This window comes from Neolamprologus brichardi, chromosome 6, assembly GCF_056152115.1.
Source record: "Neolamprologus brichardi isolate AB-2024 chromosome 6, ASM5615211v1, whole genome shotgun sequence".
Classification (NCBI taxonomy): Eukaryota; Metazoa; Chordata; class Actinopteri; order Cichliformes; family Cichlidae; genus Neolamprologus; species Neolamprologus brichardi.
Genome location: NC_142109.1, coordinates 1,989,373 through 2,258,304, shown reverse-complemented (window position 1 = coordinate 2,258,304; position 268,932 = coordinate 1,989,373). Strand labels below are relative to the sequence as shown.

At 41.1% G+C, this 268,932-nt stretch overlaps 19 protein-coding genes across 22 annotated transcripts; 13 read left to right on the top strand and 6 right to left on the bottom strand.

The window, feature by feature from the left end:
• Window positions 1-6,712: 6,712 nt before the first annotated feature.
• gpr179 (G protein-coupled receptor 179) lies at window positions 6,713-40,966 on the top strand. Its single transcript, XM_087841454.1, has 11 exons — window positions 6,713-8,322; window positions 9,883-9,991; window positions 22,982-23,078; window positions 23,758-23,978; window positions 25,493-25,561; window positions 29,981-30,090; window positions 31,633-31,871; window positions 32,700-32,838; window positions 32,991-33,093; window positions 35,294-35,440; window positions 35,821-40,966. Exons 1-11 carry the CDS (start codon window positions 7,295-7,297, stop codon window positions 39,325-39,327), a joined length of 5,769 nt encoding a protein of 1,922 aa, XP_087697580.1. The 5' UTR covers window positions 6,713-7,294; the 3' UTR covers window positions 39,328-40,966.
• A 135-nt stretch (window positions 40,967-41,101) lies between these two features.
• Window positions 41,102-63,193, bottom strand: mrpl45 (mitochondrial ribosomal protein L45). Its single transcript, XM_087841453.1, has 9 exons — window positions 63,037-63,193; window positions 53,780-53,878; window positions 52,887-53,082; window positions 49,063-49,180; window positions 48,812-48,910; window positions 46,300-46,348; window positions 46,064-46,213; window positions 45,178-45,351; window positions 41,102-41,513 (listed from the first exon to the last, which is right to left on the bottom strand). The coding sequence occupies exons 2-9, from the start codon at window positions 53,840-53,842 to the stop codon at window positions 41,415-41,417; spliced, it is 948 nt and encodes a 315-aa protein (XP_087697579.1). The 5' UTR covers window positions 53,843-53,878; window positions 63,037-63,193; the 3' UTR covers window positions 41,102-41,414.
• On the top strand, window positions 57,532-81,544 carry npepps (aminopeptidase puromycin sensitive). Its single transcript, XM_087841452.1, has 23 exons — window positions 57,532-57,914; window positions 59,607-59,691; window positions 59,873-59,950; window positions 60,112-60,233; window positions 61,625-61,732; window positions 63,826-64,026; window positions 64,266-64,362; window positions 64,446-64,479; window positions 65,117-65,231; window positions 67,149-67,313; window positions 67,591-67,695; window positions 67,782-67,842; window positions 67,928-68,037; window positions 68,240-68,303; window positions 68,957-69,096; window positions 70,268-70,402; window positions 72,461-72,680; window positions 72,943-73,085; window positions 75,651-75,707; window positions 75,841-75,948; window positions 76,424-76,579; window positions 76,773-76,820; window positions 78,523-81,544. Exons 1-23 carry the CDS (start codon window positions 57,792-57,794, stop codon window positions 78,667-78,669), a joined length of 2,622 nt encoding a protein of 873 aa, XP_087697578.1. The 5' UTR covers window positions 57,532-57,791; the 3' UTR covers window positions 78,670-81,544.
• Window positions 81,545-81,725: 181 nt separating this feature from the next.
• Window positions 81,726-87,763, top strand: c6h6orf120 (chromosome 6 C6orf120 homolog). 2 transcript variants are annotated; one of them, XM_006806125.2, is made up of 2 exons: window positions 81,726-81,837; window positions 85,174-87,763. In XM_006806125.2, the coding sequence occupies exon 2, from the start codon at window positions 85,208-85,210 to the stop codon at window positions 85,763-85,765; it is 558 nt and encodes a 185-aa protein (XP_006806188.1). In that variant the 5' UTR covers window positions 81,726-81,837; window positions 85,174-85,207; the 3' UTR covers window positions 85,766-87,763. The 2 variants fall into 2 exon arrangements, with proteins under 2 accessions (XP_006806188.1, XP_006806189.1); XM_006806126.3 differs by lacking the exon at window positions 81,726-81,837 and adding an exon at window positions 82,384-82,601.
• Window positions 87,764-88,153: 390 nt separating this feature from the next.
• mrpl21 (mitochondrial ribosomal protein L21) lies at window positions 88,154-89,001 on the bottom strand. The gene has a single exon (XM_006806159.2). It carries the CDS (start codon window positions 88,983-88,985, stop codon window positions 88,398-88,400), a length of 588 nt encoding a protein of 195 aa, XP_006806222.2. The 5' UTR covers window positions 88,986-89,001; the 3' UTR covers window positions 88,154-88,397.
• Window positions 89,002-89,746: 745 nt separating this feature from the next.
• On the top strand, window positions 89,747-116,389 carry wipf2a (WAS/WASL interacting protein family, member 2a). Its single transcript, XM_087841451.1, has 8 exons — window positions 89,747-90,246; window positions 99,490-99,629; window positions 99,952-100,084; window positions 101,850-101,957; window positions 103,652-104,317; window positions 105,860-106,087; window positions 111,612-111,713; window positions 114,388-116,389. Exons 2-8 carry the CDS (start codon window positions 99,570-99,572, stop codon window positions 114,426-114,428), a joined length of 1,338 nt encoding a protein of 445 aa, XP_087697577.1. The 5' UTR covers window positions 89,747-90,246; window positions 99,490-99,569; the 3' UTR covers window positions 114,429-116,389.
• A 566-nt stretch (window positions 116,390-116,955) lies between these two features.
• Window positions 116,956-127,083, top strand: LOC148102394 (uncharacterized). Its single transcript, XM_087841449.1, has 5 exons — window positions 116,956-117,035; window positions 121,233-121,583; window positions 121,717-121,794; window positions 121,903-121,995; window positions 126,415-127,083. Exons 2-5 carry the CDS (start codon window positions 121,451-121,453, stop codon window positions 126,549-126,551), a joined length of 441 nt encoding a protein of 146 aa, XP_087697575.1. The 5' UTR covers window positions 116,956-117,035; window positions 121,233-121,450; the 3' UTR covers window positions 126,552-127,083.
• Window positions 127,084-131,006: 3,923 nt separating this feature from the next.
• On the top strand, window positions 131,007-139,717 carry LOC102800109 (uncharacterized). Its single transcript, XM_087842384.1, has 13 exons — window positions 131,007-131,075; window positions 134,177-134,248; window positions 134,338-134,436; window positions 134,802-135,985; window positions 136,078-136,300; window positions 136,478-136,643; window positions 136,750-136,832; window positions 136,931-137,107; window positions 137,254-137,361; window positions 138,112-138,183; window positions 138,277-138,909; window positions 139,007-139,093; window positions 139,525-139,717. Exons 1-13 carry the CDS (start codon window positions 131,007-131,009, stop codon window positions 139,702-139,704), a joined length of 3,153 nt encoding a protein of 1,050 aa, XP_087698510.1. The 3' UTR covers window positions 139,705-139,717.
• Window positions 139,718-139,911: 194 nt separating this feature from the next.
• Window positions 139,912-142,116, top strand: LOC148102393 (uncharacterized). The gene is made up of 7 exons (XM_087841448.1): window positions 139,912-140,035; window positions 140,149-140,217; window positions 140,311-140,405; window positions 140,822-140,948; window positions 141,115-141,232; window positions 141,326-141,402; window positions 141,543-142,116. The coding sequence occupies exons 1-7, from the start codon at window positions 139,964-139,966 to the stop codon at window positions 141,654-141,656; spliced, it is 672 nt and encodes a 223-aa protein (XP_087697574.1). The 5' UTR covers window positions 139,912-139,963; the 3' UTR covers window positions 141,657-142,116.
• Window positions 142,117-144,910: 2,794 nt separating this feature from the next.
• LOC102792724 (butyrophilin subfamily 1 member A1-like) lies at window positions 144,911-148,694 on the top strand. Of its 2 annotated transcripts, none has more exons than XM_087842454.1 (5): window positions 144,911-144,991; window positions 145,627-145,962; window positions 146,708-146,794; window positions 147,940-148,030; window positions 148,390-148,694. In XM_087842454.1, the coding sequence occupies exons 1-5, from the start codon at window positions 144,940-144,942 to the stop codon at window positions 148,505-148,507; spliced, it is 684 nt and encodes a 227-aa protein (XP_087698580.1). In that variant the 5' UTR covers window positions 144,911-144,939; the 3' UTR covers window positions 148,508-148,694. The 2 variants fall into 2 exon arrangements, with proteins under 2 accessions (XP_087698580.1, XP_087698579.1); XM_087842453.1 differs by having other exon boundaries at window positions 147,940-148,026; window positions 148,390-148,509.
• A 1,085-nt stretch (window positions 148,695-149,779) lies between these two features.
• Window positions 149,780-155,679, top strand: LOC148102392 (uncharacterized). The gene is made up of 4 exons (XM_087842383.1): window positions 149,780-149,795; window positions 150,865-151,185; window positions 151,933-152,025; window positions 153,887-155,679. Exons 1-4 carry the CDS (start codon window positions 149,780-149,782, stop codon window positions 154,042-154,044), a joined length of 588 nt encoding a protein of 195 aa, XP_087698509.1. The 3' UTR covers window positions 154,045-155,679.
• A 1,870-nt stretch (window positions 155,680-157,549) lies between these two features.
• On the top strand, window positions 157,550-163,081 carry cdc6 (cell division cycle 6 homolog (S. cerevisiae)). The gene is made up of 12 exons (XM_087842452.1): window positions 157,550-157,681; window positions 158,631-159,008; window positions 159,203-159,466; window positions 159,567-159,766; window positions 160,001-160,149; window positions 160,664-160,770; window positions 160,847-160,986; window positions 161,071-161,171; window positions 161,337-161,404; window positions 161,513-161,691; window positions 162,489-162,629; window positions 162,753-163,081. Exons 2-12 carry the CDS (start codon window positions 158,642-158,644, stop codon window positions 162,843-162,845), a joined length of 1,809 nt encoding a protein of 602 aa, XP_087698578.1. The 5' UTR covers window positions 157,550-157,681; window positions 158,631-158,641; the 3' UTR covers window positions 162,846-163,081.
• A 689-nt stretch (window positions 163,082-163,770) lies between these two features.
• ccsapa (centriole, cilia and spindle-associated protein a) lies at window positions 163,771-177,165 on the bottom strand. Of its 2 annotated transcripts, none has more exons than XM_087841446.1 (4): window positions 177,073-177,165; window positions 171,602-171,993; window positions 168,676-169,028; window positions 163,771-168,339 (listed from the first exon to the last, which is right to left on the bottom strand). In XM_087841446.1, exons 2-4 carry the CDS (start codon window positions 171,963-171,965, stop codon window positions 168,160-168,162), a joined length of 897 nt encoding a protein of 298 aa, XP_087697572.1. In that variant the 5' UTR covers window positions 171,966-171,993; window positions 177,073-177,165; the 3' UTR covers window positions 163,771-168,159. The 2 variants fall into 2 exon arrangements, with proteins under 2 accessions (XP_087697572.1, XP_087697573.1); XM_087841447.1 differs by having other exon boundaries at window positions 168,676-169,025.
• Window positions 177,166-178,124: 959 nt separating this feature from the next.
• Window positions 178,125-183,380, bottom strand: acta1a (actin alpha 1, skeletal muscle a). The gene is made up of 7 exons (XM_006806123.3): window positions 183,243-183,380; window positions 181,962-182,101; window positions 181,432-181,756; window positions 179,321-179,482; window positions 178,979-179,170; window positions 178,685-178,866; window positions 178,125-178,597 (listed from the first exon to the last, which is right to left on the bottom strand). The coding sequence occupies exons 2-7, from the start codon at window positions 182,088-182,090 to the stop codon at window positions 178,454-178,456; spliced, it is 1,134 nt and encodes a 377-aa protein (XP_006806186.1). The 5' UTR covers window positions 182,091-182,101; window positions 183,243-183,380; the 3' UTR covers window positions 178,125-178,453.
• A 4,972-nt stretch (window positions 183,381-188,352) lies between these two features.
• Window positions 188,353-209,833, bottom strand: nup133 (nucleoporin 133). Its single transcript, XM_087841445.1, has 25 exons — window positions 209,598-209,833; window positions 209,302-209,417; window positions 209,063-209,166; window positions 205,066-205,299; window positions 204,559-204,729; window positions 203,962-204,117; window positions 203,773-203,843; window positions 202,234-202,381; window positions 201,775-201,925; window positions 201,043-201,197; window positions 200,744-200,835; window positions 198,575-198,738; window positions 198,281-198,375; window positions 197,797-198,021; window positions 197,590-197,712; window positions 197,376-197,475; window positions 195,592-195,846; window positions 195,016-195,149; window positions 193,487-193,645; window positions 191,953-192,088; window positions 191,482-191,600; window positions 191,088-191,168; window positions 190,919-190,983; window positions 189,092-189,180; window positions 188,353-188,607 (listed from the first exon to the last, which is right to left on the bottom strand). Exons 1-25 carry the CDS (start codon window positions 209,723-209,725, stop codon window positions 188,471-188,473), a joined length of 3,408 nt encoding a protein of 1,135 aa, XP_087697571.1. The 5' UTR covers window positions 209,726-209,833; the 3' UTR covers window positions 188,353-188,470.
• A 625-nt stretch (window positions 209,834-210,458) lies between these two features.
• On the top strand, window positions 210,459-215,418 carry taf5l (TAF5-like RNA polymerase II, p300/CBP-associated factor (PCAF)-associated factor). Its single transcript, XM_006806155.2, has 5 exons — window positions 210,459-210,657; window positions 211,131-211,272; window positions 211,792-211,896; window positions 212,462-213,222; window positions 214,449-215,418. Exons 2-5 carry the CDS (start codon window positions 211,134-211,136, stop codon window positions 215,244-215,246), a joined length of 1,803 nt encoding a protein of 600 aa, XP_006806218.2. The 5' UTR covers window positions 210,459-210,657; window positions 211,131-211,133; the 3' UTR covers window positions 215,247-215,418.
• Window positions 215,419-219,886: 4,468 nt separating this feature from the next.
• On the top strand, window positions 219,887-231,263 carry capn9 (calpain 9). Its single transcript, XM_087841443.1, has 20 exons — window positions 219,887-220,124; window positions 220,992-221,061; window positions 221,152-221,270; window positions 222,049-222,182; window positions 222,352-222,520; window positions 222,615-222,698; window positions 223,001-223,086; window positions 223,646-223,723; window positions 224,247-224,407; window positions 224,600-224,754; window positions 225,691-225,899; window positions 226,067-226,103; window positions 226,190-226,270; window positions 227,266-227,323; window positions 229,121-229,185; window positions 229,464-229,532; window positions 229,642-229,720; window positions 230,655-230,771; window positions 230,890-230,948; window positions 231,149-231,263. The coding sequence occupies exons 1-20, from the start codon at window positions 219,951-219,953 to the stop codon at window positions 231,173-231,175; spliced, it is 2,031 nt and encodes a 676-aa protein (XP_087697569.1). The 5' UTR covers window positions 219,887-219,950; the 3' UTR covers window positions 231,176-231,263.
• A 3,769-nt stretch (window positions 231,264-235,032) lies between these two features.
• Window positions 235,033-249,408, top strand: ltv1 (LTV1 ribosome biogenesis factor). The gene is made up of 11 exons (XM_087841442.1): window positions 235,033-235,201; window positions 236,894-237,025; window positions 237,364-237,555; window positions 237,651-237,738; window positions 243,438-243,570; window positions 244,173-244,401; window positions 245,479-245,606; window positions 245,699-245,838; window positions 247,278-247,330; window positions 247,768-247,968; window positions 249,005-249,408. Exons 1-11 carry the CDS (start codon window positions 235,199-235,201, stop codon window positions 249,113-249,115), a joined length of 1,410 nt encoding a protein of 469 aa, XP_087697568.1. The 5' UTR covers window positions 235,033-235,198; the 3' UTR covers window positions 249,116-249,408.
• Window positions 249,409-253,090: 3,682 nt separating this feature from the next.
• ifngr1 (interferon gamma receptor 1) lies at window positions 253,091-265,137 on the bottom strand. Its single transcript, XM_035914488.2, has 7 exons — window positions 264,842-265,137; window positions 258,501-258,606; window positions 258,085-258,269; window positions 257,852-257,997; window positions 256,686-256,857; window positions 253,936-254,069; window positions 253,091-253,823 (listed from the first exon to the last, which is right to left on the bottom strand). The coding sequence occupies exons 1-7, from the start codon at window positions 264,903-264,905 to the stop codon at window positions 253,452-253,454; spliced, it is 1,179 nt and encodes a 392-aa protein (XP_035770381.2). The 5' UTR covers window positions 264,906-265,137; the 3' UTR covers window positions 253,091-253,451.
• Between the last annotated feature and the right edge of the window lie 3,795 nt (window positions 265,138-268,932).

Sequence of the window (268,932 nt, the reverse complement as noted above, 5' to 3'; positions counted from 1 at the left end):
ATGCATATATGATTTTATTGTTGCACCTGCAGATGATTTCAATCATTAATGCTAGTTTTATATGTAATAATACAGCATCATATGATTTATATCTTGAAATCTGCAAATTAATAACTAATACCAATAATATACTGAAAATAAACAGTATGAATGAAAATAGCAAAAGTTATACCTTTATACAAATCTGGAAACAAACACCATTTCACAAACTACAGGCCTGTCTCTTTACTACCTCAATTCTCAAAAGTTATTGAAAAACTGTTTAAAAACCGACTGGAAAAATTTACAGATAAACATGAACTACTCACTGAGAGTCAGTACGGATTCAGATCAAGCAGATCAACATCATTGGCACTATTAGATTCAATAGAATGCATCACAAATTCCATAGACAAAAAGCAATATGTGGCTGGGTTATTCATAGACTTGACAAAGGCATTTGACACTATAGATCATGATATATTAATAAGAAAACTGGAACGTTATGGTGTCAGAGGGGTAGTTTTAGATTGGTTATTTAAGTGACAGAAAGTAGTTTGTGAAAATAAATGGGGGTTGTTCCAGGGGCCCTGATTTGATCAATCAATCATATGTACAAAGAACAATATTTGCTGAGATGAACAGTACACCAGGTGGGTGACATTAGGGGACCAGTGCCACCCCATGGCACTCCTTCTGGAAGAACCCCTGACAGATATGTGCCAGGCATGGACAACATGCTCCGAAACAAAGAACAATGATTCCCTATATTTATCTCAGCAGTTGGTTCAGACCAAAATAGAGGTAAAACTAAGCATGTGTTGGACCTATGCTGGAACACAAAGTAGTCTTTCATGTCAAACTTGGTCAAAGCGTCTTACCGCGTTTGTCTTCGCTCCTGGGGTCTCTAAAATCAAATTCAAATTCAAATTTTATTTGTCACGCACACACAACCATACACAGTATGACATGGGGGTGAAATGCTTGTAGGTGTGCAATGCCCGACCATTAAATAACAGAAAAAAAAGTTTTTCAGTATTTACAATTTACAGGTTACTACAAAATTTACAAAGAAATTTACAGTAAGAAATGTGCAAATAGCAGAAAGAGATTATAAAGATTATAAATTATAGGAATTATAGGATTATAGGAAATGTGTGGTGGTGCGTGTGGTGATGTGATGTGTGTGAGAGTCCAGTCCTACACCTGGTTCAGGGCCCGAATAGCCTGGGGGAAGAAGCTCCTCCTCATTCTCTCTGTTTTGGCCTTAAGGGAGCTGAAGCGCTTCCCAGACCTCAACAGTGAGAAGAGTCCATTGTTGGGATGGGAGAGGCCCATCACAATCTTCCTAGCTTTGGACTTGCACCGCTTGGTGTAGATGGACAGCAGGTCAGGGAGCTCTAAATGAGAGATGTAACTCCTAAACTACTTATTAAAGCACACAGTCTACACTTTAGAGTTACAAACAAAGTGTAATTATCCAGATACTGGGACTTCACAGTATCTGCTTCAAGGAAGGGTTTGTAAGCCTCACTCACATATAGCTAACAAAATACAAAAGAAGATTTCAAATTACTGTCGGCAAACTAGGAGAGTTTAAAAAGAATAAACAGAAACAATAAAATAAGAACCGGGTTCATATTCTTACTGGAGTCTTGTCCCCAGTACCGATCTTATAGCTCTTATCTAATGAGATGCTGGAAAGAGAACGAGTTCCATGTGGCACAGTCCCAGATATCTGATGATGAAGACCCACTTAAGAGCAAGTTTATTCAATCTTCTGACAAAGTGCCACTTTTTACATAAGGTTGTGTGTCTTATTGTTGGCTTCATCCCAAAGATTCAGACAGTGTGGTCACGCTATTACATTTGATTAGCAAGTGAAATAGGGTGACTGTAAGCAGCTGTAGCACATGGCAGCTCCTCAGCTGACTGATAATGGCAGGTCTAACAGCCAGCAGTATGTACATGGAGACTATCCAAATATACCCTAGTGCTAATTTGGCTTAGTGAAGTTTAAGTGGGAATTACAGAGAGAATAGCAATGGATGATGTCCGAGGGGAAAAAAGAGAAAACTACAAGAAAAGAGCTAAAAATAAAAGTTAAATACAAATAATAAAATGGAAAAAGAAGAAAACAACGACAGATGATAATAACTGCCTTTTTAAGTGAACAGTAAACAACATCCCAACATCTCACTGTGAAACAGGGCTTTGCCTTTCCTGCATGTGCCACTGATACATGTGAGGCAGTAGAAAATTAGCGAGTAATAAAACACAGGAATTCAACCAGAACAGAAACACCTGCCCAGTGTAAAGCAGCTGTGAAAATACGTAAAGAACAGACACACATGCAGAGATTCCTAAATTTATTAGAGACATATGTCCCCTTCAAATTAAGCTGCCATCCACAAGGAGTAGAATAGCAAACAGGCCAAACCCACACACCTTTCTTTCTAAGCTGAGTGTCCCATTCCAGCTCTAACCAACACTGTTAAAGTACCAAGGGCATGTTATTTAAGGAAGCGGTTAGATAACAGAACAAAAAGCCATAAGTCCATAACAGGTTAAAGGACAACTGATATTATAATTGATACGCATCTTAAAAAGGAGGGGACATAATTATCGATGTTTACAGCATTACCTTCATGGTTGCTTTACCTTTTACGTGGAAATATCTCAGTCCGGTTTGTTACAGAAACAGTTTTGGCTTCTGACACTCGTTTAAACAAAACCATGAACCTTCCCTAACCTTAACCGGTGTGATTCTGGTGTCTGTACTGCCACTGACAGTGATTATGCTACTGCTGAAGCATTTCCATGGAAACAATAATGATATTGTAAATAATACATAAATATAATTTCTAGAAGACAGGTTTGCAAAGGGTTTAATCTAATATTAAAACACTGCACTATGGTTCATAATACTCACAAAAACAATCCAATAATTCAGAATAGTTATAATAATGATGAACAGCAGAACAGTTACAGTTACAGTTACAGATACAGTTACAGATACAGTTACAGATACAGTTACAGTTACAGTTACAGATACAGTTTCCTTCAAGGGAACAAATAGACCCAAATCAAAATGCCCAAACACAGCATGACAGAGCCGCTGGATCCACTCACTAATCCGGTGGTCAGTCTTCCTTTTTCATTTAAAAAACTGAGCTATGCTGTTGTTCTGTTAACTTTCAGTATGTGAAAACTTTGCAGTAAATGCTGAAGACTGCAGTCATTTTATCATTTTTGATTTGAATACTTACAAGCTAACCTTCTCACAAAGCCGCGCTAACATGCTGATATAAGGGCTCAGACTTTGGACCACAGACTGTATATCAAAGATGGCTATAGCCACAGTTTCCACTTCTGATGCCAATGTGGAAGTGACTTAAACCTGAATCTCACTAATGGGGAGCAGGGTGCAGTCGGAATAAGAACTGAATGGAATATAGATCCATGTAAAAACAATCTTTTGGCTCTGTTGCTCTATGATCTCAGTAAACAAGTTCCTGTTGGGTTTATAGGTTAAGTCTTGATGATGATGTTTATTTTATACAGTCTGGTCATATGTAGGATAAATCATTTAGAACGGCAACTTTCTCATCCAATCTGGTTATAAAATACTGAGATCCCTGAAGTACTCAGACTGAGGATTTGCAACATGATTTCACTAACCAAAAGCATGATGTCATGGCGTTAGTGGCCATCTTTTATTTACGCTCTATGAGAGATCACCATTATTGTGACTATAAGCACAATATTTAGGTTTTTTTACTCAGGTATGAATCATCTGCAGGCTACCACAAATGTTTGTACAAAATGTCCCTATTTTAGTTATTCTGTTCTCTTCTGCAGGGGGTTGGGGCCTATTCCAGCTTGCAAAAAACAAGAGACAGGGGTGTCTGTGAAGGTTCTCAGTCATCCAGGTCATTGTAGTCAAAGGAGCTTGCAAAGGAAAGCGTCTGGACTTCTTTAAGTTACTTGAAGACGTTTCACCTCACATCCGAGAAGCTTCTTCAGTTCTAAGGTCAAATGGTGGGGAGTCCCAGATTTAAACCTAGTGAGTAAGAGACAGGGGTACACCCTGAACAGGTCCCTAACACAGAGAGACAAAGAGACGAATAACATGTATGGACTGTGGTAAGAAGCCATAGTACTGGGAGAGAGCCCACACAGACACAAACTGACGTTTTAAGAAAGGCTAGCCAACAAACCAAACTAACATGCCGTTGTGTCTCCACCTCAACTGTTACCTGACCCTAGAATTAAAGTTAGAGCCTGCACACACAACAACAAACACACTTGATGCAGTAACAGAAACACAAGTACAAACATGGAACTGATGATTATGTCAGTAACGACAGACATTTGATTGGTTTAATTTAAAATGTTTGGTGTGGAAATGTTCATTTTGTGAGTGCCCTAATAACCATCCTAGTAACTGGTACCAGCCCATATCTGTGTGTTATGAGCTGTCAATGAGCTATGCCAGTGACATTTTCCAGTTCTAAATGTCATACACGATAAGATGCGGATTGTATTGAGAAGTGGTGCAACAAAAGTAAATATGTAGAAATATATATATTGGTTGAAATGAAGTGTATATGAACACAGCAGTAGCTTAGCTTTAAAACACTGAACAAAGCGCTCCAAAGACGCAAACCTCCACACTGACTAGCAGTGTTGTATTAACGCTGTGAGACAGGCAGATGGCGCTGCAGGTCATTCTGTAGTGATAGATGACGCTGCTGCTGAGTGCAGATAATGCTAGGAGAGTGGATGAAGGCCCATTAATCCTTACAGTGTGTGTGTGTGTGTGTGTGTGTGTGTGTGTGTGTGTGTGTGTGTGTGTGTGTGTGTGTGTGTACATGTAAGCCACAGAGATGAAGGCAGTGTTTGCTCATATTTGATGTTTATGTGGAGTAATCAAACTAACAACCTGCCCTGCAGAGCTGAATATTGATGTGATGAAGTCCGGGGGTCATTATACATCGTTTTCCTTATACATCCTTTCATCTTATATTTACTCTCGTTCAGTACAGTCTTCTATATCATTATTTATGGTCTGCTTTGCATTGCGTACCTTCTAGATGTTCTGGCTCTTTTAGTTCTTTTATTTGCTTTTAATAAACAAGCCTCTAAAATAATATTTACATGAAACTGTCTTTACTTATTTACTTAGTTATCTTAGTTATTATATTACCCACTCAACCCTTGAATACCCCAAACTCCTATCTGCAGCACCTCAGCTGCCAGATCAGTCAGCACTGATGTTTGTTTATATGGGATCAAACTGGAACAACTTGAAGACCTCAGGAGTGAACAGTTGCCATCGCTGTGGGACCAAGATTTCCACAAACTGTCACTTTATTTTGTGTGCAATATTAGAGCACCCTCATATATGAAGAGGGGGGTGGATAGACTTAAAAGCAAGTTCTAGGCTAAGTCACAGCAAAAAGTTTTGACTGCATAATTTGATAACTGAACACAAATATTGTGTAGGCTGAATCTGGCATAAATTTGCATGAATTCCAGAGTGGATCTGTACCGCTATGTTATTGTAGGAGTGTGTTCATATATCAGTTATAATCACGCAATGTTCAGCCGAGAAGAAAAACAATCTGAGCTGGTAAGACTGAGTTCACCTCAGTGTTTTATCAATTTCTTCTTCAAAAAACAAAAAAACAAAAAATCTGCAAAATCAAAATATGCAGTGCATGTGTCCCATCATCAACAGGGATTCTCTTGTTACTCTTCACAGTGCATTGTTTTAAATTGTCTTTAATGGCTTTCAGACAGATTACATTTGTTGGGCTGCAGAAAAAGTTCAGATGTGACAACTTCTAGTGCCTTATTAGCTGCGCACTTGAACGTGCATGAAATGATTAATAACATTACCGAGTAGATAAGCTAGAAGAAAAACGGTCGGTATGAATGTGACTCGTGGTGTGTTAAAGCTTCATTTCATCACTGCACTTGTCGTTTGCGTGTTTTTCTATATAGATGCGCGAGAACAGTCTGACTTATTGTGTTCCTCGAGCTCGACTGCACCACCTTCGCTGTTCTGCAGTGAAGTCCCAAGGAGGGTGTGTGTGTGTGTGTGTGTGTGTGTGTGTGTGTGTGTGGCTCACAGTTGAGGAGGGGGCTGGGGCGGGAGATTCTCAGAAACTGGTTGCCATAGTCACCAAAACTAGTCTTCTTGCCCGCATTACTCCTCCCATCGTACATCTGTGTCGCCTTTTCTTTCATCACGCTTCTCATACATCTTTCACTCAGCAGTGTGCACGCACACACACGATTGTTACACCAGTGTTGTGGTATTTGTGAGCTCCCCCACCACACACAAAAACTAACAAATGAACTAAACATGCGCCTGAACAGAGAATAAACTCCCTCATGATACAAAAACTTAGAAACAAAAAGCTGAAGTATAAATGTGGAGGTTGTTAACACTTTACATCCTGTGGCCTCCACTGTGTGTGTGAGAGAGAAAGAATGCTCGTCTTTCTCTCGTTTACGAGGGGTTAATCCATCCGACCATCCAGCCAGCAGAGATATTTTTGATGGATGTCCAAATGCAGCAGAGCTTAACCCTCATCTCTGACTGAATGCATCATCCTCTGCTTTGTGAACACGCACGCACGCACACACAACAGATGTACCACTCTCATCACCTTTAAGCACTGGTGAGGGTTTGTCAAAACGGAGGGGGGGAGTTCGGGGCTGAATGAAAGGAAGGGGAGGACGGAAGGCGGGAGGCAAGGAGAGAGGGAACGACGGTAGAGAGGGGTGGGACGAGCATCATGAGCTTCCACCCGACGGGCTGGAAGCTCTGTGGAGCAACAGATAGCAGAGCGGGAGGCAAAAGAAGAAGGGAGAAGTCTGCTCTCTCTCTTAACCCCTCCATCTCTACAACATCTCTCCTTCTCTCCTCCTCCTCCCATCTGACGCAGGGAGCCCCAAGTTTCAGGTTTTTCCTCTCTCCTCCTTCTTACTGCGCACACTGCGTTTTCTTTGCACTGGTGATTGTAAAGCACGAGAAACGAAGACTGAGCGCGACGGCACGCTAGAGACACCTTACGGGAAACAGAAATGCGGGGATTGCTCCCCTCGTCAGTTTTATCCTTGCACCACCACCGAGGACTCGCAGGTTCAACTACATCTTCGTGTTGACACGAGCTCAGGCGTGCATGGTTCTGTGCGGCGCACAGATGGAGCTGTGCGCTCCGAGTGTGAGTGAGAGCTCAGCTGAGCGTGTGGCAGCGTTGTTACCGGATACCTGCTGCTGCAGTGCCTCCCAAATGTGAAGATGAAAAGTTCAAAACAACATGTGACGGGTTATCACTTCAAAGGAAATCCAAAAGGGGCAAAGCGTGGTGTTACTTCCCCGCCTTTTTTTCTTCATCAGCGTGCGTCCAGGATGGATCCCGTCTGGCTTCTCCTCCTGCTGCCATCCGTCCTCAGAGCGCAGATGGCTTCAGATTTCCCATCAGGCGTCACAGTGGAGACGAGCAACAGCACTGACTCATTGACAAACAATACAAGAACTTCAGAAAACTCCACCAGCCCCTCCACTTCCTCCACTGCTGCAGAGCCTTCGGGGTTTTCCACTTCAGAAGCTCCCACAGAAATAGAGGATGACTGGTCACCGGCAGAGACATTTCTGTACACCGGAGACCCCTCGACTCTGCTAATGGGCCGTTGTTCACGGGCGTATAGCACCCGTGGGCAGATGGGACCCCTGCCCCTCAGCTTCACCGCCCCCCTCAGGCCAGCTATGGATGCACTAGCCAACACTGCCAACTTTCTTAACATGATCTTCCAAGCTAGTGACCTGCATGAGAGCACGGTGCAAGAGGATATGGAGTGGTACCATGCCCTGGTCCGTGCCCTTCTAGAAGCTGATGTGCTCATCCGGCGGGCCCTGTTTACATTTGATGCCGACCCAACTGCCCAGGTGCCGCAGCTAGTGCTCCATGCAACTCGCAGCCCAATGGCTAAGGTGCAGACAATCATCCTCCAGGACTTATCCAAGGCATGGGAGAGCCTGCACCCACCTGCCCCTGCCCCTGATGACAGCTGGTTCAGAAAGCTGAAATTCCCAGACTCCAGCCAGCCAATTACAGCCCTGTCCAAACGAGTGCTCCTCAATGACCTCAACACCTTGGACACACCTAAGTGGGGGCAGGGTGACAGCTATGTGACCAATCGCAGTGGGGTACGCTGGGATAGTGCTCCTTTTCTGGACTGTATGGATGAACGCTTTGTGCCTGGCTGGATGCTCACACTCTCCACCTCCTTCTTTGGTCTCAAGCCTGACCTGACACCAGAATTCAGGTTAGGGCCTGCACACATACAAACAAACACACACAAAGCAAGCAATAACAGTCACATAAATACAGGCACACACATAGAAGTGACACCTCTGATGATGTCAGTAATTATAGAAATTTGGTTGGTTCACTTTAAAATGTTTGGTTTGGGAATGATCATTCAGTTTCCTAGTAACCGTCTTAGTAATGATGTGAATCCACTGATCTGTGTGATGAGCTGTCAATCAGTGGTGCCAATGACATCTTTCAGTCATAAAATGCTATTATACGTTTTGTATTATGAACAGAGAGATTTGCATCCACATTGGGAGCACTTTTTTCAGTCCTTTGAATACTCTTAGTAATGTGAGGGTATTAAAGAAAAACATTTAAGTCATAATTTTTTATGCAAAATCACGCCTAATAAGACCATTAACGATCTTGTTGCATTTAAACACCTGTTGTATCGATTGGTCACTGTGAGCAGAGTAGTTTAAACAAAAATCCATTTTACCCGCTGAAAATGACAGAAGCTAGCACTCTGAAATGAATTTACAATAACACTCGTGTTTGAATGTGTTTGAAGAGTTTAATTAAATATAACATTTGAAATGGAATGTCTTGCATGGTCAGGCAAAATGTGCAGTAGCAATTTATTTAAAGTTCAACAGGACAAAACACAGACTAGAGAGAAGTCAAAAGTTATTGACCTGGAACAGTGGGATATAAACACATGGGGAGTAAAAAAGAGGGGAATGCAAGAGTGGTACATCATGGGAAGTCCCCCAGCAGCCGTAGGCTATTGCAGCATTATTAAGGCATGGCTCAGGGTTACCTGAACCAACCCTAACTGTAAACTTTACTAAAAAAAAGTAACTTTAAAGCCTAATATTCAAAGTGGAGAGAGTGTCTGTCTCCTGAGAGAAACTGGAAGCTGGTTCCACAGCTTTGCCATGTTTTCTTCTCTGCCTTAAGTCTGTGGAGGTTCTCAGTCATCCAGGTCATCGGCAGACAGTTGGTGTCGACACCAACTGTCTGCCGGGTGAGCTCACCCAAAACCCTGGCTGATTGTGACCCACACCCAGTTCCACACCTTGGCTCAGGCGATTAGAGGATCATCAGGGGGTCCTTTTGTCCCTCTGTGGGGGGAAATTCCCACTAGGTTTAAATCTGGGACTCTCCACCATTTGACCTTAGAACTGAAGAAGCTTCTCGGATGAGAGGTGAAACGTCTTCAAGTAACTTAAAGAAGTCCAGACGCTTGTCTTTGCAAGCTCCTTTGACTTCTCTGCCTTAAATTCTACTTTTAGAAAGTCTAGGAACCACAAGTAAGCCTGTGGTCTGAGAGGGAAGTGCTCCATTGAAATAAGCGCCTTGAGGCGACTTTTGTTGTGATTTGGCGCTATATAAATAAAATTGAATTGAATTGAATAATATGGCACGGTGAGGTCTTTGGGATATGAGGATGTATGCGGAAAAAGAAGAGACTTATTCTAAGTCTGACCTCATGTGGAGCCACTGTTGTTTCTTTGTTTTGTCACACATCTGTGACCCACTCCCCCACTGTCTGTGTGTTCGGCTTTAGAGGTGTGATCCGTGTGGATGTCAACATTCAGGACATTGACTTGGACCAGTGTGCAACAGGGGAAGGCTGGTTTGCTGATACTCACCAGTGCAACCGCACCACCATGGAGGTAAACACAGTGTAGACCAGGGACTGAAACTACCTTTGAGATAGCGACAGAAAGTCAAGATTTTGTGTTTTTGTTGCTTTTCGTACACACAACCAAATTGCCATGAAAAATGGCACCAGTATTAAAGATGTTGTTGTGACGATCCCTGAGATTTCATCTGGCACTATTAGCATCTATCTCAATATACATGACCTGACTGACAGATAACTGAGCAAAACTGGATGAAACTCCATGGCTTTGGTGATGTCACTCCTTTTTCATTTTTTTGGTCAAGGTTAAATTTCAAGGACATAATATCGGAACATTAGGAACATTGGATATAGGGCTGGGCGATATGGCCTAAAATTCATATTGCGATATGATTTGAAGCATGTGTGGAACCGATATATATCACAATATATTCTTTTCTTCTGTATAACGTATTTTCCTCACTATAGGGGACACTTAAAATCCTTTAATGTTCTCAAAACTCGAAGAGTGCCTTATGTATGAATTCTGGTTGTGCTTACTGACCTCGAACCAATTTTGGCTGCAGAAATCAGTTAAAAAAATGTTTTAGTACAACTTTGGTAAGCTGCACTGCTTACCAAGAGCATTACGGCTGTCGTAGTGAGAAGCTTTGCGGAGTAATCTGGGTTCAAAACTCCGTCCTCTTCAGGTCCCAAAGTCAAACGAACACTAAGAGTTAAAAACGGTCTAAATTCTTTCATCTTTAATTAAATCATCAGCATTGCTGCTTTATCGGGTGTAACAATTAAGTGTAACATCCAGGCATCCATGAAAACAGAATTTATTAAATTTGACGGAGTTAGAAGTTAACAGGAAGTTAGCTCGCTAGTTTACACTTAAACATTTCATACCATGTTGTGACTGAGAGATTTTTGAAACTAATTAAAACGTACAGCTCTGCTACCACTTCCAACATAAATGAAGACAGAAAACTAAACAGCAGTGGCATTTGCAGGGTTAATGAAGTTGGACTACCTGGTATATAATGTTGTGCTACGTGATTGCTAGCGACACAGCTATGTTAGCATAACATTAGCATAGTGAAGCATAGTGATGAACACCAACTTTTTTTCCACTCGATAAAGTTAACATGAGGGATTCTGGTGGTTTGGGACAAATGCAATCGCATAGCAGGATGCTATACACGGGCCAAACTTCAGTCAGGAGAACAACTGAGATTATTCATCCACAATACAAGGTTAGTTATTAATATACTGCAACAACATGGGAATAGAGCAGCTGCGAGAGAATTCAACATTAATGAATCAGTGTTACGAAAGTGGAGGAAGCGCAGTTTTTGGCTTTCCCCATATTTCAAAAGTGCTTCATCTCTTTGCTATGACTGTTGCCCGGCATAATTTACAGATGATAATGGTTTTAGCCGCGGCGATGCTTTCGACCAAAACAGGCGCAGCTTGATGACATCAACATGCACTATCGCGATAGAGCGGTATAGTCAAAATTTCTATCTTTGGCCAAATTTATATAGTTTATATCGAATATCGTTTATATCGCCCACCCCTAATTGGATAGATTGAATTGTTTTCGATAGAACTGTAATTGCTGTACATACTTTTTAGAACCATGGTACCTGCAAACTTACAGTACATTATGACTTAAAAGGAACTGCTAGCATGCTAGCCAATAAATATATATGGTGACAATGTTAAACCTTCTCGAACATCTCTAAGTCAGCACGTGAGTATTTTTATTAGGAACATTTTAGCACATTGCCTATTATACTACACATTGTAAGCAATATTATTCCAGTATGATCTTAACATCTGGACCACAAGGCAAGAACAAGTGTTGTTTATTGTTCATGAATCTAAAAGTGTCTGCCACTTCTACTGTAGGGTAGTCAGTGTTTCATCATTAATCTTACTCTTACACAAAATATACATTTTAAATCTCACATGGGATCAGACGGGGTTTTTTCTGGAGTTTTGAGATTATATTTATATTCATTGGTTTAAACATCCTTTCGCGTGCTAATTGTCTCCTTTCTCTTTTGAGGATGAAGCCTGAAATATTTACTAGATCATTCAAAGTAAGGAGAAAGGAAGGACTGTGAGAGGGGGAACTAGGTAATGCTACATTGTACATACTGTACAGTACCTGCACTACACCAGAGTGCCAACAATAGTAACAGGGCATTAGAAGAAGCCGCTCAGCCTTTATACTGCCTCATGTGGTTGAATTTTGAAAAAAAGATATCAAGATCACGTGTGCAGCCACAGCTTGATTTCTTTTTAGAGATTTCTTTTTAATGTGAAGCAAACAGCTTAGTGTTTGAAAGGGAAAATGTAGAAATTGAAAGAGGGGAAGATATGTCCTGACATAGCCTGGTGTTGATCTCCGAATCACCTCCCACATCTCACATTTGTTCAGTGATTTGGTTACAGCAGAGCTTTTATTTCGCTTCCCGACAGCTGTTTCTGCACGTTTGAGTAACAATTACTCAAACAATTACTTAAAACGATAAAGAGAGAACAATTTTTCTGAGGTTGAATTGTAAAATAAATAAATAAATAAAATACATTTTATTTATTCTTATTTCCTGCGTTGCATGCTTTTAAACATGACTAAAGTTTAGAAGACTGAGGTTGGCATATGTAAAAGTTGTCATGGTCCTGAGTCTGCCGACTCAGTGTTTTGTGTTTCTTTATGCTTTTGTTTATTCTGAGTATTTATTCTGTTATGATTTGCCATTTGTTAGGTTTCTGTTCTGTGCTTACCCTGGTCCCACTGTGTTCTTTCTGTCTATGGTGTCACACTGTCTGTTTAGTTCAGTGTCTTGTCTGGTTCTCTGTGTCTGAGTTTCCTGTTTTATTCTGAAAGTCTCTGTCTCATGTGAGTGTGTTCAGGTTACGTTTCCCCTGCTCAGCTCTGATTTCTCCCAGGTGTGTTGCCCTCCTGTCTCTCATCCCGATTACTACTGTGTGTATTTAAGCCCCGTGTGTTCTCCTGCCTGTTGCTGGTCTCTCTGCGTCTCTGCGTCTCACCCCGTCTCACCCCGTCTCACCCCATCTCTCTGCGTCTCTCTGCGTCTCTCTGCGTCTCACCCCGTCTCTCTGCGTCTCACCCCGTCTTTCTGCTTCTCTCTGCGTCTCACCCCGTCTCTCTGCGTCTCTCTCTGCGTCTCTCTCTGCGTCTCACCCCGTCTCTCTGCGTCTCTCCGCGTCTCTCCGCGTCTCATCCCGTCTCTCTGCATCTCTCCGCGTCTCACCCAGTCTCTCTGCGTCTCTCTCTGCGTCTCACCCCGTCTCTCTGCGTCTCTCCGCGTCTGTCTGCGTCTCACCCCGTCTCTCCGCGTCTCTCTCTGCGTCTCTCTCTGCGTCTCACCCCGTCTCTCTGCGTCTCACCCCGTCTCTCTGCGTCTCTCCGCGTCTCTCCGCGTCTCACCCTGTCTCTCTGCGTCTCTCTCTGCGTCTTAGCCCGTCTGTCTGCGTCTCTCCGCGTCTCACCCCGTCTCTCTGCATCTCTCCGCGTCTCACCCGGTCTCTCTGCGTCTCTCTCTGCGTCTCACCCCGTCTCTCTGCGTCTCTCCGCGTCTCACCCTGTCTCACCCCGTCTCTCTGCGTCTCTCTCTGTGTCTCTCTCTGCGTCTCTCTCTGCGTCTCACCCTGTCTCTCTGCGTCTCACCCCATTTCTCTGCGTCTCACCCCGTCTTTCTGAATCTCTCTGCGTCTCACCCTGTCTCTCTGCGTCTCACCCCGTCTTTCTGCGTCTCTCTCTGTGTCTCTCTCTGCATCTCATCCCGTCTCTCTGCGTCTCTCCGCGTCTCACCCCGTCTCTCTGCGTCTCTCCGCATCTCACCCCGTCTATCTATGTCTCTCCGCGTCTCTCTGCATCTCTCCGCATCTCACCCGGTCTCTCTGCGTCTCTCTCTGCGTCTCACCCCGTCTGTCTGCGTCTCTCCGCGTCTGTCTGCGTCTCTCCGCGTCTCTCCGCGTCTCACCCCGTCTCTCTGCGTCTCTCTCTGTGTCTCTCTCTGCGTCTCACCCTGTCTCTCTGTGTCTCACCCCGTCTCTCTGCGTCTCTCTCTGCGTCTCTCTCTGCGTCTCACCCCGTCTCTCTGCGTCTCTCTGTGTCTCACCCCGTCTTTCTGCATCTCTCTGCGTCTCACCCTGTCTCTCTGCGTCTCACCCCGTCTTTCTGCGTCTCTCTCTGCGTCTCTCTCTGCGTCTCTCTCTGCGTCTCTCCGCATCTCACCCTGTCTCACCCTGTCTCTCTGCGTCTCTCTCTGTGTCTCTCTCTGCGTCTCACCCCGTCTCTCTGCGTCTCACCCCGTCTCTCTGCGTCTCTCTCTGCGTCTCACCCCGTCTCTCTGCGTCTCACCCCATCTCTCTGCGTCTCTCTGCGTCTCACATCGTCTTTCTGCATCTCTCTGCGTCTCACCCTGTCTCTCTGCGTCTCACCCTGTCTTTCTGCGTCTCTCTCTGCGTCTCTCTCTGCGTCTCACCCCGTCTCTCCGCGTCTCTCTGCGTCTCTCCGCGTCTCTCCGCGTCTCACCCCGTCTCTCTGCGTCTCTCCGCGTCTCTCTGTGTCTCACCCCGTCTCTCTGCGTCTCTCTCTGCGTCTCTCTCTCTGCGTCTCACCCCGTCTCTCTGCGTCTCACCCCGTCTCTCTGCGTCTCTCTCTGCGTCTTACCCCGTCTCTCTGCGTCCCTCCGCGTCTCACCCCGTCTCTCCGCGTCTCACCCCGTCTCTCTGCGTCTCTCTCTGCGTCTCTCTCTGCATCTCACCCCGTCTCTCTGCGTCTCTCCGCGTCTCACCCCGTCTCACCCCGTCTCTCTGCGTCTCTCTGCGTCTCTCTGCGTCTCAGGTTTGTTATTTAGTTTTCCCAGTTTAGTTTTCTTTAGTCGTGGCAGCCGGGGATCAGTCCACCACCGGGAGGAGGCCCGGGGCAGACCCCCAGATAAGCTGGAGGAGGTGGCTGGGGAGAGGGAGGTCTGGGCCTCTCTGCTTAGGCTGCTGCCCCCGCGACCCGGCCTCGGTAAAGCGGATGAAGATGGATGGATGGATAGTTTTCTTTAGTTTTGCCACTATGCCACTTTGTAAATAAACATCACTAGCACTATCATCAACTGCCTGCATTTTGGGTCCTTTCTCCCTCCAACACCACACGGCTCGCCTCGGCAGCCGTGACAAAAGTAATCTCTGTGAGTCAAAAGCTCTGACTTCAGACAGCTGTTGGAGAGTTTCGTCTAATTTTGGGACTCGCCTTCTGAGCGAAAGCAAAACTAACAGACATAAAATAATTTCCTAAAGAGTTATTATTAGCTGAAAACCTGGCATGTCTTGGTGTGACTTGGTGTGCAGTGTGTGCTTTGAGGAAACTGAACAAGTGGAGGGAAAACAAAGTGGCAACTATCTACAGCAGATAAACCGTGTCTGAAAGTCGTGTCCAAGGAAAAAATCCAACAAAGACCTGACAAAGGGCTGAGAGAAGATCTAACAGTATGAGTCTACTGCCATCTGTAAAACACAGTGGAGGCTCTATAATGGTTTGGGTGTGTATTTCAGCCAATGGTCAAAACTGTTGTGTGTGTGTCATGACATGGCTGGTTACCTGCCTTCTGGCTCCCACACACCTGGCGTCAATCACACACCTGCTCCTGATGACCTTGTTTGGTTGCTTCATAAAGATGCAACAGAGACTCAGTCTTCACAGGGTCGTGGCTAGAGAAACAGTGCAGCATGTCTCCTAGTCTTGCTGTTGTGGTTGCCCAGGATTACCTTTCAAGATGTGAAGTAGTGAGCTGGTTCTTGTGTGGATTTGGGAGAAGATTGGATAGTGTTAGGACTTTGAGGAAACCGGACTGTTACTACTGTTCACTACCTTTCTGTTTAAGAGTCACTGTAAAGAAATGAGCTGACGTTCACTTGGAGCCCTGCATTTGAATCCTTCTTCTACTTACGTCTCCTTGACAGAACGATCCAACCTAGAGGAAGCAGCCAGATTCAGCTTGGTCAGGCCCAGCTGTATCCACAGACGCGGAGAAAATGTTTCGTGGCTGGTGTCTGTCTGTATTGCAGTAACAAAAGCGCCTTTGCAGCAACTTTTCTGGTGCGTCCGAAAGGCTGTGTCTGGCACGGTGTAGATTCTGACATCTTTCTGATAACTTCTTCCTACTCCAGCTCATGGTTCTGGGTAAAATCACCATCAATTCCCAAATTTAGTCACTCAAAGCTTTTATTAATTACAGAGAGGGATAAAATTTAGACCTCCTACCCGGAGCACCTTTGCCCACCAGCCACTTTTATAGTCTGTCTAAACCCCAACAAGAAGCCATGAAGAAATGTACCACAGAGTCTTGCTGCTGGTATTATCCTTCCATCGTCATCTCCCCTTGGTGCTGGGTTTTTCTTCATCAAGAAAAAGGATGAAACACTTCACCTCTGCATAGATTTCCACAGCATGAACAAGATTACAGGAAAAAAAACCTTACCACTCCTCACCTCAGCATTTGGACTCTTTCAAGGCGGCACTATCGTCACAAAACTGTAGTCTTCCAACCCAAAAGACATGAGTGGAAAATAGTGTTTAGTATGCATCCTGAGACTTTGAGTATCTGGTTTGACAAATGCTCCAGCTGTGTTTCAGGTCCTGGTTAATAATGTCCTAAGGGACTTCATTAATCATTTTGTGTTTGTGTACCTTGGTGATATACTGATTTTCCCAAAGCCCCTGCAGGAGCATGAGAAACATGTCTGTCTGGTCATCCAATGCGTCTGTGTAAAGGGAGAAAAATGTGTCTCATGCTGACTGTGTCTTTCTTGGGCTTCACTATTGAGAGAGGGCAAATGAAGGCTGACCTGGTGAATGTTAAGGCCGTGGTAGACTGGTCAAGGCTAACTACTCTCACCTCTCCGAGGCACATGTTTCAGTGGAGTTCTGCAGCCCGAGCCACATTCGACAAGCTGAAGCAGCTCTTCACCCACAGCAGTTGTTCTTGTACAACCCAATCTGAGTGAACAGTTCATTGTGGAAGTGGACATTTCAGATTCTGGAGTTGTTTTCTCGCAGCAAAATTTGGGTAAAATGCATCCATCCATGCATCCATGTGTCTTCAGTGTTAGTGACAGGGAGCTGCTGGCCATAAAGTTGGCATTGGAGAAGTTTTCCTATCTGCAAACTGCAAAATAAATAAATTCCTGTCAAGCGAGGTGGAGTCATGAACTGAAATTCGCACGGAAGCGGGACCCAGAAACAGACTCAATACACTGGTTGCGAACTATATCCAATACTTTATTTCCAGAGGGGGTCGGGCAAAAACACGAGGAAACACAGGGGTAATGCAGTAGCCGGAGGAAGTGGGAACAGCTTATGGGAGAGGCTGTTCTAAGACACCGCAATTGGACCCACAGTAGTACGCAGGGCCAGGGAAATGGCAACGAAGGAAGTGAGCCTTGAATCCAGAACAGGACGGTACGGAGACTAAACAACATGAGTAGCCGGTTGCGCTGGTTTAAATAGTCCCTTGTGGTTAACAGTGAAATAAGGCTCAGGTGTGAGGCAGGCAGCTCCGCCCAAGAGAGTAGCCAGTGCACCATCCTGATGACAACTCCCCACAGATGCTCCCACGGACCATGATAGGTGGGCTTTGGCAGAGGATTGGATTCTGTGTGGATTTTGAGGAAACCCTCAAGAGCCTGTACTGTTCCTATTTTGACCTTTCTGAACTGGTATTTAAGAGTCATTGTAAATAAATGCACTGGCGTTCACTTGGGGTCTGGCGTTTGAGTCACTTCTACTTACATCTCCTTGACATCTAATGTGCAAATATGGAATAAAGGCGGCCATACCACCTTCTTTCTATTAACATTTGCATGGCAGCACGGTGGCATGGTGGTTAGCACTGTTGCCGCACAGCAAAAAGGTCCTGAGTTCAATTCCAGCATCAGGCCGGGGTCTTTCTGTGTGGAGTTTGCATGTTCTCCCCGTGTTTGCGTGGGTTCCCTCCGGGTACTCCGGCTTCCTCCCACCGTCCAAAGACATGCAGCTTGTGGGGATAGGTTAACTGGATAATCCAAATTGCCACTAGGTGTGAATGTGCGAGTGAATGTGAGCACGAATGGTTGTCTGTCCCTGTGTGTTGGCCCTGCGACAGACTGGTGACCTGTCCAGGGTGTACCCCGCCTCTCGCCTATGGCAGCTGGGATAGGCTCCAGCGCCCCCCGTGACCCTGAAAAGGATAAGTGGACGTGAATGGATGGATGGATGTTAATGTAACTCGTACCAATTTCCCATTTTCCTTGCAAAATATATAGAAATGAGGGATATCTCAAGACATATACACACTATCTTCTCCAATATACAGTAGGATCTAGTGTTGCAGTTCCACATAATAATGTTGTGATCTTAAGCTCTCAGCTCTTACTCCAGTATCGATGATTGTTCCAGTACATGTTCAATAACAAAGACATCTAAAGGTGAGTTGGGGTACATCTTACATAAACAAAACAATGAAACAAAGATGTTCTGATAAAGAAAGCCCCACTTCTCATTACTGAATTTAAGGTCTAGGTGTTTTGCCATGTAGTTTTAAGTGGGACGAAAGACAAAATATAATGGGCTAACAGACAACTATAGATTGGAGAGATCTGTAGTTCTGTAGTATCTTGAAGCTACAATGGAATAGAAACATTTTGAAACTGGAGCGTAGACTATGATCTTAGATGCAGTGATCTTTTTTATCTGCTGAGTAGCTTTTCATCAGCAGACAGGGCTTCTCTGCTATCTTCTTAGATGTTGACATTTTTCTGTTGAGGTTATTTTTCTAGTTACTGTTTCTAACGTAAAGAACACACTCTGAGCCCCGACCTAAAGCTAATATGGAAAACATGTCTGTTTATATTCTTTTTAGTTACATCTTGCATGCACACTCTAAAACGTTTGTGATCTCCAAAAGGTTTAAGCCCTGAGTGGTGGTGCTCGTTACTTCATTTTGGCCTCTTAAACTGTTCTACCTGCTGCACCCCGCCCGTCCAACGTTGGTTTCTCTTTTCCCTGCCAGGCTGTCTTTGCAGACCCATCCTCTACCTCTCATCTCAGCCATCTATTTAAAGATGGCTGTTCAGGGTGGCAGGCTGCAGGATGATCTGATGGATTATTGAAATAATCCAGCCCGCTGACATACTTCCCTTTTATGCACTACACTCACAGAGGTCTGAAACACAAGAGCAGAGCACTCTAAAAAAAATCCCCAAATCCACACGGCACCCTTTGTCTCGTCCTGCATTACCTGGCTCGTACTGGGTCATCCATTTCTTCTGTCCTGGTTGTCCAATATCTGCTCTGTTATTGGCTTGTAATCTATCACCATATCAAACCTCATAATAAATAATGGTCAGTTGGAGTGGGAAGCCCTCTCCTCCAAACACGGCTAACAGTGGACAGAGGTTGTCTGTGTTGACTGTCCTCAGCTGTCCTCATCTTTCTGTCTCTCCTTTTTCCTTCGTTACTACTTGTGGTGCTTTTAATGTGTGTGATCCAGTACAATGGTGTCATTTTGCTCTTTGAGAGATTCCCTGAAAATGTGCAGTCATTCCTTTTTTAAATTGCTTTTCCACATGGTTCCCCTACACAGGCTATCATGAATTAGTTGTAGGTGAAAATTTGACTTTAAATAAAACATTTGCAATACCAGTATGATGTTTTTAAATTGATTTGTGCATAGAGTTATCATTAAAACACAACTGATTGTTTACTGTGTATAATTTGACTTGGGCTGTGGATATGCACTTATGTAAGGTTTTACTGGAGAGAGGACATAAGTACAGGATTGAAAGGTAAAACAACAAAAGTTTGTCATTTATACTTGATTTGCTCTTATGCTAGAATAACCCTCCTTTTATCAGCCATTAAGTACCACACTAAAACACAGATGATGCTAACTATTCACACAAACGTTGAATTTTGCTACAACAAATACAGTTATTGAAGCAAACTTGTGATATAAACTTTAAGAACAGCAGAGGACTTTTTAGGACAGTTCAGCAGTTAATCAGAGCCACTGTATGCAGTAATACTTTATATTATGTTAGGTCAAATGTCAGGCTATTACTATAAACACTGATGAAACCCAGGGGCTCTGGGGAAGCCAAGAGGCTGTAAAGCTTTAGAAGTGGCTGGTAAGTTTCAGCTTAAACGTTACAGAGTGAATCTACTGATTTACTGCAAATATCTGCTTGAGATGTGCTGTGTATAATCCACATCACATTAATGTTCAACCTGTGCCATTAGCATCTGATAAGGGAGCTGTGAGTTTATGTATACAGTACGTGTGTGTGTGTGTGTGTGTGCGTGTGTGCGTGTGACTATTTGCTGTTGAACAGGATTTCTCTAGAAAAGGATAATGCTCTCAGTTGAGGCATTATGTATCCATTTAGCTTTTAACTTAGATTAACACGCGGCATCCGTGTGTGTGTGTGTGTGTGTGTGTGTGTCTGTGTGAGTGTGTGCATTTGTTTCTCTGTCCCAGCTGAAGCTAAATTGCAGCTAGCATCAGAGGGAAATAGAGTGAGAGAGAGTAATGTGACCCTGTTTTTAATGTGCTGCTGTTTCATATCCTCACAGGTCAACATGATTTTAACCTGAGACACAGAGTCTAGTCTAGCTTTGTTTTTTGGCTCCCAGCTCTTTTTGTTTTCCCATCTAAACATGATCTACTTTTATGTTTATGTCCCGAGATTATTAAATGAATGATGAATGAATGAATGAAATGAACTGGTTCTTATATAGCGCTTTTCTACTCATCTGAGCACTCAAAGCGCTGTACACAACTTGTGCATTCACCCATTCAGACCCATTCGCACAAGCACATCTTTCTAAGTGCTTTATCGCTAACATTCACACACATTCATACTCCGATGGATGCATCGGAGAGCAATTTGGGGTTAGTATCTTGCCCAAGGATATTTGGCATGCAGACTAAGGGAAGCCAGGAATCGAACCACCAACCTTCCGATCAGTAGATGACCTGCTCTGCCGCCTGAGCTACAGCCACAGCTTTAGCCTTCGTTGTTGCCTTCGTTGTTACCTTCTTTGTTACCTTCTTTGTTGCCTTCTTGGCTCTCGCAGCAGGTTTCTTCCTTTCTATTAGACACATGTTAATGCCACCGCCTTGTCTATTTTCTCTTTATAAAACACATATTATGTCTCAGCAATACTATATAACATCTGTGCCACAATTCATTGTCAGAGTGAAAATTAAATCAAATTTCACTAGCTGGGACCACATCCTCAGAAACGATGAGCAAAGAGGGATGAGGAACTGGTGCTATATATATACAGTGGGGCAAAAAAGTATTTAGTCAGCCACCGATTGTGCAAGTTCCCCCACTTAAAATGATGACAGAGGTCAGTAATTTGCACCAGAGGTACACTTCAACTGTGAGAGACAGAATGTGAAAAAAAAAATCCATGAATTCACATGGTAGGATTTGTAAAGAATTTATTCGTAAATCAGGGTGGAAAATAAGTATTTGGTCAATAACAAAAATACAACTCAATACTTTGTAACATAACCTTTGTTGGCAATAACAGAGGTCAAACGTTTACTATAGGTCTTTACCAGGTTTGCACACACAGTAGCTGGTATTTTGGCCCATTCCTCCATGCAGATCTTCTCAAGAGCAGTGATGTTTTGGGGCTGTCGCCGAGCAACACGGACTTTCAACTTCCGCCACAGATTTTCTATGGGGTTGAGGTCTGGAGACTGGCTAGGCCACTCCAGGACTTTCAAATGCTTCTTACGAAGCCACTCCTTTGTTGCCCGGGCGGTGTGTTTTGGATCATTGTCATGTTGGAAGACCCAGCCTCGTTTCATCTTCAAAGTTCTCACTGATGGAAGGAGGTTTTGGCTCAAAATCTCACGATACTTGGCCCCATTCATTCTGTCCTTAACACGGATCAGTCGTCCTGTCCCCTTGGCAGAAAAACAGCCCCATAGCATGATGTTTCCACCCCCATGCTTCACAGTAGGTATGGTGTTCTTGGGATGCAACTCAGTATTCTTCTTCCTCCAAACACGACGAGTTGAGTTTATACCAAAAAGTTCTACTTTGGTTTCATCTGACCACATGACATTCTCCCAATCCTCTGCTGTATCATCCATGTGCTCTCTGGCAAACTTCAGACGGGCCTGGACATGCACTGGCTTCAGCAGCGGAACACGTCTGGCACTGCGGGATTTGATTCCCTGCCGTTGTAGTGTGTTACTGATGGTGACCTTTGTTACTTTGGTCCCAGCTCTCTGCAGGTCATTCACCAGGTCCCCCCATGTGGTTCTGGGATCTTTGCTCACCGTTCTCATGATCATTTTGACCCCACGGGATGAGATCTTGCGTGGAGCCCCAGATCGAGGGAGATTATCAGTGGTCTTGTATGTCTTCCATTTTCTGATGATTGCTCCCACAGTTGATTTTTTCACACCAAGCTGCTTGCCTATTGTAGATTCACTCTTCCCAGTCTGGTGCAGGTCTACAATTCTTTTCCTGGTGTCCTTCGAAAGCTCTTTGGTCTTGGCCATGGCGGAGTTTGGAGTCTGACTGGTTGAGGCTGTGGACAGGTGTCTTTTATACAGATGATGAGGTCAAACAGGTGCCATTCATACAGGTAACGAGTGGGGGACAGAAAAGCTTCTTACAGAAGACGTTACAGGTCTGTGAGAGCCAGGGATTTTCCTTGTTTGAGGTGACCAAATACTTATTTTCCACCCTGATTTACGAATAAATTCTTTACAAATCCTACCATGTGAATTCATGGATTTTTTTTTTACATTCTGTCTCTCACAGTTGAAGTGTACCTCTGGTGCAAATTACTGACCTCTGTCATCATTTTAAGTGGGGGAACTTGCACAATCGGTGGCTGACTAAATACTTTTTTGCCCCACTGTATATATATATATATATATATATAGACAAAAGAAAGGAACAAAAGAAAGGAAAAACAAACACTCCGTGTTTCTTGCAGTGTATTCCCGTTCCAGGCCGGGGCTTTCGATTGGGTCAGTACTGCTGTCGCTGTAAAGAAGGATACTACAGCCCTGACGTATCGCCTCAGGACTCAGGTAAGTCAACAGATATTAAGTAATCTGTTGGTTTAACTGTGAAACTCCCTGGAGGTTGCTGCCTTAACTGTGACCTAGCAACTCTGTCTATTGTTTTATGTCCAGATTGGGGGGGGGGATTTACGAAAATCAAATCTAAAAATATGTTTTTCTTTTTTCGGAGGGTCATAGTTGATTGACCACACTGTCAAAAAAAAAATCAAATGTGTCCTTTTTCTTTTTTTCTGCTTTTGAGAAGCAAAGATATGGACATTACTTTTATTTGTTTTGCATCAAAGAACAAGAAAGTGACGGTAAAGTGCAAACTGTGCCCAGGCGACGATCAACTATCCACTGCTGCTATCAAATCAACTCTTTTCAAGCATCTGCAAAGGCAGCAGGCTACCAGGTCTCTTTAGGCTGGTTTTCTTAGTAGTCAGACCGTTTAAATCATAGATGCAGCCACCATGACAGCACCCATTGGTTTTGGAGCATCTACAACAACAGGAATTGTGCTAATTATTAAGTCAGATCTTTCAAAGTCAAAATTCAAAACTAAAAAAGATTATTTCAAAATTAAGATTAATCATTTAGACCTTTAACATACTGTTTTAAGCTCCTTGTGGAGGTCGCATGTATATGAGGTTTTGCCATGGCTTTGTGTAGGTTGAATAGATGTGTGTGTCTGTATGCGATGCAGATGGAGCCCCTGTGAATGAGAGTGACAGCAATGGTATGTGTTACCCGAACATGCCCATCTGTCTCCCCTGCTGGCCGGGCTGTAAGAGCTGCCAGGACGGTACCCCATGCTGGGTGCAGGAGGACTGGCTTCTTAGGTCTGGTGTGCTCGCCATCCAGGGGGTCTTCATGCTCCTCATTTTCATCAGCATGCTGGTGGCCTACCGCCATCGTCGCAACCGGGTGAGTCAGATCTTTTGGCTTAGCAAGGCCACCATATAGATCATGTTTAGATGGAAGGTTGACGGTGACTGCTGAGCCAAATACATTATGTTAAAAAATCAATCCAGTTTTTATTCATCATCTTATTGTATGAAACTTTTAGTCTGATAATTAATAGGGGTGGGTTTTAATAATCGATTCATCAATTAAAATCGATTCTGGCTTGGATAACGTGAAATCGATTCATTAAAATCCTGAATCGATTTTTTAATATAAATTTATTTTGCCCAAAATTCCAGAATCTCAGGTGAAACGTCACAAAATTTCAACAACCACCAAACATTTAATACATTAAATGAGAGCAGGAACACGGCTTCTGCACAAAGACGTAAACACAAAGCGCGGACCGGAATCAGTGAGATGTCGCTTTTCTCACCCGACGGCACGGACACGGTCGGGGCTGAAAGCCGACAGCTCGATGATTCTGATGTTTCGGCGGGTTCGCGCTTTGTGTTTACGCCCTTTTTACGCTGATTCTAAAGCTGTTAGTTTGATCTCTCCAAACAATATTGACCGAACCAGCAGCAAAAGAAGATCCAAACTACACTTCACGTAAACATCGTCATGGACTCCCTCTGACTTTTGCTGTTTTGCTTCCACCACAATAAAATCACACTTCATGCACAGCTCTCTCTCTCTCTCTCTCTGTACTTCAAGAACAGTTTCCCGTCTATCCCCGAAATCTGTTTTCTGCATTATTCGCTTGCTTGTTACGCACAAGACTACTGTTGTTTACAGCGCTGTCGGCCGATGGGTTTTTTTTCCTTTTACTTACTTCCGAAAAGAAAACCTAATTTCTGCCGTTCAATAAGCTTCTGAACAAATTTAAACTTTTTAAAATTATGCAAAATGCAAAACGCTCAGCTGTGTCTCTAATAAAACCACTATAACTTCAGAGGTAATGTTCATAAGTTGATTAATGATTTTCTTTCATTTTTGATGTACTGCAGAATATTTTTATAAAATCCCAGGCCAGGAAAATCACCTTCATGTTTTCTGTGTTTTATCTTCAGCTACTTTGACACAAAGGCATCTGCTGTGATGCTCACACCTTTGATAAAGTCTCGCAAGTGTCAGCTTCCTTTTTATAGATATAAAAATATGTAAATGTACTGATCTGAATTATAATAATTCTGACTGTGTGAGGCAAAATTTCCCAGATTCAAATCGAATTGAATCGAATTGAATCGAATTGAATCGAATTGAAACGAATCGAATCGAATCGAATCGAATCGAATTGAATCGAATTGAATCGAATCATGGATCGAATCGATTCAGGACCTTGTGAATCGGAATAGAATTGATTCTAGAAATCAGTGACGATACCCAGCCCTAATAATTAATCCTAATCATAAAATCAACCACAGTTGTAGCAGTAGTAGTAGCATAATCCACATTACATTAATGTGTGTTATATTCTGTAGTGCTGTTTGCAACAGCTTCTCATAATAGCTGTTCCTCTCCTCCACCCCCAGCGGATCCGGGCTTCTGGCCTGCTGCTGCTGGAGACAATCTTGTTCGGCTCCCTGCTCCTCTACTTCCCGGTGAGTTTCTGACCGAGCCAGCCGACTGAGAGCCCCACAGATTAGAGCTCTTCACGGATCACCGCACAGCTCCATATCTTAGATTATGTGACAATGGACGATTTGTAGGGAGGGTGAATGGGTTGAGGGCGTGTATGAGAAATGCGAGGGCGTGTTCATCGTCGGCACATTTCATAACCTCCCTCAGCTCCGGTCATAGATTATCAATCAATCTTTAGATTCATTTTACCAATTAAAGAGGCGTTAACATAACCCGGATGTGATTTTTTTCTTTTAATCTATCTGAAAGTGTCAGTCAATTTGATCTACAGAGTGATTTAGTGTGCGCAGAGCTGGTCCTGTGCTCCGCATTACAGATGATTTAGTTTAATGTCGAGTGTGTGAACATGTTAATGGATCTGGGCGTGAATTTTGAGAGTATAATAGAGCAATTATTCACTTCATAAGGTGCTTTGTATTTGGTGGTTGCATTAGATTGTAGATTTAAAAAGAAACATGATCATATAATACGTGCGGATACGAGCGACGGAAATGAGCTTTCTCTGGAGGGTGGCTGGCCTCTCCAACAGGGATAGTTCGGCCATCTGGGAGGGGCTCAGAGTAGAGCCTCCACATTGAAAGGAGCCAGTTGAGGTGGATTGAGCATCTGACAAGGATGAGATGACTCATGACACGCTGGAGAAATTATATCCCTTGGCTGGCCTGGGATTGCTTTGGGGTTCCCCCGGACAAGGTGAAGGAGAAGGCCGGGAAGAGGGAGGTCTGGGCTTCTCTGCTTAGGCTGCTGCCCCCACGATGGATGGATGGATGGATGGATGGATGGATGGATGGATGGATGGATGGACGGACGGACGGACGGACGGACGGACGGACGGACGGACGGATGGATGGATGATCATGAGACATGAGACAATCCTAATTCTGAAACAGGATTTTTCTTGGCCTTTGATTTGGAAGAGGCCGAGCTTTAGCTGAGGTGTGGTGAGATGGTGGGGTAGCATTGCTGCCCTGCATTCTTGAAGTGTGGGGTCCAGGGTGCTTGCAGTCGCGGGTGCTGGCTCTGGACTGGGTGACCGGCTTCTTTTGGCTGGCTGCTTCCTGGGGCCATGGCAATTCTGGAAAGTCGCAGGGCTAATACAAAGAGACAACTATTCACACTTACATTCATACCTATGGGCAATATAGATTCACCAGCTATCCTAACCCCACTAACTGCATGTCTTTGGACTGTGGGAGGAAGCGAGCCCACACAAACACAGGAAGAGCATGCAAACTCTTAAAAAAAATAAAAAGAATAAAATAAAAAGAAACTGGATATCAAGATGAGCCTATAGAGAGTTTATAGAGCTCCTCTTGGCTGTAGGCAGGACAGCTTAAGAAACAAAACAAAATGCTGACTTTAACATTTGAAGAATATTTAAGTGATGATCTTCAAAGCTATTTTTTTACAGTATAATATATAGGACGCATTCATTTTTAAGATTTATTGAATCTGCTATCCAAAAGTAAGATGTGTAGTGGATTGCAGTGTTTTGCACACACAGTTAAGTGGACCTATTATGTTATATATGCTGTTACAGCGGTAGGTGCTTCTATGAAACAGAGTCATCTTACAAGTAATCCATGCAAACAAAAAGCTCAGGATTCAGGACTCTGTGTGATGTCAATAAGAAGGGCGAACTCTGCAAATACAGAAGCCCCGCCCCCTCGATTCAAACCTATCAATGATGGGGAAACTAAAATATAGTCAAGTCACCTCAGCTTTATTCAGATAGCAGCCTGCAGCTATATTTGGTATAATAACAATGCCAGTAATAAATGCAAATATCATAAATGTCAATTTACGTGAATAAGTACTTGTAAATGTAAATGTAGATTTAATGTAATAGAGGCAGATGATTTGCGGATGCAACCCTTAAAGGGAGCAGCTGAAAGAAGAAAAAGAAATGTAAATGCAGAGATACATGTGTCAGTTCAGTTTGTGTAGAACTATACAAAATGATGATGCAGACGAAAACATGGAAGGCAAGAATATACAAACATGGATACAGGATATATTTCAGTTATGAAATTAAAGATCTAAACCCTGCTGTGGTGACGTAAGAGGTGGAAGCAAGACTGGAAATGAGCAAATATTTGGGATCATGTTGTGTGAGGGTTTTTTTTTTAATTCAAAGGTGACCTGCAGCCCACATAGCTGACTGTAGTTCTGAAAGCCCCAGATGAAAGGTCAGAGTTCGGTCTGTCATCTCACTGGGGCGTCACTGAAGTAAAGTTGCCATTTCATCTACAAATAAATCCCCTGCATGAAGGAAGGTTGTTGACCATCCCACCAACATACTCAAGCTGCTTTTGAAATCCACCACGACCCGTTAATGTAGCAGGATTTTCTAATGTCAACAAAAAAAAGATCAATATGAGCGTCTCGGTGTAGTAGCACCGGTAGTAGCAGGTACCTTTTGGGTACTTAGTAACTACTTTTTAGAGAACAACAACTGTTGTCCCTCTGCACTCATTAGTTCAGCTTTATAAGAACAGCAGCTTTATTTTTATATCAATGAACTGTACTGGTTTTATTGAGGAGGATTTGAGCTTTATTATTGGATATCACTGGCATCTAGAAAACATCAGGATATCTGTGTTCTCATTTTTAGCCTCAGCTTTAAAGTCATTTTTGAGTATATAGTTAATAAAGACAATGTCAGATCAGAGGAGAGCTTGGTTTGGAGCCCCATGATGCAAATCTGCACTGGAGAACACAGGTCCCCAATAAATAATCACTAGAGTTACTGGATTATTAGATTGATCCATTTATTCTGTCATTGATTGTTTTATTTTGCTCAGCTTACTCACTGCACTATATCTTTGGGTTGACCAATCACATTATTTCTTTCTGCTGTGCAGCTCCATCTATAACAGAGACCCCAATCTGTGTTTGTGTGCAGGCCATTCATACTGATTAAACGTGCTTTCCTGTTGTTGTCACTCTAAACTGTTTATTCTGTATAAGCAGTTTGAACACAGTGATGTATGTTTGCATTTACATTATCACAAGATATAGATTATGCTCTTATCCGGAGTGGCTGACACTGTTTTGCTCGTGTTACCATCACAGCAAAGTGAGTTTTAATTCCAGGATTACAGTCAGGCGTGATTTGGACACACATTGTCATTGAAGGGTTTTTCTTTATTTTCATGATTATTTACATCATAGAAGACTTCAAAACTATGAATGAACACATGTGGAATTATGTAATAAACAGTGTGAAGTGTGAAACAACTCAAAACGTGTTTTAAATTTGATTAGATCAAAATAGCCACCCTTTGCTTTGATTACTGCTTTGCACACTCTTGGCGTTCCATCAATGAGCTTCATGAGGTCGGCACCTGAAATGGTTTCCCAACAGTCTTGAAGGAGTTCCCAGAGATGCTGAGCACCTGTTGGCCCTTTTGCTTTCACTCTGAAGTCCATCTCATCCCAAACTATCTCCAATGGGTTTAGGTCAGGTGACTGTGGAGGCCAGGCCATCTGGGGCAGCACTCCATCACTCTCCGTGTTGGTCAAATAGCCCTTACACAGTCTGGAAGCATGTTTGGGGAACTCAAAGTTTTAGCAATTTTGTGGACTGACTGACCTTCAGTTCTTAAAGTAATCGTGGACTGTTGTTTCTCTTTAATTAGCTGACTGGTTCTTTCCATAATATGAATTCTAACAGTTGTCAAATAGGCTGTCAGCTGTGTACCAACCTGACTTTTGCACAACACAACTGATGGTCCCAACTCCTTTAAGAAGGCATGAAATTTCACAAATGAACCCTGACAAGGCACACCTGTGAAGTAAAAACCTGTTCAGGTGACGACATCATGAAGCTCACGGAGAGAAGGCCAAGGATTTGCTGCGCTGTCAGCAAAGCAAAGGGTGGCTACTTTCACGAATCTTAAATATAAGAGATATTTAGAGTTATTTATCAATTTTTTCTTCGCTACATAATTCCATATATCTTGCTTCATATGTCCAATGTCTTCAGTTTGTATCTACAATGTAGAAAGTATCAAAAAAAAATAAAGAAAAAACATTAAATGAGAAGGTGTGTCCAAACTTTTGACTGGTAATGTACATACAGTGGTGTGTTTATCTCCTATTTTTTGATAAGTTTGTCGCACTTAAATCTGTTAGATTATCAAACAAAATTGCATATTAGACAAAGATAAGACAAGTAAACACAAAATGCAGTTTCTAAATGAAGGCGTTTATTATTAAGGGGAAAGAAATCCAAAACCTACATGGTGAAAAAGTGATCGCCCCCTAAACCTAATAACTGGTTGGGCCAACTATCTATACACCAATAGAAACTGTTGGTTGGTCGTGTATAGCTGTAGTTTTTCTTTTACTAAGCATTTCTTTCTCTGTCTCTGCAGGTCTTTATCATGTACTTCAGGCCAAGCACCTTCAGGTGCATCCTGCTCCGCTGGGTGCGAATGCTCGGTTTCTCCATTGTCTATGGCACAGTCACACTTAAGATGTACAGGTAGGTTAGCACTGATAGTAGTCGATACTAACATTTAATGTAGTTAAAATTAAGTGCTTCTGTTTAATACCTTCTCCTTAAATATCAAAGCACAGTGGTTAACGGCTTTGAATAAATGTTCAATTTCTTGAAAAATACATGAACTTTACTGTAAAATATTTAGTTTATTTTACTGGAAGATATTTTGTATGATCTTTTTCTGAGTATGCTGGAAGGAAATTAGGCCTATTTAGAAATCCACAACTGCATTCAGTTATAATTAAATAACATTTGGGTTCAGTGATTATCTACAAATATAAATCTCATATCAAATAATATGAGATTGAGCATATTTGTCATATATTTTATATGATTTGATACAGACACTATTTGTGGTCAAAGAGCGACTTGTATACGATGGTTTCCACATAACATAGTATTTTATTTATTATTTAAAATGGAAAAGTATTGAGTTTTTGGAGTACTGGGAGGACAATAGATGTCTGTTTTGTTTTGCTATAAAATGATTTATTTCAAAACTAAGTTAAACCACTTGCCTTTAAGACTGTGTAATTTTATTGGGGGAAAGGAGCATGTTCCTCTTGAATTTATATGCGTATACTCATCAGCTAAAGTTTGCTAACTTGTACACCCAGAGTGTACCATAAATGGGAAGACTTTGTTGATTTCTGTCCTTTCAAATAAACATTGAGTGATTTATTGTGGATTTTCTCAAACCCACAAAGGTCAAAGGTCTACGTATAAGCTAAATGCATACATACACTCACACTAATATTTGGTTAAACGTCACTTGGCAGGTTTCAAGTTGCACCTTGATCCTGGATCTTTTGATAGCCATCAACAAGTTTCTGGAATAACTTTGGCTGGAGATTTGAACACCCTTCTTGGCAAAATTGATAGAGTTAATTTAATTTGGTTGGTGTTCTGTCACAAACCTGGGTTTTATGTATAGTCTCTAAATTTTCAATAGGGTTGACGCTTAAAGAGCTTTGGGAAGTTCATGTGTTAGCTTACTTTCTTAATCCATTCCAAAACCAATTGGAACACCCAATTATGTCCAAGTTTTCACCATCTGCCTGTTTATTTAAGGTAACATTGAATAACTTGTGATAATCAGTGATTCCTGGGTTGTTTCTAAACTTCCTAACCAATCTCTCTTCTGTCACCCTTTGGGTCTTCTGCCAGACCTTTGCAAAGTGGTGACACATCTGGATGACTTGTACTTATCTACAGTTGTTTGAACTGATGATCTTGAAATCTGCAGTTGTTTAGAAATAGCTCAAAGAGATCTCCCCAGCTTGTATAAATCTGCAATTATCGTGGAGAGCAAACATTCGTCTTACATTACTTATTTTGAGCCTAATTCCACTGATATCAAAAGTCTCTCCAGGCAAAGACATCTCTCAAGAAACTTCATATTGAAGTGACATCAAATTCAACACTCAGTCACTGACTTTACTGTTTGCTACAAGTTGCACCAGTTTGTCTTTAGTACTCAAATACTCCACATTAAGGGCCAATACTGCTCTTGTTTTGGACCAGAGTACTGAAGGTGTTCCTGTCACGCACAGCCCAGAGAATGCCCTACATGTCCAGCCTCCATTTACTGAGAATTCTGGGAGTGATGCTGATGACAGTCAGCTGGTTCCTGTGTGCATGGACGGTGGGTGTTATGCAGAATCGTGACAGAAACATTCCAGTCTTCATCACAACCAACACACCTGATGGACAGGGCTTCAGCATGTGTTACCTTGACCGCTGGGACTACATGATGGCTGTAGGTAAGTAAACTACATGTAAAGAACCTCTTAAGAGTATCAACAGCATCATTAAACATTTAGTAGCTGTTACAGTGATTCTATTAAATCTCAAAGTGTACCTATGTCTATATCTACGCACAGTTATGGTAAAAAGAAAGTAAAACCTCTTTCACCTCTAAGTCTTTATGCATAAGGACATAATAAAGATAATCTGATTCATTTTAGGTCTAAGAATTAAGTAAATACTACTTTAGATGTGTCATCATCATAATCAGGCTGGCGCCTAACCCAGCTGTCATAAGGCGAGAGGCGGGGTACACCCTGGACAGGTCACCAGTCTATCACAGGGCTAACACATAGTGACAGACAAGCATTCGAACTCACATTCACACCTATGGGCAAGTTTACACCTTTATTATTATAGTTCATTACAAGTCCATTTTTATACTTATTCCTTAAAGCAATAAATTAGACAACAAGGTAGAAGGCAGCATTGGTACAATAAAATCCAGTGGGGCACACAGGATCACTTTGTCAGCAATTCACTGGGATTATCTTGACAACTTAAGTTCTAGGTAAAAATAAAAAAATATGCATCAGTAAATAGCTGTCATTAAATTATAGGAAACAAGAATATATCTTAAAAAATAAATTCACTGTTGCATAAGCTTAAATGAGACCTCTTTGAATTGCATTCAAGAAAGGTTTTTAAGTTGTCACCAGTATTAAGAGCTTTAGCGCACAACATAAAGCACCACAAAACTACTGTTAGATTGAAGTAAAACCAGTTTCAACATTTGTACTGTGTATTCCTGAACATCCAAGTGATCATAAAGTCTTCTGCTACAGCTGAGCTTCTGTTCCTGTGCTGGGGGAGTTCACTGTGGACTGCTGTAAGGCCAGTACCCTCAGCTTTCCATGAACCTCGTTACATGGGCATCGCCATCCACAATGAGCTGCTTCTCTCCTCTCTGTTCCACCTGTTCCGGTAAACAGTAACCAAGACCACTAAGGTCAATGTGTCTGAAAAGAAAGGCAGTAAAGCCCATCGCATGCTTAACAATATGTCTGTGTACCATATGAAATAGAAAGCCAATACACGTTGACGTGGGATGATTCTATATTTTCTGCTTCCCACAGATTTACCTTTCCATCTCTTCATCCTGATTGGATGCTTCTGCTCTCCTTCACACACACCCATGTCACCATCACTGTGACACTCGCCCTGCTCTTTGTTCCCAAGGTATTCCACATTTTTATGTCCATAGTGCCAGAGTAGACTAATTATACAGTAAGAATTAGTGCTGTCAGCGTTAATCTCATTAAAATGACGTTACACCATAACCTCGTTAACGCAGACCGCCCTGTGCGTGGGGCTGCACTGTGTCAATGCGTTAGCATGGCTATGAAGCGCCTTGAGGCGACTTTTGTTGTGATTTGGCGCTATATAAATAAAATTGAATTGAATTGAATTGAATTAGCTGGTTAACACGTTAGCGCCGTGCAGCCCCGTGCACGGGGTGATCCGCGTTAACTCGCTAACGGAGATTTGCCGCGTTAACGTCATTTTAACGAGATTTACGCTGACAGCACCTAGTAAGAATAGAAAAAAAGTCATGGAAAATGGATTAGCGCTTTTCTATGGAGACCTGCAGGGGACATGGGAGGAAACAAAAAATTAAGACGGACTTTTGCAAGATCTCGCACGAACTTTTGCGAGATCTCGCAAAACAAACTCGGGATCTCGCAAAAGTTTTGCAAGATCTCGCAAAAGTTTTAGCCGCATTCTTCGGAGGCCGCCAGCTTGAAGCCGACTGGGAGGTCGGCGGTGTTCCTCCCGGCTGTAGTAGGTCTCGACCTCCCGTTAGCTTCGAGCTAGTGGGTGTCAGATCTCCGAAAACGTCGGAGCACTTTTGCAAATATGTGATGTCTTGTAAACCGAGCAGGTATCTGACGTTTACACAACTACATTCACGCCTCAAAATATCTTAAAAGTGTATTTTGTGACCCAGAAAGAGTAATATTACAACTAAGTAGCTGCCGCCATTGTTGGAATTCAACTTTTGCGAGATCTTGCAAAAGTTTTGCGAGATCCCGAGTTTGTTTGCGAGATCTTGCAAAAGTTTTGCGAGATCCCGAGTTTGTTTTGCGAGATCTCGCAAAAGTTTTGCAAGATCCCGAGTTTGTTTTGCGAGATCCCGAGTTAGTTTTGCGAGATCTCGCAAAAGTCCGTCTTAATTTTTTTTTTCTCCCATGTCCCCTGCGGGGCTCCGTACTTTTCTACTGCCCTTGGCAAAAAATTTTTTACTACAAGCCTCATTCACCCAATCACACACATTAATATATTGTCTAGCAGTCACATACACACTCACATGGATGCATCAGGGATAACCCTGTGTTCAGTATCTTGCCCATGGATATTTCAACATTCAGAGTAGCTGGGACTCAAACCACTTATTTTCTGATTGGATGACATCATGCTGTAAAAATCTAAATGATATCTCACAGTATTCTCAAACTTGTTAGCTTTATCTTTAACTACTTTAAGCATGTAACTCCACTTTATGTTAAATATAAGACCTCGGTATATAATGCTAATGATAACCGCTAACTCAGCATGGTCTAGTTTTGCTTGAAAGCCAGCCAGTATGCTAATGTATGCTAAATGCTAATATGTATTAAGCTAACATGCTACATTTACTTAGTACGGAGCCCCGCAGGGGACATGGGCGGAAAAAAAATTAAGACGGACTTTTGCGAGATCTCGCAAAACAAACTCGGGATCTCGTAAAACTTTTGCGAGATCTCGCAAAACAAATTCGGGATCTCGCAAAACAAACTCGGGATCTCGCAAAAGTTTTAGCCGCATTCTTCGGACGCCAGCTCGAAGCCGACCGGGAGGTCGAGGCACGATGTGCCGGGAAAGCGGTGTTCCTCCCGGCTGTAGTAGGTCTCGACCTCCCGTTAGCTTCGAGCTAACGGGAGGTCGAAGGCTGAAGAATGCGGCTAAAACTTTTGCGAGATTTCGCAAAAGTTTTGCGAGATCCCGAGTTTGTTTTGCGAGATCTCGCAAAAGTCCATCTTAATTTTTTTTTTCTCCCATGTCCCCTGTGGGGCTCCGTAACTTAGATATCATAAAATGTTGGTGGAACTCACCGCTGTTGCCAAGTGCTTACTCATAGGAGTTAGTCTGATTGTTGGGGTTTCCTCTTTATCATTGTAGGTTCTTTACCTTACGATATAAAACACATAGAGGTGACTGTTGTTATGATATGGTGCTATATAAATGAAGTAGAATTCAACTGAAGTGGAAAGCCTTCCAATCAGTCCTTCTAGTTAAACAATGTTCAAGACTTCTTTCTGTATGTGTAATTATTACTTATGGACTGTGTTTAGTCAAAACCAGTTATCTTACATGTGCTCCTCTCCTATGTGTTCCACAGTTCCTTTATGTATCCAAACCTGGGAGAGAGGAGATTGCAGCAGAGGTGTATGAAGATGAAGTTGACCTGCGGCGCTCTGGCTCCTACCTCAACAGCAGTTTTCGCTCTGCATGGAGTGAGCACAGTGTGGACCCTGATGACTTTCGGGTAAACACTGTTGTCCCCACAGAACGATGTTATCACTTTGCAGTAGGGCATAATGTACATAATATGGAAGAAATTCCAAAGGCTACATTTAAAAAAGAAAAAATAATTATCCCTTAATTTTAATTATGTTTACATGTAGATTCAATAAACAAATGGTAAATATGTTATAAATGAAATCATAAAGTAACCGTAAATACAGTTAACTGTAGACTGAACATATTTCTATGAACTTTCTCCACCCTTCAATCCTTTGCTTTAACCTGAACTGTGTTCTTCATACTTGAAAACTCTTTACCTGTCCTGACTCTCCTTGTCTTTTCCTCTTCTCAATCATTTCAACCTCCATCTCATCAATTCCCTCCTTTCTTCATATGCATCAGGATGAACTGAAGAAATTATATGCCCAGTTAGAAGTCCACAAGACAAAGAAGATGGCTGCAAACAACCCTCATCTACCTAAAAAACGAAGCTCTCGATGTACACTGGGGAGATCCCTTATAAAACGCATAGCTGAAATCCCAGAAACGATGAGCCGCCAGTGCAGCCGTGAGGAGAAAGATGGATCCTTCCGCAGTAGAAGTGGGAATCATTCTGACTCTTTTAGAAGGTCTACAGAGACGGTCAGCATCAGTTACAGAAGTTCAATGAAGTCAGCATCTCTATCACCATCACCATCCATGCGTAAGTCGCAAAGTGATCATCACTATGTCAGGGAACGAGACTCTTTGCACACCTCCACATTAAGGGCCAATATTGTGAAGAGATCCTCACAGCGATCTGAGACAGACTCCTTGGATATACCACCAGGGGTCTGTAAGTCAGCCAGTGCCCAGAATCTGACGATTGATACCAATCTCTTGCATCCTGATCACAACAGACTTCATAAATCTTGGAGCCTAACCTCAACTACCAGCCATTCTATGGAGAATATACCCAAGGTTAACAGAGCCAACACAGTGAGTTCGAGGCCAAGCCTTTCTATAAGTGACCAGACCAGGAGTGCTCTCAAATCTGAGTCATTTGACAAGGCTGAAATCTGCCCTTGGGAGGTGGAGCCAGAACAGTCAAGTGACAAGAACCAGAAGCATGTCACGTATGCAAACTCTGGGGATGATGAGGAAAAACGTCCACCATCTCCACTTGCACTTGTCTGTCCTTGGGACCATTTGCCACCTGTAGAAAAGAAGTCTTCTGTGGACAAAGGCCTACAAGGTGAAACCGAGTCCCCCAAGTCTACCGTGTCTACAAGTGCACCTGGTTCTCCGAGATCAAAGGTTGCAAAGGATCAGCGTGTTTTCTCTTTCCGCACCACTACAACCGCTAAGTGGCTGACTGTGAAAACATTGATGGGATCAATTGATGCAGCTAGCAGGTCCAGCAAGGATGGAGGCTTAAATAGAGAAGATTCTATTTCGCAAAAAAGTCAGGAAAGTGCTTCAACAACACCAAGGTCAAGACATCCTAGCATTGAAAAGAGGTCACTCCAGAAAAGAAGCATGACAACAGCAGATGGAAAACCATGTCTTGTTAAGCAGAATGCAGTCAGACTCTCTTCTGGGGATTCCTCTGACAGAAGCCCACGAAGGCTTGTAATTGTAAAATCTTCTATCTATCCATGTGATTCAGAAGATATGCAAAAAGATGGGACATATGAACACGTGCTTTTGTCGAGGCAGAGTAGTAAACGTAGTAGTATAAGTTCTATAAGCAGCTCCAGAACCCCTTCAACTCACAGAAGAGGTAGTTATCGAATTACTCCAACCCGTAATGTTCCTCATACAGATGTATGTTCACGGGATATCGCTAGTGGAGAGGGACTAAAGAAGCAGCAGAGCATCAAAGCAGATGTCTGCCCTTGGGAATCACAGGTATCTGAACGATCTAACGTATGTCCTTGGGAATCTCAAGAGCAAGCGAACATGAGAAGACGAGGAAGTGGTTATGGAGAAGTGGGTCCTTTGGAATCTCAGGATATTCCAGTTGTTTCTCACACTATCCTTTCTAAAGATTTACAGGCACAGCAGCCTTTAAAAGGCATATTAAACATATGTCCCTGGGAGACTTCAGAGTCTCCCCAGCCTTCAGTAATACAAACTAATGAATACGCTAATGTTTGTCCGTGGGATATGCAGGACAAGGTTGAAGGTGTATACGAAAATTTAAATCCTTTAGAAAACAGGGGAACACTGACAGTGCCCCTTCAGCGAGAGGTCATGAAAGCTGCAATCTATCCTGGTGCATCAAGTAATGAGCAACATTACCATACAATATCACCTGCCTCAAACTGGGGTAAAAACATAAACAAAGCAGCAAGTTCTCCATGGGATTTCCCTGATCCCCCGTCAATCAAGGAAAATATTTGCCCATGGGAAGGCAGTAACACGGAGCAGACAAATACAGAATCAACTCCACAAATGACAATAAAGGTACATATTTGTCCCTGGGAAAGTGAACAAGACAATCCAGAAGATTTAGAAATAGATACCTCACTTTTGGAAGCTACTTCAGAACATACTGATGGAAAAGACAGCACAAGAGTTAATGTATGCCCCTGGGAAACAGCACTACCTGAAAAAACTGCAGCGACCAAAACAATGTCTCAAGAACTTAAAAAGCCAGCAGAGGTTTGTCCATGGGAAATAGAGGAACCAGAATCAGGAAAGCCAGAGATCCCCAAAGTTCTGAAAAAGCAAGACAGCACAAAAGCAGATGTTTGTCCATGGGAGACTGAAGAATCAAAAGTTCTGAAAAAACAAGCTAGTGCTCTGGCAAATGTTTGTCCCTGGGAGACTGAAGACACTATGGCTGCCAAAAAGAACGATAGTATCAAAGAAAATGTTTGTCCGTGGGAGACTGAAGAACCAAAAGTTCTTAAAAAACAAGATAGCACTCAGACAGATGTTTGTCCGTGGGAAACTGAAGAACCAAAGGCTGCCCAAAAGGACAATAGCACTAAAGAAAATGTTTGCCCGTGGGAAACTGAAGAACCAAACATTCTCCAAAAACAAGATAGTGCTCTGGCAAATGTTTGTCCGTGGGAAACTGAAGAACCAAAAGTTCTGAAAAAACAAGATAGCACTCGGACAGATGTTTGTCCATGGGAGACAGAAGAACCAAAGGCTGCCAAAAAGGACGATAGCACTAAAGAAAATGTTTGTCCGTGGGAAACAGAAGAACCAAAGGCTGCCAAAAAGGACGATAGCACTAAAGAAAATGTTTGTCCGTGGGAAACAGAAGAACCAAAGGCTGCCAAAAAGGACGATAGCACTAAAGAAAATGTTTGTCCGTGGGAAACAGAAGAACCAAAGGCTGCCAAAAAGGACGATAGCAGTAAAGAAAATGTTTGTCCGTGGGAAACAGAAGAACCAAAGGCTGCCAAAAAGGACGATAGCACTAAAGAAAATGTTTGTCCGTGGGAAACAGAAGAACCAAAGGCTGCCAAAAAGGACGATAGCACTAAAGAAAATGTTTGTCCGTGGGAAACAGAAGAACCAAAAATTCTCCAAAAACAAGATAGTGCTCTGGCAAATGTTTGTCCGTGGGAAACTGATGAAACCGTCCAAAAGAAAAGCATCACTGGAGCAGGTGAAGACAAAAATGATATTCCCAACAGTGACAAGGATGTCATAGAAAGTCAGAGCTGCCTTAGTGTCGAAGAAACTCCAGCAGACACAAGCCCTGAGCAAACAGATGAGTCTAAAGCAAACTTAGCCCTGGGCAGGCGAGATGCTCTGTGCCCTTGGGAGATGTTAAGGAGCACATCTGGCTCATTCACTGACAATGCGTCAGATATCTTTACATGGGAGCCAGAGAATATTCCAGAGGAAGACGAAGACGACGATGCCGAGTGTGCTGCTGAAGCTCTTGTATTCCCACCTGACCTATAGCTTTATACTTTTGTAGCTACTGTAGGCTCAGCTATAGAAGAGCTTCCCTGCAGCTGGCAAAGGCAAAACTTCTTTCTGATGGATTATTAAACAATAATTAAAGAGTAGACTTGATTAATGAAATTTGACAAACAGCCGGGCCATGCCCACATGTCCAAAAGCCTGGAAGGCTAGACTTGGCTAGACTCTCCAAGTTGTGCAGACCTGACTGAAAATACATTTTGTAATGTACATACAGAAGATTTATGTACCCCATACATTTAACACAAAAAGGATTTTTACATGATAGAAGGGCATGTAAAGCAGTTAGCTGACGTCCAATGTCTTTGTTTCTGTCCCCCATGTTAAATGCAAATGATTTTGTGCGTCTTTGAGTGACGTCACTCAATTTTGCCATGAGATCAGTATATTGATGGCTGAGCTAAAATGATTACAAAAGCTGAAGTTAAGTCAGCACTACTCTCAAACAAAAGTACAACACTAGGTGTCTACAGATACGACACTCTGGAATACTCCTGCCCCATAAAGATACACCAGACAACTCAAAGTTTCTTAAAAACTAATTTGTTCAAACTAAAATAAAATACAAACTGTCAAGCAGGAATACAATGGACACAGTTACATTTCAAAAGTATTGATAAAACTATGCATACTTTTTTGTTTGGGTGACTCATTTCCTGACTAAATACTAGTGTTTACTATTAAAGTGGACCGACTATGCTTTTATTTTCGGTCATGCTCACTGCCACAGTGGAAACTGCCACTCATATTTGAACACAAAGTTTTTAATGGTGTGTGAAAATTATTCTGCGAGTCAATAGCTTGGTTTAAGACAGTTCTATCTACTGTGCTCATTATTTGATATCATTGAGAGGGGCTATCCCTAATGTGGTCACCTCAGGCACCCACCAACTGTTTATACCTTCTGTTGTTGAGGAGCAACTAATCAAAAGGAAGATGGTCTAAAAAGATCAAACAGCTTGTTTCACACAGTGAATGAACTTAATCTGAACTCAGAGTCAAAGAAAAACATTGCAATCACCACAGAGCTGTTGTGTAATCACCTTTTGAAAACACTGCAGCTATTTGATAAGGCTGATTACGTTTTTAAGCACAAATGACTTAAGCCAAAAGTGGTTTGTACCACAGTAATAAATATTCCTTGGTTGTTTAACAGATCTTGACAATATTTTTTTCTTTAAAGACAACATCTTATGATTATCAGATGGTCATCATTCGCTAATCACTTCTTCACATTAAACAATGCTTTTAATTTCAGTGTGTGATATTAGTGAATGCTACTTTAAGTTCTGAATCTCTGCTCACAGATTTCAGAGTCAGCTTCCAAGTTAAAAAAAATAGTAATATTTTTTGGTAAATTCTGGACTTTAAATATCAGCAGTTGTTAGTTAAGATGTAATTAAGCTGCATGTCCATGCCAGCAAATATTGTTTGAAATTCATTGATGGTTATCATCAGACTTCATGCTGCTACAGTGTCATACAGTGATTTTATTGCTAAACTCCAATTGTTGGCTCCAAGTCTTTTTTTGTCAGTGGACTGACCTCGTTTTGTAAGCAATGTTTGTGTGTTGTTGTTTTTTTAATGAGTGTACTGTAAATTGTAGACACAAATATAATATTAATATATATATATATTAATATATATATATATTGTTGTAACACATCTTGATTTGTGCTTACAGTATTTTGTGAAAAGAAAACCAGGTGAGACACTTTATCTCATATTTCCTGAGTATATCCATCGCAGAAAAAAATTACTCAATTTCTGTACATCTGACCATTTTATTTCTTACATGTGCACAATAAATTTAATAAAACAATAAGTTTGAGACAAAACCATCATGAAAAGGTTTTATTGGCTTTCTGTGCAGTAGTATCTAAAATTCACCTGCTGCTTCCAGTGCCTCAACAACCAAAGTCCCTTTTCAATCAGAAACGAGCCTCATAGGGAAGCCTGGTTTCCTGCCAAAGTGGACAAATTATAACCAGCCACAGCCAACTTTTGGCCCATGAGTAACACAGTCCGCCTGTGGTTCGATGAAAGGCGCAGCGCCCCCTGGTGGCTCATTTATACCACTGTACTGCCTCTGGTTTAGGAACTTCATAGTTCAGGGCATCAAATTCTTCCCCTGGCTTCAGCTCTGGACCAGGAATCATGACCGTCTAGAAGAAGAAAACAAAGTGGAATCTTATTTAAATGTTGGTGAAGTCCAAAAGCCTTCTACAGAACGTGTGCTGGCATAGTTTGTTCCAACAGCAATCAACGTTAAGATCAGAACAGCAGAAAGGTTTCATAAAAAGAAAAATAAACTTCTCTGGTTTACCTGTTTTCTCCTGAATCTTTAGATTCTCTATCACAGGAAGTGGGGAAAAAAAGCTTTTCATATATTTTATATATATATACAGTGGGGCAAAAAAGTATTTAGTCAGCCACCGATTGTGCAAGTTCCCCCACTTAAAATGATGACAGAGGTCAGTAATTTGCACCAGAGGTACACTTCAACTGTGAGAGACAGAATGTGAAAAAAAAATCCATGAATTCACATGGTAGGATTTGTAAAGAATTTATTCGTAAATCAGGGTGGAAAATAAGTATTTGGTCAATAACAAAAATACAACTCAATACTTTGTAACATAACCTTTGTTGGCAATAACAGAGGTCAAACGTTTACTATAGGTCTTTACCAGGTTTGCACACACAGTAGCTGGTATTTTGGCCCATTCCTCCATGCAGATCTTCTCAAGAGCAGTGATGTTTTGGGGCTGTCGCCGAGCAACACGGACTTACAACTCCCGCCACAGATTTTCTATGGGGTTGAGGTCTGGAGACTGGCTAGGCCACTCCAGGACTTTCAAATGCTTCTTACGGAGCCACTCCTTTGTTGCCCGGGCGGTGTGTTTTGGATCATTGTCATGTTGGAAGACCCAGCCTCGTTTCATCTTCAAAGTTCTCACTGATGGAAGGAGGTTTTGGCTCAAAATCTCACGATACTTGGCCCCATTCATTCTGTCCTTAACACGGATCAGTCGTCCTGTCCCCTTGGCAGAAAAACAGCCCCATAGCATGATGTTTCCACCCCCATGCTTCACAGTAGGTATGGTGTTCTTGGGATGCACCTCAGTATTCTTCTTCCTCCAAACACGACGAGTTGAGTTTATACCAAAAAGTTCTACTTTGGTTTCATCTGACCACATGACATTCTCCCAATCCTCTGCTGTATCATCCATGTGCTCTCTGGCAAACTTCAGACGGGCCTGGACATGCACTGGCTTCAGCAGCGGAACACGTCTGGCACTGCGGGATTTGATTCCCTGCCGTTGTAGTGTGTTACTGATGGTGACCTTTGTTACTTTGGTCCCAGCTCTCTGCAGGTCATTCACCAGGTCCCCCCATGTGGTTCTGGGATCTTTGCTCACCGTTCTCATGATCATTTTGACCCCACGGGATGAGATCTTGCGTGGAGCCCCAGATCGAGGGAGATTATCAGTGGTCTTGTATGTCTTCCATTTTCTGATGATTGCTCCCACAGTTGATTTTTTCACACCAAGCTGCTTGCCTATTGTAGATTCACTCTTCCCAGTCTGGTGCAGGTCTACAATTCTTTTCCTGGTGTCCTTCGAAAGCTCTTTGGTCTTGGCCATGGCGGAGTTTGGAGTCTGACTGGTTGAGGCTGTGGACAGGTGTCTTTTATACAGATGATGAGGTCAAACAGGTGCCATTCATACAGGTAACGAGTGGGGGACAGAAAAGCTTCTTACAGAAGACGTTACAGGTCTGTGAGAGCCAGGGATTTTCCTTGTTTGAGGTGACCAAATACTTATTTTCCACCCTGATTTACGAATAAATTCTTTACAAATCCTACCATGTGAATTCATGGATTTTTTTTTTACATTCTGTCTCTCACAGTTGAAGTGTACCTCTGGTGCAAATTACTGACCTCTGTCATCATTTTAAGTGGGGGAACTTGCACAATCGGTGGCTGACTAAATACTTTTTTGCCCCACTGTGTATATATATATTTTTTTTTTTTTTTTTTGGTTTGAGTTCATGGACAAAATGCAAGGAGGCGTTTCACTGACAGATTGTGACTGACAGAAGGCAGACACATGTATGATCAAAGCTAAAATAATTTATCTGTCACAAATGTCTCAATTAGTGACTAACTTCTAGAATCAGAATTCATTAGAATATTAGTATTAGAATAAAAGGTATATACAGTAACTTATTCCAATTTTATCATGAACCTCTAGTAAAGACTGATCAGATTCTGATAAATCACTTGAGGCATAGTTCCTTTTATTATAGTGACATAGATTTCCTTTGCTTTCTTGCCCTGAAGCCCAAATAAGAGACAGACACTAATTGTTCACAGCTGATCACCACAATCTCTTATCAACAGATGAATTAGAATGAGGACTTTAGTAAATCATCTTCACATCACATCCTGGGTTTTTTGACAGTATGACTAACGCTTTTTTTTGCAGAGCTCTGATGCTGATGGTAAAAAACACCTTCCAGGCAACATTACAGCTCCATCTGCCACATATATCTGAGCCACAGCAGGGACTGACTCACATATTTAAGGTGATTACATTCTCAGTTCTCAGCAGTGATGCATTTAATGCAAGCCATCTCCTGTGTCCTCTCGCTTTGCAAAGGTTTCTGTAGACTTAACACAACCTCCTGGTTTGCTTTTTCTTTACTGAATCTCCCTGACACGCTCGTGTGGGAGCAACTTGTAACAGATTCACCTTAATACAGCAGATCACCAGGTTTAAATTCCAGGTGACAGGAGTGGTAATTATCAACTAGCTTTGACTCAAAACACTGTTCTACAGTATATTTCAGTAGAGCTGCAATTGTATTTACTTGCATTATCTTTTCAGACAAATTACATTTTACAAAATACGACTGTCTGCCGTGTAAACGTGCAGATTTCAACCTGCTATGATGCCGCCTACGACTGCCTAATTTCATCTTGTTGCATGAATGTAGAATTGGGGTGACACAAGGAAATCATCTCCCGAAGTATTTAGAACAGATCCAGCTCAAACAGCAGAATAGCATCTCCTCTGATAACAATTGACGAGGCGGCTATCTGACATTAGAGCTTCTTTTTTTTCCTGAAGATGTCAAAAAATGTGGATATCCTTTAGATAAAGTTGACTGCCCTTCTTGTTTTCTTTGTTGAGTAAGGCCAGAAGAAGCCACACATATAAGATGCATTTAAACAGCTTGTTTAACATGACTGGCGATTGTGATTTTTGTCCAGGGTCGTGGATTTTCAGTCATTGAAGAGGCAGCATTTGTAATATTAGCTACGTTTAGTCGGCTGTGACAGCTACAAAGATGCTAAAATTGAATGGAAGTGCTCCCTTGGTCTTCATTGGTGCTCTATATTACAGTGTGACACTAATTTTGGATAGATGAAATGTATAGTAGTGTAAGCTTTCAAGGCTCTAGTCTGCCAGGTCCATGAAAACTGAGCTTAATACAGGACCCTGAAAAGTGCAGACAGTTTCATGATAGAGGTCCAGAATAAAATTTAGTGTAAGGTGAAACTTTTTGTATTTTTATTTTTTATAGAAGGCTGAAGGCTTTTCAAAAAGGACACAGAAATGTATTATATTTATGCAAAAGAAAGAAAAAAATATCAAAAAGCTTGCAATAGCTAACAGATTTTGTCTGCCTTGTTCATGTGCCCATTAAAGTGAAGTATGAACCGGCCAGTTAATAACGGTATTTTAATTAGCATTTGACAGGGAGAGCGCCTTGGACCTCTGCCTTTTTCTTACTAAAAGATAAATGTTTAGAGTAGAGGGTCACCTTAATAATCGGATCCTTGGCAGGGGCCCAAGATGGCACTATTTTTCCATGTAACCGCCACCGGCCGTAGGGGTTGATGAGGTGCCTTTCTATGACCAGGTACTCCAATACATCCTTCGGCTGCTCCTCGCTTCCCAGCATTAACCTCCCGAAGCGGTCATAGATGGCCAGAGTCTGCACACAGACAGAGGTAAATTCAATTAGTCGTCTTAACACTAATTGTAACATGAACGCAAACCTAACCCTGCGTTTGATTTAGATTTTTCATCACTTCCACAAACACAGTTGTTGTGGGACACACAGATTCCAAAGCAACTCTAAAAACTGGCTGCAGGGCTGCTGCTTTCACTTTAGCTCACAGGAAAATATTAAGTTTGTCCCAGAAGGGGCATTTGAAAGCTGCCAGTTAAAAATAAGAGCTGAATTACAGAAGGAGTAACTGACCAACAACATCGAAACCTGCAAAAAGGACATGCAGCCTTAAAATGTGTAAACAAGTCAAATGGCTTCAGGAATAAAATCAAACCTGCTTTTGCTCGTTTGATGTACCGACAGGGCAAAAAAGGTTGTTTGTATGTCATCTTTCAACAAGCCAATATAAAATGCTTTGTTACTGTCATGAACCAAACAGCAGAAGGCAATGTGATAACATACACAGAGCAGTTTTTCAAAGAGAGTCCAATTAAATACAAGATTAAAAATAGAAACATGTCAAACAAGGACGTAGCATCTCAGAAGTGATTCGTGTCCGTCTGACAAAGGGACACGTTCAGTGAGTGAGGAATAAAACTTATAATAAAACACTAAAAATTTACTTGCTCAAAGCTGTTCTGGACAATCTCACACACATGCAAACACCAACACAAATACTCATACTGTACTGTACCTGCTTGGAGTGCATGCGAACCGTCACCTGCCCATACAGGTTGCCTTTGGAGACCATGTCAGGGCAGCGGGCATGGACCACTCTGGGTGGCTCCAGGGACTCCACAAACCTCCAGCGGATCGTCTTGTATCGGTTACCCCTCGTCATCTCCTGAACACAATGCAGCCGAACAGAGGGTTGAGTACAATAAAACAAAGAACTGAATTATCTCAAGGATCGTCGAAGGATAAACTTACAGGATAACACCTCTCAGTCACCAAGGAGTGAAGTTTCTCCTTGTTGAACCTGAAATTCAGACGAAAGATTTTAATCTTCATCTCTAAAACTGAAGCCGGAGAGTTTTCATGACATGTTGCTTTACTGTGCATCAGCCTCTCGTATCTTTGTACATATAGCTCATATACAGCTAGTAAAATGTATCACCCCCCCTCCAAAAAAACCCGTCCTCACTGAGCAAATGTGTACTTCAAAAAAAAAAGAAAGAAAAAATGTTGAGAAAATGATAGTTGTTGGTGACGGGTCACTTGCTCTAAGTATTTCAGAAACTGCTGATATACTGGGATTTTCCTACAGTATCATCTCCAAGGTTTACAGGGAACATCCAGTGAGCAGTCTGGCCATTCTCCTCTGTCCTCTACCAGCAACGAGGCATTTTTGCCTAGAGAACTACTGCTCTCTGAACACACCACATGTGGAGTCGCTGCTCAATGTTCCCTCTAAGCTGCGCACGTGCGCAATTGCGCACTGCTGGCACTGTCTCTGCGCACAGAAAATCTGCGTTGCGCACAAAAAAAATCTAACCTGAATTGAAATTAAAATTAATGCTTCAACAATCCTGTTTTGCAGTGTTAGTCAGTAAGTGACTGGCTGCTCCTGTATGGGATTAGAACGATGCCACCTTATCCCATAGTTCAGCCAATAATGCGTATATACACAGCTTAATCAACGTCATTGACAGGCCATGACAGCGTCCTTATGTGCCGACACCGGTGTTTTAGCTAGCAAAGCGGCGTGGCTGACGTTAATGACAACATGTACAACCATTGGAGATGTGAGCAGGACAGACGGAACAATTAACGGAAAAAGTGTGGACTTTATACCAGTTTTTAAATTGTGTTGATCGGCCACGTAAAACCAGAGTTATGATAAAAATATCTGCAATGTTTGGTTTCCTTCCTGAATACTATCGTTGTTTATATTTACTGCGGGAAGAAACGGTGAGAGATTTGAGACGTTTAGCGCAAATCTTGTGTAGTTAGTGTGTAGTGTAGTCAATAGTTTTGTTGTGTGTGTCAGAACAATGAGGCGACTGCTGAATGTTACAGGTGTTACAGCAGTGATACATCTGCTGTTGTCAGGCCTGCAGGCTGTTGTTCTCCTTTATCTCATAGTGGACAGAAATTATTTTTTGGAGTGGAACAAATAATTTGTGTGACATCAGATTTGATGCAGAACAGCTGATTGTTCTGTAAATAGTTTGAAATGTTTATTTAAAAAAACGCCTTGGCTGCATTTAAAAAAATAGCTGCAAAAAACGTTGTTGTTTGCATAACTCAGTTACTTTTTTGAAGAAGTAACTATATAATTAATTGCCCAACATTGGTCATTATTTACTGTATTTTGCAGACAGAGAGTTAAGTTGTGTTTTCAAAATTGGAGTTCAAGTTATTTTTACTTCCAATAGTGTTAACATACTACACAGGTCAATGACTAGATTTTTTTTAATTTTCATTGCAAGTGGGGCTAAAGCAGTTAATTAAAAGTAGTCTAACATAAATGCTGTAATTTGATTATTTTAATAAACCATGTAACTTGAATGGATTAGATGCCGGCGTGACCACAGTGCACACGTCTGATGTCGCTCACAGTGGTCAAAGGGACCGCTCAGGGAGTTTGTGTGTTCGCTCAGACACGTGAAAAATTAGAGGGAACATTGGTGCCGCTCCTGTCAGCCAAGAACAGGAAAACTGACGCTACAGTTCGTATGAGCTCACCAAAATTGAAAAACCTGGTCTGACGAGTCTCAGATTCTGTTGCAGCATTCAGATGGTAGAGTCAGAATTTGCATAAACAACACGAAAGCATGGATCCATGTTTTGTTCAGGTTGTTCTTGGTGTAACAGCATATGGGGGGATTTTCTTTGGGACCTTAGTATCAACTGCTCAACGTTTAAACTACCCGAGTATCTTCGCTAACCACAACCATCCATGATTTATGAGCACAGGATATTCATTTCCTGATGGCTGCTTCCAGCAGGGTAACACATGTCATGAAACTCTGACTATCTCAAGCTTGTTACTTTAACATAACTGAGTTCACTGCACTCTAATAGCTCTCAATCTAATGGAGCTCCTCTGGGATGTAGTGGAATAGGAGATGCATATCATAGATGTGCAATCGACAAATCAGCAACTGTGCGGCGATGTGGTCAATGAATCTGTGCCAAAGACTTTAAGTCAGGTCTGAAGGCAAAAGGGGTCCAAGCCAGTACTAAAAAGGTGTACCTAATGAAGTGTCTGATGATGGTCTACAGATTAGGCTCGATTACTGTAAATGTGACTAACTATCATAATTCATTGTAATGTACTTTGGCTTACCACGATAACCTGTTTATCACTACAGATTGTTTCATTATCAGAGCTGAAGGCTGCCTGAGTGCGTCTCTCACCTCTATAAAAATGTGCCACAGCAATAAACACTCCTTGTCAGTTGACTATGTGAGGTGAGACAGGGGTTTATTTTCTTACTGTGTCAGGGCGTGGTGAGCTTCAATAAAGATTTCTTGAGCTTTCTCTGCAAAATCCTTTGTTGTGAACACGGAGTCGTGCTCTTTGATTTTACGAATCCTGAAAGAACAAGAATACGGTTCGTTCACCATAAGATATTCAATGAATTCAATTAAGCAGCTGGATTGAGAAGATAATCGTTCTCAAAAATATCCAGAAAAGAAAAGCATCAGCACAGCGACAACACAAAGACACAACGAAGAGAATCTTACGCCAGCTGTGAGGCGGCACTTTGTCGTATCTGTTCAGTACGTTGTTTCAGGCCTTCTTTAGACAGAGTGGAAAGACGAGCATCACCCTCCGGGGGTATGTAGGGGTCGAAGATTCCCGCTGGTAGAGAGAGCAGACGTGACTGATCAGCCAGTGTGAAGCCTCCGAGCAGGGAAATGTTTCAAAATAAATCATTCCTGCTGACTGATTTAGCAAGAACAATATATAACCCTACTTAGAGCACTAAAACCCTCTGTTTAGCTTCTGTGTGGCACTGACATCTTATTCAGGACACACCCCGTACACGACTGAAGACAAAAGGGGGACAGAGTCTTTCAGTCTGTTGCACCAAGGCTGTGGAACAGTTTACCACTACAATTACGTTTGCTTGACTCTGTGGATTCTTTTAAAAAACAGTTAAAAACTCTTTTGTTCAAACAAGCCTTTTGTTGATCTACATATTTTATATTTTTTACATTAGTTACATTTTACATTGTATATAATGTCTATTGATTTTATTGTTTATTTTAATATTTGTGTACAGCGCTTTGTGATTGTCTGTCTGTGAAAAGCGCTTAATAAAGTTTACTTACTTACTTACTTAATAGCACCTATTCCTGGATATAAAATACATTTAGTATTAAATAATAAAAAATAAACATACATTTTTCAATTTTTTTGTTAAATAATCACAGACAGACATGAAGGAGATTTTCCAGGCCTGGCTTTTTATGGAAGATAACCGCCTTAAAATATTCTGCAGTAGATCAAAAACGTGAGAAAACCATGAATCACCACATGAACATTGCCTGATGCTGCTGAAGTGAAACAGAACACAGTTACAGAGGTTTTGTCAGAGACACATAACCGAGACACTCTCGGTATTGAACAGCAGAAATGAGGCCGGATGTCATTTTGGATTTAAAAAAACAAACAAAAAAACGTCCGACAGCACCTTATACAGCGGTAGACTGGTGCATAATAAGCAACCAAAAAATGCAGAAAACAGAGATTTTTGATGGGAAACTGGTCTTTAAGTACGCTGAGATAGACCTGTGCAGGGACTGCGATTTTATTTTGGGGAAGCAAAACAGCAAAAGTACGAGAAAATTCATGGCAACGTTTTTCAACGTGAAGCAGAGTTTTGATCTTCTTTTGCTGCCGGTTCAGTGAATTTTGGTCGGAGAGCGATAAAACCTGCAGCTCCAGAATCTATGAGCTGTTGGCTTTCAGCCCCGACGACACGTACATGTCAGTGTCGTCGCGCTGCGCTTTGTGTTTGCATCTTTTTGTGAAATCAGTTTACCTGCTCTTTAATCATTTGCTGTTTAAGCTGTTTGGCAGTTGAAATGCTGAGATTCTCGCATTTCTAATAAAATACATTTATCTTTAAAAATCAGTATCGCATTAGAAGAATTCAGAATATGTATCTTGTACTTGTAATCTCTGTTTTTTCTTAGCTATGGGCAAATGAAACAATCAGGACCATCTTCACATTTTTACCCAGAACAGAAGTTAAAAATTAACCTTTACCACGTCTAGTTATATGCTCTCTATACAATCAATTGTTGTATGTAAAGACGATGATTATGCTGTAGCACCTAATTAGTAAAAGAAATGTAAACATAAAATATTGAATACTTATCTAAAAACAGTTCTATGACATGAACTCTTGTGTCTGAAGCAGGGAGGAAATGAAATATAGAACGGTCGTGTGTATTTTTAAACTGTTAGCTCAGCACGCCAGATTCCTTTTCAACAACATCTGTTACTGATCCTAATTTCATGTTGTATCTACAGATTACATTCAACAGCCAGCTCATGAAAACTTGCTCCCAAAGCTAAAACTATTTAAACACAATGCCCTTGAATTAAGAAATAAAGGTTTTTCCTCTCTTTACTGTTATGTTGTACAATTTTTCAGTGCATGTTTACACAAAGTGTTATAATAAACTCTATAAAATGCAACAATAAATAGTTGATGTCCTCCAACTTATCTCTGTATCATTTCCCTTTGCTTTAATTCCAGAAGTGTTTAACTTTCCATCTAATTGTTTTAATGCCTGTTTTTATGTTACAATAGTTTCTGCCACTTAGATGTCTTCATTCACTTTTATCAAAAGTTATTCACTTTTTCCTTTTACAATTATTATTTTCAGGTAGCTGTGCCTCCCTGAGCCTAATTGGAGGTTTCTTCCTGTTAAAAGGGAGTTTTTCCTTACCACTGTCACCAAGGAGGTCATCTCATTGTTGACGTTTTCTCTGTATTATTGTATGGGTTTTATCTTACAATCAGTGTTGGGAAGGTTACTTTTAAAATGTATTCCATTACAGAATACATGCCCCAAAATGTATTCTGTAACGTATTCTGTTACGTTACTCAATGAGAGTAACGTATTCTGAATACTTTGGATTACTTAATATATTATCATGCTGTTTACAACTACATGAATGTACTATTGCTGTGATTTATTACTGTTACTGAAGGTCCGCGGCTCCGAACCGTAGTAAAGGGACCTCTGGCTAATACGTCGGGTTCGTGTCGGCTCGTAGCTGAAAACTAGCTTTACTTTGTTGTCTGGGTCAACTTTGCTAGCAGAGACAGAGAGAGGCGTTGAAAGGCTGCTCCAACAGAACTTATTGTTTTTGGAGGAGAACACGAACACGGTGTACAGTCGAGTCTTAATAGCTTACTTACAACTGGGCTCGTCAGGCTCTCTTCTTGGCTGCAGTGGTTATTATTATATTTACATGCTTCCAGCTCCCGATTTTGCTCGATGACAGCTCGTACTTTTCCTTTTTCTCTCTCCCTCGCTCACAGACACATAACGTGTATGGCAGTCCATTCTCCCTGCAGCACGGACTACACTGCCTATGACGCTACATTCTTTAGAGCTATACCTGTAGCATTCTGCCTATTAGCTTAGCACAACAACAACAACAGGCGCTCTCTCACCCAGAGAGAGCGTCACCCTGTAACCATGGCAACCGTAACGCTGCCACCTGGAACAACAGAACGTAGCTGTCAAACAAAACCCAAACAGTCCTGACCCGCCACAATATGAAACAGGGAAGTACCGCAGTGTAATCCATTTATTTCAACAAAGTAACTGTATTCTAAATACCACCTTTTTAAACGGTAACTGTAACGGAATACAGTTACTCATATTTTGTATTTTAAATACGTAACGGCGGTACATGTATTCAGTTACTCCCCAACACTGCTTACAATATAAAGTCAATGTTATTATGATTTGGTGCTATATAAATTTAAGGGAACTGAATTGAAATTGAATTGTTATTAATTCTAGGGTTGTTGTGTTTTTTTTTTTTCATTTTTATTCATTTATATATTTTTTTTGAGTAGTTTTAGCCCATAAGTGATAAGTAAGGAAGCATGTAAGCATATCTCTTTAACTGAATCCTTTTAGTTTTACTTCATTATGGATTTTTTAATATAATTATCTTTGCATTTGGTGCTTTTTGCAGCATGCTATTGCATTTATTATCCTAAATGCTACCATGGATGTTTTATTTGTTCTAAGTGGTTCAATTCTGGTTTACATTTGTGTAACTTCTATCTTCTTTGAAGATACTCAGTCTTTTCAAAAATTTCTGAGGTGATGTTCACAGACGGTTATTTATATGCATGAAAACAACACTGTTGCTTACTTTTGACAATAGATGGTTCCTAGGAGAGGAATGCTAATATCCAGCATTAGTCACTACCGTACTGGTAGATATGAAAAACTTAATGACCACAACGTGCTCTAGCTTCAGAAATAACATCTTATATGCATATCACTGATTTTAAGGGCCATTTTACCAGTGCAGGCGATATTGATTGGCCTCTCAAAGTACTGCTGCCTGAAGACGATGCCTGCTGCTCGGGCTTTGGCCTCTGGGTTTTCCTGCCTCTTCCCCTTCAATCCCACTGCTGGAGGGATAAAGTACCGCTTTTTGGTTCGGACCGGCAGGTAAAGTGGAATGGGATGTTGCACATCCAGAGACGTCTCAGCATTCTAAGAGGATGGAGACAAATATGTGTTTAACCACCACAGTTATCCTCTAAAGTCACTGGCCCTGAATTCTACTTTTACAAAACCTAAACACTTTCAGCTTTTGTCGACACTGTCAAAAAGACACCTTTATCTTTAATACCGAGAGGGCTGTGCCCCTTACCCTGACAGGTATTTCTAATATTTTGCCTCCCTCTCAGGTGTACATGCCTGGAATACCATGCGTTTTAGTTTATATTGAACTCAACTGTTGTGAAGTTGTGATCTGTATATCTTAATCTTGTCAAATACTTAACACAGTGAAAACCTCAAGCTACGTAGTATTGTTTCATCCAGCAAGATGAACACAAAGTCTCTCTTTAGTTAAAAAAAGAGCACCTCTGAGCAAGCAAGCAGTTAATTATATATATACACATCTATACTCTCTCTCTCTCATATATATATATATATATATATATATATATATATATATATAATTACATTATCTCACTTAAAGGTAAATAGAGTTAGTTTAGCTGACAGAAATAAACGTCCCTGTGTCTATGTGGATGCTCATACTCTGTCTGTTAGCTAACATTAGCAAGGCTAGCCAGTGTAGGATTATAGGCAGTACTTATATGAAGCAAATCAAACGAATTGCTTCTTCTACATTTCGACTGTATGTCTTTCTACGACACTGTGCTCGTAAACGTTACAGTACCGTTAAACTGCTACAAATCGCTCTATGAAGAGCCCCCAAAGTCCTCCTCATGGGCATCGCCATCTTGCCAGGATTTTCGTCATAGACTTCCGGTTGTCTCTGTCAAAATAAAACAATAATACTATGAAACCGCTGAGCAACGTTAGGCACTTAACGCATACATGCATACACAGTGTTATGGAGTAAAATACAAAATATGAGTAACTGTATTCCGTTAAAGTTACCGTTTAAACGGGTGGTATTCAGAATACAGTTCCTTGTTGAAATAAATGGATTACACGGCGGTCTTTTCCTTTTTCATATATGCCTTCTCTATTTTTGGTCATGTCACCCCGGTGGAAACCCAAACAAATCACGCATTAAGAGGCTCTAGTGCCTGTGTCTCAATCTCGCGGCCCATGTCACCTCTACGCATAATGACGTGAAGAAATATTTTTAAAATGTATTATTCAAAAAATTATTTAATATGAAGGCAATAGGCTGCATATCCCTAAAGAATGTATACGCGCGGAATAGTTTTCTATACAAGATCGCTGCAAAAAGGGCAGCCTTACCCAATGTCCACCTACTGTTACTCATTTTATATTAAGATTTAGTTGGTATTGGTTTGGCAAGTAACCTTCAATAATAGTATTAAATCACACAGCAATCGTACATTCATGTAGTTGTAAAAAGCATGATAATATATTAAGTAATCGAAAGTATTCAGAATACGTTACTCTGTATTTTGTAATGTAACGTAATACGTTACAAAATACATTTTGGAGCATGTATTCTGTAATCTGTAGTGGAATACATTTGAAAAGTAACCTTCCCAATACTGTGCATACAAGTATCTTGGTTACATGTGAGAAATTAAACATCTTATTTTGGATTCAAAAAGCTGGATAAGCTCTTATCTTAATCTTGATAATGTTGTTTATGAGCACCTGGAGGATTATAATAAAAACTGGGATGTTGTGACATAAAACCGGGGATTTTGTTTGTGCCTCATATGATGAAAACCAAGATAAGATACAACATTTTTGTACTAACTGGTAAACAGTGTTGGGGAGTAACGGAATACATGTACCGCCGTTACGTATTTAAAATACAAAATATGAGTAACTGTATTCCGTTACAGTTACCGTTTAAAAAGGTGGTATTTAGAATACAGTTACTTTGTTGAAATAAATGGATTACACGGCGGTACTTCCCTGTTTCATATTGTGGCGGGTCAGGACTGTTTGGATTTTGTTTGACAGCTACGTTCTGTTGTTCCAGGCGGCAGCGTTACGGTTGCCATGGTTACAGGGTGACGCTTTCTCGCTGCGTGTTTCCTGGGTTGTGCTAAGCTAATAGGCAGAATGCTACAGGTATAGCTCTAAAGAATGTAGCATCATAGGCAGTGTAGTCCGTGCTGCAGGGAGAATGGACTGCCATACACGCTATGTGTCTGTGAGCGAGGGAGGGAGAAAAAGGAAAAGTACGAGCTGTCATCAAGCAAAAACGGGAGCTGGAAGCATGTAAATATAATAATAACCACTGCAGCCAAGAAGAGTGCCTGACGAGCCCAGTTGTAAGTAAGCTATTAAGACTCGACTGTACACCGTGTTCGTGTTTTCCTCCAAAAACAATAAGTTCCGTTGGAGCAGCCTTTCAACGCCTCTCTCTGTCTCTCGCTAGCAAAGTTGACCCAGACAACAAAGTAAAGCTAGTTTTTGGCTACGAGCCGACACGAACCCGACGTATTAGCCAGAGGTCCCTTTACTACGGTTCGGAGCCGCGGACCTTCAGTAACAGTAATAAATCACAGGAATAGTACATTCATGTAGTTGTAAACAGCATGATAATATATTAAGTAATCTAAAGTATTCAGAATATGTTACTCTCATTGAGTAACGTAACGGAATACGTTACAGAATACATTTTGGGGCATGTATTCTGTATTCTGTAATGGAATACATTTTAAAAGTAACCTTCCCAACACTGCTGGTAAACAGGCCTGTAACAGAAGATGAAAGATCTACATAACTACACATCTGATCATAACACAGTAACTGCTTCAGCAGTTATTCTGGTGCTGCATTCTTTGGAAATCTATAGGTCTTGAATGTTGTTGTTAAAGAAGTTTCTGTCTGTGGGGTTTCTATAGCATTCCATTTGTCCCAAGCTTCTGTCCACATGCACAGGGTTGACTGAACATGTGACCAAATATTTGTCTCTGTCTTTTCAAGTGTGAACTCAACTTTAAGCTGTGACAAAAACTATGCTGACCAACCGGCCCATCTGAGCTTAGCATGTTGTTTTTGTGCATTCTTATGAACAACACCCCAAAGTGTTATTCTCTTTGTTATTGTTCCAGTAATGTACTTTAAAGAAAACTTGTAATTATATAAGGTAACAACCAGATTACATTTGTTTTTTTAAACGTTTATTGAAGTTATGCATAAAATAAAATGTACATCATTTAGCTTCCTTAGTTTTAAGACTCATATAAGTACAGGGGAGCATAGTAGTCTAGGTGTCTGCCATCACGTCAAGTACTTTTCCTTCACGCAGGTTTGAGAAAAAAGAGAAGAAAATAACAAACAAAAAACAAACATAAGTACAGATAGATGTAGTTTGTAACTATATACATCCAGAGAGAGGGCAGTCGAAAACCAACACACTCAGTAGCAGACGGTGACATAAATAGCATTAGTATATGTTACTTTAATTAAAAACAAACAAACAAACATTTAAACATCCATTCCTTCAATGGTGAATATCAGCAATATCTGGCCATACAGATATTGCCATTCTTCTTCTGTAATCACCAGACACCCCCCCCCCCCCCCCCCCCATCTTTCTTTTATGTACTTCGCTGAGCGATTGCTGATATCATGAAGATTCTTGTATATTTGTGAGATTACACTTTTCTTAATTTCTGACTTATAAGCATTTATAAAGACTTGGGTAAATGGCCTCACTGCAGTGGTTATTTGGTTTTTAATGTTTCAAGTATAGCCAGATTACATTTAAACAAGTATTTCTTGAAAATAAAAAATGAAACTTTGTAATAATATCCATATAATGGCCAGCTTGTTAGGGATTTCACAGCTGACAGCTGTGTAAAATGACACTGACAAGAGAACAACGTATCAAGGCAACATTTGAGAGAGTAAAGTTGTGTTTCCACAGAAAAATGACAATTGAAGGAGACTTCAAACTTTTTGTTTGTTAATTAAGAACCTTTGTCACATGTTAGTGCACATGTAATTCTGACATACAGAACACAGAGTTCATATTTCTGCTATAAATCATATCTTTCTAACACTGTTACTTGATAAGGAATCCCTTAAGTATCAAGAAAGTCAACAGTGTAATGACAGTACTGATAGTTTAAACAAATGGCCACAAGTCAGACTTTTTGATTACATGCTGATCCCCTACAGACCCCCTGTTTAAAAGTTGTTCTAATCTTCGATGTCCATTTAACGATCCTAGCCATGTGCTGAGATCTGATTGGTACGTCCCAGATTGTACAACAACAAAATATCAATATCAACAACAAACATGTGTAACAAATTTCAGTTTGTTCATTATTTCGCTGGGGGAAAAGATTTAAATTAATATACTGAAACAGAAAACATAAAAACGCATGAAACAGTATAAAAATCTTTCTGTCAAAGGTTTTTGATAATATTACTGTCGCGTGTATGTACAGTTCGTGCGTGACCACACACACACGTTCAGTGGGTACGTTGGAACGTGATGACGTCGCATGTCTGTAGGTCGACGCAGGGTTAGTGGAGTTGTTTGGGCTGTGAGAGGAGAGATCCGTAGCTGGCAGTGCTGGGAGGGTTTCAATTGATGTTGTTGCTTCTGGGCCGCACGATTCCGTTGTCATTCGCCCAGAGTCACTACTTGCTGCCAATCCTCACTGTCGAGGCTCGTTGTAGCCAGATCCGTGTTAATAAAACTCAGAGCGATAGCCAGCATTACACACAGCACCGTCTTCGTGAGCGCAAGCAACCAAAATATAGGAACCATGCCCGAAAGGAGGCCCTTCGTACGGCTACCTACTGACGTTTACCCCGTCAACTATGGTTTGTCTTTGAAGCCTGACCTGATCGACTTCACGTTTGAAGGCAAGCTGGAGGCTTTGGTGGAGGTATGTTGACCACGACACCCCCGTAGATACACAAATGGATTTATCTGTGCATGGCGGGGATCTCGTTATGTAATCTGACCAGCTAACGGTACCAGTTGCTAGCTAATTACGACAAATTGTTAGCCACTAGCCCACTAGCTGTCATTATTGCACGCGTTAGCTAATGTAAGCTGCAACGTGTTAAATGTTCTGACGGGCTCAATTTGGCCGAATTAAACCAGTGAATGAAAAAGAAACAACCACGTTATGTTTCTGTGACTAACAGTAAGCTGATCCGGACTAGCTAGCACAACAGTCCCGTGCCGCAGAGTTGCACTCTCATGTTAGCCTAGCTACCTGTTAGCCATCTGCCAGTGGCAGGCAGTGCGCTAAGTTGTGTTTTAAGAGGAGCTTGGTGAATACCAGCGACGGTAACCTCTCGTAGTAACATCCCATTGCTTTTGAGGCTGACACTTAATAAGTGGCGATTCGTGAATTTGGTAAAGCGCTATCTAGCACCCAGCCAATACTCACTAGTGTTTGCTAAATCATGGCAACATCGTGTAGCCCCCTCCCACCCCAGTCCCACTAATACGGTTGAACTAGGTGAAGTTGTACATTGTACATTAACATAAACCGTGAGGACAGTAAAATGACAACGTTTTAAAAGTCCTTTCGGTACGTTTGCTACTGTATCTTGTGCTCATTTGTATCTATCGATAAAATGGCTGTACTTTGTAGACTGCATACTATGTAGGACGTAAAAAGCGACTCTGTTTGTTTAACTGGTGTATAAATGGTCCCATTTTCCAGACACCTGTTAGTTGAGTGTGCTAACACCTGCGCCTGGTTGTAAACTGTTACTTAACGCACATTTTCACAGCAATCAAGTCAGATCACAGACGCTGTCTAAATATACACCATTTCCGAGAGTAACCTTATATGCTTTATGATATGCTTTACACCACTAATGGTAGTGTAAAGTGCTGCATTGTCAGGAAGAGTCATCTGTTAAAAAGATTAACAAGACACTGGCAAACCTTTGGTACAAAAGGGAACCTGGAAAAACAAAACAACTAATTTTTACATGATGTAATAGCCAACCATTAATTGTGCGCAAATTCTATGAGGTGTTGTTGCAAAAGCAAAGCACAGGCACAGTTTTTTCCATGAAGAATCCTTGACAACTTGGGTTTTTATGCAAACTGATTAATTGTGACATGATTTGCCCATTAAAATTAGACTCCAAATGCCTTTAAAGAGTTTTCTTTTTTTAATTGTGAATGACCAGTTCAGATTTGGTAGACAAACGAACTTGTACACAAGTACTGTATACTCTCAGCTTCCATGTATCTTAAATAACATTGCCACAAACTGTGAATGTTTGTGTTTTTCCCTCTATGTTGGGGATTAACGTCTGCTTTTTGCACACAACTCAGAGTCCCCTAGTTGTCTACCTGTCTTGTGTTTTTGTTTTCATTTCCCTTCAACGCTGTATTTTTTATCTGTAAATTAGATTTGCTGTGTTTGCAATCTAAACAGTTTCAATTTGACTTCACAATCACTGGTACAGTTTGGTCCATTGATGTAGTTCCAAAATTAAACTTGAACTCTTCCTGATACTTGGATGCAGCTACTGTGTTTTACTGAAAATGTAGAAATTAAGGCACAGCAAAGAGTCTAAGTTGACGTGTTTTATGTCAATATTTACAGGTTACACAAGCTACAAATCAGATTGTGATGAACTGTGCTGACATCGACATCATCACAGCTTCCTTTGTACCACAGGGAGGAGAAGGTCAGACTCAGTGAAACCTTGTTTTTGCGTTTATAAATGGCATTGTTGTGAATAGCATTGTCACTTCTAGCCATCTTATTTGATTTCAGGATTGAAAATTCTTAATAGCATCATTCCCCAAAGCCAACAGCGTGAGTTCTCAACATGTTCTGATCTTCTTTTTAAAATTTGTCCCTTTTAGAAATTAATGCGACGGGATTTAACTACCAAAATGAGGATGAGAAAGTCACCCTTTCATTTCCTAGTGCTCTACAGAAAGGTAAGAAGAGACTGTTGGCTGTCCCTGCTTCTGAAGCAACCGTCTGTATGACTGTTAAGAACAACAAGGACGATCATGCAGATGATCATTACTGTTATTATTCACCTCCCCTGTGGTGATGGCTGTACAAACAGTGTGTCTCTCTGTGCACGTCACCCCAGGCTTCGGCACATTGAAGATCGACTTTGTCGGGGAGCTGAACGACAAAATGAAAGGATTCTATAGAAGTAAATATACATCTCCTACTGGAGAGATTCGCTATGCTGCTGTCACACAGTTTGAGGTGAGTGAGTGGCCTCAGTGAAAAATACTTGAAGAAGTTGTGTATTGCTTAACACTTTAGTTGCCTGTGTTGCAAAACAGAGGCAAGTCATGTGGCTGTTTTTGCTGTTCAGAGTGGTATCTCACAGTTTGTTCTATTTGATACGCTCTAGTTTTGCTTGTCAGAAGTTGGCCAATTAAGCACAGACACTGACCAGGACGCCTTTATCAGAACCCACTGTGCAGCATATCAGGCTGTAGTTAACATGTAAGCTTTTCTTCTGCAGCGTGTGTAGCTGGAAGATAAAGATTATCTTTCTTTATACAGATGCATTTTTCGCAGATTATTAAATGTTTCTTTTTCACCTCAAAGTAAATGCTGTAAAAATGTCCTATATCGAGTGTCCTATATCCTGATCAAGTGAGTTGACAACTATTGAAAAGCTCACTCGAGTGTGCTTTTCCTTGTTCTCATGTTGGGCTTAAGATTTTTCAGGAAGCAGTTCTTGCACTTACAGTAACTTAACAAGTTGTCATCACCTCTATTATCTTCACTTCACATAACTCTCACCTGTTCCTCTGCATGTGAGTTCGTGAGGAGCTACGCTCACAATTAAAGAGAAAGAAAAAGCTGAAAAAGTGAAAATTCTCACACTCAGCTGAAGTGAAACAAGTGCAAAGAAATCTATGCAGATCTAATTTCCTATTATTCAGTGTACTTATCTTGCTTCTGTTTGGATTTATTTTCAAAGAAATACTTATAGTGTATACGATATGCTTTAAGAAGATGGGATAGCTTAAGAAAAGACCAGGGTCTCGTTTGTGATTGAAATGATGACTCCAGTCAGCTGTTCACAAAAAGGGAGCAGTGAAAGTTGAGCTTGAGGGCGAAGTTCGACCACACTCGCTCAAATGCATCCATGCTTGTATGCTTATGTCAGTTACTCCAACTGGCCAAGCTTGTTGGTTTGGGAAACATAGAAGTGTCATTTATCTAAAAGAAGCATAAGCCATAGGTGTGTTTCTGTACATCAGGAAACAGGTTACATGACCACGCCAAAAATGTTCAGTTGAATTGTTTCCTGCTAAAAATAAGTGTAGGACTGTTTGCAGCACTGCTGAATGGAAAAATGAAGGTGTGTATAGATAATTATGTATGTTGGTTCAAGTTTCTATTTGTGACAGTTACTTGTATACTTAATGTAAACATTAAGTTTTACCAGAAGTGAAGTCTGTTGCAGCTGGTGTCACACAAAAAGACCAGAAGGTGGAATATGAGAGGCATATTTAAGATGCGCTTGGACGCTGTGTGTGATCTGAACGTAAACACAGGCCGGCCTCGTCTGGACCCAACACACCTTGTCTCACAATCTGTCCTTTTCCCCTCTGCCCCTCATGCCCCTGTTTCTCCAGGCCACGGATGCTCGCAGAGCTTTCCCCTGTTGGGATGAGCCAGCTATCAAAGCCACCTTTGACATCACTTTGATAGTTCCCAAGGACCGAGTAGCCTTGTCAAATATGGTACGTGTCATATGTCCACTCCTCCCTCCGAGGAAGTGACGACCCCACAGTGACCAAGTCACTCTCTGCTGCCAGGGTTCCTTTATGCATGTCTGTGTTTTCCCTCCTTTCTTTTCCCTCTCTTTTTTCTGTGTAGCTTACATAACAGAGGGCAGACAGTCACTGTGTACTCTTCCTCTGGCTAAATATGAACAGCTCTGTCTGAAGTCTAACTACTGTATACATACAGTTTTGTCACTATAAGGAAATTTTAGTAAGTATCATGTGTTTATTTTGTATACTGTTTTCTGCTATTTAAACTGATCGACTTTACAGCCTAAATTAATCAGACAGCATCATCTGGCTCTGATTATTTAAAACGCAGCGCCGCTCCAGGCTAACGCGGTCCATCTGGGCAGTGACCGTGAAGTTAAATTTGGCTCTTTCTGACAGTTTAATACGAATGACATTAATGCACTCTTTCTTTAATAATGACATGTTTTATGGCTTCTTTTAGTAGAAAGGGTAAAAAATAGTTATAAATAAATGGAAAGAAAAAGAAAGACAACTGTAATTATAGGACCCCGGATAATGGTATTAATTGAAAGACTAAAACTGTCATGCATATGAATTATGAACTGAGCACAGGTAGGGCTGCTCGATTATGGCAAAAATGATAATCACGATTATTTTCACTGAAATTGAGATCTCGATTATTTGACGATATTTATTTAACAATAACAATGTGTTGAATAATGACTTTAAAGATTGTCAAAAAATAATATAAAATAGTGTGCAAATACTGATAACAGTGGAAATGTTTGCAATATAAGAAATAAATGAAAAATGTAAACATCTATGTTTAGTGAACTTTGCAGTGTTGCTCTGTGGTGCAGCTACGACACTGTAGCAAAGTTTACACACTATGTCTACTTCAGCGGTCCCCAACCTTTTTTGCGCCACGGACCGGTTTATGCCCGACAATATTTTCACGGACCGGCCTTTAAGGTGTCGCGGATAAATACAACAAAATAAAACTAGTACCGGTACCGAAAAAAAGAAATTTATTCCTAACACACGTGAAAAGACCCAGGAAAACCGAGTAAACGATAAACACGATAACAAAATAACGCTGAAAACCGATAAAAACCCTGAAAACCATACATTTCACACCTGAGCCTCAACTCTCGCGGCCCGGTACCAAACGACTCACGGACCGGTACTGGTCCGAGGCCCGGGGGTCGGGGACCGCTGATCTACTTGATCCACGTCTGACTCCGCGAACCCATAATGTTTCCACACCACTGAAGTTTTTTTTTTTTTACCTCTTTTCAACCAACAGCAGTCACTCTCCTCTCCAAATAACTTCTGCTGAGCTTTCCGAGCTTCCCTCGGGTCCTCTTAATCAGCGGTTGTTTGTTGTATTTATCCGCGACACTTTAAAGGCCGGTCCGTGAAAATATTGTCGGGCATAAACCGGTCCGTGGCGCAAAAAAGGTTGGAGACCGCTGCTCTTAATTGTTGTGACACGTGTGCGAAATGCAGAGAGGTGCGCTCGATTTGCCACACGGAGCAGCGCGAGAGTAAAGCACGAGGGAGGGGCTAATAATCGACTCAATCATTTTTAATGATCGTTGAAAGCCCAGATCGTAATCGTGATTAAAATTCGATTAATTGAGCAGCCCTAAGCACAGACATAGGCTGCTCCATCTCGGGACCTTTTTGTGTTTATATGCCTGCTGCAGTTTATTTTCTGCTTTGACCTCTAAAGTTGTGAGAACAATTTTATTTCTGCAGTCGCTGTCAACTCTTGCAAAATGTGTCCTACTCAGTATTTATTTAAGACGATCGTTTATTTGTGAACTTGGCAATAGAATAGAATAGAACAGAATAGAATAACCCTTTATTGTCTTTGTACGTGTACAAAGAAATTGTAGAGTGTTAGGGTTACTTTTGGTATAAACCAAAGGGTTTTGATTTATACAGTCAGTCACTCGTTGCTTCTATATTTTGTCAATCAGCTGGTTAAACTGAATCATTTTCAGTACACACTTCAGCCATATTCACTTCTGAGAATATTTAGTTTTTTAATTGTGGATCGATCTTCTCTCCAGAATGTCATTGATCGAAAGCCACACCCAGATGATGAAAACCTTGTCGAAGTCAAGTTTGCCACCACCCCCATCATGTCCACATACCTTGTAGCTTTTGTCATTGGTGAATATGACTATGTGGAAAGCCAGTCATCAGATGGTGTAATGGTACGCGTCTATACACCGGTTGGAAAGGCTGAACAAGGGAAATTTGCCCTGGAGGTAAGGCTGTTGTTGAAACATACCACATTTACAGAGCTGAACCCAACCTGTCGCTTTATTCACTGTATAATTTCTTTACCTTGAAGTAAAAAGTTTGTCCGTAAGCAGAATGAGAAAACAGACAAATTAACCAGCGTTTATATGACGTGGATCTGCTGGATTGTTACTGACACAGAATCAAACACAAGTGCTTTTCCTTTTTATTTTATCTTTTCTTTTCTTTCATCTTTTTATTGCAGGTTGCAACTAAGACCTTACCTTTCTACAATGACTACTTCAGTGTTCCTTATCCGCTGCCTAAAATTGATCTCATAGCTATTGCTGATTTCGCTGCTGGTGAGTAGCTCTAGATTCTTACATGTGGAAGTTTGGAAATGGTTAAAGTCAAACTGAAACACTTTCTTCTTCCTCCCATTCAGGTGCCATGGAGAACTGGGGCCTTGTTACCTACAGGTAAGCTTTACAAAACACAATAAGATATCTTAACTTGGCTAAATTCAGAGTGAGTGTGTCCATAGTATTTATAATGAATAGGCATATAATAATAGCATAACTACGAGCAGATAAAGTCTGTTTCCACCCAGGATATAATTTCTGGAGGCTGTGGCTCAGATGGGAGATTTTCCATCTCTCTGTTTTCTGTCATTATAAATTTAATGTCTTTGGTTCTTGGGCTGTTAATTAGAATAAACAAGCACTTTGAAAATGTTTCTGTGAAGTCTATGAAATTGTGGTTTGCAGCCTGCTCTGACATTTATAAACTACGTGATTAAACACGAGTGTAATCAGGCTTTAACAGTTGTTAGACTCATTGAGAAAATGGCACGTTTTTCTTTATGGATGACGGCCCTAATGGCTTTTTAATTGCTTTGTGCTTAGCTGCATGTGCCACCACCTGTTAGGTATTCAGCTGCTATCTGATTAGCACAGAGCCGCATTCATGTAGCATCCTCAAATAGATTGAAGTGCCTTGATAAACTGCACAGAAGGCGATGGGACTGTAGACAGATGAGCGAGGGCAAAGGTTGCAGACGAATCGTCGACCTTCAGCCGTCTTTGTATTAACCTCGAGTTTCTGCTGTTTTTCCAGGGAGACAGCATTGCTTATTGACCCGAAGAACTCCTGCTCATCCTCCAGGCAGTGGGTGGCACTGGTGGTTGGACATGAACTTGCCCACCAGTGGTTTGGAAATTTGGTCACCATGGTAAAAAAAAAGCTATAAACTGACACCAGTTATACACACGCAGAAGAGAAAATTATGTATTCCTGTTTGAAAAACATTTGTTAAAAGCGTAACAAATGTAGTAATAACAAAACCTCGAACAGTATTTATAAAAAAACAAAAACAGGAACTGGATGATATTTTATAAACTGTAAGTTGAAGAAGACAAAATGTAAATCTCTGGAGAAATCAGTCAATCTTCTTTATTTGGTCTTAATCTCTAAACTGTCCTCAGGTGTTTGGTTACACAGTCCTTCAATTCACGGCATTAAGAAAATGTCTCGAATTTAATTTCTTGTTGATACAGACGCTGCACTCTCCGTAAGAATGTGAATCAAGTATTTGATTTGTATCTCAAAATATTAGAAAAAGTAGTGCCTGACTTATTTTTTTTGTCATGCTCTTTATGCACACTGTATAAATAGATATGACTTAAAATATCTGTATATGTAATGTGTTTATAATACATTAAGTCATTTTTACACCATTATATAATGGTATCATTTATTTTTCTCATATTTTTATTGTAATTTTCTTTTATACAACAAAAAAACTGATATTTAATGAACATAGTTGTCACAATGATACAAACAAAATCTTGCAAGTAATAGGGACGAGATTCCTCCTTTGTTCATGAATAACCTCCGCCTCCAGTCCGTATGTTCATCTATGGCTTCCAGATATTCAGAAAGTCCCGTTGTTTGCCCTTGGCAGTGTATATTAGGCTACGTTCACACTGCAGGCGAAAGCGCATCAAATCTGACTTTTTTGACCCTATGCGACCCATATCCGATCATGGTATGACAGTGTGAACGGCACAAATCCGATATTTTCAAATCCGATCTGGGTCACTTTCGTATGTGGTACTGAATCCGATGCATATCCGATGTTTCAGAAAGCGACTGCTGTTTGATGGTCACGTCGAATTAAATCTGTCTTTTACATCACTGACACAAGACAGACGCCAATTATCAGCGCAGGAGAAGACATCGCGAACGCTTCCTGGCCATGCTGTGTAGTGAAACTGTTAGCAAGACAACGTGAACATTTTATTTGTTCTGTATAATCTGCAGATTCTGACAGAAATCTGCAACTATCCTTTGAAGCACCGCTCCTCTAAAACAGCAATAAGGATCATTATTAGGTTATTTACATTATTATGTAAATAACAAAATAACTTAAAGCATAAATTGGGAAACAAAGTCTGAAGTCTTTATATTAAGGGCCATCAGTCAAACAATACTGTTGCTCTGGGTCTAAACAGAGCGCGTTGTGTGTGACGTCTTCTTTTGCGCATGCGGCCGCTTTGAGTGTTCACACTAGAGCGCGTTTGCTGTCGCATTTTATTTGTAGTGTGAACGAGCAGACAAAAAAATCGGATTTTAGCCTTAGTCTTTCCAAGCCTGGAGAATCTGGAATTTCCTTCTTTCAGAGTCCCATGGAAGGTGCATCCATACTCCAACATAGTGCAATGGCTTTTCTGGCTTGAAGTAGTCCACAGTCTAGTAATTTGGTCTGCTTCTTTTATTGAGCTACACACTACCCTGCTTGAGCTCTTCTTGTTACAGGTTGTGGTTATTTTCATTTTTACCTGCTCTAACAAAGGAATTTCCTGTGATAGGTGGATAAATTGATAGATATCCAAACGTATGTTAGCGTTTAATGTAGGTAATGTAGCTTTGGGGTGCAGTTTGAAGATGATCTTTTTTAACTCGAGTTGCAACGATGTGAAGGAACTTTGTCCATAATGGAAAACAAACTAGTAAATGTTTCCTTTTTTACCTTTTGGGAAACTCGTCGTGCTTCAGGAATGACTGTAATTTGTTTGTTTGTGCTCCATTAGTTTTGAAGGACTTGGAGGACGGTGTCGTCTTAGTGCCTGTCTGTGTTTGTGTGCAGGAATGGTGGACCCATCTGTGGCTCAATGAGGGGTTTGCATCCTGGATCGAGTATCTCTGTGTGGACCACTGCTTCCCAGAATATGACATCTGGACTCAGTTTGTCTCGGCCGACTACACCCGCGCTCTGGATCTGGACGCACTGGACAGCAGCCATCCCATAGAGGTGAGCTTTGAAATCCAACATGTATGCAGGGAGTCACTTAAAAAACCTTTTTGTCTCTTTGGAGGAAAAAAGTGATTTTATTGAGACCATATCACCAGGATGTAAGCCCACCTTAACATCTGGATTTCACATTCACAACCCACATAATCTTTTCTTAATTACTGAGTGTGTTGAAGGACAGATGAAATTAGATGTATTAAGGTCGGTGTGTGTTGCTGTGTATGGCCTTCTGTCAGCTTTGTAACACCCACTTATGGTTTTGTGTTTTGCTCTCAAGGTGAATGTTGGCCATCCATCAGAGGTCGATGAAATCTTTGACGCCATCTCCTACAGCAAAGGAGCATCTGTGATTCGCATGTTGCACAACTACATCGGAGATGAGGTTTGCCGTCTGATGTGGTATCTGTCGTCGTTTCCAGTCTGATGTTGAATATTTATGAACGTACTTGTCTTTCTCTTTCGCTGAAGGACTTTAGGAAAGGAATGAACGCCTATCTTTTGAAGTTCCAACATAAAAATGCATCAACAGGTGAGCGCACATGCAGGAAATACTTTCCCTTTATGTGAAGTTGTTGTGTGGAGTCGCTCTTTTGACTTCTTCCTGTCTCCCACAGAGGACCTATGGGACTGTTTGGAACAGGCCAGCGGGAAACCCATTGCTGCAGTGATGGGCTCATGGACCAAGCAAATGGGCTTCCCCATAATAGCCGTCGACCAGGAACAGGTGAGCTGTTTAATCGGATTGTTTGACTCATGCACTTATATTTGTTGACTAGCCCTGAAGTTGATTTTGAAACTGGCCTAAACCAACACAGTGACATGAATACATTCATTTACACCTACAGTTTTCTAGTTGAGCGTTTGGTTCTTTTCTGCTGTGACATTCATTCGTGCCTTGACTGTGATATTCATGATATTATTTTTAGCAAGGTGATGACCGCGTCCTCAAGATATCGCAGAAGAAGTTCTGTGCCAGTGGACCACATAATGGTGAGTGTTTGTCACGGACGTTGCCTGGTAAAAATGTGGATTTACCAAATGCATTAGATCATAGGTGTCAAACTCTGGCCCGCGGGCCAAATTTGGCCCGCAGCCTAATTACATTTGGCCCGCGAAGCCATACCAAATTACTATTAGAGCTGGCCTACTGGTATTATACAGCTAATATATATATATTGTTTAGTATTAAGCTTTGCTTGTTCCATATTCAGTTTTTCAGCAAAACTTGTTTGAGTCCATAAGAAAATATTCATTTTTATATCTAGAGGAAGATTTTTTTTTCCAATAAATATTAACGTTAGCCCGCAACTTTGTTCCAGTTTTGAATTTTGGCCCACTGTGTATTTGAGTTTGACACCCCTGCATTAGATGCAGTGGTTAACAGATTCGGTTAGCAAGTGTAAGGTCACTGGTTCAATTCCAACCCCTTCAGGGTTGTGTCAGGAAGTGTATCTGGCTCAAAAATGTGTTGAATAAGAAAATGTGTAGCTGCCTGTTGTGGGAATCGCTTGTAACAAGGGAACAGCTGAAAGTAGCTAGCTAACTAAATGTAGACCTAAGGTTGTTTTTTAATGAGCTAAAAAAAGAAAAACACTTTGAATCTAATCCTCCTGTGGTGGCTCCATCGTTTGTCTGCTGAACAGAAGAAAACTGCCCCAGCTGGATGGTCCCCATTAGTATTTGTACCAGTGAGGACCCCAAATGCACCAAGCTCAAGGTTCTGCTGGACAGACAGGAGACCACCATCACTCTGAATAGTGTTGGCCCAGACCAGTGGATCAAGGTGAGCAAGCAATAATATCCTGCACTGAAAATGATGCCACCACCAAAACGGTGAAATACTTCAGGTCACTTAAAGCTGATGCCAAAAAGTTACAACCCCAGATTTTGCAGCAGGTGATACATGTTTACAGCCATGTGCAAAAAAAATCAGATTTGACCTGTACAGGGGTTAGCCTGCATTTTAGCTTCAATAATGCTTCAAAATAGGGGTGTGGCTACTTTGGCTAGCACATGGATCCTGACACAGTCTGCTAGATTTTTTGGTAATTTAAGTTTTGTGGTGTTGGTATCATTTTAAGCATTTTAATGACAAATTCTATGGTATACTCTGGGATTATTGTTCTAATGGCCCATCTAAAAGTCTAATATTTTACCTTTACATAACCTTCTGTATACATATATAAAGATATCTGAAGCAGTAGTATTAAGACCTGAGTGAAGATGTCATTTGCGTTGTTTGTAAATTGCTCGATTGTCATTTCGACCCTTGCAACAGCTGCAGACTGAGTTTAAGAATTAACGAGAGAAGACGCGTCAGTCTGTCGTCTTTTAATTAAAAGTAACTTTTAAAGTTGGAATAAAGTTAACAGACTGAGCTCCTTATTGTCAGCTGGAAGGACGAGCTGTAAGCACGTAATCATCACAGAGTCAAATAACACTTTTTCTATGAACCCAGTTCACTCTCAGAGGAACAGCAGCTATATTTATTCTTTTGTGTGGTCATTAAAATAATGACCACGGTGTAAATTGGCAAGGACAACGATGGACTTGTTTAGCTGCTTATAAATGTGACTTGCAAATTAGTGCAGCTGTCGAGTCTGTTTAACAGTTCTTCAGGATGTAAGCATGGTAAATGTTTTTAAATGGGTCAGTGCTTCACAGCTGATGCAAACAATATGTTGAAATCCCATTACTGCTCTAACTATAGGTATCCAGTGCAGTTTAGAGTCAGTAGTGGAGAATAGTGATTGGAGGCCTGCTGTTCACTGTTGTCTCGTTTTTATTCACCTAAAAAAATAATCCACTCATCACAGCAAGCTTATTGTTGATTAATCTGTTGCATTTATTCTGATCGTGTTTAGGGCGTGCTGGTGCTCAGCACTCAGTGTAAAGGGTAAAAATGGTAAGAGCCCAAACTTCCCACAGTCTGACTCAGATCTGCTGTTTTCCAGATCAACCCCGGCACTGTGGGCTTCTATCGCATCCAGTACAGCTCGTCCATGCTGGAGAGTTTGCTCCCAGGCATCAGAGACCTCAGCCTGCAGCCTGTGGACCGACTGGGACTGCAGAATGACCTCTTCTCCCTTGTAAGCCACACACACAGCTGGGAAACAAAACAATTAAAGAATAGTATTTCCTTTATTTTGTTCACAGCAGAATGTAATTGGCTGCAAAGCTAACTGCTTGTGAGTGTAGAAAGGAAATCCACTTCCTTCCAGAGTAAACAGCCACCTGATTTACAGTACAAGGGAGCAGGAAGACTGAAAAGAAAATGTGGGACATGAACGTGGAAAAAACGAGTACAACTGTTTCTTATTAGTATATTTATGTATTACATGATCTGAAATTATAATGGAAGTGTTGCATCAAAGAGTGGACGTGACTAATTGGGAATAATGAGCGGATCTAGCTAATGAAGCTCGTTTTTTCTGCTTTGTGTCTCTTTTTTAAAGCGGCTCATTTATTGTGTCTTTAATCAAGCACAACAGTTTTCAGCTAGAAAGAAAGAGACAAAAATGTTTTCTAATGACCGGTTTTGTAACACTATCAACTTCTATTAGGTGACACAGCATGTCTCCGTATGCCTCCATATTTAATTTAAAATTGTGAATGGCTTATGATGTATCTTTCTATTAATTATGTGAACACTTCTGAACATCATCACCTTGAATATAGATCAATATCTCTGACCCTGGATTTAAATTAATACTGAGCTAATGTGTTGCATTACTGTACATTTCACCACATTACTGGAAACTAATCAGTTTATCTTGCACTAAACCTCGTGCCTAGTACAGTATTTCCTACAACCTTTGAATAACATAAACTTTAATTTGTTTGCGAGACATTTGACAAAAGCGTAACTTGAGCAGCACCACATGTTTAAAAACTGCAAAATGCACAAGGATCGACAGGTTGTCACTTCCTGAGCAGTCCTTACTGTGAATAACATTACAGCCTGCTGTTTTTTTAAACATCTTTCTCCACCTCTGAGTCCCACGTTACCATTTTTCTCTCTTTGGGAAATACAGCAGCTATACATTTAGCTAGCAGATTCCTTTTTTGACAACTTGCATAGAAACATTGTCTGCTTGGTATTTGTTGAGACCTTAGACCTGCTATCTAAGATATTATTCTGTTTGTGCTCACGAAAAGTGCTTTTTAGATGTATCAGATCACAGAGATGAGACGTGTTGAAGCTATAAGCTGGCCATTGCTTTCCTATTATTGAGCCAGTATCACCATGTTGTTACTGGGAGCAACACCAGGCTGCAAAATGAACTCTTTGATAGTAATATACATTAATCTGGCTATGAGATTTAAATGGTCACTACTGAAGGTGCTGGAACATTGTTCCAGATTCTTCTGCGCCACTTTAACCCCCAGCTATCACATTTTACGTGATTTGATTCCAACCTGACTTGGTTTTGTTGTCACAAATTAAACGCACTTAACTTGTTACACTTAACATTCGTCCTCTGCTTCCTTCCCACTGGCTCAACACTAAGTGGTTTTGGATTAATATCAGACCTTTATGCTTCCTTCTTTACTCTTACACAATCTGCAGCATTATCAAAGGATTGGAATTTTCCTGAACCTTTATTGCAGTCAAATTAGATGTTGACACTGTGTGACAGGAGTAATGTTCACAAGATCAAACGGCAGCTAATCATAAATCTGTTCACTTGTTCTCCTTTGAAAGCGAACAACTCGACTTATTGTTTTGCACGTTAAAAACAAGCTCATGTGGACGTGATGGCCGTATGGTGACAAAAAGTGCTTGTTTATTCATATTTCTTCTCTTTTTGGAAACATATTCTAACCCTGAGCTCAAACATGCCGAGAAACTAACCTGACACAGTCACTTTACTGGAAAAGCATTTCTTCTGACCCTGAGGCAGTAAAGGAAATGGATCCACGTTTCTTAGAAAAAATCCATTCTTCATTTTCTATGAAATGCTTTATTGTTAGTGTTAGTACCATTGTTGCACAACTTTTCCTTTGCACCTGCAGTTTGAGACTTCAAATGTGGTTTTAAAGATATACAGAAACCCTTCACCTTGAAAAACTATAACATCCACCATAAAGCACAAGGCTTTAATCCTGCCGGGATGTTTTAGTTTCTAATTGATTTGTGGCCTCAGTCTCGTGCAGGGATGATCAGCACTGTGGAGGTGCTGAAGCTGATGGAAGCCTTTGTCAATGAGCCCAACTACACAGTGTGGAGTGACCTGAGCTGCAACCTGGGAGTGTTGTCTTCTCTGCTGTCCCACACCGACTTCCACGAGGAAATCCAGGAATTCATCCGGGACCTCTTTACTCCCATTGGCCTCAAGCTCGGCTGGGACAGTAAACCGGGGGAAGGTGAGGAGGCGTTGTAGAGAGATTGCATTCAAGGTGGAGCCGCTCCATTCCTTTCTTGTTATTAATATTAAAATTGAGAGTAGTCTTTTAAAAGAAAGTGCAGGAATGTAGAGAGTAGGAAAGTAAAATATTTGATTTTCAAACTTGAAAACGTTTTGGTAAAAAATAGCAGTAGAAAAAAATGAGCTTTTCTTTTTTAGGCCATGAGAGCTACGCTGTTATCAGATGAGCTTTTCGGTGTGCTTATTTTTGTGTGCTACAGGTCACCTGGATGCTCTGTTGAGAAGCCTGGTTCTGGGGAAACTGGGTAAGGCAGGACACAAACCCACACTGGAAGAGGCCCGGCGGAGATTCAAGGATCACGTGGATGGCAAGCAGGTTTTACCTGCGGACCTGAGAAGTCCGGTAAGTTGAGCTTGCGCAGGCACTTTGGCAACGAACAGTGTCAGATGGTATTCACACTAATCAGTATGTTTTGCTTCAATTTGCTAAAACAGATGGTGTTGCAACAGTTTCTGTAAATAAATCAGATTTTAAAATGTGGACATTAGGCTGCAGTCAGGTCTTGCTTGAGCTGAAGATCTTCTTCTACCATTATTTTTTATTTTTTTAGTATGTTAGGCTTGTTTATTCAGTGAAATAGCCTGTGGACACACTGTGACCTATGTAAGTCTGTAGCAGTTACAGTTACAGGCAGTCATTTGCACTCTTGACTGTGGCAAGAACTAGTAAAAAAACCAAAATCTATGTATAAATGATCCTTCCTCTGTTTTTGTAGTTCACATGTTGTGCTTATATCTATGCTGACTCTGCTAGAATAACTATTTGACAGTTCAACTTTGAGCCTTATTTATCTCATACTGAGCGTTGGTATGAGATAAATAAACCCCTCAGAGCTGTGTATTATGAAGGAAACTCAACCTAAAACCCATTTGGAGATGATGTTTATCAACAAGCTGTTAAGAGGAGCTTCATAACTCAGGCTCTCTGCGCCTCGTATTAAAAGGGGCTTTTGTTATTTTAAAGTCTGTAACTCTGTTTGGAAATCTCTTGAGCTCGGTATGGCTTAACAACTTGGGCAAATAAAAGCTATTCCCCCAGCAGAGAAGCTATATGCCACTTAAACATGCATATATTACATTTTTGAAACACGTGTTTTTATACTTTATTTTAATCTGCTGCTGTCTCTCACACATTAGGCTTTATAGCAGAACATACACAGAGAAAACTGTCAATCAATAAAATAAATGTACTTGAAACATGCTGTAAATCAAAGAATTAGTGAAACTGGGCTCTTCCAGCCGACTTCGAACTGAAACTCTGAACATAACTCCCAACAAGGTTACATGTTCAGCATAAGTGACCATGAGGATTTAACCAGGTAAAAACAGAGCCACTCTCCTCACACAGACAACTGGCTTTAATCTGCTTTTATAGTGCACTCCCCAGCATGTCAGCATGAAACAAGCAGTCTTAATTTTAGTCCACAGTGCTCATGATGACCTTTTATTAGCAACGTCTATTCTCTGTGACATCATACAGAGCCAACGGTATTTTTAAAAAAAAGCTGTTTGTCGTGAGCATGCACTGTACATATAAAGGATCTTACAGTACAGGAGGTGTGTTCTGTGAGGAAAGGAAAACGGTATGTTTAGTATAATAAGTCCAGTTTAATTGACAACATAAGTAAAGAAAGTCTTTGGATTTATTTTCATCTATTTGTAAAGTTGACCTCCAAGACGACGCTACTGTCACTGGCGAGGTTTGATTGTGAAGATTTGAGTAGAATTTCAATAAAGTGCTGGTCACATGACCGTAGGTCACCTGATCTTTGGTAAAAACGTCATTTCACTTTATAAGGGGTAAGATTGTAGGTGCTTATCTCAGACTGGACAGAAGCTTTCATTTGATTGAAAGTGATTAGAAGATTAGAAGATGGGAAAAAACCTTGAAGGCCCAACAAAATACAGTATAGCAGCATCACCATACTACAGTGTAATTCAGATAAACGTTATTAACCCTTTAAAGCCGGTTGGAGCGGGCACGCTCCGTTTTGCGCAACTATTTTTAAATCCCGGTAGCTCTGCAACCACGTATGCTAGTGCAATAATTTTTTTTTGCATATGAAGCCGGAGGAGTTGTACTTACATCTTATGCCATCAGCTTGTCCTCGGTCACAGTTTCCTTCCACATAGAGCTTTACAAAAACTGCATAAAAAGCACTTGCAGCAACACAAACATAATATTCCAGAAACACGCTTTGCCGATCCGATCAGCTGTTCGTAACACTTCCTACGTCCATCAGCGCAAACTATCGCATGTCCTCCATGACCTGCCCGAAACCGGAAATAACGTCATTTTGTGGAAATGTAGTTTTTTTTTACCATCAGAGCCTCATGAGCCTATACTGGTGTTTTTAAAAGTTATGTTTGACTTTATAAATTTCTGTGTCGTTTCTGGGATGCTTAGGACTAAAATTACACTGCTGGAAATAGTTTATTTTGATGCATATGCTGCTTTTTTGCAAATTTGCATTATAATATTTATTTTTGTTTTACCTGCAGTATATAAAAATTGGTGTATTTCAAAAATAAAACTATGAAGACACTCAAAATAAATTTCCTGTGGTGGGAAACTATTTTGTGCAACTTTTTTGTATTTACAGTTTTGAGGGATAAGCCTCTTAAATTTCTCTAACTAGAAATATATGTTTAAAAAACAAAAACAATTTTCAATTTTTTTGTAGTTTATTGCACTTTTTTGCAATTTATGTAATTACTATGCACTTAATGCAGACATATTATTAAAATTTGGGCTATAATGGTTGTATTGATGTATATCAACTTGAAATGCTCCCAAAAATGGCTCCACAGCATGTAAAAATATAATATAAGCTCTGGCAGACTTGGTTCTATGGTAGGTCTTAAAAGGTTAAAGGAAAATGTCTAAGTATCTTTTTTTTCCCCACAGGTGTATCTAACAGTATTGAAGCATGGAGATAGTGCTACACTGGACACGATGATGAAGGTAAAACTACATCATGTCTCCATCTGTGACATACTCTGTGTCATTTAGCACCAATAATTCCAAAGGAGTTAGATCTGAGTGACTGTAGTTGGGTAATCACGGTCACACTGTGTCTTTGTCACTACTCCCTCAGCTCCACAAGCAAGCAGACATGCAAGAGGAGAAGAATCGAATCGAGCGAGTTCTCGGAGCCATCTCTGCCCCTGATCTCATCCAGAAAGTGCTCAACTTTGCCCTCTCGGTACATAAGACCGTTTAATTGCCGGCTCTCAAGCGTAGTTTTATTTCTCAGGATACAGGAAAAGAAAGGAATGGCATTTACTTGCAATCATGGTCAAATAAAAAGACCCAGGGGTGTTTTTATTCTGTAAGCTTTTTCATATGAGTCGTGTTTTTAGTGTGACTCAACTTATAGTTTAGAGTGAGTAAAATTTGGAGTATTGGCTTTAGAAAAGTGTTGCATTTGGCTTTAAGTGCCTGTCTGTGCTGAAGTTACTGTCAGCTCAAAACGAAAGGAAGTTACAGTTAAAGCTGCTTTACATAAAAACTGACGGTGAACCGATAAAATTGGATGTTGTGCTTTCTTGTTACAGCTTTAAAGGAGTTGTAGAAAAGTCTGATGATTCTCCAGCTGCAGTGTGATGGAGGCCAACATGGCTTCTGTCAAATACCACAACAGCTAATTTAGTTCTCTCTGCACGTTCCCGTCCCAACAGGAAGACGTTCGTCCCCAGGACACGGTTTCAGTAATCGGGGGAGTGGCAGGAAGCAGTAAACAAGGACGGAAAGCTGCCTGGAAGTTTGTCAAGGATAACTGGGAGGAACTTTATAACCGCTACCAGGGAGGATTTCTCATATCAAGGCTTATCAAGGTAAAGAAAGGGCCTGAGGTTTAGTTTCCTGAGGTTTTCTGGTTATTTCACTGTAAAATACACACACAGACACACACACGTCTTTATTGTCATTGTCACAGGTACAACAAAATTAAAAATGGTCCCCGATCAGTGCATCCGTTTTATTTGTTTATAGTCTGCTCACATTTGTCTTATTCATGTGTCTTTGCAGCTCACAGTCGATGGATTTGCTATTGATAAAATGGCTGTGGAAGTGAAGGTGAGCGCTCCCTCTTGTGGGATTTAATTAAATTATATTAATTTTCCAAGTTAGGAAATGAATGGTACAGGGAATGGTTCTTGTGCTTTAACACAAAGTGCTTTAGCTGGACTTCTACTGTGTGGTGAAATAAACAAAGAAAAAAACCAACATGATTGATGATTGGATTAGAGCAGGGAGATATGACCAAAAATATTTATCACGATATACATTTGAAATTTTGCGATAACGATATAATTGACACTTTACAACTCCACAACTTTATTAGTGCAAAAAACCCCATCAATGTATTTTCACTTAAACAAGCAGCTGTTTTTTTATGTGCATTAAAGTTATATAAAAATGTAACAGTGCAAATTCCTTGCTGACAGTTTAACCAAAAGGCATTTCCAGTGGAAATATCCTCAGCATAACCATGTATAATATCCACAAAACTTAAAAAGAGGTTATATACACACACAATACGGTAATATTATGTTGAAGCGCAGTACGTATCACTCCGCGGGGCGCCTAACTACGATAGCCGTAACGCTCCGACAATCCATCAAGCGGTGCGGGTTCGTAGCTTAGCAAAGTCGTACTAAAACATTTGACAGGTTTTCGAGCGCCGTGTACATAAAATCGTTTCGAGGTCAGTAAACACAACCAGAATTCATACATAAGGCACACGGGATTATAAGGGGCACTGTCGATTTTAGAAAAATCAAAGGATTGATTTTAAGTGCCGTATTTTCCAAACAACACGGTAATAACGACGGCCCGCTAGCATGCGCTACCAAAAATAGTGCTTTGTTGTTTATCTGACGGACGAAAGCTAAACCAGTTCCACACCACTGAAGTTGCAGCATTTTTACAAACCAATTCTGGTTCATCCGTTTCATTTAACGATCTGCTTTCGCTCTTCTCATTCTGCGTCGCCGCCACGTGCGTATGTAAACATAGGCATGCACGTTTTACCCATATTCTATCGCGATGTTTCATTTTCCTATCGTTGCCCAAAATTACACCAGTATTACTGTGAACGGTATGATATAGCCCAGCCCTAGATTGGATCATTGCCACTGATGATCAATCCAGCTTTTTAGGTTGGACTTTGACCCAAAAAGGCTGATAGGTGATTAAAATATTAAATTCCTGTCCTGAAGTCAGGGTCTGGCTCTGAGTATGAGGCAAAAATTCAGATTTTGAGAAATAGTGTAGGTTACTCCATGTGATATTTCCCACCCCATCATATTTCCATCTAACTTTAACAAACAAAGCATCCTTTGGTGTCTTTGGTAGTTGCTTATTAGTTGCTTATTTGATCTAAATGGAGTTGTAGTTGAAATCGATGCACGCCCACTTCACTCTGCCAGCTGATACTTGCCTCGTCGCCTGCTTGTCTCTGCCTGTTTGCCCTGAGCAACTTAAACCCCACTGCTATGAATACACAAGCATTTCCCCAGTCCAGATTTCTAAATGAGGAAACTGGAAGTCTTATGGAAAATGTTGGCACATGAGAGAAATGCAAATAGAATTCCAAAAGGTTGTAAAAGTGGTTCATGAAGAAATCGAAACTCCGTTTTATATAAAATGTTATTCTTTGTAGGAGGTTCTGTTCTGCAGTGTGATTTTAAATTCAGTTATTAATCTGATGTGGTGTTATTGTTACTGATATGATGCGACAGGGGGTTAAGGGTTTCCTTCCTTTCTGTCCCTGCAGAGTTTCTTTGAGAGTCACCCGGCGCCAGCGGCCGAGCGTACCGTGCAGCAGTGCTGTGAGAACATCCTCCTCAACGCCGCCTGGCTTAAGCGCGACGCAGAAGACATCCACCAGTATCTACTCCAGCGCAAAGCACCCCCCGTCTGAACTACCAACCCCGTCGCCCCCACTCCCTACCCCCACCCCCAACTACAGACCAGAGCGGGAGACCAGAGGGTACTTTGCAGCAGGCTTCATTTCTCTAAAGAAACTGCAAGAAACAAGAAGACAAAGCCAAGAATTTAACAGTGTGTTGGAAACACAGACTCTTTTTACGTTAACAAGCAAAATTCTGTTTAGACAGACCAGGAATGTAGTTTTATCCCCATTCTGCCCATCAGCAGATGACCCATCTGTTAGTCAGCACGCAATTTTTCAGTCTCGCAAGCACCTCGACCCTTGAAATGATCGCTAACCCTGCTAATGGTCACATGACCAGCCCGTAAACACCCCTTTATCCACTTTTGCTCGTAGCTGAGAAAACTGTGAACCCTGTCCTCCTTTTTTTTGCTGTCGGCCATTCTGAATGAAGCATGAAGTGTCTGAGGTTTGTTTTGTTTGTTTTTTCTTCTGCATTTGCTGCTTTAATTATACCACTTAGTCGTCCTTGCTGTGATACTTTCCCACATCCTTGTTTCTCTCACACGTTCCTCCTGGTCTTCCTTCACTTTTGGCCGCTGTGATTGGGTAAACTAAAAAAAAACAACCTGGGCAGAATGGGGTTAATAACCATAGTGTGTGTTGTAGTTTCCAACAGCACTGATTCTACATTGCTAATAAATGGTTAGGACGAGGTGAGCAACGCTAGCATGGTACTACATTATAAATTGTATAATGCAAGCATTATTTTATTTTTAAATTGTTTTGTTTTTGTTGCCAGTATTCCTAGCAAAGAATTAAATGGAAAGGTTCATGGATACCTGTTTCCACTCCCCCCAGGAAGAAAAAAACAAACAAACCTCAAGCTTGTTTGTGTTGAGCAGAGATTGTGTAGTTAAAATCATCCAGATTCTTTATCCTTCTCCCACAATGAAATGACGGTCCAGGCGTGTTTTTATAAAAGCGATGCAGTTATATATTTAAATGTTGCGATAATCCTGTTATGCGAGGACAAGGAAAGAAAAAGATCACAACACTACTTACCGGGGCCTTTTCTTTCTGAAGTAAAATCCTGAAACGCCTCTCCGTAGGGTTGAGAATCCAGCGAGACCCAGTTCGGACTTGACACATCGACGTTGACCCTGCCGTCGACCTCGGAAGCCTTAAACCGGTCGACCGGTTTTGCAGTAAATATTCAGCACTGAAGCGGTGATCATAGGGGACTTCCTCATAAACATCAAATGGATCTAATGTGACAGATTACACAGACTTGTTGAACGAGTATATCTATTATAGAATTTACAATTTGATGTGTTTTTCTGGAAACATACCAACGAGTCATCTAACCTGTTGTCGAGACCCCGCCCCCTCCCTTGGAACATTTGTTGTTTTTTGGGGGTTTTTTTGTTTTGTTTTTTTTTTTGTTAAAAAATACAGTTGGTGTTCATTAAAGTGGAAAAGGATTATAAAAACTAATGATGTGAAATCAGTACATGTTGAGTTTTATGAGTGAGGGGGTGAGTGTACGTCCATAAGAATATCATTTTTAGCTCGTGCAGCTCCTGTTAACCCTAGCCAGTTTTTTTCTTTTCTTTCCTAGTTTGAATTTATAATATTGTATCAAATCAAACGCACTGAATAATTAATTTCCTTTTTTGAAAAGGGGACCGTTAAAAAGGGGACTCACTGAATGTGTGTGCCTGCTCACAATGTGGCTGAGCATCTTTCTTGAGCACAACTCAAACATGTGTCGCTGAAGTCATTTGTCACGGGAAATTAAAGAGAAAACATATATACAAAAATGAAACATGTCCAGCTTTGGATGATCCAGGGAGCTGGCAGCTCACTGTTAACTCAAGCTGAAATATGAGAATTGCTTTTCCAAATTTTCCACAACACTTACTCAGGTGCTCAGCAATAGATCTGCAAAGTTTGAAGCCGGTGATATGAACAGATACTTCTCAACTTACGAGCAAGCTTGTTTCTTAGAAGCAAATTGCAAGCAGACAAAGAATGCGCACCAACCTTTTAACTCCCTGAAACTAAATTTATTAAAGGTTAATTCTGATAGAAAGTTAAAACCCCATTTTGGTTTTTAGTAAAAAAATACTTGTGTTCACTGAACATGCAGATGTTTAAATTACTCTGATTGTAGTTGAACATGAGGAGCAAATGTAAATATACAGTTTATTAAAGTAACTGGTGTCTGTCCATTAAGGACAATGTTCAGGGGCTTTTACAAAAAAAGGCTTTCTGGGAAGCTTATTGTAGTAACATTCATCATTCAGCAGAGCTTGGTTATCATCCAGGCACCAGAAACCTAAATGACAAAAGGACGTATGATGGCGAAGCCGCGAGATACAGAGGTAGAGCAACATGAGATAGAGACTAGCAGAGTAGAGCCTATACATAGCTGTTCTACATTTTTATGGCATTTTAAACTATATTAATATTGTCTGCATATTTTAAGCCCTTTGGCATCAAGGTTGAAAAAATGTACACTATTCAAAAGCACCAGACCTACTGAGTCTCAGTGCAAAGCATTTTACGTGTATTCCACTTACCTAGTCATAGGGTGAAAGGCAGGGTACACCCCAGACAAGCTGCAACTGCATCGCAGGGCTGACAGATATTTAACCGCTGGTGCTGATTACTGCACCACTGCACCACCCTTTTTATTTGCAAATCTATTCTTTCAGTTTTTTTCAGTTTCTTAAGTTTCTATACTCTGTTTTCCGTACTTATGGCTGTGGGTCATTATCCCATATAGCATAAAAGAAATACACCCTATGTGTTTAATATGTTTAAGGAAAAAGAATATATTGCATATGTATGGCCTTAAAGTGACCTAAAGCACTACCTGAAATAAAAATGAGTCATTTAATCTGGCCTCATTATCTGTTTGTCATTCAGCTGAGTCACAGTTTAAAGAGGGAAAAAGGTTCGCTGTCTAGGACTAAATCCATGTGTGGAAACGGGCCCATTTTGAACCAGTGCATTTGCCACATTTTCTAAAAAATACTTGGAGCTTGTTTGGCTACTGATGAGCGTCACCTTCACAGCGGCCGGTAGGTGGCGTGAGTGCGCGCTTTGCTGTTTGTGGAGCTGAAGGAAAAGGAAATGATGAAGTGAACTTTGCTGCTCAGTTGAAGATGCTGCTCAGGAAATGACAGCTGTGTAAGTAAACTAAGTGCACTGTTAACTGATCCATGAATATCTTTATATTAATCTATTCGTAACTTGATCTTTAGGCATTGAGCTAACCCCCGGCCTCCAGCTCATGTAAACTCCTGAACGTGTTTGGCTAAAGCTAAACAGGCTACGTGCAACGGTAGCTACGTGATAGCTAGCTGCTTTAAGAACTTGCTAACCTGTTCAGTAAGTCAAGTAGCAATGTGTTTTTGTGGACTGTTTCTGAATAATACAGTTGGAGGTAACTGGCATAGTCTTTAACAGTACGTCTGTTTTCATTAAAACATTTTTACTGCTGGGGTTGTACAGGTTGAAACTGCTATTCTTAGCTGTTAGCGACGTAGCATGCGGCAGGTTCAGGTTCAGCCGTTACAAAAAGCTCTTTGTTTAATTTAGCAGACGTATTAATGTCAAACTCCCTGAAACCTTTTAAGGGAGCCCCCTCCCAGTCTTGGTGTTTATTTGTTAATAAAAATGTAGTTAATGGTTAAAGTTGGTTGATTGGTGTCAGAGGTGAAATGGGGAGCAGGTGGTTATTTTTAACCGTGCCGAGAGGCTCTCAATCGAAAACTCTCCGGCTCCTTTAGAGTCATGTTTCACTGAGCTGCGAGGAGGCGGCAGACGGTTACCGCCTTACTTTCTCCGTATGTTTCTCCCGGATATATTCAGTTTTTGGCACCGAAACTACAGGCGTCCTTTCTGCTCTGGAAACCAGTTTGTCATGTCTTTTAATGAATGGAAGAACTGAGGTGGGTTGACCGGCATGCTTTGCTGTCGTGTTTTTGTAGTTTTGACTTCTCACAGTCATTCTATAGTCTTTATTTTCGTTTTATGCGTAGCAATTGTATTTTACGTGTACACTACCTCACATCGGGTGTTAGGTTGTACTTTAATTGATAATTGTTTGTCTTACACATTTTTCCTGAAATCAGAAAATCCCATAAAAATGGCAAACCATTCCTTAATTAATCTCGCTAACAGCCGTGGATTTATCTTGTTCCTGTATTCGATGAATCTCCTTTAACAGGACAGTGGTGGAATAACAAAGTGAATATTTGCTGTGATGGCTCTGTTACAGTAGGTAACTTATTAACTGTACATAATAAAATGAGATGAAGCAGACTGTGTATTGTTAGATAAGCTTTGACGGGCTTTGTAGTGTAGGACTAATTGATTATTTGCTTTGCCTAAAACAGGTTAGGGTGATGGGATGTCAGTAAGAACCTGCAAAACGTTCAGGGCCAGAAACATGTTAATCAATCTACATGTACGTATTACATGGAAAGTGACTACTGAGTAAATCCTGCTAACAAAATGAGACGTTTCCTGTCAAACAAACCATATAATGATTAACTTTGACACCCTGCACCACAAGATGGTATTTTTAAAACGTCTGGAAGACAGCTATTTTTTTCCTCCATAAGTGCTATTAAAAACCTAAGCTTTTAGTCACACCTAACTTATTCTTATAACTCTAACAACTAAAAGAGATGTGAATAGCTCCTTTGACTACGATGACTTGGATGACTGAGAACCTTCACAGACAACAGTGTACAAGGGTTATCAGAATATGGCTGTTGACTTATTAACTATCAAAAATTTAGATCCTAGCCTTATATTATGTAAAAATACAATGCTTTTGGCATATCTTTACTTATTCAAGTGGGAAATTTTTGGGGGGCTAAATCAACCTTCCTCTTTATTTTGTTTATCCAGTTTGGGGTTGCAGGGGTGGGGGGCTATCCCAATTGTTATGGAGCAGAGCAAAAGATATACTGTGGACAGGTTGCCAGTTTGTTGAAGGGCCAGCACTTAAGACAATCTGTTAGCCTGACAAGCAAATGCCACACAGAACAACCAAGGCAGGATTTTAACTCGGGACATTGTTCCTGTGAGGAGACGGTTCTAACCACTGCATTGCAACCTGCATTTCATTAATGTTTTCTCTGTTTAATAATTGCTCAGTCCATGCTTTCTTGTCAGCCAAGGTGGTTCCCAAATCCTGCTTCCTGTCTCATTTCAAACATGGTGTGGCAAAAAGGAAAGATGGCAGCTGGTGGTGTTGAAGCACAGGCCCCGTGCTCTCAGTGTGATTGTTAGCCGAGCGCCTATCCTTGGCTTCACTAACAGTCCTCGGCTATTTTATATGCAAAGAGACGCTTTCCTTGTTGCCCAGGCTTCAAACATCATGGGATTGCGGGAAAACAACTTTCCAATATCTCTCCCTGAAACTGAAATATTGGTGTGTTTGCAATGAATTTTGGGGTGCTTCTTTATTATTTTGGTGCTTATTTGGACTTTTTTTTTAAGTACTGTGGGCTTCCCGTTGTAATACACATTATTAAATTGACAAGCACGGAGTGCGTGAGTTCCCTTCAGGAGCGTGCTTGACCTTTCCACTTACAGAGTTTGAGATAACTGGGTTCAAGGGGTATTGAGTTAGTGAATTCTTGAATCCAGATGGGGGTTTGACCCAGTAACCATGTTTTATTTTGTTGCCAGAGAACAGTCTGGCTTGCAAGCCAAGTAAAGAACAAAAAAAACTGAATCATGGGTAGTCCCCTACAACTTCATCACTGTACGACCTTTGGCTGATTTAGCTGTAAAGGCAGGTTTCATCATGGCGGAGAAATGACTGTAACATAGAGCGGAGCTAAATATCCCATTGTGCCAGCAGTTGTCGTATTCAGGCTTTTGAAGCAGGTTGTTGGCAGCTGTCTGTGTGGTAACCTTATTACAGGACTGCAATCATAATGTGTTTTTTGTGTGATGGATACAACTTTTCTGTTTTGGGCTTTATATGTATGTGTGTGTGAGAAGCCTTACTTGACACTGACTTATAGACACACTGTGATTCTACATATTTTAATGTATGTTTTTCTCTTTTTTGAATTGCGTGACTCAGGCAGCTGTTTAAATGGCACACATCTCCAGTTTATGTGTCCACGTTTTGCTTCCCTATCCTTTCGAAACGAACTAATGTGGGCTCTCTTTTATGATGCTTTGTGGTCTCACTTCCCCCTCCCCATTTTGCTAATGGGTAAATCAGTTAACCCATGCATAAAGCACTGTTGATCTCTTCCTGCTGAGCCTACATTAAAACTGCCTTTATCCAGTCAGTTTCTGCTGCCTGCCTATTGAAGACGGTTTGTATAGCTCCTCTCTGTTCAGCTCCCCTCTGCTGCTGATTTACAAACAGCTGGCTGTGACAGCAGTTGGAGTTGGTTGTACTGACTTCTGTAGTTCTGAGCAGCAGTTTAGCCTTTGCCTCTGTTTGAATGTAGCCTCCTGATCTGTGTGTTGTTCATTAATTTTTTTCAGGCTGTCTGATGACTGACTGACAGATGCCTTCACCATGAAGCTGAGTTGCAGCGCGCTGGTCGTCGCCCTCCTGCTGTCCCAGGCCAGAAGCTTCCTGAGCCCCTCAGAGGATGACAGCTTCCCTGAAGAATGGGTGCTGCTCCATGTGGTTCAGGGCCACATTGGGGCCGGAAACTACAGCTACCTACGCCTCAACCACGACGGCAGAATCATCCTCCACATGCAAAGCCTCAAGGGAGACGCAGACCTGTACGTGTCAGATAAAACCCTGCACCCGAGCTTCGACACCTACAAGCTGCAATCGGCCACCTGCGGACAAGATGTGGTGGTGGTCCCCGGGGACTTCACAAGGCCTGTGGGCATCGGCATTTATGGCCACCCGTCTCACCAGGAGAGTGAGTTTGAAATGCGAGTGTTCTACGATCAGACTGTGTCCCAAGACCCATTTGATAAGGGCTCTTACAACTCAGAAGGTGTACATAAGGAAAAGAAATCTGCTCATGCTACAGAGGACGACTTCCAGGAGGAAGAGTCCATCTTTTGGACTATTCTGATCGGACTCCTGAAGATTATACTTGAGATTTTGTTTTGAAAATCACTGTTCATTGCTGTGACAGCAGGAGGATATTCTGCCATGGTACATTAGATTCCTTTCATTTTGTGAGGGTGAAAAAAATGTTGCACCAAACCCCAGGGAGATTTCTGACATTTAAACAATCAAACCTACAGACTTGGTAAACAGCAAAGTCAGATTTACAGCACGGAATTCACCAGCGAAGCCTGACCAGTCAGAAAATGTTTCACAAAGTGTATTTAGTTTTAGCTACACTAAAAGAACACAGGGGGACTTTTTCTGGAGTCTTGAAAGGTATATATGGAGTAAGAAGTTTCTTTATGCACATAAGTCAGTCGCTAGAACCATTCTTCCTTTTCCAGTGCCCAAAGTCATAAAATTATTAAAAATATCAAAGGTAAAAACTGCAGTGAAGACACAAATAGGTTCTAAATTTGAGTTTGAGGCTTCAGCACTTTGGGATACTCCCATGCTATGCTTCAAAGAGAAAGCGTTAACTCTTATACTGTCACACTTGGGAGACACATTGAAATGCTTCCTTTATTTCATGCCTCCACACGTCTGGTCGGTCTGATCTTGTAAAATGTTCTTAGAATTTCTGTTTTTAGGAAGTTACAAAGCATTGTTTATCGCAGCAATCAGAAGCAGGGTTCCCGACACATTGTGTTATTCCCACCGTGTAGGAAAAATGATGGTGTGTGTGCAGGATTCTTAGGGGGAGTCTGTGAACTAAATTAACTCGATGGTTAATAGCAGTTTGCAGGATCTTTACTTTAGCTGCTACTTTGAAGCTTTATAATCTCTTCTTTTAAACTTAATTTTACCCAAAGCAAAGTTTTCTGTTTGATTATAATTAGTTTTTTTTTTCCCCACATTCGCACATGCAGCAGACTTTGGAAAATGAGAGAACCTCTGTGTGTTTTTGTTTTTTTCCTCAGTGCACAGAGGATCTTTGTCCAAAACTGCCAAACTGTGCCCAACACCATAATCAACAGTATCACAAAGTTTTGAGGCCTAATTTTCACTTAATGCCACTGTTAAGTTTAAATGTGTATGTGCTGCTCTGGTGTGGTTAAATTGTCCGACTTGACCAGCTGTCACTAATTCTTATACCATTATCTACATGTCTAGTTTTTGTGCACAGATTCAAACCGTAGGTCAAAAACTGGCTGGGCTTCACCTCGCTGACGAGTGATCTTTCAGCTATGCAGCTTCTCCTAAAATCCACCACACTTGACTTCCAAGCTAATAATACTTATTTGATTAGTGTTAAACCAAACCCCTTAATTTGAATTCTACTGAGGTCACACTGTGCATAGGGTTGTTGTTTCCTTATTGCTCAAAGGTGGAGGGATCACGTTAAACACATCCAAAGTCATCGGTTAGCCTCATAGTAGCTTCAGCTTAACATTTCTTTCTACAAGACGACTACAATTTGTGCACATTTAAGGTGTAGTGACACAGTAAGTCCACATTTATGTTGTTTCTTTTCTGTATCAAGATTGAAATGATCGACTAGCCCCCCCCTCAGCCTGTGAATGAATGAACACCACCTGTCTGTCTTAACACAGCTCAGCACCATGTGAGTTCTGTGGTCAAATATACTGAGCAATACGGTCAATTTGAGATATAGATACGATTTGGGAATCCTTGGACACAAAGGGGGACCTTAAAAGATATGAACAGATTTTCCTTAAAGCAGATATGTTTCATTGATTTGGACTCTACACAGGGAACATGTGTTTGTGATGAGATTTCTACCAATCTGTTAACATGAGTAGCAGCATTGTATTTAGTTTGATCGCTCACTTTTATTGTTTTTGCCTGTTGGACAAACTCCTCATTTAAACATCACCTCCAGCGCTGGAGTTCAGTTCTGAGTAGAACTTTGTTACCCTCTGAGCAGAAATGTTCAACAGTGCCTTCAGATCGATCCTCTGAACATCTGTGGAGCTTCCTTGTTCCCAGAGGCGATCTAGTCAGGTTTCACAATAAAATTAGAAATTGTTTTAAAAACTTGTCACATGACTGTTTCTTAAGTCATTTAAACATTTGTTTTATTTATTCTAACTTTTACATCAGAAATACCAGTAATAGTTTTATAGCATAAGCTACTTTAACATAGGCACACAGTCCAGTGTTGCATATCACCTCAGTTTGGGAACCCTGCATTTAGGGGATTGCTTTTATTAAATTAAATGTTTATGTATCAGCTGAGTCTCAAAAGGATGACATAGGTTCACAGACATTCTGGTCAGTGTGGGCAGACCCACTTTATCTTATCTCTCTATAAATCACGATCTAGGCTAACGGTGGACTTACTCTGGTTCCCCCATTGCAGCTACACTAACTTCAACCCTTTGTAAAGTTTTGTGTTGTAACCTCAGATTTAATCCAAACCCTCAGTACATGTTGGAAACAAAGCTTTAATACATCTCCTCACAGGTCTGCACTTTATATTTACAGGAGTACAAACCAGTGAACAGCTGCTCAGCGTATTACTCAAATGTTCAGCTCCTCGTTTTAAACCAGTCAGAGTCATGAGCATATAAGCTGACCGCCACAAGTTTGTTTACATGTTTGAAACCAATAAGAAAAAATAAACCGCGGGTCAGAGTGTAGAGTCTTCCAGTCCTCTGTGTCATCCTCTTCACGTGAGTCTGGGGGCCAGCTCGATGCCGTTGATCCTTAGCACCGTCTGCGGCTGGATGATGATCTTTTTGCGCTGGAACCGATGTCTCTTCCAGAAACGCATGTGGACTTTGGGCCAGGACTCGGTCTTTTCGATTACGGTGGCCTCGATTCTGACCAGCTCCTTCCCCAGAAGAGGCCTACCAATCAGGGTGAAGTCCTCAGCTCCAACCAAAAGCACCTTCTCCATGCGGATACGCTCCCCGCACTCCGCCTCGATGTGGTTCTCGATCAGGATCAAGTCTTCACCGGTGACCTTCCACTGGCGTCCGGCGAAGTGCACCACCGCGAAGAGCCGGCCGAAATCCCGAAGGTTGATCCGCTCGTTTACGGTGCTCACCACAGCAGCGTGTCGGCTCCGCTCTTCTTCCGCCGAGTACGGGCTCGGCTGCTCCGGCCACGGAGGCCTGGAGAGCGAGGTCCAGGGCATCAAGTCTCCACTAGCAGAGCTCTGTGTTCGGATGGCAGCGGGGGAAAGGACATGGTGTCTGGGTAGTAACATTCTGCATGTCCTCCACAATCCGGCGTACGCCATGCTCGCCGACATCTTGACAGGAAGTCGTCTGGTTCCAACTGCGCAAGCGTCACGTTACAGTCACCTGACACTTCTGCCTTCAAAAGCATCCTTTAAAAACTGGAAAAGGGAAACTTTTCTGGCCCAGACACAAACATAGCTTAACGCTATATTTTTCATATTATTAAGTTAATTTGATAATCACTTTAAACAATTTTCAGATGGACGCTAATTAATTCTATTATAGAAAGATTTGGTTACCTCGTATTTTACCAAGCAGACCCCTCAAGACAGTTAATTCATTGTCTTGCCCTTTTATGCATCATGTTTTAGAAAGATTACACGGTTATTTGTTTCTCTGTTTGTTTTCTTGTTTTTACCTTTCCCACATATTTCATAATAAGAAAATTATTCAAAAAGACTCCACATCACCGTTTATAATTTTTAACTGCTGTTAACTGCTTAGACTAGAGGGGAACTCTAAATACATGAAAAAGTAACCGTTTACCTCAACTTCTAGCACCAAAGGAACCATAACAATTATTTCATACAGTGAAAGAATATTTTCATCAAACACGAAATATATCCAATGCTCCACATCTTACGGAATATGAAAATTAGATCAACTGAACTGAAAATGTAAATCGTGACATTGACGTAGTCTAAACATTACACGTCCCATTAAATCAAACACGTTTCAGGACTGAGTTTTGTTAGTACCCATATGACCTTGTTCAGTTTAAAGCTGGAATTTACGGCAGCGCTTTAATGCACCGCTGTTGTGCTCCATTTTGTGTCGCTCTGCTTGTTTCCGGGTTTCCGAGAAGAGAGCGATAAAACGGTGTCAGCAGGGAATATGGCTCTGCTGGCAGGTCAGGAGTGCAGGTAAAGTTTTCTATAGCTACCCAAAACTGATAAAAAGTGGTTCTCAGACGCGCCCAGCACTTTGTTTAATGCACTATTTATCTCAAAGACCTCTTGCGGACAGAGTTTGCAGGCAGCCGGACTGCGCTGACATTGACAGCTGGAAAGTAAACAGCTCGGTGCAAAGCAGCTAACTGCGGCTAGCTCCAGTGAACCCGCCGCGAGCCGATCCGTTGAAACCATCGACAGCTAGCTAGCTAACCTGCTAGTGTCGCTGGTAACTTACGCCAGCACAGCTCACCAGCACCCTCCCATCATTTTTTTGGAAGGGGGGTCAGACTCTCCCCTACGAAGGATTTCTACATCGACACTTCCCATTCATGTTGTTTAGGAGGACGAGACTAGCAAACATCCGCTTGTTCGAGCAAGGGTGAGTAAATTCGTAATGCTAACCAAGTTTAAGTTAGCCTCCGCCAGGTATGTATGCTCACTCTCCCTTTACCTGGGAGCGGCTACACAACCTGGCTAGGCCTTTGGATCATGTGTGTGACGAACGTTTATGTTACTGTTTTCATGTTTCTCTTAGCTGGAGGTCTGTCCAACAAAAACTATGTTTATGCAGCGGTGTGCAGAGGTATAAGGAATTATGTACTTATGCGAAGGCATCAAATGTCATACTATAAAAAACATCACTATATCGGTATTTAAATAGACTACTTTTGTCATTTCATACCCAAGTAGGGTAAACATGTCTCAAACACTGTAAGTCATGAAACTATCCGGCACACGGAAATATAAATGTTTATTTGAAAACAAAATAGATGCCAGTTTTCGACTAATCGATTATTAGTTTCTGCCTCGTGTATTCATTAAGCTCAACGCAATAAAAAATTAAATTTCTACATAGTGTACAAATGTGTCTTCCTTCCCTGGTTTTATGGTAGTTATCTGGTCTCTACATGTTGAAAAAAGCTGACAGTAGAAAATGTTGTTTTTTATTCTAAAGAATGTCTTGAGCACACAATTGAGGTTCTGTTTTAGTTATATGGGGCCATCTCCACCCCCTAAAGCCTAGAAACACACACAGTGTTACAGGCCTGTAAGCTCAGCGTACTTCCTTAACCACAAAAGCATCCTACTTCCTCATACAGCCCTCCCTCTCTGGCTCTGTTTCTCTGTACATCGCCGGACTGTTGATGTGGGGAAACTTCTTGCCATCAAATGGCTGTTTACCAACTGTTTGGGTGAACAGTTTAATGATGAGCAAATCTCAGCCTCATGACCTACTTAAGAGCTCGTTTTTACTTGGATCTTGAATGGACAGGATTAGTTAGATTATGGGGTCAAAGGTCAGGACCTGTTGCTTTTGCCAGGGCATGACTGCCAACTATATGAGCTTTTTTACTGCCTGGGTAATATTTGATTATCATATCTTATTTAAACCACAGAGCCTTTTCAGTATTTCTGAAGTGTTATACCAACAATCTGAGGTCTTCTTGGCTCTATACAGTTTGGGTTGTCACTTAAAGAACTGCAAAGAATTATTAAAAGCATAAACAACAGTTACTAGTTACAGTTTCTAAAATCAGAGCTTTAAGATATAAAGATTAAATCAGAGATTTTGTGATATCTCATAATAAAGTAAATATGTGACGATGGATCCTTGAGTTGTGTAATAGCCATTTGCACACCTTTTTTCCTCCTTTCTTGCTGGTTTAATTTAATGACTGTCACTGAAATAGGTCTATTTGAGACTACAGTTACTCTACACACCAGACAGATCTTGAAATATTTGCTAACCCCCTACTCTCAGTTTTCGTAAATCTGCTGCTGTGCGGTTCGCTTTAACCCACGTCAATGCCTGACTAGCGAGCTTGCTAGGTAAGATTCCTTTAGTTTCCCTCGGTGAAAACCTGTCTCGGCCCTAAACCATGCTGCCCGAGGACTGGAGCATAAAAGAGGTGAGGGCGGGGCGAGGAGCCAACTGCCTGCATGAGGCAACAATGAGCCCAGACAGCTAACTGGTTTGGGGAGATCCAGTGACCTCAGACACTCTTTGTGTGAAAAGCTTTGACATTTAGAGCAGTTTCAGTACAGGTGTATTATATGCAGGATGGACACAGTTTAATATAATATAATTAGCTATAATGTAAATTCAGTACAAAAACTTTGGTAGCCTTTTCAAATCAAAACTTTCCAATACTGGAAAATGATGTCCATCATATACATGTGTGATTACAGGATTTTTAAAATATATATATATATATATATATATATATATATATATATATATATATATATATATATATATATATATATATATATATATATATATATATATATATATATATATATATATATATATATAAATGAATAGGGGTCAAACAGAGCTGTACTTATCTCGCTAAACTGACTGTATAACAAGTTTTATATTTAGTGTACCTTCTCGCAAAGATGGGCAAAGTGCTATTCTAATTTCATAGTGGATGAAAACGCACTGTCCTGTATTTCTTCTAGGGGTGGGGGAAAAAATCGATACTGTGTAGTATCGTGATATTTTGTTTGCTAATAATGTATCGATACAGGGACAGCAGAAATCGATATTTTGTTACAAAAAAGTTTTTGTGCTCTGACTTCAGAGCATGTTGATCCTTTTTCTGAGCAAGAATCCTGACATTCCTTCACTGTCCAAATGTGTTTAACTTTTTTGTTGGCAGCAATAAACATGACAGTTTACTTATTTTAATTTAAGACATGTTTTATTTTAATTAAGTTTAAAACTTTTTTATTTAATGTAAAATTATATTTTGTTTTAATTTACTTTCAAATTCTTCAGTTGCTGAAGGGGCTGCATAGTTTTCACAAATTGCATAGTTCAGAATAGCTATAATTGTACCAGATGGTTGCATTCAGTTAAGTTGGACTAGACTGTAATACAAACCGTTCAGTTTGTCAACAATAAAACTGAAATGAGAGAAAGACTGAGTGTGAGACTTTATCAATATTCATTTAGCTAATATCAAAGTTTACCTTTATGTACAGAATCTGAATATTGCAAAATATTTTAAAAAATTGCAATAATATCGTATCGTGGGATGTATGGTGATTCCCACCTCTAATTTCTTCAGGTCATTATTGATCAATAATGCCTTGAATAACCTCAAAATGGCTAAATTATTAAGTAATCAACCCTTTTCCTCTAAAACGGCCCCAGATTACAAGACTTGTGTCAGGAGTCAGTCTAATTCAAACAAATGTCAAGTGACCGATGTGATTTAAGTTAGTGGCCAGAGCTTATTGTATAGATAAAAACTCCAGTCTATTCCATTGTGTTACAGACTTGCGTCACCCTGTATTTACACCAACCTAATCCTAGTTGCTAGTTGGATTTCAGTGCCACTGTATTGGGAGATACAGATGTTGAAGTTGGAGCCACTAAACATTGAACAACTTTTATTTCAACTGAAATTACTGCAATAGAAAATAAAGGGAAGACTTTGAAACCAGTTGAGTCTGTGCACTAACGGGAAGTAGCAGTGGTTAAACTGGCTATTTCATTAGCATTTGAGACACCTAGATACACTTATTACTTGTTAGATTTTGTTTCACAGGGGTATTGTCTATGACCAAATCAATAACTTAGTCATTGTCTGCATTATAGCTACCCGAAGCCATGTTTCTGGAGACGGACAAGTGAGGCTCCAGTCCAAGAAAAATATATGTGAAATTGATCAGTCATCTGTCACGGCTGATCAGCTAAAAAAAACCAGGCCTATTCCAGTCAGCAGTTGGCATCTCTAGTTCCCTCTGCAGGAAATCTGTGCAGGGAACAGGACTTTTTGATTAACTGATTCTCTTACCCCTTTTCCACCAAAGGGACATCGTTCCAAATAAAGTTCAGGGGAGATCATTAGATTTCACAAAAGTACCCAAGTCATTAGCAAGACTATATGCTGAGGTTGCAATGCAGCCATTTGGTTCATGTTACAGAGCTCATGACTGAATAAACATGGTGCAATAAAAGTTATTTTAGAAGTACATATTTCCAAACACTTACCTTATTTAAAATGACTTGAGTAGGGTTGGGGGTTGCCACCTCAGCAGTCAAGTTCTATAGAGTCTTGCTAATGACCTACTAATTTTATGCAGGTGTGTTGCAGCAGGGACACATTTGAGTTTTAGGACGCCGGCCCTCGAGGTCTGGAGTTTGACACCCCTACTTTACACCCACAACTGAAAACCTTTTTGTTCTGTGGGTGGAGTAAGCCCTGAAATGATTTTTTATTTTTTAGGGGAATATTCAGAGTAAAGTTGAGGCGTTGGATTCTTTCTGTAGAGACACGTCTAAAGCGAGTCTACCTACCTAGTTCGAGGGACCCTCTTAGGAACCTGCCTACTGAGCATCATCCCTAAGAGCGACTAGCTTCAGGGGCTTTTATCTATTCGCAGTAACATAACACAATCACCAGCTGCTTGTTGGCATAACGTCAACTACAGTCATGACAACAAGACGGAAGACGCTTTGTTCAGTGATGCCGTTTGCTGCGTCTTGGCTTTCTTCATCCGAACTATAGAATTGGAAATGCAGACTCTTAGAAACTGTGTCATGCCTGACAGCTATGTCCAGTCTACACTAATAGAAAGTTGTGTAATACCAACATGAGAAGTTCTGTTTCGTTACAGTTAGGTGTAGGTGTGTGTGTTTTTTATATAATCAGAAAAATCTTACAACTGGTTCAGTTCTGTCCTACAAATAGGTGGAGTCAGTTTCATCACCTTAAGCCTTATAAAACTGATGACGCTTTAAAATGAGTAATCATGTTGTGACACTTCATATTGGATTTTACCTGAGGGCTCACTCCATTGTTGAACAGTTAAGGATTTACACAAGATTACAAGTGAAATTTGAACGACAGAACAACTCTGTCATTTCATCCTTTATCTCAAGCATCATGCTTCATAACAGTCTTGTCAACTGTATTGTGCAAACTGTCCCAATTCCCATGGGAGTAATCCAAGTCGCAGTTGCATTTAACAGTGACACAGGCACAAAGTGAAGAACATTTAAAGGAAACCATATGAAAACACTCAGCTCTTCACATTAAAATGAACATTCTCCTGTTGTTAGCTCTGCCTGGATGCTGGTTAAATGCATTGTTCTTATTTTGGATGTGAAACAAGAAGTTGATCAGTAGAAGAAAAACAAAAACACAGGATTGGTTAAATGTTTAATTATTCTTTGGATTAAAAATTGTTCTGTGGATCTGATGCTTGCTCTTCTCTCCTTTTTGATATTTGATTAGCTTCCAGTTTTGAACTGAAAGAAACACATTCAGCACCACTTAGCCAAACCTGTTAAGAGTTGCTGCAGCTATTGAGAGGATTTTAGTGAAACTTTAGGGTTTGTAAACTGTAAACTTGTTTTAAAGCCTGGTTCATTATTCAGATAGAGGAACCAAAATGCCTGGAATGGTTGTGGATTGGCAGGTTGTTGTTGTTTAGCAGAGCTTTTCATACAGACATCTACATAATGTAGTTGTTTAGTGTCATCGGGAGCAGTGTCAAAATGTAACAGCCAGTAATGTGGGCTGCTCTTGTTTGTGCTGTTCTTGGTCCACTAGCATAGCTCCTGCTGTGCTAAGAACATAGGATGTTTAACATACAACGAACTCAAATGCAGTGGTGTTCAAAACAGGTAAAATTATCCACTGCAATCATGGTGAGTGTTCCTTGTGGCTTTTTTATTTTATTTTATTAAGCACATATTCTTTGATTTAAAAGTTGGTTCGAGTTAAAGTCTGTGGGATCCATTACACCCGCTGTGCAGTGCCTCATGAACGGCATAACATTAACATTACACCTGCTGTTGCTAGCCGCCATTTCTGCCGGTTACGCCCATCTAGATTTGTGTAGCCTACAACATGTGCCGCATCTGCTACAGGTGGGTTGAAGATATTTGTATATGATTGCATTGGTTTTAGAGCCATTTAATGATATCTCAGTAAAGAAGCTCAGTGATGAACAGATTGTACAGAGGGAAATGTTGCAACAGTTTGTGGAAGAAACTTTTGGGGAAAAAAATTACAATTTCTTTGCTTCTGGTTTTGGCTGCTTCTCCTCCCCTAACAGCGCTGATATGGACGTTTTGTCTTAGTAGTGACATCACCATTAGGGAGAATACTGCAGCTAGGACTACCTGCATTGTAACAGCGAGTATAAATTGATATAGTTGCGTAATTATGTCATCGGCGGTGCACGAAGGGACCGCTGGAACATTCGCATTTGCCCTGTAACTGGCTATATTGATCAAAGGCAGGGGTCAGCAACCTTTCACACCCAAAGAGCCATTTGGACTCGGTTTCCATGCAAAAGAAAACACTGGGAGCCGCAAATGCTTTTTGACATCTAAAATGAAGATAACACTGCATATATTGTTTTTTCCTTTATGCTTTGTGTGAACAACTAAGGTGTTTATGAAATCCATGAAGTGCTACAGAGAAAATTTACATTTTATTTATGTAATTAACACATTTTGAACTCTTAAAGAAACATAACAAAAGGAAAGACACCCAGCTGAACTAAAATGATCTATGTAGCAAACAAAAACTGTTGTGAGCCGCCACCCTCATATCGCCTTTGGGCTTGTGGAGCCTTGACCTGACTTTTAAAAATTAATTGGAAAAAAAAGCACTATGCTGCTGAAAGAGGAAAAATAGATATTTGCAAAATTCTGCCTAAATATGTATTTTACCTGGTTAATGTGTGTGGCGGGGCGTGGTCTGCAGCGCCACTGCAGGGGAGGCGGACGCACCTGAGCGGCACTCGCAATCACGCCTCGCCGCCTTAACGTCTGCGCTATCCATGCTGTTGTGTTGGTGTGTGTCGGGCTGTGAGCTGAAAAGCTACAGCCGGCTGTATGCGTACAGCAACTGTGTGTGAAAAGTGGTCAATAAAAAGATGCTGAAAAGCGTGTTCATGCAAACATCGTCGGGTCTGCCGTGATATGTTTACAATGGGACTTCTGCTCCTGAACCTCTGCGCACAGCGTCTGCAAATCGGGGCTGTACGAAGTCACTTTCATCTTTATGCAGGACTGTAAGCTGTCATCTGTGAGGCGTGAGCGGTGTTTGTTTTTAACATAGTTCACGGTGGAGAACAGCTGCTGACATAATGTGGATCCATAATTGGCCTACCTGGGGTTGAAAGTCTCGATAAATGCAAGGCGTTTCAGCGGGTACACCGGCTTCTGCGAGTGTGACGCTTATTTTGAGCGATGAAAAAATAATAGAATATAATTGTATTTTTATATTTCAATATCACAATAATCTTCCAATTTAGAACTACAAGTTAAAAAAAGAACTAACATAAATAAAATACACTTCAGCTAAATACTTCCCAAACCACGTGGAGCCGCACTGTAAGGACTAAAGAGCTGCGGGTTGCCGACCCCTGATCTAAGGGCTCCATGCAAATTTATCTGTATAGCCTCTGCATTGTTTGAATTCCCATATACCTTCTCTCTTCGTTGCCAAAGGGCTTTATAAAGAGATGCTGATGAAAGACGACAAATCCTGCATAAGTTCCTTAACCCTCTATGCCTTAGTAGGCTTCTATTTTAATACTTGAGTTTCCTTTAAATTCCACAAAAAGAGACATTTGATGAACACTCAAAACACCTGCACTTACCAACAAAAGAAAAAGTGTCTTACCAAGTTTGTCTTAATTTAAGTGCCATTCAAGATTTGTACATTTACATTTTCATCATTTGTCTCCTCCTCATCTTCATCTGCCTCCTCTGCCATTAGACATGCAAGCCTCTTGTCTCCAGACAGCTGACAGTCACTTACTTCAAAAAACAAAAAAACAAAATTCACTAGCGCTGAACAAAACCAGCAGTGTTTACTCACAGGCAAGTTCGGGGTATCCTCAACAACTCGTCTCATAAGTGAGCTTCGCTGGTCCATATTGGACTTTATTTGAAAAGACAAGCAGACAAGGATACTACACAATGAAGTTTTAACATTTTATAAAATATTTGACATATTTTTAATTCCTAATTTATTTTTAAGTGTTAATATTAATTAAATGCATAAAAATATAATGTATATACAACAATATCTTATATACCCGGACAGCAATAGAAGGTTTCCAGTAATCCACGGCTGTTATGGGGAAATACGGCATATCCAGCTGTTGCTGTTAAAGGGTACAGAAGGTTAAAAGGTTGGGAAAGCTCCTGTGGTGGAAGTGTGTGTGTGTGTGTGTGTGTGTGTGTGTGTGTGTGTGTGTGTGTGTGTGTGTGTGTGTGTGTGTGTGTGTGCGCGCGCTCTTGGAACTAGGGTTACATCATATTCTAGACGGGGCCTTTTTTTTTTACTACTACACTGGTACAACAGTATGTGCAGTTTTACCCTTACTGCGAGTTAAACCTTTGCTTCATCAGACAAAACTACACAGCTGTGGCTAGTATAATGTGAACACAGTGAAGCTGGAGGATGAACGCAATTTTTTTTTTTCCACTCAATAAAAGTTAATGTAAGGGTTCCTGACAGTCAGGGTCAAAGTAGGGCTGCACGATCTTGCATAAAATGAGAATCACGATTTTCTTTTCCAATATAAATATTTATTGCGCTTATTAACTGCACATCAACTTCGTAACAGTTGAGACTGAACATAAAAACAATAAATAAACATAAAAACAACAAATGTCTCACGTTTTGTCGTTGCCACAAAATGTTGTACTGCTTGAAATTCCGTCTCCACCGTTGCTCGACACTGCGTGTATAGAGCAGGTAGTGCAACAATAGAAAAATAGCTGCGGGACGGCACTGTGTAGTGTTTGTCTAGGGTGTTGATCATTTTCCTAAATCCCTCGTTTTGCACAGTGTTGATGGAGCCATATCTTTGGTCAGGTGATAAGTGATAGCCTCCGTAATTTCTTTGTGCCTGCGGGAGTTTGACGGGTATAGAGAAGCGCTGTATAAGGTTCCCGTTATTGATGTTTGGGTGGTTGACCGGGACGGATTTTCTCCTGTCACTTTCTCGTCATCCCTGACGTGCTCTCCGTTGTTTTTTCCCTGCCAATTTTAGCAGCCAGCTTCGTATCACGTGGTATAAGGCTCCGCCCTCGTCATTTGCTGAGCAGGAAGAGTGAGCGCTTGTTTTCATGCAGATTACGTCCCGGATCAAAATGCGGTACAGTCGTCGTCTTTTTTTTTTTTTTTTTTTAAATCGTTGTCATTTGGAAATGAGATCGCACATAAGTATGAATTGAGATCGCGATTTTCTAACGATTAATCGTGCAGCCCTAGGTCAAAGGATGCTGTAAATGGACCAAATTTCAGTCAGGAGAACAACTGAGATAATCCATCCACCATGCGAAGTTAGTCTGCATGGGCTGGGCTGCAGTTACACCGTGAGGTTTTAAACACTGAGCTTTAAAACGTGCTGATGAATAGTGGTAATAAAAACCGAGAGAGACTGACAGTGATCACTGACTTTTTTTAGGGGCGTGTTCAGATTAAATAGAACAAGATACAAAACTTGTGTTTTAAAACATGTTAAAAACAGAAAAGCCTTAATAAATACAGAATAGAAACTGGGTTCATACGTCATCACTTAACAACCGAATTGGCTTTCAGTTTTATCAGTTGAGATATTCTGTCATTTTCAGGAGCCAGCGTATTGTTCCAGCAGAGACGGTGAAGTCACCGGCCTTTACCCCACACAGAACGGTGCCAACGCAGAGTCAGGATGCCTATTCCTCCCCCTCCTCCTCCTCCAGGACCCCCACCCCCTCCAACCTTCCATGAGGTCAGTGACCCGATCAAATATTCATCACAACACACTGCACTGAAAACTGACAAGTTATACACTTCCTTGCAGCAGATCTCTAATTTGACCTGAGATGTTTATGTGCTGTGAGAAATTTGTTTATATTAAAACACGGTGCAAATATGCACAAGACGTGCTTGTCCCTGAAACAATGGGAAAAGTCAGATATAGAAGCTAAATTACCAAAAGCTGCTACTAAACTATATCTTTGTTTTAAGTCTGCATTGCGAGCTCAATAAACTTTCTGTTCTAACTAAAGGAGCCGGAAGTTTGTTTGCAAAGTTTTTAACTGTCTCCACAGGCAAACACAGCTCCTCCCAAACTGAGCTCATCTGAGGCAAAAGGCAGAGGAGCACTGCTGTCAGACATCCACAAAGGCGCCAAGCTAAAGAAGGTCGGCCAGGTCAATGACCGGAGTGCTCCTGTTATAGAGAGTAAGTTTGTTTTATACACAAACTCAAATCCCAACCGATGTACTGCCTGCGAGTTGATTCAAAATGTCCTGTAAAAGAATCATTCTGTGTCGCTGTGTTAGCCCTGCAACAGACTCCCAGCCTGGGTTAAGGTTAGAGTAGTGACCCTGACACGAGGATGGAAGTCCTAAAATTATGTTGTATTTATATACTGCCAAATAGGGATGGGTATCGTTTAGGTTTTATCCGATACTGGTGCCAAACCGGTACTTTTGAAACGGTGCCGGTGCTCGAACCGGTGCTTAAAGAATGGAGAACACACAATTGGTCCAAAAACCTCTCATGTTCAGCTGTTTTTTTGTAAAAAGATAACAATGTTAGCCTTTTCTGCAGCTATGGGGCATATATGATATCACTCTTGGCTGGAAGCAGTGCTTAAACAATGGAAAAAACACAAACTTTGTCCAAAAACCTCTCATGTTTAGCTGTTTTCCACTTTTTCTTTGGTCATTTTAGCCTTTTTGGCCAGGGTGAAGGGAGTATCTGCCATCAAACAAGAAGACAGCCGCATGTAACTATGACGGTGTTTGCTAGTTCACCTTACATACATTAATGTAATAACGTGGTTAGCCTACTCAACGTAAATTACACACGAACAACATTAAGCTACTCACGCAGAGAAGAACGGCTGCTGCTGCCATCATCATCCTCATCATTTCTGCTACACTGGCAGGGCTAGGGGCCAGGACTCTACTCTTCGGGTTTTTGGGTGATGTTGCTAACTCCGGGTCCGATAACAGGCACCACCCGCAGTAGATGTGCTCGGTGTGAGGTCTCGCAGCAAGCTATCAAATACGGTGCATTTCTCGGCTTTTAAAAAAAAACAAAAAACGCTATGCGTCGCCAGGTGTTTCATCAGATTTGAGGAGTTACCTCCTTTGACAGTATCACAGTATCAGCTTAAAGCACTTGTTGCAGGCTGCTGAGTTTGCATCTTTTGCTGTGAAGTACAGCCAGACTTTTGACCGCTTTGCCTTGGGCATTTTTAATCTGTAGCTCTGCTCTAAAAGAACGTATGTACCTGGACCCGCCTACTATCCTCGGAAACGTAAAATGATTGGCTAGAATCTAAAGTGTATCACAGCTCAGGGAAAAAAAGCACCGAAATGTGCGCTGCTTTTCGGTCTGGTTACTACCGTTTATGACAGAACCGGTGCCATGATGGCACCGGATACTGGTACCCATCCCTACTGCCAAATCACAACAATAGTCACCTCGGGGTGCTTAATATTGTACCAAACACTTGCTGACAGTGGGCAGAAAAAGCTCTCTTTGACAGGAAGAAAACTCTGCCATCTGCTACAATAAGGTGGGGTGGTGGAAGTGAGGGTGGGGGGCACAGGACAAAAGACACATTGTGGAAATGCAAAGTAGTGTATAAACAAATAGATGTTGGGGGGGAAAAAAGGTGAATGACAGCGCATGTTTGTTTTCAATAAGTCGTCTTGCTGTATGTCAGTAATGATGTGTGGTTTAAGAGTTCCCTTTAATTTTTTTCATTGTTGGTGGTATATATATTTTAGAAATTTATGTAAAATATGTTTAAGTGGAAAAAGGAAACTGAACTTGACCTTTAAAATGTTGTTGATAAAATTAGTTAAATTAAAGAACAGTTTTTTTTCTTACTCTGCAGTGTAACAGCTTATTCCCATCAGTTTTCCATGATAAAGTCTTAGGTTCTCTAAATATTTGAATATTAAAATGTATTTCTGTTTGCCCCCCGCAGAATCTGGAGGTGGTGGTGGTGGTGGAGGTGGCGGTTTTGGAGGTGGAGCCCCAAAAGGAATGGGCGGCCTTTTCCAAGGAGGTGTGCCAAAGTTACGCCCAATTGGAGGTAAAACATTTATGCTATTTAGCACATACGTGTTTGCCCCAGTTTACTGTATTTGGATCAGCCGTTATCATTAGTGTGAGTAAATAACAAGAAGAGAGGACACCTGAAGTCAAAGCTCTGAAGGGAAAACCCTGTCATGCACATTACATCTGTCAGCAGATTATTCCAGAATAAGAAACGGCACATGAAGAGAGAGAATAAAGCTCCTTTGGCTTTTCTCCCAAGCTTGTACTTTTTATTTTTCTGTCCATCATTTTGTGGTTATAGAAATAAATAATTTACACTGCAAAAATTCACAATGCTTGGACCATTAATAATGAATGAAAGTCTAAAACTTACTATTTTAGTTGAATGTTAAATTATTGAACTGTTACACTTCATATGCAGCAAATAGCTTCAACCTTTAACTTCTTCTGCTGCTTGTTTGAGATTTTTATAATGGATGAATATAAGATCTTAGCAGTCAAAAGTGTAGCTCCGTGGAGAAACGAAAGTTTCCAACTAGTGTTAATGTAACCATAAGCTGGTCAAACTTGGTTACCCACCCCCCTCACTAATTAAGCAATAATGTACAGCAACAACACCACAAGATTGTACTGCACAGTTTAGCGAGAGGTTGGTATATAAAGCAGTATTATCGACGAATCAGTGAGCAACAGGTCTGTCATGTGACTGATTTGTGCAAAAATCATCTGATTGTAGTATTTAACTCATCCACATGGGGCTCGGCGATATATCAAATTGTGAGATTTTCCCACGTATGTTGGTTAAAATGGCTTTATTGTAACCATTAAGTAAAAGTTACCATGGAAATATTAAGCTGTCTGCGTGTAATTATTTTTTTCCCACATGCTGCGAATGCATCATTAATCCCCAACCAGGAAAAATTTCTACCTGGCACACTGCATTGAGCGTGCGTGTTTATATATTACCCGATAGAGAAAAATATGGTGACAGCAGGAGTTTCAGAGCGAGAGTATGAGACTCACTGGGAGTGTTAAGTCCTTAAGTACTTCCTTATTATTTTGCTTCCAAAACAATAATACTTGCTTCCAAGAAACAGTGCTCTTTAGCTGTAGTTCTCGAGGCTTTCATTGGACATTGGCTGCTGTTTCTTTTTTACTGTTTTTTTTTTTTTGTCTACACATAATAGACATAACTTGGCAATTGATCAATTTTAAATTGTATGGCCTGTATTTATATAGCACTTTACTAGTCCCTAAGGACCCCAAAGCGCTTTACATATCCAGTCATCCACCCATTCACACACACATTCACACACTGGTGATGGCAAGCTACATTGTAGCCACAGCCACCCTGGGGCGCACTGACAGAGGCGAGGTTGTAGCTTGAAGCACTTTGTTCCTGCCAGCCTGTTGCAAAAACACATAACCTTTTTAAAAGTGTCAGTATTCAATTAACGAATTAGTCCATTGTCAAATTGTTTATCAAAGCTGCTTTGATGAGAGGTTGTAATGTTCCCGTTTGTATATAAATAAAGGAGCATCTGTTGGGTTTCAGGTGTTGAGATTAGTTATAATGAAGCCATAACTTTAATTCTATGAGTGGTGGGGGAAACTAAATAAAATTATTCAAGAAAATAATGTGATGAATTCATAATGAAACTGTTTTTCTTGAAGCTGTAGCCCATGCCAGTACTGCACTTAAACACTGCCTCTCTGTCTTCCACACAGACGGTCCTGCTGGTGGTTCACTGGGCAGATCTGCGCTACGGCCCCCGGGGTCCCGGTCAGCGGCTCCTCGTCCTCCCACAGGCCGGTCCACCTCACCGTCACCCCCCAACAAGCCCTCTGCACCAGAACATTCACGCTCACACCGCCCCTCGCTGCCTGACATATCCCACTCCTCCAGCGGTAGCAGTGGGATGAAGCACAGCACCTCTGCACCACCACCCCCACCACCCTTTAACAGAGGTGGCCGTGGAAATGCCCCACCTACCCCAAGCCAGAAAGCATCTCTTGCACCTTCCTCATCCTCTTACAGCAGAGAGAAGCCCCTTCCACCAACACCTGGAAGAGGTCCAGCCCCGCCCAGCAACGTAAAACCTCCGTCCTCCAGCAGACCACCTACTGGAGGCTCTTCTGCTCCTCCTCCTCCCCCGCCATACAGACCACACACATCTGGTGGTGTCTCTAATGGGCCATCCCACGGCGATGGAGGTGGAGCTCCAGAGCTTCCCCAGAGGAATAACTCCCTTCTTAAAAAACACACATCAGGAGGCAGCAACCAAGGACGCAGCCATGCCCCACCGCCACCTCCATCATTAACATCGTCATCCTCTTCTCAGCAGTCTAACAGACCACCTCCACCTGTCAGAGATCCACCTGGACGCAGAACAGGTACGTCCCAGAAATCTGTCAAAAGTGCAACATTGCACAATTTTTTATTTATTTTTTTCCTGTGATTGAAACTCTCTCGTTCATTCTCAATCATCTCTAATTTGACATGAAACCTAACCTCCATTGTTGATCTAATCCATTAATCAACTCATCGTCTGAATGCCCAGATTTACTTCATATATACAATAAAGATATGGCTGATTGTGAACGTTGAAGAAGACCTCGTTATTCTTTATTTTGAGGAGAAATGTTTATAATGAAGGCAAAGCGAGCCTTGGCTCATTATCTCTGAACCTTCAAGGTACAATCCAGGATAACGCTGCAACGTTTTCTACACATGACGGGCTTCTATCCTCTGAATCTGACAGTAGTGCAGAACGATACAAAAAAATGTGCTTCGTCTTGTTCTGTGTGATGTATAAATCTTCTCTTGGCTGCAGCATTTCATCAAGTTCCTGCACAGATACTTGACAGTAGTATAATATTTCTTATAATTACAGCTGCTTTTGCATTTTGAGAAATGACCTTTTTTCCCCCCTTATTTTGTCAACAAGTGAGGACATTAGGACATTTTAATATGCGGAGCAGATATGCTGTTTTTTGGTATTTGTAAGTATGCTAAGTTGGGTGGATGCCATGTGGATGACACATCTTAGATGCTTCTGATGTTTAAAAACAAAACTTAAAAAAACTGGGGGATTTAGGACAGCCACACCTACAAAGTGCCCTAGTTACAGATGAAGTTCTCCACGTCTGACGTGTCAAATGATGATTTTGTTTCCACTTCAGAAAAGATTTATGGCACACTGGAAACAGTCACAATTTGAATTCAAAGCAAATACACAAAACAGGAAGGCACTTGTTAGCGTGAGTTCTGGCTTGTGATTGAACGGTGAAACGATTTGCTACAAGGTCTCCTGGTTCCTCTGCATTCCTGTAGCCCTGTGGAATATTCCAGCATTCCTGTTCACCTGGTGTTTTCCCCCATACACACTCGTAATATTAAGTTGCACAGACTTGTTTCAATCGTACTGTTCGCTGGTACTGAAGTCTCTATATTTTAAAAGTCAGTATGAGAACAGATGTTTGGGTTTGTTTTTTTTCCACTGTGATGCAGTGACAGGAACTCGAAATGTGTCATGTGGCATATTCTAAGTTGCTTTGTTACAAACAGCATTTTTAAGAAACTATCATACCTGGTTTCACGTTTGGTTATGAAACCAGTTGAAATAAAGATGCTTGTAATGAGATGTTTCGCTCTGTTCTGCACAACATACATACACGTTTTTACTGATTGCTGAGTAACACTTGAGTCTGTACTAAATGTAGAACAGTCATGGGTCAATACTTTCATTTCATATTTCTGTTTTAGCCCCTGTGTAAAGACTTTGTACCCTTACAAGTTTTCTTATCATGGTGGAGAGACCTCAGCGACTGATACATTAAACACAGACTTGACCAGATTCATTAAAATCACTGCCGTTCATCTGACCCTCAGTATGAATTCGTGATCACTTGTTTGTGTGTATGTTGTCCATGCAGCTCCTCAGGCGCCCACCCTTGGGTCTCGTAATGGCAATCGGGATGCCCCTCCTCCCCCACCCCCTTACCGTGGCCATAGCTCAGACTCCAGAGGCAATAAACCACCACCTCCTCCTTCCTCTTCCTCCATCTCATCTTCCTCCTCACGAACCCCAGCTGGACCCCCTCCTCCACCCCCGCCTGTCCGGAATGGTTACTCCTCCAGCTCCTCCTCTAAGTCCATCATAGGTGAGTGCGAAGAGACTGCTTCAGCAACATCTCCTTCATATTCCACTGCTAAATAACTGTGTATCAGTTTTTAACATCCTACTGAATCTAGTTCAATTAGATCAAATGGTTCCACAGTTCACAGCAGGCAAAAACAAAGCATACAGGATTTCACCATTTATCAAATTAAAATATTTATAATGAGCTTAGCAAAAGGATAAGAAAAAAGGATAACATCCCTAAAATTGTTAATTCAACTGTTATGTATAAATGTCCCTCTCCAGACATTGTTTAAATCCTAAAAAGATGAGCTATAACCATCCCAGTTTTATGTGTGAAATCTTATTTACATGACTTTGCTCACAGGTTAGACCTAAAATGGCTTAAATGTAGCTTGTTACCTTTTTGCCTGGTTTTGTATGTGTGGAGGTTTTCAAATTGGACCCTGACACCTCCATCCACACCCATCCTCTCTTTGAATTTTCTGCTACACAGTCTCTTTGCATAGCAGCACACAGCCAATGTGTGTGTTCTGTTAGGCAGGAGTGGAAAACCCAGCGCTCCATTTGTAAATCAGCTAAGAACACAGAGGGTACTGTACACGCTTCAGAAGATCAACCATAACTGGAGCACAGTGGACAACAGCCCAGTGCTTGCTGTTTAAACCAAACTGTGATCACAAACAAAGAGTTCACATGAATCCACACTTGCCAATACTGCAGACCCACACACACGCAGGAAATGGCAAATGAAGGCTAGTGCAACAAAATGCACTGTGAGATAAACAGAGATGAAGATGGATGAACCAGATTATCATACTGCTGATAATCTAGTACTAATAATAAACAAGCCCAACCTGTTATAAGGAAATTGGTTATCCATGGTGTTACGATAATGTTGGTAGGAATACATTGTGATTAAGAGAGCATAACTACAAAGCTCAATAAATTATGTTTATCTCACGATCTTACGTGGCTGCCGCAACACAAAATGTGGCCTTGTAAGGGATTGTGAAGTTGGTTTTCCCAATAAAAAATTAAGACTGAAAGTCTGAAACCCACCAGAGTCACTAGAAGAGAAGATTTTGTTAGGCCTAGTAGGGCTGCTCAATTATGGCAAAAATGATAATCACGATTATTTTCACTGAAATTGAGATCTCGATTATTTGACGATATTTATTTAACAATAATAATGACTTTAAAGATTGTCAAAAAATGATATAAAATAGTGTGCAAATACTGATAACAGTGCAAATGTTTGCAATATAAAAAATAAATGAAAAATGTAAACATCTATGTTTAGTGAACTTTGCAGTGTTGCTCTGTGGTGCAGCTACGACACTGTAGCAAAGTTTACACACTATGTCTCCTTGATACACGTCTGACTCCACGAACCCATAATGTTTCCACACCACTGAAGTTTTTTTACCTCTCTTTTCAACCAACAGCAGTCACTCTCCTCTCCAAATAACTTCTGCTGAGCTTTCCGAGCTTCCCTCGGGTCCTCTTAATCAGCGGCCCCCAACCCCCGGGCCTCGGACCGGTACCGGTCTGTGAGTTGTTTGGTACCGGGCCACGAGAGTTGAGGCTCAGGTGTGAAATGTATAGTTTTCAGGGTTTTTATTGGTTTTCAGTGTTATTTTGTTATCGTTTTTATCGTTTACTCGGTTTTCCTGGGTCTTTTCACGTGTGTTAGGAATAAATTTTATTTTTTCCGGTACCGGTACTAGTTTTATTTTGTTGTATTTATCCGCGACACCTTAAAAGCCGGTCCGTGAAAATATTGTCGGGCACAAACCGGTCCGTGGCGCAAAAAAGGTTGGAGACCGCTGCTCTTAATTGTTGTGACACGTGTTCGAAATGCAGAGAGGTGCGCTCGATTTGCCACACGGAGCAGCGCGAGAGTAAAGCACGAGGGAGGGGCTAATAATCAGCTCAGTCATTTTTAATGATCGTTGAAAGCCCAGATCGTAATCGAGATTAAAATTTGATTATTTGAGCAGCCCTAAGGCCTAGTAAAATAGAAGTGTTCATTTCCTTATGGGGTTGGAAGGACATAGTTTTGCCACATGCACTCAAAAACCTGTCATTTATAATCAACAGTATGGTTGAAATGTTGAACACCTGGTGATGGGGTTGGTAGGGTTAGTAACCTGCTAACTAGATCTTACTTCCAGGGGATTTGTGCCAAAGAGTCTTTTTTGCCGGGAGGACGAAGGGCAGCCGCTAGTGTTTTATACCTGTGTAAATGTGTCTGGCCTACTGCTATAGTGTTGAACTAGGACGGTGGTTTCTGTTAAAGTTAAGTATAAAGTGAATGATAACTTTTTGGTAATTAAATTAAATTACAGTAACTGTGTAACTCCCATTTCATCCCCATTCTGGGGGAGCGGTTGATAGTGAGGCAGATGAGGACCAAGGTTCCTTATCTGAGGCACTGTATGGTTTTTGTCGAGGGAGGGGGCGATGATTTCTCTTGAGATGGTGTCCCTATGCAGGCAGTAGGAGATGGAGAGGAAGAGGAGAGGATGTTAAATTGTCTTATTGCTCCATAAATGGCTTTCATATTGACTTTGGATGGGTGGCTGTAGCTCAGGTGGCAGAGCAGGTAAGCCACTAATCAGAAGGTCGGTGGTTCGATCCCAGGCTGCCTCCTGGCTGCATGCCAAATATCCTTGGGCAAGATACTAACCCCAATGTTTGCCTACTGGTGGTGGTCAGAGGGCCCGGTGGCGCCTGTGTCCGGCAGCCTCACCTCTGTCAGTGCGCCCCAGGGCAGCTGTGGCTACAATGTAGCTTGCCATCGCCAGTGTGTGAATGGGTGGATGACTGAATGTAGTGTATAGCGCTTTGGGGTCCTTAAGGACTAGAAAAGCGCTATACAAATGCAGGCCATTTACCATTTACTTTGGATGTTTACCCCTTCCTTTGATCCCTGAAAAGCTCGGATAATGTTTGAAAAAACATATCTCTTAATTTCAGTAACTTTGGGCACCACCAGTACATCTGTGCAGTGAGTAAACTGAACTTGAGCTATATCAACACTACATCCCCAAGTGTTGGCACCTGTCTGAATGTGGGGTTCGATCTGGCTGCTCTTTTAAACAGGAGATGAAATGCTGAGGCTTATACAAATAGCTACCACTTTTTCTGCTGCTTAACTAGTCAACTTTCTTTATGATCTTGATGCGATGGAGGTGACTGTGACGAATCGCCGTTGATAGTCAAATCTCCCCTGACGCTATGCAAACTACCCTTTTGGTTTCCTGATTTGTCCACACATCAGGAAACCAAAAAGGTAGTTATGGTTCCTAGATTACTACTGAGGCTTTGTGTACTTCCTGTGTCAAACTTAAGAATTAAAAATGATGATAAAACCAAATCACTATTTATGTGATTTGTATAAAGGGAGAATTATCCAGATCATGGGATTTATAGCCTAAGATAGTTTGTGATCCTGTCCCTCAGCAGCTCTTTCAAACTGAGTAATAAATGTCATAAGAGAGCATAAACAGTCATTGCTTGCATGTCCGGTGATTAGGGAATAAATGTAAATTCTCGACATGCGAACCACTACAAGAAGTAAATCATCAACCTGTAGGAAAGACTTTTTTTGTGCACAGTTTGACAGAACTGGGAGCTGAGACGAAGTAAGCAACTTGTACGACTTATTTTATCATTTGACAAACCAAAGAATACCATTTATTTTTGTTGTCTAGGCTTGATGGTTGGAGTTTGTGGCTGTAGGGAAGGCAAAGATGTTGTAGTGGTGATCTGTAGTGGCTGTAATCTAAAAACTGAGATGTGACTCAGCTCTGATAATACAAAGGTAGGGACCAGTGACTACAGACTGAGAAGAATGAATAGGGTAAAAACTTTCATGCTCATCAGCTAATTGTTTGAGAGAGGGGTTGAAAGATTTATTTTTTTATTTTTTTTTTGGTTTTGTTTATTTTTTGATATTAAAAAAACAAAAGCAAACTTTTGCCTGGTGGTTTAAAGTACTCCCTCTGTCAATTCTTAGGCTTTATGTATGTAATGGTAATCTGTTCCTTAGCAGAGCTTAATATGATGGGAATATAACCTCAAAGGAGCTACAAAACATTTCATATTACATAATGTCATTATTTATGTAACAAAAACTAAGCCATATTGCAGAAGCAGTGTTTTTTTTTGTTTGTTTTTTTAAACTAAGTGTACCCCTAATAATTCTATAGGAACGAAAAGGGTAAGGCTTATCAAATGTACTTCATTAACTGATCACCAGCCAGTGTGAGCTCACCAGTAGAAGCAAAAGTTTTGCAGCTTGCTTGCCTGCAGCATTCAGGTATGTGGTGACACGAGGCCAAGGAGGAAAGACGTAAATAATGATTGAGGAACAAACGTTGCTGCCTCGAAATGTCTGGCAACGGTTATAAATCATTTGAAGTCCATAATTCTACAGTGAACAAGATTATTCACAGGTTGGGATACATTCAACACCATTACCAATCTTCCCAGGAGTGGACATGCTAGCAAGTACACCCCAAACTCAGACTGTGCAATGCTCAGAAAAATGGCAACAAATCCGAGAGCGACACGTCAGACGCTACAAGCCTCAGAGAGCTACAAAATGTTAAAGTTCATGAACATACAGTTAGAAAAAGACAACAAGTGTGAGTGGTCTAGAAGGCATAATAAAGCCCTTTCTTTAAAATAACATGGCATCGGTTTTTCTAGGAGAAACATCACGAGAAACATAACAATAATTGCAATAATTTAGACACAAATTATTGTATTATCCTGTTAAATGAACACTATATATTAACAGTAAAAACAAGCAGGACTGATGATCTTTGCTGCCTAGTGCCAACATTAATGATAGTTAGTGGCTTTGGCTAATTAACGTTAACTTTTAAAAAAAAGAGAGAAAAGACGGTACATAGATTTAGAAACGCTCTTATATAGATGAAACTCACATGAAAAACATGTTTGTCTTTATTCTTTTGCACTGTGCGTATCTCTGTTTCAGTGCTTTGTTTGCTGTTTCACATTTTTAAAAAAGAATGAAATAATCTTAATTCATTAACAACGTTTATGATGATCAGGTTAAAATTTGATGATGATGGCCGTTTAATACCTCAGTATTTTCAAAATAAGAGCTTTACTGACCTCACAAAAGTTGTCATAAACACCGGGGTGTCAGCCTTTAACATGCTTCACTAAGTCTGTTATGCTACTATTCACATCTGTTATGTTGTGTGTCAGCTGAAGGAGAAGATGATGTTACTCTGGGTGTATCAGTACTGTTGCAAATGAGTTATGCAAGCAGTAAAAAAATCCATTAAAGCATTTGTTACAACACTTTGGTTTAGGAAATGATCTCTTAGCCACAGAAGTTTGAGATTTAACTTTTTCATTTTGCGTTAGTAGTAGTCGTAAGTTTTAAGCCATTTAAACTGTCCATCGGCTTTTCTTTGTAAAATAAATGCAATTAATAATTAAAACTTGTGACTTGATGTGTCTGCACATTTTAAAACGTTTGTTTATTCTCCTTCCTCCTACAGATGATTTTGAATCCAAGTTCAACTTCCACCCTATTGAAGACCTTCCACCTCCAGAGGAGTACAGGCCTATCAACAAGGTCTACCCCAGCAAGACCAACACGGGTATGAGGAACACTATGAAGCACATTTCTCTCCCTCCACTTGACTTGTTTTGTCAGGAATAATAAAACTCTGCATTCTCATGGAGAATATAGTGTTATTGTCAGACACGGTCACTTTATTTACCCAGGTGTCATTTGCTAAACACTTAGAACAGCAGTAAAACAACAAGGAATAAACAAGAAGAAAAGGTTATGATCTGTGTGGTATGACTGAAGCATGACCCACAGTGTAAATGTAACAGAATGCCAGCTCCCCTTAAGATTCAGTTAAGCCGTGGACAATAGACCCTGTGCACGAGAAAATGCTAACTTCCTGGTTTGAGACGGGATGTGGGGTTGTACATTTCCGGTTGCTTTACTTTGCGGTCAATCACTACTGCGAAGATATACTCCAAAATCATGTCCAAAACTCAAAAACGGAAAGATTGCGTTAAGTTACAAAGAGCAGAAGGTGGGAACACTCACCACTGTTGTGTCATAAAAAATCTAATGATCAATTTTGACATTTAAAGAGTTTAGATCGATCAGTTGTTTACATCACTCAACACAAGCAGAACTGCAGCAGAAGACACATCGTCCACATTCAGAAGCACATCTCTGTATAGTGACTGGTCTTATGATCTAAACAGGCAAATGTTCAGCATTCAAACAACAACAATAGTCAAACCAGATGTTTCCCCGTTATGTCGATATCAGCTAGTCAAGTACACACCTACACAGCATGTCAACAAACCGTGAAAAAAGCCACACAAAAATGAATGATTGCTGGTAACGGTTTCTATACATTAGTATTTACGAAGGGTATGTTGTGACTTACCTTAAAAATTACAGTGGTCCTTCGCTATAACACGGTTCACCTTTCACCTCGCTGTTTCACAGATTTTTTTAGTGCAAGTTTTCATGCTTATTTTTTACGTCACATTGTGTCCTGCGTCCTGATCGCTGCTGACGATCTCCTCCGTGACGTCTCTCCTGTACAGTACAGAATCGCTGCATCGATCGCTAGCAGTGTGACTCTGAAGTGCAGTGCTGTATGTCCACGATGTCCACGAAACATTTTGCACCGTCAAAAAATAAAATTGGCTACTTGATTTCACCTATCGCTGGTTATTTTTAGAACATAACACCCGCAATAAACGAAGGACAGCTGAGAAATATAACATTTGAATCCCTTTTCTCTTTTGCTCTGAGGCGCGGGGAAAAATATCGACAAGTCGATGAACATCATTTACAGATATATTGGGTAAATGCCCGAGACATCTATAGAAATGTAAATCGCCGCTTGATTCATTCATTTGCTTAACTTGTTTTGGACCGTAAACAAGGCGCGAATAGGACACCGGAAACAAAGCTCCCCACAGGAGTTTCCGCACCGGAAGTAGCATATGCTAACATGCACATAGTCTATTGTTTTTATTGCCATATAAACTGCTCTGTTTGTGTTATGTGTCAGGATGCAGCCATATAGGAAGCTGGGTTTCATGAAAAATTACCCTGAGCTGCTGTGTGTGTGTTTTTTAGACACTATCCTAACAGTTTGGTTTACATGCGTCTTTTAGAGCTGTTGGCACGTGCTCCACATGCTCTGGAGTTGCTCTGGAAAGTGTCTTCCCTATAAATTCAGTGTTATTATAGCAGCATTGACATAATTAATAATTACTAGAAACTAGTTCTTCTTCTCTGCCTATAAAATAAATATATAATATGCACACACACCTAAATGTAAAAGCACTAATTAACAGGCAATGGTAATTTGCAGTGTAGGAAACAAATTGTCTTCTTAAAATATTGATGTGACATCTTTATGATGGTATCCTGCCATAAATAGAAATGCTAACAGGTATTCAGTGACTCACACAAGCTGCAAAAGTATTCTTCTGTTTTTTTACAACATGCCAAAAGAGAAAGGTATAACGCAACACTGACCTTTGTTTCACAGTAAAGGTTTGCCACCAACTTAATCACAGCTTACCTACTTCCTTATAATGACTACTTGAGTTTTGTGAAACTAAATATTAACCTGTCGATTAGGGGAGTTGGAGAGGGGGGGGCAGTTTAAGTCTTAGGAGCCATGATGTTTCCAGGTTGAATCAAACGCAGGATTATCATCTCAGCTAAGAGATTTATTGGAGACGGTCTTTGTATTTCTAAAGTTATCAACGTTGAATTCACGAATAAATTTCATGAAAATGGAAACGCGGGCAACAGTTTTAGCTTCTTCAGTGACCTACCTGTGCATAATAAACATTAGCAAACTGCTGTTGATAACGCCATGCAGTTCAGTTAGTAACACAACAATGTCATTTGTAAAACCATGTCAAAAGTACAGCTGTAGATGATGCCTTCCACCTTGGCTTCTGGGTAACAAGGAAAAAAAGTACCTTCACCGAGCTCCCTGATTGACAGAGCTAACTTAAGATTTTGAGTTATTTCTCAAAATTACAGCTTATTAACTCAAAATTTTTAAATTTCTAGTCTACTGTGGTTGAAAATGGTTCTCTGTGAGTGAGTTGTAAAATAATAGCTGACCTTCTGTCAGGGCTTAAGGTTTTAAAGATTTATTCATTGAACTGTTTTTTAGTTTTGAACTTTCTTCTCAAAATGTCCAATTTATGCCCTTTACACCAGTGTGACTGAGCTGTAGTTAACTTTGTCTCTCCACCTTCTTTCCTCAGCCGTAAGAGGAGCTCCTCCAGCGCCGCCTGTGGGCAGGTGAACGGACCTCAGTTCGGGACTTGAACTGTGTCGTTGAGGAGGGAGTGGTGAAGCACTCGAATCATAAACACACTACATCACAAACATACACTAACATTGAGCCACCAGCTGGAAGCATCAAGGTGAACACCAAGTAAACACTACTACACCACGCAGGTTTGACACTACTCAGCGGTCACTTTCAGTCTTTGCACGAGAGAACAAAAACCACTGACTGGGACCACTTTGATGACGACTCTGCAGAGGCTTCTGTTTGACACTACATATCGGGACCAAACTCCGAACACTTCCAAATCTCTGCATTCCATCTTTTTTTATGCTTATTCAGAATAATAATAAGAATAGTTGTGATTTTTCAGAATAACATATTTTCTTTTTTCTGTTATGTTATTGCTTTTTGGTGTCAGCATTAATTTGTAGGGAATATGAGCAGATAAACTCGAGTTTTTCCCTAAAAATTTGTACTGCCACACATGTGGGGCTTATTGTCGGTTTGTTAATTAGTATTTGTCTTGAATAGCCATTCCACCAGTGCCAGGTAAAGGTGTGCTTGAGTCGGTGTGCCAAATGCAGGTGGAGTCTCACAAACGGTTCACCATGACAGCAGTCGCCACACACTTGTTCTGACATTTATAATACTTTGATTGTAGTCTTGCCTGTTTTTGTAACTCTATCCTGTATCTGGGGTTGTTCATATTTGCATCTTCAGATGATGTTGCACAGCAGCTAAACTGCTTAACCGAGACACTGTGCATGACCCTGACATACGCACCTTCAACATCAGGACTACATCATGTTGATGCGACATAAAACTGATTTGCCCCTGATGGTTCTGACAGGTTGTCCATCACATAGCCAGCATATTTCTTCAGGCTCACTGTGGGTTCTGTGTGGGCCACATTTTAGTCCAACACTAATTATTTGTTTACTGGACCAAGGTTTGCAGACCATTTTTGGAGGAGTTTACAAGGGATCATCTGTTTTTGCAGGAATCTTCAAGGGAAGTTGGTCTGAAAGCTCAGCTCTGCTCTGATTCATGATTTGCTGCTGGTGGCCCTTTCGAAGAAGGACCTTATAGCCAGAGAAAGATAATGTTGTTGAATTGCTATGCAAGCAGCAGTTTGTAGAGATTGTAGATGGTAGCAGCTAACCAAAAACAAAAATCTTAAAAAAAAAATGCAGGAACACTTAAGTGCCAGAGAATTGTTGGAATATATATGGAGGTCCTCTCTTTTCTCCCTTTGAAAGCATCAAGCTTCACTTTAAAACACTAATGACATCATTTTCTACAGTGCACAGCACAAAAAGTGAACAAAAAAATCCTGGCTCAGGTCAGACTGTCCATTCTCAGTGATGCAGCGCCTCCTGCTGGTATTTGCCTTACACAAATCTGTTGTCACTCATCGGTACCAGTGATTAGTTTTTTGATGATGATGACGACATATATTGGGGGAAGATGATGACAACGGAGTAAATAAGAAACAAGTCTATTTGAAAATGCAATAAATATTGTATATTTACTTTAAGGAATATGGTAATCATAGTTATTGATCTATTTTTATGTTGTAAAAAGCTTGTACTATAGGAAAAGACAAATGATTAAGAGTTCTAACAATGTTCCAGTGGGTGAGCTTTGGTCTGACAGACTGGATTCTTTGTTGCACTTCTCTGGACATTTGGCCATAAAGGTGAATGAGCTGAATTGATGTATGTGAGGTTTTTACCAATGAGCCAACATTTTTGGGGTCTGGTTTTCAAAAAATCAGATTGGCAGGTGATAAGTGATGCACCTCCACTTCTTTTTCTGGATCATGTTCACCTTGATACACAGATGACCCCTCTACTTATCTCATGTTCTCACCTTGTCCACTCTGAAAAGCAAAAACCCTGTGGTCATTCACGTTATCAGCCATGTTTTTATCATTTGAAATAATTTCAAATAAATATATTCCTGTTGGGAAAGGGTACCTGATTCATTGTGTCTGTTTCTTTATGCTCAGTTTCTGTATTTGTAGCTTTTCTTCCACTTGCTCAATGTTTTACTAAATTGGCAGAACTCTGTACTGACAGCTATTTCATGCAGTGGACGCTTGGCTGGTCTCGTTTCTCTAAACATTAACAAAGCTTAAATCTAATTTAGACAACTTTATCTAGATTTCAAGAGCAATAATTAACTGTGCAGTTAAGCGTATGGTTTTGTGAAGAGTAACTTTGTCACCTGCTGAACGTGTAACATTAAACTGTTGAGTTTGAGACTTGAAAGTGGACTATTTGTTGTGAACATAGTTGTAGTAGATCCTTGACGTTACACTGCCACCTTCTGAGGTCCTCCAATGTCTATGAGACTTTGTCCTTAAGTCCTGTTGTTCTCCAGAGTATGTATGTGTTCTTAGAGCCTGTCAAAATACTGAGTATATTCCACTTGCACTTGCTTCCACTCTAACTTACTCAGACCTAATGTGACGTTTCCCGCCCTCGAAACGGCGCGAAACGTGAAGCGTGATCTGTTAGTCCCACCCACTTTAGCGAGCGGCGGGAAGGTCAGACCTGCAGAGGCAGCTAAGAGGATGAATATGAGGACTGTTTTAAGCTGACATTTTCATTCCAGGTAAGTCTTTATTGTCAGTGATTTGTTTTCGTTAAAAACAAATTTGGTTTGAATCTTATGAGTAAACCTTGAGGTGTCTGGGATACTTTAATGTGCCTTTCTATTCATATCTAGATCGTAACTGTCAGTGCAGCTGGGCTCGACCTACCAAAGCCTGAATATGCAGATATTTTGTAACGTGTCATACAACAGCTGAAGTTTCTTGTAGTGCAGCTATCCCATCTGTTGGGTAAACTCTGTGGCTTCAAGAAACAAAATCAGTCAGGTGAAGGTTTGAAGTTATTATTATTATTATTATTATTTTATCAAAATATCCCACATAATAGAGCTGTGTGGGGTAATATAAAATACCTTAAACTTTTAAATTCTTTAATGAGACTTCACTTGCAACTAACATGGACAGTACACTGTGTGGGGAATTATGTACATGTCATACAAATGATTAAAGAGAGTAGCTGTTAATGGCGTTTGTAATGTGGACTGTATGGAACCGCCTTTCGCAGAGGAACAGGCTACTCTAACATTGGACCAACAATTCTTACGGATTGCGTTTCAATTATACCAATATTCACGGCAACAGTGACACATGATGGTTGTTTCCCGAGAGGACGAACCTCCACCCAAAAAAGTATAAACATGTGTCCTAGCATTTCAAAGCGACTGCAGAAAGCAGGACTCCCTACTAGAAGGTGTTTAATATCGTAAACCCGAATGTGCTCAAGACACTGTGGCACCAGTATTGCCAACTCCTCAGTAAGGAAAATCGCTATTGGCTGTCCTAAAAGTCGCTAAATGACGTCATCACCTAATTTGCATAATTGGTCATGCTAATGTAATTGTAACCTATGTTGTTGGAGAGAGAAATAACATCGTGGAAGAGACATGAAGTGAGTAAAAAACGTCCTAAATGCATTTAGAGTTTATTTAGAACTACAAATTAAATTTCTTTTAGCAATTATTGTTTTTGTAATGTCACAATTCCAACCCTGCTCCTTTACCCGGGCTTGGACCGGCAAAAGTGACCCGAAATAGGCACTCTGGTGGAGTTACTTTGTGTGTGTGTTTATAAGTAATTTTAAACCTTGTGATCCACAAAACAGCATAAGAGTAAAAGAAGAACTGACTGCGTTACAGCACCCGCTGCTTGTTGAGAGTAAAAGCCATACGCGCTTTCACGTCTTTTTTTAAAACTCTGAAAACTCACTAAATATAGCGACAAAGTCGCTAAGTTGGCAACATTGTGTATATTCTCTCTCACTCTGTATATTCGCAACGACACATGAAACGCTACTGCGTTGTTTTTACGCATGCGTGGCAAACACACACTTCCCTGTCAACCATTTGACAGCCGCCCATTGGCCCTCTCAACTTACCCGCCTCCATTACCTATGAATGTTCCGCGGGAACTCTGAAGACGTGAAATAACCTATGAGAGAAGGTTCTGGATATCACTCCAACCGAGCCCATATTCAAGTGAAGTTTTCGTATCCTGGTTGAACAAATTTAACTATGTTCAAACAAACGCTCGGTTTGGCTTTAATTTTCGCGTTGCTTCACACCGGTAAGTACATCTATAAGTACGTCACTTTGGAAGCTACGCGGACACGGTTATTTTTCTGCTTTGAGCCTAATGTAGCAACACTACTTTGGGTTTCACGAACCCTTTAAAAGAGTATTACTGCGTTTTAATTGATTTGTGTGCTATTTGTGTGCTATTTAAACTCTCCCCACCTCACTCGACTCGTTGAAAGCTAAGGCTAACAGAGCAACAGGTACCTGTGCTCTGTTTAGCTAGCTGCTTTTATAGTTTTGAACTTAGTTTTTCTTTTGAACTGAGACCAGATGTGTATATACCGTGTAGTAAACCCAGCATAACGCCACAAATGTCAATTTTAAGGCGCTAAACAATCGTTTAGCAAACGCTAAACGATTGTTGTTATTGTGTTGTGGCTACCTAGGTTGCTTGTATTACCAGTTTAGGATGAAATCAGAAACTCTTCTTTCCAAATTTGGTGAAATCTTTATGTCTAGCTTCTCTCTTTTAACTTGGAAGATTTTATACTAATTGTATATTTGATGTGGTACACCGTACAATAAATACCCAAGTGAGCACGTTCTTGATTGTTTTGCATTCCTCACATTTCATGAGTGAACTGCCGCAGGTTTGTCATTTGTATGGTTTACTCACAAGTGTGTGAAATAATCGTGATATAAAGAGTCTGGCACAAAACAAACAAAGGTTTCTGAAAAGATCCTCGTTTAGAAAAGAAAAAGATTATGAGGAACGTGCTGTGTACAATGATAGAAAACTGTTAGGAAGTTTGTAAACTGTCAACAAAAAAGCTATTTGAAGTCTTGGGCTGTGATTCAAAATATTGCTTTTAACAACTTGTATAATCAAATAACACATAGGTGTCAAACACGGGCCAAATTTAGCCCGCAGCCTAATAGACCCTGTGCACGAGAAAATGCTAACTTCCTGGTTTGAGACGGGATGTGGGGTTGTACATTTTACTTTGCGGTCAATCACTACTGCGAAGATATACTCCAAAATCATGTCCAAAACTCGAAATTGCATTAAGTTACAAAGAGCAGAAGGTGGGAACATTCACCGCTGTTGTGTCATAAAAAATCTAATGATTGATGTTTAAAGAGTTTAGATCGATCAGTTGTTTACATCACTCAGCACAAGCAGAACTGCATCACTGCAGCAGAGGACACATCGTCCACATTCAGAAGCACATCTCTGTATAGTGACGGTTATTATGATCTAAACAGGCAAATGTTCAGCATTCAAACTACAGATGAAGAATAGTCAAACTAGATGTTTTCCCCATTATGTCGATATCAGCTAGTCAAGTACACACCTACACAGCATGTTAACAAACCGTGAAAAAAGCCACACAAAAAATGAATGATTGCTGATAAGGGTTTCTATACACTAGTATTTACGAAGGGTATGTTGTGACTTACCTTCAAAATTACAGTGGTCCCTCGCTATAACGCGGTTCACCTTTCACCTCGCTGTTTCACAGATTTTTTTAGTGCAAGTTTTCATGCTTATTTTTACATCACATTGTGTCCTGCGTCCTGATCGCTGCAGACGATCTCCTCCGTGACCTCTCTTCTGTACAGTACAGAATCACTGCATCGATCGCTAGCAGTGTGACTCTGAAGTGCAGTACTGTATGTCCACGATGTCCACGAAACGTTTTGCACCGTCAAAAAATAAAATTGGCTACTTGATTTCAACTATCGCTGGTTATTTTTAGAACATAACACCCGCGATAAACGAGGGACAGCTGAGAAATATAACATTTGAATCCCTTTTCTCTTTTGCCCTGAGGCGCGGGGAAAAATATCGACAAGTCGATGAACATCATTTACAGATATATTGGGTAAATGCCCGAGACATCTATAGAAATGTAAATCGCCGCTTGATTCATTCATTTGCTTAACTTGTTTTGGACCGTAAACAAGGCGCGAATAGGACACCGGAAACAAAGCTCCCCACAGGAGTTTCCGCACCGGAAGTAGCATATGCTAACGTGCACATAGTCTATTACATTTGGCCCGCGAAGCCATACCAAATTACTATTAGAGCTGGCCTACTGGTAATTATACAGCTAATATATATATTGTTTAGTATTAAGTTTGCTTGTTCCATATTTAGTTTTTCAGCAAAACTTGTTTGAGTCCATAAGAAAAGATTCATTCTTATATCTGGAGGAAGATTTTTTTTTTTTTTTCAATAAATATTAACGTTAGCCCGCGACTTTGTACCTGTTTTGAATTTTGGCCCACTGTGTATTTGAGTTTGACACCCCTGCAATAACACAATAATCAAATGAACTAATGGTGAAAGCTATCACAATGTGCAGCCATGACTTCAGTTAGCTTACTGAAAATGCCAGAATCTCTTTTTTCCCCCTTTTTTTAAAAGGGAAAAATGTTAAATTTTTTACAGTCCCTATTCTTATAGTTTGCATGACTTCCTGAACGAATCCAATAGTGTGTTTAAATGAAATGCTTAGTATGTACAACTTGCACTGTCTGGGTAAACAGATTAACAGATAGCTGTATATTTCTTGTTTAGCTTGGTGACCCCCACTTTAACCATATATACCTGCACGAACCTGAAAGTGGAGACAATGTATGTGCAGTCTTTGTTAATGTTAAAACTGTTTGTTTCTCCAGGAAAATTTCAAACTTCGAACTCTGGTACTTCGATTAGCCGAGCAGAGGGTGATGATCTCACTTTTCAGTGTAAAATCCCCCCGAGAACCAACTTGAAGGACCGCTCTCTGGTTCTGAAACGAGTCGATGGAAACTCAAGTTACACCGCACGTGTCATCTACACCCGTCGAAATGGAAAGGAAGATCTTGATTCACAGCCGGAACAATACAGAAACCGGATGAACTTCATCGATGAAGACCTGGGGAGAGAATTCATGACTGTACGGATCCGATCAGTCCAGCAGTCTGATAGCGGAAAGTACAAATGGTTTATCCCAAAGTCAAACGCCGCCTGTTTTTTTGATGTTGTTGGTAAGTTGGTTCATGAGCTTGTTCATTATTTGATATTACTGGTATTACTTAATAAATGTTGGAATTGTATATGGTTATGTAAGTAAGAAACAGAAGTAAAACAACTTGATGGTTTTTACCTCATTTGAAACAGTGACAGAGAAGCAAAACTTGACTGAGGAGAATGACACTAGCACAACAGCAACGCCAACAGAGGAAATGCCAGGTACAGGTAAGACTGGCACAATGAGGTCATCGTTTTGTTTTTAAGTTTGTTTGAAGAAAAAAAAAACAGAAAATCAAGACGTATACCTTACAAACACTTTGCTTTTCCTTTTAGATCCTGCACCAGAGAACCGCCGTCATCATTATGCCCTCATTCCCGTCTTTGCTCTTTTCATAGCTGCTGTTTTCCTGATGTTCTTCAAGAACAGTGAGTTAAACAGCGTTACATTTTTAATTTAGCCATCACTGACTTTTGCATTCAGGCTTTTGAATTGGTACGCTCAGTCAAGTTGATTCACATATCTGGTTTCTCAGCTGAAGTCCACTGGTCAAACGAGGACCACAGGAGGATTCATTGTTTGTTTTTCAGCACAGGCTGTACAGGCTGAGCTCCGTTATGGTGCAAAGCTATTTTAAACAACCAGCACTCGTTTGTTTCCCCTAATAAATGCACCCCTAACAAACAGCTACTGAACGACAAGTCACAAAAAGTGATGTAAAGGTGTGGAAGGATATTTATGTCATGACAAATGCACAAGCGCATTTAAATTCCTTGCATGTAAATTCAACAAACCGTGCAGACAGTCTGCATTGCACACACTGCTATAGTTTCACACTCGGCGAGTGGCACGATCTGATATCCTCGTGTTGGTGTTGTTCCCAGATCATCATACTAAAGGTTGTTCCAGGATCAACATTGCAAGTGACCAATCAGAATGTTGTGACGTCATACTTTTGCGACTTCGGGAAAAACCGGCGTAAAACAAAAAACTGTACTTAAGCTGCGAGAAACCGCCTTTGTCCGCCGATCAACGGACCCTAACCCTGACCCTAACCCTTATAATAAACGCTAAGCAGAATTGATATTGTCCTTGCAACATTGGAATTTCATAAATGCACGAATGGGTTGGTGCGCAAAAGAATAACGTCACAACAATGTGATTGGTCACTTGCAATGTTGAACCTGGAACAACATTTTCATGATGATCTGGGAACAACACCAACACGACGATATCAGATCATCCCGGCGAGTAGCTCCCTGCACTCAGAGGCAAATCCTGCTCAAACGAATAAACGAGACCAATGTAGCACACAGTGCTAATGTGATTGGTCACTTTGATGCACACTTCAGGTTACTGTGTTAAACTGAGGTACGCTGTGGCAGCGACAGAAACGCTGTTTTAAACCGTACTTGTTAACATTTTGAAAACATAGCAGTGGCAAAACTGTCACTGTATTACTTTAATGCTGAAGAAACCAGAGGATTTGAAAGTAAGTTCTCTTGTACAGTATTACAAAGCTTAACTTATAACGAGGACCAGGAAAGAAAGTGTGCATCAGAATGTGGCAACTATAAGTTTGGCCAAAATAAAGATGTTTAAACCAATCAACATAAAGTTGCTCAGTCTGCAGGAAACACATGTAACAACATGTAACTGCACGTTTCGAAACGTGCCCCTGAATTCTTTAATAAGTCTTTAAGATGAGTTTCAGCATTAAAGTGAAGCCCGTCATAAATCAGTACAATAGAAGTAACTGCTGTAGCTAAACTAGCAAACTGCGCTTTCAAAACATCAACACATCCTCACAACTGACATGTAGCACAGATCAACTTTTTTATATTAACGTTTTGCTTTATTCATAAAATATAACTATAAAAATGCAGATACTTCTCTAATCATATGTAGCAGAATTAGATTCATATAAAATATAAATCAACTAATTAATTGTGGTGTGATTTTTAGCTTCAGTGAATTAGTCCCATCAGTGGTGTACACTTTAATGACTGAACACTTATATAGAGTTTGAAGTATATTTTAATGCAGAATATTTGTACTTTTACTTCAGTAAAAATGTATTTTTACCAAATGCACATGTACTATAGTATTACTTTTTTATATAAGTATGGGATTTAGGATGGGTACTTCTTCCACAGCTGTAAAAAACAGATAACACTTAGCATGCAGCAGCTACAAGCTACATCCTGCTCTGCTGTCCACCCCACAGACTGTCTGTGGTCACGGTGTGTGGAGCTCTGGAGCCAGATGTGTACAGCTGTTTCACTGACTGAAGTACCCTCACTGGCAACAACATAAACACATTTTATATTTCTTCACATTTTATAAAATTACGTTTACTCGACTGACTAAGAAACAATTTTTCCTGTTGTTGTTTTTTGATGTGTGCTTCTCGTTGTGATTTTTAAAAGCTGTGTAATCCTGTACAACAGATTAATGGGGCAGCAGTGCAGAGGCTTCAGAACTAACCTTGGAATTAAATTAACATTTAATAATCCAGTGACAGTTGTCAGTGTTTCCACTGATGTACAACAAACAGTAACTGCTGATGATTAATTCAGCAACCTTTATTTTTCAAATTCTAAACAAATACAGTTCAATGCCGGGCTCACACTGTGCGATTTTTGGCCCATTTTGAGCCGATTTTTGAGTCGTGCGACCATTTTGGCGATCGGCCCGATTTTGGCCTTCATCGTGCATCGTGTAGTATACGTGGGGTAACGAAAAGCGATTAACACCTCACGACCAGCTCCCGATCATCAATCGCTTGGTCGTGAGGGTGTCACCGCAGCTTCTCACACTGCGCACGCGCAAACACAAATGTCAGCGAAAAAGACGGAGCAGCACGGCAGTGCAGCGTGTGATCTGGACACAAGTGATGGAGGCACTTGTAGAATTTTGGAAAGCTCATCCGAGCCTTTTCGATGTGGCCTCACAAAATCATCACGACCACAACAACCGTGAAAATAGTTGGATTTACACTGCTGCTCAATCACAGCTGCCTGACCATGTTTTTCATTAGCAATTTAGCAAAGTTGATGGTGGTGGTGTGCGTGTCTGTGTGAGTGAAAGACAGAGAGGGAGAGCGAGCGACAGAATTTCTGTTATAACCTTCATTTTATGGACGCACATGTGAGCACTCGGGTCGCATCAGAGCATCGGGTCGTATAGTGTGAGACCTGCATCGTGACCTACGAACTTCTAACCCCTGCGAGTCAATCGTACAGTTTGAGCAGGAGCTGAATCGCACGACTGACAAAATCGCACAGTGTGAGCCCGGCATAAAACAGCTTTTCTGTCCCTGTCACAGTGTAACTCAGTTTAACGCAGTAACCTCAAGTGTCGATCAAATCGACCAATCACATTAGGACCCCGTCTACCTTTGGGCTCTGCCTCCAGACAGCAAAAGTACGTTTAAAAGCATAAGCAGGATTTCTCTCCGAGCTCTGTGAAACTGTAGCAGCACATTCAAACCAGACGCTCTTGCGTGTGCGATGGCTTCTTTGTGAGTTCTGCGCATGATGAGATAAATATCATTCATATTAAGGTTGTACCCCCTCACTGATACCATTTCTAATTTCCATCTCTTATAAAAATTATAGTATGCTAAATTGTGCTCATTTTCTGAGTGCTCATAGTTTACTTTCATTTTGTTTAAAATTTATTTATTTGATTTTTTTAATCTCTTTGAAGTTCCAGATTTCACACTATACCTTTAATCAAATGGCCTGCATTTGTATAGCGCTTTTCTAGTCCCTAAGGACCCCAAAGCGCTTCACACTACATTCAGTCATCCACCCATTCACAGTCATTCACACACTGGCAGCTACATTGTAGCCACAGCTGCCCTGGGGCGCACTGACAGAAGCGAGGCTGCCGGACACTGGCGCCACCGGGCCCTCTGACCACCACCAGTAGGTTATTTGGCATGCAGCTAGGAGGCAGCCTGGGATCGAACCACCGACCTTCTGATTAGCGGCTGACCTGCTCTGCCACCTGAGCTACAGCCACTAATCAACACTAGCTCCCATCTGTTTTATATCCATATCGTCTAATGTTTAACAGTATATGTTTATTATGGATAGCAATAATGTTTGATTAGTGGCTGTAGCTCAGGTGGCAGAGCAGGTCAGCCACTAACACTATTGCTATCCATAATAAACATATACTGTTAAACATTAGACGATATGGATATAAAACAGATGGGAGCTAGTGTTTTCTAAATTGCACATTCAGCTCAACACATAAATGGCACTTTGGCTATTCAGCCGGGCTTTCTGAAAATCCATCCATGTGAAGTGTTGTTGGTCGGTGGGTGCGTCTGGTTAACTTTCCAGATAGTTCGGCTATGATGGTTATGTTGCAGCTTCAGTTTAAAGTGACTCTAGAAAAGTCTTGAATCACTCATATTTATTTATACGTTGGTTCCAATGAGACAGACTTTCTTGCCTTCTTACTTATGTGTTTAGTTAATTTTATTATCGTTTTTTTTTTTTTAATTTTCTTTTGTGGTCTTGAGCACCAGTTCTTTACTTTTTGTCTGATCATTGGCTGCTTTTTCACTCATTTTTCAGGCCTGTCCCTATATCTGACCATCTTCAGATAAACTGTTTGTTTTTTGGTTAAATATAATATACCACGTTCTGACTGAGAGATTTCTGAAAAATTCAAACATACACCTCTGCTGTCACTTCCCACATAAATAAAGATAAAAAGCCAAACAGCAGTGTGGCGTTTGTAGGATTACTGAAGTTGAGCTAGCTGGTATGTAGTGCTTTTGGATAGTACAGCATTATTTCAGTTTCTAACTGGTGTTCTTGTTCTCACAGGGATTTGTAAGACGTGCCAAAGGAAGACTGAAGAGAAAGACTCTGAGCTGGAAACCCAAGGTAACAAAGCAAAGGAAGGAGATGAAGAGGAACAGCTCAAACCATCAGCAGGAGGAACTGACGGACTGAAAGGATAATCTCATCATCACGGCCAGAGAAAAGAAGCTTTTTTTGAATATCCACCATTTGGGCCATTCATCTGATCCTTCTGTCAGTTGCTCAGGTGCAACTAAATATTTCCTGGAAACGTAGAAAAAAGTAAGATTGTTTTATGAATTATTTGGAAAATCAAATTACTTAATAGTAGGGCTGCCACGATCAGTCGACTAGTCACGATTACGTCGACTATCAAAATCATCGACGGCTAATTTAATAGTCGACACGTCGTTTGAAGCTTTGTAAGATTCCAAAAGATGCAGGAATAAGTAGTAGGATTTAAGAGTGTAATAACGGACTGTAACAGAAGATGGCAGCACAGCAGTCATTAAACCCAGAAGAAGAAGAAGAAGCTGTTTCCAAATTCAGGAACCACATCCTCCTGTGCCCGCATTTGTAGGCCGATTACGTTACAGCCACACGACGAAGACTGTCCAAATTCGAACACTCCGACAAATGTGGCCCAGAAATGCGTCCTTCATTTCCCCAGATTTGAAGGATGGGTCGGGATGGGTCGTGGCCCAACCTATCCCAGAATTCATAGCGCGGCCCTGCTCAGTTTCCAACAATGGTGGCAGCTAGTTAGTTTTAATGTTACTCTTATTATTCTTTCTAGGTCACAAAATAAACGTTTAACATATTTTCAGGCGAGAATGTAGCTGTGTAAACCTCAATTATCTGCTCAGTTTATCAAGACACCACATATTTACAAAAGCGCTCCGACGTTTTCGGAGACGTCTGTTACCCACTAGCTCGATAGCTAGCCGGGGGCAAAGCTCACTAGAGCCATGAGAACACCGGACTTCCGGCAAATCGTTTTCAAACCCACCGCTGTCTTTCGCTACTCAGGTTAAACATGATATATAAGTCACTTAAAAATGTTATTGTTTGACTTTTTTCAGTATTTTATTTGTTCCTGAGTAAATCGGTTTGGCTGAGATTAAAGTTATAGTTTTTACACAGCTGAATAAACGTCAAGCAGACAACTGATTATCAGAAGCGTGAGATGCTCGAGAATTTACTCCGGTGTCCTGTTATATTTTAGATAGCAAGGAGTTTATTAAACTTCACCAAAACAATCTGCAAATTTCATTAAAATTTAATAAACTATCATCTTGTCTTTATTGTTAATTAGCACAAACCTTAAACACTTAAAGCTGTAATGATAGTTATATCATTAGCTGGTGCAATAAGCTGGATGCATGATCTGATTATTCGACTAATCGCAAAAATAATCGGTGACTAGTCGACTATCAGAATAATCATTTGTGGCAGCCCTGCTTAATAGCCCTTTGTAGCAGGGATTTAAAAGCCTTCTAAGCCCATGAAAGTGTTCACGGTCCCATTAACTATTTTAAAATCCTGGTGGAAATGCAACCAAATAAGCTAGAGCAATAATTTTTTGCATATTAGAACAGAGGAGTTGTACTTCCATATCATGTATTTAACTTGTCCCAGGTTGCAGTTTCCTTCCACTAATGGCTTTGCAAAAAGTGCAAGAAACAACAAAAATATTATTATTATCCAGACAAACGTTTTGCTGATCTGATCAGCTGTTCACAGCACTTCCTGCGTTTGAATAAACTTGACCATGTTGTCAGCAGGAACTATCACCTCATTTTGTGGGAAATGTAGTTTTTTGTTTTGTTTTTTGTTTTTTTCAGAAAGTTCACTCAGCCTATTGAAAGTCATCTTTGACTTTCTGTATAGTTTGTGACACTTAGAACTTTGCACAGTTGGAAATAGTTTATTTTTGAGGCACATGCTGTTGCAGATTGTGCACAAGATCGATTTTTGTTTTTGCAGCAGTTTAGAAAAATTAGTGTTTGTTAGAAATGAAATTCTGAGGATACAAAATAAATTTCCTGTGGTTTGGAAATATTTTGCAACTACTTTTTACAGTTTTCACCTCTGAAATTTCTTTTATTAGAAAAATGTGTTAAAAAATATAATTTTTAATTTATTTGTAGTTTTTTGCACCTTTTAGCAATTTATGTCGTTACTATGGACTTAATGCATACATATTATTAAAATTTGCAATACAGTGATTGTGATGTATGTATTGTATGTTTAGCAACTTGAAATCCTCCAAAAAATGACACTATAGCATCAAAAAATGTAAAGACTTGTTCTATGATGGGCTTAAAAGGTTAAGCAAAACTTATCTTTCACTAATTTTGTCATTCTAGCTAGCAAACAATCCCCAAGTGGCTAATTTTGCAGTTACATTTAAACCCCTGTCATGTGTTTGCACATTAAACAATCCTATTATACCTAATTTATTTATATAGCACTTTAAAAACAACACATGGCCGACCAAAGGCCAGTAAATAAAAATGAGTTTTTAATCTGGATTTAAAAACCAGCACTGATTTGCCTGATGTGAAGAGGAAGATCGTTCCAAAGCTTTGGGGCCACAATAGAGAGCGCTCGGTCTCCTCCAAGTTTCATCCATGATTTAGGGACTCTGAGCAACACCTGCTCAGCTGACCGGAGTGAATGAGGGGCAGCATATATATTCAGGTACCAGACCATTTAAGGATTTAAAAACCAGTAAAAGGATTTTAAAATTGATCCTAAATTTAATTGGAAGCCAGAACTGGAGTAATATGCTTAATTTCTTTTACCAGTTAAAAACCATGCCGCAGCATTCGGCACCAGTTCCAGACGTGACAGAGTGCTCTGGCCCAACCCCATTAATCCAAGCGTGAGGTTATGATCGTCTCAAAGAGTATACTTATACACTTATACTGACACTCTTTAAGCTTTCACAAGCTCTGAATCACGCTGCTGCTGCCGACATCTCTGATCTTTTACAACCGCACGCAGCCGGAGATCCTCTAATCAAAAGCTGTTGGTCGCCCTACAAACACATTTTAAGACCAGAGGAGATGTTTTAGAGCGGTGGCCCCCAGGCTGTGGAGTGCTTTGCCTCCATCATGACGTTGCCTTGATTGCATTTATTCTTTTAAACAGCAGCTTAAGACTCTTTCATTTAGATTGGCTTTTAACTAGAATTGTGCAGTTTGTTCGATTGTGCTGTTTTATGTGTATCTGTTTTATATTATTGTGAAGCACTTTGTGGCTCTTATTCTGTTAAGAGTGCTATATAAATAAAGTATCTATAATTAATTGTGTTGAAATGTTATTTTGCTACAATTGTGCTACGTGTGCTTTCTAAATTGTTTCTTTCTTCTTTCTAAATTTATTACATTTTTAAGGAGAAAAACGTTGTAATTTTCTATGCGTCTCTGCCTTTGTCCTGGCGTGTGTGTGTGTGTGTGTGTGTGTGTGTGTGTGTGTGTGTGTGTGGACTAAGTATTATGTAAGACCCTCCCAGTTTGACCTTCCTTACCTTAATTTCAAGTCAGTCTGACTGGATTTCAAAGTAAAAGCCCTTGGAAATGTCTTTGGTGCTCCAAAATCTCATCAGGTTTGTTTAATTATTGTATTTATCTTTCTTAATTCTGAATGACGACAAAGGGAAACATGGAGGCACTATCAACTCCAGCTTCATAGTATCTCACCCTACAGTTACTCAGCCACTCTAAATTGACTCTTGCATTGTGAAATATAAAATCAGCCTTTCGAAATGCACAGTGGGAGGAGAAGCGATCTACTTCTGAATAAGAACAAGACCAGAGAAAGTGAGTCCAGTTCGAGGACGATGGCTATAAGACGGTCCATCCTGGGACAGCATGTTGATCTGGTGGAGTACAGGTACCTGGATGTGCACACTGACAATTAGCTGAAGCAGAAGACCAACAAAGAGCCTCAAAGGGGATGAGCGGCCTCTATTTTGTGGAAAAAGTGGAGACCCTGTAATGTGCAGCAAAATTATAGAGATGTTCTTTCCCTCAGTTCAAATGAGTACGGTGCTGAGGTCTGCTGGTGACACCAGAAAGAATGAACAAGCCAACCAGGAAGTTGCAAAGAAAAGCGTCTGGACTTCTTTAAGTTACTTGAAGACGTTTCACCTCTCATCCGAGAAGCTTCTTCAGTTCTAAGGTCAAATGGTGGAGAGTCCATTTGACCTTAGAACTGAGGTCTAAGGTCAAATGGACCTCAGACCGAGCGTTAAGGCGTCTGGGGAGTTCCCTCCCCAGACGCCTTAACGCCCACTCACATCCTGGGCCATCTGACCTCAGGAATTCGCATGATAAGGTGGGGCCAGGTTTCACAATGAGCTCACCCGAAACTCTGGCTGATTGGGACCCACACCCAGTTTCACACCTTGGGTCAGGCGATTAGAGGATCATCAGGGGGTCCTTTTGTCCTCTGTGGGGGGAAACTCCCACTAGGTTTATATCTGGGACTCTCCACCATTTGACCTTAGAACTGAAGAAGCTTCTCGGATGAGAGGTGAAACGTCTTCAAGTAACTTAAAGAAGTCCAGACGCTTTTCTTTGCAAGCTCTTTTGACTACGATGACCTGGATGACTGAGAACCTTCACAGACATACCAACCAGGAAGGCTCCTCTGTGGAGGATTTTGAAGCTGTATTGGTGAGAACACACTGAACACGCTTTTTTTGTCTTTTTTTTAACTTTACTACTAGAAGAATATAATCTATCATATGAGTAATCATTCTAGCTGAGATTTGTACCTTTTAGTTTAGCCAAAATCTTTTAAGTGAGTAGGATTTCCGGATGGTAAGTAAGTCTGCTATGAGCCGTCCAGCCTAGTGCACTATTAGGAGTATACTACTTTTTCAGAATCGCTCTGACACAGGATATTGCGAGTTTTGAGAGTACTGTGTTTCTAGAGATTTGTTGGATGCTGAAGAACTTTTTCTGATAGAAAAATGACCACAACATTCCAGACAGTGTTTTTCAACTGCGGTCAAGTGAGCCCTCACTTACGAAGTCACAGTCAAGCTAGCCGCACCGCCAGCCGCACCGAAAATGTTGTTGCGCTACTATTACGCATATTACGGTATCGGTGCCGACTGGCTTAGAAACGCAGTCTTTTGTGTCCTGGGACTATTTTGCTTCACAATCCACTCCCAGTTTTGGTTTATCTCCACTTTTCCCCCTGTGATCCACAGCCCAAATTACTGTATGATTCAGAGAAATTTAACAATAAAATTTACACAATTTACTCTACTGTACTTTTAATCTCCTCATTTTTGACCTCAGATTACAGGAAAACTATAAGAGGTGACACAGATATTTCACTGGATTCTGAATCTAGGCCATCTCCACTCTGCACCCTGTCATCCACAGCAAAAATTACTGTACGGTTTTTGAGAAAATTGATAGTAAAATCTTCCTATTTTTCTTTACTGTACTCTACATATTGACATCTTTGAGCTCAGATTACAGGAAAACTGTAAGAGGTGACACAGATATTTCACTGGATTCTGAATCTAGGCCATCTCCACTCTTCACCCTGTGATCCACAGCAAAAATTACTGTACGGTTTTTGAGAAAATTGATAGTAAACTTAACACAATTTACTGTACTGTACTCTATATATTCTTATCTTTGACCTCAGATTACAGGAAAACTGTAAGAGGTGACGCAGATATCTCACTGGATTCTGAACCTAGGCCATCTCCACTCTGCACCCTGTGATCCACAGCAAAAATTACTGTACGGTTTTTGAGAAAAGTGATAGTAAACTTTGCACAATTTACTCTACTGTACTTTTAATGTCCTCATCTTTGGCCTCAAATTACAGGAAAACTGTAAGAGGTGACGCAGATATTTCACTGGATTCTGAATCTAGGCCATCTCCACTCTTCACCCTGTGATCCACAGCAAAAGTTACTGTACGGTTTTCCAGAAAATTGATAATAAAATCTTCCCATTTTACTGTACCGTACTCTAAATATTGACATGTTTGAGCTCAGATTACAGGAAAACTATAAGAGGTGACGCAGATATTTCACTGGATTCTGAATCTAGGCCATCTCCACTCTGCACCCTGTGATCCACAGCAAAAATTACTGTATGGTTTTCCAGAAAATTGATAGTAAACTTAACACATTTTACTGTACTGTACTCTATATATTCTTATCTTTGACCTCAGATTACAGGAAAACTGTAAGAGGTGACGCAGATATCTCACTGGATTCTGAACCTAGGCCATCTCCACTCTGCACCCTGTGATCCACAGCAAAAATTACTGTACGGTTTTTGAGAAAAGTGATAGTAAACTTTGCACAATTTACTCTACTGTACTTTTACTCTCCTCATCTTTGACCTCAGATTACAGGAAAACTGTAAGAGGTGACGCAGATATCTCACTGGATTCTAACTCTGGGTGACCCCCACTCTGCACCCTGTGATCCACAGCAAAAGTTACTGTACGGTTTTTCAGATTGCTGTGTTAACAGAGTATGTCAAAGGCTAAGAATATATACTGCCTAAAATAATATCAAATTTATACAACAAATTACAAAATTGCCACATCTGCTGTTATTGCCATGTGTTAGATTGAGCATTATTTAGTCATAGAAAATACATATCATTGAAATATCATCAGTAAAAGAAATACTCTCACTATGTAAGACATGTTAGCAAATTCAGTTAATAAATATTGTATCAAGTCTATACAGATGTTTAAAGGCATAATTTGTTTGTTTCTTTTGGCTTACAAATGTGTTTGCCTTTAACATAATTTACATTTCATTTATACAGTTTCACAGATGAAAAAAAAAAAAATAGGTTTCCTGAACTGTTCTTCATGGCCCAAATTTTGAATCCTTTTGAGGGTGATGCATTATTCATGAAGGTGGGCAATTTGTTCATTGATCTCTGACCCTCGCTGACTATGACGCCTCCTAATTCTGCTTCCAGCCTTGCTGGTTAATTTGTTCTTCCTTTTGGCATCCCTGTCACCGATGCTGTCACCAGTTGTACACAACATCTCTGTTTGTCCACCAGTCTAATCTGTAATTCAGGTGAACCCAGAATTACATGTATCTTTGTAATGTTTCAAAAAATATACACTATTTGTTGATGGGCATTGTCACACTTTTCTTTCCTTTATAAGTAAGAATCTCTATGGTTTTAATGACAATTCATATACAGATTGTGGGGGACATTTAATTCAACACTCAAAAAAGTTCCTCATCAGCAGACTGTAGTACAATTTCAGCCCACCGTTAATAAACCCATCCAATGCAGGGTTATCAGAGAAATTATGCAAATGTTATGTTTTTATGTACTGGTAATCTATTTATCATTTATCATGATTCCTGCTCTGATGATTACTTCCTTCTACTTCTGTAATTTTAATAGATAAAGGATGTTGAACATTAAGCTCCAAACAGGATGAATGAGAAAGACCACAGTGGAGAATCATGGATGTAGTAAAATAATACATGCAGTTTTTTTTTTTTCATGGTGGAGGAGCAACTTCTGATACTATCTTAAAGAAAAAACACATCAAATTGAAGATCTGAATCTGAATATTACTTTTTCATTTACAATAATTATAGTACTATATTCCTTTGCTGAATATTTTTTCCCTTATAAAACCGTCATTACATAGTGATTCTTTTCAAAATATTTTGTAACAATGTGTGTTAACAAAGACATACTGAAATTTCAGTCTTGTTATGTAATTGTTATGTTTTAATTAATTTATGATTCGTTAGAATGAGGAAGACGTTGTTGCGCCAAAGTCTCCACAATCTGTAGGAAATGTACCTTTACCTTCAAGAAAAGAGGTAATTATTTGTATTTTATTCAGTATTACATTGTGTTGCTTTGGAAAAACATTAATTTGTAAAGAAACGACATCGCTTTCTCTTCCCAGGATGCACTTCAAAAAACTGCAGAGAGCGGCATCCATACCCCAGACACACAATCCCTCGAGAGTGACTCTAAATCTTCGTCTTCAAATGCAAATGCTAAGGTAATTTCATAACTTTCGCTGTTTTTAATACACAACAGAGAAAGAAAACACAGAGTTTATATGTTTGTTAAACACTATCAGCATGTAATTATTATATTAAAAATTTCAATTATTTTGAACTGTAATCCAAAGTTTACATTTAAAGTTAAAATCTTTTTGTGATGATCTTTCGAGGTAAAATAAATATTTCTTAGTCATATTCACTTACTAAGACAAATTTACTAAGATAATGTGAAACTTGTCCTATGGGTTCGTTAGTGAAATTGTAACATAATGATGCTGTTGGATTTTCATAGAGACACTGTAGTGACAAACATTGAAAGTGTTTATATATATTTTTTAAAATGTATATCTGAATGTTGCAGAGGAATGGATCTGATGAATCAGCTAAAGTCAACACAGACAGTAGCACTTCAGAAGAAAAATTTTTCACATCTGGTTTGCCACAGCAGAAAAGTTTCTTTTTCATAAATGAGAATGAATGGAAGGAGTTACGGCAACATCAGTCAGGAAGACTATTTAAAGGACTGCAGTGGACAAATATAATTGCCAGTGGAATCAGAACCCTTAATCCGTACTGCAGCTTTGGATTTCGGAGACACAGTGTGAAAAAACTCTCTTCAAGATCAAAGGCACCGGTTTTCAGGTGTGTGGGGTACTGCAGATTTCAGGACTGCCCTGTCACTGTGGCTGTGGTGGTTTATGACGAAGAGACACTGAAAGCAGAAGTCGTTTTCAAAGGAGGTGAGGTCTGCCATAATAACAAAGAGCTGAAAAGGCGGCCTGTGCGTGCACAATCACGTCAAAGTGCTGGAGAACTCCTCAAAAACAAATTACCAAGGAGCTTGTACTTGGAGTCTTTACAGAAAGTGCCACAAAAGGTGATCCAATCTGGCAACAGGGATGATGCTCCAACAAAAGAAGTGTTGAAAAACATTGCATGGTCTGAAAGAAAAGCCACTAGAGCAGATCCCAACGAGTTGATTAGCTTACAAAAGATAATTCAACAGTATCAGGACACTGAAAAGGACGTACTGCAGAAGATTCTGATGCATCCAAAGGGCATAATGCTGTGGTCTAAGAAAACCTTGTCAGTTTTTCATCAAAGATGCAAAGAAGACATTGTGTACTTTGATGCCACTGGAAGTATAATAAGAAAAGAAAGTGCTGGAACGCCACCTTACTATGTGTATGAGTTGGTTGTCAGAAACCCATCCAAAGGTGCTTCTCCTCTTCCAGTTGCTACATATGTCACATGTGACCACACTACAGCTTCTGTGACATACTTCTTGCAGGCCTTTCAGACTGATCTGGTAAGAGCATTTGGTAATCGGGCCTACAACAGGCCTGTCATGTTCATGTGTGATGGATCCCTGGTACTCCTCCGATCCATTTCCATGACATTCTGCAGAACAAGTCTAGAGGATCTGCTGCAGAAGTACTATGTCTTACTCACTGGCCAGCATTCAGCACAGCAATTCAACATTCCCATTCTTCATCGATGTTTGAGCCATGTCATGAAAAATGCCAAGGACCTTTGTAAAAAACAGTGAGTACATTTATATCAATAATTAAAAAAGAATACAAGATTTGTAATGTAAAGGTCTCACTAACAGTGATTTCATTTGTTCATTTTCCCAGCATTCCAGAGAACTACAGGCTTGGAATGCATGTGTTTGGGCTCCTTGCATGCTGTGATAACTTAAAAGACATGGATGATGTTGTCCATAGTGCAGCAATAGTGTTTTGCAGTCCTTGTAGTGGAAGGAACGTAACAAAACACTACAACAACTTGAAAATCCTTATGCAAAAACGGGGGACCCTGGATTTGGATGAGAAGACTGTGATTGCTGAAGATTACAAGGTTAGCTAAGATTTATTTTTTAAGTAACCATATTAATAACTTTTTTACTTGTGTCTGTCCCAAATGTGTGTCACGTTATTGTGGTTTAAAATATATATATTTAAAATAATATTTTATATAATTAATTTGTCTTTGGTTTGATAACTTGCTGAATACAGATATATATCTGTTTTACAGACTGATGTTCAGAATGCCCCTTTGAAGACCCATTTCCAGGCAATTGTTGACAATGCAACACTGGACTGTGAGGGCGAAAGAAACATCTTTCATGCACCCAAATTTATTGCCGGTCTGGTAAATCACCTTCTACCACATGCAACTTTGTGGTCATCAATGATGCTCGGTACGTTTTTTTATTTGTTGTATTACTATCTTAAATTGTCAGTTATTCATTAAATGTTGAATTATCTATTTTAATTATGTTTTTTAATTACTTGTATTCTCCTTAGGGGATCTTGGACGTCATGGTACTGGTCCTGCTTACCAGCAGCTCAGTAAACTCTATGGTGACATTCAGCAATCCAAGAACCAGGTATCATAGCGAGAAGAATAAGTGAAAAAGAAACATAAATTGTACATAAATTTACAATACATAGATACTGATTTAAACAATGTACTATTGCATTTAAGAATTTTACACAAGACAATAGAACCCAAGGAATCATGGAGAAAAGCCAGTGGGATTTGAAAAAAATCCGTATCCAGAGAAGGAGACTGACAAGGCTTGATGACTTTGTGGAAATTTATCAAAAAATGCACGATGCCCTCCTGCTTGAATATGCAGACATGAAAAAATCAAGACAAAAGGTATGAATAACTTCCTAGTAATGAAAATTGTGTTTTATACAACTAGAACAAGAAACTAAGAAAAAGTGAAAACATTTGGCTATGACTATAGAATTAAGAGATGATAAAATAAGTAAGCATTAAAAGTATGTATGTGTAATCAACAGTCTTTTCGCGTGGAAATGGAGAAATGGAAAGACAAACGCATTAAACGAAAAGGTGTGTACGTGTCACCGTTACTGACAGAACTGCCACTGAAGAAAAAGAAAACTGAGGTAAGTCATCATGTTCCCATTATTTTCAATAATTAAACCTTGTAATGTCCTCCTGATTGCCATACTCCTTTTGTCCTCTGGGGTAAAGCGTCTGCTTTGACTTGATAAAGCATGAATTATAAATTATCATCCGTCTCCATGTTTCAATGTTTTATCAAACTGTATTCCAACTGATTACCTGAAATCTTTATGTGTTTTGACATTGTATTACACCTAGGCATGGGCCTTAGTGAACCCCCACTTTAATGCCAAAAAATGCATGTCCATAGGTGACATAAGTGCAGGAGGAAGCTCAGGTTTTTTGCTTTTTGCTGGTCACACCATGTACAGCTTTGTTTTCAGCAGTTGTAGGCCAAGGGCATATGAATTAAACAAGCTTTCAAGGCTGATTAATTGTCTTTTGGAGACCTACTGTATTAAGCACAGCTCGCGTGCCCTGACTGCAAGCAAGTTTGCAATCATACACTAGCATGTTCTCTGTACGGCTGGACCGGGCATCACATACTGATGATGTTTTTATCTCATAGTTCCTCTGTTTACTTGGGACGTAATGTTGGACAGAGTCCTTTAAGGGGACTAGGCACCCATACACAGTCATATCAGTTCCTGTGTGTTACACCAACAGCAGGACAGATGCTCACTCGTTACATACATCTCAAATCAGAACAAGTTTGTCTCATTCATGACCATATTCTTTTGTATATTATATTCTATTATATAAAGTCATTCAAAAATGTTATCTGTTAACAGGTAAAAGGGAAGACCACTGTTCAAACCTTTAAACAGGAACAGCACAAACAATATGATGCTCGTCAAAACCAGGTATTTTTAGAAATGTTTTGAATGTCTACATTTATGTTTTGTGTGTTATTGTCATAAATGACTCTGAAAATTGACAAGTGTCTATCTTTGTAGGATGAGAGCCAGGAACAAATAGCCGTTTGCCAAAAAATAGCAACATACATGGCTAATAAAGCATCGGTCACAGTATGGAAAGGAGACTTATGTGCCTTCAAAGTGGATGCAATTGTTAATGCAGCTAATGAAAATCTCTCTCACATGGGTGGACTTGCAAAGGCACTGTCTGCTACTGGAGGACATACTATCCAAGCAGAGAGTGATCTCTTCATTGCCAAAAATGGCAAATTAAAGGCTGGACAAGTTGCAGTTACCACAGCAGGCAGACTACCTTGCATGAAGCTGATTCATTTGGTAGGCCCGTGTCTGCAGACTGACCCCACAGTGCACATGATATCCCATGCAAAGAAACTTTTAACTAAAGGTATTTCGAACGTCATGACATGTGCAGAAGAGCAGAAATTTTCCTCTGTTGCCATTCCAGCAGTGAGCTCTGGAATATTCAACTTTCCAGTCTCAATTTGTGCTGATGTTGTGGTCACCACAATCAAAAAGTACATTGACCATAAGAACCCCACAAGTCCTCCATTTGAAATACACCTGGTAAACAACGATGATCCAACCGTGAAGGAAATGGAAAGGGCCTTCAAAGAGATCCTTTTGGAGCCACTCTCTGATGTCAGGAGGACAGTGAGTACACCCATTTTTTTTCCTTAATAAAAAAAATTACTTAAAATGATCACAGCAGTAACAAATATTTTCTTTAAAATTCAACCCACAAATCAAGGGGCCAGAGGATTCTCCATCTACACTGGAAAGGACAGAGCACCTTGAGAGAAACACAACCGGTCTGACAAAGGACACTGCATCACAGGTGATGTTTCACAAACAAACTCTAATTCAATAACTATGTCATCTGTTTGAAAAACCAAGTTTGTTTGTACATATTTTTGTAATTATATATTAGATTTTATTATATGTATGTGTTGATGAAGTAAAAAAAAAACATACCACAGAAAAATGACAAATGTCAGTCCAACAATAAATGTAACTTTTACATGTTACTGTCCTTAATATTACAAAAACAACAGTAACTGACTCAATTTTTAATTTCTTAATGTAGTTTAACATCTCAAATAAATTACATTAAAATCTATGTCAAATTTGGAGATGTTTTCGTGTTGTTGCGTTAGGTACATAAAATACTTTTAAAAATTAGATTTAAAAGCGTTGTAATCGATTACAATGAATGTTCTCATAAGAAGAATTATTAGAATTTATTTCTATTGTCTTGTTGAAACACAGGTCGCATATTTGTGGAAACAACAGGAAACGGAAGTTGTTGTTTCTGTGGTCCCATCTCAGATTAGAGGTAACAACTTTGTCATACGTCACAGTGAGTTCCTGACCCTTAGACCACACAGCTGGCTTGTTGGAGAGGTATGTAATCCAGTTATTTTAAAAAAAAGAAAAAGAAATGCATAAGGTTAACGTTAAAGCTGGGGCAGAACATTAGTTGTTCCCTACACATTCAGTAAGTACTGCTTTAGATCGACATTCCAGGCATATCCTCATGACTGAATACTGAGTATATGTAAGTAAAAAAATCTTTATTAACCTTTGTATTCCAAAACTTTATCATGTTTCAAAGTAATAAAAGGTTATTTATTATACTCCTCAGGTCATTGAAAGTCTCCTGCACCACTGGGCCATTCGGCTGAATCTGGGGAATAATATCTACATTATGAACCACTACACGAGCGGTGTGATCCTCTATGGAGAGAGAGAACTAATCAGGAGACAAAGCTTGTCCAAGGTAAAAAAAATAATAATAATATATTCTAGAATTAATTTTTTTAAATTTAATTAATGTCTCGAAATGGAAAAAGTATTGTTGCAAATTTGTAATTAATTCCTAATATGTCACAGGTGAACTTTGACAACTACAGAGCCATTTTATCCTTTGTGAACATTGGAAATATACACTGGAAGTTTCTGGTTAGTACGAGCAGCATTTCTGTGAAGACAGTTTGTTTCAATAACACATTATTCATAACTTATGTACTTTTTAAATTTATATATCTATCGCAGTACATAAATGCAGATGACAGCTGTCTGTATTTGGTCGATCCTTCAAGAAACTCTTTGGAGCAGGAAGAGTCTGACCGTGCAGCCAAAAGATTCCGGTAATTATGCGCAATTACATGTATATAATAACATAAAATATTAGAAAAGTGACAGGAGGACTTAGGAGGTCTTTTTCTAAAGGTGAACATATGGTTGTAGATGAAAGTTTAATAAAATCTGTGGTTATCAGTTCTTTAAAGAATTCAAAAAAATAATTCAAAATTACACACGTATGTAATTTTAAATAATAAAAAAAAACACTGACCGTGTTTAAGCAGTGAGACATTTGAGACAGTTAACATTTGTAGATTTAAAAGAACATGTTAATAATTTTGATACTTCATCTAACATAATCTAGAGCACAGGGCTTTCTGACACACCATTAAAAACAGTGATATGTACTATATGTGTCTTTTTCTGTGTGACTTTTATCTTTCATTTGTATATAAATGTAATGTATGTTATGTTCACAAAGTGAATACTTCAAAATGAGGAGGACATGCTACAACAAAACAGACTGGGTGAATGTGAGACTTCGAGGAGGAGTACTGACACATCCATTTCAACGGGATGGTTCTAGCTGCGGAGTAATGGTTATCATGGTATGGTACCACATTAACGCAATAATATTTTTCTGTAAAATTAGATAAGAAGTTGGGGTGGGGGTGGGGAAAGTTAAAATAATCTTAAAAGGTTAAATTGTGTAAACAGGAAGTGTAACATTTGCAGATGTTTTCAATTAAATTGTATTTTTTGTTTTGATTTCAGATGGCCAAAGAAGTAATGGAAGCATTCCCAAATAAACCAGAAATGACATTTTTGACGACAAAAAAAGAGATGGCCCAGGCACGAAGGACATTTGCACAGACAATACTTGAGGCCTCTGGTGTGTAATATCTTCTTCAAATGGACATATTTATTTGTGTCAAACTGATGAATACTAACATATATATATATATATATATATATTATGTTTTAGTATTTGACAGTGACAACAACTGTGCCATGTGTGCAACGGCGAAACCACCTAATCCAGGACCCTCCATCACTGACTGGGTATAGTATTTTTAAAAATAGTTTTATGTTATCTACAACAAAAGTATTTGACTCTGTGTCTTTAAGGATTTTAATTGATTAAAACATAGAATTATTTACTTAATGTGTTTATGAAAGTTAATATGTTTTTTTGTTTACAGATCCAGTGTGATAACTGCAACCGCTGGTTCCATTCTGAATGCCTGGACATGACAAATGAACAGCTCAGCAGTGCTCAGAAGACCGAGTGGAAGTGTGTGCTTTGTGTAACCTAATTCTACATGCAGTGAAAGCTACTTGAATAATCTGCTTATAGTTGTTATTGGTGTTGTGAGGAACACATGTGTAAAACACAATATGTATAACATTCTTGCTTTGTGCGTGTACTTTAAGTATTTCCTTTTTGATTTTTTGGGTTGATTTGTGTGATGACAGATAATGAATAACAATATATCTAAACTGTGTAGTAGTAATATGAGAAATCAGTAATCTGAGAAATGTAATTTCTCACCCTGACCGGTCGAGGCAGATGGCCGCCCCTCCCTGAGCCTGGTTCTGCTGGAGGTTTCTTCCTGTTAAAAGGGAGTTTTTCCTTCCCACTGTTGCTCATAGGGGGTCATATGATTGTTGGGTTTGTCTCTGTATGTATTATTGTAAGGTTTAACTTATTATGTAAAGTGCCTTAAGGTGACTATTGTTGTGATTAAGCACTGAATAAATAATGTCTAAAATTTGCTACTTGAGGTGGTGTGTGAATGACATTTTGAAATATTTAAATTGTGTGTGGAAAGAAATTTATTGTAGTTAAGCAAATACTTCAATGAACTCATTTTGTTCGGTAATGGATTAGGATTTAATTTTATCAGAAAACCATACAGTAATTTACAGTAAAGGACGTTAAAAGTACAGTAAAGTAAATTGTGCAAAGTTTACTATCACTTTTCTCAAAAACCGTACAGTAATTTTTGCTGTGGATCACAGGGTGCAGAGTGGAGATGGCCTAGGTTCAGAATCCAGTGAGATATCTGCGTCACCTCTTATAGTTTTCCTGTAATTTGAGCTCAAAGATGTCAATATTTAGAGTACAGTACAGTAAAATGGGAAGATTTTACTATCAATTTTCTCAAAAACCGTACAGTAATTTTTGCTGTGGATCACAGGGTGAAGAGTGGGGGTCACCCAGAGTCAGAATCCAGTGAAATATCTGCGTCACCTCTTATAGTTTTCCTGTAATCTGAGGTCAAAAATGAGAATATATAGAATACAGTAGAGTAAATTGTGTTAAGTTTACTATCAATTTTCTCAAAAACCGTACAGTAACTTTTGCTGTGGATCACAGGGTGAAGAGTGGAGATGGCCTAGGTTCAGAATCCAGTGAAATATCTGCGTCACCTCTTACAGTTTTCCTGTAATTTGAGGCCAAAGATGAGGACATTAAAAGTACAGTAGAGTAAATTGTGCAAAGTTTACTATCACTTTTCTCAAAAACCGTACAGTAATTTTGGCTGTGGATGACAGGGTGAAGAGTGGGGGTCACCCAGAGTTAGAATCCAGTGAAATATCTGCGTCACCTCTTACAGTTTTCCTGTAATCTGAGGTCAAAGATGAGAATATATAGAGTACAGTACAGTGAAATGTGTTAAGTTTACTATCAATTTTCTGGAAAACCGTACAGTAACTTTTGCTGTGGATGACAGGGTGAAGAGTGGAGATGGCCTAGATTCAGAATCCAGTGAGATATCTGTGTCACCTCTTACAGTTTTCCTGTAATCTGAGCTCAAAGATGTCAATATGTAGAGTACAGTAAAGAAAAATAGGAAGATTTTACTATCACTTTTCTCAAAAACCGTACAGTAATTTTTGCTGTGGATGACAGGGTGAAGAGTGGGGGTCACCCAGAGTTAGAATCCAGTGAAATATCTGCGTCACCTCTTATAGTTTTCCTGTAATCTGAGGTCAAAGATGAGAATATATAGAGTACAGTACAGTGAAATGTGTTAAGTTTACTATCAATTTTCTGGAAAACCGTACAGTAACTTTTGCTGTGGATCACAGGGTGAAGAGTGGAGATGGCCTAGATTCAGAATCCAGTGAGATATCTGCGTCACCTCTTACAGTTTTCCTGTAATCTGAGGTCAAAGATGAGAATATATAGAGTACAGTACAGTAAAATGTGTTAAGTTTACTATAAATTTTCTGGAAAACCATACAGTAATTTTGGCTGTGGATGACAGGGTGAAGAGTGGGGGTCACCCAGAGTTAGAATCCAGTGAGATATCTGCGTCACCTCTTACAGTTTTCCTGTAATCTGAGCTCAAAGATGTCAATATGTAGAGTACAGTAAAGAAAAATAGGAAGATTTTACTATCAATTTTCTCAAAAACCGTACAGTAATTTTTGCTGTGGATGACAGGGTGCAGAGTGGAAATGGCCTGTATTCAGAATCCAGTGAAATATCTGTGTCACCTCTTATAGTTTTCCTGTAATCTGAGGTCAAAAATGAGGAGATTAAAAGTACAGTAGAGTAAATTGTGTAAATTTTATTGTTAAATTTCTCTGAATCATACAGTAATTTGGGCTGTGGATCACAGGGGGAAAAGTGGAGATAAACCAAAACTGGGAGTGGATTGTGAAGCAAAATAGTCCCAGGACACAAAAGACTGCGTTTCTAAGCCAGTCGGCACCGATACCGTAATATGCGTAATAATAGCGCAACAACATTTTCGGTGCGGCTGGCGGTGCGGCTAGCTTGACTGTGACTTCGTAAGTGAGGGCTCACTTGACCGCAGTGTGATATCAGGGGCCAACGTAATGCTATCCAGAGGAAGTATCTGGTCAGTTTCTGACGTCTTATTCCAGGAACTTCAATTTCAGTTTCAATTTAGAAGCAGACTGTATGTTATAGTGACTCTTGCAGTTTAACTGAACTTTGTTGGACTGTTGCCTAATAGTAAGAAGGTTATTGGATACCCTATCCCCAGACCCCTGATCACTATTTAGAAATATATCAGAGTTGATATTGACAGAGTGCCACTGTGAGGGTGTATACTGTGTATACTGTACATAGACCATGGAAATATGAAGTATCCTTTTAATAGCATCAGGAATATTATTTGAATCGTGGTTCTTACGCTTGACAATACTTGATATACACACACGACGCAAAACAATGTGGGAGTTTGCACAGTGAGTCAAAGTTGGAAAAAAACCGTGTGCGATCAGCGTCTAAATGTAGCAGTGCAATTGTACATTTTGATTGCTTTATCCTGAGGTTTGTAGCTGATATAAAAAGGAGAATTTTAGAGCATTTAAAACAATTTCTTTTGAGCAGTGCAATAAGGGAATTTCTGATGATTCATTATGTTCCTTGTAAACGGACGGACAAAAACAAAAACGTGCCTAAACTTGTGCTGGCAGTGGCATTTAGTGACATTTAAATGTAGATGGGTAAATGATGTCTCCGGAGGGAGGTGGATCCTCGTTAAAGCGCTAGCTCGTTTACAGCTAGCTTAAACGAACCAGCGCTTAACTGGCCGCGTAAATGTTTTGGCTTCCCTGATGGACACGCGGATAATCGCTCTGTGCTTTCTTGGGGTTTTTTCTTCAGCAGGTAACTCTCACTTATTTAACTGGCAAGTTTGTACTTTTACATCACTGGGATAACTACAGGCTGTTCATGTATTTGTAAGCCCTGTATGATTTGTTTTTACCGGTGTTAAAAACCTAATGGCTTCTGTGATGTAATTCTGTGGCTTCTCAACTCTTGAAGTTTACAGCGGAAACATTAAATCAATTTTTGGCGCAACACTGATAAGAAAGCAGGGAGACGAAGATTTCCAAAGCCGTTAATGGCATGATGATACTTTTAATCAGTCAGCGAGGTTATCGGCAGTAGAGCATTTTTTGAGCTCTGCCGCCACAAAGTCACCGGTATTTACTTTGGCTGCGGACAGTAATCATGATCATCAGCTTATTTTGTCAGAGTGGTTTTTGTTTGCATCATTGTTGGCTTTATGGCGAACTGATGCGGTTAATAAGAGCGCAGTTATGGTTACACTTTAGATGGAAGGTGATATTTCAGATGGCCAGTCTATAAAACTTCCTGCTCTGGGTCCTTTGAATTTAAAAAATATCTGACTGCTTGAAGTCCTGCTACTGAACAATAAACTAACTCATTTCGTTGAGAATTCAAATGTAATTTGGAGACTGTCAAATTATATAAATGTTGCTTTTTTCCCTCCCCAGAAACGCCTCAAAGCTATTGCCCATCCCCACTGATTCAGGCAGAAGAAGGTCGTAATGTCTCATTACCGTGTTATGTGGATCCCTCAGTTGACCTGTCTGCTTATACCGTGGACTGGAAACAAACTGACTTGAACGATGTGGTCTTCTCGCGGCGACACGGGCACGAAAATTATGGCGCACAGGCGGCGAGCTATAGCAGCAGAGCAACTATGAACCCCGGAGACCTTAGCAGAGGAAATCTAACCCTGCAGATCTTCTCAGCACGCCTGTCTGATAGTGGACATTACAAGTGTTTTGTGCCAAAACTGAAAACCTTTTGCATCGTTCATCTTAATGGTAAACACTCTAAATAACAAAGTTTAGTTTGATACTAAGTTGGTACTAGAAAAGTGACTTTCCCTTTAAATGTAAACAGTCCTAATAATATGAAGTGCAAAAGATGTGAGGGTTTAGCTTTATTTCATGTTAACAGTTATAGCTTTGATAACACCGAGTGAACCATTGTGTCCTTGTATATTTTTATTTTGTCACAAAGGAAGCTTGAACAGCATGAATGTGACTGAATTTGGCTCATGTTGTGTTGTTTAGTACTTTTCTGTGTTGATGTTCACAGTTTCGCAGCAATCTAGCTTTCCTCGAAAGCTCGAGCCCCCTCACTAGCTGCCAGAGTGACAGGAGTGAGTTCTCATATAGGCTGAAAACAAATGAGGTTTCTATCAAAAATGAATTAGAATCCATCCTCTTCCACTTATCATTATAACTTTCCCACAGGTGTGAATGTGAGTGTGGTTTTTATTTGTTAGTCCTGTGTCAGACTGCACACCTGTCCACGATGCACGATGTCCAGGGTGCACCCTGCCAGTTGCCCTATGGTAGCTGGGATAGGTTCCAGCTCCTTGTAACTAAATTAAATAAATTAAAATAGCACTTTATTCTGTTTTGTTTTGTCCAAAGTAATTTAACATGGACTTGGAGGACACTATCAGACATGCTATCTTTTTAAAATATACATTTTCTTTGGAATATTATGTTTAGACAGTCTCATATATTTCAAATACTGAGAATTTATTTATTTTTACAGTAACCAAAGAGATCAATGTCAGGTCCAGCACAACCACATCTCCAAATCTCCACAGCACAACCACAACGCTGAAGCCAAATGATCCAGGCAAGTGACTTTGAACTTTTCTTCTTTTCACTTAATCAAGTTCAATTTAGTTTTATTTATAGTGTGAAATCACAACAGCTCAGGCTGCTTTGTATTAGCAGGTAGAGACCTTAATACAGACCTCACCACAATACAGAGAAAAGATGTTGAATGACCTCTTTTTTTTTCTTCACAGCAGACATTTTGAGCTGATGACGAATCGTTTCTTTTTAAGTGTCCCGTTAAGTCATGAAAGTGATGCATCAAGCGTAATCGCAGAGTCCTCTGCAGCCATGCATGATACACCTCACCCCCTGTGTACTTCAAAGGGTTATAGCTCACAAAATATTAGCCTGAAGTTAATATAATATAAATGTATGTTAGGATGAAGGCAACATTTTGCAGGGTTTCAGTTACTCTGCTAGAGAACATGGAAACTTCCTTGGGGGAGCCTTCCCCAGTGTTTGAGTAGGGATCAGCTTTCTGGAATGATAAACATCTTTAAAAATAAACGAACTCTTCATTCAAACCCCAAACTTGTGGTATATTCTGAAAAATGACTCACTTTTGCATTGTTGGCTGCATGCAGTTCCTGTGAAAACTCGTGTATGAGCTAGAGAAGTGGGTTACACGTGAAGTCGTGTAGAAAGCTAGCTTCCTGTTTGGGAAGTCAAGATTTGAAAGTACCTAAGTTTTAAAGGTTAATTTTAAAACTGCTGTTGTCAGCATGCCACCAGTCACCAGACTGCACCACTCATCTTCACGGTGTTGTCAGTCACATTGTTGCAATACTTTTTCATTACATATCAGTTCAACACAATGAAAGTGAAAGGAACTGGCTTCAACACTGATTCATGATATTTGAAAAATTCCTCACCAGCAGATTTTTTGGTGTCCTGTTCCAACTGCTTTACTTTTTTTTATTTATTTTTAATTTCTTTGCATATCTGTTAGTCCTGTTAGTGCAGGCCGTAATATTGGGAAGAGAAGTCTCAGATCCTGACACAGCCGTCTGTGCTTGACCCATTTCAGCTTCCCTCCAGCCAACAACTGTTGGTTTTATACAAGGTTTTATAAAATAAATTTGAATTAAAAATGATGTAAATGTAATAATAATTCATGAGTGGCATCACATTAATTTGCCTTTTAATTTCTGATTCTTTCAGATAAACTTCTTGCCGTTCTCCTTCCTGTTGGTATCGTCTGTCTCCTGATTGTCGTTGGATTTTGTCTGAAGAAACGCGTAACGATCCGTAAGTTGATCAATTTTAGTGCAAGAATGTGTGTTTTAATAGTTAAACCTTTGATTGGAGATTACTGCTGGCAAGTCTGGTGTTTGATTATGATGAAAATCTGTCGTGGATACCAGAGGAAAACGCACTGAAACAGGAAGCAGAGAATAACAGCACAATTATACATTACACTGATATTAAATGAGTGAAGAGCACACGAACAATGTAAATAAAACACATAAGCCAAACACACAAACGTTTATTGTTCAACTTGAAATGTCTGAAGACAACTTAAGTTTCTTTTATGCTTTTTTTTTAAAATTTTTACTCCATTTTGCATAAATTATTACAAGTGCGTCTTTCCATGTTTGTGTGCTTATCAAGGGCAATGCGTTGGGGGGAGCTGAAAGGGCAGAAACGAGGAGTGGACCGTTCAAGCCACGTTGAACTTCAGTCTTTGGAGAATTCAACACTGAAAGACGACAAGAACAAGGCTTCTTGAGAAATGAGTGAAGTACAGTGTTGTGCTTGTCTTTGATTGGCTGAGTAATCAAAATGATTTTAGATTCTCAAGCTGCTCTCATTACGTTACAGCTGGTTTAAGCACAACTTAATTCAAATTAATTACGTTGGATTGTTTTAAGCGGTTCTAAAAGCTCATCCTTGTTCCCATTTAGAGACTCATATTTGATCTGTTATTGTATTTCATATTGGAATAGTATGTGTGTGTGTGTGTGTGTGTGTGTGTGTGTGTGTGTGCACATATATGCTTGTATAGCCATTTATGTATATAAGTATATGCATAAACTGTGCCCCCCCTTCCTTCTACATGTTTGCACTGAGTAGATGCTCTGTATCTCATTGTACGTCTGTATAGTGACAATAAAGGCATTCTATTCTATATAAGTGTATGCTTACTTTATATGTGGATGTCTTGTAATATTTTAACTCATTTTATTCTTTCTTGTTTTAACTACATTGTCCCTCTGTTCAACAATTTGGCCTTGATGTCTTTTAAGTAAATTAAATGGTTACAGATCTGGGAACAATCACTGAGTGACTTACTGGTCAGAGGCAGAACAAACAATCAAACAATCTGAAATTATACTTCTGCTAAAAATCATGATGTATAAGTGTTGGTTGAATATACAGCGTCCTCCATAATGTTTTTAAGATTGTAGTTTTTTTTTGTCTATACACCAGCACGGTGGATTTGCGTAATGTTTTTTTTTTCGTGAACGGGAAACTGCTTAAAGAAGCATATGGTCAGTTTGTCCAATCGTGTTTTAAATAAAGTTCTTTGAAAAAAATTCCGCCAAAAAGTACGTCCACCACGACGTAAGTACGCGCCACAGTCAGCCAATAAGCGTTCGGATTCTTTCTAAAAGGCGCGAAATTCAGCTAGGATGAGGAAGTCGGGGGAGGAGCGTTGACATGTGTTCGTGTAACATGGAGGGAGAGTTGTTCTTCAGTGTGCACTGGGTAACGTGTTTTTAATTATTTTCCACCTAAATGCGAGAGTTATTTTTGTAAATGTAAATCTGCAATGTTCCTGCATGCTTCTTGTGTTTAATTGGTTGCATGTGTTACTTGAATTATTTTTTTGTTTAAAATATGATATTTTGATGGCGAGGAAATCAGAGTTTCTTAATTTGTGAACTTTTGCGGTCAGCATTTTAAACTGTTATCAAAGCCTCATGTGGTAGCTTCTCCAGTAATGATGATAGTGAAGACTCTGCCAGGTTATTCAGTAAGTATTCTCTAAAAGTTTGAGATGTCGAGTGGATCAGGTCAGAAGATAAAATTGGTCTTTTGAATATACTTTATTCAGCTAAGAACAGATTGTTTGGTTTTTGCACTGTTGTATAGCATTGTGCAGAAAGTCACGAACCGCTCCACAAGTTTTGGATTCTTTTGCCCCCAAGTATCTGGATGTTTTTGTAAATGTGTTAAGTCATCTTGAGCAATAGTTTTATTTTAAGTGTCCCTGAAGGTCTTTCAAAAACATTTTGGACGCTGGATTCTTTACCAGGCGTGATTGTACCGACTTATTAGCCAAGAACAGTGTCATCATCTCATCATGCTGTGCAGTGTCCTTGCAACTGGACAAATGAAGAACAAAAGAAGTGGCAGAAAGGCGCTGACTGATTTGGATCCATCTGACTTCAGCATGGCAGTGATCCCAGACACATTAGCAGTGCAGTACAACCACACAATCGGCAGCTGACGTACCAAAAAGAAATGAATATACTTTTTGAAAGACTCGTACACACGGGATCAAAAGCGGGGTGTTGGAAGTAAGCGGCTGAGGCGGGGTCAGTTATTGGTCCGGTTATCTTTTAGGAGAGGGCTGATGGGTCAGTGTGAAAACGGCAAGTTGTGGAAGACTGTGTAAAAGTTAGTTACCGTTGCTTCGCGTAGTTTCGCCTACTGCGTCACTTCCTTTTGCAGGCTGCGTGATCTTGAATGAAGTCGCGCGCTCTACCGGTTTGTGAAACAAGATGAGATTTTCTGTTCGTCTTTGTGCCCCGCGCGCTCTCCTCCTCATATCATGCATAGTTGTGTGTTTCCCGTCATCTGATGGAGCTCTGAAGGGTAACTTTACTTGCACTTTGCTAGCTGTGTAGCTCGTGGGTACGAGCATTAGCAGGGCAGGCTCTTCACTTGTTGTTTTTAGGAAACGACATTTGGTGTGTGTGACCTGAGCAAACTCGCTGATTATTCTCTGGGGACAGCACATAACTTCTATGTTCAAGTATAAAACGGGTCCAGGAGCAGTATTCAGCTGAAACAACTGCTGTTTTAAGGTATGAGATCGTGACCTTAATTCAAAGGTACTCAAGTTGTTTTTCTCCCCAGAAGAACATCGAGCCATTTGCCCAGTTACGGAAATTGAAGCAAAGGAAGGTGATGATGTCACCCTCCCGTTTTATGTGGTTCCCCCTGTCAACCTGTCTGCGTTCACCGTGGACTGGTCAAGAACCAACCTGAGTGTGGTCGTCTACTCCTATCGACACCAACAGGAGTCACTTAATGCAGCGATGAATGCAGCAGTCAGACGTGAAGACCTGAACAGAGGGAATCTGACACTGTGGATCCCCTCAGTACAGATGTCCCACAGTGGACAATACACAGGCTTCGTTATGGACCTCGGGATCAAGTGTAGTGTTCAACTTAATGGTAAGGACCTGAGTAATAGTTGATGTGTTGTCTGATGTACTTGATATGAATGTAATGAAGAAATTCACTTAATGATATAAAATGATCTTCCACTTGGGGAAACACAAACATAACATGATTTAAAACTAAAAATGATTTGTATCCACATTTTGTGTGTGTGTGTAAACATGAAAGTAGTCTAATTGTGGATTTGTCTGTAATGCAAACCTGTTGCTGTGATGACTTTCCAGCAACGTGATTGGTCAGGCTAATAGTCCTGATTTACCACAGCTTGAGGCTCGAGTACATGTTAGTAATGGGATGCATCCAAATCTCACAAAAGGGGTGCGTGTCTAAAATGGGACAGCAGGCAGTGAGTGACCATGCAGGTCATAGACAAGCCTGAACAAGTTGTTTCATGTCCCGACCCCAACATATAAGATTGAACCTGGACACAGCACAGCAACAGATATGTTAATGTGGTGTGAATCCTAATGACCAGCGGTCAACAACCCCTGGGCCATAGACCAGTACTTGTCCGTGAGAGTTGAGGCTCGGTGTAACATTTATTTATTTAACTTAAATTGTTTTTATTGATAACTCTGTTTCCCTGGGTTATGAAGAAATCGTCCTTTTTTGGTACTAGTACTGGTTTATTTTTGTTGTATTTATCTGCAACACCTTAAAGGCCGGACATAAACCGGTCCATGACGCACAAAAGGTTGGGGACCACTGCTAACGAGAACGTCTCTCTCTTTTTTTAAACAGTAACCAAAGACAAACTGAAAAAGCCAAAGGGGCAGGATGGTTTCAGCACAACTGGAGCTCCTCTCAACACGACGGTGGAGAAAGCCGGTCCACGTAAGTTACTCTGAGCTCTTCTCCAGAGGATTTTGGTTGAAACACAACCTTCAAAACCTTTGAATGATTGCTCACTTTAAGTACCATTAAATCATGACAGTGAAACAGTATGCATAATAACAGGCTCTGAATACACACATCAGTGATGAAGCTGTTCTTTTTCCTCATGTGATTTTACAAAATGTGAGATTGCTTGAGTGCATTAAGGAAATTAAAGACTGGTTGTGCCACAATTTTCTCCAGCTAAACAGAAACAAAACTGAATAGTCTTTGGAGCCAAAGAAAAACGATTACAGGTCACCAGAGAACTTCAATCTATACACCTAAAAACCACAAACCAGGCAAGAAGTTTGGGTGTAGTGATGGACGCAGACCTAAACTTAGAAAAACACATTAAGACAATAACAAAATCAGCTTACTATCACCTCAAGAATATTTCAAGGATAAAAGATCTGATGTCTCAACAGGACCTGGAAAAACTAGTCCATGCATTCATCTTTAGTAGGTTTGACTACTGTAACAGCATCTTTACAGGTCAAAAATCAGTCAGGCATCTACAGCTCATTCAGAACTCTGCTGCTCGAGTCCTCACTAAGAGCAAGAAAGTGGACGACATCAGTCCAGCTCTGAGGTCTTTACACTGGCTGCCTGTCCGTCAGAGGACAGACTTTAAAGTTCTGATGCTGGTCTATAAAGCTCTGAATGGTTTAGACCCAAAGTACATCAGTGACCTCCTGACCCAGTATGAACCTTCCAGATCCCTCAGGTCATCTGGATCCGGTCTTTTATCAGTTCCCAGAGTCAGAACCAGACACAGAGAAGCTGCATTCAGCTTTTATGCTCCTTATATCTGGAACAAACTCCCAGAAAGCCTCAGATCAGCTGAAACACTCAGTTTATTTAAATCCAGGTTGAAGACTCACCTGTTCTCAGCTGCATTTGAATAAAACACTAAATCCACACTGTTTTACTTTTAAGTTTAAATTTCAAAACTTGCATTTTAACTATCGATTTTATCTACTGTTCCTGTTTTTCATTTTAAATCATTTTATTTGTTTTTGTTTTTTAATGTCTCTGTAAAGCACTTTGAATCACCTTGTTGTTGAATTGTGGTATATAAATAAACTCTCCTTGCGTAGTGTGAATATTTGTGTTACTGATATTTTTGCCCAGCAAGGCCATGAAGTTCAGGTTCATTCACACCTGATCTGTGGGGTATCCTTAAAATGACCTGTTTAAATTTTAGGCTGCTGTGCATTATGTCAGTCTGTAACCTATCTGGACTGCCTGGGTTTGAAAACAAGTATTCACTTAGATTTCTGTGGTCTAGGCAATCCAGTACTGGGTGAAAATGAACCACGCTCTTAGGTTTTCTCACTTTTTGCTCTAAACCAGGGGTGGGGAACTCCTGGCCTCATGCAGGTTTGATATCACCCTGGGTCAACACACCTGAATCAAATGATTAGTTCATTCCCAGGCCTCTAGAGAACGTGGAGACATGTTGAGGAGGCATTTTGGCCATTTGAATCCGCTGTGATGGATCAAGGACGCATCTAAAACCTGCAGGACAGGCCTGGAGTTCCCACCCTTGCTGTAAACACAAGCATTATAACTTGTTGCTGATTTTTAAACTTCAAACATCAGATGGTTAGAAAAATACTGAAGCCCAGGATCAGTACATGAAATTCGTGTGGTTGATTAAACCAGGTCCAAAATGCAGCATAATTGAGTTAAGTGCATTTAAAAAAAAAAAAAACATCATTTGATCTTCCCTTCACCGCAGGACTTAGTTTGTCATGTGGATATATTAAAGAATGATATTGGAATAAACTGACCCTTGTTTTCAATTTCTGACTTCTAGGTGGTGACACTGGGATCATTGGGATTGCTCTTTCTTGCGGCGTCGCTCTTCTCTTGATTGTTCTTGTTCTGGGATTGCTTGGAAAGCTCGGTAAGCTGGTGGTCAGTCTAACGGTTAACCTCTCAGTTAGGCATTACTTTTGTCAGCAAGCTGGATGATGATGAAACCTGATGCAACTCTTCATTGAGCTTAAATCAAAGGTCATATAAATGTTCCTAAATAAAATCATGCTTGCTTGTTTTTGGATCCAGACTCTATCTCTGCCATCGTTTTCAGTGTGCTGTAGGATCCTCACATCCTACATTCTCATCAATGTAGAATGTGTTATAATCATTACTGTATATTTACATTTCCACCATGAAAATAATTGATGTAGTGTTTTGTTTTTTTTTCCTTTCTAGTAAAACCTTTTTTTAGGTTTCTTAATTTAAAAGAAAAAAAACCTTTTGTCTTGATGCATTCTCAATATTTTAGGAAAGTAAATCTCCAAAAGTTGATTGTGTTCATCTGGACGTAGGGTTTTCAGTGAGAGAAACGGTCTTAGCTGACTGCAGGTTTCCCCAATCTTATAAACAGTACATGGAAAGACCATCTCTGAATCGAGGAGGGGGCCTAAGGGTTCATCTTTCACCATCTTACAATGCTGTGATTGCAGCCATTCCCCAACTCTCTGTGAATGGTACTCATGGCCATTGATCAGTGGGCTTTGATCAGTGGGTTCTGGTCAGTGGTTGTTGATCAATGGTCATGAGAATTTGCGTAATTAAGATTAAGGAACTGACCTCACAGCCCTTTGTTCCTTCAGTGGGCTGGTTTCAGTCATTATGCAAATGTACTGTTTATAAGATTTGGGGAAACCTGCAGTCAGCTGAGACTGAAGAAGTCACTCGGATGAGTGACAAAACGTTTCTCCTACTGAAAACGCTTCGTCCAGATGAACAGAATCAATGCAGTGATTAAATCTCATGTGCTTGTCCATAAGATGTGGGTTTATTATAGAATGCGTGTCAAATGTTTAAACTTTAAAAAAATGTTTTATATGTGTAAGGAAATCACAAGCTCATAGCTGTAAGTGAGGTATTACATGTGAACACAATGAGTCACGATGACAAAGTGATACCAGAGGTGCCTCTCAGATGAGTTTGAATCTCTGACCTTGTCCTTAACCTCCAAAGACCCAAACTCTCATTTCATGAATTTTTAATTTGTCTGTCATTTGGACTGATTGAGACCTGCTGAATCTAAAAACGAACCTGATGTAGTTTCTGAGAATCTGATATCAGGCCTTGTACAGCAAATTGAGTAACTGTAGTCTAGACAACCCAAAATAATCATGTTCACACATGTGGGAGGTTAAGGTCAGAGTTCAAATTTTCTGAAAACTTGAACTCTACTCACATGTTACCTATGATTTCCATATTGCTATCACATCTATCGGTCCTACATTTTGCTGCTTCCATCAAAGTCAAAATGAGCTAATGTTGTTTTGAAAATGACACTTTCTCAGTTTAAACTTGGGTTCATTGGATTTGCACAAACTGCTTTCTGTCATTTATGTTTATATATTTTGTACATTGAGACTTTGGGAGGCTGGCCTATAGTGTGTGTGAAATGACATTTCCTAGAGCAATAATGTAAAGAAAATGTGAATGAATAAGTTTGTATTTATGAATGTTTTATAAATGTTACTTTTCATCGCTCTGTAAAACATTAACACAGAAACAGATGGATGATTGTGTGAGTGAGTGTGAGTGAGAGGTGACTGTGTGATGATTAAATCAATAAACATGATACTGAATGACACAACTTGACTTGGTGATGAAACCTGAACGTCGCTTCACTCGCTCAAGATTGGGGAAAATCAATGAAGCTACTCACACATTTGTGTCTGGTTATTTTCAGTATGCTCACTGCTCACTGCATATACATGTATGACTTTTTATTGAGGGAGGGGCCATGAGTCTTTTGATGAGTAAGCATGCTAAATGTTTGGCATGGGTGCAGTTATCTTTTGTTGACAAGACTGAATGCAAAACAGTTCTGTTGCCCAATTACTGGAGTTGTTCACTGATGGCTAAAAGCTGCAGTAAAACCAGTTTCCTACAGTCTGTAGTGAAAGTCGAGCACTGGCCTCCTTCATCTGTTTCTCTAATTCATTTAAAATCTTACAGAAATTGTTGGGATGTTTGTTTTATTTGTGCTTTATAAGCGAGACACTTGTAACAATGTCCGCATTCTTCAAAAACAAATGAATTGTTGCTAATCTTCAATCTAACAGAACCTCGTCCCACAGTACAGGTGTTTATTTAGATAAACACCTGAGCTCACTGAGCTCGTTATTTTATTAACCCTTTTAATCCTTTATTTTAAATGTGTACAATTTGTCTTTTTGCTCTTATGGAGTTGTTTGTGGCTTCATGTTGTAGTCATTTTATCGGGCTTTTCTATTTGGTGTTGTAGGGTTTTTGTTGTTTTTTTAAATTTCACAACAAAAGCTGCCTTGGGGTTTGTTTTACTGTGAGGTAAAGAGTCCAGTTGAGGGAAAATGACAATCGGAAGGTATTTAGCATCCAGCAAAACCAGACTCGGGGAGGAGTTTATCTGCCATAACAAGTTAAGAGTGAAGGCAAAGACATAAAAAGGGGAGAACAGGGATGATAAACTAGCAATGGGAGAGAGAAGACAAAATCAAACAACATATTCCAGAGGTATCTAAACACACGGGCAGTAAAAAGAGGTGAGTGTATTAAAAAAAACACAAAAAACCCGCAGACACAGGGACAACATGCCAACTCCACAAAGAAAGGCCCCTGCTTGGATTCAAACCCAAGCTCCTAAGAAAATAGTGCTAACCACCGTTCCCCACTTTAACTAAAGGATATAAGATAGTCAACACTTATGTTCAGTTCTGAATAAGGCAACAATAAAACGCCCATGGCAGATCAGGAGCAAAATGTGTCTTTGTAGTAATGTCCCAAAAATATTTTATGTATTAAAAATATATATTTTATATATAGAGAGGGAGGAGAAACGGGGGACAAGGGAGGGCGGGAACAACTGAGCTGTAGGTGCTTTTCTACACTGTGCAATATTTGTTTTTGTTTTGTCTTTTTTTCTTATATTCGACTGTGCAATAATCACTGTGCAATATACTTACTCAAATGAGCAATCCTATTTATCCATATTATATATTCTGTATCTATATATGTGTATTTGTGTATATATGGTGTATTTATGCTTATATCCTTACTCTCATTCCCCTTAATGTATCTGTAACATGCAACTTCTTTCGGTGCTTTGCTACTGGAAACTGAATTTCCCGGAGGAACCCACCCAAGGGATTAATAAAGTTTCATCTAATCTAATCTAATCTAATATTTATATGCTTTATATTTAATATATTATTAATTCTTTGTGTTATTGTTTTAGTGCAGTGATATGGTGGTTAAAATAGTTTACTCAGATTATTTCCATAACGTAAATTATTTTGGAGAAACAGGTAAATATGCCAGCATTTGGACACGTATAAGTTCCCGGGAACTTTGCGCCAAAAAAGTACTGTGTTCAAACTCCCGCCACCGACTGGGGCACGTAACATTGACGTAACATCCTCCGTAACGCTTTAGCCAATGAGCTTCACTCAGCTAAGCCAATCAGAGGGCGGCGGCGGGAAAGACAGCTGATCTAGAAAGAGTTGCGGGAGATTCGGCGCAGGTTTGGTTTCGGGCGGCCAGAGAGGAAAGAAAACGCGTTTTGCTTTGTACCGAGAGGACTTCTATCGACTTAATTTAAGAGGTACGTTTATTACCAACACTCTCATTTAACTCGTAAAAGAAAAATAAATTTGATAATGGACGGGCGGAAGAGAGCTGACTTACTGTAGTCTACTCTTCAGAGTAGGTTTGCCACTACTCTTAAAATATCTCAGTTAACTTTACACGCTTGCTTGTATTTGCAAACAAATGCATTCGCAGTCATTTTTAGCCAATCAGATATATTTTAGATCAAAAAACTGTCCGGTCAAAGTGGAAACTCGGATATTTAAAGGCCGAGGCCTTTGTTTGGCGCCATTAGTGGAGCACACTGTATTATTTCCTGTTTATAGGTAACTGTTAGCTCAGGAATCACGCGATATAACAAATGTAATTTGCGCTGTTAGTGTAGTACTAAGCGCAGTGCTACGATTTTATTTGCGATTTTGAATTTTAACACGAAGTCACGCGATTAATGGCTCGTGTTTGAGTAGCATGTTAGAGCAACTGAGCTAAACGACTTTGATAGGACAGCAAATCGTGGAGGGATGCGAAAAGATTTGTACAACCAATGAACGCAAGGTTTATTTGGGGACACGATTGTTTCTGAAATGCCTTTGCCCGTTTTTCAAGACCCACAGCAGACATTTCCACTCAAACACTACAGTCGTGAAAGTTGGGCTTAGTAATAATTTGCCTGTGAATCAGTCGAAAGTCTTCTAGCACATGTTTAGCTTTGTTGTTTTTTGGTGGTCCTTACACAAAAGTACATGTTTATGTATTTCCAAATAGGAGCACGCACTCCATCGTAATCAGTGTTTAATCTTCACACATATTTATGATCATATTATTCTGGCTACAGTTCTGTTCATGCATATATAAATATATAAAAAAAGCCAAACAAAACATTGGTTCTTATTATTTTTTAATAATTAAATGATGTCTGAATCATGCGTCATATTTAGGTGCTTAAACATGTTGTCTTCGTTTAGGTTAATCCAAAATGCCCAGCACACGCTCCCAGGGACGAGCTCAGCCCACACTTCAGTTCCCTCGACGTAAATCCTGCAGAGTTTCCTCCCGCTCCAAGAAGCCGGAGCCCCAGAAGTCCCCAGCTGTGTCACCAATCAAGCCTGAAACTCAGGCCCCGGGGCTGACGCGGATTGGCCCCCTCTCCCCGAGACGTCCCACTAACTTGTCCACCCCACTGTCCCCCAGACGCTACACAGACCAGCCCACTCCTCTCTCCCCAACACGGCCAGTCGCCCTCTCGTCCCCTCTTTCACCCAGACGCACTTCAGCCCAGCCACCAGCACCGTCCTCCCCTCGTCTCCAAAGCCGGATCCCCCTCAGCCCTCGAAAGCGCACAGGTATTGAACGGTGAATTCAAAAGCTTCAGTTGTTCCACTACTTCATGCAGCTCTGTGTACTAATAACCTTCAGTACCTCTAGGCTAAAAAAATGTGAATTGAATTTAAATGGCAAATCTTCAATTCAGGATTAAAATTTCAGCCACTCTTGAGTCATAACAAATAACAGCACTTTCTCATTTTTCTCCATCAAGGTGATGACAATGTCTGCAACCTTGGCACCTCCCTGCAGTGCTCACCTTCAAAACAGAGCAAGCTGAGCCTGGCCTCACCACGAAAACTCGGCTTTGATGAGAACTCACCGGTCCAGGCTCGTCGGCAGCTGATCCCATCCTTGGGGCAACAGACGCCCCCTTCCACCGCCAAATCATCTCCGAAACGAGAAGAAACGCCTACTGGGAGCCCCATCCATAAACATCTGAACAAGAAGCCACCTGTTGCTCGACTGTTTGGAGAAAGTAAGAACTCTAGTTCTTTTTTTTCTTCTTCTTTTGTCCCCCACTTATATTATATTACATTATATTATATTTCACTACATTATCACCATGTCTTCTCCAGAGTTGAGGCTTCAGAGTGTGAAGCAGGCGCTCCACACTGCCATCCCTGAGCGCCTTATGTCCAGAGAGGCCGAGCGGGCGTCCATCCGTTCCTTCCTGGAGGACAAAGCGCTTCAGCACGTTCCCGGCAGCCTCTACATCTCTGGAGCCCCGGGAACAGGCAAGACAGCCTGCCTCAGCTGTGTGCTGCAGGAGATGAAGGTGAGCGTGAAGGAGTCTGTAGTCTGTCATGTTTAGTGCTTTAGGACACCTGCTGGCGACTTTCAGTTACTGCAGTAAGATTCGAGTTTGAGCAGCACCTCACAGGCTCCATCTCCAGAGTTTGAGGGTCTTAAAGTGCAAGTTTAAAGTCTGAGTGCAGGCTAATAATCTTGTCTATGTAACAGCCAGGGTTGAAGTTTTGTCAGTAACTGGTTGCGTTTTGTGTCCCTTCAGGCGGAGCTGTCGTCAGTACAGACAGTGATGGTGAACTGCATGAGTCTGAGGAGCTCCCATGCTGTCTTCCCACTGCTGGCTGACAAACTGAAGGCATCTGGTGGCCAGAACGGACTGCAGAGGTTCCTGACAGCCCCGGGGCCCACTGTGTGAGTCAACAAATCCTCAAGCCTTTGGGGCGATCGTGGCTCACAGAGTTGGCAGTTCGTCTTGTAACTGGAAGGTTGCTGGTTGTTGTGTCCTTGGGCAAGACACTTCACCTGCCGCCTACTGGTGACGCGCAGAGGGGCCGATGGCGCGATATGGCAGCCTCGCTTCTGTCAGTCTGCCCCAGGGCAGCTGTGGCTCCACTGTAGCTGCCTCCACCAGTGTGTGACTGTATAGTGGAATTGTAAAGCGCTTTGAGGGCCCCTGAAAAGCGCTATATAAATGCAATCAATTATTATTATCATTATCTTATCACACATTTACTTGAAAAAGGAAGTATATGATTGATGACTAAAGGGTGTGGCTTTTTAGAAGCCGAGCAAACGATCCACTAAAGGTATTCTTTTAAGAAAGTTGCTGGTTGAAAGTGCTTTTTGGGATGTTTTGAGAATATAGCTGTAATTACTGCCTGCTGAGATACTGATTGGGTCTGTTTGTTTGTTTTTCCCCTTTAAGGCTTCTTGTTCTGGATGAGATGGATCAGCTGGACAGTAAAGCCCAGGATGTCCTCTACACAATCTTTGAATGGCCGTACCTGCCAAAGTCTCGCCTCTGTCTCATCGGTAAGTACTCGACTCAACAAATATCCCGAATTCACCAGATCTCACATCTTTGTGCTGACCACTGATGTCTTTGCAGGTATTGCAAACGCTCTGGATCTGACTGACCGGATCCTGCCCAGACTGCAGGCGCGTCCCCAGTGTCGCCCTCTGCTGCTGCACTTCCCTCCCTACAGCCGGGAGGAGCTCACGGCCATTGTACAGGACAGGCTTGTGCAGGTAAATGTAGTCTGTGTGACTTAGAGCTTAAGCTGAAACCTTATAGATCGCTTTTATTTAATCAGCGCCGCGTCTTCTCCTCAGGCGTCGGCTGAAGGGCTCCTCGACGCTTCTGCAGTTCAGTTCTGTGCCAGGAAAGTTTCAGCTGTGTCGGGAGACGCCAGGAAAGCTTTGGACATCTGCAGGTGAATACTTGGACTTGTTTTTTCTTTAACCTTTTAGGGAATCATATCTCTGTGTTTGCATTTAAATTCTGCACTCGTTTAGGCATTTTAGTTGTTTCTGCTCTCGGGAGACCTCGTGCAGATTCTTTGATGTCATTCAAACGATTTTCTGGTTTCTGATTTCAGGAGAGCAGTTGAGATTGTCGAGTCTGACGAGAGGAAAAAAGCAAGCAATCCAAAGGGTGAAAGTAAAGGTGAGTTGTGAAATGTTTTCTTGAGTTAAAACTGATGATGATGGAAGTCACGCGGCAGCTGATTGGTGGAATCTTACCTGGAAACTTCCTGTACTTGGTGTTCTGCAGCGTCCCGGGTCAGCCTGCCGCAGGTTGCGAGAGTGCTGTCGGAGGTCTACGGCGACCGCATGGCGTCTCAGAGCAGCGGTTCAGAGGGAGAGAGTTTCCCCCTGCAGCAGAAGCTGCTGGTGTGCTGCCTGCTGCTGCTCATCCGCAATGGGAAGAGCAAAGAGATCGGCTTGGGAAAGGTGAGGTGCTGATTAGGGATGCACCGATACTGGTATCGGGGCCGATACTGTAAAATGTGTGTGTACTCATACTCCTAAAAGTTAACCGATACCAACTTATTTCATTAATCAGAGGGTGGCTTGTCATTTCTGTTGTAGTTTTTTAGATTGGCCACTAGGGGGGGCAATTATTATTTTATTTATTATTTATTTTATAATTTTTTTATATTTTATTATTTATTTAATAATAATTATTTTGTTTGTTTACAATGTGGACACTCTGCAATAATTTAAAAGTTTATTTTATTCTCAAACCTAATTTGTATTTATTTTATTCCGAACAGAAGTGTTTATTTATTATTCTGAAAGCTCGAGACAGTGCCAATAGTTCAGTGATATTTTGTTAAATTACAATGTGGAGACTCTGCAATAATTTAACAGAAGTGCTTATTTTTCACTTGAAATTTTTTTGTGGTCATTTTTATTAAGATTTTATTTTTTATCGGCAGGGAATAAAATAAAACCTGTCTTCCAATTAATTGTATTTGTGTGTGTGTGTGTGTGTGTGTGGTAGAAGTATCGTTTTTTTTGTACTCTGTATCGGCAAGTACTCAGATCCAAGTATCGGTATCGTATCGGTTTGAAAAAATTGGTATTGTTGCATCCGTAGTGCTGATATTCGTTTGCTAAAGGATTTTAGCGGTGTGTTGTCATGTGATGAGGCTGGATTATGAATTTGTAACAGTTCTTTCTTTAAGTCTTATTTTTAGTTGAAGTTGACTCGTGGTGTTTCCTGACCGTGGGCGTTTGTGTTTCAGCTCCATGAGGTTTACAGCCGCCTGTGCGCTCAGAGGCAGGTGTCTGCAGTGGGTCAGGGCGAGTGTTTGTCGCTCTGCAGTCTGCTGGAGAGTCGAGGGATCGTTGCCCTGAAGAAAGCCAAAGAGGCTCGTCTCACTAAGGTACCCGATGCTCCGCGAGGAAATGCTCTGCAGTGCAGTGTTTGACATCTGTTGCTTAAAAATGAAACTCGAGGGGTTATCAGGGAACAAGACAGTGGCTGATTAAAGCGTCTGTTTCTGCAGGTGTTCCTGAAGATCGAGGAGAAAGATGTCGAAAACGCTCTGAAGGATCGAACGCTGCTGGGCAGCATCCTCGCCGGAGGACTCCCCTCGTGATCGTGTGATCGTTCCCTCTTTTAAAGACTCATTTTTAAGGTTGCACAATGAGCCAATGTTTTGTGGGGTTTTTTTTTTTTCTTCAAAGACATTTTTTGGTTCTCATTTTTGTTGGGAATTTGTACAGTTTTAATGTTGTTAATGTTGAGCTTACATCAAATGAACCGTTTCAGTTTTGAAACCTCTTTAAGCTTTGAATAAAAGTGAAGCTGTTTTAACGGCTGTTGCTTGTGTCACCGGTCTCATTGAGCCCGTGCGTTGAAATGCTCGCGCTATATTTGAGCTGATAACTGAGGACAAATGTTCACTCACTGAAATCAGCTGAGTCTGTAGATGTTGTTCCAGAGAACAAGATTTTATTGATTTCATACTTCCATTTATATTGTGGAATATTGCATATACTTCCAGCGTAAACAGGAAGAACGGGATTCTGATTCTATCTGCACAGATTTCCTTAAAGATGCTGTTTTCACTGAGACTTGACATCTTTGTCCACAAATCAGCAGAACAAAGCTCAAAGCTGTGGAGCCCCTGAATACACCGATGCTTAAAAGATGTGTTTTTATCCCAGTACACAGATGTTTCAGCAGCTGGAAATAAAATGGGTGGATTGGGTCACAGTTGCTCCATTAATAAGAGCTCTATAAACCCAGAGTGTTCAAAGCAAAAGTCCATATTCAGCTTGGTTAAATGTAAAGTGGGAACACTGGCTTCATGGCTGAAGGTGAGCTCTTCTGCTTCGAGAGGTCAAGGGTCAGAAAGTGTTTTCCCTGCACCTAAATATTAGAAAGGATCCAGACATCAGTGATATTTTACTCAGCGAATATTAAGTTGTAAAACAAATGGGATAAGCACCGTTTTCAGCGACCTGGAGAAATGCAGGTGAAATTACAAGACGTGAACAAACCACGAAGGCACAAAGATCAACTCTTCAAATCAGGTTTTATTCAAATAATTTATTCACAGCAATGCATTAAAGTGAATGAAAATATAACCTGTGCATGTTTTTAATACAAATATGTCGACAGCATTAAATACTCAGACATATGATACACATTTCTTCTCTTCTGTTGCTGGTAAACCAGACAAAGCAACGTTTTCTCCACCTACGTCCACTCTGTTTGACCGCTTATCTTAAGTGTTACATATTTAGTTTTTTCCACTTTCATATCACCTCAAATAAGTTGTAGTGATTGTCTCGACATTCATACGTTTAAAATGCGTTGTGAAGATAAATAACCAAAGCGTGACCTTTGCATCCACAGCAGCTCTACAGGTATGTTTGCCCACTCTCACTCTGAGGTCTTTAAAAGCTGTGTTTACAATCACTCGGTTTCTGAGGGTCCTCAGTTATAACAACATCACATTATGCCTCGGGTTATATTTGATAGCTGCTGTTGTCTGTTCACGCTGACCGACAATGAGAACATTCAGGTTGAAGCGACGCAGAAACAAACGCTCATGTGCTTTAGATAAAACATGTTTGGAGCACATGGATGAAGCTTTACAACTTTCTGAACCCTGAGCACTCGTACTGTATTTTCTCACAGCTCTAACAGAGTTAGTCAATTCACAAACATATTAATTGCGAAACCCTACGTGCTACTCTTACACAACAAAACATTTAGTCACGACGGAGTCTTTTTTTTTAACCATTAGTGCTTTTACTTCAGTAAAGTGTGTGGACATCTCCGTCGCCACCTACAGCACAAACACTGGGTTTTAAAGTTGGACGTGTTAGAAAATACGAGAGTTCCTGTGGTGTCAGGACGAACACGAAGGGCTGTGAACATTCAGAGTGAAGAGGTTCGGTTGGTGTGAAAACGACGAGCGTTCTCAGTGAATTTGAGTGCAAAGCTGTAAACTTGGTACATAATGACGATTAGCCCTCAGTTTGAGTCACGAGACACCGCCATGACCTCACAGTGTATTTACAATCTTGAGTTAAAATCAACAAATAACAGACGCCGCAAACTCAGAACGCTTTAACACGTGCGCTTTTCTTCACGCTGATGTAGGTCTCTGTTTCAGGCCTGGTGGACCAGAAACGCCTGGATTTAAACTGGAAGTCTGATACGTTCTGGCTGCCTTTAAAAAAATAAGAGTGACAGCAGTACAGCGACACGTTTAATGACTGCTCCTCGTTTCACGTAAAAGTTTTAGAAGCATCTAGTTTTGCGTAATTACCCTAAAAGCTTTTTTCCTGCAGAGTATTCACACTCAGGTTATTAATTAAAAATCTATTTTAAAAAAAAGAAGCTGCCTCAGGTGAAAACACACCAACTACACTCTGCAATAAATATACTGTATGCTTAACAGTTACCTGATCTAAATAATTACAATGATTACAGTTTAATAAACTAACCTTTTCTGTAAAAATACCTTAGATTTGAGCTTTATTTGACCTATCATGTGTTTCTAACTTCTTTTAATCTAAGCTCAAGTCCTCATATCCAAAATACACAGATATCAAAAGTTCCAGTTCGGGCCTTTCTCCGATCAAACTCTGAGGTGTAAACACACGGCTGGCTTCATGAGAGAGAACTGAAAACAAAATGTGTGTTTAAAACGAGCTCTAAATGAAAGCAGAGCGGAAACTAAATACATTCAAAAGTGACGTGGATGTGTGTTTTTGTAGATATATGTATAGAAAATCTAAGAAAGAGTCATTTCAGTTCATTCTCATACAAAAAACAACAGCAGAGAAACACAGTTCAGCCAATCTCATCTGAAAGTGTTCAGAAACAGAAATCTGAACTGTTCCTGCAGATCCAATCGTTACTGTCGTAGGAAAAACAACAACAAAAGTTGGTTAATAACTTTTGCACGAATGGTCTTTAGTCTGAAATTTAAGGATAGTATTTTTCTTTCTCTCTCGACAGCAGCGATTCGCTCTGACAGGATGCTGGAGCAAAACAACACTGTTCCTGTTGTCTCGTTAGTTCATCAGAAATAATCCCGTGTAATGTGGCATCAAGTGAAGACGTGGGAAAGGCTATACCATCACAAGTCATAATAAATGTTCTGTACACCTGTTGCATAGATGAAACTAACTAAAAAGAGCATTGGTGGACCTGCCCTGGATAATTTTGGGAGGTTTTCTGCACTTTGAACAAGGCTACCGGCCTGAAACTAGCTCTCAACCCCCTACTTGCTCTCTTTGGTAAAGCGGGAGAGGATGATAAGTATATTCCCAGAGCAAAGCGCAGGGTGCTGTCCTTTGGCTGCTGCCCCGCCCTCCCATGTGTGGCTTGCTGATCTCATGTCGTGTCTCAGTCTGGAAAAGATCTTTTATCCTGTCTTCCTTCTCTCACCCCAACCGGTCGCAGCAGATGGCCGCCCCTCCCTGAGCCTGGTTCTGCTGGAGGTTTCTTCCTGTTAAAAGGGAGTTTTTCCTTCCCACTGTCGCCAAAGTGCTTGCTCATAGGGGGTCATATGATTGTTGGGTTTTTTTCTGTATCTATGAAGCGCCTTGAGGCGACTTTTGTTGTGATTTGGCGCTATATAAATAAAATTGAATTGAATTGAATTGAATTGAAATCATCTCTCTCCATCCCTTCCTCTTCCTCCTTCAGCAGTTTGATTTCATTCTTACGTCGCAGGAGTTTATTTGTTCAGCGTGAGTCTGTCCACGTTAGGTCCACTTGAAACGAAGTTTCACTAACAGCCCGTGAATAGTGGTGAACAGGAGCTAACAGCAGCTAACAGAGACAAAAACAGCAGTGCTCATCTCAGTATCACTGACGTTGACTCGCTGACAGTGTAAGGGATAATATTCAGGCCGAGTCAATATCAAAATGTAATAAAAATCAGGTAAATACCAACATTTTGTAGGGCTTCAGCTCTCGTCCGGTATAATGTGAGAGATTGTTGATAAAATGATGATATAAATCACATGAATGTCAGGGCTACACTTCACAGCATCAGTAAACAAGTAAAGGGAAAGTGTTTTACTTCCTCTGATAGAGAATATTGTTTGTTTACTCGTAGTTGCCATAGTTAACTGCATCTTCATAATGTTTAGTGGATTTTTCACTATGTGTTGGGATTATTAACAACAACAACGAATGTTGAATATGAAGCTGCCAGGCAGGAAAAGAGGAAAACCAAAGAAAAGATTCATAGACGTAGCGAAGGACATGCAGAGGATTAGTGTGAAAGCAGAGGAGGCTACTGATAGGAAGAGACTCTCAGTGGTGACTTCTGATGGGAGCAAGAAGAAGACGACCAAAGAAAAGATTGCAAATTTGTTTCAAACTGTATTTTATGTCTGAATTGAATTGAATTGAATTGAATTGAATTGAATTGAATTGAATTGAATTGAATTGAATCCACTGCTCCATCCAGAACCAAAAGGGCACATTTGATAAATGGGGGGGAGAGAGTTTCGTTTATTTTCTCTCTTTTTATTTTTCTGTTTTTGTTTCTTTTTTCTCGTTGCTTGTTTGGTAAATAATAAGAGAGGAAAAAAATGTTCCAACATGAAAAGTTCTGTGTTGTATTCATTGTAAACAGTTTGTGTTTTCCGTCTTCTTTGTTTTCTTTGTAAACTATATCCACAAATACTCAATAAAAATATTTTGAATTTAAAAAAGAGCGTTGGAGCATTTTAGCGCTTAAAGCTGCAGCTTCTGACCACTTGGGGGCGCCATAAACAGCTGCGAGCTGTGTCCGTCCAGCTTTTTGTCTCCATCAGGAAGCCAAAGCAGCAAGGTCGTGAATGCAGATAAACGCTGATGTAAGGGCACATCTTGCATCTTACTGCAGTCTAGCTGATAACTCTGCTGCTCAATGATCAGACACACTCGTGTAACACTGTCCCTTTCTCATATGAGGAGTGACACCCTCCTGGCTCATGCGCTAATTCACCCAGTAACTGAGAGAAGTTATCTAAGATCCCAGAGAGAAGGGAATTAAATTCATTTTAAGTTAATTCGATTTGTTTCGTGTCATTTCATTACTGAAATCCCAAAGATATACGTAAAATAGTCCCAAATCTGTTAAAAGAATCTAATCTCTGATCTTTATCATAAAATGTTTAAAGGTACTTTTTGTAACGACCCATGTGCAGAAAGATAAAATTGTAAACTTGATGTTCATAGAACTTTATCAACTGGATCTAAATCAGTAGCTCGTCCCACTTCTTCACTTTATTTGTTATTTCTTTGTCAACTAAGGAGACAACGCAGCGAGCGGTGTTTGCTTGTGGACACGGTTCTCTCTCTGTATGGTTAATTAAAACGAGAAATGATTTCCTCCTGATATTTGCACGTAAGGAAACTTGGTATTTAGGGATTCTCGGTGGATCCCATCTCTACCTAAGCCGGGCAGAGAAACAGCGCATGTACTCCGTCATCCAGCGGTCGTCCACCACCATCAGCTGCGAGTGTCTTATCTTCTCCAGGTCAGCCGATCGAGCCCGCCGGCGGTCCAGCCTGGAGCTCCGCTTGTCGGACTCCCTGCGAGTCTGAACGCAGGCATCAGAAGTGTGGCTCTGTGAGGAGAAACCAGAGAGAGGAGTCGTTTCCGAAAGCTACACCGGTGTTTTATTATTCATGTTTGCTGCGTGTTCGGTGACACGGTTTCACTTCTCTGCTGCACGACCCCTGCACTACCGAGGACGGGCCGAGAAAGAAAAAGCTGGTAATGTGCTACGTGTTTTTTTCTAGTTAGTAAGTCTGTCTCTTGAGATATAATGGTGTTTAAAATCTTAACATATAACTTAAAAACAGTCAAATTATTGATTGTAATTCTGAAAAGTTGCTAGTGGTCATAAGAGTAAAGTATATTTGTTGCTGCCATGAGCACTGAGCTTAAACTGAGCGCTCACATCATTGGTTGTCCTCTTGACCTCCATCTGTCTCTCGCTCCAGTCCAGCCGGCTGGACGGTCTCTGGTTCTCCTTCTCCTTGGTGCTGATCACCGGCGTGCTCTTTGCTCTCGGCGGTTTACGGATCGCGGCTGGTTTGTCGTCCTGGGAACTGTCTCGGTGCGGCTGCTCAGAGCGTGGCGTGTGGCGGCGGCGTTGCCGTCGGGGTACTGGGTTTACCGGCTCCCCATCAGAAGACGCCGAGTCGGCTGGCCCGTTGTCTGTCGGTGTGTCGACTGAGGGTGCGCTGTTCGTTGGAGCCACCGCCACAGAACTGCCACCGGCCTCATTCACACCATTTTCTACAACTGCTGCTTCACAAGAACACAGGAAACAGAGAAATCGTTTAAACATCCACTGAGCTCTGCTGACTGAACAAACAGATTAACTAACTAAGCCAAATACCAATTAACCACTCGATGGAGCTGAATGGCTCCACAGTGACCCTGCAGAGCTGCTGCGTCTGAATCTATATGAAATTATTTGTGACTGTGAAGTTCAGAGATGAGCAGGCTTCCTGGCACTCTCCTGTCTGAAATGCAGACATTACAAATGTCAAAGGCACACAATCAATCCTTTATCTTTAAGCTCAGTGTCTCAGCAACAACAGTCCCATCTGACTGCTGAACTTTCAGTCCAAATATTTATAGCATGCACCCTCAAGGGAGTTTGCCCAACCAGTCTACATGTGTTTTGTGGACTTGGAGAAGGCATTCAACCGTGTCCCTCGGGGTGTCCTGTGGGAGGTGTTGCGGGAGTATGGGGTGTCTGGCCCATTGCTACGGGCCATTCGATCCCTGTACAACCGTTGCAAGAGCTTGGTTCGCATTGCCGGCAATAAGTCGGACTCGTTCCCGGTGGGTGATGGGCTCCGCCAGGGCTGCCCTTTGTCACCGGTTCTGTTCATAATTTTTATGGACAGGATTTCTAGGCGCAGCCAAGTGGTGGAGGGCTTTCGCTTTGGTGGCCTCAGAATCTCATCTCTGCTTTTTGCAGATGATGTGGTTCTGTTGGCTTCATTGGGTGGGGGCCTCCAGCTCGCACTGGAACGGTTCGCAGCCGAGTGTGAAGCAGCGGGAATGAGGATCAGCACCTCCAAATCTGAGGCCATGGTTCTCAGCCGGAAAAGGGTGGAGTGCCCACTCCGGGTCGGGGATGAGTTCCTGCCCCAAGTGGAGGAGTTCAAGTATCTCGGGGTCTTGTTCGCGAGTGATGGGAGAAGGGAGCCGGAGATCGACAGACGGATTGGGGCTGCAGCTGCAGTAATGCAGACGCTGCACCGGTCCGTCGTGGTGAAGAGGGAGCTGAGTGTAAAAGCGAAGCTCTCAATTTACCGGTCGATCTACGTCCCTACCCTCACCTATGGCCACGAGCTGTGGGTAGTGACCGAAAGAACGAGATTGCGGATACAAGCGGCAGAAATGAGCTTCCTCCGAAGGGTGGCTGGCCTCTCCCTTAGAGATAGGGTGGGAAGTTTGGCCATCCAGGAGGAGCTCAGAGTAGAGCCGCTGCTGCTCCACATCGAAAGGAGCCAGCTGAGGTGGTTCGGGCATCTGATAAGGATGCCTCCTGGGCACCTCCTGGGTGAGGTGTCCCGGGCATGTCCCACCGGGAGGAGGCCCCGGGGCAGACCCAGGACACGCTGGAGAGATTATATCTCTCGGCTGGCCTGGGAACGCCTTGGTGTTCCCCCAGATAAGCTGGAGGAGGTGGCTGGGGAGAGGGAGGTCTGGGCCTCTCTGCTTAGGCTGCTGCCCCCGCGACCCGGCCTCGGATAAAGCGGATGAAGATGGATGGATGGATGGATGGATATTTATAGCACTGCTGTCTCCTGAGGTAAACCAGCCTTTGTGCCTCGTACTGTCAGAGTGACGCTTACAAAGGGTTCACAAAAAACACCATCTGTTAGATTTTTACAAACTGTTTCTGAAGACTAAAAAAGAAAGTGAAACTACAACTTAAGTTTATTCACCTGATGATTGACTTACACAATTATTTTTGACTAAACTGTCAGAAGAGTAAAACAAGGTTAGCTCTGTGAGGCTGCACTGAGCAGGGCTTTGACCCACATGTCAACATCCTTGCAACAACGAAGCTAAGCAGCTCATGTTTAGCAGGTCTAATGTGTAACATAAGCATCGTGCTGCTTGCTGACAAGCTAACACAAAGAACAGCCGAGGATCAAAAAATGTTGAGCCCTGACGGCATAGCAGTACCTGAGAGGGACGTGGGCGATGTCACCTGATAGGTTTGGATTTCTTATTTTGAGAAGAGACCATGTTTGTATGAGAGACCGGGAATGCTGTTATGTGTTAATGCTAGAAGGCTTGATTAGGAAACTGAGCCCTAAATTGTACAGTTATGATGCAGAGACAAAAACAATGTAACTGAAACTTCAAGGTCAAATGGCCACGCCTACATTTCAGCCTTGCCATTGTTCTAAAGAATTATCTAAAAAAAGTTTCCCTACTGTATAGTTGAAAAAAACTGATCAATGGACCATGGAGTAAAAAATCATTTGAGAGCTGTGAAGTTTTAACATTTTAACACAAGTATAGACACTAACTCACTTTTGGAGCCAGCCTCTAGTGGCCACTTCTGGAACTGCAGTTTTTGCCGCCTCATGATTGACATGGTCATTATCAGAGCTACTGCTAGTCAATTATTTGGTTAGTTAATTGAAAGAATATTAATCAGAAACTGCAATTCTCTGGAAAATGTACCCTTGCTATGACACAAAGTCTCGGAAACCAAATTGATGTCTTGTCCAAAGCAGAACGTTTTACGATATGTTTAAAACATTTACCAGGGAGAGAAGCAGCGCCTAATCACATTTAAGAAACTAAGAATATGTTTAGAATTTCTGCTTGGCGACCCGTTCTGTTACCTGTGGTTTGTGCCGCATCTACAACCGCAGCGTCCCGGTCCCCCACGTCAGTCTCTCCATCCTCGCACGCTGGCTTTTGCACCGGACTGGTCTTTGACTCCAACCTCTGCTTGACCTCCAAGGATGTGGGCGGCAGCGGGAGAGACAGAGGAACCACTTTGTTCCTGGTCAGCCTCGGTGTTGACCAGCCGCTGGAGTCAGAGCCGCTGTCCCAGCCCTCCCAGAACCAGGGCTTGTGGGAATGTTCGATCACCCGGCGAGTCAGACGGTACTTCACAGAGTCCTCATAGCATTTAGAAAACGTCTCCCATTTGGGGTCCCTGAACTTCTTCATATATTCTGTCCTCACTTTCTTGGTCACCATGGTTCTTGTTATTGCCTGGTGCCAATCACTGCAAGGAGACATGAAATACAGTTTGAAACAAATTTGCAATCTTTTCTTTGGTCGTCTTCTTCTTGCTCCCATCAGAAGTCACCACTGAGAGTCTCTTCCTATCAGTAGCCTCCTCTGCTTTCACACTAATCCTCTGCATGTCCTTCGCTACGTCTATGAATCTTTTCTTTGGTTTTCCTCTTTTCCTGCCTGGCAGCTTCGTATTCAACATTCGTTGTTGTTGTTAATAATCCTAACACATAGTGAAAAATCCACTAAACATTATGAAGATGCAGTTAACTATGGCAGCTACGAGTAAACAAACAATATTCTCTATCAGAGGAAGTAAAACACTTTCCCTTTACTTGTTTACTGATGCTGTGGAGTGTAGCCCTGACATTCATGCGATTTATATCATCATCTTATCAACAACCTCTCACATTATACTGGACGAGAGCTGAAGCCCTACAAAATGTTGGTATTTACCTGATTTTTTATTACATTTTGATATTGACTCGGCCTGAATATTATCCCTTACACTGTCAGCGAGTCAACGTCAGTGATGCTGAGGTGAGCACTGCTGTTTTTGTCTCTGTTAGCTGCTGTTAGTTCCTGTTCACCACTATTCACGGGCTGTTAGTGAAACTTTGTTTCAAGTGGACCTAACGTGGGCAGACTCACGCTGAGCAAATAAACTCCTGCGACGTGAGAATGAAATCAAACTGCTGAAGGAGGAAGAGGAAGGGATGGAGAGAGATGATTTCAATTCAATTCAATTCAATTTTATTTATATAGCGCCAAATCACAACAAAAGTCACCTCAAGGCGCTTCATAGATACAGAGAAAAAACCCAACAATCATTTGACCCCCTATGAGCAAGCACTTTGGCGACAGTGGGAAGGAAAAACTCCCTTTTAACAGGAAGAAACCTCCAGCAGAACCAGGCTCAGGGAGGGGCGGGGCCATCTGCTGCGACCGGTTGCGGTGACAAAGAGAGATTAGTGGTGGAGGAGGCAGATGAAGAAGATGAGAAAGAAAAAACAAATAAGAGATCATGAATCCTGGTCACTCCTGAATAAATATGTCATAAAATTATTTAAAGCATACAGAAAAGATGATTTTCACACTATAAAAAAATTAAAATAAAAAGCATCTCCGCTGCAAAGCCTTCTTTAACTTTTGCAGTGTTCATGTTAATGTTAAACGTCTGCTGTTTGTTGTTCTTCTAGGTGGCTGCACTTTCAAAGAAACAGTTACTGACAAGAATTTAACCAATGAGCATCAAGATCCATGCCCCAGTTTTCAGAAGCAGCTACACTGACTTTTTTCTCTCCCCTCAAACAGACATCCTGTAGGGAAAGTTCCTTTCCTGGGGAACATACAGAAATATCTGGGCTGCTCTACAAAGTCCTGCTACTTTCTAGGTGGTGTAATAGTAAATGGACCAGTTTTTATAGAGCTTTATATAATCTACCTCATTCACTTCATAGAAGCACTTCTATGCTGAAAGTGCTTTCTAACATTCACACAAATTCATACTCTGATGGATGAATCGGAGATTAACTTGTGGTTAGCATCTTCCTAAAAGATATTTGGAATGCCGACCGGAGCAGCCAGAGATCAAACCACCAACCTGGCGATTAGTAGATGATCTGCTCCACCTCCTGAGCTACAGCCACCGCGGATGGCTAGTGGTGCCTGAATGGTAAACAGAACAAAACCTGGGTGAAGATGAAGTGGAATGCATTTATTACTTCCAGGCTGGACGACTGTAATTCATTATTATCAGGATGTCCAAAAAACTCACTGAAAAGCCTTCAGCTAATCCAAAATGCTGCAGCAAGAGTCCTGACAGGGACTAGAAAGAGAGAGCATATTTCTCCTGTTTTGGCTTCCCTTCATTGGCTTCCTGTTAAATCCAGAATTCAATTCAAAATCCTGCTCCTCACATACAAGGTCTTAAATAGTCAGGCCCCATCTTATCTTAATGACCTTGTAGTACCATATCACCCTATTAGAGCACTTCGCTCCCGCTCTGCAGGCCTACTTGTTGTTCCTAGAGTATTTAAAAGTAGAATGGGAGGCAGAGCCTTCAGTTTTCAGGCCCCTCTTCTGTGGAACCAGCTTCCAGTTTGGATTCAGGAGACAGACACTATCTCTACTTTTAAGATTAGGCTTAAAACTTTCCTTTTTGCTAAAGCATATAGTTAGGGCTGGACCAGGTGACCCTGAATCCTCCCTTAGTTATGCTGCAATAGACGTAGGCTGCTGGGGGATTCCCATGATGCATTGAGTTTTTCCTTTCCAGTCACCTTTCTCACTCACTATGTATTAACAGACCTCTCTGTGTTGAATCATATCTGTTATTAACCTCTGTCTCTCTTCCACAGCATGTCTTTATCCTGTCTTCCTTCTCTCACCCCAACCAATCACAGCAGATGGCCCCGCCCCTCCCTGAGCCTGGTTCTGCCGGAGGTTTCTTCCTGTTAAAAGGGAGTTTTTCCTTCCCACTGTCGCCAAAGTGCTTGCTCATAGGGGGTCATATGATTGTTGGGTTTTTCTCTGTATCTATGAAGCGCCTTGAGGCGACTTTTGTTGTGATTTGGTGCTATATAAATAAAATTGAATTGAATTGAATAGAACTGCTGTTGAGAGTGGGAGGCTTTATCTTGATTGAGAAATCAAGTCCATGAAACTCTTAAGGTTCAAAACAAAAAACATGATTGCAAAATAACTAGTTTTAAACCATTGACTGTATTTACCCCTCTTTAGACTCACCCGTGTTTGCTGCAGGTATGCTTCCATGTAAAATATGATGGCTGCCATCAGCCGTCAGCAGGTTTTTTAATACCAGTCTCATACCAGACTGGTTAAATTATAAGTAAACAGTTCATGTGCGTATTGTAGTACGACTTCTGGACATTTGTGTCTGTAAGATGTGTGGATGGAGCTAGTTTTTTCCCCAGTAAAGATTTTAAAGGTGATCACAGCAGCTCCACCTGAGCTCAGCGTCTCAGTACGAACTCCACTTCTTTGCCCTTCACAGTGTGTAAACACACTCAAGATCCACATTAAAACACTCACATTGTTTAACACATCTGTGCACTACAGAGCCAGCCACTGGAAGAAGCATCAAAGCAAAACATTTATGCAAACTATTCGAATTACTCGATGAATCATTGCAGCCCTACAGCCAACAACAGAATGTAAAGATGCAAAAACACTAACTTTATATCCCAAATATGCATTATTTGCTTGGGTGTACTTTCTAAACAATATCAAATGTGTAGCAGAAGAGGCTGATTAGAGTAAACGAACCTCTGTTTACCAGGCAAGTAACCGTGAACACATTTTTATTTACCAGAATGTGGACAGTAGGTACACCAACAGCAACAAGCATCCAAAAACATTCAGTTGAATTTTGCAGAAGGCAATTACAAAAAGTACCTTTAAGGATTATTCCATTGTTAATGGAATAATAATGTTTTAATCCACTTCACTAAAAGGTAAATTAAAAGCTGCATCCCAATTATCTATTTGGCAGTTTTTTTCTTTTACTTTCCACGTCAGCTCAGAGCTCTGGTGGATATTAACCCTGTGCTGCATCCAGCACAACACACAGTGTCACGTTTCACTGTGGTTCAGATTTCCATTAAGAGGGTTTGATCAGTCTGTTCTTCTGCTGCTACAGTAACAAAGCTGTCACTGTGTTTTCTGAATACTGCCCATTAGCAGAAGGACAGAGGGACAACTATAAACATTTGCTTTAATGACAAAGAGACTTAAATTTACAACAGCCATTATACATGGATATACAATGTATGATACATAATACATTCAGAATTGAATTCAAGTAGCTAGATGCCAAACAGTCAGCACCAGATACTTGATGCTCAGTTCAACCCAGGTGGAATGAACCTCGGAGAGCCTCCTGTGGGACTGGTAATGACTCAGGACAGGCAGCAGTTTGGCTTGAATGCATTAACACATAAAATAATTGAGTCCAACAACATGAATGTACAATAATAATATTGTCTTTCATGTATCAAAGCATTTTTTTTCCTGTCAAAAACCGCAAAGCAGCCATGATACCATCATCCACCCATCCACATCTGCAGGTAGCTGCTGTTAGCCACAGATCAGGGAAAACCATTAGAGGTTATTAGCACTAAATCTGACTGGACCTTTAATAATCATGAATGCAAAAACTGACATTTTTCCTTCTTTTTAATGCATCATATGCAAACAAAACATTTATAACATATGAAACGCTTTACCGCTTGATTTCATCTAAAGCTCTGGCCATATTCAGTAAAATTATATAGATAACGTATCGCATAATATAAAACCTATTAAATGTTTACATTTTCTGTTTGTTTTTTGTTTTTTTCGAGATTCACCTGCAAAACCTGGTGACGTACCTCTGGGCGGGGCTTACAGGTGTAGTCTACCTGTAAGCCCCGCCCACCTCCCTCCACATCAGATTACCCTGAGAGCAGGGAGGATTGAGGCTTACTACAGCTTTACAACTAGCTGTACTACAGCCATTACTCACTCACACCACACGACCAGTAACATCCAGTCTATTTTAGTCCACACGCCTACATGCACTTTCCTTTTCTTTCTATACATCAACACTTGTTGTTACTCAGTAAAAATAAGCCAATATTTGATTTTTTAAGCCTGTATCCGATCTGAGGATAAAACCTGTTCAGTGTATATTATCATGTCACTGTCTGATTACTGCACATCTCCTGATGTGTTTTTCTGTAACTGAAACACTGTCTTGTTATAAAGCCTTTCACTCTGTCAGTCACACCCCAGCTCACAGCATTTTTAAAGATTTTAGTCTGTAAACACGCAGCAGAGCAAAACGTTGCAGCTCCGATGCATTTTGAAGTTAATAAACGCGATGAAGTGTGTAAACCTGAGGTTTGAAATGCCAAACCGAGTGAAAACAGGCTACAGCCATGTTCACAGCCGTTCTCCTCACCTGCCCGCTGCGTCCAGCTTCGTTTGTAAACACGGAGTCATTTCAATGCTCAGGCTGACGAATAAAGTCTGATTGGGTATTAAAGTCAGGAATATATCTACTCACCAAGCCTGTGTACCAGGGGACTCCGTTTGATTTAAAGCCCGTCTCTCAGCAGGCGAGCATCGCTCTGCTTACTGACACCAAACGCCCAGCTCAGTTAGGAAGCTAGCAGCAATAACACATGCAACTTCCGGCTTTGGTTTTCAAACAAGTGCTTTAAAACATCCCAGGGACATGATTAATCGAGAAGATATTCAAGATAAAATCTTCTACTTTGCTCATATTATAGCTTTCAGGCTGATTTCAGGCAAAAACCATTCAGTTTAGATGGTCGGAAGCTTTATTTTGAAATATATATCCTGGACATCCGGAGCTCGTCTATTATTTATCCCTGTCTAGATTAAAGTATAACAGAAGTGTACTAGACTGATATGAAATGAAATGTGATTTTACATTAAGACGCTTCCACCAGACCGCGCATGCGTGTTCTGTCTCCATCAGTGCAGTCAAGACATGAGGAGAAAACAACAACAACAAAACCCCTAAATAAATTAAATAAAAGGTTATTTACAAATGGTCTCTTGTAGGACCACAGCCTAACAAGATCCAGTGATGTTTGGGTTTTCGCTTTTACAAATAGGAACTTGGGAATGTAATTCTACTTTACCACCTTGTAGAAACTACAATATGTCACTCAGTATCCAATATTTATTCTCTTTGTTTTGGGGTGAGAAGAAAGTCAGCGTATTGTTTAGCCTGGTTAACTACTGGATTTATTTCAGCTCTTGAACTTGAACTAATGTTTGTCTCAAGGCTTTAAACACCTCATAAAGATGTTTCACTGCTGTGTTTGGAGCTGGATGACTTAAATTTATTTATTTATTTTTGGTATGCTGCCGCATACGTGTATGTAAATTGTAGACTAGGTTAGGGTTGATATATGTGGTAATAAATTATTGTTTACAGATTTTATTCAAACAAAGTTTATGTGCAGTCTCTTGTGTGAGAGTTATAATGTTCAGAATATAATGGAAAAATCCAAAAGACCAGTAAAATAAAACGAACAAACATCCACAAATATTCTGAATCAGAATGAGCAGACAACACAGTCACACTTGGAAAAAAATCTTTGGCTTTTATTTGCTTTGATGGGTTGTTTCTTTTTTGGTCTTTTTGTTCTTGTTTCTTTGATTTTGGTTGGTCCGAGCTGGTGTGTGTCATACCTCGAAGCCACCACTCATATATGCACACCAATCTTCATTTACATTCGAAACAGGACATACATAAAAGAAAAAATAAATAACTTATGTACAGGTTAGATGTGACATGATCCTCGCTGGTGGAAATCAAAGGTCTCTCTATGAGAGGAGGAAGTTTCACAGTTCTAGGACAGCAGCATCTTACTGCTCTGGATCCTGAACCTGATGCTTCGGACGCATCATGTTTAGAAGCACTTGCGGTGGACGATGCTGGGGCCGGCCTCGTCGTATTCCTGCTTGCTGATCCACATCTGCTGGAAGGTGGATAGAGAGGCCAGGATGGAGCCGCCGATCCAGACTGAGTATTTACGCTCAGGGGGAGCAATGATCTGCACAAGTAGAAGAAAATGAGACAAATATTACATATATAGTATGTAAGGTGAGTGATCCTGTGCCAGTCAGTGTTGCTTTTGTACCTTAATCTTCATGGTGCTGGGAGCCAGAGCTGTGATCTCCTTCTGCATGCGGTCAGCGATACCAGGGTACATGGTGGTCCCGCCAGACAGCACATTGTTGGCATAGAGGTCCTTACGAATGTCAATGTCGCACTTCATAATGCTGTTGTAAGCTGTCTCATGGATACCAGCGGACTCCATACCTGTGCAGATGTACAGCAGAGAGGTTCAGGCTAAACACAATGAAATGACGATGTGATCTTTCAAAGGAAAGTTGTTACATTGTCTCAGATGAATAGTGTTGATGCTACGCACCGATAAAGGAGGGCTGGAAGAGGGTCTCGGGGCAGCGGAAACGCTCATTGCCAATGGTGATGACCTGACCGTCAGGCAGTTCATAGCTTTTCTCCAAAGAGGAGGAGGAGGCTGCGGTTGCCATCTCATTCTCAAAGTCCAGAGCAACGTAACACAGTTTCTCCTTGATGTCACGCACAATCTCACGTTCAGCTACAAACAGAGGGCAAAGGTCATAATTCGAGCTGCTGCAGAGTAGAATAATAAATAAATGAAAGATGAATAAAATAATTTTATCCAAGTGAGCGAAAGGACGTAATGTCCTGAGTTTTAACCATTTGGTTTTATTTTGTGCTATTTTACCAGTTGTGACAAAGGAGTAGCCGCGCTCAGTCAGGATCTTCATAAGGTAGTCTGTGAGATCCCGACCAGCCAGATCCAGACGCATGATGGCATGAGGCAGAGCGTAACCCTCATAGATGGGTACATTGTGGGTCACACCATCACCAGAGTCCAGCACGATACCTGAGAGCAGAAACAGAAGAGTTATGGAGAAGCTGACAGGTGACGCATGTGATGAGTCACATGAAAAGGTGCAGAGTGCTAACAATCACTGCTTCTTTCTAATGTCCACATTTGTTTTTTTCACTGGAAGGCTTAAAAGACAGTTTTAAGTATCTTTTTTGTCCCAAAAACCAACCCGAAACTACATTAAACAAAATGAAAAAAAGCAGCGTAGTAATCATTTATTTGTTTCAACAATACAGTGAATTCCACAATGTTTGGGACAAAAATTCTGCAATTCATTTGGGACTGAAGTGCAGACATTCAGCTTTAGTTCAAGGGGTTTTACAAAGATTTTGTGAGAACTGTTGAAGTATTACTGCCATTTTATACACAGTCTCCAATTTTCAGAGATGCAGATTTAATAGGAAATTTGACTGACAAGCAGCTTCATGGCAAGCTGAGGCACAAATGAAGAATTCATAACATCCGAAGCTATTTCAAAGTGTTGAATTTGTATTTTATAGTTTTTCAGTGTAATTTTAATGTAATTTTAAATATGATCCCCATACAAGTGAGTAAAGCTATTATATTTGCTCAGGATTTTCTACGAGTCTGTTGTGGCCAGTGCGATCCTCTATGCTGTTGCATGCTGGGGGAGCAGGCTGAGGGTAGCAGATGCCAACAGACTCAATAAACTAATCCGTAAGACCAGTAATGTTGTGGGGATGGAGCTGGACTCCCTCAAGGTGGTGTCAGAGAGGCGGATGTTGTCCAAGATAAAGACAATGTTGGATAACACCTCCCACCCACTCCATGACATGCTGGTCAGTCACAGGAGCTCGTTCAGTGAGAGAGTGAGATTACCGAAAAGCACCACTGAACGATACAGGAAATCTTTCCTGCCTGTGGCCATCTCCCTCCCATTAATAAGTGACTTTATGTATATATATATATATATATATATATGTATATATTGTACTATTCTTAGTTAGCGTATTGTCTGTCTTGTTAATGTTTGTTTATAATGGAGCACTGTAACAAAAAATAATTTCCCCCAGGGATCAATAAAGTATTCTGATTCTGATTCTGATTCTGATATATCACTGAAATATACCTGTCATAGAGACAGCATGATAGGAGGGAAACAGCTAATGATCCCAAGCATGGTGTGGCATGGATATGTATGGCTGCCAGTGGAACCGGGCCACTAGCTTTTATTGATGATTTGACTGCTGATAGAAGAAGCAGAATAAATTATGGAGTGCAGGGCTATAATCGCTGCTCATATTCAGCTAAATGCTGGTCAGACAGACACAGAGCAAATGGATAATGACTCAAAGCACGCTGCAAGCCAACAGTTACTCAAGCTAAAGAAATTAGATATTCTTCAATGGCCAACTCAGTCACCTGATTTCAACAGAGCAGGCTTTTCTGTTATAAAACACAAAACTGAATGCAGAGAAACCCAAACAGGGAGCAACTGAAAGCATCTGCAGCAAAGGGCTAGCAGAGGAACTCAAGGGAGGAAGCACAACATTTGGTGATGTCCGTAGGTTCTGGACTTCAGGTAGAAAGTTGTTGCAATATTAAGTAATAAAAAGTGTCTTTATACTTAAATTAATGTTAGTTTGTCTCATTAATGTTGAACCTCTGAAAATGGGGCACTGTGCATAAACAGTGTTCATGTCAAACTTTGGAAAACTTCTTGAATTAAAGCTAAAAGTGTGCACTGCAATGACATATTGATTGTTTTATTTACAATGCACTGTGGCGATGTAGCGATGCAAAACTACAAAAAGCTGTGGCTTTGTTCCAAAACATTATAGACCGCAATGTATAATCCGCAAATAATTTTGGTGATAAATTGACAGTCTAATACTGGTATTATTGATTTTTCTTAAGTGTTTTTTAAATGAGAAAGAAATACTGTCTTGAAGACAAGGAAACTCTGTGAAGCTCAGACTCACCAGTGGTACGGCCGGAAGCATACAGAGACAGCACAGCCTGGATGGCCACATACATGGCAGGGACATTGAAGGTCTCAAACATGATCTGGGTCATCTTCTCCCTGTTGGCTTTGGGGTTCAGGGGGGCCTCGGTCAGCAGGGTGGGGTGTTCCTCAGGAGCTACGCGCAGCTCGTTGTAGAAGGTGTGGTGCCAGATCTTCTCCATGTCATCCCAGTTGGTGATGATGCCGTGCTCAATGGGATATTTCAGAGTCAGGATGCCCCTCTTGCTCTGGGCCTCATCACCCACATAGGAGTCCTTCTGACCCATACCGACCATCACACCCTGAGGAGGGGAGGAAAGCAAGTTAGGTCTGAAATTTATATTTATTGATGTCTGTAGTTAATTTGTTGTAATATAATGAGTCCAAGAGTTTCAAACAGCAATTACTCTGTAAAGAAGTAGGTCTACGATACACTGCAAGGCACGTAAGAAAAAGAAAAGCAAGAATGAGTTTCCTTTTTTTGTGAGATTTATTGCCCTTGCATACCTGGTGACGGGGGCGACCAACAATAGAGGGGAACACAGCCCTGGGAGCATCATCTCCAGCGAAGCCAGCCTTCACCAGGCCGGAGCCATTGTCGCACACAAGGGCGGTGGTCTCATCGTCGTCACACATGTCTGCGGATTCTGGAGGAGGAAAGTCAAATGTGATGAAGTTCTGTACAGCAGGATTACTCAGCAGCACTTAACACACTGAACAAAACACCAGTTGCATGTTAGATATTAATTTAATTTTCTCTTAATAGACAGATTATTTTAACGCTAATACTAGTGTCACTTTGTTGAGTATGTTTTGTTGCCTTTTTTAATTTTGACTAAAAACTCAACAGCCTACTGTTTTTAATCTGAAAGTTTTAGGTTGATGTTAATTCCAAGCAGTTTTTTAATTGTAATAACGTTTTGGTGTCTTTCTTTCGTTATATAATAAACATAAATTATTACACTACAATGAACTAAATGACCAAAAAAAGTGTATGACACTGTGCTTTACTACCACTGACTCCCCTGTTCTGTTTCACTAATAATCACATGCTAATAACTATAACTTCTCCTCGTCTCCTCTCTCAGGCCTCCAGTGTTTAGATTGTGTGTCATAACAATTTACACAACCTGCCAGGACACAAAGTCATTAAGCTGCAAACAGAAACGCTATTAAATCCCCATTAGTTTAATGATGCCTTCAAATGTTCCCCATAAACTTCAAAATCTGGTTTCGTCTTTTCTTGATATGCATTATAGTGCCCTTGTAAAGGAATCATCCTTCAAAAGCTGCTTTAAAAAGTGTATGTATTGTTGCTGGATTCAGTGTTTTCTATTCACTAGTAAACACTCTGAAACTAAAGCAAAAAGCACTGATGTGCTGATAAGTGTCAACTAACGTACTCGTAACTAATTATGATAAATATTAGTAAACGAATAGACATGTCAGTTTTATTACAGCATTTGTTATTATCACTTTTCATCATAAAATGTTAAAATACACATTGTATTCCAAGCTAAAGTTACAAGTGTTACAAATCTCTAACAGCATTTGAACACAACCCAGTCTTTCCATTAACTACCTGTCGCAACAAAAGCTGAGCTTAAGCAGACTGTGGTTCACTGCCAGCTCCCTTCACTTAACCATTAAATCCAGATTATTCTCCATCTGTCTCATTCACTTAACCTAGCAAGAAGGCAGTCTCCATTAACAGTAACTCCACCTAACTACTGCTACAATTATTAACCCTCTCTCCACCAGGGAACCTCTCTCCTCCAAGCCGCTTACCTCTGCGTGTCTCAGGCTGTCACTGAGGGAACCTTGTTGGCTGCCAGCTGGTGTTGGGGTGACAGGCTACGACCACCACGGTCCTTATATACACCTTCTGCTCCATACCACCCGGAGAGCTTTTTCCCAGTAGTTTGGAATGTCCGAGTATTCGATAGGAATTCAACTGGCCCTTCGTCCATATTTGGTCGCGCGCGAGGGTCGTCGCATGCATGCATGTAGAGCCTCGCGGGCCAAGTGGGCCATATATGGAGAGGAAGTCCCCGCGAGGCTGCCGCGGAGCGCACGAGCCCGTGTATGGAGCTAGACCAGAGCGACGCACCGACCGTCACCTGTAGAATAACTGCTGCTACTTACACAAACGCACAGTACACGCACACAAACCATTCAGTACGTCAAAGCTTTTTCATTTTTTAGTGTTTCATGTCTTATTAGTATTTTAACCGAGGAATCACTTTATTTTTTGTGTTTTAAGTGAAGGCATAACGAAAGTGACAGTTAAAAAAACAGAAAACAAACAGCACATTACATGAGAAGTGTAATACTTTCTACTTTTACTGAGCACTCAAAGCACTTTTACACTTACATAATGCTCTGATACCCATTCACACGCCACTGTACTCTAAGCACTTAAAGCACTTTTTAGCTATCATGCACACACTGATGAGCGCATCAGGGGCAATATGGGGTTCAGTATGTCATCCAAGGACACTTCACAGATTGCAGAAGCTGGGGATTAGCAGGTGACCCATTCTACCTCTGGAGATGCTCCCAAATGAAAGTTTAACAGGACAACTCAGGACAATTTATATTAGAAAAAACCAAACTTTATCATTGTCATTACCATTAGAGATTTATTTTTTGTTTTTCAGTTTGAACTTCTATGTAGGGGAGACCGGGCATAGTTGTAACGTGGGTCAGTTGTAACACTTCCAATTTCTCCAATCAGGGCTAAGTTTCAAATGATGTGATTCATCCTGTACATGTCCAATTCAGTTCTGCTATCACATGTGAAAAATCAGCATATTTTGTCAAACACAGACAATTTAACACGAAAAAAAGTAATTTGTATGCCAAAAAGTAAGTTTTTCTACTTTATTTCAATTTCTAATAGCATTATCTGCTTTGCAGTTAAACTCATCAAACTTAAATTATGTTATTTGTATGCCTATGAGGATATATTCTGTGTAGGTCTTTAGTGTTAATGTTTTAGCCGTTGGCTGTAATGTTAGCTAGTTCATGGCTATAGGAGTCTGGGTCAGTTGTAACAGCAACAGTCTGGGTTAGTTGTAACAATAATGCAGATGTTACAACTTACCACACTATTACTTTAACTTATATTAAACAAGTTGGGGCAACGACATCAGCAGAGAGGTTCACTGGTCACCTTTGTATATGCGGTTAATGCCATTGGCAACACAATTCCTCCACTGTTTGTGTTCCCACACATACATTATGCAGACCACTGTGTCAGAGATGGACCAGTAGGAAGTATTGGTAGTGGAAATAAATCAGGATGGGTGCAAGAAACAGATTTCCTCATCTTTCTGAAGCACTTTGCAAACCACACCAAGGTAAGCCATGATAAAAAGTAATGGAATTGCGATGCTGGTGAACAACTACATTTTTTCAGCTTCATTGTTATGTTCAAAAGTTGGTGCAAGAGTTGTAGGTTATAATGCCCACTGAGCCAATGAGGCCAAACTCAAGGAAGACCAACCAAAATTAATTAAATATTCAGTTGCAGAAAATTCCATAATTTGTCTTTTTTGGGGGGTTGACATATGTTCAAAAGCTAGATTTCTGCATTCTGTCACACACACGCATAGCTACATAAATGGCTCTAAGTGCATTCATGTGTTGAATAAACAAAGATTACATGTTAATGTTTTGTTAGTACCCTTATTTCATTGTGTTACATTTCACCCCAGGATATGTTACAACTAACCCAGACTATGGGGTTAATTGTAACATTTCACTCTTTGTGTTTGAGACCATACCATGCAATGGGTAATTGTGCTGCAGAGAAAATAGCTGCACTATTTAATAGCAGAGACATGTAAATACTTTGCATTACATTTTGAATCCACTACCTTAAAAGAGCTCTAATTTACAGACAGAAATGTCAAAAATGTTACAACTATCCCCGGCCTCCCCTACAAGCAGCAGACATTCATGCTCTGCCTTTTAAAACAAGAAAGGCCGGGACCTCCAACACTCTGGACAGCTGCAAACTGAGACAAAAATCCTCAGAGGGACAAAAACTGAGCCAATAGTCCCGGCTGTGTTTATCCAACTGTTAAGTGAGCTCCGCTGAGGTGTCAAGATTCATGGGAGTGAGGCCAGTTTTTAAATCGACGATGACTTGACACAAGACTGTAATCATGAATCCAAATGTGAAGACTACGTCACTCAAACATTTGGTGTTAAAATGCCTTCGCTCTTACAGACAATATTCAGACAGACATGCCTCTCTTTAATACGGTTAATATTGTTCTTGCCTCAGCAGCAGGCAAAAGGTCAAAACCAGCCTCATGACACTTTATGAGAAACCTTCACTCCTCTATAGGAGATGCTATCAAAATATGGAGCAATGGTTTTTAATAAACATAATATGGTTAATACAACCACAGAGCTGATAGCAACTGCCTGCTTTCTACTTCTTAAAAAGAGCCCGATGATAAACTGAACAAGTTAATAAGACCGGAAAGTAGAACATCTAAACACCAAAAAATTCATTTCACTAGCTGGGCCCACATCCTCATTTTAGGATTGACAGCATTTTAGTAGGTAAAGTCGAACGCTTGGACATGAATTGAGCTGGGGTTCGGGGAAGGCCTCGAAGGGGACTGGCGACGGCTCCTGGGCCTGGCAGATCCCCGTGTACTAAATAGAAGTGAAGAAGTTAAAGAATTGAGAACAAGCAGGGAGGGTGGGGCACGTAAACGAGAATGAGTTGCAGAACTGGGGGGAACCTGTGTAGATGACAAATGGAAGGAGCGTGTTTGGAGGCGTGGTCCCGCTCCTGAAATTCAGATACATAATCTCTAAAAAACTGCTTGGATTTGTGGAAAAGTCCTTTTAAATCACTCGAAGTGTTACTTTAGTCATTTACTGAAATTAAGGGAATCACATTAGAGATTAAATGAGAGTATGAGAGTATGAGTGAGGACCCCATACTGTAGGGGATAAATAAGAATATATAGTAATCGTAAAAAATAAAGTAATTTTGATGAAGCATATTGTAAATGTCTTTATTTTCAAATACTACTGCTGTTACAGTAATGGCTGACATTAAAAATGAGGACACAAAGATGCACCAAATGGCCTGAAAGCAGCTGAAGCGAACAGTTGCAACTGAAATGTTTAAGTTGGTGCATCAAATCAGAAAGAGCAGGTAAAATACATGCATAGAAGGAAGTCGTTTGAAAAAATGAAAGGAGCTGAAGTACAAACACTTAAAGCTGGGAGCTGAAATCTCAGGAGAAATTATTCCATAGACGTACATTCCCGGAAAACAGCAGTCAGATTGAATGTTATAGGACATAACACTGATTATTTAAAAATATTAAGGCTGATAGTGTCCAGTGATGGGGTAAACATTGACCCTTAAAAGCAAAGTCCAAAACATATTTAGGGCACATCCTTCAGTTTTTACATGTACGTAGGGGAACAATGTAGAAAAGGCTTCATTAAGGTGAACAGATTATTGTTAATGACGCATCAGCATGTGTGCAGGACAGCAGCTGGTTGAGAGGGAATAGTTCACCCTGTTTCATACTACATACAGTTTGAACCCTTTATATTCAAATATGCAAATGTCCAGTGGAACCAGTATCAACAGCAGTTGAAAGTAGAATACAATGTAACTACATTGTTCTTTCAGTTTTGTTACACTATTTTTTCCCATTTCTCTTTCTGGAGGTTTCTTCCTTCCCACTGTCGCCAAAATACTTGCTCATAGGGAGTCGTATGATTGTATGTAGGGTCTACCTTACAGTATAAAGCACCTGGAGGTGACTGTTGTTGTGATTTGGCGCTGTATAAATGAAACTGAATTGAATTTACCATCTTCCTTTTTTAAGCCTTAAACATATAGTGCCTGTTTTCTTCTCTTACAATAATAATAAGGAATTTTTCTTTTATCAACTATTTGAAATCCATAATAAAATGAAGGAAGTCATTTGTAAATTATTCTGGGGTTATCATTCTCCATTTGAAAATATAAAAAGTAAATTACCTATAACATTGGAAAGATTAGAGTCATACAAACTAAACTGACAGTTATGTACAGCTCTAGTGCCAATCTAATCTACTTTGACTATATTTAGCAGCACTGGATCCTGAAAGCTGCCTGTGGCCTGTGTAGCCGTGCAAGTGGATCACTGTGGAGGATCTCTGTCAGCGTGGCAGTCAACCAGCTAGAGGAGCTCAGATCTATTTATAACAAACATCTGCTCTTTGTCGCCCAACAGGAGGAAGCCCTGATGAGTACAGGGCAGCTTCTCGAGCCAGTATCTCAGAGGCTCAGGTCTGTGTCACTTTTTAAGTCTGCCATCTCACCTCAAATAAAAACAAACAAACAAACAAAAAGAGGCAGGAAGTGAAAGCTTTACTTTTGTGGAACTGTTGTCATATTGTTTTCTTACTTGGAAGATTATTTTAGTTGTGTGTGGTAGGTTGTCCTACCCTGATCTTACTTGGTATGTCACACTAAACATGGCTGCATCCAGGAGGATCTCTCTTTATAAATGATTACGGCTTCCTTAGAAAAAGGAGGTGCAAACTTGCAGCATGCCAACATGTCTTTTGTATGTATCCACTAAGAATCAAAACACACACATTAGAGCAAATTTGATTCATTGTCATAAGACAAATGTGTCCTAAACGTGGTGAATGTTAACAAAGCCGTCATACATTCTCTCTAAAAACAAAACAACTTTGATACAAAGAACTGAAATCATGTCTTGCATCACGATATGGATTTCTCGTCTCTCCTGTTAACAAACAACTATCTTCTTTACAGCAGCACTTCTTTTTCTAAATATGCCAGTGAACTGTGTCACAGCTGTGCGTCTTTGAGGAATACTAGGAAAGTGAAACTGAAAAGTACACAAAAATCAACACATTTATTTAGAAAAGAGCACAATTTAAAGACATCCCGAGAGCGAGTAGAATGCAAAGAAAAGCTGAATCGCACAATGTGTCACTGGTGGGTTTGGTGGTTGTTACATCTGGGCTTGAAGGTAATGTTCATAATTAGCTCGAAGGACAAATTCAAAATATGGCTTTGATTTCAAACTGCTGAGCTCATCCAGCTCCAGGAGGTCTTTGATGTCGGGCAGGTAGGTCTGCAGAGAGACGCCTGGAAAATACAGAAGAAAGAGTTCGTCTGTTTAGTAATTACAAGTGTATTTTTCATATAAGGATACATATGATTCGATGAACATACAGATAAAGAAAACTGATGACTCATGACTGTTCATAATATACTCAAAAACAAAGGGAGGGCTTGAGTGGTCCACTGTTTAGAAGAGCCGTCAACAGAACGTGTAGAAGAGTTAAAACTAAGCCGGCTGGGATTACTGGCTGAGCCCGACTCCCTCCTGCCAGAACCAAATGTGTGCTCTAACTTTGACAATCAGAAGTGTTCAGCTGTATTATGCACAGTTTTTGATAAACTAGTTCTATATGGAGCTAGCCTACGCAGCTATTTAAGTTGAACAAGGGGCTCTCATGACATAATAGGGATAACTTACGTGTCATTTAAACCCATTTTTCCCATCAATACACTTGAACCCCCTCCCCATATTTCTTTAATCCACCAAGCCTTCATCAATGTTTCTCACCTTCCTGAATGAGTTTGAGGAGGATCTTGACAAAGATGCTGTCTTTTGTTGCTTCCAGAGGGTCGTCGTTCCCATCGGCAGAAGACCAGCTGGAGGTGGAAAAACAAACAAACAAACAATAAAGAAAGATACCCACAGCATTTAAATCAACCATCACAAATCCAACACACACAAAAGCTTGTTTTTTTTTTCCAGATTCCTTTACTGATCCAAACTAGCTGTAATCACTGACACTCCATCTTTCCTGGCATATCAATAAAACACTTATATCCTTTACAGCTGGTATATAATTCAAAAGATTGTATTTTTTTAGAGCCTGATGAGAGTTTCCTACTAACTATTAATGGTATTTCACATGAACATCGTGTTTTTAACAGCAGGCGGTGGAGGAATCAAGCTGTAAACAATATTTTCAGTTGTGAAATAACAGAATAGCTTTTTATCATTTAGAGTCGTGTTTCTGATCACCTGGCAGAGTCCAATATTAATTACCGTAATTGTCGGGCTATAAGCCGCTACTTTTTGCACAAGCGTTGAACCCTGCGGCTTTTAGTCAGGTGCGGCTTTTCTATGGATTGTCCATGATTTTTGTGATATAGCAAGAGGATTTGTTTTGTTTGTTCCGCTGTTGTACGGCACTACGTTGCCTGGCGGAAGGATCGGGGTTCAAGAGTGGTATGTTGGTCACATGTCCATCCGCCAGGCAACGTAGTGCCATACGAAGTAGCGCGAAAAACAAACTTCAAAGTAGCTCTACCCGTTCAGCGGGAGGCGTGGATGATGAGCGGCGATAAACTTGCGAAAAGCAAGTTATGCCCAACTCCACCGGTGGAATCTGACAGCGTGGAAAAGTGTGAAAACATCCATGATCACCAACGGATTTTGAAGGGCTGGACTGCTGCATGATGGAGAGCAGGACACCGCCACGGCCCTTCAGAGGGTGTTCGACTCTGACACTGACAACGAGGATTTCTTTGGTTTTGAAAGTGACAACGAAGAAGAGAAGCGGAGAGTGGATGACGAAGCCATCCTGAGCCTGTTTGTTTCCGACACTGGAGAAGAGGACTTTGGTGGTTTTAGTGCGCAGGAAGATGGTGGTGAATGACTGACTCTTCTTCTTGTTAAAGCCGTGTCACTGCACCTGAGCCTAAAAGGTAGGCCGAATCTATTTTTCTGGTGTGCTGTAGGTTATTGTTATGTACTACATTTGTTACTCATTTATGAAGCACAGTACATGTTTCGTACTTGTAATTACCGCTGCTTGTACATATACCTAAAAAGTTGTGCAAATATGTACGCATAACTTGTTTTTCAAAATATTAATAAAACAAATAGTGTCTCCAAACAGCCATCTCTTTCCTGACAATTCCCTTTGTGCATATTCTCTTACATATGATAAGTCAACATTGAAACACCTGCGGCTTTTAGTCAGGTGCGGCTAATGTATGTACAAAACAGGATTTTCCCCTGATTATTCAGGTGCGCTTTGTAGTCCGGAAAATACGGTACTTTTTTGCTCTGTTTTTGGCCTCTACCAGCTTCAGGGGGAAACGTCTGGCTCTTTATGTGCACACGGTCTTATTGCTGAAAACTAGAAAACTGAGAATAAATCCAAAGACTCGATTTGTGCCTTTAAAGCTAAACAATGACCTGAAACTGGCTGAAAGGCTCTAAAAAAACAAAACAAAACGACGTATATTCAGCTAATCATAGGTTACTCACTACTAGAAAACTATTTACATGCTATTAGAGAAATACCAGGTGAAAAAGTTTTAATTTAAGCAAAGTCCCAGTTGAATGTATTCAAAAAACCATGATGGATCTTACTCGTCTCTTCTAAGCGCTTTGCCGAAAATCTCACATTTGAGTGCGTCGATGTCCACAGCATCGTCCTACAACAGAAAAGCAAGAAAACCGCTAAACTTGCTAAAGTTGAGAGACCGACTAACTGAGCCTCAAATGCACCAGTGCTGTAAAAAAAGACGCTAGTGGCTACCTCATCGATGTACTCCAGCAGGTCCAGAGCCTTTTTGAAATCGTACTCGTTGGCTCGCCTGTTGTCATCACAGATGTACAGCTGGAGAGGACGAGAGTTAAAAAGGAAATGCACCGAAGCTGTTCAGTCTCAGTGTTTGAATCATTTTCTTCTGACCTTCTCTAAATGTGATCTGATCTTTTCTGCATACCTATGATTATCACTTTGTCCTCAGGTGAGGTCCTTCTATACTACTTTTATCTACTTTTACTAATCCATCCAATAACAGGTTCTTTATTTGGAACAGCAGACACCAATTTACACAGTTATCATAAAAAAAACATTTAAGCAACTGAAATGATCTTGTTTAAATATTGTACCTAAGTTAACAAGCAGTTTTTGCACGTGTTTTCACCTGTATGAGGTTGTGAGCACTGAGCAGAGGCATGGTGTCGGGGTTCTGCTGCTTCTCCTCCAGCAGCTGTCGAGGCAGAGTCTCCTGATGCAGCAGGAAGCGCTCCTGCTCCACAATGTCTGATTGGCAGATGAATGACAGGGTCAAGTCTACTTACACGACATATTACAAAGCGCCTGCCACTCCACAAATATATGTACCTTTATATGTCGATTTTATCATGCCCTTAAAGACTTTCATTACTAAGAAAAAGATGAATGAGTTTAACTCTGAACTGTTCTCTGAATTACTATGAGATCGAGGCAACCACTGTTGTAGCAGCTAAGTAACTTTTATCCACTGACAATCTAAGAATCTGTGTCAATAAAATGATCTAACATGCTGGTTCGATTCAGTAAAATTTCACGGATAACGAAGTTTATGAGGTGCAGGGAGGTCTGCATGCATACAGCGATGTGTGCGCTTTTTTACCGTCAATTTGTTTGGAGAGCTGGTCCTCCGGCAGGTCGGACGCGAGTGCAGTCAGCTTACTGAGAGCCAGCAGTGTTTTCTTTTTCACAAAATAACGTGTTTCCATGTTGGCTTGGCTGTAGAGAGTTCTGTGGGCCTGCAGACGTGAAATACCTCGTTAGCCACGACATCGTCACACCAGAAATATATCAATCTGTGTAATTAAGACTTTGATACAGCTTGATTCAAATAAACAGAGAGTAATGTCACTTTTCATTATTATACATAATTTACGGACATCTATGCTTTGATTTCTTTGCGTGGGTTGTTACTGACATGTGGTGAGAATTTCACGTCACCAGCACCTTTAGAATTAGATTTACTTAAATAATTGGGTGACGTGATCAATACTTCTTATCACAACGTTGACTAAAAAAAAGGGAGGAGCTAAAACTGCTCATCTCAGTCAGAGGATGAACGGAGAAGCTGCATGAAGGCCCAGCATAAGATAAATAAGAATTGTTCAGATCTGTGAATCATGAAACGCTATTCTAAAAGAATTCAATAATAAAACTGAGCTGGAAATGAGAATAACAGATCCCCGTGTCTGCTGAATACCTCACCAGGCACATTCATTATCACAGTTAAAACGGAAAAGAGGAACCAAAATAGTATCGACCAGGATAACAGTGAAGTTTACAGCCTCGAATGCGTCTTTGTCAAAGTGGATTTCTGCTGACAAGTGAGGCCAAAAGAGGAAGTCTTCTTCGGTTTAGATATATGCGTGCCCGTGGTTTCACTTTGTGTTTGTTAACTGCAAACAGGAAGGAAACTTTAGAAAGTGTGTGTGTGTGTGTGTGTGTGTGTAACAGATATGTTACAGGATGTTTTCTTCTGTGCTTTGTCTTCTATGAGCAACAGATTCAAATCAAACCGGAAGGAAACTGAATTTGTGTTTCCATCGTAGATTACACTGTAACAGCTACACACTGTGTGTTTAACAGGAAAGACAGCAGGACGGTTAGGAAAGGAAGGAAGGAACAAAGGAAGGAAGGAAGGAAGGAAGGAAAGAAAGAAAGAAGGAAGGAAGGAAAAATGACCCTATATTTTTGTTGGTTGCAAAACTGCCGTATTTTTGAAAAATGCTATTTCCAGAGGTAGTGAAAAGACTGAAGTGCACAAGCGATGAACGAACAGCAGAAGAAAAAATATGAAAAGGTTTAAAGTACAAAAAACAAAAAAAAAAACAGGAAGGAAAGAAGAAAGGAGATAAGGGCGCTAGGAAGCCGTGTGGTTACATGAGCTTGAATAGAGCAAGGCGGATGTGTTTATTAATGTGTGAGAGAGTCAGACTGTACTTCTGAGAAAATCATGTTGCTACAGTGTTGGCCAGATTTTGACTGGTCCTGATAGGTTTTAAATGGTTAACCCCCCCCCAAAAAAAAAAAAAACAGATTAGGATTTAGTTGGGATATTAAAAATTCATAGAAAATTGTATTGTGCTGGTTTTGTGAAACAGAATTGTAAATGTGTGCGTTTTTATTCTTAAACATACACTTTGGTAGTCGTGGATGTGGATGTGATGCAGCCAGCTGAGGTGCTGATGAGCCTGCAGGAAGCTGGCGAGCTGCTGGTGCTGAGCGGCCGGCTGGGACAGCAGCTTCCCTCTCTTGCCTTTCTCCATGTACCAACGAAACAGGAAGTCGGAAAAGTTCTGCAAAAGTAAAGGTACAAAGAGAATGTTAACGTGTTTACTGATATACTCTGGTTTGAGTTTGATAGAATCCGGTATTTGTGCAGAACCTGCTCCTTCCAGGTATGTGCATCACCTTTCTGAAAGGTGATGTATCGGTAAATGTACCCAAAGTTATCCAGGTTAAAAGAAAGCCTGAGAGATTGTTATTATTCTTTTGGGATGATGTTAATAACATTTCTTAAATTTGCAGTTCATGATAACCAGACAGAATTTGATAACATGCCAATTTAGTTATTTAGAGGAGACACCTCGAGAGACACGACTCTCTCCCCTTTTATATGTAGCGACAGCGGAGACAGACGGGAGAGGAGTGTGTGTGGAGTAGCTGGAGAAGGAGCTGCTGAGTCACCTGCGCTGAACTGAAAAGAATAAGCAAAATAAAAGCATTTCCTAAGCCTGACAAACATGTGTGTATCTGGTCCTTCGCTACACTAGGACTGTAGCCCTTGTCAGTAAGTCACAACACACTAAAGGAGCCATTAGTTCTCCAATATAGAAAAAATAAACATAAAATTAAACATAGTTCTGGTTATACATCCTTTGTCTTTGGAGCAGCCTAGCTATTCCCCAATGAAGTTGTCGATGGTTTAGGGATTTTTCTCCTTTTTGGAGCGTTCTCCGGAGAGGATTGTGTGATAGGTCTGGTGCCAACAACTAGGCTACATTCATAGTCAATGAAATCAACTTAAAAACAAACAAACTAGCAGATGGCTGCATATTTTTAAGCCTAAATAAAAGATACAGTCAACTACTGCTGCTGCCCGTCACCCCTCCCAGGGTAGGGGCCGGGGTAAATACTGTCCCGAGCCATTCTTTCCAGTTGGCTCCAGGTGTAGCCCGTCTTTGTCACTTCTGCCTCGAGGTGTCGTCGCCGGGTGCTTGTTGGGTGGTGCCTCCTTCGCTTGCCTGGTGATGTTGGTTGGCGGTTTGCGTAGAGTGTACCCTACCCAGCACCATCTTTTCTTCGTCTACTGGGAGTTGACAGGTTCTTTCCCATAGGTTGATGTTACTGATGGTGTCTGGCCAGCGAATGTGGAGAATCCTTCTCAGCTGTTTAGGAATGTCTGGGTTTTTCTGTTTGAGGTTTTGTTTGTACAGCAGCACTGACTTCATGTTGGAGTTGAACAGTTGAATCTTGGGAGTCAGAGTTAGCTTTTTGGATGCCCAGATGTCAGAGGAGCCTCGTTTTTATTGGGTTAAAATGTAAAATGGCCTCAAAGTGCCTTTACAATCCTGTACAACGTAAAACACTGTGTCCTTACATCCTAAATAAAAAAATAAAAACGGTAAATAACATGTAAGGAAACTCGTGCAGAGTTTTTGTGTACCTGATCTGCGAACTTGGCCATGTAGTGCTGCAGGCGGCTCTGGTTGTCTGTCTGCTCACACATCTGAACCAGGATGTCAAAGTCACAGTACTTCTCAGCCAACGCTGCCACCCACTGGTACTGACCGAGCTCCACTGCAACGCAAAAAAATAAAAACAAATAAACAGAAAGGAAAAACCTACAGAAGAAACATAAACACACTTCAGTTTGCACAGTGTCCACGTGTCTGATTACAACATGTGTGTGTGTGAGCTGTGACATGGTCACGTTCAAGTGATGGATAGTTTGTTTACTGCAACAACCTCTGTAATTGGACTGCTAATAATAGACCATCTCTCTACTCAGTTTGAGCACTCAAAGCTTTTTCCTGTAATAAAGAAAATTTAGTTATTTCTTCATACAAAAGAAGAATTACCAAAGAAATACTTACAGCATTTTTACTCATCTAACAAAACTCTTAACAAAAAAAAAATCAAAATTTCTAAATGTCACAAAAATCCCCTTTAATGTTAAAGATTTAAATTTTACTCGGTGAATCTATAAGACTCGATCATTCACATTTTAATCTCCACTTACAGAGCGGTGCGAGCAGCTCGGAGCGCCGCTGGCTGTACTCCATCTCCAAGCTGTTGTAGCGCTCCTGTTGGGTCCTCTGCTGCTGCAGGGAGTTAAGCTGGGCCACAAAACTGCCCAAGTAGATATCCAACAGCGCCACCAGCTGCTCACAAAGGGCATTGCGCAGCTCTGAGTCAGCATGTGGGTACACTGTGCGCAGTATGATCTCGTGCTGGCGCGAGAGGACTGTTCGAACGCCGCCAACGCCACCTGATGCTGCATAAGCAAGATCAGGTGGAAAGAAAACAGGGTTAATAATCAGTTCTGCTCCAACACACAGTGCAGACACTGAGCCATTCAAACATTCAGTTTCTTACAGCACTGAAATAGAAAAGAAAAACTTCTTCAGTTTAAGACGGGATTTTAAGCCACAATGTTTACATAAGCATAAATGCATATTTGGATGAAGTGCTAAAGTGATTCAGTTACAAACACTGAACAACAACATACACCAATATGTGAATACATGAGGACTTTCTGGACATTTATCATATTTGGCTCTTATTTTTTTCTTAGTTTGTAGCTGGTAAATTTAAACAGCAAAGCTTTATTTCCCAACAGAAAACTTTCAGAACTGCAACTGAGCTTTCCTGTCCACACCCACTCTGTAAACTTTGTGGTATTAGTGCCCAGATTTACTGCCATGAGTTTGTATGGTAGGTTTTGCAGTATTTCGATAACATTAGACTAAAGCATGGTGTCAAACTCACATTACATCCACTTTGATCTTAAGTGGGTCGGACCAGTGAAACTCCCTCTATGCTTTTCTGTCATTTAACTGTTTAGTAAGAAAAGCTGTAAAACTTACAAAAATACAAAAACAAATAATAAAATACAAAATTTATGCTGGTGGTTGTTTGAGCAGCAGATCAAACAAGTTTAAAATTATAAATGACCTTAAGCGCACATTCAGGCCTGTGAGAGCCACGACTCTGTGCTCAGTCTGTTTTTGCATGTGACTGGAGTGTCCATCAAAATACATTTGACACCAAGTGAATCTAAGGCTACGTTCACACTGCAGGCGAAAGCGCATCAAATCCGATTTTTTTTGACCCTATGCGACCCATATCCGATCATGCTATGACAGTGTGAACGGCACAAATCCGATATTTTCAAATCCGATCTGGGTCACTTTCGTATGTGGTACTGAATCCGATACATATCCGATGTTTTAGAAAGCGACGGCTGTGTGAACGGTCAGGTCGCATTAAATCCGTCTTTTACGTCACTGACACAAGACAGACGCCAATTATCAGCGCCCGAGAAGACATCGCGAACGCTTCCTGGCCATCCGGTGAAACTGTTGGGAAGACAACGTTGGAGAAACGTGAACATTTTATTTGTACTGTATAATCTGCAGATTCTGACAGAAATCTGCAACTATCCTTTGAAGCACCGCTCCTCTAAAACAGCAATAAGGATCATTATTAGGTTATTTACATTATTATGTAAATAACAAAATATCTTAAAGCAAAAATTGGGAAACGTAAAGTCCGAAGTCTTTATATTAAGGGCCATCAGTCAAACAATACTGTTTGCTCTGGGTCTAAACAGAGCGCGTTGTGTGTGACGTCTTCTTTTGCGCATGCGGGCCGCTTTGAGTGTTCACACTAGAGCGCGTTTGCTGTCGCATTTTATTTGTAGTGTGAACAAGCAGACAAAAAAAATCGGATTTGATCAGAAAATTGTAATTGAGCATTAAGACCTGCAGTGTGAACGTAGCCTAAGAAGGTTCATGTTGTTACCTGTCCATGGGATGTACTCAGGCTCTGCAGCAGCATTTTCAGACGCTCTGTACATGGAGGCCTTCATGTCTCTGTACTGACCAGCAGCTTGAAGCATGTCCTACACACACACACACACACACACACACACACACACACACACACACACTACATTTGAAAGACTACCCATACACTTAAAAATGAAGCCTAAGTTTTAACGTGACCGCACATTTACCTTGATGACGTTGTTGACTGTGAGGACCACTTCGGCCCACTGCACCGAGTCGACTGGACTCTCCTTCAGACTCCGCTCCTCCTCCTCCAGCAGACAGTCGAACACCAAGGAGATCTGAGAGACCTGTGAGAGCACAACAACAGTCCAATGACCGTCTATTACACAAACAAACTGTGATAGCACCTTCTCGCTGCCAGAGACTCAAACCTCTCTGAAGAAGACGTCAGCAGCGGTGAGGCTTTGCGGCACGGCGGTGTTGTTCCTCTGCAGCGCTGTGCTGATGGCCCGGTTCACTAGTTCAGAGTGTTTGGTGTGATGATTTTTCAGCACCATGGCTGCTTGCAACTTCTCGGCGTGTTCACACAGCAGCAGGCGTGTTGCCATGGGAGATGAACGTACAGTCACCTGAGTGAGTCGGTCCAGCAGTCCAACCTGGCAACAGAGGACGATGGTGGCTTTTGAGAGGCAACTGGACTGATGCATTTCTAAATTCAGCCTTTGATGTTTTGATTTGCATCACATTTTTATTTGCAGCCCTGTTTGTATGTCAGTAAAAGTACGTTTGCAATCTAATGTACAAGCTGATCTTAATTTAGTTTAATTTAATAATTTTCCACCAACAAGCTTTAAGTGTGCCTTATAAAGTGAACTTGGAGCGTGTGCACACATGCAAAAGTGCAGGTTTCTTTACCTGCAGCAAAAACTCCATCAAGCAGCCATGGGCCTTCATCTTATCCTCCAGTTGGTGAAGGATGATGAGGGAAGTGAGAGGAAAGCCAGCGCTCTCTTCAAATCCCAGAGAGAGAAGAAAAAAAACAAAACAGTTCAAGTCTTTTTCCAACACACACATTAAATGCAAAGTCGGATAGTGTATCAGCTTATCAGAAACCTTACAAGCACTAGTTTCATACAATATCCAGAGCTTTTCATTGGTTGGTTAATAACTTTAACTTTTTGTGTTTTGTTTCCTCTCGTCTCAGCTCACCATCGGGGACAGACTCGGCCCAGCGAGGGTCAGAGGCCGGGTAATCGTCCACCAAATCAAGGTTGATTTGAGTCACCATGGTGTCCAGCTCAGCTCCCTCCTCCCCATCGCCGTCAGCTGGGAACAGCTCATCTATGACTGTCTGAGCCCCGACCAGGTCATTACTGACAGAGGAGAGAAGAAGAGTTATAGACTTGTCCTCTCAGTGCTTTTTAAAGCCTCAGAGAGTTTAGAAATGTGTTAACATAGAATGTAGAATTATTGTAGAGACACTGACACTGCCCTCAATGTAATAAAGGCCTGACTGTGTCATGAACTTAGGAGTAGATTGTAGGAGACCCCTCCCCCAGTTGAACTGTGAAAGGTCTCAACATTTGTAACTGGATAACTGTGGTCTGGAAGGGAGATGGGTTTGTATGACCTCTACCTACACCCACAGTGTTTTAACTGTCACGCACACTCACTCACGAGCACACACATAGACACAGACACAGAGTTTGCAGCACACCGTGGGGGGGTTTATGATGGGGACGCCTCTATAAAGCTGGCTATAACTAACAAAGGGGTGAAGATTTTGCAGAGGAACATCGGCCTCGTCTTCCCTTCTAGAAGTGCATGCTTAAATGAAGATGAATAAAGGTTTTGTGAAATAACTAGTGAGTTCCGGTGCCGTCTCTGGAAGTTTCGACGAATAAAAGAACCGGGGTGAAACTGATTTCGCAACAAGAGAAATGAGGAAGCACAGACAATCCCATCAGAGTCTGGTAACAGCCAGTCAACTTAGCAAATAGCAACAGACAGACTAGGTTATACACACAAAGAAACAAACTATAGAGAAAAACAAATGTGTTGTTTTTCTCTTACTCACAGATGACCGGTCATTATGGCTAGAAAGTGTGAATGATAACTCCTTATTAAAGACCCTGAGCTTCAATATAATATAATATAAGACTTCAACATTCATCAGAATCTTACAATAACCAAGTTACTCAACACAACATGATGCAGAGAAACGAAGCTTTGATGTTTTTACTTGATAAACAACAAAAATGAACAAACATGTCGGCCGGAGATCCACAAAAACAATATTCTCAAAAAGTAGAGTGATTTAGTCACTTCTGTATTTACCTGATACAGAATATATAAGTGGACTTGGTGCTGGCTCTTCCTGTTCTAGCACACAGTGGTGATTATGTGGAGTTTATCTGTGTCTGTGTCATTATCTGTAAGTAAAAACTTACAGATAATGTTGTATGCCACGGTGGAATCGTCACGTTTTATCTAAAGCACACTCTGTTGATTCACACGCTGATATTATTATTCACTCACTGTTTTAGGCATTTACAAGCTTAAATTAACTCGCAGCCGACTTGCTAGCAGCATGGCCTCTTCACCGCTCCCTCCTGCACCTTCCTGCTCACTCTGATGTTTGAGTGTTTGTTAGTTAAAGCACTGACAAAGCTTAGAGTGCTTGTGTGAATGGGTGAATGTGGCGTGTTGTATAGAGCGCTTTGAGGACTCCAGGAGTGTAGAAAAGCTATGCAGATGATGCCCAACTTCATTTATCCATGAAGTCAGATAACACACACCAATTAGTTACCTCAATACCTCATTTTCTGCTTCTAAATTCAGAAAAGAGCTTATTGTACTCAGCACTCAGCAAGAGTACTGACAGGGACTAGAAAGACAGGGTATATTTATTTAAAATCCTGCTGCTCATGTGCAGGTTTTGAATGATCAGGCCTCATCTTATCTTAGTTATCTTAGTACCGTATCACACCAATAAAAATCTTTGCTCTTGGTCTGCGTGCTTCCTTGTTGTTCCTAGAGTATTTAAAAGTAGAATATGAGACAGAGCCTTCAGCTTTTAGACTCCTACTCTTTGATTTGGCAGACAGACACTGCTTCTACCTTTAAGATTTGGCCTAAAAACGCCCTTTTTGATAAAGCATATAGTTTGGGTTGAATCAGGTGACCTCTAATCTTTCCTTAGTTATGCTGCAATAGGTCTAGGCTGCTGGGGGATTCTGTTTATACACCTCTCTGCATTTAATTATTTGTTATTATTAACCTCTGGCTCTCTTGTCTTTGTCTAATATTATGAAGGCACTTTATTATTTTTATTTAAAATATTTTTCAAAGGAGATGTGAGCTGCATTTAAGACGTACCGACAGAACTGCAGGAACGCCGCCTTCAGGAGTTTGGTTTTGTCCTCCTGAGCTACAGGCTCGGCTCGGGTTGGCGTCTCCATGGCCGACACCTTTGATGCAAATTCAACATTAGAAATGCATGACTGCAACACCCACAATCACATGTTAGCTTAGTTTTCCTTTTCCTTCTCAGGATTTCTTGTGTCAATAATTATGAGACGCAGAAGAAAGATCATGAGAAAGATCGAAGTCTCACAAACTGGCATAAAAACAAAGTTCTTAGTCTCATCGCTCAGACGGCTCTCTTTGAATCTTACTTCCGGGGCTGCAGCCAGCGAGGAGCACAGCGAGTCCTCCATGGTCTCTGGCAGGATGGAGGCACTCTCTCTGGCCACCACCGCCACCAGACCACTGTTTTGCGAGAAAAAGACCGGCAGGTTGGCACAGCAGCCGGCTCCACGTACACCATCACCTGCACAGACAGAGGCCACCAACATAAACAAATCACTCACCTGGATTTGATCTAAACTGAAAGCATTTATTGGCCTATTGAACAAGTCGAGTGAATTATTTGTTCCTTTACAAATACTTTATTATATTTTTTCTTAATTCATCCCTAACCAAAACATTCTCGAACAATTTTATCTTTTAGGAATATCTGAGTCTTCGAAGCAACATCCAGTTTAATCCTCTTACACCAACACAGTGGACAAAAACCTGTTAATATGATAAAGTTAACTCATTCAAGCAACATTTGATCAGTTATAGATTTTTGAGATGCAAGTGAAATTTGTTTGTATTATGAAAAAGAACTTCGTTCAGTGATGTTACAGATTTTAATTCATTTTTTGAAACATATTCAATACTTCTGTGTAACTGAATTTCAGACCAACGCCAAAAGAAGTTTATCCTACAGAATCAGGAATTTCATTTAACTTAATTGAAAAACAAAACTATTCACTGACCACAGTATTAATTTCGTTGACTATTATGTGCAGTAATAGTGACAAAATGAAGGAGTTCTTGCTCTAACGTTCCAACTTTCCCACCTGGTGAGTTAAAGCTGATTTTCTCATCAGGAACTGCGACCCGGTTGGTTCCTGTTGAGCAGGCGAACACGACGTCCTCAGTGTACAGAAAGGCTGTGGAGCCAGGGGAACGAGGCAACGCCAGCCGAGTGGCCTGCAGGGTCTCCATGTTCTGAGGAAATAACAGAATAACCAAAGACCTTCAAAATAAAAGCATAAATATCTTCACTCTTATAATAGGAACTGTAAATGCTGGACTTTATTTTACAATGTCCTGTAGTTTCACTGTCACTTGTTTGGACAGTTCCACTCTTTCTGCGTTGCTCAAAGTGGTTAATGTTTTAATTATAATCGAGGGTTGTAATTATCAGGCTCTTCTTGATGAGCAGGGTTTTACACAAGAAGAGAATGACCAAACTGATCCTCTAATAGATCAAATCACAGAAACACCACTGCTGCAGTAGCAGCTTCAGGTCTGACCTGGAAGGGAGAGCTGTACTTTGTGACCTCCACGGTGAACTGGTCAGAGATGGCGGCTCCGTTGTCCTGCAGGGTGACCAGGCAGAAGTAGGCCAGGCAGGGAGTGTCGGACGGGTGCCAGGCTGCAGCCAAAACCACCAACCCGGCTCTGAAAGCACGCAGAGTGTAGCTCAGTGCAGCCAGGGGTGCAGTAAGTTCAAGAGGAATAGCGAATAATAGCAACAAATAAACACAAGATAACCTGTCGACTAAGACAGTGGTCCTGAAACGTTTTTACACCACAGACCGGTTTAATGTCAGACAATATTTTCATGGACCGGCCTTTAAGGTGTCGCGGATAAATACAACAAAATAAAATCATACGACCAAGACGAATATGGTGGCATTTTGTAAATAACATAATAAACGTGAATTCACTGTGTAATTGTGTAACTTTATTAGCAGCGTCCTCCTGAAATGCGCCAACAACACTGAGAGTAACGTCCTCCTCTCTGCCCCTTAACCTCCTAGGACCTGGCGTCCACATATGTGGACATCACATTTTGGGTTATTTAGACCAAAATACTCAATTTTGCTCTACAAGGGCCTGATATCCACTTACGAGGACATTATACTGCTACTGTTCTATCAAAATTTTAAACAAATATCCTCATATGTGGCTCTTATTTTCCTTGGAAACAAAAATCCGTTCAATTTTTTATTTTTTAAATCTGGTAATTCTTTGTTTTTGCATTCATCGGGTCCCAATATGCCCAACTGTCAAAGATAAATTAAAAATGCATGCTGTGGAAGAGTTCAGGTCTTAGGAGGTTAATGCTCTCTGGTCACTATGGTAACGTGTATTTTTCTTTCAGAATAAGACAACTATAACACGGGAACAGACCCAGGGAAACAGAGTTAACGATAAAAACCCTGAAAACCATACATTTCACACCCGAGCCTCAAGTCTTGCGGTCCAGAGCCAAACGACTCACGGACCAATACAGTTCTGTGGCCCGGGGGACTAAGACACAACAAGTGGGGAGACAAGTGTAAAACAAGTCTTTTTATTGACTGAATGGATAAAATCCATCTTTCATTTAATATTTATATATTGAATATAATTTTTTTAAATTCTGAGATTGATCTTTGAAGTGCAGAGCGACACAGGATGGCTAGCTCAGTTTGGCCGTAGTATGCTAACGCTAGGGTGACCATATTTTGATTTCCAAAAAAAGAGGACATGAAGAACTTTAATAATACTGTTTGCTTCAAGAAAACAGATTTAAACGATGGCTTCTCTGTGTGGTTAATGAATCGTGAAATAAAAAATGTCATATAGACTTTTACAAGTCAACAAGTGCAAAAAAAGAGGCCGGTTGGTCACTCTAACTAACACTTTACCATGCTTTAGCACATGCAATCCTACATGCGGCATGTTTTAGTGAAAATGAAGAAGAAGAAGGAAACAAAAATGATTCAGGTTTTTGTGAATCCAAAGACAAGCACCAATGTGGCCCTGCTGCTTTTAATCACACACACACAGTAGAACACACTCACTGGCTGAGCTTCATGTCCAGATATGCCACATTTGCTCCCTCCTTCATCTCCTCATAGTTGCTCTCTGACCCCTGGAGGAAAGGAAATCATTTTCATTTTAATCTTATTTAGTTTGTTTTCCTTGCTACAGTGCAGAACAGGAAAAAACCTTCATCTGTAATAAATAAGGTCTTGTTTGCTTATACTGACCCATATAGCGTCTGTGATGCTCTCATTCAGAACTCTGCGCGCGTCCCAGTTGAGGATCTGGTGCTCCGAGCTGTCGTCGACCTCCCATTTACTCAGACTGGAATCAGTGAGTGTGTACAGGGAGCTGCTTTCCCCCACCCACAGCACACTGCAGAGCTGCAGCAGTAATAGAGTCAGAACTCTGAACACTGAAGATAACTAAACTGACACTGCAGAAGAACTGCCCTCACTATTCAGCCTGATAGACGTAAAACATAAAGGGTGTTTAAGAAATTTGTGAATCGGAATCAAAAGCAATCACTCATTTCTCTCTGTGGCTAAAATTGATTAAAAAACAAAACAAAACTTGATTAATATAAAACACAAATAACACATGGAGGAAGTAATTAGCAGGTTACAATCAGATTATCTATGAGTGACAGTAAAAATGGGAGGAGTCAAGCTCAGAGCAACACTATTCAAATTTAAACGTCATCAGCAATAGATGAAAAATAATAACACTGTACACCGACTAGTCTTAATTATTAAAAATGCACAAGATAGAAAAGAGTTGTACAGATAGAATAAATGAAAGCCCAAACTCTGCAGTGGACTCACTGCGTCATTGGCTGGTGTCGAGAGGATGCCAAACAGGCTGGAGACACGACGTCCGATGCCAGAGAGCATGCCCTGACCCTGCTGCAGAGCTCGGCACTGCAGTTTCCCGGAGGAATCTGCACTTGCTCTCAACAGCTGATTCTTCACCGAGGACAAGACAAAGCTTCCACCCTGAGAAAGGAGAAAGAAGTGAGAAACAAAGAGGTCAAATTATATGTTGTTGATTTAATCCTGTTCCTTACAAATCTACACAAAATAAAGTGCAATGCCAGCTTTATTACGTGTGTTTAAATGTTTCAAGATATCTCAAGGTATGCAGTGAATAAAACTTGGACAGCAGCATTACTCCTCAGCGATTTCTGGAGTGATACTGTTTGATGTGGTTGTATTTTGGGACCCTTTTCAAAAATATTTGAGTATTTTGGATTTGGCAGAGTCAGTGGTGAGTTTTTTTGTAACAAATTGGTTAGTAAAAACGTCTATTTTCAACTGAAGAAACCTACTTACTCTGACAGCAACAACAAAGTTGCACAGATCTCCCAGGTCCACATCGGTCTCTGTGTAGTTGCCCTCCTGGGAGAGGCTGGGCCAGTAGCGAACCGCTCCTTCTGCAGCCACCGCCAAGACAGAGATGGACTGAACAGCAGCCATCTCCAGGGGAGCAGTGGAAGTCACAGCCACAAGGTCAGCAGTGTAGTTGTACTCACTGCTGGGCAGTTGCAACTCCTTACAAACTGAGACCTGCAGGAAAACACAGTTTAGTTTGTGAATTTAAAGCTGCCAGTTTAGCACATTATGAACTTTCAGTCTGTTTTGATTCAATATTTACTCCATCTAATATCGGAATAAGAAAGTCCATCTTTCTATCGCTGAAACATTTACCACATGTTACTGTACCCAGTCTCTTTAAACAAAACTAAGACACATGAAATAAATGATCAGTGAATAATTGCTCCTCCGTGAATCGCAACCTTATCGTGGTGGAGGGGTTTTGTGTGTCCCAGGGATCCCAGGGGCTATGTTGTCTGGGGGCTTTTGCCCCCTGGTAGGGTCTCCCATGGCAAATTGGTCCTGGGTGAGGGACCAGACAAAGAGCGATTCAGAAGACCCCCATGAAAAAAACACAGAGGGAACAGTTTACCCTGCCCGGGATAGGGTTACCGGGGCCCCGCCCTGGAGCCAGGCCCGGGGAGGGTGCCCGAGGGCGAGCGTCTGGTGGCCGGGCCTTAGTCCATGGGGCCCGGCCGGGCACAGCCCGAAGAGGAGACATGGGCCCATCCTCCCGCAGGCCCACCACCCGCAGGAGGCGCCATAGGGGTCGGGTGCATTGTGTGCCGGGTGGCGGCCAGGAGCGGAGGCCCTGGCGGACTGACCCCCGGCTGCCAAGACTGGCAATAGGGACATGGAATGTCACCTCTCTGGTGGGGAAGGAGCCTGAGTTAGTGCGTGAGGTTGAGAGGTACCGGCTAGATATAGTCGGGCTCACCTCTACGCACGGCTTGGGCTCTGGAACCAGTCTCCTGGAGAGGGGCTGGACTCTGTCTCAGTCTGGAGTTGCCCCTGGTGAGAGGCGGCGGGCTGGGGTGGGTATTTTAATATCCCCTCGGCTTGCTGCCGGTACGTTGGGGTTTTTCCCGGTGGACGAGAGGGTTTGTTCCCTGCGCCTTAGGGTCGGGGAACGGGTCCTGACTGTCATCTGCGCTTATGCGCCGAGTGGCAGTTCGGAGTACCCAGCCTTCTTAGAGTCCCTGGGGGGGGTGCTGGAAGGTGCTCCACCTGGAGACTCTGTTGTCCTGCTGGGAGACTTCAATGCTCACGTGGGTAACGACAGCGAGACCTGGAGGGGCGTGATTGGGAGGAACGGCCTCCCTGATCTGAACCCGAGCGGTGCTTTGTTATTGGACTTCTGTGCTAATCACAGTTTGGCCATAACGAACACCTTGTTCGAACATAAGAGTGTCCATAAGTGCACGTGGCACCAGGATGCTCTAGGCCGTAGGTCGATGATCGATTTTGTAATCGTATCACCAGACCTGCGACCATATGTTCTGGACACTCGGGTAAAGAGAGGGGCTGAGCTGTCAACTGATCACCACCTGGTGGTGAGTTGGATCAGGTGGCGGGGGAGGACGCTGGACAGACCTGGTGCACCTAAACGTGTAGTGAGGGTGTGCTGGGAACGACTAGCAGAGGCCCCAGTCCGCGAGATCTTCAACGCACACCTCCGGCAGAGCTTCAACAGCATTCCGAGGGAGGCGGGGGACATCGAGTCCGAATGGACCATGTTCAGCGCCTCCATTGCCGAAGCTGCTGCATTGAGCTGCGGCCGCAAGGTGGTTGGTGCCTGCCGTGGTGGTAATCCCCGAACCAAATGGTGGACACCAGAGGTGAAGGGAGCCACCAGGCTGAAGAAGGAGTCCTATCGGGCTTGGTTAGCCTGTGGGACTCCGGAGGCAGCCGACAGGTATCGACAGGCCAAGCGGAATGCGGCTCGGGCAGTGGCTGAAGCAAAAACTCGGGTGTGGGAGGAGTTCGGAGAGGCCATGGAAAAAGACTTTCGGACTGCCTCGAAGAGGTTCTGGCAAACCGTCAGGCGTCTCAGGAGGGGAAAGCGGTGCTCTACCTGCACTGTGTATAGTGCTGGCGGAGCGCTGCTGACGTCGACTGAGAAAATTGTCAGGCGGTGGAAGGAATACTTCGAGGACCTCCTTAATCCCACTGACGCGTCTTCCAAGGAGGAAGCAGAGTCTGGGGATGAGGGGAATGACCCGCCAATTTCTGGGGGCGAGGTCACTGAGGCAGTTAAACAACTCCTTGGTGGCAGAGCCCCTGGTGTTGATGAGGTCCGCCCCGAGTTCCTGAAGGCTCTGGACGTTGTAGGGCTGTCCTGGCTGACACGCCTCTGCAATGTTGCGTGGAGATCAGGGGCAGTACCCGTGGATTGGCAGACCGGGGTGGTGGTCCCCATCTTTAAGAAGGGGGACCGGAGGGTGTGTTCCAACTACAGGGGGATCACACTCCTCAGCCTCCCCGGGAAAGTCTATGCCAGGGTGCTGGAAAGGAGAGTTCGTCCGTTAGTCGAACCTCTGATGCAGGAGGAACAATGCGGTTTTCGTCCTGGTCGCGGAACACTGGACCAGCTCTTCATCCTCTCAAGGATACTTGAGGGTGCATGGGAGTTTGCCCAACCAGTCTACATGTGTTTTGTGGACTTGGAGAAGGCATTCGACCGTGTCCCTCGGGGTGTCCTGTGGGAGGTGTTGCGGGAGTATGGGGTGTCTGGCCCATTGCTACGGGCCATTCGATCCCTATACAACCGTTGCAAGAGCTTGGTTCGCATTGCCGGCAATAAGTCGGACTCGTTCCCGGTGGGTGATGGGCTCCGCCAGGGCTGCCCTTTGTCACCGGTTCTGTTCATAATTTTTATGGACAGGATTTCTAGGCGCAGCCAAGTGGCGGAGGGCTTTCGCTTTGGTGGCCTCAGGATCTCATCTCTGATCTTTGCGGATGATGTGGTTCTGTTGGCTTCATCGGGTGAGGGCCTCCAGCTCGCACTGGAGCGGTTCGCAGCCGAGTGTGACGCAGCGGGAATGAGGATCAGCACCTCCAAATCTGAGGCCATGGTTCTCAGCCGGAAAAGGGTGGAGTGCCCACTCCGGGTCGGGGATGAGGTCCTGCCCCAAGTGGAGGAGTTCAAGTATCTCGGGGTCTTGTTCGCGAGTGATGGGAGAAGGGAGCCGGAGATCGACAGACGGATTGGGGCTGCAGCTGCAGTAATGCAGACGCTGCACCGGTCCGTCGTGGTGAAGAGGGAGCTGAGTGTAAAAGCGAAGCTCTCAATTTACCGGTCGATCTACGTCCCTACCCTCACCTATGGCCACGAGCTGTGGGTAGTGACCGAAAGGACGAGATCGCGGATACAAGCGGCGGAAATGAGCTTCCTCCGAAGGGTGGCTGGCATCTCCCTTAGAGATAGGGTGAGAAGTTCGGCCATCCGGGAGGGGCTCAGAGTAGAGCCGCTGCTGCTCCACATCGAAAGGAGCCAGCTGAGGTGGTTTGGGCATCTGGTAAGGATGCCCCCTGGGCGCCTCCTGGGTGAGGTGTTCCAGGCATGTCCCACCGGGAGGAGGCCCCGAGGCAGACCCAGGACACGCTGGAGAGATTATATCTCTCGGCTGGCCTGGGAACGCCTTGGTGTTCCCCCGGATGAGCTGGAGGAGGTGGCTGGGGAGAGGGAGGTCTGGGCCTCTTTGCTTAGGCTGCTGCCCCCGCGACCCGGCCCCGGATAAAGCGGATGAAGATGGATGGATGGATGGATGAATAATTATTTGCTTTGTCGATCCTACAGATGAAAAAAGGCCTCACGCCGCTTGCATTATTTTGGAGAACATGTTAAAATAACTCTTTAATGATTTTTAGATTGTAATTTTAGTCTAAATGTAGTTTTAAAGTGAATTTTAAACTCAGGCTGAAAAAAATATATAATTGTCTGCCCTGATCATACCTTAGCTACAGCAGTTTGGCAGATCTTCCAGATGATCAGACTCTCTCCACAAACCATCCAGGCCCAGCCGCTCTCACACACCTTCACTGAGATCTGATCATCAGCTAGAGTAACCAATAAGAAAATGAAAAACAAATGTTTAGTGGAAACTACTAACTCTCCCACAACCAGAAACATAAAGAGAAGAGAGAGCAACTATTCATCTTTCATTCTCAGAAAGAAGACAATGTTTCTCTTACCGTCAGCCATCGTCAGTGCCTCCATAACTTTGACGGGGAGGGATGAGCCAAAGGTCTGCACATCATAGTTAACGGTTTCTGCCCCTGCATGGCTCTGCACTCGGGTAGGTGTTGATCTGGGGAGGACACAAACTCAGAACAATCAGCTGTAGCTACAGTCTGATGGGCCCAGTTAACCCAAGACTGCACTGACGACTCAGCACGAAAGAACAACATCTATAAATCTGTAAAATTGTCTTTATTTGTCATATATATGGAGCCTTCCGACTGAGTAAATCTGATCCGACAACACTCACCTCGCCGACAACGGCGTCCTGCGCGGGGAGAACAGGAGGCCAGGGACCGCACCGGAGACGCTCTTCCTCCCGGCGGTCCTGGCCGGCTGCCTACGGCCGGAACCCGGGGCGGTTCGGGGGCTAAACATGCCTGCGGTGGTACCCCGAACTGTTCAACAGTGATAACTACAACCCTGCCTGAAAAGCGCGCTCACACGATCCACCAAATACAACTCTCCAAACAACGCGCGGTGCAGTCGCTGGATTAAAACGTCATCGTCTCCTCCGCCTATTTTGTAAAACTTTATTTACAACTCGAACACGAGATTTTACAACTGCAACACTTTCACAGAGGAAAGTCTTATTGTGTGGGTAAGTCAGTCAGACTATATTAAAAAAACACACACTTTTTCATGTAGGCCGCATTCATCCAATTAAAATTTAAATTAAAAATGTAAATTACTCCGCTCTGCTGATTCTACGTTTTTAAGGGGCTTAAAAAGTAAGTTAAGTACGATAAATACTTAACTCACAGTTAATTTAGTGACTTAATAGTGCAATTTCACACAGATTTCTGTACAGCAGGAATTGGCAGAGACAATTCTGCCTCTGAGTCAGTAAATTTAAGCTTACATATAAATTTATAAAATAAAACAAACACAAATTTATGTCATCAAGATGACATCAGATCTTTAGGAGACTCCAAACTATTCAGTGCATCTTATCATAGTAGCTGACTTTTATCAACTACAAAAATTTTATCAACCTAATAACTGTGTTCTAAGATTTTTTTTTCTCAGGAAATCTGTTATCTATAGATTTAGCCTTGAGCTTGAAACTAACGGGAGCCAGGCGAAAGCAGTAGATTAACGACACCTAGAATTGCCGATTAAAGATGAGAGCGGCCAGCTAGCTTAGCTGCTTTAGCTAGCATGATTTGATGGAGTCTGACAGGGTTGGATAACCACGATGGAGCGGCAGCGAACGACGTTGATATAGTAGTTATAGCCAGATACAGTGATGCGTTAAAAGCGGTCGGTTTGGACACAGTAACTGAAGGCGGACAGCAACACGTTATGCAGTAAGTAGCAATGTCCAAATAATGATGGTACGGCATTAATCCCGCTAAAAGTTTAGCGGCCAGGCCCACTTCTAGCATTAGGAAGTTAGCCAGTTAGCTTGGTGTAAGCATCCTCCTCTACTATCGAAACTTGACAGCTTTACACTGCATGCCTAGTTCTTTGCTGACTTTCAGGTTAGTTGGCACGTATCTTTATTGTGCTAGCTGGGCCCTTTGTAATGCTTGTAACGTAAACACGCCAGCGTTGCTTTGCTATGTAATTAGCTACTAGGTGATGCTGTGCTCAAGAGGTTTCATTTGACCATGGAGATGATGAATGAGAATTTTTAGTAGTCACAGACATGTATCGTATTTTGTAGTCCGTTGTGAGCACGAAAACAGTTACTATATGCTTCCGACTTGTTGGGTGGATGAGCGAGAGAAGGTGCTGTGAAAAGTGCCAGGTGTCTGACACTGTAGCTTGTGCTCGTAAGGTCATGAAGCGGATTCGCACTGAGCAGATCCAGTATGCCGTGGCTCAGTACCTGAAGAGGAGGCAGTATGTGGACACTGACGGCTCCCTGAAAGGAGCCAAGCTCTACCAGTCCCCCGAAGAAATGGCTGCAAGTCTCACGGGTAAGATGATGATGATGATGATGATGATTCCAGCCTAATTAATAGATCGCACAACCACATAGTTATGAGAAAAGACTGATCACACGAAAACACCACAGGATTGGCTTCACTGCAAAAATTAGCAGTCGGGTAGGTGCAGTGCAACATGGATTTGGTTTTGGGCATTGAACCTTGTAGAGCCTAGAGCAGTGGAGTTTCCATGCTCTCCATGGGCCTGCTTGGGTTTAATTCCACAGTGCAGAGACATGTGTTAGGTAACTGGTGATTGTGAGATTGTGTTTTTTGTCTTGGTTTGTTTGTTTTGTTTTAACCTTTATTAAACTCGTGACCTTTCTAAGGTGTACCATAAGACAGCTGGGATAGGTTCCAGCTCACCCGTGTCCCTAGGATAATTGGTTAAGATAAATAATCTATTTTCATAATGCAGTGTAATGTATTTGACCCTTTGACTGACAATATTCTATGTAATTAACAGTTTTCCTGGTTTCTTCTTTATCTTCTTTCTCTATGTCTGAGCAGTGCAGACGGAGTCAGGATGTTCCAATGTCGTTTCTGCTGCGCCATGCCAGTATGACCCACAGCAGTATGAGATTCAGTATTCCAAGCTCCGCGCCTTCCTGTCAGGTATGAGCTCTACATCACTGAGTGGATGAGTCTAGACTTGCACATCTATAATTGTAGTTGTTCCCAAAGTTTATGCCTCGGCTCCACTTCTTTAGGTAGTGGTAAAGCTGCATCCTAAACAGCAGAAAGAGACAAAGGTTGTGGACGACTGAGGCTTCTTTCTGAAAGATGACATATTGCTGCAGTTTTAAATATTTTTATTTTCTCTGACAATTGTGCTTTTGTATTATTGACCATCCAGGGCTGATATTTTTTCATTTTGTCAACATTTCTTAAGCTGTTTTTGTGCGAGTCCACATTGTTTTGTCCTGACTGTTAAGAGAGAAACATGGATTACAAACTTTGGGTTTAACATTTGTCTTTCATACATTTATGTTCGTATTTATTTATTTATTCATTTACATTTTTTGAAAGGGCATGAATAACAAAATGGATTATTATTGGCTTGTATACAAACAGCTCCACGTGGATATGGAGAATGAGACGATGGGACTGTGTTACGATATTGTTAACCTTTGTTATTGATTACAAAAGCCTAAAAAATATACTTTTTTCTACTAAATAGAAGCAGACATATCCTGGGCAAAAGAGGTGAGCAGTGTCCTCTATCCGCTCTTCGTCTACCTCCACCTGGACATGGTGCGCTTTGGACTGAAGGGGGCTGTGGATGGTTTTTACAGTCGTTTTCATGGCGCCTTTCTTCAGGACAGTGAGCAGCGTACCATCATAGAGCAGCTCCGCCATGTCCTCAGTGCACAAGACATTGTGACCAACCCCAAGCTGAATGCTTTCTTAGAGCACAAATATGTGGTTCACCTGACGGAGCCAGCCTACAGCTACCTGCTGCGTTACTTGCAGAGTGAGGACAACAGCGCCCTCTGTAGGATCCTCAGTACACACCTGCAGCTGGAGGTCAGTGCCTCGAGGCGGACAGACTACCAGCTCTATGGAGCTGCTGGTGGGTCGACGGCTGCTCCAAACTCCACCTCCTCCTGGGCCGGAGTGGATGGAACAGAGAGTGGTGATGGGGTGGAGGTCCCAGCAGGGATCCCACAGAATGAGGCAGCCCTCGAGGCTCTGCAGGACTGCGTCAAGAAAGTCCGCGAGGGACCACCGTCACTCACCACTGTCTGTTTTTACGCCTTCCACCACACGGAGCAGATGCTGAACACTGCTGAGGTCTCGGCTGACAGTCGGTTGCTGGCCGGTGGATTTGACACCTCCACGGTAAAGCTGTGGAGCCTCCGTGCCAGAAAGCTCAAGGCCAGACCCCATCAGGCCGATGTGTCACACATCCACCTGGCATGTGACGTACTGGAGGAGGAAGTAAGTAGACATTGTTATGAGAAGTCTTCACCTTAATTGCTTCCATATTTGCATGTGTTTCTTTTGGTGTACAAAGTCTGAGAAAATAATCCTGAGGACAAGACAAAGGTTGTCATGAGAACAGACTCAGTGGTGAAGTCTTGTTTATAGTGGTGATGGACAGGCTATGATGTTTGCAGATGACATTATGATCTGTAGTGAGAGTAGGGTGCAGATGGAAGAGTTGCAAATACAAATGACATGTATGTGAATGAGAGGAAGATGTTGGAAAGTTGCAGGCACAAGGAGTGGACGTTGACATGAGTGCATGAGTTTAAATATCTGAGGGCAACCTTCCAAAGCAACAGACACGAGAGGTGAAGAAAAGAGTGGAGGCAGGGTGGAGCAGGTAGAGAGGTATGTCAAAGGTGTGTAAGGGATGTAGTGATAAGATGTAGTGAGCAGAGCTGAACCAATTGCAATTTGCTCAGTTAAAATGTGTAACCTGCTCTTATTGATTTTCTTTCTATGAACCATAAATTACAGCAGATACAAACAACTTAGTTTGTCTTCAATGCAAATACTTAAAAAATATTATAACAGAAGAAATTATTGCCCCAAATATTATTCTCCAAAGCTGTTAGTTAGAAGATCTGCTTCCACTGAAACATCTGAAGAGCTTTGCTACTGGAAAGAGGTAGAAATGATAAAATGAGTTTTAACTTGCCAAACAAAAGGAGGAGCAACAGCTTTATATAGTTTATTTTTCAGTAAATTTATAAATTCATTAGACAACAGGGACCTTTTTTTTTCTTTCTTTTTTTAACTGAACTCATAACTGCTTTGAATTTGTTTTGGTTTTTTTCCTTTGCTTGCACATACCAAGGCTGCTAGCCTATGGCGGCCTCTACACACTGGATAGCTTTAACTTTAGCCACTTCAGCTCCTTTTAAAATGTCCACGTTTATCTGGGCGATGGTGATGTCACTGTCTGATTAAGTTTGCTTTTAGAAACATTGTTGTGGTGGGGTGCACTGAAAATCATCCAATTCCGATCTCTAGCAATGAGATGGGTCTCATTTGTAGATGGTGGCTCTGATTTAAAAAGACCTGCAGAGTTAAAGATTCAATTATTTAGCAAATTTAGATCTTTAATGTAAAAATAAATGACGTACATTATTTTTAGATTAAGCTGCAGAGGAACAAAATCGAGTATAATTATGTAATCTTTCATCATTTCTTCCAAGGTAGATGAAGAGGACAGCTCAGGCAGTGAGATAAAGACGCTGCGAGGTCACAGCGGCCCAGTATTTCGTACCGCCTTCCTCACAGACAGCTCCGGCTTGCTCTCGTGCTCTGAGGACACAACCATCCGCTACTGGGACCTGGGCAGCTTCACCAACACGGTGCTCTACCAGGGGCACGTCTACCCAGTATGGGATGTGGACGTCAGCCCCTGCAGCCTTTACTTTGCCAGTTGCTCTCACGATCGCACCGCCCGTCTCTGGACGTTCTCCCGGACATACCCACTGAGGCTCTATGCAGGGCATCTTTCTGATGTCGACTGTGTGAAATTCCACCCGAACTCCAACTATTTAGCCACCGGTTCCACAGACAAGACTGTGCGACTCTGGAGCACCCAGCAGGGGGCGTCTGTTCGCCTTTTCACGGGCCACCGTGGCCCTGTGCTGTCACTCGCTTTCTCACCGAATGGCAAGTACTTGGCGTCCGCTGGTGAAGACCAGCGGGTGAAGCTGTGGGATTTGGCATCTGGGACTTTGTTCAAAGACCTAAGGGGACACGCAGACAGTGTCACCAGCCTGTCCTTCAGTCCGGACAGCAGCCTAGTGGCATCTTCATCTATGGACAACTCAGTGCGGGTGTGGGACATCCGCAACTCACACGGTGGGACGTCAGCTGACAGCTCGTCCAGCGAATTGGTGGGAATGTACACTGGAAACACCAGCAACGTGCTCAATGTCCAGTTTATGGCCTGCAACTTGCTGCTGGTGACGGGAACCGCACAGGAGAAAGCGGAGCAGTAGATGTAGCCGTCACATCTGCTGCTCTTTTTGGCGAGAGCTGAATGTTTCCCTGTGTCTGAAACTCAGGAGCCCGATCCTGAGATACATGTTTTTTCTTTCTTTCCTTCAAATTTCATTCTTCATGAACTGGCTTTTTTTTTTTATATTTTAAATAAAGAAATAAATTACCAAAGTGAATTCACGATATGTCAATATTGAAGAATCTCCCAGTTTCTTGTTTAACTGATGGTCGAAAAATTGTGAAGTTCTGTTTTTCTGTTGAGATGTAAATTCAGGAAATATTGTTACTGTTGGAATAACTGACACTATCAGGCAGCTTTATCCCAAAAGAAAACTTTAATATTTCAAACCTGAGACGTGTACAATAAAGTGCGTTCAACATTGCCGGGCTTTCTTTGGGTTAGGCAGCGAGACAAAGCCTAAACCCAAACCCCATCTGTCACAATTCTTTATCAGCTTTCACTGCTAATTCAAGCTCTGCTTCTGGTGTTTGACGTGTATTTTGACTCTTCACAAAATGAACCAAATGCTACCTTCTTTAGTCAAAAGGAATCGGGCAGATATTATTTATTTGTAAATAATATACAAAGCAAAATGCTGTTACTGCAAATAAGAAGAAGAAAACCACTCTGTGTGGTCTCAGTGCAGCCGTGCATTTGCAGAGTACGACAACTTCTCATTGTTACATTTTAAACCAGATTAATTTTTTAAGAACAGCATTCAGGTCTGATGGCGATGTGGAAACTGCTGAAGATCTTTGACAAAATGAAATGCAGTGACTGAATACTCTGACAACCAGAAATGAAAATGAATTATGTGTTAAAATTAGTGTAAATGAGGACCAAACAAAAGTATATATATATATATCCACATTTACTTTATCACTAATTGAATGCATGTTACTTCACTTGGCCATTTGGCACAGATTCTTTACACTCATAGCGTACCTTTGTTCAGTAAAATAGATTTCAGTCATTGTCATCAGAAGAGCACTGAATAGAACCTCCTGCCAAGTTTGTCTTCAGTGCAGTAACTGTATCGGTGTCTTTGAAGGTATTAAAGTGTTTTCTTTTACACAGGCATGCACTTAGTATATAGAGTCTGGTATACTGAGGTGCATACATGGGACCAAAATAAGTTAGGGTAGCTGGCTATAAAGCGCTTTGCACCATAGGTGACGGTGAAATTTATTTGCACATGCTCACAGAATGTAGTTCTTTTCAGCCACACCCACTTCTGAACAACTCCATGTTTGCATTGTGGCAGAGCAGGAAATAAGTTGACACGGCCGCTCTTACTGGCAGATTGACACTGAAGGCTGGTGATGGTAGTTTTGTCTTAATTCAGAAAGTTAAATGTCCACAGTAATTGTGGTATTTTTTTTTTAAAGGAAACTAACCCGTGTTCATGTCCTCTCACAACTGTCTCATTACCTGATTTAGGAAGACGAGAAGTCTGCTGATTTATTTGTGTTGATGTGCTCAATATTGACAAAATCAACGTTACAAAGATAATGTTGCTCGGTGTGTTTTAACATGTAGGTAGATGCTTCCAGTAAATAACTATCAGGCCTCCTGCTAATAAATAACTTTCCTAACTAATCTATCTACACCGAGGGCAACTATTGCTTCTAAGATGTATTAGGTTAAAGAGATTTGATGTCACCATCCTGAAACCAGTCAACATAATCACCTAATATTGCTCCTTGTTGGCTGCAGAGACTGGACTGAAAACACACACACATGGTTGTGGGCTGTTAAGGGTCGTCTCCAGCACAGCACATCGTTTTGATCTGTTTGGCTCACACGTCCATCACTGGTTGGTAGCTATGTTGCTAATGGAATAACTGTTATATTTGTTTTTGTTTTCAGTTGTGAAATGAGATCTGGAACTGATATCATGTTTGGCTTTTGGAATGCTGGTAGACATTTATAAATCTATCAAGTTTAAAAATGGTTACGTTTTAAAGGTTCTTCAGGGAGAAGCAAGTTATTGTGAATTAACAGCAGAAAAACGTGATTTTATTTCTTGTTCTACAGCAGCAGGTCGTGTCTGAGTGCCCGCTGTAGCTGTGGGTGTAAAAACTCTCATTTTTAAGTATTGAAGGCTGTTTTTTTGGTTTGTTTATTTTTGGAAAAAAAAAATTCTAACTGTGCAATTCATAAAAATTGTAAATAGACATTATTTTTGTAAGTTTTGGGGCCTTCCTGGTAATACAGATATGCCTGTGTTATTTCATATAAAGTCTGGTTAGGGTTGGATGTGTTATTCACAAATCCAGCCTGGAACTTTTCTTTTGGTGGTCACCAAGCTTTCTGTTTCCTTTTGTAGTCCAAAACAAGAAATAACAATTTCTTTTTAACAATGTCAGATTTCATTCCTTTTTTGTTGTATCATGTTGACGAACAATGAAGGACACTGAAAAGTTATACGTCATATAAGAATCCAACCATAATCCTCAGCTTTCTGAGTACTTAAGCACATATTATACTTTATTATAAAAACCTCAGAATTCCAGTTCAATTAGCGTCATCCCAGTCATCCTTGATCACCTGACAACTGACATTTATAAAGTGCTGATCCTTTCTATTTCACTGGCTGCGTTAATAGCTGCATTTAAACATTTCACGTGTTTCTGTCTTGGTGCGAAGGCTGCACACTACGATAGAAATGCTCATTTTATTTGTATAGCACATTTTAAAATGCTCCATGATTCATTTAGGAGAAATCCACATAACAAAAACAAGTGAATGCACATATCTCACACATATTCACATGCACATACAAACGTGCATCTACACCAGGGGTGGCCAACTCCAGGCCTCGAGAGCTGCTGTCCTGCAGGTTTTAGATCTCACCCTGGTTCAACACACCTGAATCAATGATTAGTTCGTTACCAGGCCTCTGGAGAACTTCAATAAATGTTGAGGAGCTAATTTAGCCATTTAAATCAGCTGTGATGGATCAAGGACACATCTAAAAGCTGCAGGGACACCGGCCCTCGAGGCCTGGAGTCGGCCACCCCTGATCTACACATATGTCTGTGTAGATGCACATGAAACATACGCTGGCTCGCTTATATTTGTCATAGCTACTGTGATAAAAGGTGAATTAACTTGTGCACCAAAACTGGGTAAACGGCAGGTAGACTGGTTCTTATAGAGCACTTTTCTACAGTCTAGCAGTCAAAGCATGCTAATGTGTCTCATTTACACAACCACAATTTTTTATGCTTCATTGCTTTACACACATTCGCACTCCAATACACTGGAGAGCAACTTGGAGTCAGTATCTTGCCCAAGGCCCAGGCAGACTGGAGCAGCCAGTGATCAAACTGCCAACCTTCTGATTAGCAGCTGACCTGCTCTGAGCCTGAGCTACAGGTGAATGTAAGGATGACAGCAGAGACAGAGTAAATCCTGAAATATTCTGACATTAAATTTACATTATTCAGAGAAGAGAAGTCAGACCCCACTAAACGATATTAACAATAACCAATATTCTACTTTTTCTTTCTAAGGTTTACTTCTAAATCTTGGCCTAAATAGCAACTGTACCTCTTTCTGCTACTTTTTTGAAGTAATACAACCAAGTACAGCTGATGGAGTTAGACAAAGAGAAGGTAGAGGATGCTGCAAAACTACATCACCCATATTTTTATTTGTGTAATTAAGGTCACAAGTACATTAATTAAATAGTAACCCAAAAGAGTACAGCTCAGTGCAAGTTCTTCAGCTATGAGAGGAATCTGGTGACTGTGGGACAGGAATGTGGATGTCATACCTGACAGCGTGAAGTGTCACCGCTGTGGGTCAGGGTGGTGCAGATACTATGCTGGCACACCCTAAATCTGTCTGCACTGCTCAGAGAAAAAGGGAGGGACAGATAGATCCTTGATCTCTAAACCTGTGGCCAGAGACACGAAATGACACTGAGGCTGATACAGACAGTCGATCACTCAGTGGTTGCTCTGCATTATTTAATTATTTCTTTTGCTTTACTTGGAATCTGCGACGTGACATTCGAGCATTATCAACAATTTAGTTGAATTGTAGTTTTTTTTTTCAGTTGAGAACTACATAAAAGGCTTGTTAGGCGTAAATAAATGATAGGGGTGACCATTTGTCCTTCAATGATTTGTCACAGAAAAAAAAAACACCACAGGCATCAGTTGTGGTCTCAGCCCTGCCCACTTAAAAAAATATTTGTCTCTCTCTGTTTCCACGTGATTGCCATGTTGCGCTAGTACATCCAGGCCAAGTAATGTCCTTATAAAAGTCCCAGCACACACAAATTTGATTTAAGTTGATTGATTTTTCAACACTGTGAAAGTTTAATGGCAAAATAAGCAGTTTCCCTCTGTTTGGTTCTACGAGTCTAACAGATCCCAGTTAGATGCTAGGCAAAGATCATTGCTATCAGTTCCAGCGATGCAGAATAATCAAGAATAACTTCTCCCAGTGTTTGGCAGGCCAATTCTTAAAAAAGAGAAATAGATAAAGAGAACAGACGGCACAGTGTGAGCCACGAGGGGCGAGGTTGACTGCCGCAGGAGGACAAACCAGTTTCCGTCTGGAGGGTGTGGACCTTCCAGCCCTACCCACCTGTCAGACTTGTCTCTGCATCAAACACTCAGCAGCACTCCATCACGCCTCACCTCACCTGCTTCTCCTCCACTCGCCGAGATTCTTCCCAAAAGAGAAGATGTCCACAAGCCAGGCGGAGAGCACACAGTCAGATGGGAAATCCTTTGAGCAGCTGAGACATGAATGTCTCATGAAGGGAGTCCTGTTTGAGGATCCAGATTTTCCTGCCAAGGACTCCTCTCTCTTCTTCAGCGAGAAAGTTCCCGTCAACATTGAATGGAAGAGGCCCACGGTATGTGCACTGAGCATTCTTATACGCGAAAGAGCTCTTGAAATCTGTTAGATGCACATGTGCTGTTCATGATTTCAAAATACTGACTTCAGTATGTTTCATCTAATGATTATCTGGTGATTTTTTCATACCCTTAAAAACGTGCATGTTTACTATTCAAATACATTAACTACATGAACTGCATGGCCACAGCCGTCCATGTCAGGTGACCGCAAAGGCACTGATGACATTAGACGACAAATTACTGAAATGATTCCATTCAAAAAATGAAAGTTGATCAAAACTCTGTTTTTATTACTCTGAACCTAAACCAAGTCATGAAATACTTGTAGTTATAGCAGCAAAACCAGTTCTGCAGGTGAACTGTGCAAATATAGCTGAGTGCAGCAGGAGTTTGTACCACTCTGAGCCAACTTTCCTGAAGTAAAAGTGGAGTTGGCTGGTTCGCAGCTGCTCCAACGTAGTGTGAGAGGTTTGCTTTTGCTGATCAACTTAATGTTGAGACATTTATGTACAATTTCATGAGTTTTTGGCTCATGAAATCCTTCAAACTATGTCATGTTCTCCTTCATTTTTTGGGGTACTGTTTCTTATCGTACACTTCAGCTCCAATATCTTTACCTGTTAAGACGCCTTCAGAGCTGACCCGATTTAAACAACCTGTCGAACTCACAGCTCGTTACAATTACTACACATTTCTGTCCTGGGTGTGTGCTTTGTGTGCTGTGTATTTTGTGCGCACTGACTGGGATACCAGCCGATTAATATGTCAGGAATGTGAACACACCTATCAAACACACCGGTCTCCCGTGTCATTTAAAAAATAAACCGACCAGTTTGTTTTCCTGTTTTGTGACCCTTCAACAGGAGATATGCAAAAACCCAAAGTTCATCTTAGATGGCGCAGACAGAACAGACATTTGCCAAGGACAGCTCGGTTGGTAGTCAAGTTACTTAACTACTGTTAAATCTTGAATATTCACATATTTCACGGTTTTATTAATGTGGCACTTGTTTATTTCCACAGGGGACTGCTGGCTCCTGGCAGCCGTTGCTTCGTTGACTATGAAAAAAGATGCCCTGGCCCGAGTTGTCCCACCTGACCAGGAATTTGCTCAGAGATACGCTGGTATCTTTCACTTCCAGGTAGGATCTCTGATCAGAATAACAGACTCTGCAAAGATGTTTACACACTGCAGTATTTCCTGGAATAAGCAAACACATAAGGGATAAAAAAGAACCAGCATGACAGCACGTTTAAAGAAGCGTCATGCATTTGAATGTTCTTTTAAAAATTGTTGTTTTAGCGACTCCAGAACTTGCAACAAAAGAGACCGATGACATTAAAAGAACGGCAGAAAACATAAAGTTAAACACTTTTTGACTGATTGATCATTTGGCAAAATGTTCAGTCAATAATGTGTTAAAACACAGCCTGTAGTGTATTTGCAGTACGTTTTAAGCAGGCGGTGTATTGGAAAAAGGATGCAGTGCCCAACCCATTCAAAAGAACGGCTTCCACAATGTTCCTCCAGCGTCTTTTTTCAGGACCGTTACTGTTCAAGCCTTTTGTTGCCTCAGTCCCAATGTTGCTACAGTCAGATGCAAAATGAGCTCATATTATTCATGAAAGAGTAAAATGTCTACGGTCAAACATTTAATATCTTTCCTATTGTGAATAAAATACAGATTTACGGCATTTGTAAATCATTGCATTGTGTGTGTGTGTGTGTGTGTGCTTTTTTACATTTTATACTGTGTTGCAAGCAAAAAACACATTTCAGTCGAACAGAAACAGATTTACAAGTGAGATTATTTTAAGTAATCAAACATTGTCTTCACTTTGTGTGAAGTCGGTGTAGGCGGTAAACTCACCGGTTCCTCTGTTAGTTACACTGTAACATGTTCTCTGATGGTCTCTCAGTTCTGGAACCACAACAAATGGCTCGACGTGGTTGTGGACGACAGACTGCCAACAGTGAGAAATCAACTCATCATGCTCCACTCGGCCTCCAGCAATGAGTTCTGGAGTGCGCTGCTGGAGAAAGCCTACGCCAAGTAACATCACTTACTTCCTCTTAATATTTTGTCTTTTATCTTTCCATTCATCTTGTCACATGCATGTTAAACATGTGACAAGAGGTTATTTAAAGAAACATTGTATAAATACAATTAAATTAGATTGCGCTGAAACACTAGGACATTTTTTTTCTTTCATTTATTTCAGATTGAACGGCAGCTATGAAGCCCTGAAGGGTGGCAGCACAATGGAGGCCATGGAGGATTTTACTGGTGGTGTGGGTGAAATGTATGAGACCAAGGCTGCTCCAGGAGACCTGTTCAATATCATGAAGAAAGCCCTGGACCGAGGCTCAATGATGGGATGCTCTATTGATGTAATCTAATTTTTAATTTTTGCCCATGAGGTTTACTCAACATATCAGCTCAGTTACTGTGTTTTAACTCTCTGCATGCTTTGGTTTTCTTCAGATCACTAGCTCTGCAGAGTCAGAGGCCAAGACTTCCACAGGCCTGGTGAAAGGACATGCATACTCCATCACAGGTGTAGAAGAGGTAAAAGTCTCAGTAACAGTCTCAGCAGCAGATGTAAGAATAATGAGGGGAAGCAACTTGTTGCTGAATAATCGTAATTAGAAGTTTACAGACTCGGGTAATTGTAATACTTGTTAAAAGATGCAACTGTACATCTGTAAATATGAAACTTCGATTTTAAAAATATAACCTTTACCTTAAACACAATGGCTTAAAAAAACACCTAAAATCCTACAAAGACACATTAATTACATTTAAGTTTAAATTTAAAAACATATACTTTTCAACAATGTAGTCACAGAATATTGTTTTTGGGTTTTTAGGTGAATGTCAGAGGTCAGAAGGTGAAGTTGGTCCGGATTAGAAACCCCTGGGGACAGGTTGAGTGGAACGGTGCCTGGAGTGATAAGTAAGAATAAAGAAAACTTTATTTTGACCCTGAAACTACACATGTTGTATAAAGTTCACCCTTCCACATGAAAAGCAGGTCTCCTTGAAGAGTCTGTGCGTGAGAGTCTTCCTCGTAGTTTATCTCTAGTCTATAGTCAAACAATATGTTTGTTACTTTGAATACGGTTCACAGTCTATTATTGAACAGTAAAAAAAAAGTTGTGTCTATATGTAGATGTTTTACATTTTGGTTTCTGTTTTCATATTCATTCAGTCATTCTGTGTTCCAAGTTATTATGCAATCATCATTGACTTGGCCACAAAAAACGCTAATTACATCCCAGGTACCCCTGAGACGCTCAGGTGCCAAAGGGCCATTGGAACCTCTTGAGTTCTAGCAGGAAGAGAACAGGCATAATAATATTATTCAAATCTGAAATTTTCCCAGATTTCACATTTAGACAATTTCAGTAACTCCACGTTTGATTTTCAACAGATTTAAGGGAAAAATAATTGTCCAATTGTGGTACTTTTTCTCTGATTAACGTTGTAACAGATCCTCTGGGGTTATTTTTCAGCTCCAGAGAGTGGAATTATATCGACAGTGCAGAAAAAACTCGCTTAATGCAGAATTCAGCAGATGACGGTGAATTCTGGTGAGTCCACATAATAAATTTCAAACTACAGATTAAGATGTGTAATATGTTTAGCAAGTCTCCACATTGTCGTATAATATTTCTGCATATGTAGTATATGAATGAGGCAGTGGAATGAAACAAAATGGCAAAAATGAACTGCCATAGATTTTCAATCAAAATAGTAAATTAGCGTAAATGAGTTTCAGGCATTGTTGACAAACTTCAGCCAGGCTTTTTTTTTAACTATAAAATTTCACTCTCTTGTGCAATAGTTAGCACTATTACTTCACAGCAAGAATGTTTTTGGCTCAAATCCCGGTTGCCGCCTCGCTGTATCAAGTTTGCCTGTTCTTAGGCTGAGCAGCTAATCTCTGCCAACTCCAGCTATCAGCTACAGACTTTGTTGTCGCCCAGTTAAAGAGTCCGTGGTCATAACTTTAAGCCTTGCTAATGATTAGATGGATGAATTTTTCCAAAATTCACGCACAGTACAGCTGTGCTAGTTTAGGAGTGACAATGTTGTTGCTGTTTGCGACTCCAGGATGGAATTTGAGGACTTCAAGAGGAACTATGACAAAGTGGAGATTTGCAACATGAGTCCTGACTCCCTGACTGAGGACACGAAACATCAGTGGGCAGTCAATGTGTTTGAGGGAAACTGGATTCGGGGTTCCACTGCTGGAGGCTGCAGGAACTACATTGGTGAGATCAATACATCTACAAATCAAAACATTTCAGACAAACAAATCCAGCAAAGTGTCAGGCAGACTTAGAGCTTTCATTGGATTTTCCTTTATTGGTATTTATATTTTGACATGAACTGGTTTAAATGCAGGAGTCAGTTGGCATTTCTATCTCAAACTGCTCTCTCAGTTCTACATTTCTAATCTGCAGACACATTTTGGACCAACCCTCAGTTCAAGCTTTTGCTGAACGATGCTGATGGTGATAATACTTGCAGTGTGGTCATCGCGCTGATGCAAAAGAACAGACGAAAACTGCGAAAAGAAGGCCTGGACCTGGAGACCATTGGCTTTGCTGTGTATGAGGTCTGTAAAAACACTGTTTTTTTATTATGTTATCATAAATAGCATGGGGCGTAGTGCTGGTCCTTGCAGAACATTTACTAGCCCCTTTCTGAAAGACTTAGTCGTGGCATTAGTTTAACTGAGTCAAAGAAACAGATATTTGTAGATGAGCAATAATATTAGCAAAAACTTCAGACTTTTTTCTGCACATGTTAAATATTACAGTAATGTATTTCTTCTGTCCAATATAAACGTGTTTAAGCATTTCATATCTCTTCACAAGAAGATAGAGTTACGAGACAATGAAGAGAAGGCACAGCCTTAGAAAGCACGATCTGATATCCTCGTGTTGGTGTTGTTCCCAGATCATCATACTAAAGGTTGTTCCAGGATCAACATTGCAAGTGACCAATCAGAATGTTGTGATGTCATACTTTTGCGACTTCGGGAAAAACCGGCGTAAAACAAAAAACTGTACTTAAGCTGCGAGAAACCGCCTTTGTCCGCCGATCAACAGACCCTAACCCTGACCCTAACCCTAACCCTTTAATAAACGCTAAGCAGAATTGATATTGTCCTTGCAACATTGGAATTTCATAAATGCACGAATGGGTTGGTGCGCAAAAGAATAACGTCACAATAATGTGATTGGTCACTTGCAATGTTGAACCTGGAACAACATTTTCATGATGATCTGGGAACAACACCAACACGACGATATCAGATCATCCGCCTTAAAAATGAAGAAGTTCTTAGTGATAAAAAGTTTGGGGACATTGGTAAAACAGATGTGTTTTTATATTAGTGATATAGTTTCTTTGCATTTCAAAATATGTTATATTTTTAAAAAGTCAGCCTTGCACTTCTGTCTCGCTCCTTCGTATTTACTTACTTTCTTCTTTTGTTACAAATTTACTTGCATATTTAATTTAATGTCTTTTCTCCCGATGTGTTCAGGCTCCAGAGGGCGAGGACCATGTGGGGAAAGACTTCTTCCGTTACAATGCATCCAAGGCACGCAGCAGAACCTACATCAACATGCGGGAGGTTGCAGAACGCTTCACGCTGCCTCCTGGAAACTACCTGGTGGTTCCCACCACTTTCCAGCCCCACCACGAGGCCGACTTTCTTATTCGTGTCTTCTCTGAGACAAAGGCTGAAGCTTTGTGAGTGTGCAGCTCTGGTTCTGGAGCGAAAACAAAAAGTTAAAGCAATATATAACCTAAAGAAAACATTTGGGTATCAAGGAATAATTATTTAATAACCTGATTCATTTCGTTTCATTTCATTTCAAGCCTTACACTAACTGTTACACTATGCCTTTTCTTCACAGAGAGATGGGAAGCAACGTTGATGCCAACCTGCCAGACGTAAGTAGATAACCAGAAGCTCATTTACCTGTTCAGTCAATCAAGCAGCTGAATGTGTTTATACTGAGCCTGTGTTGTTTCATCAGCCACCCATGCCCACCCCTCCAGAGGAGGAGACAAAGGAGGAGAAAGGCCTCAGGAGGCTGTTTGAACAGCTGGCTGGCTCGGTAAGAAAAGCATCTTCAGCTTTGGGGTAACAGTGTTTACAGCATCCTTCATTTGTACAGATGAGTAGTGTTTTTATAAGAGCAAGTTTGTCTAGTTTGTACATTTTCAAATCAAGTTTCACCTTTTTACAATGAAAACAAATAAAAATAATTAAAGTGCTTCAAGTTGTTCCACAAATATTTGTTACCATTTCTGGAATTTTGAAATGAAATTTTGAGCCTTCGTTGTTTTAGTTTTACAGTACACTAAGTGCACAGCTGTTGTGAAAAAATACCCACAATAAACAAAACAATTAAAGGCCAGCTGCTTAAAAAGAAAGAAGAATAATGATGATTTTTCTGCAGTATGAATGTTGCAGAAAAACAACAAAAAGCCTAAATTATAACAATTTTATGAGCTTTACGTGATTTATTTTATCAACATCTATTTTTAATGAAAAAATTACATTAGATAACAATATAAACATACTGGAAAAGAGAAGAAGCTCAGATCTGCAAATGATGATTATTTCTGTTTCTGCATCCATCATGGTATTCATTCATTCATTCATTCATTCATTCATTCATTCATTCATTCATTCATTCATTCATTCATTCATTCATTCATTCATTCATTCATTCATTCATTCATTCATTCATTCATTCATTCATTCATTCATTCATTCATTCATTCATTTAGCAGCACGGTGGCACGGTGGTTAGCACTGTTGCCGCACAGTAAGAAGGTCCTGAGTTCAATTCCAACATCAGGCCGGGGTCTTTCTGTGTGGAGTTTGCATGTTCTCCCCGTGTTTGCGTGGGTTCCCTCCGGGTACTCCGGCTTCCTCCCACCGATGTACCCCGCCTCTCGCGCTATGACAGCTGGGATAGGCTCCAGCGCCCCCCGCCACCCTGAAAAGGATAAGCAGAAGCGAATGGATGGATGGATTTATTTATTTATTTGCAATTTTCTTTAGTCAGAATTCACTGATCTCTTCCACTTTGTAATTTTACAGGATCAGGCCATTTGTGTCAGAGAGCTTCAGGAGATGCTAAATGGTGTTCTCAGCAGAAGTAAGTGAATGAAAGTTTCTGGTTTTTGTTTACTTTTCAGTCCATTTTCTGCATTTTCATGCAGTCATCATATCTCCTGCAATTAAGTTCTACATTTGTGATGTTTGAAGCTTAACTTGTTCGCCTGATATTTGTTGAAAGTCAGACATACAGGTAATTTCTCCTAGAATGTGTGTCACAGTCCACGGATGCAGACTGTATGGAGATGAGGTGTGGAACAGAACGTCATTTTAACAGATAGTCATTTAATAGGGCCGGTAGAAAAACACAAAACAAAGGGCAAAGACAACCAAGGCAAAGAAAATTAACATTAAACATGAAAACACACTGAACTTGAAACCTAGACTTGAGATGCATCGATTCCTGGAACACAAGACATAAAAAACAAACACATGGGGAACACAGCTGATACTAATGAACATGATGCCACAGGGGAAGCAAAACTAAACACACTGAACATGGAACATGAGACTATCAAAATAAAACAGGAAACATAGAGACTAAGCGCGTGGGCTTGACATGGGGACAGAGAAGAAACAGGAGGCGAGACACAGACATAAGTGAGGAGCAAATCCAGAGCATATGACAGCTATGGACAACACACATGAACGCACCTGGCAGACATGTAACGAAACACAAGGAGGGAGACATGTAAACAGGAAGGGGAGACAATGACATAACCAAGGAAACATCCGTAGGAACATGACAGGAGACACAGGGATGAGACAGTGACGGGAAAAGAGAAATATTACATAAATATTAAACAGAGCAGACCAGGACTTATTCAATACTAAATAGGAAACTAAAGCATTATAATGCAAAGAAATCACAAAACACCATAAACTCAAAAGGCTGTGTCAAATGACCCAGAACCATGACAATGTGAAGCTGATACTGTCATGGTGCTGGGTCGTTGACCCAGCGTTTTGTGTTTTATGAGTATTTTCCTCTGTTCTAGTTATTCTGATTTTGGTATTCTGTGTCCTCCCCCCTTGTGTCCGGTTCATGTTCTAGATTTCCTGTTTTATTCTGAAGGTCTCTGTCTGTTGTCATTGTGTTCAGCTTGTGTCCTCCAGTCATCATGTGTATTAGGATCAGCTGTTCTTCCCTCCTGTGTGTGATTACCGATTACCTTGTGTGTGTATATTTAGAGGGTGTCGGTCTGTGTTCGTTGTCGGCTCGTCTGCGTTCGTCTGCATTTCTCTGTGTGCCATGGTGTTTCGTTCCTGCTTCTGCGTCTGTCTGCCCCGCACCCCTTTTGTATGCTCTCAGTCAGCTGCCTGCATTTTGGGTCCTTTTCATTCCACAACACGACTGCTGCCCCAGCCGTGACAAATACTAAGAGTTTTTTTTATTTAAGAAAAGCAAGCAGAAAAAGCAAATGTCCTTCCTACAGATTGTTTTAGGGTGATATCTAAAGGAGAGGTTGATCAGCCTACATTGGATTTTGCCAACACAAGAATCAAAGTGGCCAAAATAAATAACTTTTATGTTGTTGTTAAGTTTTAGTGGCTTAATAGCAACTAAATAACTTTCAAAAACAATTCAATAACAAGCCACACTGCTGTAAATATGTTAAACATCATTTGAAGACTGAACTAAATACATTTAAAACACCTGAGGTCAGTATCACATAGCAAAATACTTTGTTTATCTTTTGTGTACAGTGTATACATTTTCTCCTCACATCTTGATGCCTTATATTAATGGTCAGAGATGATTCATAAACTTTTGTGTTGCATTATTACATATAGCCATGCTTTTTGTATCACTACCACTTTAATCCTTTATCTTCAGGAAAAGAGATCAAATTTGATGGCCTGAGTCTCAGCACCTGTCACAGTATCATCAATCTTATGGATGTATCCTTTCAAGTTACTGACTCATTCTATGCTTGTCATTGTGTTACATAAATAAGTTGTTGCATTAAGCCATGCGTACTTTGTTTGCCCTAATGTGTGCTTCACTAAAATAGTGATACTTATGCCAGCATGTCCATATTCCATCACAAGACAAAGTTATCGAATCTTTTTTGTTGATATTTTGTGTGTGTTTGTTTATATGTGATAGAAAGAAGGTTTTGGGGGTAAGCTATTTTCCACAATGCTTCTTAGGTTTTTTTCTTGACACAGTGAACCAGGTGGACAATACGGGAAAGATAGAGTTCCAAGAGTTTAAGGTCTTCTGGGAAAAGATGAAGAAGTGGATTGTATGTGTTGATTTATATTGGAAAACTGTAAATGAACTCTGTGATGAAAGTTGGAGGAGCACTTTTCTTTGTTGCTCAGACTATTAACCACAAACGTCCGTTGTTACAGATGCTCTTTCTCTCGTTTGACACGGACCGCTCAGGAAAGATGTCATCTTATGAGCTTCGTGGCGCTCTCAAAGCCGCAGGTGAGAGTTCCCAAGCCCGCCTTTCTTTCTCCCTCTCACCTGATGGACCTGTAGTGTTTAAAATGGTAAATGGCCTGTATTTGTATAGCGCTTTACTAGTCCCTAAGGACCCCAAAGCTCTTTACACATCCAGTCATCCACCCATTCACACACTGGTGATGGCAAACTACATTGTAGCCACAGCCACCCTGGGGCGCACTGACAGAGGCGAGGCTGCTGGACACTGGCGCCACCGGGCCCTCTGACCACCACCAGTAGGCAAACAGTGTCTTGCCCAAGGACACAACGACAGAGACTGTCCGAGCCAGGGCTCGAACCGGCAACCTTCCGATTACAAGGCGAACTCCCAACTCTTGAGCCACAATCGCCCCAGAGGGAAGGGGGAAAAAACAAGTGTCGAGGGTGTGAGTGGTCCTTATTGATGACACTGGCTTTCTGCTGAAATCTGCCAGTGTAAATATCTCTGAGGGGGATTAGTGAAGTGCCAATTAAATGTGTTCAGCTACCGATGTGCGCTTTTCAAGACGATTCAAGACACATTAATCGTGTGTATATATGTTTATATAAAACTCTGTTTGACTCTGTTAGTTTCTGTGACTGAACAAACCTTTGTCCTATTTTAATACTCATTGAATTTGCACTTGTTTCAAACAAAGTTGTTTCATAAGACGTACGTGTAATAACACCAGCTACATTTCCTGTAACTATTATTTATAATAATATTATTAAAAATGTTAGTAGATATAGTATAGCAGTATATTTGAGTGTGTTCTTAATCAAAGCAGTAATTATAACACTGCAAACATTACAATAATGATTTTAATTAATCATGTAATGAGAATGCCTGTCCTGAGTCTTTGGTAAGTTGAGTCTAAATCTTTTTTATCTGAACATCAAAGTTTCAAAGATAACTGCTGCTTTTCCACCAATGCAGGCATGCAGCTGAACAACCAGCTCCTGCAGCTGGTGGGGCTCAGGTTTGCTGACGAGAACTACGAAATTGACTTTGATGACTACCTCACCTGCATTGTCCGTCTGGAGAACATGTTCAGTATGTACAAAACACTATGTTGAAAGATCGGTTTACATTTTGGGAAACAAGGATCACAATAAGTACAAAAATACATAAAGATCAGAGAGAAGACTTCTCGCTGTGTTTTTTTATCCAGGAGCTTTCCAGGCTATGGACAAATTCAACAGGGGACGAGTGCAAATGAACATCATGCAGGTAAAACCACAAAAACGCCAAACATGAATCCTGAGTTTTTACTGTACTGTACCTCACATACCTGATGGATCTGTTTATCCAGGCTGTCAGACAGTTTATGCTTCCCAATAACTAACCCGATTTAGGATGTAGCATTCACAGCCTTCATGCTTTTGCCGGTTGTGTTAAATTGTCTGAAATTTCTCCTCTTTGCTTCACAGTTCCTGATGTTGTCGATGAACATGTGAGGAGGAACTGATACCAGCGGAGGAACAAAACGCAGCAGATCATCTTTAAGAGCAATGTTGTGAATATTAAACTTCGCCATGATTCAGATTCTGTGCTGTTATTATTATTTGAAATGTAATGTGAAAACACTGTCTGAGCTCAAATGTTTTTGAATGGGAGTGGTTTATAATTTTGGTCATGGGTCCATCTGTAGGTATTCACTGCCTCTGACATGGTACGAGTCTGTGAGTAGGACAGCTGGGTCTGTGAAGCAGCCGAGTGCATGAGAGTGTTTGCCTGGCAAGTTTGCATCAATCGCACACTCGTCTAGTCGAATTCTGCTTGTGCAAATCAGTCTGACTTTTAGTAGTTTTGAGAAAACTAAAAAAATAAAGGAGCAACTGACCCTCTTACACTTTCAAGGCAAGACTGTCTTGACTAACAACTTCACTTCACTGCGGCAGCAACATGAGTGCCTTTATACATGCGTCCTGTTTTTGTTTACATAAAAAGACTCAAATTAACTGTCAATTCCCTTTTGCTGTGACACCGAAGAAATCTTAAAAATTTGAGGATTTTTTTTAGGGCCCTTTTTCTGTTAGCTGATTACATCTTATCTTAATTATGATAAAAACTGAAAGAGGCTAGCTGCAGCTGTTAATGAATGAATGAACCTGTCTGTGCCTGAACTTGAAAATTAGCTGTTACAGGAAGGCCGTCTTCTCACTCGGTTCCACCCCTGAAAAAATGTAATGAATCGGATCGGTTCACATCAGCAGAATGTAATTTGCACATGAATGACTTCAAGGATAGCAAAAGCAGAAACTTTCATTTGCAGCATGCTTTGTCATAGTGCTTCAACTAAATTTTGTTGACTTAAGCTTTTGGACAAAGTATTGGTTTATTTTCTGTTGGTTTGTTGCTCCCTGCTTGAGTGGGAATCGTTTTAAAATAAAACTTTTGTGTTTTCTCTTTCATGAATTTCTTTGGAGGACTACTCAAGCCAGATTTTGGGCCTACTTGTTTTTGTGGACTTTAGCATTGTTGCATTAGTAATTTGATAAAATAGATTTATACAAAAAACTGTTGATATTTAGTACAGGCTTACGTGGCAAGCTTGTTCTATGACGTCACATGGAAAACTACAATTAAACATACACACTGATCATTTAGTTTTCAAATTAAAACATTCCAACATTTTATTCAGGACACAAAATGTGCTTGTTTTTTACTTTAACACTGAAGAGAGAACCACAAAATTGAATGATATAATAAAGACAAACAACCTTAATACAAGAAAATCACTGTAAAGGTGTGTAAATTGGGTAGAGATAAGTTTTGAAAGACAAAACTTGCTGATTGAACTGGAAAACCAGGATCCAATAATTGACAACCATCCATTCACTTCCGCTTATCCTTTTCAGGGTTGGGGGGCGCTGGAGCCTATCCCAGCTGTCATAGGGCGAGAGGCGGGGTACACCCTGGACAGGTCGCCAGTCTGTCGCAGGGCCAACACACAGACAACCATTCGCACCTAGTGGCAATTTGGATTATCCAATTGACCTATCCCCACAAGCTGCATGTCTTTGGACAGTGAGAGGAAGCCACGCAAACACGGGGAGGACATGCAAACTCCACACAGAAAGAGGCCTGATGGTGGAATTGAACTCAGGACCTTCTTACTGTGCGGCAACAGTGCTAACCACCGTGCCACCGTGCTGCCTAATTGACAGCCAGTAATGTTTAAAATAAGACATGGAAAAATATCAGAGTGCTCTAAAACAAAAATGTTTGCACTGCTATTCTTGTATCCAAACAATTTCCGGGAAATCACCTCCTGGTGCACAGTGACTGGATCTAGCCAAGGTTTCTCTGTCTTTTCTTAAAGACACCAAACAAAAAAGAAAACTGCAAATCACTCCGTGCTCTGTGATGTTAAGCGCTTACATGAGACATTTTCTTTTTTTTCTACTAAAAAGTAGACATTACTTCTATTGTGTGAGATATTGTGACAGTGGAGTGACAGCTTTCAGTTCTTGTGTTGTTTGGATTCTTTCGCAACGACTCAAACTGTACGTGTGGAACTGAATGAAGGTGTGGTCACACCAACCAAACAGTCACTGAAATATGACTCAGCTAACACACGCACACACACATGCACACACTAAAAAATATAGTATCAACTACAGTGTGTGTTGATGGAGCTGTGGAGAATGCATACAGTGTGTCTCATTCATGTTTCCTCAATAATTTTATACACAAGAAAGAAATAAAGAAATTTAAAGACATACTGAGGGCATATCTGTGCCTTCATTTGAAAATCAGCTGCTTTAGGAAGTCAGCAGTGGCACAAGGATGTATGGAAGTATGTGAGGATGGTGCAAGACATGTATGATGACAGTGAGACAGTAGAAGTGACCGCTAGGTTGGTAAGGGGATCAGCTGTGAGCTACTTCTTGTTTGCAGTGGTGATGAACAGGCAGACAGACGAGGTCAGGCAGCTTGACAACGATGTTTGACAGCTTTGTGATCTGTAGTGGAAAAGATGGAAGCATACCTGCGTGTGAAAGTATGCGAGACAGAGTCGCAACCACACAAAGCAACAGACACTGAAGAAGAGAGTACAGGTAGAAAATAATGCCAAGGCTGACTGGTTACAGAAGGACAGCAGCAAGAGTGAAAAAGCAGGTTTACTTAACGGTAGTGAAACCTAATGTGTGGTTTGGAGCCGAGGCAAGATGGAGATTATTCAAATACTGAACAAAGGGTGGAGCACAGAGTAGAGTAGAACAGCGGTCTCCAACCTTTTTTGCGCCACGGACCGGTTTATGCCCGACAATATTGTCATGGACCGGCCTTTAAGGTGTCGCGGATAAATACAACAAAATAAAACTAGTACCGGTACCGAAAAAAAAGAAGATTTATTCATAACACACGTGAAAAGACCAAGGAAAACCGAGAAAACGATAAAAACGATAACAAAATAACGCTGAAAACCGATAAAAACCCTGAAAACCCTACATTTCACACCTGAGCCTCAACTCTCGCGGCCCGGTACCAAACAACTCACAGACCGGTACCGGTCCGAGGCCCGGGGGTTGTGGACCGCTGGAGTAGAAGATTAATGTTTCTTATTCAAGGAAATTGCTAGAAATGAAGCCAGCTCAGCCTAAAAAAAAAGCTGAAAACCTTTTTATCAATAGATATAGACATCTTTTTCAAAGTTCTTTATAAATTGGTTTGCCGTGCGTTGCACTGAATTATTTAGTACATGAAAAAGCCTCGTGTATTTTAACATGAGAATTTAATAGTATTTGCTGAAACTTATTGTTCAACGATAACAGCATTTTTCTTTTCTGTCTTTCTTTCTTTTTTTTGCTTGTACGGTGGTTTCTCCAGAACAAGTGTTAATAATAATTGTCGATATAGTAAGTGCACCATTGAGAACGCCTGTCTGCACATTGTGTCCAGCAGATGTCACTGTGGAGACACGTAAAACTGTTTTGAAACCTTGATACAAATGGCACAAATGCTTTGAACGTTTCAGTGTTTCATAAAAACTTCCTTTGCTCATCACTAACACATATAATACGTTGTGGCGACCCCTAAAGGACCGAAAAATATTTTTGTTTTTCGGCACTATATAAATAAAGTTGCATGGGGGAAAAAATTCTTGGACTATACTAACTCCATAATGTCGTGGAATTAAATTACACATACATGACACGCAGGAATCACGAATAATATTATAAATATAAACATAGTTTTAAGTATTTTACAACATTATTTATTTTGTGTGGGAAAGAAAACCTTATCGTAGCATATCAATGCTTTCATATCGGTGCCTATAACCCCCTTAGTCTTGCTAATGGTTCTTTCCAGTAATGGTAGCATCAGCGTGGTGAAGGTGAAGGCAGCGTGTATAAACAACGGAGAAAGAGTGAGCATTTAAACGGTTACATGTTGTAACAGCTACCCGTGAATCGAGATTTGAAGACCTTTTAGCTTGACCCGTCGGAAAACAGGAGAGACTCTATAACAAAATGGTAAGATATTGCCAGGCTAAGGCAGCTAATGTTGTTAGCTAACAGTGGCTAACGTGCCAATTCCCCAAGAAACTGGTAAAAAAAAATTGGTTAGCGAGAGGTTGTGATAGCTTTATAATTAGAAGTAGACATTAAAAACTTAAAAGTAAGTTAAATGAAAAGTGTCTTGTGAATAATATTCATGTGAGCTAGAGAGTTTACCCATGAACTCAAATGATCTAAAAGAGTCTCTAAAACATTGTCAGCGGTTTGTTGTACCCTGCTCAAACAGTTGGACGTAAGTAATAAAGTGGCATCTCACACAGCATTAGCAACTACATTACAAAACGAAGTTGTTATAGGTGTTAACTACAGCAGGATTAAAAACTTAAGGTAGGTAGGTAGGTGAGGGTAAAACATATTAGTTGACTGAAGTAAAAACAAGTCTTTAAAACAAACAAACAAACAAAATTTTACTGTGTGTAAAATGCCATCAAAAAGTCAATTAAGTTTTATTCATTCTCACCTGTCTTTCTGTCTCCTTTCACTTATTAAAGGTTGCCATGTTAGAAAAAATATTTTGCCCTGCCATGCTGTTTATTGATGTGACAAATGAATGGTTTATGAAAATATATCTAAATCTGTCCTCAGTAATCAGTAATGATCATGTGTCACCTCTAGTCTTCTCTGTCTTAATTTCAGGTTTTCACCATGTGTTGTAGATAGTTCAGGAGGTTAACTCAACCCAGCAGTCTACTTTCGGGTACTGTTTAGAATACCAGAATAGGGAGGATGGTGTAGGTTTAAGTTTATTACATATATACCAACATATATACCATACGCAATACATATATACCAACAAGACAGTGTACATCACTGTGACAACAGCGTTTGTTTTCATTCAAAGGCTTTATGGTTTTTCCTATAACACCTGGTGGGCCGGTCTCTAGTCAAAATGCCCGGGCCGATTTTTTGTCCCAGTCCAGTCCAGCCCGTAAGGAATCCGTGTTACGTTTGCTTATTGAGAACACTATTGCGTGACGATCCCCACGGTGTTGTATTTGTATTGAAATACAGTACTGAGCATTGAATCAGCTCTAGTTTATTTATATTTTGTTTCGAATCAGCCAGACTTTGTTGAATTGTTGAAAGTGGTCTTGAGTAATGGGCATTTAGGGTTTCAGAAGTCTTTCAAAGTTTCTCTCCGGCTGCTTTTTCACTCAAAGGATGAAACACATTTTTGACAACACAAAACTGGCATCTTGGCAGAAAGAACCAATTTTAAAGTGTATCTGTAGACACGACATCAGATCAACAGTTTCTGAAAGTCATGCCCTTAAGAAAATGGTGAAAATCTAATAAATGCCTGAAACAAGAGATGCATCTAACCTTTCAGGTGGTCCACTTACTGTTTTCAGTGTAATAAGGACGGGTGTAAGAAGCCACTCTGAAAGAAGGGAAGCAGGGAGAAAAGCCTGTGTGCACCTTCTTGGTGTGTTTCTGAGTGTGTTTGCACTTGTTTCAATAAAAACCTGCACCTATTTCCAATTTTATTAGCAAAATTTAAAGAAGGAAGAGTGACTCAAGGCATTTTCAGCATATTGTTACTTTCACGATCATCCTAAATCAGATAGATTTGGACATGCTTGTGTCTTGCTTGGCATAAGTCTAGTTTAAAAAAAGAAGAATTAAATTATTTTCTGTTTCTTTCAGCCCCATCGAAAGAAGAAGGCATTTATTGACAAGAAGAAGGCTGTGACCTTTCACCTCGTCCACAGGAGTCAAAAGGACCCTCTGGCTGCAGATGAGAAAGCGCCACAGCATGTCCTCTTGCCTGCCACAAAGGTACAACCTTGCTGTTCTGATCATAAGTCTTTTTACTCATGTTCACAGGTTGTGTGTTTAATGTCTGATTTTATAGCTGATTTTTAGCTTTTATTGGTTTTTAAGAACCCTAAAGGGGGTTAAACTGTTCAGGACTTCACAATTAAAAAGGAATGAGCAAAGTCATTTGTCATAATTAGAGTTGTTATTTCTTCTTTTGTATTTGTTTAATCACGTTCTTCTGCTCTGATTTCCTTTGGTCAAACTAAAGGGGCTACGACCCGGTGGCTAATATTTCACTTCATTTCAGAAATGCCTTGTTAATGTGATGCTGTGATCATGTGTTTGTTGTTGCTTAGGTGGAAACGGAGAAGAGGCGTGAGGAGCAGCGGAAATTTGGCGTATTCTTTGATGATGATTATAACTACCTTCAGCACCTGAAGGAGGCGTCGGGCCCATCTGAGCTCGTGTACTCTGACAGACAGCCTCTTTCCCTCCAAGATGAAGAGGAGGAAAATGGGGGGGGAAAAATCGTGCACAAGGACAATCCTGTGAGTTGCTGTGAAACATTTTTAACAGACTTGTGCACCATCTAGTTACTCTGAGGAATTGATCTAAAATGATCCCTGTGTTGTTCAACGAGCAGGCCGCCTCCATCAACCTGCCTTCTTCAGTGTTCGCCTCAGAGTTTGAAGAGAAGGTGGGACTTTTGAACAAAGCTGCTCCCATTTCAGGTAAACAGCCCATCACTTAAATGGAATAAAGTGTTTTAGGACCTTTATCAAGCTTCTAAAATAATAGTTATCTTAATAACTTGGATATAAATCATCATTAAATACTGTCTGAATGTTGTCGCTCAAGATTTGCCACACTAATTACTAGAGATGGACCGATCCGATATTACGTATCGGTCCGATACTGACCTAAATTACTGGATATCGGAGAGAAATAAAAAATGTAATCGATTCATTAAATATCAGAAAAGCACCTCACAAAACTTGCCACACGGCGTAACTCGGCTCATAACCGTAGCACGTTGCAGCAGTGTGCATCACGTGATAGAGCGGCTGTGTGTATTTGTAGCCTCGCTACCAAACCAGCATTTCATCTCCAAGAAAGTTTTCCCAGAAAGAAGTAAAGCAAGTGTGTAAGTTCATCTCTGAATGTTTGTAAAGCATTCCCACGTTAAGCTTAACAACCAATATATGGAGCAACTGCCTCTCTCTCTCTCCCTCCCTCTCTTGCTGCTACTTCAATCGTGAAACTGATCAATGATCAGCTGATCAGCTTTTCTGTCGCGTCCGTCTCTCTTCTTTGTTTTTGGCCCACTTCTCACCAGAAAGAGGAAACCAGCGGCTGAACAACAGCAGCACGTTTAACCTTGATAAGCTGTTGTTAGAATTAATTTATTATTACTTTCTACACCAGGATCCTTTTCTACGTAGCTGATGGCTGTAACTGTGCAGGGGCGGATCTAGCAAAGTTTAGCCAGGGGGGCCGATAGGGCATGAACAGAGAAAAGGGGGCACAAAGACATACTTTTCTTTCTTATTCTCTTTTAAAATGTCTAGCTTTTAATAAATAATTATCTGACTCTTACACCCAAAGTTTTAATCTTGTGTAAAATGTATAGAAGTCCATTACTGTATATAGTAACTGTTAAGTCTAATATACCCTAGTAAGCTATATTACTTTTTCCTTTGGGAACCATCTGTGCAGTCTGCAATTCTGTTGAAGAAAGATGTTGAATATATTTAATTATTCTTGAAAAATAATTGATATTTGTGCTTTTTTTTTTCCCACCCTGCATCAAATTAAAGTTGATTACGTCGATTAAGCATCATGAGGTGGGGGGTGGTTCCCTATGTTTTTTTGCTGGGAGTTTGCAGCCTTATTAGTTAGGTTGCTTAATATTTCTGCTAAGTACTCTTTAAAATACCAGAATAGGGAGGATGGAGCAGGTTTAAGTTTATTAGATTGAGCAGTGTTGCTGAACTATGAAATATTTTGTTGTATTTTTTACATACAGGTATAACAGAATAGCTTTAGTATTGTTGTTTATTTAAACTTGAGTATGAACTTATACAAAATGCAGCAAGATATTAAAAAAACAGTTTTATTGATTAAAAAACACACTATATCGGATTCATATCGGTATCGGCAGATATCAAAATTTATGATATCGGTATCGGACATAAAAAAGTGGTATCGTGCCATCTCTACTAATTACTGTGTGACCCGATTTAGGAGATTTTTCTAAAACCAAACAAAACTGAAATTTTGCGTCTCATCAGCAGATTTGGGTCCTGCAGCAGAACAACACTTCCTTACATTGGTTTTAGATCCGTGCTTGTCAAACATGCGAATTACAAGAAAATATGCAAAAATTATTTGCAGAGTCATGTGGTGGGAGTCAGTTTGTGATGTCATATCTAGAGATGGGAATTGATAAGAATTTAGCGATTCCGATTCCATTATCGATATCACTTATCGATTCTCATTGGCTCCACTTTGAGAGTCGCCACCATCTCTAAGCAACATATGAAAGACATTACATTCATGCAAATTAATTACATGTTGTCTGCTATGTCCCTTCTTTGTTCTGGTCATTGATAAAAATGAAGTTATAACACGTGATACACGGAATACTTTAAGGTAATGCAGTATGTTACTTAATTACTCCCTGGAGAAAGACGGTCGTTATACTACTCGTTACTTTACTTTTATTTTACTCTGTAAACTGATCTGAAACACACTGTCTCATAATTTCAGTTAACAGTAGAAACCTACAGGCTACGGCTCCCACACACCAACACAAACCCCTCTCCGTGACCCGTTTCTGCTTCTGCAGTAAAGTGAGCACAGTGTAGAGCTCAATACATCGATAGTTTGTGTAAAATTTTGTTTCACTATAATAATATCGACATTTACATAAATATACTTTGTTTCATATTAAAGATAATGTGTTAATTCTACACGTTTAGGTGCACCAGGTCTGTCCAGCGTCCTCCCCCGCCACCTGATCCAACTCACCACCAGGTGGTGATCAGTTGACAGCTCAGCCCCTCTCTTTACCCGAGTGTCCAGAACATATGGTCGCAGGTCTGGTGATACGATTACAAAATCGATCATCGACCTACGGCCTAGAGCGTCCTGGTGCCACGTGCACTTATGGACACTCTTATGTTCGAACAAGGTGTTCGTTATGGCCAAACTGTGATTAGCACAGAAGTCCAATAACAAAGCACCACTCGGGTTCAGATCAGGGAGGCCGTTCCTCCCAATCACGCCCCTCCAGGTCTCGCTGTCGTTACCCACGTGAGCATTGAAGTCTCCCAGCAGGACAACAGAGTCTCCAGGTGGAGCACCTTCCAGCACCCCCCCCCAGGGACTCTAAGAAGGCTGGGTACTCCGAACTGCCACTCGGCGCATAAGCGCAGATGACAGTCAGGACCCGTTCCCCGACCCTAAGGCGCAGGGAACAAACCCTCTCGTCCACCGGGAAAAACCCCAACGTACCGGCAGCAAGCCGAGGGGATATTAAAATACCCACCCCAGCCCGCCGCCTCTCACCAGGGGCAACTCCAGACTGAGACAGAGTCCAGCCCCTCTCCAGGAGACTGGTTCCAGAGCCCAAGCCGTGCGTAGAGGTGAGCCCGACTATATCTAGCCGGTACCTCTCAACCTCACGCACTAACTCAGGCTCCTTCCCCACCAGAGAGGTGACATTCCATGTCCCTATTGCCAGTCTTGGCAGCCGGGGGTCAGTCCGCCAGGGCCTCCGCTCCTGGCCGCCACCCGACACACAATGCACCCGACCCCTATGGCGCCTCCTGCGGGTGGTGGGCCTGCGGGAGGATGGGCCCATGTCTCCTCTTCGGGCTGTGCCCGGCCGGGCCCCATGGACTAAGGCCCGGCCACCAGACGCTCGCCCTCGGGCACCCTCCCCGGGCCTGGCTCCAGGGCAGGGCCCCGGTAACCCTATCCCGGGCAGGGTAAACTGTTCCCTCTGTGTTTTTTTCATAGGGGTCTTCTGAATCGCTCTTTGTCTGGTCCCTCACCCAGGACCAATTTGCCATGGGAGACCCTACCAGGGGGCAAAAGCCCCCAGACAACATAACCCCTGGGATCCCTGGGACACACAAACCCCTCCACCACGATAAGGTTGCGATTCACGGAGGAGACCTAAACGTGTAGTGAGGGTGTGCTGGGAACGACTAGCAGAGGCCCCAGTCCGCGAGATCTTCAACGCACACCTCCGGCAGAGCTTCAACAGCATTCCGAGGGAGGCGGGGGACATCGAGTCCGAATGGACCATGTTCAGCGCCTCCATTGCCGAAGCTGCTGCATTGAGCTGCGGCCGCAAGGTGGTTGGTGCCTGCCGTGGTGGTAATCCCCGAACCAAATGGTGGACACCAGAGGTGAAGGGAGCCACCAGGCTGAAGAAGGAGTCCTATCGGGCTTGGTTAGCCTGTGGGACTCCGGAGGCAGCCGACAGGTATCGACAGGCCAAGCGGAATGCGGCTCGGGCAGTGGCTGAAGCAAAAACTCGGGTGTGGGAGGAGTTCGGAGAGGCCATGGAAAAAGACTTTCGGACTGCCTCGAAGAGGTTCTGGCAAACCGTCAGGCGTCTCAGGAGGGGAAAGCGGTGCTCTACCTGCACTGTGTATAGTGCTGGCGGAGCGCTGCTGACGTCGACTGAGAAAATTGTCAGGCGGTGGAAGGAATACTTCGAGGACCTCCTTAATCCCACTGACGCGTCTTCCAAGGAGGAAGCAGAGTCTGGGGATGAGGGGAATGACCCGCCAATTTCTGGGGGCGAGGTCACTGAGGCAGTTAAACAACTCCTTGGTGGCAGAGCCCCTGGTGTTGATGAGGTCCGCCCCGAGTTCCTGAAGGCTCTGGACGTTGTAGGGCTGTCCTGGCTGACACGCCTCTGCAATGTTGCGTGGAGATCAGGGGCAGTACCCGTGGATTGGCAGACCGGGGTGGTGGTCCCCATCTTTAAGAAGGGGGACCGGAGGGTGTGTTCCAACTACAGGGGGATCACACTCCTCAGCCTCCCCGGGAAAGTCTATGCCAGGGTGCTGGAAAGGAGAGTTCGTCCGCTAGTCGAACCTCTGATGCAGGAGGAACAATGCGGTTTTCGTCCTGGTCGCGGAACACTGGACCAGCTCTTTATCCTCTCGAGGATACTTGAGGGTGCATGGGAGTTTGCCCAACCAGTCTACATGTGTTTTGTGGACTTGGAGAAGGCATTCGACCGTGTCCCTCGGGGTGTCCTGTGGGAGGTGTTGCGGGAGTATGGGGTGTCTGGCCCATTGCTACGGGCCATTCGATCCCTATACAACCGTTGCAAGAGCTTGGTTCGCATTGCCGGCAATAAGTCGGACTCGTTCCCGGTGGGTGATGGGCTCCGCCAGGGCTGCCCTTTGTCACCGGTTCTGTTCATAATTTTTATGGACAGGATTTCTAGGCGCAGCCAAGTGGCGGAGGGCTTTCGCTTTGGTGGCCTCAGGATCTCATCTCTGATCTTTGCGGATGATGTGGTTCTGTTGGCTTCATCGGGTGAGGGCCTCCAGCTCGCACTGGAGCGGTTCGCAGCCGAGTGTGACGCAGCGGGAATGAGGATCAGCACCTCCAAATCTGAGGCCATGGTTCTCAGCCGGAAAAGGGTGGAGTGCCCACTCCGGGTCGGGGATGAGGTCCTGCCCCAAGTGGAGGAGTTCAAGTATCTCGGGGTCTTGTTCGCGAGTGATGGGAGAAGGGAGCCGGAGATCGACAGACGGATTGGGGCTGCAGCTGCAGTAATGCAGACGCTGCACCGGTCCGTCGTGGTGAAGAGGGAGCTGAGTGTAAAAGCGAAGCTCTCAATTTACCGGTCGATCTACGTCCCTACCCTCACCTATGGCCACGAGCTGTGGGTAGTGACCGAAAGGACGAGATCGCGGATACAAGCGGCGGAAATGAGCTTCCTCCGAAGGGTGGCTGGCATCTCCCTTAGAGATAGGGTGAGAAGTTCGGCCATCCGGGAGGGGCTCAGAGTAGAGCCGCTGCTGCTCCACATCGAAAGGAGCCAGCTGAGGTGGTTTGGGCATCTGGTAAGGATGCCCCCTGGGCGCCTCCTGGGTGAGGTGTTCCAGGCATGTCCCACCGGGAGGAGGCCCCGGGGCAGACCCAGGACACGCTGGAGAGATTATATCTCTCGGCTGGCCTGGGAACGCCTTGGTGTTCCCCCGGATGAGCTGGAGGAGGTGGCTGGGGAGAGGGAGGTCTGGGCCTCTTTGCTTAGGCTGCTGCCCCCGCGACCCGGCCCCGGACAAAGCGGATGAAGATGAAGATGGATGGTGTTAATTCTAACATGTGATGCAACCAAAGGCCAACCTTCGGCTCCTGACGTCACAGTGAAACTGTCTTATACACTTTCCTCCAGGACCTCGGCTCGACATGGATCCGGACATTGTAGCTGCGCTCGACGATGACTTTGATTTTGAGAACCCCAACAACATCCTGGATGATGATTTCATCCTCAGAGCAAACAGTGGGACTGGAGCTGTGGACGTGGAGTAAGAATTTCAATAGTCAAAATTTTCTTTTTATTCCTCAAAGGTCATTTATGTATTTTTTAAAAACGAGATTATCCCAGATTTGTGATTCTAGACATTTAGAGACTTTTTTAAAGCCCGAATTGGACTGTAACTGCAAGGCTGATTTCTATGCCTAAAAATTCATTTTCGCTACAGCAACATTGTTTAAATGTGACTTTTGGTGCCTTAACTTTTATAACACAATCAGAAAAGTATTTTCTGATCATCAAAACACCCCAATCTAAAGCTTGAGCTGTATCTCAATCCTTTTTGAATGAAACAGGAAGACAGAGACTCACTGTTCCTTACTGCTAAAATGCATTTGGTTCCAGGGCTCGCAAAATATATATATATATATATATATATATAATATATCTCCGGTCGGGCGACCAAAATCTATCGGGCGGGGCTGAGATAGATTTTGGTCGAGCGATTTTGCGAGCCCTGTGTTCAGAGTGCATGTAGATGTTAGCTGGCACAGCCAGTATTTAATATATTTAACCTAATGATTATTTTTATTACAGTGCAAAAATTCTGTCATATCCTGTTGTAATTGTTTGTATTTGTGTAACCTGTGATAGAGGAGACGGTCATGATGATGATGACGAGTGGGAGGACACAGATGAGGAAGACGACTTTGACTCTGAAGGCGGTTTTTCCAGCAACGAGGACGCGGAAGGGGACGGCCGAGGTCGAGAGTTTCTGTTCATGGACGAGGAGACGAAGAGTCGCTTCACTGAGTACTCGCTGACGTCGTCTGTGATGAGGAGGAACGAGCAGCTCACCCTGCTGGACGACCGCTTTGAAAAGGTGAACATTTTTGCATTCGAGTCTTTTCTCTGTGAGGAACTCTCCCCATCTTCATGTAAAAGTACAGTGACAAATGAAGCACCTGAGATAAACAGAGTGCAACTACAGAAAGTTAAGTACTGATTTCAAATGTTCAGTAGTTGAAGAGAGAAAACCCGGTGGCCTTGATCACTTGTTGGTGCATCCTCAGAGCATTTGGTGTGTAATGAGTGACTGCTGGGTGCTGATGTGCTTCACAGAACACAAAAGAAGTAAATGTGCTCCTTTCTGTTGTTATTTCAGTTCTATCGCTGTGTCCCAAAACGTCGGCTGCATCCTTCGGAGGACCCGGCCTTCGCGGCCTACGTGGGCCGGGTCCTTCAAAGACTGAGAAGGCCGGCAGTGCGAGGCTGTGAATGGGACGGTCTAGCCTTAAGATTAGCGTCACCGCTGTGTCGGTGGAGTTTAATAAACTCGGCCGTCTGCTCCTTGCTATCTAAAATATAACAGGACACTGGCGTAAATTCTCGACCGTCTCACACTTCTGTTTAATCAGTTTTCTGTTTAACGTTTATTCAGCTGTGTGAAAATCCTGGAGGAACAACCTGATGGATTAATAAAGTTTTATTTAATCTAATAACTTTGATCTCAGCCAAACCGATTTACTCCGGCACACTTTTGCAAATATGCGATGTCTTGACAAACCGAGCAGATATTTGATGTTTACACAGCTACTTTCTCGCCTTAAAATATGTTAAAAGTTTATTTTGCGGCCCAGGAAGATTAATAAGAGTAATTTTAAAACTTAGTAGCGGCCACCATTGTTGGCAGCTGAAATTTGGCTGGGCCACGCTATGAATTCTGGGATATGGTGGGCCACGAAGGACACACCCGACCCATCCTTCAAATTCGGGGAAATGAAGGGCGCATTTGTCGGCTGCATTTGAAGGAGTCGATTGGGACAGCCTTCGTCGCCTGGCTGTGACGTAATCGGCCTTCAAATGCGGCCTCCGGAGGATGCAGCCGACGTTTTGGGACACAGCTTATGTCTTTTCGTACTACATGAAAGCTCACACTTCCTGTATGGTGCCGTTTCAGTTTTATGAACAATTTGATGATGATGAGATCGGTGCGCTGGACAACGCTGAGCTGGAAGGGTTCATCGAACCAGACAGTGTTCGTCTGGATGAAGTCCTCAAAGACTACTTCAAACAGAAAGAGAAGGAGTGAGTGATATTTCATTCTTTTAGTGGTGTGGCTTTAAATGATCTATTTGATCAATGTGTGTGGGTTTTTCCACCTCTGTTTTGTGGATCAGGTCTCTGAGGCCGGAAGATTTAGGTCCCAAAGGGCTTCCTGTTGTGAGGGAGGAGGAGGAAGATGAGGATGAAGAAGAAGAGATGGAAACCGTTGTTGTTGAAGCTCCAGAAGAGAAGTGGGACTGTGAAACAATCATCAGTGAGTTTTTCTATCATGTTATGTAAAGTTCGCTTTTATTCATCCAAGTTTTTAACATTTTAAACAGATTTCTTGATCTGTGACATCGGAGAACAAACAAACACATTTATCTTTCCAGAGATATTTAAATGCAGAATATTACTGCGTAAAAGCCTTCAGCCCTCATTTCTTTGTATTTCACGTCCACTTTTTTAATGTATTTTTTCAAGTTCTCCTGATTCTCTGATGGTTTTTCAAAGTGTTTCTTCAGTTTTTCACTCATTTTCAGTGATTGTACACGAGCATTTTCTTAGGAATGTCATTTTTGTGTTTAGCCTCTGAACCCTTTATCACCCAGGTGATGCAATCCACCTGGAAGTTTGGCTGTAAAATGACAAAATCATTTGTTCAGGAACCATTTAAATGAGTAATGTGAAGCGCACATGGTGAAATGTAGGCAGAGCTGATTTCCCTGTCTTCAGACAGCACTACCTTGTGAATGCTTTGTGCTACCACGACAAACCAAATATCCCTGTAAAGCTCAGCTTCTGTTCTTACTGACACGTTTCAATTTTGCCTGTTGCACAAACTGTAACAGAGTTACAGTCATTTAAAAGGAGCTGTGAAATGGCCCTGCTGACGTGCCGGTGGTTTAAAAAAAAGAAAAGAAAATTTAACACTGACCTGTGAAGCATTGAAGACTATAAAATTCCCCTAACTGAAGGAATGAAATGACAAAACGGCTTCAGATGATATCTTTAGGCATGTTGCTTCTTGCCTAAAGATATAATCACTACAAGCCTTTTCAAAGAAACAACTTCCCATTTCTTTAGTTGCATTTACAAAAATGCCATAGATAATACAGTTTGACAGGCATAAAATAATATTTATTGTACCAGCAGCGTGATTTTTAAAGCATTATCAGCCAAACCTTGGTATGACATAGTGTGGTGAGCAGTGCCTTTAATATCTTAAGGGAAAAGGACACGTGGACAACGAAGGAAACAACAGCATAACAAAGGCCTGAATGATGCATCTGGCTCGTATGTTGAACCATCTAGTTTTTAGCCTCATTAGAACTGGATTCAGTGGAAGGATGGCGGTCAAAAAATGATTCTTAAAGAAGGAAAATATGAAGAAAAGCCAAAGTACACAAGAACTGGACTGAAAATCAGTGGCAGGTCTTATGGAGTGATGAACTCAAATATGAAACCTTTGGCTCAGATCATTGGCAGGATGTCTGAGATGGTACAACAGTGAGAATCTACAGACTTGTGCAAAATAGTGTAAAACAATTATTTTGGAAGTCTTGTATCCTTTATGGATGAGTGCAGCTCCAACAAACTGAGACTGTTGAGATTACTTTATGGTGTTGGTTTAATTTATTGTTCAGTAGTGGTGGGAAGTGTAATATCTTTGTTCTACAGATGATCTTTTTATCCATTTCTTTTCTCCTCCAGGTACATACTCCAACATATATAACAGACCCAAAGTCATCGAAGAACCTCAAAAGGTAAAAAACAAAGACTGGATTTTTTTTTTTACAAATGTTAAGTAAATATAGCCGTGCATGCTCGATCTTCATGATTATTAAGTGGATTCGGTTCATCTGGACGTAGCGAGAAACGTTTAGTGGTCTCTCCACTGAAAACGCTTCGTCCAGACGAACAGAATCAGAGTCAGACCTTCAAAATTCTGAAAAACTCTTGAATCTATTTCATTTTAATCCTGTTGTTGTTGTCAGTAATGTGACTTATGAATCCATCCATTTGCTTCTGCTTATCCTTTTCAGGGTCGTAGGGGTGCTGGAGCCTATCGCAGCTGTCTTAGAGCGAGACAGCTGGGATAGGCTCATATAAAACGCTTAGAAAATATGTTTGACTCATTTTTTAAGGTTTATTATTAATGTTTATTCACGTGTGGTCTGAATTGAATTCTCTCTGTCTTTAGCCAAAGCCGATCCGTGTTTCCAGTAAGACGGGCATCCCTCTAGACGTGCTCCCAGCCAGAGGCCTCACAGCCAAGCAGGCAGAGCGCATGACGAGAATTAACGACACAGACCTGCCTCGTGTCTCCGCTCAGCCTCGAAGCAAAGAGGAGAGCAAAGGAGAGAGGAAGGCCAGGAAACAGGCTATCAAGGAAGAACGTAAGGTGAGGAAGTCTGTCCCTGCCTCTGAACAGTTTAGAACCAAATGATGAAATCACACCACCTGTGACCTGACACGAGCAGGTCAGCGAGGTCTCCATCATCAGCATGAGTTAATTTTGACCTAGTCTCTCTGTACTGCTGAGCCCCAAATGTGGATCAGTACACTGCTGAAAATATTCTCCTTTTAACAGAATAAAACTACACTGACCAGCTGTTTGTTAGACCAAGTATTTATGAAGTATTTATAAAAATTGAGAGCGAGGAGCCAGTTTGGGGATAGACAGATTATTGAGGACTAAGTCGATGTTGGTTTTGTTCTTTTCTTGGAATTTGTTGACAGTCAGATTTTTCAATTCAATTCAATTTTATTTATATTGCGCCAAATCACAACAAAAATCGCTTCAAGGCGCTTCATAGATACAGAGAAAAACCCAACAATCATATGACCCCCTATGAGCAAGCACTTTGGCGACAGTGGGAAGGAAAAACTCCCTTTTAACAGGAAGAAACCTCCGGCAGAACCAGGCTCAGGGAGGGGCGGCCATCTGCTGCGACCAGTTGGGGTGAGAGAAGGAAGACAGGATAAAAGACATGCTGTGGAAGAGAGACAGAGACACAGATATGATTCAATACAGAGATTTTATTATTATATTAACATTATTATTATATTATAATTATTATTATTATTATTATTATTATTATTATTATTATTATTATATTATTATATTAACACATAGTGAGTGAGAAAGGTGACTGGAAATGACAAAGGTCTAATTCTTTAACCCAGCCAAAGATTAACGAGCTGAAGAAGTCATTGAAATGAGTCTAATCCAAGTGCAAACTGGGGTAAATACTTTGGTATCCTGTGCTGACTAGGCTCAGTTATTTATTTATTTATTTTTTTTAATGATGAAATATGTGATGTTACAAAGCCTTCCCACAGAAAGGAAGCTGTGATTATGCCATGAAGAGATTTGTAGAATATCAGTTTTACATTTTGATTCCTGATAATTTTTATTTTATTGTATTTTTTTTTAGGAAAGAAGAGTTGAAAAGAAAGCCAATAAAATGGCATTCAAGGAGGAAAAAGCCCGACAGGAGAAGCAAATGTTGAACCTGAGGACAAATGTTCAAGGCCTGAAGCTTTAGCAGCTGCCTGCCAGGCCTGTGCCTACACTGACTTTTCAACTGGTCACATGTTGCTCTTCACCTCAGTGGATGACAGAACAGGAAATCATGGCAAATGAGAGGAGGGGGGTGTCGGGAAGTTTTGGTTTCCCCAAATCATCCAAGTCATTCAGGAAAGAGCAAAAATTGAATTTCATCTCCAGTAATCCGGCTCAGGATATCGTGCTGTTGAAGGAATACTGAAGGACAGGCTGTCACGCTTCAGTCCTGTCAAATATGAATTTTGCGCCTTTATTAAAAATACTTTAATCCAAGTTTCTGAGATTCTTTCTTTAAGTCTTGTCATGCTGTACTTTTACCACAGGTGATAAGGTGGATGACTCAGTGCCTGATTAACCATAATAAATTAATATAGCTGCTTAGATATGATTATTATCATCAACTGAAAAAAACTCACTGTATATAATGTTTAACAGGTCTGCATTTTAGTTGTACAGATACTTTCTTATGAGCCTGTTTGTCTCATAGTGAATGAGATGCGTCCAGTCTGAAGAGCCGAGTTTGTACGAGTAGTTTCTGAGCATTTTTATGATTATAATTGTAGTAATTTGGTCACTATATGATGTTATGAAATAAGCTTACATTGTGCACAGGCACATAAGCTTTATCGAACTTAAGATGCACATTTAATACATCTCTAAACTGTTACTGTAAATACAAGATGTTTATCTTTTGTGTATTTCATAAACTTTACATTTTGTACTAATTCATAGGTGTTCACTGAAGGGCTGAGATATCAACACATTTAGCATAATTAAAAGAAAAAAAACAACATCAATACAATTGAATTAAACTGTTTGATTGCTACACAAGACTAAGTCCTTCTGTGCTGTTTTAGATCCAACTAATCACCAGCAGGGGCTGATGAAGCTCTGTAGTTGAAACAGGAGAAAGTGCTGTCCTCCTCTTCTAACAGAGATGAGCTCTGACGCCCATCAAGCAAAACAGGGATCAACTGCAGCACAAATTTGACTAAGATCGCTATGGCAACTTGTTTGCTAGCCACGTGTCTAAACTGAGCTGTGAGCAACAAATAAGGATAACGAGGTGGAGTACAAACAAGAACAATTTAGAGGGTTTTGAGTTTTATTTTTATGTCACTTTAAACACCTAACCTGCAACAATAAAGGAAACGCACTTCTCTCCACGCTATGCTGATTTCACATCTTTACTGGTGGAATGTGAGATTCAGCCTGAAGTAAAGTTTTGTGAAACACAAGCAGAGAAAAACAGGAAATTAAAAAAAGGCTCTTTGTAGACGAGTGTCTCTGCCTTCATACTTAAACAGAAAAATGACTAAAGTCAGGAGTTAAAGTGGGTATGGCGAAGAAAAAAATCACTTAGATTTAAGTTGCAGTAATTTCTATTGATTCTATTTCTATAGGGCCAGTGGATTTCTTATATATGCAGGCTGTGATCAGCTGAGCTGCTCTGACATCCAGATTTAATTGACTTCAACAGGATTAGAGCAGATCATGTATCATGCTGTCTTTATACATCAAGGCGACTGAATAATCAGTTAAAATTTACATGTTCCCTGTTACACTGATAGTGAACACCACGCAGCACTTCAACCTACTACGTTACTGTAAACGTCACCACTGAACTGCAAACCAGTTTAACCTGCTCTGAACTACCACATTACTTTTACACGCTCTTTTACAACTCTGCTGATCTACAGATAAGCTTTTCAGGCCTGTCACATTGTTTTAGTCACATGTTCAGTTTTCTCAAAATGAGCAGGTTTTTTTTTTTTTTCCAAGAACACGTCATGCTGAAATATGGCAAGTTATTGGCTAATTGCTCTTAGGAAATCACCTGAGTGGTGCAAAAAAAGTATTTTACTAGTGCCTAGACAACATTTTAAATGGTTTCTTTGCCAAGTTGTTTGCTTAGTGTTGCCTTTTTAAGGCTTTAATGAACCATGATCTAAAATAAACGAGTCTGAAGAATTTTAAACATATAAAGAAATGATTGCTCGCTGTTCAAGATATTTTTGCTTCAGTTTGGAGTAGTAGTTCAATTTTTTTATTAGTCTATTAACTAGCAGGATTATGTGTTTTCTACCGTCTTTGATTGTACCCTACAATTTATGCATGTAACTTAGTCATTTAACCTTAGCAAGTTAGTGAGCAAGTAAGAACCTTGGTGTTTTTATCCAAATATATGAGTTGAGGTAAAATAAAACATGACAGCAACCAAAAGCCTAATACTGATGTATCTACATGTTACCTTTAACACCAGTATTTCTTACTTTTGTGGGTTGGATCATAATCGAAGTAGTTATCTTGGCAAGTTTCAATGTGATATTATATAAACTTAAATAATGCTTCACAAAAACTAAAAAATACAAAAACACATTTTCTGGCCAGTTCAAATGTCCACTTCAACAGCAATCCACTCAATTTATTAATAAAAAGCATGGCAGCTGTTGACGTTAGCATTTACACTAAAATATGAGCAAAATGAAAAAAGCACTGTCTTTGGTCAGGATAGTGTCGTAGAAGAAATATGTATGATAATGCAAAATCATTACATTTCAGAAAATAGATATTACAAATATTCTTACTTTAATTAATCCACAATGGAAGATTAATAGTTATATTAGAAAGTTCTTTCCTTCTTTTCACCTGTAATGCATCCCCTTACATTTGATTTGTACTGGAACACTTCAAGTCACACCCAGCCACAAACAGTCGCCACTGCTGGCGATAAAATCATAAAAGTTCTGAATACATGATCAAAACAAGACAGAAGCAATTTTCCGGGTTCCTGCCGATTTTAACGTGCCGTCTCATCCCCACAGGATAAAATGTGTTTACATTCCTTCTTGTTATGCAATAAAGAGGAGAGAGCAGGCCTACATGTTTCAGTCAGAGGAAAAACTCATGTTTGATACGTTTTCATGTTATTAGTGATGCTGGAAGCAAACATTCTTGGTCAATGCACATAAAAAACTTAAAAAATCATTCCAGTCTCCGATCTTTAAAGAGAATGTGATCATATAAGCTGTACAAAAATACCTTTAATACAACAATATTTTACACTTCCCACATCATAGAAAAAACAAAACATCAACCCTGAAGTAAACAACAAACCTGCGTGCCTATGAGGCAAGCAGAAGAAAGGCACTAACCCATGGCCTACAGAGCAGGTTTTGCCGGCTGCAGTTTTTCCAAACAACAGGCAGCACAGGTGTGGCACCGTCAGCAGCATTGAAAGGTAGTTGTGACACCTACAGTTCTGCTGTCAGGAGTGGAAAATTCCTGGTTTATCTCTGACTATTCATGCAAAACCCTTACAATGGCTCTAAAGCATTTTTAAGAGTGTTTAAGGGTCAATACAACAAAAAGACAGAAAAGCAATCATGTTTATTTACCCTGTTATAGATAGTTGGGTTTTATTTGAGCCACTGGCCTCGTGATAGACTTTCCCCCAGGGTGAGTCTCAGACAGGCTCCATTGTCTTAGATGTAAAGTTAAGAGACCAGATGGACGGACGCTCCTGTCCCAAATGTCTTACACACACCGTCGGCTGGTTTCGGCTCCAGCCACGCTATGACACTGCTTTGATAAGCCCCAACACAAATTTAGAAAATGAATGGAAGCAATTGTTGTAGAGCACAATACAAAAAGATGCAAATACATTATATATTTTTTTAGATTAGATAATATGGTTGCCCCTGACAATCAGTAGATATTTGCACCTTTCACTGCAACTGCTTTCAATGGATCAAAGTAGTATTTAATATTCCAACAACCTCCTTTGGATTAATCTACATCAGTCAGTCACCTCACTGCACTGAAAAAAGTCCAGACTGATCACTTCTCTGCAGCATGTAGCGAAAAAAGCACAAAGCAGAGAAGCTCCACTCCACAGTGAAAGGAAACACTGTCACATAGCACTGCTGAGCCCGAAACAATAATAGGCAGGTGATTTTAATATTGTGCCGGATCACTTTATATATAGACATATATGTTAAGCAGAGATTAAAAGACGGTATATAAAAGTTGTCTATTATCCTTGCATCTGATGCAGGGGCAGAAACCAGCAGAGATCCAGGTAGCTGCCTCTGTAACCAGACAGAAAACAGCTGGAAGACAAAGATGTCCAGCTTGCTTCCCTGAGACAACCAAGTCTGTCAGTGCAGTGTTAACCACTGGCCCAATATGTTCAAAAGGCAAAAATAAAGTGAAGATTTCATATTGTTATAAACTCACATTCCAAAGGTGGGCTTAGACTGTTAACCTTTGATGACCTGAGTTTAAACAAAAGCTTCAGTCCTCTGAGTCATGACTTAATTCCCAGTGTAACCTGTAACCATGTCTCCACCACCCATGTCCATCATCACATGTGGGCAGTCATAAGCAGACCTTTCTTCGATTGAAACACACTCCGTCTTTACCGAGTCGTCGCCAGAGTCATCATCCGTCCCGCTTCTGTCAGAAGCGCTGCTGTCCAAATGCGGTCTCTCTGCGTAGCAGGAGTTGCTAGGGTTGTAGTCGGAGCCAGCACTGCTGTTGTCTGCAGGCTGACCGGTGTCCTTGAGAAGAACAGTTTCCTCGGGGTCGTCCTGACTGCTGTCTAAGCTTTCGACAGAGATTCGACTAATGTGTGGTCTGGTTGGGTTGGGTGGATGCTTGCTCTGATTCCCTGCACTGTCCTTCTTCTGCAAGGTACAGGAACAGAAAAAGCATTTGGCACAAGGTTAAAAAAAACAAACAGCTAAAGCAACATCATGTCCTGCTTATTTTAGTTTAGTTTTTTATTTGACACCTTACCAGAGATGAAGGTAGAGTATCTGAGGGGTTAAATGTCCACGCCTTTAGCTTACAGATGCAAGCTGTTACCACAATGAGAACAAATAAAAGCAAGGTTGACAGCACAGCTGCGAGTATCATCTCATTGAAACCTGCTAAAAAAAACAAAACATACAAAAGGTTAATTCAGGCACAAAGTAAAGCTAAAACCAAACTAAACAAAAACAACATCAGTTGGTTCTAATTTACAAATCCAACCCATAAACTCATACAGGGCTGCATTTTTTAAACATCTTCAGCCTGCAGTTACTATCGATCTACCACCCCCAGTGAGATGCTTGCTGTGCGATCACATGCAACAGATGCTCAGGACATGTGCTCACAAATTAGAGACGTGTTCTGCCGGGATATTCTGCACCCCTAACTCTAGTACTCAGCGGATATTTTCAAGCTTCTATGTTGATTTTTGTGGTGTTTACATAAAAAAAAGAGTCTCTTCTGAATGCCCTCCCATCAAGTTAATCATGTAGAAAACATGGCCTTATGATGACTGAACGCAGAGCAGAGCATTCAAACATCTCAGACCAGGGGCGATTCTAAGATCAGAGCTTTGGGGGTGCTGAGCACCCAGAGCTGCTCAAGACAAACTTTACTCATCACGATGAGACTTCTTCCCTGTCTCTGTCAGTCCCTGCATCCTTAAATGTCTCCAGTTGTCCTGAGTTCCCTCTGGCTGTCTCCTTGGTGCATTTAAACCCCTGTTCCTCCCTGGCCTCATCATCTGTTGTCTTCATCTCCGTTATCAGTCATCATAATTTTACCATCTCTATGCAAGTCTGCAAATTTCTTTATTAAATCATAAGATTCTTAAATTCATCAAGTCTCTCTGTGCCTGGGTCCTCGTCACAAAACATGACATCACTGTTTTGTACATTTTAACACAATTTAATCCCCACATTTGTGAAAGAAAAACAAAACCATCAAAAATGATCAAGGTTATTTAAATGCTGCAAAAGAAGAATGGATTGGAATTAAAAAAAACAAAAAAAAACACACAAATCCTAACCTTAATTACTTTACTGGGGGAAAATGATGAATGGTGATCATAGTGAGTAAAAAGTAAACTGGGTGCATTTTTGGACAGAGATTCACTTTTAATGTGTATGTATAATACAATACAGATATATGAAAATAGACTCCAAAAATAGAGTCCTTGAAATCTACAAATTATTGATAAAAAAAAATTATAGAAATGGAGGCAACTTTGCCTATGGTACAATGTATGAAAATATATGATAATCATTATCAATGATAATCATACACAAATAGATTGTATTCAATTAGATGAAAAAATTACATTAATATGAAAAAAATATTATTAAGATCACTAATAAAAAAAAGTTCTCTCTCAGTGTACTTTCAACCAAAAGTCAAATAACCAAACCACATGAACATCTAATAAAAGATATAAATATTGAAACATTGATCCAACATTATCCTTTATTGACGGATCATTTGTTCTTACACTTTTACCTGAATGTTGCTCCTGGGTTTAATCTTGGCACATGCACATATGACAAAATAACCAGCTTCTTTCATTCCATTTCAAACAGGACAGTGGTAACAACAGCTGGCTAAGTTTTAGATTTTAAATAGACTGTATACATTTCAATGGGAGCAACAGGACAGTCAAATGTCTACTACACAGTAGGACGGATTGTAGGGTAGCAAACATTGTCGCAAAACACGTTTTCAACACTGCAGGTTGCCTGAGTGTAATGTTTTTCAGCTAAAAAGAAACATGGTCCGACTCCTACTTAACTATATAAAAAGTAACTGAAGGTTAAAGGCAGTTAACATGACCTGTTTTAAGCCAGGCACTTCCGCTCTGCTGCGTCTCAGCCACCATCGCTCTGGCAGCAACGGCACTAGAGCCAGTGCAGGGGAGAGGCGAGCTGGGGGGGGGGATCTATACTTTTGTTGTTAAAAGGTTACGTCTCAATCAAGTACTGTATGTTTTTTTTTATATTTTCAGTAGTGTGTCACACAAACAGCAAATATTGTCAAAAAAAAAAGAGTAAGAAATCTTTGGGGGTGCTTTGGTTCAAATGGGCTAAAATCGCCCCTGTATCAGACACTACTTAAAAGAATGTTTTATCTACAACTTAATGTCCTTTGGAAATCTATTGAACATGTAGTCACGCTAGCAAATTCTGACCATTTTTCATACCAGTATAGCACCAAAAACAAAAACAAGCCTCAGATCTCAGCAATGTTACATTAAAGTTTGACCAGTTAAAACGTGACCCAACCAGCCAACCTGTTCTCTTTATGCAAACCTGTGATGCCCTTAAATATATAATATAGTATAATATTCCCCAACATGTAAAAGTATTCCTTCTGTGTCTGCTTCATGAATTCTTTGGTAAACAGTGAAATTCATTTGCAGCAAACACTGTTAGGTGTCACCATAATAATATAGTTTACATACGTCAGTGTTTCAGTGTTTGTATCCCAACAATCTGGATATTGTATGAGATGCAAATCACTAAGGGTACAAAAATAATTCATGAATAGCTGGACCTTTAGTCACATTGCAATAATAGAATGAATGAGTTCCCACCCAGAGTTTGCATGAGGCCTGTGCAAATACTGAACTACTTCCTGTTGACAGATGTGCCTGTGCCTTTAGTTTCTCAACTGTGTTGGTCCTAAAACCACTAGTCTCTGTCCCACACCTCCAATAAATAAATAAAAATAAAAACACTTACATTGGGGAGGTGATACCGTGCATGTCTCTGTCTCTTTGAACTCCACCTGCTGAGCACCGGTCCTGACTAACAACCATCCGCTCACATTGACGCACTTCTTCACGCCCTCTTTGAATGACACAGTATTACATTGGCAGATTTTTTCATCTGTGCATGATGTTGTGCAGGCTCCCTGAAAGTCACAGAGGAATTTATTAATGTCTTGATTATTCAAGTTAATTACCAGAAATAATGCAGATTATGGTGTTTGTGACACGTAGCGCATTGGTGCTTTATTACCAACAGATGGACTGCTCCAACAAGTGTTTACGAAAATCATGTCTGGCTCCACGTATTAAATAAGTACTAGATAATATACAACATATTTATTCTTGATTTTCTTCCAGGAGGCAGTTAATATTGTCACTTCTCAATTTTTCAGATGTAGTTTACAACCAGCAAACTTTTGTCTGCAATAAAAAACACGAAGATGTTTTTTGCGTCCCAAAAAGCTTCCTGAAAATGATCTTACAGACTCATAACTGCTTCCCAGAGCACAAGGATGTGAATTTGATCAAAATCTTCACTATCAAGACTCATTTTGGTCAGGAATAAGGAAAAAAACCATCTGTACAGACCCAGAGAAACATTTGAGCCTTATCATGAAGGCGACATGGTCCATTATATAGCAAATAGCCTGTCTTGATGCATTCTCAATCATCCAGGAAAGTAAATCTCCAAAAAGTTGATTCTGTTCATCTGGACATAGCGTTTTGTGGGAGAAACGTTTCGTCACTCATCCAAGTGAAGCGTATGTCAGTATAGCAGCTGTACAGGAAGTGAAGTGAAGAAGTCACTTGGATGAGTGACGAAACGTTTCTCCCACAAAACGCTACGTCCAGATAGTCTGCATTTATCGCGCATTTATCAAATGATTGAACTAAAAGATTGAACATGGGAACTGTATTCTGTTATAACCAATAAACACGTCGAAACACATGAACCGGTCTCTTAAAAAGTGGCATGCAGCTTACATGTTTATTAATGTGTTGATTCTTTTCCTCATAAAGAATATGCAAGGCTTAAAATGAAATCACTACATCTTATAATTATCATCACGGTTTCATTTGTCAAAAAACATAAAAACACACAACAATGTTCAGCGGTATATGTCAGCCACCCCTTACCTGTTCATTTTTAACTGTAAAGTCGATTTTGTATTCACGCGTGTCCTTCTGTGCCATCTCTTTGTAGAACTTGAGGGGATTCTGGAAACTTACTGTGAACTTCTTCTCCTTCAGTTCTAGTTTTACAGGAGGGAACTCTAAAGAACCTAAGAAGAAGAGATATTTAAGCTTAATCTCCACCTCTCTCTCACTTAAACCAGGCTCTGCAAATGTTTACTAGCAGCATTGCTTACATCTTGTGTCGACTGTCCGTGAAAATTTAAAGGAAAAAGTATTTGACTTCTCAGCTTCAGACTTGATGCCATCCTGTACAGCTGCTACAGTGACATACATGAACCCGAGATATCCCTCATCCCCAGATTTCCAGATACAGTTGCTCAGGTCATACTCGTGATCTGTGGTTTCAAATGTACAATTCCTAAATAAAAAAAAACAAAGACAGATTAATCCCATGAATAATACTTTAAATATAGTGGAGGAAAGTTTAAGTTTCTCAAAAATAAAAAAGTGTTTCCAGAGTCTAATGCTGACAAACTGGAGCGCACAAAGCAACAGAACAAGCACAGCGGTGCATTTAGGCACCTTTATCACACAAAGTAAAATCCAAAATAAGTTTGAACATAATGTATTATAAAAGCTCTTTTCTTACCATGGATGAAGGGTTCCTCTAAAGATTTGTGGTTTGGTTCTGTAATCCCAGCCGACAGAGACCTTTACATTTTGGCAGCTCACTCTTACGTTTGTTGGAGGTAAAACTGCAAATAAGAAAAAGAGGAAAGAGACATTTATTTCATATATCCCGTTCAGAGCATTTTCCCCCAGACGTCAGATTTGATTTTTCTTTGGGAACTTTTCAGAAATTCGAAGAAATGAAGGAGAGAAATATTCAGCTTACCATCATTACTATAAATGGGGTGGACACAATAATAGAAACACCTGACTGCATCAGTGGCCCTCACACTCATTACATGGTTGAATCACGTAATCAAGACTTATTGTAGGGTTGCCTGGTTACACCCTCAGAGCTGAGGGGACATAAAACAACAACAACAACAACCTGCCACCTACAGTGGGGCAAAAAAGTATTTAGTCAGCCACCGATTGTGCAAGTTCCCCCACTTAAAATGATGACAGAGGTCAGTAATTTGCACCAGAGGTACACTTCAACTGTGAGAGACAGAATGTGAAAAAAAAATCCATGAATTCACATGGTAGGATTTGTAAAGAATTTATTCGTAAATCAGGGTGGAAAATAAGTATTTGGTCACCTCAAACAAGGAAAATCCCTGGCTCTCACAGACCTGTAACGTCTTCTGTAAGAAGCTTTTCTGTCCCCCACTCGTGACCTGTATGAATGGCACCTGTTTGACCTCATCATCTGTATAAAAGACACCTGTCCACAGCCTCAACCAGTCAGACTCCAAACTCCGCCATGGCCAAGACCAAAGAGCTTTCGAAGGACACCAGGAAAAGAATTGTAGACCTGCACCAGACTGGGAAGAGTGAATCTACAATAGGCAAGCAGCTTGGTGTGAAAAAATCAACTGTGGGAGCAATCATCAGAAAATGGAAGACATACAAGACCACTGATAATCTCCCTCGATCTGGGGCTCCACGCAAGATCTCATCCCGTGGGGTCAAAATGATCATGAGAACGGTGAGCAAAGATCCCAGAACCACACGGGGGGACCTGGTGAATGACCTGCAGAGAGCTGGGACCAAAGTAACAAAGGTCACCATCAGTAACACACTACAACGGCAGGGAATCAAATCCCGCAGTGCCAGACGTGTTCCGCTGCTGAAGCCAGTGCATGTCCAGGCCCGTCTGAAGTTTGCCAGAGAGCACATGGATGATACAGCAGAGGATTGGGAGAATGTCATGTGGTCAGATGAAACCAAAGTAGAACTTTTTGGTATAAACTCAACTCGTCGTGTTTGGAGGAAGAAGAATACTGAGTTGCATCCCAAGAACACCATACCTACTGTGAAGCATGGGGGTGGAAACATCATGCTATGGGGCTGTTTTTCTGCCAAGGGGACAGGACGACTGATCCGTGTTAAGGACAGAATGAATGGGGCCAAGTATCGTGAGATTTTGAGCCAAAACCTCCTTCCATCAGTGAGAACTTTGAAGATGAAACGAGGCTGGGTCTTCCAACATGACAATGATCCAAAACACACCGCCCGGGCAACAAAGGAGTGGCTCCGTAAGAAGCATTTGAAAGTCCTGGAGTGGCCTAGCCAGTCTCCAGACCTCAACCCCATAGAAAATCTGTGGCGGGAGTTAAAAGTCCGTGTTGCTCGGCGACAGCCCCAAAACATCACTGCTCTTGAGAAGATCTGCATGGAGGAATGGGCCAAAATACCAGCTACTGTGTGTGCAAACCTGGTAAAGACCTATAGTAAACGTTTGACCTCTGTTATTGCCAACAAAGGTTATGTTACAAAGTATTGAGTTGTATTTTTGTTATTGACCAAATACTTATTTTCCACCCTGATTTACGAATAAATTCTTTACAAATCCTACCATGTGAATTCATGGATTTTTTTTTCACATTCTGTCTCTCACAGTTGAAGTGTACCTCTGGTGCAAATTACTGACCTCTGTCATCATTTTAAGTGGGGGAACTTGCACAATCGGTGGCTGACTAAATACTTTTTTGCCCCACTGTAAATGTTGTTTTGTTTTGTTTGGGAAATTCTTCTGGGAAATTTGCGCACAGGAACTGACGTTTCATCATATCCACACCTCTGCTTGCTGCGTGCTGTTAGTGGGGTGGATGCAGTTAGTGGGGTGGATGTTGTTAGTGGGGTGGATGCAGTTAGTGGGGTGGATGTTGTTAGTGGGGTGGATGTTGTTAGTGGGGTGGATGCAGGGTTTTTTTTGTTAGTTTTATACCAAAGAAAACATTTGTTATAATTTCATACGTGCTGTCAGAGCTGGATTAACACATTTATCATTGGAGCCAATCAGATCTGTACAGACACGAACAGTCTATGCAGTTACCGTGTCGCTGTTCCTGTGTCGGATTTCACAAGAGGGGGAGTGTTAACACATACTTTCTCTCAAGGTAAACTTACAATGGCAGATAAAGCTCTTGTTTTTCTGGTTTCTCTCCAGCATTTCACGTTGTTACTCAGTAGCTGTCTCACCTGTTTTGAGTCTTAAAGGGCGTGAACATCAACATTTAAGCAAAACAAGGATCCAAAGGTAATTGTCAAAAACGTTTGGTGTGGGCGGAAAAGGTACATTTACAGCCTTTACTGATCCATGCAAAATGAAAACCAAACTCGGAAAGCAAAGATAACTTTAAAGCAGAAATAGTGAAAGTTAATTACACCAGGAACATGATGCTGTCCATAACTACCAACCAAAACAATGACACTGTGTGGACCACAGAAAGTAGGCGCTACAGAAACTTTGACATTTATTTTTTTGTGGGCTTTCTAATTATATTCAAGAAAAGATTATCTCTATGCATTTTATACAAATTTCACACAACAGTAATTTAGTTAGATAAACAGCACTACAGTCCAGAGGAAAATATACACTGCACAAAGTGTTTAGCGACTGGAGAACTACATCCAGTATCAAACACTTCCACATCAGGTTCCAACCAAAATGTATAAACTGCTAAATCTTTAGAGCTTATTGTGTTTACTGCTGGTATCAACAACTTATCAGTCTTTGAACTTTTTGCAAAATCGTATAATCTTTGTTGAAAAATATCACGAGTGTGTGCTTCACAGGACAACAGCTCAGGTTCAAGTTCCTCGACTCCATCTGCAGTAGATGAGTCATCCATCAGCCACAGACAACAATCAAAGGTGTCAGGCGACTTAAAAAAGAATAAATACACACACGGCTGCAGAGTTTGCTTCAAAGTTAAGTGTGCAGTTGACCCTCAGTTAACTTGACCTGTTGTGTATATTTTCTAAATTTAACGGCATCTTTTGTCTTGAATATGTTTACCTGAACACACAACTCATCACACCACTCACAAAGTCATCACGGACTGTGCTGCAGCTGATCGCTTTGTCCTAGAGTCAGCTAACAACAGGGTCATCTGCATACTTTTAACATGATCCTGTTGCCATACCTGCTGTGGCACATAGCTATGTACAGGATAAATAATAGCAAAAGCACACATCCCCGTGATTGAAATGAGTTCTATTAATCTGGACTCAGATTCCTGTTAGTTAGAAAGTCAAGAATCCAGGCCTTGAGATTGTTATTCTAAATGTTTAAATGTTGTGAGAGACTTCTGAGGTGAAACTGTGTAGAGTAATAGAGCTTTGATTGAACTGTTAGTTAGATCATAGTTACAGAGTTACTCTTCTACTCACTGAAGAGCAACAGGGTTTCCATTTTTCTTTCCTGTACACCAGTTTTTATGTTCTTGTTGGAGGCTGTCTTATTTCCTATTAAAAGTAGTAGAACTATTATTCTATTGCTATTATGGGAAATTACTGTACATCTAGGAATATGAGTTGTTACAGCTAAAGTTAAATGAATGAATCATTCCAAAAGGGCAAGAATTAACCTGCCACTTACGATCCCATTAGATGTTATTTCATAATCCTGCACAGAGTTCATGTGTATGACGGATGGTGGAAACATGAGACGGTCCCGTGTTTAAGAAAGTTGGACGACTATAGAAATGATCAGTTTTAAAGATTTTGTCTGCTGTCTAATGCTTGATTCATACTACGGCCCTAAAGTGCAGCTGTAAACCTTTTAAAAGCTAAAAAACAACACAAACAAACATATATTCTGATACCATAGGGTCAAAGGGTCAGGGGGTATTTTTTGCGGTCATCATTAATGATGACTTGGCCCAACACAAGGTTAAATCAAAGAATTTCCCACATTACTGTTCGTCATTTCAGGTGATATTTGAGACCTCTTTGAAAAAGAAAAACAATAAAGTGATGTTGATGTGAACACACTGAAAGTTAATGACTGCAGTTCACGGCCAAACAACCTCATCTCAAATGTGTCGGATGTGGTGGAGGTCAGATTGTTTGTGTAGGCCTGTCAACTTTCAGAGAAAACATTTTTCTTGATGGACCTGCGTTGGTCATATAATAATTATAATGTTTGAAATTCCAGTGAACGCCACCAAACCACAAACAAACATACACGTATTTGATTTGATGAATCAAAGCTTGAGGACGAGGACATCAGAGGAATGTCATCAACTGACTCGTTCAGTTCTGGGGAATACGCACTGTGGCTGGTACAGAGCAGGTTTATCATGACCTCACCCTCTTTCACATACAGTTTGCAAACACTCACAGTGCCCATAGTTGACCTTTGTTTTATAAGGGAAGTTTAGTGTTGCAGTTGATCAAAATTAGCTGATATGTGGTTCAGCATTGAAGAATGTCAGTGCGCCACAGCAGGACCGGTTAGCTGTGTTCCTATAAATAGAACGACAAAGCATCTAAGAGGGAAATGAGAACCTAAGCAAAAGGTTTTCCACTAAATGAAACTGTTCTTAAAAGTTTCTGTGAAAAGATTTGAAGCAAGCAGGGACAGAGCTACCTGATTACTAATTAAACTGATTGTAAAACGGCCACAATTATATGAACATCACCTCAGACACAGCCCTCAGCAGCAGCCTGGACCTTGATCACATTTATACCTTTATATTTTCGTTGTATCACAAAGTCTAACAACACGTAACATTCCCAAACACACCCACACCCATCTTTTCCTTAAATCATTAACAAATCGCTATCAACTTAGCTTCTGCTATCAAAACTAGCAGGTGTGGAGATGAGTTCCCAGAAACAGTGATTTGAAATAATAATAACGACATCTCACAGACACTGTCCTGCCTATAGTGGCTGGAGCAGTCTTCCAGAGAAAGGGTGTGTGGCAACAACAGCAACAAAAAAAGACGTCCAGTCTGAACAGCATTGCTTGCTCAAGCAAACTCATCAGAACAGCAGATCCTTTAATCTTCAAGAGCTTAAAATGTCAGCAAGACATCTACAGGTAGCTCTGTAACTGTTAGAGTAATAGTACACACAGAAAAAAGGGGCATGAATCCAACCTTCACTAGAAAAATTTGCTATTCAAAAAGAACTACAGCTTTCCAGCAGCCATACAGGAAAAGACCGGGTGTATTGACAGAATGTGCTATGGACAGACGAGTCAAAGGCTGTAAATGTTCTGTTTTAGGAACAGGACAGCTTGCAGTCATTCCCTTAACCATGAATACACCATGTCAGAAAGTGTTTGAGGATAATGAGAGATCACCTGTCAAATAGATGAGGTGCTCTCAAGAACAGCACAAAATTCCCATTTTAATTTCCCAACAGCAACCAAAAAATACATTCAGGGTTATGGAAGGGCCTGGTCAACACAAGTCCCACTGTTGGGGAAATATGGAAAGGACAACACACGTAAGAAAACCCTCAAACATCTTAGAAATCAAGGGGGAGAGGTCCAAAACTCCAACAGGTGACATTAAAGACCAGTGTAACATTTTGTTCAATTAAATTGAATTAATTTAATAAAAGATTTTCCTTTAGATTTCAAATGTCTCACCTCAAAGAGATTCAAAGAGGATAAAGTGTTTGATTATCCAAATGTATTAGAAAAGTGACAGCACACTGCATAAACACGTTACCTATGCTTTTAGCATGCCAATTTCATTAACCTTCACACGTCTTTTGGGTGTTGTAATAACTTTTAAGTCAGTCTTTACATATTTGTAGCAGTTTGATTGTTACTTTTATCACCATATTTTTGTCACGTGCAACAATGTCCACTATTTTCACATGCCAGGAACTTTAAATTACATGGTAACATAAATAAAACTGTATTAAGTGAACGTATGATTAATGATTGCCCTTAAAGCAGCGCAAAACAGATCAACTTTGTACGTACTCTTCGGTGTATAAACTTGTCAATTTTATTGAACCCAAGGTTTGAAAAAACAGTGATTCTCAGATAAGTACTTAAAAGGGTCTACATACCACTCACAGCAGAAACCCCGCTGATCAGAAGGAGCAGAACAGTCAACTCATCGCTCAGAGACATCGTTCCCACCTCGAGGCTGTGATAGCGACTATTTAAATTAAACTTCCTCTTCAGAGCCGAGGAGGCAAATAAAACGAATAAAACGTCAACTTGCCCTCATCGAGAAACAGACTTGTCACAACAACACGTGTAATTTCTCATCTGCGAGTTTATAAAAAAAATCTTTTATATTTCACCACAAATCTGCCGATACGGACTCACATCATTAACAACTCCTACTCCGGCATGTGTCTAAGCGCATACAACCGACCACATTTACCTGGAAAACACCTAGGCGACGTCAACGGAAGACGCACTTGTATTTTCAAAACAAAAGCTTTAGACAGCGCACACATTTTCTCGATCACTTGACGCGCTTTTCTCAAAACAGTTTTCATAACACAGGTATTTTTCACAACATAGACTCACCCTTTTCACATCAGCTCTCCGATCAATGAATGAAAACATTTTAACACCAACAACGTTTTAAGACTTGGGCACCATTTTTTTTCCAAAAAAACCCCCAAAAAAGCCTATTGTGGAGAAATAAAAGTTAAGAAAAAAGTTCAGACATAGAAGTGAAATGTAACGGATTTATTTGAAACTTTAGAGAATTCCTGAAATCAAAAAAGCAAATGTGCATGTGCAAAAACAGACAAAAAGTCTACAGAAGTATGCAGCTCGTTGATGCAAAATATTGAATCAGACATGTCAGCAACACAAAGCGTGTGTGTGTATAAACATTATGCACTTTATGTGCATAATATTAAGTATATATAGATTATTATTATTAAATATAGGTAATATACATTAATTGCTTTAGAGATTAAAAAATTGTCTCTGGTTGGGCAGGTCACGTACTGGGTGAAGGTGGGCAGTACGTAGTACACGTAGTAAGTAGAAGGAAGTTTACAGTTTTTCTTGATTCACATGTGTACATGCATTCATTCATATATTATACTTAAAGCACCTGCTCCATCCGCAAAGCCACCACCATTGTGGAGGACCCGACACACACCTCTCATACACACTCTGCACTCTGCTGCCTTTTGGAAGGAGGTACGGGAGCATTCGAGGCCTCACTGCCAGTGACAGTGGACTGACACACACACATACCTTCATACATGTCACTACCAAGCATCTCTCTCTTTCTTACATGCACACACACACACACACACACACACTCCTCTCCTGTCTAGTGTTGCACTGCCTTGTCTTGTTTTTTTTTTAGCAATATTTGGACATTACTTTACGTAGTCCTGTGTTTGTCTGTTATATGTCAGGGTCTCGGAGGAATGTTGGCTCTGTACTGTACATGGTTGAAATGACAATAAAAGCAACTTGACTTGACTTGACTCACTCATCGACCACTTTAGTGGGTAAATTAAATCCCTTTTTGCTCTCAGAGCTGCTCACAGTTTGTCTTAAACGCTTTGGTGTAATGCTCACAGCAGAAAAATTCTTCCGACTACTCTTAATCATAGTCCTTCAAATCAGTTACACATTTTTTCACTCACATTAGCCTTTCTTATTGTTTTTGTACACACTATTGTTTGTTCTCTGTACGCTTCACTACGAAAGATATTTATTAAAGATATTTATTAAAGATATTTATTACTGCGTCGATGCACTTCTCACTTGAATCTGACAACTCATTGAAACATTTCTCAGTCACAACTCTAGATCGTTCACCTTCTTGAGTACTGTGCAGCATTGCATTTGTGTTTTCAATCAGAGTACTTCAAACTTTTTGAAAGAGCAAATACAACAACAAACTGTCAGTGGTAAAAGTGAAACTGATATATAAAAAGTGCCTTAATTCTTTGTGGTACAAATTCAGGTAGGTGTGGGGAGCATTTCTCAGAGATTTTGCTCCATATTGACAGGATTGCATCACACAGTTGCTGCAGATTTGTCAGCTGCTCATCCACATTTCTTCTTTGACCACATCATGCCAGAGGTGCTCTACTCTGGGGCGATCGTGGCTCAAGAGTTGGGAGTTCGCCTTGTAATCGGAAGGTTACGAGCCCTGGCTTGGACAGTCTCGGTCGTTGTGTCCTTGGGCAAGACACTTCACCTACCGCCTACTGGTGTTGGCCAGAAGGGCTGATGGCGCGATATGGCAGCCTCGCTTCTGTCAGTCTGCCCCAGCCTACAACTGTAGCTGCCTCCACCAGTGTGTGAATGGTTGGATGACTGGATGTGTAAAGCGCTTTGGGGTCCCTAGGGGGGACTAGTAAAAGCGCTATATAAATACAGGCCATTTACCATTTACTACAGCCCGACTGAGGTCTGGGGACCTTTGAGGAATTAAAGCACAGCGTTCTCCAATCTTCTGTTGGCCAATTTGGTGAGTCGGTTTGTAATGTAGCCTAAATTTCCTGTTCTTAGCTGACAGACACGCCCCCGGTGTGGTCTTCTGCTGCTGTAGCCCAGCTCCTTCAAACCTTTTTAACATATGTCAGAACACAAATAGTCAGTCAATAACTTGAACTCTGTGATGAATGGATAAAAACCTTTCACTGCCCTTTTTTAAAATGAGTCCTTAAAATGTTTTTTTTTCTCTCATAACCTTACTGACATAAAGGGAGGCCTAATACAGAGTAAAAATTGTTCAGACACGAAAATTAAATCTGAAGGATTTTCTGCAGCTTTACAAAACTGATGAAATGGAGAAAATCAAAATGATACTCGTGAAACTGTATGCATCAGAAAACAAAAAAGAAAATATATAAATCTGAGAACATAGCACTAATTACTGTACAGTCAAATAAAGCCACGCTACACACCTTCTGCAACCACTTTATTAGGTACGCCTGTTCCACTGCTCATCCCAATAATCCTTTTACATCAGCAGCAACTCAAAGCCTTTAAAGCATGTAGACATGGTCAAGACAGCTTGCTGCATTTCATACTGAGCATCAGAATAAGGAAGAAAGAGGATTGAATCATTAATCTCACACAGCCTGATTTTCCTGCACAGCCATTTACATGGAATGGTCTGAAATGAGAAAAATCCAGTTATCCAGTTCCAAGATATCTTTACCCAGCAGTTCTCTCGGTAAATGTACAGTCCTGATCAAAAGCTTAAGAGCACTTGAAAAATGGCAAAAAAAATCTTATTTTGCATGGTTGAGTCTTAGCAGGGTTTGAAGTATAGCTTCAACATGCAACAAGAAGAAATAGGAGTGAGACAACACATTTTTTATGAGCATGCAATTTATTGAAAAAAACGCTTAAACTGAAACAGGCAGCTGATCAAAAGTTTAGGACCACATGCCTTTAAAAGGTCAAATCTGTGCAAAAATGTGGATTTATTGCCATTTTCTGTAAGGTCGTCACACTGTCATGATGTTCTGATGGCAAAGTCAAAAAGCCTTCTCCTTTTGGAACATGGGCGAGTTGTTGAACTGCATAAGCAGCGTCTCTTGGAGCGCACCATTGCTGCTGAGGTGGGACGCAGTAAGACATTCATTAGGATTTTCTTAAATGATCCTGACGGTTATGGAACAAAAAAGTCAAGTGGAAGAACCCAAAAAAATTCACCAGCACTGAGCCGGAGTATCCAATTGGCTGTCGGGCTGTTGGGTGCCGACTGCAGCTCCATAACCATCAGATGGCAACTGAGACTGAAGACTGGTGCAGGGGCGTGCAACATCTGACTATGTCCAGATGTTGCAGAGAGCATCCCTGATGACTGAGAGCCCTCGTCTGTGTGGTAACCACTGGGTTTTTCAACAAGACAACGCAGCAGCACACAATCCCGCAGGATAAGGGACGTCTTCCAGGAGAATACCATCACTCTTCTGGACCATCCTGCATGTTCCCCTGATCTAAATCCAATTGAGAACCTTTGGGGATGGATGGCAAGGGAAGTTTACAAAAATGGACAACAGTTCCAGACAGTAGATGCCCTTTGTGCGACCGTCTTCACCACTTGTTCCCACTCACCTCATGGAAATGCTTGCATCAAGCATACCACAAGGAATTATTGAAGTGATCAATAATAACAGTGGAGCTACTCATTACTGAGTTCATGTTTGAAACT

Bases quoted from the DNA above. Each gene is read 5' to 3' on its own strand.
- gpr179 (XM_087841454.1), top strand. From the start codon at position 7,295: ATGAAAAGTTCAAAACAACATGTGACGGGTTATCACTTCAAAGGAAAT. The intron at 31,872-32,699 runs GTAAGTAAACTA...CTTCTGCTACAG, and splicing joins GGACTACATGATGGCTGTAG to CTGAGCTTCTGTTCCTGTGC. The intron at 32,839-32,990 runs GTAAACAGTAAC...TGCTTCCCACAG, and splicing joins TCTCTGTTCCACCTGTTCCG to ATTTACCTTTCCATCTCTTC.
- mrpl45 (XM_087841453.1), bottom strand. From the start codon at position 53,842: ATGGCGATGCCCATGAGGAGGACTTTGGGGGCTCTTCATAGAGCGATT. The intron at 49,181-52,886 runs GTAAAATGGCCC...TCTCTCTACCAG, and splicing joins AATCAATATCGCCTGCACTG to CGGGAATCTTCGACCCCTAC. The intron at 41,514-45,177 runs GTGACCCTCTAC...TTCTTCTTCTAG, and splicing joins CCAAGGATCCGATTATTAAG to ACGGTCATGATTCCTGGTCC.
- npepps (XM_087841452.1), top strand. From the start codon at position 57,792: ATGCCCGAAAGGAGGCCCTTCGTACGGCTACCTACTGACGTTTACCCC. The intron at 59,692-59,872 runs GTCAGACTCAGT...TGTCCCTTTTAG, and splicing joins TGTACCACAGGGAGGAGAAG to AAATTAATGCGACGGGATTT. The intron at 70,403-72,460 runs GTAAGCCACACA...TTGTGGCCTCAG, and splicing joins AGAATGACCTCTTCTCCCTT to TCTCGTGCAGGGATGATCAG.
- c6h6orf120 (XM_006806125.2), top strand. From the start codon at position 85,208: ATGAAGCTGAGTTGCAGCGCGCTGGTCGTCGCCCTCCTGCTGTCCCAG.
- mrpl21 (XM_006806159.2), bottom strand. From the start codon at position 88,985: ATGTCGGCGAGCATGGCGTACGCCGGATTGTGGAGGACATGCAGAATG.
- wipf2a (XM_087841451.1), top strand. From the start codon at position 99,570: ATGCCTATTCCTCCCCCTCCTCCTCCTCCAGGACCCCCACCCCCTCCA. The intron at 101,958-103,651 runs GTAAAACATTTA...TCTTCCACACAG, and splicing joins AAAGTTACGCCCAATTGGAG to ACGGTCCTGCTGGTGGTTCA. The intron at 106,088-111,611 runs GTGAGTGCGAAG...TTCCTCCTACAG, and splicing joins CTCCTCTAAGTCCATCATAG to ATGATTTTGAATCCAAGTTC.
- LOC148102394 (XM_087841449.1), top strand. From the start codon at position 121,451: ATGAACTTCATCGATGAAGACCTGGGGAGAGAATTCATGACTGTACGG. The intron at 121,584-121,716 runs GTAAGTTGGTTC...CATTTGAAACAG, and splicing joins CTGTTTTTTTGATGTTGTTG to TGACAGAGAAGCAAAACTTG. The intron at 121,996-126,414 runs GTGAGTTAAACA...TTGTTCTCACAG, and splicing joins CCTGATGTTCTTCAAGAACA to GGATTTGTAAGACGTGCCAA.
- LOC102800109 (XM_087842384.1), top strand. From the start codon at position 131,007: ATGACTGAGAACCTTCACAGACATACCAACCAGGAAGGCTCCTCTGTG. The intron at 131,076-134,176 runs GTGAGAACACAC...ATGATTCGTTAG, and splicing joins AGGATTTTGAAGCTGTATTG to AATGAGGAAGACGTTGTTGC. The intron at 138,184-138,276 runs GTATTTTTAGAA...CTATCTTTGTAG, and splicing joins ATGATGCTCGTCAAAACCAG to GATGAGAGCCAGGAACAAAT.
- LOC148102393 (XM_087841448.1), top strand. From the start codon at position 139,964: ATGAACCACTACACGAGCGGTGTGATCCTCTATGGAGAGAGAGAACTA. The intron at 140,036-140,148 runs GTAAAAAAAATA...AATATGTCACAG, and splicing joins GGAGACAAAGCTTGTCCAAG to GTGAACTTTGACAACTACAG. The intron at 140,949-141,114 runs GTATGGTACCAC...TTTTGATTTCAG, and splicing joins GCGGAGTAATGGTTATCATG to ATGGCCAAAGAAGTAATGGA.
- LOC102792724 (XM_087842454.1), top strand. From the start codon at position 144,940: ATGGACACGCGGATAATCGCTCTGTGCTTTCTTGGGGTTTTTTCTTCA. The intron at 144,992-145,626 runs GTAACTCTCACT...TTCCCTCCCCAG, and splicing joins TGGGGTTTTTTCTTCAGCAG to AAACGCCTCAAAGCTATTGC. The intron at 148,031-148,389 runs GTTGATCAATTT...GTGCTTATCAAG, and splicing joins AAACGCGTAACGATCCGTAA to GGCAATGCGTTGGGGGGAGC.
- LOC148102392 (XM_087842383.1), top strand. The intron at 151,186-151,932 runs GTAAGGACCTGA...TTTTTTAAACAG, and splicing joins GTGTAGTGTTCAACTTAATG to TAACCAAAGACAAACTGAAA. The intron at 152,026-153,886 runs GTAAGTTACTCT...TCTGACTTCTAG, and splicing joins GGTGGAGAAAGCCGGTCCAC to GTGGTGACACTGGGATCATT.
- cdc6 (XM_087842452.1), top strand. From the start codon at position 158,642: ATGCCCAGCACACGCTCCCAGGGACGAGCTCAGCCCACACTTCAGTTC. The intron at 160,771-160,846 runs GTAAGTACTCGA...ATGTCTTTGCAG, and splicing joins GTCTCGCCTCTGTCTCATCG to GTATTGCAAACGCTCTGGAT. The intron at 161,172-161,336 runs GTGAATACTTGG...TTCTGATTTCAG, and splicing joins AAAGCTTTGGACATCTGCAG to GAGAGCAGTTGAGATTGTCG.
- ccsapa (XM_087841446.1), bottom strand. From the start codon at position 171,965: ATGGTGACCAAGAAAGTGAGGACAGAATATATGAAGAAGTTCAGGGAC. The intron at 169,029-171,601 runs GTAACAGAACGG...GTTCTTGTGAAG, and splicing joins AGATGCGGCACAAACCACAG to CAGCAGTTGTAGAAAATGGT. The intron at 168,340-168,675 runs GTGAGCGCTCAG...TTCTCCTCACAG, and splicing joins TCAAGAGGACAACCAATGAT to AGCCACACTTCTGATGCCTG.
- acta1a (XM_006806123.3), bottom strand. From the start codon at position 182,090: ATGTGTGACGACGATGAGACCACCGCCCTTGTGTGCGACAATGGCTCC. The intron at 181,757-181,961 runs GTATGCAAGGGC...TCCCCTCCTCAG, and splicing joins TTGGTCGCCCCCGTCACCAG to GGTGTGATGGTCGGTATGGG. The intron at 178,598-178,684 runs GTACAAAAGCAA...CTACTTGTGCAG, and splicing joins CCAGCACCATGAAGATTAAG to ATCATTGCTCCCCCTGAGCG.
- nup133 (XM_087841445.1), bottom strand. From the start codon at position 209,725: ATGTTTAGCCCCCGAACCGCCCCGGGTTCCGGCCGTAGGCAGCCGGCC. The intron at 200,836-201,042 runs GTAAGATTCAAA...TTTGCATCAAAG, and splicing joins CGCTGGCTGCAGCCCCGGAA to GTGTCGGCCATGGAGACGCC. The intron at 190,984-191,087 runs GTAGCCACTAGC...TTTCTGTTGTAG, and splicing joins TGCTGGAGTACATCGATGAG to GACGATGCTGTGGACATCGA.
- taf5l (XM_006806155.2), top strand. From the start codon at position 211,134: ATGAAGCGGATTCGCACTGAGCAGATCCAGTATGCCGTGGCTCAGTAC. The intron at 211,897-212,461 runs GTATGAGCTCTA...TCTACTAAATAG, and splicing joins GCTCCGCGCCTTCCTGTCAG to AAGCAGACATATCCTGGGCA. The intron at 213,223-214,448 runs GTAAGTAGACAT...ATTTCTTCCAAG, and splicing joins GTGACGTACTGGAGGAGGAA to GTAGATGAAGAGGACAGCTC.
- capn9 (XM_087841443.1), top strand. From the start codon at position 219,951: ATGTCCACAAGCCAGGCGGAGAGCACACAGTCAGATGGGAAATCCTTT. The intron at 226,104-226,189 runs GTAAGTAGATAA...TTGTTTCATCAG, and splicing joins TTGATGCCAACCTGCCAGAC to CCACCCATGCCCACCCCTCC. The intron at 229,533-229,641 runs GTATGTGTTGAT...CCGTTGTTACAG, and splicing joins AAAAGATGAAGAAGTGGATT to ATGCTCTTTCTCTCGTTTGA.
- ltv1 (XM_087841442.1), top strand. The intron at 237,556-237,650 runs GTGAGTTGCTGT...TTCAACGAGCAG, and splicing joins TCGTGCACAAGGACAATCCT to GCCGCCTCCATCAACCTGCC. The intron at 237,739-243,437 runs GTAAACAGCCCA...ACTTTCCTCCAG, and splicing joins CAAAGCTGCTCCCATTTCAG to GACCTCGGCTCGACATGGAT.
- ifngr1 (XM_035914488.2), bottom strand. From the start codon at position 264,905: ATGTCTCTGAGCGATGAGTTGACTGTTCTGCTCCTTCTGATCAGCGGG. The intron at 257,998-258,084 runs GTAAGCAATGCT...TCTTCTTCTTAG, and splicing joins ACGGACAGTCGACACAAGAT to GTTCTTTAGAGTTCCCTCCT. The intron at 256,858-257,851 runs GTAAGGGGTGGC...TGTGACTTTCAG, and splicing joins TTACAGTTAAAAATGAACAG to GGAGCCTGCACAACATCATG.